Source organism: Motacilla alba, chromosome 2 (assembly GCF_015832195.1).
Source record: "Motacilla alba alba isolate MOTALB_02 chromosome 2, Motacilla_alba_V1.0_pri, whole genome shotgun sequence".
Classification (NCBI taxonomy): Eukaryota; Metazoa; Chordata; class Aves; order Passeriformes; family Motacillidae; genus Motacilla; species Motacilla alba.
Window position 1 is genome coordinate 140,611,606 of NC_052017.1, and position 288,358 is coordinate 140,899,963.

General features: G+C 41.6%; 3 protein-coding genes across 3 annotated transcripts; 2 read left to right on the forward strand and 1 right to left on the reverse strand.

Moving 5' to 3' along the window:
* Positions 1-57,317: 57,317 nt before the first annotated feature.
* Positions 57,318-83,296, reverse strand: WASHC5 (WASH complex subunit 5). The gene is made up of 29 exons (XM_038162767.1): positions 83,159-83,296; positions 82,030-82,328; positions 79,374-79,519; positions 78,295-78,379; positions 77,923-78,023; positions 76,817-77,009; positions 76,102-76,254; positions 73,501-73,614; positions 72,215-72,386; positions 71,287-71,414; positions 70,844-70,973; positions 69,896-70,008; positions 69,100-69,266; positions 68,390-68,465; positions 67,593-67,703; positions 67,338-67,478; positions 65,852-65,932; positions 65,084-65,185; positions 64,322-64,501; positions 63,782-63,906; positions 63,241-63,403; positions 62,433-62,535; positions 62,243-62,322; positions 60,835-60,938; positions 60,246-60,375; positions 60,038-60,134; positions 59,486-59,639; positions 58,773-58,860; positions 57,318-57,743 (listed from the first exon to the last, which is right to left on the reverse strand). The coding sequence occupies exons 2-29, from the start codon at positions 82,213-82,215 to the stop codon at positions 57,687-57,689; spliced, it is 3,480 nt and encodes a 1,159-aa protein (XP_038018695.1). The 5' UTR covers positions 82,216-82,328; positions 83,159-83,296; the 3' UTR covers positions 57,318-57,686.
* NSMCE2 (NSE2 (MMS21) homolog, SMC5-SMC6 complex SUMO ligase) lies at positions 83,160-210,251 on the forward strand. The gene is made up of 7 exons (XM_038162782.1): positions 83,160-83,489; positions 88,263-88,410; positions 109,891-109,997; positions 143,336-143,489; positions 206,367-206,452; positions 206,786-206,892; positions 210,060-210,251. Exons 1-7 carry the CDS (start codon positions 83,286-83,288, stop codon positions 210,178-210,180), a joined length of 927 nt encoding a protein of 308 aa, XP_038018710.1. The 5' UTR covers positions 83,160-83,285; the 3' UTR covers positions 210,181-210,251.
* Positions 210,252-219,086: 8,835 nt separating this feature from the next.
* Positions 219,087-224,144, forward strand: TRIB1 (tribbles pseudokinase 1). Its single transcript, XM_038129192.1, has 3 exons — positions 219,087-220,098; positions 220,495-220,787; positions 222,828-224,144. Exons 1-3 carry the CDS (start codon positions 219,793-219,795, stop codon positions 223,294-223,296), a joined length of 1,068 nt encoding a protein of 355 aa, XP_037985120.1. The 5' UTR covers positions 219,087-219,792; the 3' UTR covers positions 223,297-224,144.
* The last annotated feature ends 64,214 nt before the right edge of the window (positions 224,145-288,358 follow it).

Sequence of the window (288,358 nt, forward strand, 5' to 3'; positions counted from 1 at the left end):
CCCCTCAAAGTTGTGTCTTGCTCCTTGATTTTTCCCTGCTGTTGCAAGAGCTGTGAGCTCAGTTTTGGCATGGTTTGGTCCTTTGCACTGCACCTCATTTCCTCCCAGACCATTTTCGGGGAGGCACTCCATGGGCCAATTTCCTGGGATTTTGCCGGTTTTTTCCAGTTGCATTTCATTTGATCCTATCTCCTTTGCAGAGGCTTTGGAAGCCTTTCTTTTCTGGTTCGCAAGATTCCGTTTCATTTCCTTTCGGGAAGGGAAACGGAATCTTGCGATTTCAATGGGGACCAACTGGGCTATCTTTGGCCCATGTCCCTGCACTTGATGGCATCCCATGCCTTTTGATGGCTTTCGCTTAGGCGATGACATTTTTTCCTTTTTTTTTTCTTTTCCCTTCGGTATCCATGCCTTGTCTCTCACATCCTCCCATCAAAGTTGTCTCTTCATTTTTCATTTTTTCTCCTGATTTTGACACATCCTTGAGCTTAGTTTTGCCATGATCTGGCCCTTTGCACCGCACCGCATGTAGTCCTGGTCCATTTCCTGGTACTCACCAAATCTCCCAAATTTTATTTTTTTTCCTTCAATTCCATTTCCTTTGATGGTCTCTCCATTCCAGAGCGCTTCTAAGTCCTTCTTTGCGGTTTCCAGGATTCCAATGCTGATCAATTTTGGAAAGCCACGGTCCATATGCCTTCAGTTGATTGCATCCCATGCCTTTGGACGGCTTTCACTTCGGCAAGGATTTTTTTGCTTCTTGTTGTTTTCGGTATCCGTGCCTTGTCTCTGATATCTTCCCCTCAAAGTTGTGTCTTGCTCCTTGATTTTTCCCTGCTGTTGCAAGAGCTGTGAGCTCAGTTTTGGCATGGTTTGGTCCTTTGCACTGCACCTCATTTCCTCCCAGACCATTTTCGGGGAGGCACTCCATGGGCCAATTTCCTGGGATTTTGCCGGTTTTTTCCAGTTGCATTTCATTTGATCCTATCTCCTTTGCAGAGGCTTTGGAAGCCTTTCTTTTCTGGTTCGCAAGATTCCGTTTCATTTCCTTTCGGGAAGGGAAACGGAATCTTGCGATTTCAATGGGGACCAACTGGGCTATCTTTGGCCCATGTCCCTGCACTTGATGGCATCCCATGCCTTTTGATGGCTTTTCGCTTAGGCGATGACATTTTTTCCTTTTTTTTTCTTTTCCCTTCGGTATCCATGCCTTGTCTCTCACATCCTCCCATCAAAGTTGTCTCTTCATTTTTCATTTTTTCTCCTGATTTTGACACATCCTTGAGCTTAGTTTTGCCATGATCTGGCCCTTTGCACCGCACCACATGTAGTCCTGGTCCATTTCCTGGTACTCACCAAATCTCCCAAATTTTATTTTTTTTCCTTCAATTCCATTTCCTTTGATGGTCTCTCCATTCCAGAGCGCTTCTAAGTCCTTCTTTGCGGTTTCCAGGATTCCAATGCTGATCAATTTTGGAAAGCCACGGTCCATATGCCCTTCAGTTGATTGCATCCCATGCCTTTGGACGGCTTTCACTTCGGCAAGGATTTTTTTGCTTCTTGTTGTTTTCGGTATCCGTGCCTTGTCTCTGATATCTTCCCCTCAAAGTTGTGTCTTGCTCCTTGATTTTTCCCTGCTGTTGCAAGAGCTGTGAGCTCAGTTTTGGCATGGTTTGGTCCTTTGCACTGCACCTCATTTCCTCCCAGACCATTTTCGGGGAGGCACTCCATGGGCCAATTTCCTGGGATTTTGCCGGTTTTTTCCAGTTGCATTTCATTTGATCCTATCTCCTTTGCAGAGGCTTTGGAAGCCTTTCTTTTCTGGTTCGCAAGATTCCGTTTCATTTCCTTTCGGGAAGGGAAACGGAATCTTGCGATTTCAATGGGGACCAACTGGGCTATCTTTGGCCCATGTCCCTGCACTTGATGGCATCCCATGCCTTTTGATGGCTTTCGCTTAGGCGATGACATTTTTTTCCTTTTTTTCTCTTTTCCCTTCGGTATCCATGCCTTGTCTCTCACATCCTCCCATCAAAGTTGTCTCTTCAGTTTTCATTTTTTCTCCTGATTTTGACACATCCTTGAGCTTAGTTTTGCCATGATCTGGCCCTTTGCACCGCACCGCATGTAGTCCTGGTCCATTTCCTGGTACTCACCAAATCTCCCAAATTTTATTTTTTTTCCTTCAATTCCATTTCCTTTGATGGTCTCTCCATTCCAGAGCGCTTCTAAGTCCTTCTTTGCGGTTTCCAGGATTCCAATGCTGATCAATTTTGGAAAGCCACGGTCCATATGCCTTCAGTTGATTGCATCCCATGCCTTTGGACGGCTTTCACTTCGGCAAGGATTTTTTTGCTTCTTGTTGTTTTCGGTATCCGTGCCTTGTCTCTGATATCTTCCCCTCAAAGTTGTGTCTTGCTCCTTGATTTTTCCCTGCTGTTGCAAGAGCTGTGAGCTCAGTTTTGGCATGGTTTGGTCCTTTGCACTGCACCTCATTTCCTCCCAGACCATTTTCGGGGAGGCACTCCATGGGCCAATTTCCTGGGATTTTGCCGGTTTTTTCCAGTTGCATTTCATTTGATCCTATCTCCTTTGCAGAGGCTTTGGAAGCCTTTCTTTTCTGGTTCGCAAGATTCCGTTTCATTTCCTTTCGGGAAGGGAAACGGAATCTTGCGATTTCAATGGGGGCCAACTGGGCTATCTTTGGCCCATGTCCCTGCACTTGATGGCATCCCATGCCTTTTGATGGCTTTCGCTTAGGCGATGACATTTTTTCCTTTTTTTTTCTTTTCCCTTCGGTATCCATGCCTTGTCTCTCACATCCTCCCATCAAAGTTGTCTCTTCATTTTTTCATTTTTTCTCCTGATTTTGACACATCCTTGAGCTTAGTTTTGCCATGATCTGGCCCTTTGCACCGCACCGCATGTAGTCCTGGTCCATTTCCTGGTACTCACCAAATCTCCCAAATTTTATTTTTTTTCCTTCAATTCCATTTCCTTTGATGGTCTCTCCATTCCAGAGCGCTTCTAAGTCCTTCTTTGCGGTTTCCAGGATTCCAATGCTGATCAATTTTGGAAAGCCACGGTCCATATGCCTTCAGTTGATTGCATCCCATGCCTTTGGACGGCTTTCACTTCGGCAAGGATTTTTTTGCTTCTTGTTGTTTTCGGTATCCGTGCCTTGTCTCTGATATCTTCCCCTCAAAGTTGTGTCTTGCTCCTTGATTTTTCCCTGCTGTTGCAAGAGCTGTGAGCTCAGTTTTGGCATGGTTTGGTCCTTTGCACTGCACCTCATTTCCTCCCAGACCATTTTCGGGGAGGCACTCCATGGGCCAATTTCCTGGGATTTTGCCGGTTTTTTCCAGTTGCATTTCATTTGATCCTATCTCCTTTGCAGAGGCTTTGGAAGCCTTTCTTTTCTGGTTCGCAAGATTCCGTTTCATTTCCTTTCGGGAAGGGAAACGGAATCTTGCGATTTCAATGGGGACCAACTGGGCTATCTTTGGCCCATGTCCCTGCACTTGATGGCATCCCATGCCTTTTGATGGCTTTCGCTTAGGCGATGACATTTTTTCCTTTTTTTCTCTTTTCCCTTCGGTATCCATGCCTTGTCTCTCACATCCTCCCATCAAAGTTGTCTCTTCAGTTTTCATTTTTTCTCCTGATTTTGACACATCCTTGAGCTTAGTTTTGCCATGATCTGGCCCTTTGCACCGCACCGCATGTAGTCCTGGTCCATTTCCTGGTACTCACCAAATCTCCCAAATTTTATTTTTTTTCCTTCAATTCCATTTCCTTTGATGGTCTCTCCATTCCAGAGCGCTTCTAAGTCCTTCTTTGCGGTTTCCAGGATTCCAATGCTGATCAATTTTGGAAAGCCACGGTCCATATGCCTTCAGTTGATTGCATCCCATGCCTTTGGACGGCTTTCACTTCGGCAAGGATTTTTTTGCTTCTTGTTGTTTTCGGTATCCGTGCCTTGTCTCTGATATCTTCCCCTCAAAGTTGTGTCTTGCTCCTTGATTTTTCCCTGCTGTTGCAAGAGCTGTGAGCTCAGTTTTGGCATGGTTTGGTCCTTTTGCACTGCACCTCATTTCCTCCCAGACCATTTTCGGGGAGGCACTCCATGTGCCAATTTCCTGGATTTTGCCGGTTTTTTCCAGTTGCATTTCATTTGATCCTATCTCCTTTGCAGAGGCTTTGGAAGCCTTTCTTTTCTGGTTCGCAAGATTCCGTTTCCCTTCCCGAAAGGAAATGAAATTTCCTTTCGGGAAGGGAAACGGAATCTTGCGATTTCAATGGGGACCAACTGGGCTATCTTTGGCCCATGTCCCTGCACTTGATGGCATCCCATGCCTTTTGATGGCCTTTCGCTTAGGTGATGACATTTTTTCCTTTTTTTTTTCTTTTCCCTTCGGTATCCATGCCTTGTCTCTCACATCCTCCCCATCAAAGTTGTCTCTTCATTTTTCATTTTTTCTCCTGATTTTGACACATCCTTGAGCTTAGTTTTGCCATGATCTGGCCCTTTGCACCGCACCGCATGTAGTCCTGGTCCATTTCCTGGTACTCACCAAATCTCCCAAATTTTATTTTTTTTCCTTCAATTCCATTTCCTTTGATGGTCTCTCCATTCCAGAGCGCTTCTAAGTCCTTCTTTGCGGTTTCCAGGATTCCAATGCTGATCAATTTTGGAAAGCCACGGTCCATATGCCTTCAGTTGATTGCATCCCATGCCTTTGGACGGCTTTCACTTCGGCAAGGATTTTTTTGCTTCTTGTTGTTTTCGGTATCCGTGCCTTGTCTCTGATATCTTCCCCTCAAAGTTGTGTCTTGCTCCTTGATTTTTCCCTGCTGTTGCAAGAGCTGTGAGCTCAGTTTTGGCATGGTTTGGTCCTTTGCACTGCACCTCATTTCCTCCCAGACCATTTTCGGGGAGGCACTCCATGGGCCAATTTCCTGGGATTTTGCCGGTTTTTTCCAGTTGCATTTCATTTGATCCTATCTCCTTTGCAGAGGCTTTGGAAGCCTTTCTTTTCTGGTTCGCAAGATTCCGTTTCCCTTCCCGAAAGGAAATGAAATTTCCTTTCGGGAAGGGAAACGGAATCTTGCGATTTTCAATGGGGACCAACTGGGCTATCTTTGGCCCATGTCCCTGCACTTGATGGCATCCCATGCCTTTTGATGGCTTTCGCTTAGGCGATGACATTTTTTTCCTTTTTTTTTTCTTTTCCCTTCGGTATCCATGCCTTGTCTCTCACATCCTCCCATCAAAGTTGTCTCTTCATTTTTCATTTTTTCTCCTGATTTTGACACATCCTTGAGCTTAGTTTTGCCATGATCTGGCCCTTTGCACCGCACCGCATGTAGTCCTGGTCCATTTCCTGGTACTCACCAATTCTCCCAAATTTTATTTTTTTTCCTTCAATTCCATTTCCTTTGATGGTCTCTCCATTCCAGAGCGCTTCTAAGTCCTTCTTTGCGGTTTCCAGGATTCCAATGCTGATCAATTTTGGAAAGCCACGGTCCATATGCCTTCAGTTGATTGCATCCCATGCCTTTGGACGGCTTTCACTTCGGCAAGGATTTTTTTGCTTCTTGTTGTTTTCGGTATCCGTGCCTTGTCTCTGATATCTTCCCCTCAAAGTTGTGTCTTGCTCCTTGATTTTTCCCTGCTGTTGCAAGAGCTGTGAGCTCAGTTTTGGCATGGTTTGGTCCTTTGCACTGCACCTCATTTCCTCCCAGACCATTTTCGGGGAGGCACTCCATGGGCCAATTTCCTGGGATTTTGCCGGTTTTTTCCAGTTGCATTTCATTTGATCCTATCTCCTTTGCAGAGGCTTTGGAAGCCTTTCTTTTCTGGTTCGCAAGATTCCGTTTCATTTCCCTTTCGGGAAGGGAAACGGAATCTTGCGATTTCAATGGGGACCAACTGGGCTATCTTTGGCCCATGTCCCTGCACTTGATGGCATCCCATGCCTTTTGATGGCTTTCGCTTAGGCGATGACATTTTTTCCTTTTTTTTTCTTTTCCCTTCGGTATCCATGCCTTGTCTCTCACATCCTCCCATCAAAGTTGTCTCTTCATTTTTCATTTTTTCTCTCTGATTTTGACACATCCTTGAGCTTAGTTTTGCCATGATCTGGCCCTTTGCACCGCACCGCATGTAGTCCTGGTCCATTTCCTGGTACTCACCAAATCTCCCAAATTTTATTTTTTTTCCTTCAATTCCATTTCCTTTGATGGTCTCTCCATTCCAGAGCGCTTCTAAGTCCTTCTTTGCGGTTTCCAGGATTCCAATGCTGATCAATTTTGGAAAGCCACGGTCCATATGCCTTCAGTTGATTGCATCCCATGCCTTTGGACGGCTTTCACTTCGGCAAGGATTTTTTTTGCTTCTTGTTGTTTTCGGTATCCGTGCCTTGTCTCTGATATCTTCCCCTCAAAGTTGTGTCTTGCTCCTTGATTTTTCCCTGCTGTTGCAAGAGCTGTGAGCTCAGTTTTGGCATGGTTTGGTCCTTTGCACTGCACCTCATTTCCTCCCAGACCATTTTCGGGGAGGCACTCCATGGGCCAATTTCCTGGGATTTTGCCGGTTTTTTCCAGTTGCATTTCATTTGATCCTATCTCCTTTGCAGAGGCTTTGGAAGCCTTTCTTTTCTGGTTCGCAAGATTCCGTTTCATTTCCTTTCGGGAAGGGAAACGGAATCTTGCGATTTCAATGGGGACCAACTGGGCTATCTTTGGCCCATGTCCCTGCACTTGATGGCATCCCATGCCTTTTGATGGCTTTCGCTTAGGCGATGACATTTTTTCCTTTTTTTTTCTTTTCCCTTCGGTATCCATGCCTTGTCTCTCACATCCTCCCATCAAAGTTGTCTCTTCATTTTTCATTTTTTCTCCTGATTTTGACACATCCTTGAGCTTAGTTTTGCCATGATCTGGCCCTTTGCACCGCACCACATGTAGTCCTGGTCCATTTCCTGGTACTCACCAAATCTCCCAAATTTTATTTTTTTTCCTTCAATTCCATTTCCTTTGATGGTCTCTCCATTCCAGAGCGCTTCTAAGTCCTTCTTTGCGGTTTCCAGGATTCCAATGCTGATCAATTTTGGAAAGCCACGGTCCATATGCCTTCAGTTGATTGCATCCCATGCCTTTGGACGGCTTTCACTTCGGCAAGGATTTTTTTGCTTCTTGTTGTTTTCGGTATCCGTGCCTTGTCTCTGATATCTTCCCCTCAAAGTTGTGTCTTGCTCCTTGATTTTTCCCTGCTGTTGCAAGAGCTGTGAGCTCAGTTTTGGCATGGTTTGGTCCTTTGCACTGCACCTCATTTCCTCCCAGACCATTTTCGGGGAGGCACTCCATGGGCCAATTTCCTGGGATTTTGCCGGTTTTTTCCAGTTGCATTTCATTTGATCCTATCTCCTTTGCAGAGGCTTTGGAAGCCTTTCTTTTCTGGTTCGCAAGATTCCGTTTCATTTCCTTTCGGGAAGGGAAACGGAATCTTGCGATTTCAATGGGGACCAACTGGGCTATCTTTGGCCCATGTCCCTGCACTTGATGGCATCCCATGCCTTTTGATGGCTTTCGCTTAGGCGATGACATTTTTTCCTTTTTTTCTCTTTTCCCTTCGGTATCCATGCCTTGTCTCTCACATCCTCCCATCAAAGTTGTCTCTTCAGTTTTCATTTTTTCTCCTGATTTTGACACATCCTTGAGCTTAGTTTTGCCATGATCTGGCCCTTTGCACCGCACCGCATGTAGTCCTGGTCCATTTCCTGGTACTCACCAAATCTCCCAAATTTTATTTTTTTTTTCCTTCAATTCCATTTCCTTTGATGGTCTCTCCCATTCCAGAGCGCTTCTAAGTCCTTCTTTGCGGTTTCCAGGATTCCAATGCTGATCAATTTTGGAAAGCCACGGTCCATATGCCTTCAGTTGATTGCATCCCATGCCTTTGGACGGCTTTCACTTCGGCAAGGATTTTTTTGCTTCTTGTTGTTTTCGGTATCCGTGCCTTGTCTCTGATATCTTCCCCTCAAAGTTGTGTCTTGCTCCTTGATTTTTCCCTGCTGTTGCAAGAGCTGTGAGCTCAGTTTTGGCATGGTTTGGTCCTTTGCACTGCACCTCATTTCCTCCCAGACCATTTTCGGGGAGGCACTCCATGGGCCAATTTCCTGGGATTTTGCCGTTTTTTTTCCAGTTGCATTTCATTTGATCCTATCTCCTTTGCAGAGGCTTTGGAAGCCTTTCTTTTCTGGTTCGCAAGATTCCGTTTCCCTTCCCGAAAGGAAATGAAATTTCCTTTCGGGAAGGGAAACGGAATCTTGCGATTTCAATGGGGACCAACTGGGCTATCTTTGGCCCATGTCCCTGCACTTGATGGCATCCCATGCCTTTTGATGGCTTTCGCTTAGGCGATGACATTTTTTCCTTTTTTTTTCTTTTCCCTTCGGTATCCATGCCTTGTCTCTCACATCCTCCCATCAAAGTTGTCTCTTCAGTTTTCATTTTTTCTCCTGATTTTGACACATCCTTGAGCTTAGTTTTGCCATGATCTGGCCCTTTGCACCGCACCGCATGTAGTCCTGGTCCATTTCCTGGTACTCACCAAATCTCCCAAATTTTATTTTTTTTCCTTCAATTCCATTTCCTTTGATGGTCTCTCCATTCCAGAGCGCTTCTAAGTCCTTCTTTGCGGTTTCCAGGATTCCAATGCTGATCAATTTTGGAAAGCCCACGGTCCATATGCCTTCAGTTGATTGCATCCCATGCCTTTGGACGGCTTTCACTTCGGCAAGGATTTTTTTGCTTGTTGTTGTTTTCGGTATCCGTGCCTTGTCTCTGATATCTTCCCCTCAAAGTTGTGTCTTGCTCCTTGATTTTTCCCCTGCTGTTGCAAGAGCTGTGAGCTCAGTTTTGGCATGGTTTGGTCCTTTGCACTGCACCTCATTTCCTCCCAGACCATTTTCGGGGAGGCACTCCATGGGCCAATTTTTTGGGATTTTGCCGGTTTTTTCCAGTTGCATTTCATTTGATCCTATCTCCTTTGCAGAGGCTTTGGAAGCCTTTCTTTTCTGGTTCGCAAGATTCCGTTTCCCTTCCCGAAAGGAAATGAAATTTCCTTTCGGGAAGGGAAACGGAATCTTGCGATTTCAATGGGGACCAACTGGGCTATCTTTGGCCCATGTCCCTGCACTTGATGGCATCCCATGCCTTTTGATGGCTTTCGCTTAGGCGATGACATTTTTTTCCTTTTTTTTTCTTTTCCCTTCGGTATCCATGCCTTGTCTCTCACATCCTCCCATCAAAGTTGTCTCTTCATTTTTCATTTTTTCTCCTGATTTTGACACATCCTTGAGCTTAGTTTTGCCATGATCTGGCCCTTTGCACCGCACCGCATGTAGTCCTGGTCCATTTCCTGGTACTCACCAAATCTCCCAAATTTTATTTTTTTTCCTTCAATTCCATTTCCTTTGATGGTCTCTCCATTCCAGAGCGCTTCTAAGTCCTTCTTTGCGGTTTCCAGGATTCCAATGCTGATCAATTTTGGAAAGCCACGGTCCATATGCCTTCAGTTGATTGCATCCCATGCCTTTGGACGGCTTTCACTTCGGCAAGGATTTTTTTGCTTCTTGTTGTTTTCGGTATCCGTGCCTTGTCTCTGATATCTTCCCCTCAAAGTTGTGTCTTGCTCCTTGATTTTTCCCTGCTGTTGCAAGAGCTGTGAGCTCAGTTTTGGCATGGTTTGGTCCTTTGCACTGCACCTCATTTTCCTCCCAGACCATTTTCGGGGAGGCACTCCATGGGCCAATTTCCTGGGATTTTGCCGGTTTTTTCCAGTTGCATTTCATTTGATCCTATCTCCTTTGCAGAGGCTTTGGAAGCCTTTCTTTTCTGGTTCGCAAGATTCCGTTTCATTTCCTTTCGGGAAGGGAAACGGAATCTTGCGATTTCAATGGGGACCAACTGGGCTATCTTTGGCCCATGTCCCTGCACTTGATGGCATCCCATGCCTTTTGATGGCTTTCGCTTAGGCGATGACATTTTTTCCTTTTTTTTTCTTTTCCCTTCGGTATCCATGCCTTGTCTCTCACATCCTCCCATCAAAGTTGTCTCTTCAGTTTTCATTTTTTCTCCTGATTTTGACACATCCTTGAGCTTAGTTTTGCCATGATCTGGCCCTTTGCAACCGCACCACATGTAGTCCTGGTCCATTTCCTGGTACTCACCAAATCTCCCAAATTTTATTTTTTTTCCTTCAATTCCATTTCCTTTGATGGTCTCTCCATTCCAGAGCGCTTCTAAGTCCTTCTTTGCGGTTTCCAGGATTCCAATGCTGATCAATTTTGGAAAGCCACGGTCCATATGCCTTCAGTTGATTGCATCCCATGCCTTTGGACGGCTTTCACTTCGGCAAGGATTTTTTTGCTTCTTGTTGTTTTCGGTATCCGTGCCTTGTCTCTGATATCTTCCCCTCAAAGTTGTGTCTTGCTCCTTGATTTTTCCCTGCTGTTGCAAGAGCTGTGAGCTCAGTTTTGGCATGGTTTGGTCCTTTGCACTGCACCTCATTTCCTCCCAGACCATTTTCGGGGAGGCACTCCATGTGCCAATTTCCTGGGATTTTGCCGGTTTTTTCCAGTTGCATTTCATTTGATCCTATCTCCTTTGCAGAGGCTTTGGAAGCCTTTCTTTTCTGGTTCGCAAGATTCCGTTTCATTTCCTTTCGGGAAGGGAAACGGAATCTTGCGATTTCAATGGGGACCAACTGGGCTATCTTTGGCCCATGTCCCTGCACTTGATGGCATCCCATGCCTTTTGATGGCTTTCGCTTAGGCGATGACATTTTTTCCTTTTTTTCTCTTTTCCCTTCGGTATCCATGCCTTGTCTCTCACATCCTCCCATCAAAGTTGTCTCTTCAGTTTTCATTTTTTCTCCTGATTTTGACACATCCTTGAGCTTAGTTTTGCCATGATCTGGCCCTTTGCACCGCACCGCATGTAGTCCTGGTCCATTTCCTGGTACTCACCAAATCTCCCAAATTTTATTTTTTTTCCTTCAATTCCATTTCCTTTGATGGTCTCTCCATTCCAGAGCGCTTCTAAGTCCTTCTTTGCGGTTTCCAGGATTCCAATGCTGATCAATTTTGGAAAGCCACGGTCCATATGCCTTCAGTTGATTGCATCCCATGCCTTTGGACGGCTTTCACTTCGGCAAGGATTTTTTTGCTTCTTGTTGTTTTCGGTATCCGTGCCTTGTCTCTGATATCTTCCCCTCAAAGTTGTGTCTTGCTCCTTGATTTTTCCCTGCTGTTGCAAGAGCTGTGAGCTCAGTTTTGGCATGGTTTGGTCCTTTGCACTGCACCTCATTTCCTCCCAGACCATTTTCGGGGAGGCACTCCATGGGCCAATTTCCTGGGATTTTGCCGGTTTTTTCCAGTTGCATTTCATTTGATCCTATCTCCTTTGCAGAGGCTTTGGAAGCCTTTCTTTTCTGGTTCGCAAGATTCCGTTTCCCTTCCCGAAAGGAAATGAAATTTCCTTTCGGGAAGGGAAACGGAATCTTGCGATTTCAATGGGGACCAACTGGGCTATCTTTGGCCCATGTCCCTGCACTTGATGGCATCCCATGCCTTTTGATGGCTTTCGCTTAGGCGATGACATTTTTTCCTTTTTTTTTCTTTTCCCTTCGGTATCCATGCCTTGTCTCTCACATCCTCCCATCAAAGTTGTCTCTTCATTTTTCATTTTTTCTCCTGATTTTGACACATCCTTGAGCTTAGTTTTGCCATGATCTGGCCCTTTGCACCGCACCGCATGTAGTCCTGGTCCATTTCCTGGTACTCACCAAATCTCCCAAATTTTATTTTTTTTCCTTCAATTCCATTTCCTTTGATGGTCTCTCCATTCCAGAGCGCTTCTAAGTCCTTCTTTGCGGTTTCCAGGATTCCAATGCTGATCAATTTTGGAAAGCCACGGTCCATATGCCTTCAGTTGATTGCATCCCATGCCTTTGGACGGCTTTCACTTCGGCAAGGATTTTTTTGCTTCTTGTTGTTTTCGGTATCCGTGCCTTGTCTCTGATATCTTCCCCTCAAAGTTGTGTCTTGCTCCTTGATTTTTCCCTGCTGTTGCAAGAGCTGTGAGCTCAGTTTTGGCATGGTTTGGTCCTTTGCACTGCACCTCATTTCCTCCCAGACCATTTTCGGGGAGGCACTCCATGGGCCAATTTCCTGGGATTTTGCCGGTTTTTTCCAGTTGCATTTCATTTGATCCTATCTCCTTTGCAGAGGCTTTGGAAGCCTTTCTTTTCTGGTTCGCAAGATTCCGTTTCCCTTCCCGAAAGGAAATGAAATTTCCTTTCGGGAAGGGAAACGGAATCTTGCGATTTCAATGGGGACCAACTGGGCTATCTTTGGCCCATGTCCCTGCACTTGATGGCATCCCATGCCTTTTGATGGCTTTCGCTTAGGCGATGACATTTTTTCCTTTTTTTTTCTTTTCCCTTCGGTATCCATGCCTTGTCTCTCACATCCTCCCATCAAAGTTGTCTCTTCATTTTTCATTTTTTCTCCTGATTTTGACACATCCTTGAGCTTAGTTTTGCCATGATCTGGCCCTTTGCACCGCACCGCATGTAGTCCTGGTCCATTTCCTGGTACTCACCAAATCTCCCAAATTTTATTTTTTTTCCTTCAATTCCATTTCCTTTGATGGTCTCTCCATTCCAGAGCGCTTCTAAGTCCTTCTTTGCGGTTTCCAGGATTCCAATGCTGATCAATTTTGGAAAGCCACGGTCCATATGCCTTCAGTTGATTGCATCCCATGCCTTTGGACGGCTTTCACTTCGGCAAGGATTTTTTTGCTTCTTGTTGTTTTCGGTATCCGTGCCTTGTCTCTGATATCTTCCCCTCAAAGTTGTGTCTTGCTCCTTGATTTTTCCCTGCTGTTGCAAGAGCTGTGAGCTCAGTTTTGGCATGGTTTGGTCCTTTGCACTGCACCTCATTTCCTCCCAGACCATTTTCGGGGAGGCACTCCATGGGCCAATTTCCTGGGATTTTGCCGGTTTTTTCCAGTTGCATTTCATTTGATCCTATCTCCTTTGCAGAGGCTTTGGAAGCCTTTCTTTTCTGGTTCGCAAGATTCCGTTTCCCTTCCCGAAAGGAAATGAAATTTCCTTTCGGGAAGGGAAACGGAATCTTGCGATTTCAATGGGGACCAACTGAGCTATCTTTGGCCCATGTCCCTGCACTTGATGGCATCCCATGCCTTTTGATGGCTTTCGCTTAGGCGATGACATTTTTTCCTTTTTTTTTCTTTTCCCTTCGGTATCCATGCCTTGTCTCTCACATCCTCCCATCAAAGTTGTCTCTTCAGTTTTCATTTTTTCTCCTGATTTTGACACATCCTTGAGCTTAGTTTTGCCATGATCTGGCCCTTTGCACCGCACCGCATGTAGTCCTGGTCCATTTCCTGGTACTCACCAAATCTCCCAAATTTTATTTTTTTTCCTTCAATTCCATTTCCTTTGATGGTCTCTCCATTCCAGAGCGCTTCTAAGTCCTTCTTTGCGGTTTCCAGGATTCCAATGCTGATCAATTTTGGAAAGCCACGGTCCATATGCCTTCAGTTGATTGCATCCCATGCCTTTGGACGGCTTTCACTTCGGCAAGGATTTTTTTGCTTCTTGTTGTTTTCGGTATCCGTGCCTTGTCTCTGATATCTTCCCCTCAAAGTTGTGTCTTGCTCCTTGATTTTTCCCTGCTGTTGCAAGAGCTGTGAGCTCAGTTTTGGCATGGTTTGGTCCTTTGCACTGCACCTCATTTCCTCCCAGACCATTTTCGGGGAGGCACTCCATGTGCCAATTTCCTGGGATTTTGCCGGTTTTTTCCAGTTGCATTTCATTTGATCCTATCTCCTTTGCAGAGGCTTTGGAAGCCTTTCTTTTCTGGTTCGCAAGATTCCGTTTCCCTTCCCGAAAGGAAATGAAATTTCCTTTCGGGAAGGGAAACGGAATCTTGCGATTTCAATGGGGACCAACTGGGCTATCTTTGGCCCATGTCCCTGCACTTGATGGCATCCCATGCCTTTTGATGGCTTTCGCTTAGGCGATGACATTTTTTCCTTTTTTTTTCTTTTCCCTTCGGTATCCATGCCTTGTCTCTCACATCCTCCCATCAAAGTTGTCTCTTCATTTTTCATTTTTTCTCCTGATTTTGACACATCCTTGAGCTTAGTTTTGCCATGATCTGGCCCTTTGCACCGCACCGCATGTAGTCCTGGTCCATTTCCTGGTACTCACCAAATCTCCCAAATTTTATTTTTTTTCCTTCAATTCCATTTCCTTTGATGGTCTCTCCATTCCAGAGCGCTTCTAAGTCCTTCTTTGCGGTTTCCAGGATTCCAATGCTGATCAATTTTGGAAAGCCACGGTCCATATGCCTTCAGTTGATTGCATCCCATGCCTTTGGACGGCTTTCACTTCGGCAAGGATTTTTTTGCTTCTTGTTGTTTTCGGTATCCGTGCCTTGTCTCTGATATCTTCCCCTCAAAGTTGTGTCTTGCTCCTTGATTTTTCCCTGCTGTTGCAAGAGCTGTGAGCTCAGTTTTGGCATGGTTTGGTCCTTTGCACTGCACCTCATTTCCTCCCAGACCATTTTCGGGGAGGCACTCCATGGGCCAATTTCCTGGGATTTTGCCGGTTTTTTCCAGTTGCATTTCATTTGATCCTATCTCCTTTGCAGAGGCTTTGGAAGCCTTTCTTTTCTGGTTCGCAAGATTCCGTTTCCCTTCCCGAAAGGAAATGAAATTTCCTTTCGGGAAGGGAAACGGAATCTTGCGATTTCAATGGGGACCAACTGGGCTATCTTTGGCCCATGTCCCTGCACTTGATGGCATCCCATGCCTTTTGATGGCTTTCGCTTAGGCGATGACATTTTTTCCTTTTTTTTTCTTTTCCCTTCGGTATCCATGCCTTGTCTCTCACATCCTCCCATCAAAGTTGTCTCTTCATTTTTCATTTTTTCTCCTGATTTTGACACATCCTTGAGCTTAGTTTTGCCATGATCTGGCCCTTTGCACCGCACCGCATGTAGTCCTGGTCCATTTCCTGGTACTCACCAAATCTCCCAAATTTTATTTTTTTTCCTTCAATTCCATTTCCTTTGATGGTCTCTCCATTCCAGAGCGCTTCTAAGTCCTTCTTTGCGGTTTCCAGGATTCCAATGCTGATCAATTTTGGAAAGCCACGGTCCATATGCCTTCAGTTGATTGCATCCCATGCCTTTGGACGGCTTTCACTTCGGCAAGGATTTTTTTGCTTCTTGTTGTTTTCGGTATCCGTGCCTTGTCTCTGATATCTTCCCCTCAAAGTTGTGTCTTGCTCCTTGATTTTTCCCTGCTGTTGCAAGAGCTGTGAGCTCAGTTTTGGCATGGTTTGGTCCTTTGCACTGCACCTCATTTCCTCCCAGACCATTTTCGGGGAGGCACTCCATGGGCCAATTTCCTGGGATTTTGCCGGTTTTTTCCAGTTGCATTTCATTTGATCCTATCTCCTTTGCAGAGGCTTTGGAAGCCTTTCTTTTCTGGTTCGCAAGATTCCGTTTCATTTCCTTTCGGGAAGGGAAACGGAATCTTGCGATTTCAATGGGGACCAACTGGGCTATCTTTGGCCCATGTCCCTGCACTTGATGGCATCCCATGCCTTTTGATGGCTTTCGCTTAGGCGATGACATTTTTTCCTTTTTTTTTCTTTTCCCTTCGGTATCCATGCCTTGTCTCTCACATCCTCCCATCAAAGTTGTCTCTTCATTTTTCATTTTTTCTCCTGATTTTGACACATCCTTGAGCTTAGTTTTGCCATGATCTGGCCCTTTGCACCGCACCGCATGTAGTCCTGGTCCATTTCCTGGTACTCACCAAATCTCCCAAATTTTATTTTTTTTCCTTCAATTCCATTTCCTTTGATGGTCTCTCCATTCCAGAGCGCTTCTAAGTCCTTCTTTGCGGTTTCCAGGATTCCAATGCTGATCAATTTTGGAAAGCCACGGTCCATATGCCTTCAGTTGATTGCATCCCATGCCTTTGGACGGCTTTCACTTCGGCAAGGATTTTTTTTGCTTCTTGTTGTTTTCGGTATCCGTGCCTTGTCTCTGATATCTTCCCCTCAAAGTTGTGTCTTGCTCCTTGATTTTTCCCTGCTGTTGCAAGAGCTGTGAGCTCAGTTTTGGCATGGTTTGGTCCTTTGCACTGCACCTCATTTCCTCCCAGACCATTTTCGGGGAGGCACTCCATGGGCCAATTTCCTGGGATTTTGCCGGTTTTTTCCAGTTGCATTTCATTTGATCCTATCTCCTTTGCAGAGGCTTTGGAAGCCTTTCTTTTCTGGTTCGCAAGATTCCGTTTCATTTCCTTTCGGGAAGGGAAACGGAATCTTGCGATTTCAATGGGGACCAACTGGGCTATCTTTGGCCCATGTCCCTGCACTTGATGGCATCCCATGCCTTTTGATGGCTTTCGCTTAGGCGATGACATTTTTTCCTTTTTTTTTCTTTTCCCTTCGGTATCCATGCCTTGTCTCTCACATCCTCCCATCAAAGTTGTCTCTTCATTTTTCATTTTTTCTCCTGATTTTGACACATCCTTGAGCTTAGTTTTGCCATGATCTGGCCCTTTGCACCGCACCGCATGTAGTCCTGGTCCATTTCCTGGTACTCACCAAATCTCCCAAATTTTATTTTTTTTCCTTCAATTCCATTTCCTTTGATGGTCTCTCCATTCCAGAGCGCTTCTAAGTCCTTCTTTGCGGTTTCCAGGATTCCAATGCTGATCAATTTTGGAAAGCCACGGTCCATATGCCTTCAGTTGATTGCATCCCATGCCTTTGGACGGCTTTCACTTCGGCAAGGATTTTTTTGCTTCTTGTTGTTTTCGGTATCCGTGCCTTGTCTCTGATATCTTCCCCTCAAAGTTGTGTCTTGCTCCTTGATTTTTCCCTGCTGTTGCAAGAGCTGTGAGCTCAGTTTTGGCATGGTTTGGTCCTTTGCACTGCACCTCATTTCCTCCCAGACCATTTTCGGGGAGGCACTCCATGGGCCAATTTCCTGGGATTTTGCCGGTTTTTTCCAGTTGCATTTCATTTGATCCTATCTCCTTTGCAGAGGCTTTGGAAGCCTTTCTTTTCTGGTTCGCAAGATTCCGTTTCCATTTCCTTTCGGGAAGGGAAACGGAATCTTGCGATTTCAATGGGGACCAACTGGGCTATCTTTGGCCCATGTCCCTGCACTTGATGGCATCCCATGCCTTTTGATGGCTTTCGCTTAGGCGATGACATTTTTTCCTTTTTTTCTCTTTTCCCTTCGGTATCCATGCCTTGTCTCTCACATCCTCCCATCAAAGTTGTCTCTTCAGTTTTCATTTTTTCTCCTGATTTTGACACATCCTTGAGCTTAGTTTTGCCATGATCTGGCCCTTTGCACCGCACCGCATGTAGTCCTGGTCCATTTCCTGGTACTCACCAAATCTCCCAAATTTTATTTTTTTTCCTTCAATTCCATTTCCTTTGATGGTCTCTCCATTCCAGAGCGCTTCTAAGTCCTTCTTTGCGGTTTCCAGGATTCCAATGCTGATCAATTTTGGAAAGCCACGGTCCATATGCCTTCAGTTGATTGCATCCCATGCCTTTGGACGGCTTTCACTTCGGCAAGGATTTTTTTGCTTCTTGTTGTTTTCGGTATCCGTGCCTTGTCTCTGATATCTTCCCCTCAAAGTTGTGTCTTGCTCCTTGATTTTTCCCTGCTGTTGCAAGAGCTGTGAGCTCAGTTTTGGCATGGTTTGGTCCTTTGCACTGCACCTCATTTCCTCCCAGACCATTTTCGGGGAGGCACTCCATGGGCCAATTTCCTGGGATTTTGCCGGTTTTTTCCAGTTGCATTTCATTTGATCCTATCTCCTTTGCAGAGGCTTTGGAAGCCTTTCTTTTCTGGTTCGCAAGATTCCGTTTCCCTTCCCGAAAGGAAATGAAATTTCCTTTCGGGAAGGGAAACGGAATCTTGCGATTTCAATGGGGACCAACTGGGCTATCTTTGGCCCATGTCCCTGCACTTGATGGCATCCCATGCCTTTTGATGGCTTTCGCTTAGGCGATGACATTTTTTCCTTTTTTTCTCTTTTCCCTTCGGTATCCATGCCTTGTCTCTCACATCCTCCCATCAAAGTTGTCTCTTCATTTTTCATTTTTTCTCCTGATTTTGACACATCCTTGAGCTTAGTTTTGCCATGATCTGGCCCTTTGCACCGCACCGCATGTAGTCCTGGTCCATTTCCTGGTACTCACCAAATCTCCCAAATTTTATTTTTTTTCCTTCAATTCCATTTCCTTTGATGGTCTCTCCATTCCAGAGCGCTTCTAAGTCCTTCTTTGCGGTTTCCAGGATTCCAATGCTGATCAATTTTGGAAAGCCACGGTCCATATGCCTTCAGTTGATTGCATCCCATGCCTTTGGACGGCTTTCACTTCGGCAAGGATTTTTTTGCTTCTTGTTGTTTTCGGTATCCGTGCCTTGTCTCTGATATCTTCCCCTCAAAGTTGTGTCTTGCTCCTTGATTTTTCCCTGCTGTTGCAAGAGCTGTGAGCTCAGTTTTGGCATGGTTTGGTCCTTTGCACTGCACCTCATTTCCTCCCAGACCATTTTCGGGGAGGCACTCCATGGGCCAATTTCCTGGGATTTTGCCGGTTTTTTCCAGTTGCATTTCATTTGATCCTATCTCCTTTGCAGAGGCTTTGGAAGCCTTTCTTTTCTGGTTCGCAAGATTCCGTTTCATTTCCTTTCGGGAAGGGAAACGGAATCTTGCGATTTCAATGGGGACCAACTGGGCTATCTTTGGCCCATGTCCCTGCACTTGATGGCATCCCATGCCTTTTGATGGCTTTCGCTTAGGCGATGACATTTTTTCCTTTTTTTTTCTTTTCCCTTCGGTATCCATGCCTTGTCTCTCACATCCTCCCATCAAAGTTGTCTCTTCATTTTTCATTTTTTCTCCTGATTTTGACACATCCTTGAGCTTAGTTTTGCCATGATCTGGCCCTTTGCACCGCACCGCATGTAGTCCTGGTCCATTTCCTGGTACTCACCAAATCTCCCAAATTTTATTTTTTTTCCTTCAATTCCATTTCCTTTGATGGTCTCTCCATTCCAGAGCGCTTCTAAGTCCTTCTTTGCGGTTTCCAGGATTCCAATGCTGATCAATTTTGGAAAGCCACGGTCCATATGCCTTCAGTTGATTGCATCCCATGCCTTTGGACGGCTTTCACTTCGGCAAGGATTTTTTTGCTTCTTGTTGTTTTCGGTATCCGTGCCTTGTCTCTGATATCTTCCCCTCAAAGTTGTGTCTTGCTCCTTGATTTTTCCCTGCTGTTGCAAGAGCTGTGAGCTCAGTTTTGGCATGGTTTGGTCCTTTGCACTGCACCTCATTTCCTCCCAGACCATTTTCGGGGAGGCACTCCATGGGCCAATTTCCTGGGATTTTGCCGGTTTTTTCCAGTTGCATTTCATTTGATCCTATCTCCTTTGCAGAGGCTTTGGAAGCCTTTCTTTTCTGGTTCGCAAGATTCCGTTTCCCTTCCCGAAAGGAAATGAAATTTCCTTTCGGGAAGGGAAACGGAATCTTGCGATTTCAATGGGGACCAACTGGGCTATCTTTGGCCCATGTCCCTGCACTTGATGGCATCCCATGCCTTTTGATGGCTTTCGCTTAGGCGATGACATTTTTTCCTTTTTTTTTCTTTTCCCTTCGGTATCCATGCCTTGTCTCTCACATCCTCCCATCAAAGCTGTCTCTTCATTTTTCATTTTTTCTCCTGATTTTGACACATCCTTGAGCTTAGTTTTGCCATGATCTGGCCCTTTGCACCGCACCGCATGTAGTCCTGGTCCATTTCCTGGTACTCACCAAATCTCCCAAATTTTATTTTTTTTCCTTCAATTCCATTTCCTTTGATGGTCTCTCCATTCCAGAGCGCTTCTAAGTCCTTCTTTGCGGTTTCCAGGATTCCAATGCTGATCAATTTTGGAAAGCCACGGTCCATATGCCTTCAGTTGATTGCATCCCATGCCTTTGGACGGCTTTCACTTCGGCAAGGATTTTTTTGCTTCTTGTTGTTTTCGGTATCCGTGCCTTGTCTCTGATATCTTCCCCTCAAAGTTGTGTCTTGCTCCTTGATTTTTCCCTGCTGTTGCAAGAGCTGTGAGCTCAGTTTTGGCATGGTTTGGTCCTTTGCACTGCACCTCATTTCCTCCCAGACCATTTTCGGGGAGGCACTCCATGGGCCAATTTCCTGGGATTTTGCCGGTTTTTTCCAGTTGCATTTCATTTGATCCTATCTCCTTTGCAGAGGCTTTGGAAGCCTTTCTTTTCTGGTTCGCAAGATTCCGTTTCCCTTCCCGAAAGGAAATGAAATTTCCTTTCGGGAAGGGAAACGGAATCTTGCGATTTCAATGGGGACCAACTGGGCTATCTTTGGCCCATGTCCCTGCACTTGATGGCATCCCATGCCTTTTGATGGCTTTCGCTTAGGCGATGACATTTTTTCCTTTTTTTTTCTTTTCCCTTCGGTATCCATGCCTTGTCTCTCACATCCTCCCATCAAAGTTGTCTCTTCATTTTTCATTTTTTCTCCTGATTTTGACACATCCTTGAGCTTAGTTTTGCCATGATCTGGCCCTTTGCACCGCACCGCATGTAGTCCTGGTCCATTTCCTGGTACTCACCAAATCTCCCAAATTTTATTTTTTTTCCTTCAATTCCATTTCCTTTGATGGTCTCTCCATTCCAGAGCGCTTCTAAGTCCTTCTTTGCGGTTTCCAGGATTCCAATGCTGATCAATTTTGGAAAGCCACGGTCCATATGCCTTCAGTTGATTGCATCCCATGCCTTTGGACGGCTTTCACTTCGGCAAGGATTTTTTTGCTTCTTGTTGTTTTCGGTATCCGTGCCTTGTCTCTGATATCTTCCCCTCAAAGTTGTGTCTTGCTCCTTGATTTTTCCCTGCTGTTGCAAGAGCTGTGAGCTCAGTTTTGGCATGGTTTGGTCCTTTGCACTGCACCTCATTTCCTCCCAGACCATTTTCGGGGAGGCACTCCATGGGCCAATTTCCTGGGATTTTGCCGGTTTTTTCCAGTTGCATTTCATTTGATCCTATCTCCTTTGCAGAGGCTTTGGAAGCCTTTCTTTTCTGGTTCGCAAGATTCCGTTTCCCTTCCCGAAAGGAAATGAAATTTCCTTTCGGGAAGGGAAACGGAATCTTGCGATTTCAATGGGGACCAACTGGGCTATCTTTGGCCCATGTCCCTGCACTTGATGGCATCCCATGCCTTTTGATGGCTTTCGCTTAGGCGATGACATTTTTTCCTTTTTTTTTCTTTTCCCTTCGGTATCCATGCCTTGTCTCTCACATCCTCCCATCAAAGTTGTCTCTTCATTTTTCATTTTTTCTCCTGATTTTGACACATCCTTGAGCTTAGTTTTGCCATGATCTGGCCCTTTGCACCGCACCGCATGTAGTCCTGGTCCATTTCCTGGTACTCACCAAATCTCCCAAATTTTATTTTTTTTCCTTCAATTCCATTTCCTTTGATGGTCTCTCCATTCCAGAGCGCTTCTAAGTCCTTCTTTGCGGTTTCCAGGATTCCAATGCTGATCAATTTTGGAAAGCCACGGTCCATATGCCTTCAGTTGATTGCATCCCATGCCTTTGGACGGCTTTCACTTCGGCAAGGATTTTTTTGCTTCTTGTTGTTTTCGGTATCCGTGCCTTGTCTCTGATATCTTCCCCTCAAAGTTGTGTCTTGCTCCTTGATTTTTCCCTGCTGTTGCAAGAGCTGTGAGCTCAGTTTTGGCATGGTTTGGTCCTTTGCACTGCACCTCATTTCCTCCCAGACCATTTTCGGGGAGGCACTCCATGGGCCAATTTCCTGGGATTTTGCCGGTTTTTTCCAGTTGCATTTCATTTGATCCTATCTCCTTTGCAGAGGCTTTGGAAGCCTTTCTTTTCTGGTTCGCAAGATTCCGTTTCCCTTCCCGAAAGGAAATGAAATTTCCTTTCGGGAAGGGAAACGGAATCTTGCGATTTCAATGGGGACCAACTGGGCTATCTTTGGCCCATGTCCCTGCACTTGATGGCATCCCATGCCTTTTGATGGCTTTCGCTTAGGCGATGACATTTTTTCCTTTTTTTTCTTTTCCCTTCGGTATCCATGCCTTGTCTCTCACATCCTCCCATCAAAGTTGTCTCTTCATTTTTCATTTTTTCTCCTGATTTTGACACATCCTTGAGCTTAGTTTTGCCATGATCTGGCCCTTTGCACCGCACCGCATGTAGTCCTGGTCCATTTCCTGGTACTCACCAAATCTCCCAAATTTTATTTTTTTTCCTTCAATTCCATTTCCTTTGATGGTCTCTCCATTCCAGAGCGCTTCTAAGTCCTTCTTTGCGGTTTCCAGGATTCCAATGCTGATCAATTTTGGAAAGCCACGGTCCATATGCCTTCAGTTGATTGCATCCCATGCCTTTGGACGGCTTTCACTTCGGCAAGGATTTTTTTGCTTCTTGTTGTTTTCGGTATCCGTGCCTTGTCTCTGATATCTTCCCCTCAAAGTTGTGTCTTGCTCCTTGATTTTTCCCTGCTGTTGCAAGAGCTGTGAGCTCAGTTTTGGCATGGTTTGGTCCTTTGCACTGCACCTCATTTCCTCCCAGACCATTTTCGGGGAGGCACTCCATGGGCCAATTTCCTGGGATTTTGCCGGTTTTTTCCAGTTGCATTTCATTTGATCCTATCTCCTTTGCAGAGGCTTTGGAAGCCTTTCTTTTCTGGTTCGCAAGATTCCGTTTCCCTTCCCGAAAGGAAATGAAATTTCCTTTCGGGAAGGGAAACGGAATCTTGCGATTTCAATGGGGACCAACTGGGCTATCTTTGGCCCATGTCCCTGCACTTGATGGCATCCCATGCCTTTTGATGGCTTTCGCTTAGGCGATGACATTTTTTCCTTTTTTTTTCTTTTCCCTTCGGTATCCATGCCTTGTCTCTCACATCCTCCCATCAAAGTTGTCTCTTCATTTTTCATTTTTTCTCCTGATTTTGACACATCCTTGAGCTTAGTTTTGCCATGATCTGGCCCTTTGCACCGCACCGCATGTAGTCCTGGTCCATTTCCTGGTACTCACCAAATCTCCCAAATTTTATTTTTTTTCCTTCAATTCCATTTCCTTTGATGGTCTCTCCATTCCAGAGCGCTTCTAAGTCCTTCTTTGCGGTTTCCAGGATTCCAATGCTGATCAATTTTGGAAAGCCACGGTCCATATGCCTTCAGTTGATTGCATCCCATGCCTTTGGACGGCTTTCACTTCGGCAAGGATTTTTTTGCTTCTTGTTGTTTTCGGTATCCGTGCCTTGTCTCTGATATCTTCCCCTCAAAGTTGTGTCTTGCTCCTTGATTTTTCCCTGCTGTTGCAAGAGCTGTGAGCTCAGTTTTGGCATGGTTTGGTCCTTTGCACTGCACCTCATTTCCTCCCAGACCATTTTCGGGGAGGCACTCCATGGGCCAATTTCCTGGGATTTTGCCGGTTTTTTCCAGTTGCATTTCATTTGATCCTATCTCCTTTGCAGAGGCTTTGGAAGCCTTTCTTTTCTGGTTCGCAAGATTCCGTTTTTCATTTCCTTTCGGGAAGGGAAACGGAATCTTGCGATTTCAATGGGGACCAACTGGGCTATCTTTGGCCCATGTCCCTGCACTTGATGGCATCCCATGCCTTTTGATGGCTTTCGCTTAGGCGATGACATTTTTTCCTTTTTTTTTCTTTTCCCTTCGGTATCCATGCCTTGTCTCTCACATCCTCCCATCAAAGTTGTCTCTTCATTTTTCATTTTTTCTCCTGATTTTGACACATCCTTGAGCTTAGTTTTGCCATGATCTGGCCCTTTGCACCGCACCGCATGTAGTCCTGGTCCATTTCCTGGTACTCACCAAATCTCCCAAATTTTATTTTTTTTCCTTCAATTCCATTTCCTTTGATGGTCTCTCCATTCCAGAGCGCTTCTAAGTCCTTCTTTGCGGTTTCCAGGATTCCAATGCTGATCAATTTTGGAAAGCCACGGTCCATATGCCTTCAGTTGATTGCATCCCATGCCTTTGGACGGCTTTCACTTCGGCAAGGATTTTTTTGCTTCTTGTTGTTTTCGGTATCCGTGCCTTGTCTCTGATATCTTCCCCTCAAAGTTGTGTCTTGCTCCTTGATTTTTCCCTGCTGTTGCAAGAGCTGTGAGCTCAGTTTTGGCATGGTTTGGTCCTTTGCACTGCACCTCATTTCCTCCCAGACCATTTTCGGGGAGGCACTCCATGGGCCAATTTCCTGGGATTTTGCCGGTTTTTTCCAGTTGCATTTCATTTGATCCTATCTCCTTTGCAGAGGCTTTGGAAGCCTTTCTTTTCTGGTTCGCAAGATTCCGTTTCCCTTCCCGAAAGGAAATGAAATTTCCTTTCGGGAAGGGAAACGGAATCTTGCGATTTCAATGGGGACCAACTGGGCTATCTTTGGCCCATGTCCCTGCACTTGATGGCATCCCATGCCTTTTGATGGCTTTCGCTTAGGCGATGACATTTTTTCCTTTTTTTTTCTTTTCCCTTCGGTATCCATGCCTTGTCTCTCACATCCTCCCATCAAAGTTGTCTCTTCATTTTTCATTTTTTCTCCTGATTTTGACACATCCTTGAGCTTAGTTTTGCCATGATCTGGCCCTTTGCACCGCACCGCATGTAGTCCTGGTCCATTTCCTGGTACTCACCAAATCTCCCAAATTTTATTTTTTTTCCTTCAATTCCATTTCCTTTGATGGTCTCTCCATTCCAGAGCGCTTCTAAGTCCTTCTTTGCGGTTTCCAGGATTCCAATGCTGATCAATTTTGGAAAGCCACGGTCCATATGCCTTCAGTTGATTGCATCCCATGCCTTTGGACGGCTTTCACTTCGGCAACGACTTTTTTGCTTCTTGTTGTTTTCGGTATCCGTGCCTTGTCTCTGATATCTTCCCCTCAAAGTTGTGTCTTGCTCCTTGATTTTTCCCTGCTGTTGCAAGAGCTGTGAGCTCAGTTTTGGCATGGTTTGGTCCTTTGCACTGCACCTCATTTCCTCCCAGACCATTTTCGGGGAGGCACTCCATGGGCCAATTTCCTGGGATTTTGCCGGTTTTTTCCAGTTGCATTTCATTTGATCCTATCTCCTTTGCAGAGGCTTTGGAAGCCTTTCTTTTCTGGTTCGCAAGATTCCGTTTCCCTTCCCGAAAGGAAATGAAATTTCCTTTCGGGAAGGGAAACGGAATCTTGCGATTTCAATGGGGACCAACTGGGCTATCTTTGGCCCATGTCCCTGCACTTGATGGCATCCCATGCCTTTTGATGGCTTTCGCTTAGGCGATGACATTTTTTCCTTTTTTTTTCTTTTCCCTTCGGTATCCATGCCTTGTCTCTCACATCCTCCCATCAAAGTTGTCTCTTCATTTTTCATTTTTTCTCCTGATTTTGACACATCCTTGAGCTTAGTTTTGCCATGATCTGGCCCTTTGCACCGCACCGCATGTAGTCCTGGTCCATTTCCTGGTACTCACCAAATCTCCCAAATTTTATTTTTTTTCCTTCAATTCCATTTCCTTTGATGGTCTCTCCATTCCAGAGCGCTTCTAAGTCCTTCTTTGCGGTTTCCAGGATTCCAATGCTGATCAATTTTGGAAAGCCACGGTCCATATGCCTTCAGTTGATTGCATCCCATGCCTTTGGACGGCTTTCACTTCGGCAACGATTTTTTTGCTTCTTGTTGTTTTCGGTATCCGTGCCTTGTCTCTGATATCTTCCCCTCAAAGTTGTGTCTTGCTCCTTGATTTTTCCCTGCTGTTGCAAGAGCTGTGAGCTCAGTTTTGGCATGGTTTGGTCCTTTGCACTGCACCTCATTTCCTCCCAGACCATTTTCGGGGAGGCACTCCATGGGCCAATTTCCTGGGATTTTGCCGGTTTTTTCCAGTTGCATTTCATTTGATCCTATCTCCTTTGCAGAGGCTTTGGAAGCCTTTCTTTTCTGGTTCGCAAGATTCCGTTTCCCTTCCCGAAAGGACATTTCATTTCAATGGGGACCAACTGGGCTATCTTTGGCCCATGTCCCTGCACTTGATGGCATCCCATGCCTTTTGATGGCTTTCGCTTAGGCGATGACATTTTTTCCTTTTTTTTTCTTTTCCCTTCGGTATCCATGCCTTGTCTCTCACATCCTCCCATCAAAGTTGTCTCTTCATTTTTCATTTTTTCTCCTGATTTTGACACATCCTTGAGCTTAGTTTTGCCATGATCTGGCCCTTTGCACCGCACCGCATGTAGTCCTGGTCCATTTCCTGGTACTCACCAAATCTCCCAAATTTTATTTTTTTTCCTTCAATTCCATTTCCTTTGATGGTCTCTCCATTCCAGAGCGCTTCTAAGTCCTTCTTTGCGGTTTCCAGGATTCCAATGCTGATCAATTTTGGAAAGCCACGGTCCATATGCCTTCAGTTGATTGCATCCCATGCCTTTGGACGGCTTTCACTTCGGCAAGGATTTTTTTGCTTGTTGTTGTTTTCGGTATCCGTGCCTTGTCTCTGATATCTTCCCCTCAAAGTTGTGTCTTGCTCCTTGATTTTTCCCTGCTGTTGCAAGAGCTGTGAGCTCAGTTTTGGCATGGTTTGGTCCTTTGCACTGCACCTCATTTCCTCCCAGACCATTTTCGGGGAGGCACTCCATGGGCCAATTTCCTGGGATTTTGCCGGTTTTTTCCAGTTGCATTTCATTTGATCCTATCTCCTTTGCAGAGGCTTTGGAAGCCTTTCTTTTCTGGTTCGCAAGATTCCGTTTCCCTTCCCGAAAGGAAATGAAATTTCCTTTCGGGAAGGGAAACGGAATCTTGCGATTTCAATGGGGACCAACTGGGCTATCTTTGGCCCATGTCCCTGCACTTGATGGCATCCCATGCCTTTTGATGGCTTTCGCTTAGGCGATGACATTTTTTCCTTTTTTTTTCTTTTCCCTTCGGTATCCATGCCTTGTCTCTCACATCCTCCCATCAAAGTTGTCTCTTCATTTTTCATTTTTTCTCCTGATTTTGACACATCCTTGAGCTTAGTTTTGCCATGATCTGGCCCTTTGCACCGCACCGCATGTAGTCCTGGTCCATTTCCTGGTACTCACCAAATCTCCCAAATTTTATTTTTTTTCCTTCAATTCCATTTCCTTTGATGGTCTCTCCATTCCAGAGCGCTTCTAAGTCCTTCTTTGCGGTTTCCAGGATTCCAATGCTGATCAATTTTGGAAAGCCACGGTCCATATGCCTTCAGTTGATTGCATCCCATGCCTTTGGACGGCTTTCACTTCGGCAACGACTTTTTTGCTTCTTGTTGTTTTCGGTATCCGTGCCTTGTCTCTGATATCTTCCCCTCAAAGTTGTGTCTTGCTCCTTGATTTTTCCCTGCTGTTGCAAGAGCTGTGAGCTCAGTTTTGGCATGGTTTGGTCCTTTGCACTGCACCTCATTTCCTCCCAGACCATTTTCGGGGAGGCACTCCATGGGCCAATTTCCTGGGATTTTGCCGGTTTTTTCCAGTTGCATTTCATTTGATCCTATCTCCTTTGCAGAGGCTTTGGAAGCCTTTCTTTTCTGGTTCGCAAGATTCCGTTTCCCTTCCCGAAAGGAAATGAAATTTCCTTTCGGGAAGGGAAACGGAATCTTGCGATTTCAATGGGGACCAACTGGGCTATCTTTGGCCCATGTCCCTGCACTTGATGGCATCCCATGCCTTTTGATGGCTTTCGCTTAGGCGATGACATTTTTTCCTTTTTTTTTCTTTTCCCTTCGGTATCCATGCCTTGTCTCTCACATCCTCCCATCAAAGTTGTCTCTTCATTTTTCATTTTTTCTCCTGATTTTGACACATCCTTGAGCTTAGTTTTGCCATGATCTGGCCCTTTGCACCGCACCGCATGTAGTCCTGGTCCATTTCCTGGTACTCACCAAATCTCCCAAATTTTATTTTTTTTCCTTCAATTCCATTTCCTTTGATGGTCTCTCCATTCCAGAGCGCTTCTAAGTCCTTCTTTGCGGTTTCCAGGATTCCAATGCTGATCAATTTTGGAAAGCCACGGTCCATATGCCTTCAGTTGATTGCATCCCATGCCTTTGGACGGCTTTCACTTCGGCAACGATTTTTTTGCTTCTTGTTGTTTTCGGTATCCGTGCCTTGTCTCTGATATCTTCCCCTCAAAGTTGTGTCTTGCTCCTTGATTTTTCCCTGCTGTTGCAAGAGCTGTGAGCTCAGTTTTGGCATGGTTTGGTCCTTTGCACTGCACCTCATTTCCTCCCAGACCATTTTCGGGGAGGCACTCCATGGGCCAATTTCCTGGGATTTTGCCGGTTTTTTCCAGTTGCATTTCATTTGATCCTATCTCCTTTGCAGAGGCTTTGGAAGCCTTTCTTTTCTGGTTCGCAAGATTCCGTTTCCCTTCCCGAAAGGAAATGAAATTTCCTTTCGGGAAGGGAAACGGAATCTTGCGATTTCAATGGGGACCAACTGGGCTATCTTTGGCCCATGTCCCTGCACTTGATGGCATCCCATGCCTTTTGATGGCTTTCGCTTAGGCGATGACATTTTTTCCTTTTTTTTTCTTTTCCCTTCGGTATCCATGCCTTGTCTCTCACATCCTCCCATCAAAGTTGTCTCTTCATTTTTCATTTTTTCTCCTGATTTTGACACATCCTTGAGCTTAGTTTTGCCATGATCTGGCCCTTTGCACCGCACCGCATGTAGTCCTGGTCCATTTCCTGGTACTCACCAAATCTCCCAAATTTTATTTTTTTTCCTTCAATTCCATTTCCTTTGATGGTCTCTCCATTCCAGAGCGCTTCTAAGTCCTTCTTTGCGGTTTCCAGGATTCCAATGCTGATCAATTTTGGAAAGCCACGGTCCATATGCCTTCAGTTGATTGCATCCCATGCCTTTGGACGGCTTTCACTTCGGCAAGGATTTTTTTGCTTCTTGTTGTTTTCGGTATCCGTGCCTTGTCTCTGATATCTTCCCCTCAAAGTTGTGTCTTGCTCCTTGATTTTTCCCTGCTGTTGCAAGAGCTGTGAGCTCAGTTTTGGCATGGTTTGGTCCTTTGCACTGCACCTCATTTCCTCCCAGACCATTTTCGGGGAGGCACTCCATGGGCCAATTTCCTGGGATTTTGCCGGTTTTTTCCAGTTGCATTTCATTTGATCCTATCTCCTTTGCAGAGGCTTTGGAAGCCTTTCTTTTCTGGTTCGCAAGATTCCGTTTCCCTTCCCGAAAGGACATTTCATTTCAATGGGGACCAACTGGGCTATCTTTGGCCCATGTCCCTGCACTTGATGGCATCCCATGCCTTTTGATGGCTTTCGCTTAGGCGATGACATTTTTTCCTTTTTTTTTCTTTTCCCTTCGGTATCCATGCCTTGTCTCTCACATCCTCCCATCAAAGTTGTCTCTTCATTTTTCATTTTTTCTCCTGATTTTGACACATCCTTGAGCTTAGTTTTGCCATGATCTGGCCCTTTGCACCGCACCGCATGTAGTCCTGGTCCATTTCCTGGTACTCACCAAATCTCCCAAATTTTATTTTTTTTCCTTCAATTCCATTTCCTTTGATGGTCTCTCCATTCCAGAGCGCTTCTAAGTCCTTCTTTGCGGTTTCCAGGATTCCAATGCTGATCAATTTTGGAAAGCCACGGTCCATATGCCTTCAGTTGATTGCATCCCATGCCTTTGGACGGCTTTCACTTCGGCAAGGATTTTTTTGCTTCTTGTTGTTTTCGGTATCCGTGCCTTGTCTCTGATATCTTCCCCTCAAAGTTGTGTCTTGCTCCTTGATTTTTCCCTGCTGTTGCAAGAGCTGTGAGCTCAGTTTTGGCATGGTTTGGTCCTTTGCACTGCACCTCATTTCCTCCCAGACCATTTTCGGGGAGGCACTCCATGGGCCAATTTCCTGGGATTTTGCCGGTTTTTTCCAGTTGCATTTCATTTGATCCTATCTCCTTTGCAGAGGCTTTGGAAGCCTTTCTTTTCTGGTTCGCAAGATTCCGTTTCCCTTCCCGAAAGGAAATGAAATTTCCTTTCGGGAAGGGAAACGGAATCTTGCGATTTCAATGGGGACCAACTGGGCTATCTTTGGCCCATGTCCCTGCACTTGATGGCATCCCATGCCTTTTGATGGCTTTCGCTTAGGCGATGACATTTTTTCCTTTTTTTTTCTTTTCCCTTCGGTATCCATGCCTTGTCTCTCACATCCTCCCATCAAAGTTGTCTCTTCATTTTTCATTTTTTCTCCTGATTTTGACACATCCTTGAGCTTAGTTTTGCCATGATCTGGCCCTTTGCACCGCACCGCATGTAGTCCTGGTCCATTTCCTGGTACTCACCAAATCTCCCAAATTTTATTTTTTTTCCTTCAATTCCATTTCCTTTGATGGTCTCTCCATTCCAGAGCGCTTCTAAGTCCTTCTTTGCGGTTTCCAGGATTCCAATGCTGATCAATTTTGGAAAGCCACGGTCCATATGCCTTCAGTTGATTGCATCCCATGCCTTTGGACGGCTTTCACTTCGGCAAGCATTTTTTTGCTTCTTGTTGTTTTCGGTATCCGTGCCTTGTCTCTGATATCTTCCCCTCAAAGTTGTGTCTTGCTCCTTGATTTTTCCCTGCTGTTGCAAGAGCTGTGAGCTCAGTTTTGGCATGGTTTGGTCCTTTGCACTGCACCTCATTTCCTCCCAGACCATTTTCGGGGAGGCACTCCATGGGCCAATTTCCTGGGATTTTGCCGGTTTTTTCCAGTTGCATTTCATTTGATCCTATCTCCTTTGCAGAGGCTTTGGAAGCCTTTCTTTTCTGGTTCGCAAGATTCCGTTTCCCTTCCCGAAAGGAAATGAAATTTCCTTTCGGGAAGGGAAACGGAATCTTGCGATTTCAATGGGGACCAACTGGGCTATCTTTGGCCCATGTCCCTGCACTTGATGGCATCCCATGCCTTTTGATGGCTTTCGCTTAGGCGATGACATTTTTTCCTTTTTTTTTCTTTTCCCTTCGGTATCCATGCCTTGTCTCTCACATCCTCCCATCAAAGTTGTCTCTTCATTTTTCATTTTTTCTCCTGATTTTGACACATCCTTGAGCTTAGTTTTGCCATGATCTGGCCCTTTGCACCGCACCGCATATAGTCCTGGTCCATTTCCTGGTACTCACCAAATCTCCCAAATTTTATTTTTTTTCCTTCAATTCCATTTCCTTTGATGGTCTCTCCATTCCAGAGCGCTTCTAAGTCCTTCTTTGCGGTTTCCAGGATTCCAATGCTGATCAATTTTGGAAAGCCACGGTCCATATGCCTTCAGTTGATTGCATCCCATGCCTTTGGACGGCTTTCACTTCGGCAAGGATTTTTTTGCTTCTTGTTGTTTTCGGTATCCGTGCCTTGTCTCTGATATCTTCCCCTCAAAGTTGTGTCTTGCTCCTTGATTTTTCCCTGCTGTTGCAAGAGCTGTGAGCTCAGTTTTGGCATGGTTTGGTCCTTTGCACTGCACCTCATTTCCTCCCAGACCATTTTCGGGGAGGCACTCCATGGGCCAATTTCCTGGGATTTTGCCGGTTTTTTCCAGTTGCATTTCATTTGATCCTATCTCCTTTGCAGAGGCTTTGGAAGCCTTTCTTTTCTGGTTCGCAAGATTCCGTTTCCCTTCCCGAAAGGAAATGAAATTTCCTTTCGGGAAGGGAAACGGAATCTTGCGATTTCAATGGGGACCAACTGGGCTATCTTTGGCCCATGTCCCTGCACTTGATGGCATCCCATGCCTTTTGATGGCTTTCGCTTAGGCGATGACATTTTTTTCCTTTTTTTTTCTTTTCCCTTCGGTATCCATGCCTTGTCTCTCACATCCTCCCATCAAAGTTGTCTCTTCATTTTTCATTTTTTCTCCTGATTTTGACACATCCTTGAGCTTAGTTTTGCCATGATCTGGCCCTTTGCACCGCACCGCATGTAGTCCTGGTCCATTTCCTGGTACTCACCAAATCTCCCAAATTTTATTTTTTTTCCTTCAATTCCATTTCCTTTGATGGTCTCTCCATTCCAGAGCGCTTCTAAGTCCTTCTTTGCGGTTTCCAGGATTCCAATGCTGATCAATTTTGGAAAGCCACGGTCCATATGCCTTCAGTTGATTGCATCCCATGCCTTTGGACGGCTTTCACTTCGGCAAGGATTTTTTTGCTTCTTGTTGTTTTCGGTATCCGTGCCTTGTCTCTGATATCTTCCCCTCAAAGTTGTGTCTTGCTCCTTGATTTTTCCCTGCTGTTGCAAGAGCTGTGAGCTCAGTTTTGGCATGGTTTGGTCCTTTGCACTGCACCTCATTTCCTCCCAGACCATTTTCGGGGAGGCACTCCATGGGCCAATTTCCTGGGATTTTGCCGGTTTTTTCCAGTTGCATTTCATTTGATCCTATCTCCTTTGCAGAGGCTTTGGAAGCCTTTCTTTTCTGGTTCGCAAGATTCCGTTTCCCTTCCCGAAAGGACATTTCATTTCAATGGGGACCAACTGGGCTATCTTTGGCCCATGTCCCTGCACTTGATGGCATCCCATGCCTTTTGATGGCTTTCGCTTAGGCGATGACATTTTTTCCTTTTTTTTTCTTTTCCCTTCGGTATCCATGCCTTGTCTCTCACATCCTCCCATCAAAGTTGTCTCTTCATTTTTCATTTTTTCTCCTGATTTTGACACATCCTTGAGCTTAGTTTTGCCATGATCTGGCCCTTTGCACCGCACCGCATGTAGTCCTGGTCCATTTCCTGGTACTCACCAAATCTCCCAAATTTTATTTTTTTTCCTTCAATTCCATTTCCTTTGATGGTCTCTCCATTCCAGAGCGCTTCTAAGTCCTTCTTTGCGGTTTCCAGGATTCCAATGCTGATCAATTTTGGAAAGCCACGGTCCATATGCCTTCAGTTGATTGCATCCCATGCCTTTGGACGGCTTTCACTTCGGCAAGCATTTTTTTGCTTCTTGTTGTTTTCGGTATCCGTGCCTTGTCTCTGATATCTTCCCCTCAAAGTTGTGTCTTGCTCCTTGATTTTTCCCTGCTGTTGCAAGAGCTGTGAGCTCAGTTTTGGCATGGTTTGGTCCTTTGCACTGCACCTCATTTCCTCCCAGACCATTTTCGGGGAGGCACTCCATGGGCCAATTTCCTGGGATTTTGCCGGTTTTTTCCAGTTGCATTTCATTTGATCCTATCTCCTTTGCAGAGGCTTTGGAAGCCTTTCTTTTCTGGTTCGCAAGATTCCGTTTCCCTTCCCGAAAGGAAATGAAATTTCCTTTCGGGAAGGGAAACGGAATCTTGCGATTTCAATGGGGACCAACTGGGCTATCTTTGGCCCATGTCCCTGCACTTGATGGCATCCCATGCCTTTTGATGGCTTTCGCTTAGGCGATGACATTTTTTCCTTTTTTTTTCTTTTCCCTTCGGTATCCATGCCTTGTCTCTCACATCCTCCCATCAAAGTTGTCTCTTCATTTTTCATTTTTTCTCCTGATTTTGACACATCCTTGAGCTTAGTTTTGCCATGATCTGGCCCTTTGCACCGCACCGCATGTAGTCCTGGTCCATTTCCTGGTACTCACCAAATCTCCCAAATTTTATTTTTTTTCCTTCAATTCCATTTCCTTTGATGGTCTCTCCATTCCAGAGCGCTTCTAAGTCCTTCTTTGCGGTTTCCAGGATTCCAATGCTGATCAATTTTGGAAAGCCACGGTCCATATGCCTTCAGTTGATTGCATCCCATGCCTTTGGACGGCTTTCACTTCGGCAAGGATTTTTTTGCTTCTTGTTGTTTTCGGTATCCGTGCCTTGTCTCTGATATCTTCCCCTCAAAGTTGTGTCTTGCTCCTTGATTTTTCCCTGCTGTTGCAAGAGCTGTGAGCTCAGTTTTGGCATGGTTTGGTCCTTTGCACTGCACCTCATTTCCTCCCAGACCATTTTCGGGGAGGCACTCCATGGGCCAATTTCCTGGGATTTTGCCGGTTTTTTCCAGTTGCATTTCATTTGATCCTATCTCCTTTGCAGAGGCTTTGGAAGCCTTTCTTTTCTGGTTCGCAAGATTCCGTTTCCCTTCCCGAAAGGACATTTCATTTCAATGGGGACCAACTGGGCTATCTTTGGCCCATGTCCCTGCACTTGATGGCATCCCATGCCTTTTGATGGCTTTCGCTTAGGCGATGACATTTTTTCCTTTTTTTTTCTTTTCCCTTCGGTATCCATGCCTTGTCTCTCACATCCTCCCATCAAAGTTGTCTCTTCATTTTTCATTTTTTCTCCTGATTTTGACACATCCTTGAGCTTAGTTTTGCCATGATCTGGCCCTTTGCACCGCACCGCATGTAGTCCTGGTCCATTTCCTGGTACTCACCAAATCTCCCAAATTTTATTTTTTTTCCTTCAATTCCATTTCCTTTGATGGTCTCTCCATTCCAGAGCGCTTCTAAGTCCTTCTTTGCGGTTTCCAGGATTCCAATGCTGATCAATTTTGGAAAGCCACGGTCCATATGCCTTCAGTTGATTGCATCCCATGCCTTTGGACGGCTTTCACTTCGGCAACGATTTTTTTGCTTCTTGTTGTTTTCGGTATCCGTGCCTTGTCTCTGATATCTTCCCCTCAAAGTTGTGTCTTGCTCCTTGATTTTTCCCTGCTGTTGCAAGAGCTGTGAGCTCAGTTTTGGCATGGTTTGGTCCTTTGCACTGCACCTCATTTCCTCCCAGACCATTTTCGGGGAGGCACTCCATGGGCCAATTTCCTGGGATTTTGCCGGTTTTTTCCAGTTGCATTTCATTTGATCCTATCTCCTTTGCAGAGGCTTTGGAAGCCTTTCTTTTCTGGTTCGCAAGATTCCGTTTCCCTTCCCGAAAGGAAATGAAATTTCCTTTCGGGAAGGGAAACGGAATCTTGCGATTTCAATGGGGACCAACTGGGCTATCTTTGGCCCATGTCCCTGCACTTGATGGCATCCCATGCCTTTTGATGGCTTTCGCTTAGGCGATGACATTTTTTCCTTTTTTTTTCTTTTCCCTTCGGTATCCATGCCTTGTCTCTCACATCCTCCCATCAAAGTTGTCTCTTCATTTTTCATTTTTTCTCCTGGTTTTGACACATCCTTAAGCTTAGTTTTGCCATGATCTGGCCCTTTGCACCGCACCGCATGTAGTCCTGGTCCATTTCCTGGTACTCACCAAATCTCCCAAATTTTATTTTTTTTCCTTCAATTCCATTTCCTTTGATGGTCTCTCCATTCCAGAGCGCTTCTAAGTCCTTCTTTGCGGTTTCCAGGATTCCAATGCTGATCAATTTTGGAAAGCCACGGTCCATATGCCTTCAGTTGATTGCATCCCATGCCTTTGGACGGCTTTCACTTCGGCAACGATTTTTTTGCTTCTTGTTGTTTTCGGTATCCGTGCCTTGTCTCTGATATCTTCCCCTCAAAGTTGTGTCTTGCTCCTTGATTTTTCCCTGCTGTTGCAAGAGCTGTGAGCTCAGTTTTGGCATGGTTTGGTCCTTTGCACTGCACCTCATTTCCTCCCAGACCATTTTCGGGGAGGCACTCCATGGGCCAATTTTTTGGGATTTTGCTGGTTTTTTCCAGTTTGTCGTGGTTTGAGAGGAAATGAGTTTTTGGGAGGTGGTAGTGGTCGAACCAATAGGTGCCCAGATGTGGATATTGGCACCTGGTTTGACCATTGAGGATATGGATCCGCCTCTGAGAACACAGGGGTTAAAAGCGATAGCTCCCAGGATCTTCTCTCTCTTGGTTCCGGTGGATGGAAGAGTTCAGACCTCCCCTGCCCAGCTTCGGGCTGGGTGGGGGAGGGGAAGGCCACGCGGCCGGGGGAGGTAGGCCGGAGCCATGGGCCGGAGACGGGAGGCGATGGCTTGGATAAGAGTGAGTTCCCCACAGAGACGGAGGGGTGGAGGAACTCAGAGAAGCAGTGGGCAGCCCCCCCCCCCCCCCCTCGAGAGAGAGAGAGTGAGAGAGAGGTGCCAGTGCTATCTTGGATGTGATAGCACCGGCCGGGCCGAGGCAATGGGAACCATGCCCAGTGAAGAGTGCGGAACTGGTGTGGGAGTTCGTAATGAGCAGAGACTGTGATTTTAACCCTTCTGCGGAAGGTGGAAACCTTGCAAATGTTGATCCTCCGGGAGCTGAGAGAGAGGAGAGAGACGGATAAGAAGGAATGCGCAAGTGTGATGCAGAGGGGTGCAAGTGAAGAAAGACTGGGAGAAGCTGAGAGAATCCTAGGTGGAGGAGATGATGGAGTGGCTTTTGGCTGGACTTTTCTTGTATTAGCCATGGATAGAACCTCTCCTGTAATACAGAGACTGCATTTTAGGGGGAGGCTGCGCCAAAGGAGTGATGTGTGCGGAGACGACAGGTGATGAAGAGATGGTGAGACCCCTCGGCCCCAGGGGGTGAAATATTGGGGGGGACTGGTGTCCCAAAATGAGGTGAGAGAGACTGTCGTTCTCTTCTGGAACTGGGCAAGGCGTCCTTGAAAGGGGAAACCCTAAGAGCAGCTCTGGTCCATGTGCAGTGGTGAGAGCACTGAACATGGAAGGAAGAAGTCACGACGTGTAGTTGCTGAGTGACGGGGATTTACCTGTGGTGGCACAAGGAGGGCTCCTTCTCTCCTTAATGAAATGAGAAGTGATTATCTGAAGGGTGGAGATGGACTGAGTTGATTATCTGAAGGGTGATGGACTGGATTAAGATCTAAGGTTCTGTAATATTCTGTAAGAATTGAGTGGGGGGAGGAGAAATGTTTTAAAAGGTTTTCCATTCTGCTCTGTGTGTTAATTTTATTGTAATTGTGTAATAATAAAGTTTTTTTTCCTTTTGTTGCAAGTGGAGGCCTGCTTTGCTCTGTCTCTGATCACATCTCACAGCAGACACCAGGGAAGAATGGGTTTTCATGGGGGCACTGGCATTGGGCCAGCGTCAAACCATGACACAGTTGCATTTCATTTGATCCTATCTCCTTTGCAGAGGCTTTGGAAGCCTTTCTTTTCTGGTTCGCAAGATTCCGTTTCCCTTCCCGAAAGGAAATGAAATTTCCTTTCGGGAAGGGAAACGGAATCTTGCGATTTCAATGGGGACCAACTGGGCTATCTTTGGCCCATGTCCCTGCACTTGATGGCATCCCATGCCTTTTGATGGCTTTCGCTTAGGCGATGACATTTTTTCCTTTTTTTTTCTTTTCCCTTCGGTATCCATGCCTTGTCTCTCACATCCTCCCATCAAAGTTGTCTCTTCATTTTTCATTTTTTCTCCTGATTTTGACACATCCTTGAGCTTAGTTTTGCCATGATCTGGCCCTTTGCACCGCACCGCATGTAGTCCTGGTCCATTTCCTGGTACTCACCAAATCTCCCAAATTTTATTTTTTTTCCTTCAATTCCATTTCCTTTGATGGTCTCTCCATTCCAGAGCGCTTCTAAGTCCTTCTTTGCGGTTTCCAGGATTCCAATGCTGATCAATTTTGGAAAGCCACGGTCCATATGCCTTCAGTTGATTGCATCCCATGCCTTTGGACGGCTTTCACTTCGGCAAGGATTTTTTTGCTTCTTGTTGTTTTCGGTATCCGTGCCTTGTCTCTGATATCTTCCCCTCAAAGTTGTGTCTTGCTCCTTGATTTTTCCCTGCTGTTGCAAGAGCTGTGAGCTCAGTTTTGGCATGGTTTGGTCCTTTGCACTGCACCTCATTTCCTCCCAGACCATTTTCGGGGAGGCACTCCATGGGCCAATTTCCTGGGATTTTGCCGGTTTTTTCCAGTTGCATTTCATTTGATCCTATCTCCTTTGCAGAGGCTTTGGAAGCCTTTCTTTTCTGGTTCGCAAGATTCCGTTTCCCTTCCCGAAAGGAAATTTCATTTCCTTTCGGGAAGGGAAACGGAATCTTGCGATTTCAATGGGGACCAACTGGGCTATCTTTGGCCCATGTCCCTGCACTTGATGGCATCCCATGCCTTTTGATGGCTTTCGCTTAGGCGATGACATTTTTTCCTTTTTTTTTCTTTTCCCTTCGGTATCCATGCCTTGTCTCTCACATCCTCCCATCAAAGTTGTCTCTTCATTTTTCATTTTTTCTCCTGATTTTGACACATCCTTGAGCTTAGTTTTGCCATGATCTGGCCCTTTGCACCGCACCGCATGTAGTCCTGGTCCATTTCCTGGTACTCACCAAATCTCCCAAATTTTATTTTTTTTCCTTCAATTCCATTTCCTTTGATGGTCTCTCCATTCCAGAGCGCTTCTAAGTCCTTCTTTGCGGTTTCCAGGATTCCAATGCTGATCAATTTTGGAAAGCCACGGTCCATATGCCTTCAGTTGATTGCATCCCATGCCTTTGGACGGCTTTCACTTCGGCAAGGATTTTTTTGCTTCTTGTTGTTTTCGGTATCCGTGCCTTGTCTCTGATATCTTCCCCTCAAAGTTGTGTCTTGCTCCTTGATTTTTCCCTGCTGTTGCAAGAGCTGTGAGCTCAGTTTTGGCATGGTTTGGTCCTTTGCACTGCACCTCATTTCCTCCCAGACCATTTTCGGGGAGGCACTCCATGGGCCAATTTCCTGGGATTTTGCCGGTTTTTTCCAGTTGCATTTCATTTGATCCTATCTCCTTTGCAGAGGCTTTGGAAGCCTTTCTTTTCTGGTTCGCAAGATTCCGTTTCCCTTCCCGAAAGGAAATGAAATTTCCTTTCGGGAAGGGAAACGGAATCTTGCGATTTCAATGGGGACCAACTGGGCTATCTTTGGCCCATGTCCCTGCACTTGATGGCATCCCATGCCTTTTGATGGCTTTCGCTTAGGCGATGACATTTTTTCCTTTTTTTTTCTTTTCCCTTCGGTATCCATGCCTTGTCTCTCACATCCTCCCATCAAAGTTGTCTCTTCATTTTTCATTTTTTCTCCTGATTTTGACACATCCTTGAGCTTAGTTTTGCCATGATCTGGCCCTTTGCACCGCACTGCATGTAGTCCTGGTCCATTTCCTGGTACTCACCAAATCTCCCAAATTTTATTTTTTTTCCTTCAATTCCATTTCCTTTGATGGTCTCTCCATTCCAGAGCGCTTCTAAGTCCTTCTTTGCGGTTTCCAGGATTCCAATGCTGATCAATTTTGGAAAGCCACGGTCCATATGCCTTCAGTTGATTGCATCCCATGCCTTTGGACGGCTTTCACTTCGGCAAGGATTTTTTTGCTTCTTGTTGTTTTCGGTATCCGTGCCTTGTCTCTGATATCTTCCCCTCAAAGTTGTGTCTTGCTCCTTGATTTTTCCCTGCTGTTGCAAGAGCTGTGAGCTCAGTTTTGGCATGGTTTGGTCCTTTGCACTGCACCTCATTTCCTCCCAGACCATTTTCGGGGAGGCACTCCATGGGCCAATTTTTTGGGATTTTGCTGGTTTTTTCCAGTTGCATTTCATTTGATCCTATCTCCTTTGCAGAGGCTTTGGAAGCCTTTCTTTTCTGGTTCGCAAGATTCCGTTTCCCTTCCCGAAAGGAAATGAAATTTCCTTTCGGGAAGGGAAACGGAATCTTGCGATTTCAATGGGGACCAACTGGGCTATCTTTGGCCCATGTCCCTGCACTTGATGGCATCCCATGCCTTTTGATGGCTTTCGCTTAGGCGATGACATTTTTTCCTTTTTTTTTCTTTTCCCTTCGGTATCCATGCCTTGTCTCTCACATCCTCCCATCAAAGTTGTCTCTTCATTTTTCATTTTTTCTCCTGATTTTGACACATCCTTGAGCTTAGTTTTGCCATGATCTGGCCCTTTGCACCGCACCGCATGTAGTCCTGGTCCATTTCCTGGTACTCACCAAATCTCCCAAATTTTATTTTTTTTCCTTCAATTCCATTTCCTTTGATGGTCTCTCCATTCCAGAGCGCTTCTAAGTCCTTCTTTGCGGTTTCCAGGATTCCAATGCTGATCAATTTTGGAAAGCCACGGTCCATATGCCTTCAGTTGATTGCATCCCATGCCTTTGGACGGCTTTCACTTCGGCAAGGATTTTTTTGCTTCTTGTTGTTTTCGGTATCCGTGCCTTGTCTCTGATATCTTCCCCTCAAAGTTGTGTCTTGCTCCTTGATTTTTCCCTGCTGTTGCAAGAGCTGTGAGCTCAGTTTTGGCATGGTTTGGTCCTTTGCACTGCACCTCATTTCCTCCCAGACCATTTTCGGGGAGGCACTCCATGGGCCAATTTTTTGGGATTTTGCCGGTTTTTTCCAGTTGCATTTCATTTGATCCTATCTCCTTTGCAGAGGCTTTGGAAGCCTTTCTTTTCTGGTTCGCAAGATTCCGTTTCCCTTCCCGAAAGGAAATGAAATTTCCTTTCGGGAAGGGAAACGGAATCTTGCGATTTCAATGGGGACCAACTGGGCTATCTTTGGCCCATGTCCCTGCACTTGATGGCATCCCATGCCTTTTGATGGCTTTCGCTTAGGCGATGACATTTTTTCCTTTTTTTTTCTTTTCCCTTCGGTATCCATGCCTTGTCTCTCACATCCTCCCATCAAAGTTGTCTCTTCATTTTTCATTTTTTCTCCTGATTTTGACACATCCTTGAGCTTAGTTTTGCCATGATCTGGCCCTTTGCACCGCACCGCATGTAGTCCTGGTCCATTTCCTGGTACTCACCAAATCTCCCAAATTTTATTTTTTTTCCTTCAATTCCATTTCCTTTGATGGTCTCTCCATTCCAGAGCGCTTCTAAGTCCTTCTTTGCGGTTTCCAGGATTCCAATGCTGATCAATTTTGGAAAGCCACGGTCCATATGCCTTCAGTTGATTGCATCCCATGCCTTTGGACGGCTTTCACTTCGGCAACGATTTTTTTGCTTCTTGTTGTTTTCGGTATCCGTGCCTTGTCTCTGATATCTTCCCCTCAAAGTTGTGTCTTGCTCCTTGATTTTTCCCTGCTGTTGCAAGAGCTGTGAGCTCAGTTTTGGCATGGTTTGGTCCTTTGCACTGCACCTCATTTCCTCCCAGACCATTTTCGGGGAGGCACTCCATGGGCCAATTTCCTGGGATTTTGCCGGTTTTTTCCAGTTGCATTTCATTTGATCCTATCTCCTTTGCAGAGGCTTTGGAAGCCTTTCTTTTCTGGTTCGCAAGATTCCGTTTCCCTTCCCGAAAGGACATTTCATTTCAATGGGGACCAACTGGGCTATCTTTGGCCCATGTCCCTGCACTTGATGGCATCCCATGCCTTTTGATGGCTTTCGCTTAGGCGATGACATTTTTTCCTTTTTTTTTCTTTTCCCTTCGGTATCCATGCCTTGTCTCTCACATCCTCCCATCAAAGTTGTCTCTTCATTTTTCATTTTTTCTCCTGATTTTGACACATCCTTGAGCTTAGTTTTGCCATGATCTGGCCCTTTGCACCGCACCGCATGTAGTCCTGGTCCATTTCCTGGTACTCACCAAATCTCCCAAATTTTATTTTTTTTCCTTCAATTCCATTTCCTTTGATGGTCTCTCCATTCCAGAGCGCTTCTAAGTCCTTCTTTGCGGTTTCCAGGATTCCAATGCTGATCAATTTTGGAAAGCCACGGTCCATATGCCTTCAGTTGATTGCATCCCATGCCTTTGGACGGCTTTCACTTCGGCAAGGATTTTTTTGCTTCTTGTTGTTTTCGGTATCCGTGCCTTGTCTCTGATATCTTCCCCTCAAAGTTGTGTCTTGCTCCTTGATTTTTCCCTGCTGTTGCAAGAGCTGTGAGCTCAGTTTTGGCATGGTTTGGTCCTTTGCACTGCACCTCATTTCCTCCCAGACCATTTTCGGGGAGGCACTCCATGGGCCAATTTCCTGGGATTTTGCCGGTTTTTTCCAGTTGCATTTCATTTGATCCTATCTCCTTTGCAGAGGCTTTGGAAGCCTTTCTTTTCTGGTTCGCAAGATTCCGTTTCCCTTCCCGAAAGGAAATGAAATTTCCTTTCGGGAAGGGAAACGGAATCTTGCGATTTCAATGGGGACCAACTGGGCTATCTTTGGCCCATGTCCCTGCACTTGATGGCATCCCATGCCTTTTGATGGCTTTCGCTTAGGCGATGACATTTTTTCCTTTTTTTTTCTTTTCCCTTCGGTATCCATGCCTTGTCTCTCACATCCTCCCATCAAAGTTGTCTCTTCATTTTTCATTTTTTCTCCTGATTTTGACACATCCTTGAGCTTAGTTTTGCCATGATCTGGCCCTTTGCACCGCACCGCATGTAGTCCTGGTCCATTTCCTGGTACTCACCAAATCTCCCAAATTTTATTTTTTTTCCTTCAATTCCATTTCCTTTGATGGTCTCTCCATTCCAGAGCGCTTCTAAGTCCTTCTTTGCGGTTTCCAGGATTCCAATGCTGATCAATTTTGGAAAGCCACGGTCCATATGCCTTCAGTTGATTGCATCCCATGCCTTTGGACGGCTTTCACTTCGGCAAGGATTTTTTTGCTTCTTGTTGTTTTCGGTATCCGTGCCTTGTCTCTGATATCTTCCCCTCAAAGTTGTGTCTTGCTCCTTGATTTTTCCCTGCTGTTGCAAGAGCTGTGAGCTCAGTTTTGGCATGGTTTGGTCCTTTGCACTGCACCTCATTTCCTCCCAGACCATTTTCGGGGAGGCACTCCATGGGCCAATTTTTTGGGATTTTGCCGGTTTTTTCCAGTTGCATTTCATTTGATCCTATCTCCTTTGCAGAGGCTTTGGAAGCCTTTCTTTTCTGGTTCGCAAGATTCCGTTTCCCTTCCCGAAAGGAAATGAAATTTCCTTTCGGGAAGGGAAACGGAATCTTGCGATTTCAATGGGGACCAACTGGGCTATCTTTGGCCCATGTCCCTGCACTTGATGGCATCCCATGCCTTTTGATGGCTTTCGCTTAGGCGATGACATTTTTTCCTTTTTTTTTCTTTTCCCTTCGGTATCCATGCCTTGTCTCTCACATCCTCCCATCAAAGTTGTCTCTTCATTTTTCATTTTTTCTCCTGATTTTGACACATCCTTGAGCTTAGTTTTGCCATGATCTGGCCCTTTGCACCGCACCGCATGTAGTCCTGGTCCATTTCCTGGTACTCACCAAATCTCCCAAATTTTATTTTTTTTCCTTCAATTCCATTTCCTTTGATGGTCTCTCCATTCCAGAGCGCTTCTAAGTCCTTCTTTGCGGTTTCCAGGATTCCAATGCTGATCAATTTTGGAAAGCCACGGTCCATATGCCTTCAGTTGATTGCATCCCATGCCTTTGGACGGCTTTCACTTCGGCAAGGATTTTTTTGCTTCTTGTTGTTTTCGGTATCCGTGCCTTGTCTCTGATATCTTCCCCTCAAAGTTGTGTCTTGCTCCTTGATTTTTCCCTGCTGTTGCAAGAGCTGTGAGCTCAGTTTTGGCATGGTTTGGTCCTTTGCACTGCACCTCATTTCCTCCCAGACCATTTTCGGGGAGGCACTCCATGGGCCAATTTCCTGGGATTTTGCCGGTTTTTTCCAGTTGCATTTCATTTGATCCTATCTCCTTTGCAGAGGCTTTGGAAGCCTTTCTTTTCTGGTTCGCAAGATTCCGTTTCCCTTCCCGAAAGGAAATGAAATTTCCTTTCGGGAAGGGAAACGGAATCTTGCGATTTCAATGGGGACCAACTGGGCTATCTTTGGCCCATGTCCCTGCACTTGATGGCATCCCATGCCTTTTGATGGCTTTCGCTTAGGCGATGACATTTTTTCCTTTTTTTTTCTTTTCCCTTCGGTATCCATGCCTTGTCTCTCACATCCTCCCATCAAAGTTGTCTCTTCATTTTTCATTTTTTCTCCTGATTTTGACACATCCTTGAGCTTAGTTTTGCCATGATCTGGCCCTTTGCACCGCACCGCATGTAGTCCTGGTCCATTTCCTGGTACTCACCAAATCTCCCAAATTTTATTTTTTTTCCTTCAATTCCATTTCCTTTGATGGTCTCTCCATTCCAGAGCGCTTCTAAGTCCTTCTTTGCGGTTTCCAGGATTCCAATGCTGATCAATTTTGGAAAGCCACGGTCCATATGCCTTCAGTTGATTGCATCCCATGCCTTTGGACGGCTTTCACTTCGGCAACGATTTTTTTGCTTCTTGTTGTTTTCGGTATCCGTGCCTTGTCTCTGATATCTTCCCCTCAAAGTTGTGTCTTGCTCCTTGATTTTTCCCTGCTGTTGCAAGAGCTGTGAGCTCAGTTTTGGCATGGTTTGGTCCTTTGCACTGCACCTCATTTCCTCCCAGACCATTTTCGGGGAGGCACTCCATGGGCCAATTTCCTGGGATTTTGCCGGTTTTTTCCAGTTGCATTTCATTTGATCCTATCTCCTTTGCAGAGGCTTTGGAAGCCTTTCTTTTCTGGTTCGCAAGATTCCGTTTCCCTTCCCGAAAGGAAATTTAATTTACTCAAATGTTCATTTGATGACCTTACTACAGCTTCCTTTCAGGTAATTTTCTTATATGACATTTGTTTTTAGCCTCCTTTTTTTCAGGCTAAACAACCCCCACTTCCTCAACAGCCCTCACATATTTTGTGCCCTAGACCTTTCCCAGCTCCATTGTTTTTCTGTGGCCCACTCCAATTCTTCTTTGTCCTTTTTTTAGTGAGGGGCCTGTGAGTGAACACAGCCTTTGGCTGGTGCGCTGCAGAAGGTGTAGTTGGTAAAGGTGTGTGGAGCATGCTTCCTGTACTGGCTTTCCATGTGTAAACTTTGACCTTTGCTACTTCAAAGGCTGCTCACATCCCCGAAAACCTGTGTGTCTTTGCTGCAATACTCTTGGTGCTCATGGGTTGTTTTGATTCAGTAGGGCATTAATTTACTGTTTGGTCATAGTCCTTGCACATATTGCTCTCTGCAACCAGCTTGTGTATTCTGGAGAAAAGTGAAATCTGTTCAATCCAGAATAAATATGGGCAGATGATAAATCATTCTTCCTGAAATTCTTGCTTGTTCAGCATGACACAGTACTACATGGAAAATAGTGTCAGCAGTTCCTAAACAGTTCCCTGTGAAGCTCCAAAGAGCTGCACCAGCTCCTGTGCTGTGCAGAGTGAACAGAGGTATGACTATATTTGCTGAGATGAAATTACTTAAGGTACTGGCAATAAATGCTGGCCGGGTATTTTAAATGGTAACTGAAATCCACTGTTAATATAAGCAAAGTAATGTAATTTGGAAAAATAATCCTGATCATAGAATAATTTGTTTTGGAATGGATGTTTTAATCTCATCTACTCCAATGCCACTGCAATGAGCAAGGACATTTTCAGCTAGATGAGGTTGCCCAGAGCCCTCTCAAGCCAAATCCTGAAAGTTTGCAGAATTGGCTGTCTACCCTCTCTCTCTGTGGACAATGTGTTCCAGTGTTTCAATACCCTCATTGTAAAAACTTCTCCCTTTTGCTAGTATAAATCAGCCCTTTTCCAGTTTAAAACCATTGTCCCTTGTCTTATTGCAACTGGTCCACCTGAAAAGTTTGTCCCCATCTTTCTTAAAGAATACAGGCAAGTACTGGAAGGCCTCAGTAAGGTCTTCCTGGAGCCTTTTTTTCCAGGCTGAGCAACTTTCTTAGCCTGTTTTCATTGGAGACTGACTTCATCCTCTAATCATCTTCCAGGCCCTCCTCTGGCCCTGCTTTAACCCCCAAGTCCTTCTTGGTAGGGCTGCTCTTGAGTCATTTGTTCCCCAGCCTTTATAAATACTGGGAGTTTCCTCAATACATATCCAGGACCTTGCATTTGGCCTTGTTGAACCTCATGAGGTTTCCATGGGCCCAGTCCTCAAGTCTGTATAGGTCTCTCTGGATGGGATCCTGTCCCTCAGGTGTATTAACTGCACCACTCAGCTTGGTTTCATCTGCAAACTTGTTGAGGGTGCACTCAATTCCAGTATCTGTGTCATTGGTAAAGATATTGAACGGTATTGGTGCCAATACAGACCCCTGAGAGAGACACATCACTGTCTCTCTCTGAACATTGAGCCATTGACCACTACCCTCTGGATGTGACCATTGAACTAATTCCTTACTCACAGAACAGTCCACCCACCAAATCCATATCTCTCCAATTTAAAAAGGATGTAGTGGGGGACCTTGTCAAAGGCCTTACAGAAGTCCAGAGAGCTGACATCTGTAGTCCTTCCCTTGTCCACAGATGAACACACCCCGCCACAGAAGGCCACTGGGTTGGTCAGTCAGGACTTGTCCTTGGTGAAGCCATTCTGGCTGTCCTGCATCACCTCCCTGTTCTCCATGTGTTTTAGCACAGCTTCTAGGAGGATCTGCTCCATGGTGTTCCCAGGCTGACAGGTCAGTAGTTCCCAGGGTCCTCCATTTCACCCTTTTTAAAGATGGGTACCTTTCCCCTTTTCCAGCTGTATGGACCTGACTGCCATGACTTTTTGGATATCATGGAGAGTGGCTTTGCAACTACATCAGCTAATTACCTCAGGACTCTGGCGGGTATCTTGAGCCCCATAGACTTCTGTATGTTCAGGCTCCTCAGGTTCCTCACAAACCTGATCTTTTCTTATAGTGAGAATCACTTTGTTCCCTCAGTTTCCATCCTGATGTCCATCCACTTGAGAGGCATGGAAGAGAGGCTTGAAGACTGAGGCAAAATTTGTTGAGTACCTCAGCCTTCTCATCCCTTGTTACCAGCTTCATGGCCTTGCATCTTTCTTTGACCCTCCTTTTCTGGATAACAAACCTGTAAAAATCCTTGTTATTCTTTGAGTCTTGCCAGGTTCAGTTCCAGCTGTGCCTTGGCCTCCCTCACCCCGTGCCTACTCAGCCAAACCTCATCCCTATAATTTCCCCAGGATACCTGTCCTTGTTTCCACTGCCTGTTCATTTGCTTCTTGCCCTGTAGTTTGACCAGTAAGTCCCTACTCAGCCACACCAGTCTCTTGCCCTCCTTGCCTGATTTCTTGCTCCTGGGAATTAAGAGCTCTCACACTCTATGGAAAGCATCCTTAAAGATCTGCCAGTTCTGTTTTGCTGCTGTTCCAGAGGGCAGTTTCCAGGGGATCCTATTGTCCTAAAATTTGAGATTTTACTCTTTGCTTGACCCATATTCCTCAGGAGTGTGAACTCCACCACTGCATGATCACTGCAGCCCAGGCTGCCTCCAATCTTGATGTCCCAAACTAGCTCATTGCATTCACAGCCATCAGGTCCAGCATTGTATCCCCTCTGGCAGGTTTGGCTATTATCTGGCTCAAGAAGTTGCCCTCCAGGCATTCCAGGATTCTCCTGCACTGCTTACAGCTTGCTGTGCTACTTCCCCAGTAGATGTGAGGGTTGAAGCTCCCCAGACAGAGAGTCCCCCCTGAAGAGTCTGTGAGTGCAATGCCGCTTGCAGCTGGAGCAGGAAGGCCTCATCAGTTTGTTCCCCTTCTGCAGTGGCTTGTAGTGACACCAACCACAAGGTTCCCATCTCAATAGCCACACTCCAGTCATGGGATCTGCCACACCAAGTTTCAGCAATGGCAAGTAGGTCACAGCTTTCTAGCAGCATGGTGGCTTCCAGCTCATGTCCGTTGTGTTCATTGGTGTAGAGGCCCTTCAGCTGGGCTGTCAGCTGTGTCACCCGCTTAGAGGGGCACCCCTTAATTCCTTTGAGGTATTTCACTGGTGTTTCCCTGCTTGCTTCTATTATCCCAGGGATCCCTGTCTCATCTCCGTAAGATTTAGTGTTCTCTAATGTGGACAACATCTCTAGAGCCACTTGTCCCTTTAACCTTGGTGTGTCCACTGCTTGTCATGGACAAACCTGATATTATCCCTTTTCCCTGGCATGTCTAGTTTAAAGCTGTATCGATGAGCCCCACTGGCTCCTGAGCAAAGAGCCCCATCTCCTTTTGAGAAAGGTGAATCTCATCTGATGGCAGCAAGCCTGGTGCTGTGTAGCCCATCCCATTGTCAAAGGAACCAAAATTCTGGCAGTGACACCAGCCACAGAGCTATGAACTAGTCTGGGTCCATCTGTTTCTTACTTCTAGTTTTTGCCAGCAACTGGAAGGATAGGGGGGGGAATTACGTATTCCACATTCCCTTACCAAATAAGCCAGGTTGCTGAAGTCTCTTTGGATGACCCTTGGATTGAGATGTTGTGGCTCCACAGCCACCCACATGGAAGACCTGTAATGAGTAATAGAGCTGAGTCAGGCTAGGAAGTTTCCTCGAGTTGTCCTGAACCTGGACCACAGGGAGGCATCAGACTTTCCTAAGAGGAGCATTTATCCAGCATATTAGACCCTCTGTTCCACTTAGAAAGGAATCACCTACAACTACAACCCATCTTTTCTTTCTCACAGAGGTGGTTGCGATGTCTTGTGTTGGCCTTTCTGACCCTGTTGACACCTGTGGTACAGCTGGACCTTCATCCTCATCACATGTAGACTGGCATTCCACCTCCAGAGCCTAAAACATACTGTACAGAGGCACCTGAGAGAGTGAGGTGGACAGGGAGGGATTTCTTCTGCTGTCCAAGCAAGTACTTAAGTACTTCACTTTTTATCCATTTACTCCTGTCTTTGGACCTACTGTTTCTGCCTGTTGGGGGGAAGATACAGGAGACCCTTGATCATATTTTTTTTCTGGTGGTTGTTCCTCTCTCAGGGAGGCAGTCTCTTTCTCAGACTCCCTGAACCATCCTGCTTCCTCTCTTTAGCTGTGCCACCAGGCTGAGCAAATCACCCACCTGGTCACACACGTGTTGTTTGTGCTGCTGTCCAATACCAGTGATGATGGTAGAACACAACTGAGAGTGTCCTGGAATCACCGTGACTGGTCCTCTTAATGCTTCCACCCCGTTAGCAGCACCAGATAAAAAGGTAAACAGGATGTTGGAAATTGTTAAGGAAGGGCTAAAGCAAGCACATGACAATTTTGCTTCAAACAGGCCTTTGCACTGACTGGTGTATGGCAGAGCAGGAGCTTCAGGCAGAGTCAAGAGAAACTGTGGAGTGAAGTGTTTGGCCTTTGCCGGTATCATTTTCAGAAGGTGGAGATAGTGAAGGGCCATGGAAGAAGGGACTTCTGGTATTGCATCCAGGTTTCAGAATTAAAAACCCTCTTCAAGCACAGGTTACCAATCCAGCAATGACAAAAGGCAGAACCATGGGTCAAATGCTGAAATACTCATTAACGTCAAGGCAATAGGAACACAGGTAGTCAGCAGTTCTTGAGAAGCACCCAGTGGGGTGTGTTGAATACTCATCCAATTTTAGACGGTTCTACCTATGCTATTAGAGTAGCTAATTTGTTTTTTCATGGGAACATGCAAATTTTCTTTGGCTCAACACCTTGTTTACCTGTGAGCCATTCTTACGTAATTACAGCTTTTTCAGGTTTCTGTGATGCAGCTGGTTTCCTTCAGGCGCAGATTCACATCCTTCCTTCAGGCAAGGGCATCTTAATACTCTCTTCCTAGGTGTGGTTTCTGACAGCCCTGATGTAGGGGCTGATATTTATATGGTCCTGAAAATTTGTCTTGCCTAGTAAAAGTATACCGAATTGTATGTACAAGCTTTGATTTCTAACTAGTGTCGGTACACTCATGGCAGTACTGGTGGTGTGAGTTTGAGTTCATGGGTGCTTCTAGGCTATGAGGCTGGATTCTTTAAGGGCAGGACAGGCAGGGGAATCTTGCAGAGGGATAAGGCTTGTTAGCATGAAGGCTTCACCTACACTGGGAGACACCCAGGGACAATGGTTGCCCTGCCCCTCACTGGTGGTGCTCTGCCCATGATGGCTTTGGCACAGGCCTGGGTATGAGTTCAGGGAAAGGGGAATAGCCTGGAGGAGGGATCATTGCCAGCACTGGGTGACCCAGACTGCTGTATTTTGGGGGTGAGCCATGCTGTATCACAGGATGGGTCCTGACATAATTTATGCAGTTGTGACTCAAGATCCTGGACCCAAAGATTCATGTGGGGTTCCTGGGCACAGTGCTGAGCACTGGTTCATAAACTTTTTATGTATGGCATAAATGTACCCCTCACCTATATTTCAACATAAATAAAACCCTGCTATTAAGGTTTTAAGTTACAAAGATTTACCACCTTCCTTGTGACTGGATCTATTTGCTGCCTCTGTGTTTCCTATGCCAGAACAATGTTTTGCTCTTGTGTCTGCTGGAGGAAACTCTGGCAGAGGAGGACATTGGTAACAAGAAATTGGTTGCTACTTTGGGAATGTGGTGGATGTGCACAGATTTTGGCTAATTTTTGCTTTGCTTTTTAAAATGTGGATTGAAATATATTTTGGTGATAAGGATCCCGTCTTGATGCACAACCTATTGCAGACATATAAATCCATCAAGATTTGAGATGACATAGGGTCACCTACAGGAAACCTTCTCCAGAGCCCCTGCCTCCATCTGCTCTTGAGCCCTGAACAGCTTCAGTGGCTGGAAGTGATTCTTAACCTTGAGCCTTACACTGCTTTTTCTAAGCAAGTTTTCTTTTTTCAACTTGAAATCAACAGGAAGCGAGGGAAACTTTTTCAACAGGCTCTCTTGGCATGCTGACCATCACTTGTGTTCCCTGGTGTCTTTTCTGATGCTAGAAAACTTTCCTGACAAATGCTGCCTATATAGATTTCTGCTCCAAGGTCTCTAGCTCTACTGACATCACCAGGCAGGAATCAGATCCAGTACTTGAGTTTTTCTGTGCCAAAGGTGAACTCAAAAGTGGCACCACTGTGGCTCAGGTTTGGCCGTACAGTAACTCAGCAACCACAGGTATTTATGCGGGGTGGAAACTGGGTGTGGGCTTGCTACGCTTTCCTATTGTTGTGGTTAAACCCCAGCCAAGCCCCAGGCAGCTGCTCACTCACTCCCCCACCAGTGAGACCAGGGAGAGGATTGGAAGGATAAAAGCTAGAAGACTCATGGGTTGAGACAGAGACACCTTAATAGGGAAAGCAAAAGCCATGCACACAAGCAAAGCAAAACAAAGAATTAATTCACTGTTTACCATGGGCAGGCAGGTGTTCAGCCATCTCCAAGACAGCAGTGCCCCATCACATGTAACAATGACTTGGGAAGACAAACACCATCACTCCAAACATCCAATCATCCCCTCCTTCCTCTTTCTTTATATCCTGAGCATGATGTCATATGCTCTGGAATATCCCTTTGGTCAGTTTGGGTCACCTGTCCTGGCTGTGTTTCCTCCCAGCCCCTCCCCATACACCCAGCAGCCTCACCAGCGTGGCTGTAGGAGAAGCAGAAAAGGCCTTGGCTCTGTGCAAAGCCCTGCTCAGCAATAATGAAAACATCTCTATATTATCAACCTTGTGTTCAGCACAAATCCAAAACACAGCCTCAGACCAGGCACTGGGAAAAAAATTACCTCTACTGCAGCCAAAACCAGCACGCCTTTGTACACAAAGGGCTCTTGCTGGTTGCTGCAGGGCACCCATGGAGCTGCTCTGTCTCTCTATAATGCACTTGGCGATTACATTTTCTATCCCATACAGGCTAGTTTCTCTTGCAAATGACATCTGCAAACAGACAGTGCATATAGATGTTATGTGCAAGCCCAGCTTGGGATAATTAAATTAGAGGTCTCTTGTTTTCATGTGTCAGATCACATCAGCATCAGCCAGCATCACTACACCATAGAGTGCCTACACACAGCCCTCATCTGTAGCATATGAAAATGAGACACAAGCTGAGAGCAAAATGAATCTGTTTATTGCAGAGTTAAGACACTACTTGTACACTTAGTGTGAGAACCTTTGTTCAGTCCTTCGCACACAACCCGGCTGCAGGCCTGTGATAAATCCAGCAGCCTGACAGTTGGTTAATTTCCCCAGGCTTTGCAGGCTTTCAAAGAAACAGGATGCTTTTCCTGTTCTCACATAGTGTATAATCCAAGGTCTTCTGTGCTTCCCAAGAATTTTCTGCAGTGTCAGACTTTTTGCTGTTTCCTTTCACCTGTTATCTTTATAACCAGATAAATTAAAGCCTGGAACAGGGAGGTATTTCTCGTCTCAATTTCTGCATTACCAGTCATCACTGCTCAGCGCTGCTAAGAAGACTCTTTTGATTCCAATACTGAGGGGAGCTACACAGCTTCAAAATATCCCTATAATCTGCTTTTAAGAAATGGCATACCTCTAGAAGGAAATAATCATGATTATTTATTACCTCAGTATTTGGTGAAGGCACTTATTTTCTAAATGCAAAATAGAGATGGACATGGCATTCAAAGGACAAGGTTTAAAAGACATAAGCATGCAGAAATGATCTGTTTTCATGGATTTCTACTTATTTTAATTATGGACGGATGAGACATTAATCATGAGTATAATTAATTGATGCCCGCTAGAGTCACACCTATATAATTACTGTAAATATTATTTTTTCTAGTTTCATCTGAAGAGCCACAGGAGTTAAAATTAAGCATCGTAATTAAAATTGGCATTAATTGCATTTTAACTTCTGTGGCACACTATTCACTGGTCTGTTTGTACCTGCTTGGAGTGAAAGGGATTCCTTGCACCGGTGGTTTTTACCCAGATGAGGCAGGAGATATGGTCATTTCTGGGGTGGAAAGCCAGTTCACCCAGGCAGTGTGGATACTCTTCAAAGCAGATTAGTTCAGTCAGGGCTTCATAAATCATTACTAAGACTGTGGGTGTAATACAGACCAAGAAATGCAGGGATACAATCCCTGCTGAGAAATACTTTGATGATCTGGAGCACGGGAAAGACTCCCGCAGATGTTTAAGGGCTACTTCAGATGCAGAAACTAATTACAATTATTTTTCCAGAGTTTTTTTTTCTGGTCTGTCTGTGAAACTTAGTTTTCCTTAATAAAAATTGTTATTTTTTTCTGCTTGCTGAATCCCAGCAATGTAATGTACACTGCCAGTGAATGTGCACTCTCAGTGAATGCCCCTTGTAGCTGTTCTTGCCTAAAATCTGAAGCTTCATAAATAATTGCATTAGTAATATGAGTCTTAATGCATTAAGAGTTTTCTGTGTGTTTTAATTTAGCCATCTTTAGGAAATGGTACTACTGTGGGGCCAGGATGTTTGCAGTCATTTGGGCAAAGTTTAGAGCTTTCTAAAGGAAAAGCTTAAAAATGAATTGAAATAGAGAAAAAAAGAGTGTGACAGCAACTAGTATTTTCCCACTGTTACTCTTTGCTTTCCTACCGGTTAAAGTAGAAATACATAGTTCTTGTGTGTGTTAAACATTTAAGATTTCAGGTTGTTAATGCTGGGGGACACCTGACTTCCCACGTCACCCATTTCACCTTCTCCTTTCTCTTTTTTTTTGTGCTGTCTTACCATGGTGCTCCCTTTCTTCTGTTCTACAGCTTCATTTGCTTATCTGGCTTCAAAGTTGAGTAATGAAGAGCAATCAGCATGGAATTAACGAAAAGGCTTTTATTAGTGATCAAATGATGAACAAATGGTGATTAATTGATATCTGAATGAAAATCCAATGGTAATCACAGGGTGATTGGGTGTATATGGGGTCTGGCTGAGATGGAGTTCATTTTGCCACAGCAGCCCTCACAGGGCTGTGCTCTGCACTGGTAGCTGGAAGATATTGGTAACACCCTAGAGTTTTGGCTCCTGCTGAGCAGGGCTGGCACAGCACCAGCACTGCCTCCCAAACATTCCCTGCCCACCAAGGGGCTGGAGGTGGGCCAGATGCTGGGAGGGACAAAGCTAGGACAGCTGACTCAGATTGACCAGAGGGGTATTCAATACTGCATGACATCAGCTCAGACAAAACAGCTACAAAAATGAGGAGGAAGAGGGTGCATTTGTTTTTTACAATGTTTGCCGTCTGTAGCAACTACTCTGTTGCTGAGGCCCTGCGTCCTGGGAAGCAGGTGCTAGGAAGTAGACAATAATTTTATTTTTTCTTTTCTTTGCTTGTGCATGTGCGAACTTCTGTTTTTGCTTTGGTAAACTGACTTATCTCAAGCTATAAGTCATTTTCCATCTTATTTTTTCTCCCTTTCCAGCTGAGGAAGGAAGTGATAGAGAAGCTGGATAGGCACCTGGCCACCAGCCAAAGTCAACTCCACCACAGGGCAATTGCTGAATTTGTGACTTGAGGATGACTTAAATGATGATTCACACAGTGACACGCTGCTACTTGTTACCCTTGTAACAACAGCTGGATAATGTCACTATAACTCTGGGCCTAAGGCAAGCTGTCACTTCCTGGAGGTGTTTAAGAAAAGACTGGATGTGGAACTCAGTGATATTGTCTATTTGACACGGTTGTGTTCAGTCAAAGGTTGGACTCTATAGTCTTGGAGATCTCCAACCCAACTGATCCTGTGGTTCTGTGCTTTAGGGGAGATAACTGCTGGACTGCCCTTCAGGGGAGTGCAATGGGCTGTACAGATTTTTATAAAGTGATTGAGTCACAGCCTGCCCCACCTCTGGTGTACGTGCAGGAGTGCAGCCATTGCTGTGTTAATCATGTCCACTCTCAGCTCAGCCCGTAATCTTCACTCCTGGTAAGACGTAGCCCAGGCTCCTCCATTCCTGGAAATGTGTAACCCAGCACAACTCTCCAGCTGTGTACAGCAGGGCTGACCTCAGGGCTCTTGTCACAGTTGTCTGAACCACTGTGCTGTTCATCCACCTGGAGCACACCTGGAGGGAGATATGGAGGCCAGGAGGGCACTGGCTGCCAAGGGAAGCTGCAGTGTCTCAGACAGCATCAAAACTCTTGTGTAGATGGGCAGGGAGCTGGGTGCTGGGCAAGCCCCTGCCTGCTGGAGAGGGTAGGGCTGTACTCCCAGAACAGCTGCTGGCACAGAATGCAGGAGTTAAAATCCTTCCCCACCCAGAAAACCAGGTTACGGTGGCATGGGTTCAGCTTTTGCAAAGGCTGATTTGGTAATAGGTGAAAAACAACAACACTCAGTAGGGCTGAACCCCACAGATCAGAACTCAGTCCTTCAGCAGAGGAGGACCAAGTTGGGGAACAATGTGGGCATTCAGGATTCCATGGGAGCTGCTGGGATGCATTCCTGGATGTGAGGAGAGCAGGCAGGTGTAAGAGAGAGGCTACTCTCAATGTCCTGTGAAAGGTGGTGGTGATCCTGAGGCGTGAACATCACTCCTGTCTTCAGATACAGCGAGGAGGAAGATGAGGAAAGCTATAGGACAGCCAGCCTCACCACAAACCTCAGGAATGTGATGAGACAAATAGACCTGGAAACCATTCCCAAACATGCAAAGAACAAGAAGGTGCTTGGGAGTACTCAGCATGGATTTACTAAGGGAAACCCAAACTCAGTGCACTGGCTCCACAGTGGGGCCCAGGGGATCGTGATCTGCACGACGATGTCCAGCTAGAGGCCAGTTCCTAGTGGAGCACTCAGGGATTGATACTGGGGCCAGTACTTTTTAATGACTTGGCTAATGACCAGGGCAATGGACCCCCAGCAGTTTGCAGGTGATACAAACCCACAAGGAGCAGCTACAGAGCAGAGGGTTGTGTTGCCATTCAGGGGGACCTGGACAGGCTGGAGAAGTGGTCCAACACAAAGTTCATGAAGTCCAGCAACTACTGGAAATCACCTTGGCAGACAAGTTGTTCCTGGAGAAAAGTTGCTTCCCCCTGGATTTCCCTGGAATCCTAGGAAAAATCAGTTTACTCCTGCAGCAGTGACCACCAGCCTTCTGGACTGCATCGGGTAGAGTGGCTGGCACATCTGCTAGCAGGTGGAGGAGTTGACCCTTCTGTTGGCTCAGCCCTGGCAAGAGACATCTGGGTGCTGAGTTCAGGGCTGGACTCCCCACTATGACAGACAATGATAGACTGAAGGTCCATGGAGATGATTAACAGCTTGGAGCCCTTGTCATACGAGGAGAGGCTGAGAGAGCTGGGACTGCTCAGCCTGGAGAAGAGGAGGCTAAAAGGGATCTTATTCATGTGGACAAATATTCAATGGATGGAGGGAGAAGAGTGACAGTCAGTTACAGTCAGTGGTGCACAGTGACAAGAGCCAATGGGGAAGAACTGAGACACATTAAATTCCATTTTAACATAAGAAAAAACTTATTTCTCTGTTTAGGGGGCCAAATACCTGGGCAGATCACTCAGAGAGACTATGGAGCCTCCATCCCAGGAATGCTCAAAACTCAACTGGCTGTGGCCCTGAGCATCCTGTGCCAGCTGCCCTGCTGGACAGTCCCCCAACATGGGACTTTCCCTTTAGCTGAGGCCCCTGCCTCCTCTTTTTCATCTGATAATCACCAGACTGTCCCTATGATAGGGTAACATCCCCTCCTGGCAATTCCACAGCAGCCCCATGCAAGAGAATTAAGCCAGGTGTAAAATGTTCCATACTGTGGAAGCTTGGAAGATAGGGGCTTGTGAATGTAGCAAACTCTAAAAGCTGAGCCAATCAAGGATTATTGTAATAACAGCCAAGGATTGTTGTGGCTGGAAAAGGGACCATAGGAAGAAGGGAACTGACCTCTGAGGCAAACGTCCTTGTTCTGGCTCCTGGAGATAAGCACAAGACAGTCAAGAAAGTTATCTCTAGGGTGGGAAAAACTTATCTCTAAAGAAGTACCCCCACAAAGCCTGGGTGTGCATCCCAGGACACCCCATCAGCTGGATCAGTGCTGGATCCAGGACTGGTGATCTCTTTTTCTTCCTTTCTTTCTCTCTCTCCCTCTTTAATCCATCTCTCTTTATCCCCCCGTCACCCCAGCTTTCATCCCACTCCTCTTCCAAGCCCCACTGCTCTGTGCTTAGGTAGAACGTCAGGGACTAACATACCAATTTCCATGCCAAATGTGTAATTTACTAATAAAACTTGGTGAGTTTTCATGGACCCTCTTACTTCTGTCATTCCTTTTGACCATGAGCATCTATGAATCCTGGGTGCTCCCTTCCCCTTAAGGCTGGGACATTGAATGTACCATGAGTGAAAATTATGTGACTAAGCATCTTGTTCCCAACATTAGCAATGTTACAGTTACATTAATATTTGTGCCTTTAATTAGCCTAACAGGACTTTTCAGCTGTAAATATTTAATTATTTTATGTCCTCTACAGAAATACACTAAATGTTTGTAGCACACAGGCAGACATCAAACCTCTTTACACTGTATATGCATTCTCACTTCTGGTTCTTTTAAAAAGAAAATTGTATTTGGAATCATCAGTCCTGGCAAACTATCCAACACCTTTATTTCCAATTTCATTGCTCATTTCTGATACAAAAGTCAAACTTCCACAGATAGTTCTTCAGAACAAAAAACCTAAATGATTTATACATAAACAATTACATGCAGCATTTACAATGTGCAGTACAAAATGTACATTGTTTAGAGGAGATACACGCTGAGTATCATGCCAAGATTTAAACAAGGGTTATACAGACTAGAGCAGATGGTTACATTTCACAGAGACAGCTGTAGGCACTGCCTTGAAGCAAAGAAAAGACACAGTTCTGAACAGCTGTACTTGCCTCATCCTCAGACCCCAACTCCTCATTTCAGGTTTGGAGAAAAGCCTTGGTCCCTCTCCATATTCATAGAACAGTTCTGAATTCATCAAAAATGAAGCTTGGCACGTGTGCTTCAACAACCTGAGGGACACAGAAAGGCACAGTGGGGCATTTGCTTATCCATTTGGTGTCCATTCATCCATTAACAAGCATGTCTGATCCATGACTCGAGCACACACACTGCTGACCTGAGCCACCCTGGCATCAGGATGTGCTCCTGGATGTGCACAAAGCAAGGAAGGAACAGCCCAGCCAGGGCTGTGAGGAGATGCCAGGAGCACAGGTACAGAGTAGGACCGGAGGAATGCTGCTGTGCTCTCTGCTGGGCTCCACACAGCATCACCTACAGCTGCAGGACTGACACAGGAACCTTCCACCACACAGAGCTGTGGGCTGGGAAGAGGAGACTGGAAGAATCTCACTCTCTTCATTGTGAATATTAGCTGGGAAATGGCTGTTGAATGTTTATTCAAGAACCATGGAGGTACAGCCTATATATAGCAATCGGGATTATGACTTATTTTTAATACTATGTATAAATAATACATAATCTTCAAATGTAGTTGAGTTGCATTTAAACATAAAACAAAGTCTCTCTACAAGTAGATTTTTAGCATTTCCCTTGCATATGAGACAAGGAAGCTGCCTGGGAAACCAGGCTTTGGCAGGAAGTGAAGGAAAGACTGGATACAGTGTTTCACCAAAATTTGGACTTTTTAATTAGCTTTTTGCCCTGTGTTTAGAATACTGCTAAGCTTAGTATTACTTGGAAATATCTTGGAACTTCTATTTGAAGATTAAATTTAACAGACTTGTTTGAAACTAGCACAAAGGTGAAATCCTGTATTTATTAGTATTCATCTATTTATTCCTGTAGTAATGGGACTGAACTCTGCAAACCAGGGCAGCTTCTGCATCAGCAGGACCCGGAGCTGTTCTTTGTTATGTTGGCTCATTTGTAGTACAAATGGAAGGCGTGGGCAGTGTCTCCCTGGCCAGATCCCTTCATTGGCTAAACTGGAGTGGGAGCACACATTCCCTGCTCTTTTTTCCAGGGAAAATGGTTGGGGTGTTTAGGGGCATATTTAGAGACATGGAATTCTTTCTTACCTTTCTTGGTAACTTGGTGTATCGAATGTAATCTTCCAGGAACATGAGGGCACCCACTACATCAGCAGGCATTTCTGGAATCTTCTGGCTAAAATTAAACCACCAGAGAGATCACACTCTTACTAATCAACGAGTTACTTGGATTAAATTACCTGAAAATGCCAGCCTTCAGATAACACCATTTCTACTAGGTGTCATGTGATTCCATTACAAATAGGATTAGTGTATAAATCTTCTATTTAGTAAAATATATTGTTGGTATTGTCTAATACAATCATGGAATGGTTTGGGCTGGAAGGAACATTAAAGATCATGGAGTTACAACAGCCCTGCCATGGGCAGGGACAATTTTCACTGGACAAGTTTTCTCAGGACGTCATCCAATCTGGCCTTGAACACCTCCAGGCATAGAGCATCCACCATTTCTCTGTGAAACCTGTTCCAGTGCCTCACTACTTTCATGGGAACTTCCTCCTAACATTAATCTCAATGTCCCCCCTTTTTTACTTTAAATCATTCTCCCTTTTCCTCTCTCTGTCTGCCCATGTAAAAAGACCCTCTCCACCTTTTTTATAAGATCCCTTTAAGTACTGAAAGACTGTAAATGTCAACTATCCTCTGCTAGAACAAAAATACTGAAAAAGCAGTGCTTTTTCAATGCTGAAGTCCTCTTCACAGAGGTGATACTTGGGTAAAAAGTAAAACATGGATACCTTGTGCATTGCTCCATCGTTGAACGAATAAACTGACCAATCAGAGCCAAAAATTGTTCTGTGTATCTTGAGTGAAACTGTTTCAACAGGGTAAGGAGCCCCAGAACCAAAGGAAGCCAGTCAATTTGATCAGCTGGCCGCTTGCACACCACTCCTGCAAAGAAAAAACCCAAAACAATACGTGTTTATAAACCAGAACATATTCTTATTGCACAGACTAACTTATGTAATGTACGCTTCCAGGTTTTTTTGCTGTCTCCCCTTCTGCTTGCCCACACAAAAAAGTCCAAAACTAATGTAAGAGCTGCATGTCTTCCATGGTGAATGGCTTAATGATATTAACTGAGGCACAGGATAGAATGAGAAACCCAGGAGTCTGGATTCTGTTTCTTACCTTATTGTATTTGGCTTAAATAGTATAACAAAACTGTCTGAACTGAACTGATAAAGTCAGGAACTGTATTTTCTATGCAGGTAATTTTACTACCTTCTCTACAGATAATTTTACGTAGGTTTTAATTAGATTTAGACAAACAACAACTTACACATTACCTAAATTTCTGTTGTACTGAAGTTTGGGAAACTGGGAAATGAGGAATAGGAAGTTGACGGTGGGAAAATATGGCAGACGTTTTGTTGTTATGTAGATCTGAGGGGGAAAAAAAAAGAGTAGTACAGGTCTTCTACATATTTTTTTTTCTCAGTTAAGAGAAAAATAGAAAAAAGCAAACTGCACCAAACACCAGAATGTATGCCTGACCTTATTTAATGGATTGTGAATGCCAGCAGCTTCCAGATAAGCTGTGATTTCATATAATAGAGTGTTGTCTTCTTTAGGATAAGGTAGTAATGGGTTCTGGTAATGTGCTTCAATGTCAGCCAGTATTGCTCTAAAAGGAAAACAGATTATAAAAAATAATTTAAAGAATTATCCCCGAATAAACCTGACATGATGCCACACATCATACTAATATAAAAATTTTGAAGATACAAAAACCTCTGCATGGCCACAGTAAGTAAAACACTTTTTCTGGAGTATCTTTTTATAAACATCAGATTTGATTCAAAATCACCACCACACATATTCTGTTCCTTTTTCTCATCTAAATATGACTTCAGAAACAGGTATAACCAAATGATTAGAAACTGCATGTTCAAACTAGTTACTAGCCAAGTATTTATTTTTAATGTTTTTGCTGGGTTAAAATTAAAATACTGATTTATTAACAAAAACCTGCACACAAATCAGATGCCTCATTTTGCTGTAATTTAGATTTTAAGGATTGCTGAGCTGATAACAATTACATCACAGTGATACAAGAAACTCTTCAGCACATTTTGCTTCTTACTTATTGAGATTTTCCAAAGCAGCAGCCAAATGCTTGGAGTCAAACCTGCAGGAATAATTTAATTCATTGGTAATCTGTCGTCTTAAAATCTGCATCTGACCAACCTGTTGACACAAACACAAAAAGGGTGGTGTGTTATACTGAATGCAATGAAAGAAGAGTGGAGCCAAACACTGACCGCAACTGCAGAGTGCACGCAGAGCAGAGATGCAGTCACAGTGCTCGAGGTTTACACACAGTTGCTGGTTGCAGGTACAGGCCAAAGGAAAAGGGCACAAAAAAGGTAACAGGTGTAAAACCCCAGTTACTTGCTTTTCATTGGTCAGTGAAAATGCCTGTACGCTGCTTCCCACCTCTCTGTACATCTTAGGGGTCAGCACAGCAGGAGAAAACATCAGAGGCTCATTACAGTCAACCTTCTCCTTCCCTGGCCTTTCCTCTTCACTCCAGTAACATAAACATCCACAGCACTCTGAGAAACGCTGGTCCCAATATATGATTGCAGAGACAAGATAAAGAGCCAAGACAGTGGGACAGCTTGTTTAAATCCTCAGCACAGTACAATGCCTTCTGTGGCAAGGCGAGTCTGGGAAATGCTACTGCTCCAAATTTTATCCTTGGGCCTACCATGGTCACAAGGCACTGCGAGGAGGCTCAAGAGTTCCTGACACTGAACACTAACTTGGTCTGCCCAGATCAGATCTCTAGTGCCAGACTCTAGCTTTGGTGAATGATTTCTTATGAATCTCAGTGCTAAGCACTTTGTGGAGTATGAGGTGCCCACACAAATGAAGCTCAGGAGCTCTTGCAAACCCCGGCCTGCTTCACTTGCGATGCTACACAATTCCAAGTCAATATAATACAACACAGTAAAATAAGCAGATTAAAATGTCACAGAATCACAGAACCATTAAGATTGGAAGAGATCCCTGAAATCATTGAGTCTAACCTATGACCAAACACCACCTTGTGAACTAAACCCTGGCACTGAGTGCCACATCCAGTCTGTCCCTAAACACCTGACAGTGACTCTACCCTTCCCTGGGCAGCCTGTTTCAATGTTTAACAGCCTTTTCTACGAAGAAATTCCTCCTGATATCCAGCCTGAACCTCCCCTGGTGCAGTATGAGGCTGTCACTTGATACCTGAGAGAAGAGGCCACCCCTCACCTGGCCACAGCCTCCTTTCAGAGAGTTGTAGAGAGTGGTAAGGTCCCCCCTGAGCCTCCTTTTCTCCAGGCTAAACACCCTCAGCTCCCTCACAGGACTTACCCTCTAGACCCTTCACCAGCTCCATTGCCCTTTTCTGGACATGCTCCAGCACCCCCATGTCCCTCCTGAATGGAGGGGCCAATATAACCAAAGATCCTTGAGTAAATTCTGACTAACAATAAGCCACATGAACCTACCTTCATTATGGAGTCTAGATAAGCTGTCCAGATCTTCTGTGTTTTTGCAATTGCTGCAGAATAAACCTTGTTTGAATTTGCTGAGAAAAGAAGAAGGGTAAGGCATTATAAAAAGAACAAGTAAGAAGAGAAATAAATGCAAGTGTACAAAGACAACTGCTTTCTTCCATCTGAACCAGTAAGCACTTACCTATGATTCCTTTGAGGGGACTGACAGCACTCATAAGTGCTTTTAAGGTATCTTGTACTGACCTGTCACGCAATATATTTTTCTGAAACATGCTGAGGAAATTCTGAATAAAAGAAAGAAATAAGTAAGTAAAATTATCACACATGCACTCTGTGATTAATCTTGATGGCACTGGAGCCACATTTTTTAACAGCAGGGGAAGACTATTTCCATAGATGAAGAGTTAAGGAATTCTGTAGTTACAATTTTTGCTTTTTGGAGTTATGTTAATCAACGTTAGGGCATAAAGAAGATCCCCCCTGTCAGTATATATCCACTATGGACAAGTAGTAATTCAATTTTTCAGGAAGAACTGTGTTTGTTGATACTTATTTCCCCTAAAATCTCTAACCGGGCTAAAACTAGATTCTTCTCAGGAAACGAAAAAACTTGGTTTCACATAACAGGTACTACGGGAACAGTAATTTAACAGAATTGACACCTTATGCATCATGGTAGACACAAACAATCTTTGTTGATATCCAGACAGAAAAATAGAAGATGACCTGAAATCAACTTTTAAGTACAGACACAGTGTACACCTTCAGAAAGCATCCCCACACAAGCTGGAATTACACAGTACCTTTTAAGAGCACCAACTTCCATAATTTTATCTGTAACTGAAATTCTCACTTTTGGAGTTGAACAACCATTTTTCAAATGCTTTTGATTTAATTTTACCATTTCAGTAATTAACAGATTTTTAAAAAAATTTCATTATTAAACAAAAAAGCATTGTGGCCTTGAGAAAGTGAAGTTCAAAAATTACCTGCAGCTCCTTTACAATCATGAAACACAGCAGCCTGTCTAAGCCATTGAGACCAAAGGTACCCAAAGTGTCTTGGATCTCTGAGAAGAGACGACTATTGGTCACTTCCTGATGAGTTTTGATATCATACCAGGTATTCATCTGGTCAATGTAACACGTGATTCTGAGGGAAAAAAATCAGCAAACAACTTCAGAAAAAGCTGCAGATAGCTCCTGTGATATTCTCAGTAATGAGTTACCTTTCTTAGACAGATGAGAAAGACTATCCAAGTATCTTCAGTGATGTTTAGCTATTCCTCTCTTCACCAGGGTTCTGTCACTGGTCCCTGATTTCTCCCTCCTCCATTTGTTTAAAACACTGTTTTCCTTCTTAGACTAAAATCACCACTTTTCTAGACTAATATTTAAAATGTACAGGATGGGCTGGGTAACTCTGGTTTTAGATAAAGATATGACAGCTAAGGAAAAACTATCTCTTGTATTTTGGTTTGTGTATGTTGAAATTGGAGCTATCCAATGCATGGTGACACAAAGTACTTACTTTGGGTCTGTGATCCTCAGGATTTCTCTGCAAAGACGACCAATAAATGTTACGGATTCATCCACAGGTGTGAATTTTGGTATAGGAATATGAGTAGACTGGTATATACTTTGCCAGTCTTGGATCTGAAAAATAAGTTTTACAGTAATTTGCAGTGTTCCCATTGCACCTTTTAATTTGTTCAGAAATTTTCCTTTTGTTCAATTTAAAAGGAGCACATTGTAACACAATATTGTAAATTACACATAGTAGAACACTATAAAAACAGAATAAAGCAAAGAGAAGAATGAATCTTATTACAAAAATATATTAAAATATCCTATTTTGGGTACTTTCCTTTTATGTATAAATAACGCAGAGGAGATCCTGCAACATTTCAGAATAAGCTGGCGGCAGATGTTTTACACAGTAGTTACCACATTCAGTTGAAGTCACAGTGGTATGAACAATGGGTTCACATGCTCCATCAGTCACAGGCTCTAACAGCCAACTCTAAAGACATTTATCAACTTTTTTGTTGTTTTTGGGTTTGAGTAGCACCTTTGTTCTTAAGAAGTTATTGCACTCCTGCTCCACGTTGTAGTTAATAATGCGAGACACCTCCTCTTGCCAAATTTTTAAACCATATATGTTGACATAATCCTGGATATATTCAAATGATCGATGGAACCCATCCATTGTAGCTGCCATTTCCTTCAGTTTGGGCATGAGTTCACTTGGCTGGAGACAAACAACAACAAAAACATAAAACCAAAACTGTGAACAGGTAGAATTCAAAGAAAATTCTAAAGGCTTCTAAATACTCTTACAGAACAACCTCTAGAGCATTTCACTATGGTCCAGCCAGATCTGAAAAGCACTGAGAAATTTATCGAAGTTTGATATCTGAATAAATTATCACTAAATATTTTTTCCTCCCACTTTTCATATTTATTTTTGCCTTCAATGGTGCTATTGATTGATCTAGGAGATTCAACAATCTGGACAAGTTCAAAACAATTTTATCACTCCCTATGTTTACTTGGCTTATGTGACTTGTCAATCATCACAGACAAAGGCAGTACCGCGAGTTCAGAATTGACAGGACACTTTGGAATAGAATAAAGATATGTTTTTTAATTATGTGTACACTTGGCAGTCTATAAAGTCATCTGAACATCAAATAAAGCATTTCAAATAAGTAGTCCAAAACTATTTTTACAAAAAGGAAATCTGCATATAAAAGCATAAATTATTTTTTAGAAGGCAGTATAATAAAAGAGGTCCCTGCACATCCAAAATACATAAAAAATTAAAACCAACCTTTGCTCTAGGATTAAAGATGAGGCCCCTGTGAAGAGCCAGGGCCACCCGTTTTACCAGCTCCTTCCTTATTCCATCCTCTAGTAACTGTTTTGGGTCCACCTAAGTAGAAGAAACACTTTTCCTTTAAAGTCAGAAAGGTATAAAAAATATAAAGGATTTATTTTGTAACAAGGAAGTTATTAAATACTTTTGATAAACAGGGAAGCACTGTTAACAGGTGCACTTAACCACCAGAGCCTGTTTAAAGAATAAAAAATTTACATACTTCTACTAGAGAATGAATTTTTTATTTAAGTTGAAGGCAAAGGTTTGTAGTTTCCATATTTAAATTTCGTTCATGATCCACTGAGAATGTTGTACAATTCTAAGAAGCCAGTATGCACTAAGAAGTGTAGGTTTCTTCAAGAATACTTGCTTCTAGTTCTCAAAGAGGTATCAATGTAGCCTTAATGTAAAACTGCAGGACAGTTTACACCAGTGGAAAAAACAGCTCTTCAGAAAAGCTTTCCAGCAGGAAAAACCTCCAATAATCACCAAGTACAGTGGATGAATCTATTAACAATGAGGACTGTGGGTTCCTAGGAACCTGAAAAAGATATAATTCTTATCTGGCTGCCAATTTAGGCATCACTGTTTGAAAATTTGTATGCAAACTTATATTTTCTTGTCTTTTTATTTTTCCTTGAGGTCTCATATATTGTGCTAAAATCTGTACTAAAGTACTAATTGCCACCAAAAAAACTCTTCCAATTGAAATGTCATTACCTTGATGATACCAACTAAAGTAGTTTTCATCATGAGGATACCTTCAGTGAAGATTGAAATTGCATGGGTTAGCTTGGCAACCTGTAACAGAAAAACATTCACTGAAGTGATTCAATAGATGTAAATAATTACTCTAAAAAATCCACGTTTCCCAGTGGTAGCTTCCTATTTTAGATTTAAATAATTTGCACCGATATACTTTCAAATTTACATCTTGTTCTAGACTTACTTATAAAAGTACCTTTTTTTTAGTCAGATAAACAGAAGTGTATTAGCAGTAGGAAAGAGCAAATACCTCTCAGAGGCTTCAGAGGGATTACAGAAGGGAAGACCAGCCATATCTTGTGTGCACAAATATTATGGACAAAACTCTGAGCTGGTACCTTTGAGCAGGCTGGGAACACAGCTCACAGTAGTTATTCTATAATAAAACCTGCTGGCACTGTGAGTCCACCTCAGCATTTCCACTGATCCAATATGGTAGCACATTCACTTGAAGTTTTACAATTATTTACAGTTATTATTATCCTTATGCTCAGAGTTCAGACAAGCCAGTCTTTTGCCTTTCAGGTGTTTACAATACAGAATAGAGACGGCAGTTCACATCTACAGAAATTGGAAGTGAAAACAGCTTTAGTATAATCTGTTTTCCTTTTACTGTCTCAAAATAAAACATTACTGAACAGTGCCTCCTCCTTCACTCCTACCCACTCACAAGCCAGACTCACTTAAAAAAGTCTCATGGGGGAGTTTAAACCTAATGTTCAGGACTGAACATCAGCTTAATCAGAGATCACAGCTTGTTTGCAAAAAACACCTAACAAGTGAGCGCTTTGGCAAAATCTCCAGGGAAAAGCTGGCATCCTAACTGATTATTAGATTCTCTGGGGGAAAGACTTTCTGATCTATTCAGGTTTTTGTGTTGCATCTTCCTCTACTGAAAATAAAACCACATAATTTCAATGTTTGCTCACTCTTCCAGACTGGTTACAATGCAGAAGAAAAACCAAAGACAAAATGAGCAACAGCAGCTTTATCTGGTCAAATCAACGTGCTTCCATCCTCTCCTCATTTGAGAACAGCAAAAAGCTTAACCCTGCTGGCTTAATCAGTCTTTGACCTTCTCCTCTCAGAGCAAGAATGCCAAAAATGGAGGGCTTCATTTCAGACTCAGATTTTCAGGGTTCCATCCTCTCCAATAAATAAAGATATATTTATGCTCATTTATAAATTTATTTAGTTTTTTTTTTCTCTCTCCTTCTCTAGAAGACTGAAAGTTTAAACTTCTACAAACAGAAACTCAAAAGTTACTCATCTGTCCTCATGAAACCTAAGGTATGCTCACAATAACACCTGTCAGTTTTAAGTCAATATATCTAACTTCACTGTTAAACTGTGACTCTATGAAGCTGTACAGATTTAAAGTTAGGTTAAAGCTGGCCACATAGAAGGTTTGCTTTTTCAGAATTCCCTGTTTTAACTGCACCTCATATCGTGGTCCCAGCTGAGCATAATCTCGTAGCTTGTCCTTATCAAGGCGAGTAGGCACTTCAATAATATCATGAGTCTGGAGCTTAATGATTTTGAGAAGAGATGTAAACATGCTTTCTGGAATTATCTGTAGAACCTTTGTAAATATGAGAAAAAACAGCCACAATCAGTATATTTTCATTAAGAAAATAATCCTCAATTAAGAAAAATTAATTAGAGAACAAAGCAATTATGCCTTATAAGCACTCACCTTTCTCACATAGGAGACCAACTCTCCAGAGTAATACTGGGACACACTGAGAAGGTCGGGACTGTTCGCTTGATTGATACGGAGAAGCGGCAAATCAAGAGCAGAAGCAAGCTAGAAATAAAGTTAACATTTTAACTTCCCGTTTGTTTTTCTGAGGAAAATTATATGCTTGAATTCTCTTGCTCAGGCTCTTATCCTACAACTCAAAGTACTACATTTTTCCTAAGGAGCAATGTTATACCAGGCTTTCCAAGAGAAAAAAAAAATTGTTAAAAGTCAAAGAAGTCCAACAGTCCATCAGGATACTTTCCCTAAGACTGTTAAAATCTAAACAGCTGCATGGGACATTTCAGTTGCAATTTTATATTCTCACTCACACTAATCTCCATTCTTATTTCTACAGATGATATTTTCATCTGAAAACAGAGCTTCATCAACAGATAAAGGGAACAGAGAATATAACTTTTTTAATTCCCTCAGCTTGTTCTTATCCATATGCAGAAGATCCCATCTGTGCACCAATGCCTCCAGAAAACAGCTGTAATGAGTAGAGGCTGGATGATGAGACTTACTTGCTTAATAGCAAGAACATAATTGTTGAATTATAAAAACATGCATAACTTGGTTTTATTTTCCTTAAAACTAACCTTGAGGCAATTCAATACTGTCTAAAAAATTAGACATAGAAAATGCTGGTAAAAGGAAGCCTTAACTGATTTCAGAGCTTAAGGCCTTTTAAACAAACTGCTTGAATTGACCTGCAGTGTTCAAGTACATTTACTGTTGATCATCCTTACCTTTAGGAAAGTGGCTCTGAGTTTAGTTACCATAGATGGACTGACTCTTATGCTGTCTTGCATAATAGATGTAAAGCTGGTGTAGGAAACAAACAAAACAAATCAGCTTCTTCCCCTGGAACTGTTATTTTCAACTGTTTAATTGTACGTCAACAGCACCAGCGTAATGTGTAAATGGCACAGGAGATCACTAACAAACTTCACTAAAGGAGGCTTTAGGTCTGAAGAGATCCTGATTAGAAAAACCCTATATGAAAAAGGGGAGGTGAGACAAAAGATGAAGCAACAGGGAGTGTTATCAGTCACGGCAATGGAGCAGCAGCTCAGCAAAATCCCACCATGGAAACAGAGTTCTTGAGCATTAGGCTTTCCTAATTTGTTTTGGATGAAAAATAAACTTCAATATTTTGGAGACCAGTTAGTAAGACTAAAGGATGGAGATGGGAGGTTAACAAAGCTGTTATAGTTAGAACAGGATAGACACTAAAAAGTTACACTGTCATTTAACTGCAGTTAACAACCTGAGAAGGATGGATGTTAATTCCTATTCAAGCTGATTATAATTCTGTATACTCAACAACGCACAGAATAATGCTTCAAGACTGTTTTTAAATTGAAATGTTTATAGTCTTAAGAACATCTATGCATGTGATTTTCCAAAAGTTTTACAAATGGTTACTGACTGGAAGAAAAACGTCCTGCTAACATACCTGTCAATTAATTGCCAAGCATAAGAAAGATCACCAACTATCTGCATGGTGATCAGGACCTCTTCTTTAATGTTGATAGTTCGGATCATCTGATGGAGAAATTTGCGGGTGTCAGCCAGAAACTGGCAAACTTGCAGGTTACTTTCCAGCTGGTGAAACTCTTGGACCTATATTTAAAACACAAACAAACAAAACCCATAAAAGGACTCTTTTTTTGCTGTTTTCTATTAATCTTTAAGGACAGCAATACAAACAGAATCAGTAAACTGACACTTCTGGACCTTAGCAGTAGTAAGACACTTAAATCCTGGCCTGTTATAGAGTGTATTAACAATAAATTTCACAAAGTTATTAAAGGAGGTGTACTGTGAAACATCATTCTGAGTACTCTTTTATATCCTGGAAATAGAATAAGCACACAGAGAAAAAAAACCAGATTTTTAAATTTATTTTGCCTTTTAAATCACCCTTTCTAGTTTCACATGAATTTATTTTCAGAATTTCTAAAAAATGAGTAATATTGCCAAATAATGTTAAATACTGAATTAATTCCTTTGAAAAAACCTACAAACCCTTGGCTATAGGTAGCATGACCTTTCATACTATATTTTATAATACCAAGGTTTGTACAAAACTCCTACTTACTGTAGATACGTAACAGCAAAGATCTAATAGATTTCAACAGTTGTTAAAATGCAGATCTGTTTTGTATCTCTGCCATCAGAAGTCAGTACATGTGTAAAAAATGCTGCTGTTCCAGGACAAGGTCATTTATCTCAAAATATCTTTGCCATACCTCTTCCAAAGCCTGAATTAGCTGCACAGTTTTTCTGCCTGCTGCAGTGGAATCATCATAATTCAGAGACATTATTTGCTTGGAGATTTCTCTGAACCAAGCCTGGAGATTTTCTATGAAAGAATTAAGAAAAAAATAATGAAATCTCTGCATATATGATAGGCACCAAAAATACAGGGAACTTGCTAGTCAAAAGAAACAAACAAGCTAGACACATAGGAGATTATTTTTACAAGTTTTTATTTTGCTGGTACATTTATAGTCTTTCAACATGTACACTTGTAAAGTGGCAAATAGCTCAGGCAAATTTCACATGCAACATTATAAACACCTACCAACATAAATGAGCATTAAAAATTTTATTTTCACACCAGTTCAAGAGAAAAAAATAGGTGCTTCAAAAAACAGTGCAAGGAATTTGGAAAGAAGCACAGCTTCGACTTTTAAGTCCTTTGAGAACTTGGAGAACACCACTCAGGGTAGAGGAAAAGTAAAAGAAGGTTTTCTTCTTTTAAAAAATGCTGATACAATTGAAATCCAGGTTACAGACAGGGAAAGAATTGGGGAAGAGGTTAAACCATCCCTAAATTTAATAGGCACAGTCTTCTCACTCCCTTGTACACAGAGCATGGTAATGTGAGCTCCATTATAGATACAGAAGTGGACTGATATTTTATAGTTTTAACTATGATATCTAAATAATGGAATGAAAAATAGTTTTAAAAATAGGGCCATCTGAATATTAGGTACCTAAATATTGCCTACATATGGAATATGTGCTGAAAACCTAAACAAGACAAGAGAAAAAGAGACCTCTTTGGCAGCTGAGGGACATGAAAATTTTTCCTATATTATCACCATTAGCATCATGTATTTTATTTTGTTATCACTTTAGAAATATAAATATAAATAACTTTTTTCCCCTACAGTATAATTTTTAATAATTACCATTTTTCTCCACTCTAGTAAGAGGTTTAACTCCTGAGAAGACATCAGCAAGCTCAGTCATCCTTTCAGATCCCTCTTTTTTATAGCTCTCCCATTTCGCTTGTTTTTCTGACAGCATCTGCTTGAACATCTACTGAAACCCAAAGTATTTGGTTTACAAAACTGGCAAAGAGGCATATCACAACAGATGAAATAAAAAACTGAAAACAGATGGAAGTGACTAAGTGATTACTACATAACTTCAAGATCTTGCCAGAATATTAAAAACAAAATTAAAAATGTTAAGCAATACAGATAGTGTGAAGGACATACAGTGACAGAAGCTTACTGAATTTTATAGAACAGTACAATGCAGATTTTTTGATTTTCTAGTCACTTTTAAAAATACCCACTGAATTTTTCAGGTTAGAGATCTTAGAAGACTCTGGTTAGCAGCACATTACCTCTTTTAAAATGAATTCAAATTGAGCTGTATCCAAAAGAAGCTGGAAAAGGATCCTGGAGTTGTACCTTGAGTCTGTTAAAATTTGATCCTTTATCTGGCGGAGACGTTTGTTATTTGGATCACAAGCTGAAAATGGAAAGACAACATTTATCCACTGTTACACAGAATTTGGCCAAACTTTTCAATCTTTGTAAATACATTCTTTTTCAATAGCTTGAAGGCAAAACCATTTTGCTCTGGTATGTAAATCCCCACTTGTTTTCCATTTACATGGACTAACTCTTCCTTTAAATAGAATATAATTAAGGTTTATGTTTCAGCCTTCTTAAAACTTCTGCAGGCTTCTGAGACTAAATGTGAATTTAGTCCCTCTGACCAAGAAGCCCAGAGATCAGTATATCTAAAACCATTACAAAAATTGTATGGAGGTGTAACAGAAACCCTCTTGCATACCAAGAAGCGTCAAAGACAGCCCAAGCATTCAAATAAGGGAATGTCTAAATAGGTCAGTTTACATACCCAAACTCACATGAGAGACATTACTCAACAGTTTCAGCTGAATTTCAGTTCAACAGAACAAAAACCTTAATTTCAACCTGTTAATTACTAACATTTTAAGAAGCTGGCCCCTGCTTTCTTTTTGGAGCTAGGTAAAACTTTCAGAATGATGTTTTTTTGCAGAATATTATTCAACAAGATCATGACTTTTACTAATTTTTGTACCTATGTTCAGCTCACAAGAACTGAGGAAATGCATGGGCCGTTTCAGACAAGGCTTTAGGAGACTATTTGCAAAACAACAGTTCAACAATCTCCTGCAAACAGCAGAGGAAACTGCTGACTTCGACAGCAGCAGAACTGAACTTCCCCCAGGGCCCAAAGTGAAGCCCCAGTGGAGCAGGACTGACAGCTCGGCAGTGTCTTACTGGTGTCTGCAGTGTGCAGCATCAGCCAGCGGATTGCCACGTTGCAGTCTCGCAGACAATTCAGCAGCTTGGGAATGTTGTCCAGCACCAGCTCTTCCCTGAGACAGCCCTCCTTGAGGAACTGCTGCACCTGCGTGTGCACTCGCTCGGTGACTGCAGCGTATCTGCTGGCCTTGAAACACACAGAGCCTGCATCAATAAAATCCTTGCCTCAAATGGAATACACCACGTTCCCAAGAGCTTAGCAGGCACACAGTTTTAAAAAAGTGCTATAAAAAAAATTGTCATTACTAGTTGGCAATATTATACACTGCAAGTGCATGACAAAGGATGCAAGATAAACTTTAAAGCAATACTTGTCTAAGATTTATATAGCCCTCAAAGTAAAGTGAGAAAGACAAGAAGTAGATGTTGCACAGGTATTTCTCACAGGTGGTCAGGGTGAAAACTCTTAGGAATAAAACTCTGGAATGACCCAGAGAGACTCAGAAGCTAAAAGCAGACACGTAGAGCTGAGAGAAGACTTTGATAAGCAGTTTTCCTATGTCAGAAAACAGCCTGCACACACAGCAAACATGTTCCCAGAGAAAGTAGTTCCAGAGTCCAGGTTACACAGGAAGCATAATGTTTCAAAAATGCAGACTTTTTATATATCCACTTACATACTCTCTAGGAATTATTCCTAAAAAATGGTACTAATATTTTATTGCATAATGGGAAAGAACAACAACAAAAATCTATCACAGAACGCAGATACTTATTTCTCGCTGTCAAGATGGTCATAACAAACTGAAGAACACACTGTATTTAAGAAGGCTTCTTTATATTTATTTTACAGCATGCCGTCTTTTTATACTCTTTTGCAAAGTTTATACTTATTCATTGGTCAGAATAAAGCAACATAATATTCACTAGAGCAAGGCAGCCTGCCCCATGTTTATCTCTCTCTCTCTCTCTCCTTTGTTTCCAAGCTGAAGGCCTTGGTAAAGCTCCTTTCAGGAGCAAAGGCAACTCTTATCAGCTCCTCCTCCCCTTTCACTAGCCCTTTCTGACTCAGACACCAGCTGTGAGCCCCTTCCACACTTACTATTAATTGAGTTCCTCTTGGGTAACTTTTTCCCTAAAGATGAAGGAAACATTTCTACTCGTATTCCCTAAGTTTGCCAGACAACATGGTATGTACATTGTAGGCAGGCAGAAAAGACCCATACATTATTGATGTCATATACTTCAGATGCCCACACATCTTGCATCTTGCTAAAGATACTTAATGTTGGCTTATATACCTGCTCTTTGACATTTGAGAGATCCAGCGTGTAGTTGAGGGCAGTTTTAGCAGCTTTGTAGGGTTCCCATGCTTCTGCCAGATTGACAGTGATTCCCATGTAAATGCTAATGACCTAAAATTGGAAGCAGAAAACAAGAAGTTGTATTGATGTTATTATTAAGAAAAATACAATGTTTGGATTTCACAATATGACAGGAAGGGATATGCTATGGGTATAAATAAGAGATAACTGAACTTTTTTGGTAGCAGTACTTTTCCAAAGGTGTGCCACCTTTGGAAAGCAAGAAGACTTTGAAACAAAAGGCACACAATTAATTCTGAAAACAAGATGACAGTTCTTTCAGTCACTATATATGATACTCAATTCTTTTCTCCATGAAATCATTACTTATTTTTCATTTCCATGATTCACTAAAGAAGATTGCTAAAAGCAACTGCGGAAAAAAAACTATGATAGGGAGGGCAAAAATGAGATGAACTAATCTTACTGTGAGGATGCCTAAAGGACCAAATTAAACTGTCATGCATCTTTCACAGTGACACAACAGAAAGAAATTATGATTAAATAGTATGACTTTTGAGGAGCAAAGAGAAACTGATTTCAGACTCCTTGCACAAGTTTAAGTGTGATTAAAAATACAGAACTGTGAGAAAGTAACAAGTATTTGTAAGATAATTGATTAAAAACGGAAGACATGGTTTACTGACAGATGAAGGATGTACAGAGCTGCGGGATTATGAGCTTTGTCACACTGATGCTCCAGTACTCCTCCATACATCGGGAGGACACTGTCAGCCTCTGAGCTCTTCTGGCAGTGTCAAGTAAAGGCAAACGGGACCCGGGTCTGCTGATATGAAGATCTGTCTCATATTGTTGAAGTGAAGCTCATTATTTCCTGTAGATGACAGCTCCTCAAAAGGCTACACTTAACTGCTAAGAATAATTTGAAACCAGCCTAGGAGTTGAGTATTTCGTATGATGCAGCTAACTTATCCATATCTGACCACAAGAAGATAGGCGTTTAAAAATATCAATTTGTACTATGAACTCAAGTTAATAAAAATGCTGGCATAATCAAAGATTTGCAGTGTCAAGTTCTCATTTCTAAAAATAAGCTTGTAGTTCTCCAGAAACAGAGGGATTCTAATGTCTACTGAAATAGCCAGCTATTGCAGTTTCTTCCCTATCTGCTTCACTGCTCCGCTTTTGGTACAGAAGAATATAACTTAAAACCAACAGTTACACAAATTAACATACAGTTTCTTTGTTAAGTCTGATTCACTTTGATATAGACAACCTAGGGACTCCATTCTTATATGCCAGCCTATTTCAACAGCAGTTTTTGCAGACTAGGGATTCTGGATGGAAATCCTAAATCTCAGTACTGAAACACAGTAATTCCATTTTAATTACTACACTTGAAAAGGTCTGTGGAAGCACATGTAGTGACAGCTTTAGCTTCTATGTGATTTGGACAATAGCACAGAGATAATCCTTAAATAAGTTTTCAAAGAACATCAGTGTGGGATGATTTGTTGGGGACCAAGACTGTCCTTTACAGCATTCTTGACATGGTGGTAGAATTCACCAGCAGAAACCACATGAAGGTCAGAAATGACAAATAAAGTCCTGCACTTGGGACAAACCCAAACCCTTGCAACAACACAACTGGCTGCCTGTGTCACAATTCTGCAGAAAAGGATCTAAGTGTCCTGCTGGACAAACCAAACATGAATCAGACACACAGCCTTATGACAACAAAGAATAATCAGATACTGGGCTATGCCAGACTGCAGCCAGCAGATCGGGGGAAGTGAATCTTTCCTGCTAGTCAGCTCTCACGGGGTCTCATTGAGAGAAATGGGTCCAGATTTGGGCTCCTCAGTATGAGACAGACATGCACAAACTGGAACGAAGTGAACAGGAGGCCACCAACACACCTGTGGGGACCCAGTATGCAAGAACAGGGTTAGCTTAAGCTGGAAGAAAGATGTCAAAGGAATCTGACTGTGGTCTTCCACTACCTAAAGGGAAGTTATGACTAAGACAGAGCCAGACCCATCTCAGAGGTGCATCGTGAAAAGACAAGAAGCAACAGCCACAGGCTGTAACAAAGGAAATTCCAGTGGTACAGAAGGAAGGAATTCTTCACCACGAGAGTGATGAAGCACAGCCACAGGTGTCCATAGAGGCTGCAGAGTCTTCACCTTAGACATTTCCAAAGCTAACTGGGCAAGGCCTAAGCAGATTGATTTGAGGTCAACCCTGCTTTGAGGAGAAGGCTGGACTAGAAGATGCCTAAAATGTCTTCCATCACACATTTTCCTGGGACTTACTTTATCTTGATGGTATTAGATATGTAGTTGACTGAAGTATTTAGTACAATAAATTACACTTTCAAAGGACAGCCTTCCATGCTTATCCAGAGTATTTGACTTAGACTGCTTCACTCTGAACAAAGTAAAATTTCCACAGAGAAGAATCTGTTCTAATGTTAGGTTATTATTACATTTCTATAACACATACTGTAACAATAATTTCAATTGTTCTTGTAACATGAAATCCAGGGAACAGTTTTAAAACAGAATTAATCTTTACCCAATTATCTGGGAAGTATTTATCCACAATCTCTCTCATTTTTGCTTGCTGAGTGTGAAGAATAGAAGGGTCAAAATACAGTATCACATAGAGCATAGCAGCCTGAGTAGCCAGAGCAGTGCTGCGGTGTTCTGGTAATGGATATGCTGAAACCTGGAAAAAGCAACAAAACAAAGCTGAACATAATACAGTGCATCATAAACCACCTGAAAATATTATGGGACACATTAAAGAGTGCAGTGTATAGATACTACAGGGTAAGAAGTTTATTTAGGTAAGCTGGACATGCTTACTCATACAGCACACTTACCATATGTATTTCCAGAGTGTAAAAGTTGACTGCATAGATATGTGCTACTTTTAACAGGCTACAGTAAAATTATACTGTGCTGTAAATAAGTCAAGTAAGACATGTCCAATCAAAAGACTTTAAACTAAAATGGTGCTTTTTACTGCAAGGCTGGCCAAGTACTGAAGCAGATTGCCCAGAGAGGTTCTGTGGTTTGTACCTCTGGAGATACTCAAAATCCAACTGGGTGCAGCCAGCGCAACCTGCTCCAACTGACTGTGCTTGAGCCAGGTCAGACTAGCTGACCACAAGTGTCCCTACAACCTCAGTCATTTATTTTTTTCTGCACTTCATGGTTGGGTAATTGACCTGAGAATCAATTTGATGCTCCCCTTTAAAGCCCTCTTTCATCTCAGGGTGGCTTACCTGGTTGTAAATGTCATCTGACCTTAAGCGGCCGATAACCATGCTAATGAACGTTTCACTGATAGGGACCCTGCTGAAGTAACTCTCAGGGTAGTTGGCAGGTCTTTTAGCTCCAGGCTGGCTCGAGTATCCAGTGCTTCGAAGCAATTTACAAATATCATCTAAATTGGAGTCAGCAGAGGATCGGGCCGCACTGTTATACAGAAAATGAGGAACAAAAGTATGAGCTACATGACCTAGTAATTTCCTTTTCTCCCACCCCTTGTGACCACACCCTTCTCACAAGAAAATTAACAAATACTAAAGTCTAAAGGAGGTTTTTGATTGTTTATTCCATTAATATCATGTTATAGGACACTGATGAATGTCCATACTGAAATTCCAGATAAGCAGAAAAAACACAAGCAAAAAATTAAACTCAGAAACAGAAAGAAGGAGCTTTATATTCAGAGAAGAATTTGTTCCTTTTCTCCCCCTTTTTAAAAAGAACTTCATCTTCTTTCTCCCCATTTCTGAATTCCCCTTGCCAATTCACTTCTGCGTTCCAGAGTTAAAGAATCTCTCATTATATACTGGGAGGCATAAACATAACCAAAGCAGCATTTTATATGTGTGGAAGGATTTGTACTGATACCCTTTAAGACCCCAGCTGTTATATCTTGATGCTGAGAACCTACCCTGTAAAACTTGTTACTGATTTACCTAATAAAGCACTACAAGAAGTCTGACTTGCAATACATTTGTAACCTAGGTAGTCAGGACTTTTCAGAAAGTGTCTTTGCAAGTTTGGGAACCTGTGACACTTTCATAGCTGGCACCTGCAGCTAATCTTTAGCTAAAAGTTTATTTGTGGACTTCAAATGTCTGTTGTAACAGAATGAAAAATCTGTTGCTAATTTTGCAGCTGAACTTGCAAACACAGCTAAAAGCTAAAGGAAGGAGTTCTACTAATATTCAGAGAGCTCTGCTGAATTAGCTGTATAAAGTCAGTTGATTAAAAAGGTGTCAATATTTCCATTTATCTTAATTCAATGACCTAGGTTACTGAATATACTGCAGGCTACACATCTCAGCCTTGAATGCTCCTCTACACCTATATACACGACCTGTATCTGTAGTAGGAAACCAACATTCTTTCTCTGACTTCTCCTTCAATCTTCTGGTCAATGACCAGTAGCATGACTCCATATAAATACAGGGCTTCACACTGTTTGGAAAGAGAAAGAATGAAGAAAGAAGAAGATATAAACACGATTTTGCAGCAACATTTAAAGGAAAACATGTATTGGCAAACTAACCCAATGTCAACTATGTAGTCAACGCAACATGAAAAATGGCAGGCTGAAGATTTTTGCTCTTTGTCCCCCTTGAAGTGAGTCACAGCACTTCCACACATTTGGTAAACCTAAATTTTTGTCTAGCTTGGCACTTACTGAGTGGATTAATTTTCTACTATTACAAAACTAGTCAATACTCACTAGAAGCTGTTTTCCATCTTCATTAAGGAGGACGGTTTCTAATGTTTGCTGAATGTAAATTCCTTCATTGAGGTCATCTAAGTATCTAGGAATCACAACAAAAACTTTGGTCATTGACTATTTTGCTCTCAAACTAGAGCTCAAGCAGTGACATTTTCTCTGAAAATCAAAACATCTCCCTAGAACAAGAAGCATGGTATTTTTCAGACAAAGAAGAGAGGCTCTCCGAAAAAATGAGAGACTGGAACCCATAGCTAGTGCCAGCCAGTTGGCAAAAGTTTCCTTCCATATCCTGATGGTGTATGAGAAAGACACTGGAGGATATCTGGCAGCTTACAGCTCATCCTCTTAATCTTGTCACGGGTGATAACAGCCTGGGAAGGCTGCCATGCAATAATGTAATAAAACTGTCATATTTTCAAGTTACCTAAGTAAACCTCCTGGAAATACCATAAATTGATCTCAATTGCAATTTGGAAGGTAGAGCTAGAAATAGCGTATGTTCACCTGAATTAACAAAAGATTTATTCCTATTAAAGGACTTTCCAGTAACACTACTTAATAAGTAGTATCAAACATTTGATCTTTTCATATAACATCAATAATAAAACCAACTCATGTGTTTAAGACTCTCAGTGACTTTTTCTTAGAGCATTTAATGAAGTTTTAATTTTGTTTTTTACACATCAGAGTAGTGAACTTGAGAATATGGCAACGTCACTGAAAAATTAAGTTCAAGAAAATAATGCCAATCAAAGTTAAAAAATCCCCAAACTATCTGATATTCTATTCTGCAAGACCAAAAAAAAATTAGCTTAATAATATGGATTCTTCTTTTATTAAAAAAAACCCCAAAACTTCAGGACAATCTCTAAGATAAAGAAAAATTAACTCAAATTTATCTGGTAGGGAAGTGTTGGAGTAAAAGTTAGTGTTCACTCCAGCAACCCAGGTTTGCTGGTGCACATGAATATGCTTCAACAAGGAGTATATTGGATCTCTAAGGAAAACGCTTCTCATCAATAAAACAAAACAGTAATCTGGTCTTTGAACATCTGTATGTATTTAAGATACCATACCTGTTTAAATCTACAATGTATTTATGTACACTCTGAAAAGCTAAATAAAATCTTGTCAAAATTTCAATGTTGTTTTCACGAAATTCTTCATCTAAATCCAATAACTCAGGCTTGGCTTCCAGTTTGCCTTCACAAGTCTCAGGCCCCTGAAAAACAGAAACTCACCTTTAGAGACAATACTTGACTTTGATCTCTACTTGACTTCTCTACAGTAGGACACAGACCATGTACAATTACCCCCGTGTGCAAACCAGAGATACCATTTCTTACCAAAACAAGGATCTGTAGCTTTCTAACCTACTTTATGGTTAAATACTGATTCCATAAAGATCAGTTTTACACATTATTACAATCTGCAATGACTTTAAAAATGATTTATCCAATGTAACCAATGGAAAAGAATAGCCAATGCTTTCAATAAAGCCCCAATACATGTGAAAGCACTGGGTGCTTTCTATAGTGCTATCTCCCTGATGGAATTTTTTCCTTTACACATTTCTTCTGGTTGATTTCTCAGATAGAAACCACAACATTGAGGGCTCACAAAGCTTAGTACCTTCTCATACATTCAAACTGCTTGAAAATATTAGACTTTTTTTTTCCCACAGACTCTACATCTAGCTCAGCAATCATCTAGTGAATTAATGCAGAAACTTTGTCATTAACAATCACGGGGGAAAAAGAGTTGGGATGAAGAACCTGACTTCCTTAAAGCAATAGTACAACTTTTCTAACCCTTTACCACTGTCATATTTCTCATAAGCACCATGCAGTCTTACCATCACCAACTAAATGAAAATAATGCTAAAGTTTAATTTGAAGTATTATTAAAACTTAATTGAAAATACCCAGCTGACAATTTGAGTTTTAAAAAATAGTCTTCTGCTTCTCTTTCTATGCAAAATATCTGCATAAAACAAAGGATAAAAGCAGGCGCCAAACTGTCACTGAAGTTCAAACGGACAAAGTAAATAGTCTCAACTTTCCAAATCTCAAATCTCTCCTCATTAAGTAATTCTAACAACTGTGTATGGTCCTAGATTGCAAGACAATATGTATTTTGTTTGCCATCTGTTAGAGGCGTGGCAGTTATCTTCTGTTAATCGGGCAGTTTTCTTTACCTCTTCCACAAACCAATCTTCCCTCTGGGGACACATCTGCTGTTAACGGGCCAGTGAGTGTCACTGCATGGCTGATAAAAACGATAGCATCCCATTGTGACACGCTCCGCCCAGGGAGAGGAGCCAAGCATTCCTACCTGGATATAATCTGAGATTTTGGGACACCAGGGCAGCCTTTCCACTGGATTCCCAGAGGAGCAGCTGTCTTCTCCACTGGATCTTCAGAGGAAGACTACACCCTTCTACAGGATCACTGCTTCAACAGAATCACATCTGCCACTGCAGGAGGACTGCAGCCACCATTCCAACTGGACTGCTACCAGCACCCTAGCCCACAGGGTGTCAGGTCGTATTCTGACTCTGTCAGTGTTGTTTTGTTTTACTGTATGGTTTATTTTATTTTTATTTTCTTCCCTAATAAAGAACTGTTATTCCTGCTCCCGTATCTTTGCCTGAGAGCCCCCCTTCATTTCAAATTTATAACAATTCAGTGGAAGGGGGTTTACATTTCCCATTTTGGGGGAGACTCCTGCCTTCCTTAGCAGACACTCGTCTTTTCAAACCAAGACCTGTATATAGAAGGGGTGCATTTGCAGTAAAAATATCTATAAATTCTCTAATCTCCGTTTTATCAGTATGACTTATATGGATTTATTTGGTTTTAATGTTGAAGAACAGCACACTTATGCTTTCTTAACATTCAAAAATACCGAGGCTTTAAGGATTACTGTATTTCTTACCAATTACAGCTATCTGCTTTTAAATTTTCAAGTAACTTGTGTTAAAAAAAAAAAAAGACTTCTACCAAGCACATGGATCTTAGGGTAACTGTGAAATAATTTGTGCTCTGGATTTTCAGTATCCAAGCCTCACAGTGCCTGAAATTTACAACTTTTATTACAATGAAATTGCCTTTCTTGCTTTATTTTACAATTTCTTCTGTGGTACAGTCCAAATAAAGTCAGATTAGATAGTCTCTGTTTTTCCTTCTTAATCATGCTGGAAAATGACAGAGGGAACTTAGTACTGTAAGCTTAATTCTGAAAGAAAAATAAGGGCTTTCCATGGACACTTCTCCTTGCCTTATTTATTTATTTATTTATTCAGAGCATGTGACAAGTCCAGAGGAAGAACAATCACAGCACTGTCAGACAGGAAAGCAGAAAGTAGTTTTCATGGCTGCAAAGAATAAGCTACAGATTAACGGAAGAAATACGGGCATACTGCCTATGTCACTGCTCTGAAGGAAAACAACCAACCATGCAGGCTCAGAACCTGCTGGAGGAAGTTTAATTTAGTGGTCCTGCAGGAATTATTACTACTACTACTACCACTACCTCCCCATAATCCAATACTCACATTTTATATAATAGGTATCTATAAAAATTCACAGGCCAGATGACTCATCAAACATTTTGGAAGATGTAGTAGTAATAAACACAATCAATAGTCAGGAATGGCTGTTTCACAACCCAAAACATCCTCATGTGGGACAGCAATGCTTTAAGGAGAAGCTGAACAACAAAAGGATTTACCTTGAAATAACTGAAATCAAATATGATATCTCCATACTTCTGCTGATCAGCCTTGTCCTTTAGCCTGAAAACGCCAGGAATAAATTCGGAAAGTCTCAGAAGTTCTGCAATGATGGCATTTCCACAGGAAACAATCCGAAGAATTGCCTGACCACAGAGATTGTTTTCAGCCAGAAAATCCACCATTGTGGAGCTAGATGTGACAGCAGCAGAAGTCCTGCAGTCTGATTCTGATCCTTACTCTTTAGGTTACTGGAAGCAGAAAGCCTGATGAAGAAACCAGCTGCGCCATTAATATCCTGTAAAAACAAACCCGCACACATCCAAAATGGTTTATGTTCGTGTTTTTGGTAGTTTAATTTGTGTATACTTAAGCATACTCTCCAATCTTTCAAATTATGAAACCTCTATTATCTACAGCTTTGTAAAATGAAAGAAATGCACAGAATTCATTTTCAGCATGCACGCTTACTTTGAGAAGTGACCTGTGTGAGCAGGCAAGGGAAGTGTGATCTTTCAAAGAACAGTTGAAGAACATTATTGAAGAATTAAACAGTCACAAATAGTGAAGCAATTATGATCAGGGGAGGAGATTGGGCCCAAGGAAAGCAAAACTACCTCACAAAATGTGTTTTGTTTTTAAGAGGCCCCTTAAAAATACAACCAAAGTGATCACAATTGGTTTTAGCAATAAGGAAAACTTTCTTAGCAAATGGAAACGACACAGCTCCGTTCCTCCATTTATTGCTGAAGGACGAGCTTCCATGCTGTGGCTGCGTTTCCTACTCAGTTTTATCCGTTCACACGTTTCCTGCGGGACACGGCGTGCAGCACCAAAAATAAGCGTCTGTGCTTCAGAAACATTTACGGGAAGTCACTACCAGGCTCGACTTTTCACCAAACACTTTCCGAACCACTGCGATAAATTTAAGACGACAGTGAGCTGCCCCAAAACAGTTCTGACCCAGAACGAGCGCCCGGAGCCCTCCCAGGTCCCCAGCGCCGCGGCAAGCTCTGCTCCACAGGGCGCACAGCGGGCCCCAGACCGGCAGCGGCCGGACGGGCTCCGAACCCGGTCCGGTCCCGCCCTGTCCCGTCCCATCCCCTCCGCCGCCGCCGCCGAACTCACAGTCTGCACCCGGGCGGCCCCGCTCCCTCAGCGGCTCCCGCCGGCGCCCGCCCCACCCGCCCGGCGCGCTCCCCTTGCCCCGGCAGCGCCTGCGGGCAGGGACGGCGGCGGTTGCGGGCACAGAAGGATGGAGGAAGAGTGGGAAGGATGCGAGGGAGGCGGCGGCGCTCCCTACGACGTAGCCGAGCCCTCCCATCACATGACTGCGCCGGCTGATGAGGCGGTTCCGCCTGCCCCGGTGCCCGGCGCTACCGCCCGCCTGCCTCTACGGCCGGGAGGGCGGCGTGAGGCCGCCCCCGGCACAGCTGCGCTCTCGAGCTGCGGGGACGAGGTGAGCAGCGGCCGCTGGCGGGGGTGGCTGTGCCCGCCGGCCCCGTCCCCTCCGCGGGCGAGGGCAGCGCTCCCGGCCGGGGCGCGGGAGCGGCGGCGGGACGGGCGCGGGGCCGTGTCTCCGTGCGGGACTGCCGGCCTGCCCTGCAGCGGGTGAGGCGGAGAGGCCCTGGGAGCGCGGGGTGTCCTGCTCGGCCGGCGCTGCTCCCCTGCACCTGCAGGGAAGGATCATCTCCCTGTGGCCGCTCATCGCCGAGTGTGCCTGGGGCTGGACACTGATCCTGGTGCTCAGAGAGCACTTGACACCTGTAGAGCTGCTGTTACAGAAGCAAATAATACTTTTTTCTTACCTCTGCTTCATAGTTTGAGGTATTGAAGCATAGAATGTTTAGGTAATTTCCTCAAATATTTAAAATAGCGAACAGAATAGAAACTTTAGGCTTTTTGGTTCTTTACCCTGTCTGGACCATTTCATCACCTACTGAAAGAAAAAAAAATGTCCTCAGTATTTTCCCATTTAGCATGGAGTTTGCTGGTTGCGTTTTCCAGAAGTGAGGGGGCTGGGGGTTGCACATGATAAGGCTTTGATGCACCCATTGAAGACCTTCCTGGCAGATAAGAGTGTGGTGGAAACACTGCAGTGAAACCAGTTCCAGAGAGGAATGTGCCCCTCCCTTGAAAGGTAGAATGGACAGCTCCGAGCTGAAGTTGAAGAATTCACTTAGGAAGTTCAAGAGTGAAATCTTTGCCTTGGGATCTGTAGGAGACCTGAGGAACAGCTGACTGGCGCAAAAGAGCCAGCTGGGAAGTGATGGGGAAACAGGACCTGTAAGCCCTGAAGTGGCAGAACATAGAAGATAAAAGGAAAGCAACACGTGTGCCAAACATGCTCCACTGCTAGGGGTTTAGAAGCTGCTGAGATAATACTGGATCCTGGGGTGGTGGCCACCTTTCTCTCCCCATTAACTTTTTCTTCCTTTCTCTGCTTTTCTTACATATTATTCTTCTCAAAATATATTGTAAGTCAGACTGAAAACTTCCAGTGTCTTCTTATGTCTGGAGAAGGTAAAGTTTGCTGAGCTAAAGTTTGGGAAGTGCTTTATTTTTTGTCTGGATGTTTTAAAATTTGCTAAGTACCTCTACTTGAATATTCCACAGTTTGCAAATAAAAGTTGTTATTCAGTTTCCTGGTAATTTGGTTGTTTTTCCAATGTACTGCCTGGGATATATCCCACTGCCTTCCTCTGAACCCATCAAGTAGGCTGGGGCATTAAAGGATTGTAACCAGTTTCTAAGAAAAATAATCTTTTATTAAAAAAACAAGGGAAAATTTATCCAAAAGAAATTACTTTCCAAAAGAGAGATTGAGGTGAACCTGCCACTGCAATGATATGATTTAATGTCATAACCAGTAACTTCTGCTCCTGTGTAGTTTGCTCATGAGAATGAAAGAGCCTTTTTAACTTTTCACTGTTGTTTTTTTTTTTAGATTCCTGTTTTCACAGTGTGTATCTTTGAAATTTCAGAAAGAACAACAGGCTTCCTCAGTGAGATTTACCAAGTTCAAGAGGGGAATTAGGCTCTCTTTGTTTGATACACAAAATGGGCTCAGAAAGATAAAGCTGCTAACATGATTTTATGTGACTATTTAATAGTGTTTGTTTGGATCACAGAAGTTGTACACAAACAGTCTTGCTAAGATAGCAAACAAGTACCTTAAAAAAAGTTAAATAATGTACTAGCTGAAGGAATTTGTTATTAAATATTCAAAAGCATCCTTTTTCTTTACTTTCAGGGAGTTCTATAAGGAGCTTTTCCCTTGTCTTCTGTTGTCAGTTTGACAGCCTCTAAAGATCTTTAATGATAGCAGTCACAGTCTTCTATCAGGAAGGACATGAGCTGACATAAAAAGAGCTGTAGTTGAAGCCTGCTACATCTGTGGAAAGCTGCACCTTTAGAAGGGGATAGAGATGAAGACAAATTTGCATGTAATTAAGAAGTTCAATTTGTGGTGAGGTTGAACTGTTGTTAAAATGTTGCTGGAAGCACAGGACCTAAAGATGGTTTACTGAAAGATAGTATTGACTGGCCAAGCACATTTTAGAAATGGAAAAAAAGGAAAATGGTAGGAAATAAACATTAGGAGACAGCAGGTATTCAGGTCTCATAGTGTGCATGGTACTTGTGAGGAATGTGGCAATGTTCAGGTTAGGGGGAGCACAAGGTGTAGTTCTGGAGTCTCAGGGAAAGCACTGGAGAGAGATATACAGCCTTAGGTATACAAAGCTTGGGAAAAACACTGTGCTTTCTATGCATGTTTTCCAGATTGCTGTTGGATTATAGCCTATTAAAGGCTGTTATTGATAGAACAACTCTTCCCCTTCTGGTATACCCCAGATTTGTTCGTGGATTCTACACTTGATCTCCCCCAATGGCATCTCAATATAGTCCTTGAACATAATAGTTACTCTTTACATGGACTAATGCAGTGTTTCTGTCTATCTAAGAGTTCTGCTATGCTGTGTCTATGTTTCTTTTTCTTTTTTTTTTTTTTTTTTTGGGTGTATCTAAAATTGAAGCAGAATTTTTCTAATCTGCACACCAGGTTCATGTTTCTCATAGTAGCTACATGTCTGAGTGGGTTATAGCAAAGCATGAAGAAGGAAGAGCAGAAATTGGGGATTTTTGAGAAGAAACCAACGGATGTGAGCAGTGTGGATAGGCACAGCATAAGCAAAAACACTTAAAGGTTCTAATGACAGAGCAGCTAATGCCCACAAGGGTGTAGGCTGTGGGTGTGTATTGCAGAGCCAGAGGGTGGTAAAGAAGACAAACAATGGTACCTGGGTTACTTTATCTTGTGCTAATGGAAGATGGGTACCAAAAGTTTGTAGCATCTTTGGCAGAAGTAGGCAGCATTTTAAAGGTGGGCTTTTATTCAAAAATGATGCTATATGTTTTAAGTGCATTCTTAGTAGAGTGACCCTTCATTAGATTATTTTTTCCATGGGCCAGTTGCTGGTGAAACTAAATTGAATGTGAGAAACCGTATTTCTTCCTAGGCTAATTGATTACATGCCTAGATAACCCAAACAAGTTTTTGGGCATGTGGGCTTTTTTGGATCTTCTTTTAGATCTGAAATAGAGCAGTAGTTTTCAAGCAAATGTAATTGTGGAGTTTGAGCTTCACTGTGGTTTAGCAGTAGAAATGAGCAAAGGAAAATGCCAGTTGCTTTTAGTGGTGTAGTTTTGCTTAATACTGAATAGGAGGTGAATTGAAAACCCGTGATGAATTGCACTTTGACTGTGTCCTAGTTTAGGGCAAATTTGGGAGAAAATCTGCAAAAGGAGGCCCCTCCAGAAAGCAAACCCACACAGCCCCTCCCTCCAACCGGTTCGGGAAGGATTCCTCGGAGAGAAGTGGTTCAGAAAGTCTCTCTTGGGGGGGTGGTTGCTCTGTTGTCAGTCCCTCCGGCGCTGGAGACGGCTGCTACAAGCCACGAGGTGCAAGCTCTCGGTGTTTCCAGGTCCCAGTCCAGAGCAGGTTCAAGTAGTTCCAAAAAGGGGAGGAAAAAAAAAAAAGGAAAAAAAAAAAAAAAGAAAAAAAGGAAAAAAAGGAAAAAAAAACAGTCCAGGGGAAAAAAAAAAATGGACTGCTTAGCTAAACTAGCTAATGAGCAGAAAGCAAAAGCAAGAGCAAAGCAGGAGCAGGCAGAAGCCAGAGCAAGAGCAAAGCAAAAAAAAAGCCCAGCAAAAAGCAAAAGCCGCACTATGTACTCCCTGTCTCTGTGTCCCGCCAGCCGTGGGGGAGCGGGCAGATAACAAAACCCAAAACAAAACATTCACTCTTCAGAGCCAGTCTTGAAGGCACAGAACATAATATCCAGCATAAACAGAACACACAAATGGGGATACAAGCATCATAACGCCCTCCAGAAAGCAAACCCACACAGCCCCTCCCTCCAACCGGTTCGGGAAGGATTCCTCGGAGAGAAGTGGAAAGAACCTGTTTATTTAACAGGCACAGCACCCCCCAGCACACAGAATGAACAATACCAGATGATAACACTCCTTCACCACTCTGAAAAGGATGACAAATTCAGAAAGTCTCTCTTGGGGGGTGGTTGCTCTGTTGTCAGTCCCTCCGGCGCTGGAGACGGCTGCTACAAGCCACGAGGTGCAAGCTCTCGGTGTTTCCAGGTCCCAGTCCAGAGCAGGTTCAAGTAGTTCCAAAAAGGGGAGGAAAAAAAAAAGGAAAAAAAAAAAAAAGAAAAAAAGGAAAAAAGGAAAAAAAAACAGTCCAGGGGAAAAAAAAAAATGGACTGCTTAGCTAAACTAGCTAATGAGCAGAAGCAAAAGCAAGAGCAAAGCAGGAGCAGGCAGAAGCCAGAGCAAGAGCAAAGCAAAAAGCCCAGCAAAAAGCAAAAGCCGCACTATGTACTCCCTGTCTCTGTGTCCCGCCAGCCGTGGGGGAGCGGGCAGATAACAAAACCCAAAACAAAACATTCACTCTTCAGAGCCAGTCTTGAAGGCACAGAACATAATATCCAGCATAAACAGAACACACAAATGGGGATACAAGCATCATAACGTCACCCTAGGACATACTGAAATTACTGACATGTTGGGAGCTAAGTTTCCATCCCTGCTCTCTAATGCTTCAGTGATTCTGTTGACACTGCTTTATGTTTAGCTATCTATTAGAACATAGGTTTTCTCTCCCAAATTCTTCGTGTGCAAATTGCTTCTAATTTGTTCTTCCTGTTGTTTCTAGAGTAACAATTTCAAGATGTCAAGTGGTCCAAGAGTCTCGTTCAATGGAATTGATTCTGCTCTTTCTTCTTTGAAAAACTGCCAGTCCTACATCAACTCTGGAATGGACGTGGCTACTCAGGTTGCTCTTGACCTTGTGGAAAGTTGCAGTAAGTATGTTCTCTCTTGTATTGCATCCTGAATCATATGGGGCAGATGAATCCTAGACCTACGTATTTTGACTTAGTTACTATTAATATCAATCTTTGTTATAGCTCTTCTGGCCTGGCCAGGGTGTTTTCATTACAATCATTTCACTTAAATGAAAAATTTCATTTAAATGATAAATTCAGTGAAAATATAAATACCCGGCAAACTTTGCCCTTGCTTTTGTGACAGCCAAGACTAATTGTGTTCCAGTGATTGTTACCCTACAGCTTTGTAGAAACTTTAACATTGCTGAATGAGGTGGAGAAAACCCCTCAAGTGGCTGAATAAAATGAGTTTTCATTATCATAATGCTTCTTTGTGTGTGTTTTATTTGACATTCAGGGCAAAATATATTAAAATAATGCTAAAGATCTTGAATACAAAGCTTGAGACAGCCATTAGGGGATGCAGTTTTTTAAAATTCTGTCTCTCCTGAAAACCAGGCCTTTTTTAGGGTGCTTCAATTTGGACATTTGCAAAGTGGGATACTTTAAATCTCTAATTACTGCCAACAGTCTTGTCATTGTTATTTCACAATGAAAGGAGCACTGCAAAGCTACTTTTCAAGGACAAACATTAGCTGACCCATTTCCCTATCTTGGATCTGTGTTAATGTTTTCACTAGGGAAAAATAAAAACTTTAAAGCTCCAAACCCCTGATAGTTTTAATAAAGAGTGGAGAGTGCCGAACAAGAATCTTTTGAAAGAAAAGCTCTGCTGTTCATTATAAATCTTGCACTCAGCTAAGCCAAGGATTATGTACAATCAAGATTAATGTTTTTCTCATTGTCTAGTGTGATAGTTCTCTCTCCTTTCACCTTTTTATCCATACTGCTGTCAGACACAATTGGTATGCCATTTCTAGCAGGAAGAGGAAATGGAAAGCTTGTCTGAACAGTCACCTGGGGATTCCCTTTGACCTAAAACTCGTGTAACCAGTTCCATTTCCCCTCTGCTTTAGCAGTCACCATCTCTCTTACTTTGTCATAAGCAATGCATAGAAATACGTTGAATGTATTGAATTCTTTCATCCCCAAGACCGCAGAAATTAATTATTTATACAAAAATTAAAAGTTATTTGTTAATTTCACTTTTCAGTAGAAGCTCCTGCTGCATTCCTATTGGGAAGGGTGTAAGGCAACTTAAACTCAACTGTGCAGGTCTGCAGCTGCAAGTCTGTGCCTTGTACTCCTAGGAAGTGTCTCTTCCTCATTTACCTGCATCTGACACATTTGTTCACTTGACTCAGTAACCAAAAGGACCCTTTTTAGCATTCTATCCTGAGAGGAGGAGATTACTCCTGAGGAAATACCTGGTTATAGTTAAGTTACATCATGTGACTGGAAAATAGCTCCTACCTAGACCATAACACATTTTATTCTAGCAGAGGCAACTTTTCTTTTGAATCATGGTTATAGAATTATCAGTCTATTATCTTAGTACTTCCCATTGCACTACAGAGAAGGTATTTCAGATTTGTAGGATTTGTAGGTCATACTTTGGTCTGGTGTTCCCAAATTACATTTTTACCTACAACAGTTGTCTTTTTCACTCTTACACCTTTCCTTGCAGATGTATTAACATGAAATGAACAGATAGTGAGGGTCCTCACTTCTGCAAGGTTTGGTTTTCATTCCCCTGACTACTCTGCTTGGACTTCAAGTTCTTGTGCTCCTTACAGAATGCCATCGGGAAAGATACTGGGTTTCTGTGGCTTGACATGCTTGGTAAACTCTGGTGTTTTAGAATTAGCATCATCTGATCTGCTGGACTTTGTTCAGCACTTACCTCCAGCTCATATGTAGCAATTTCTTTTCTAAAGCTGTTGCTCATCTATCCTCCTTTCCCTTCATGTTCTGAGGCAAAACACTAATTTAATTTTGAGACAAGAGTTAGATAATACATTTATGTGGGTTTTTTTTTCTATCTCATTTGTAATTTGCTTTAATTTCCTTTGCAAAATTTGACTGTCCAGCTTCTGACAGGTTTCATTGCCAGGCTTTGTGGAAGCAAGGAATTCTGTTGCAACTGTTTGTTTTAGTTTACAAGCACTTTTTCTGTGTGTTTATTTTGTTCCTTTGGTCTTTCATAATAGACAATGCTGGTTTTTATGAATAGTAATGAAGTACTTAGCAAGTACATAGCCTACATAGTCCATGAGAAAAAATGACATTTGCTTCTTAAGGTAACTGAAAAGACAGAAAAGTTAGTTCAGTGAGTGATTTTTCCTCTCGTTAATTCCTATTCTCCACAGACAAAAATCCTGAAAACATTTACTGTTAAATGCATTTAATAAAATGTTTATTTTGTTCTACTCCTGTATAGATTTATGAAGAGAAATTACTTGTGTTCAGTATTTGGGTCAGGCATTGCTCATTTATGAACCTGTACAATCTCTAGAAAAATAAGGCTATTTCTTATTAATAAGGCTATTATTAATAATAGCTAAATGAGTGCAGACTAATTTTAATGTATCTGATAAGGAAAACCTCTTATTTTTAAGGGGTTTTGTTGATGTCCATGAAGTTAAATTGTTGATTAAGATCTCCCTGTCAATTGAGAGCCTGCTGACTTTTAGCATCGAACATTGGTGTTATGAACATGTGCTGACAAAGAGACAGAATTTTAAAAGATTCTGGAAGGGTTTAAGGATCTAGAGGTGAAAATTAGTTTCAGCAAAATGAATGTGAAAGGGAAACAGCCAACTTAAAAGCTCATTTTATTTAATGAGTGAAAAAGAAAGATAAACCTTTTGTCCATATCAGTCTTTCTGCTGATTATTTTTTAGATACTGAGATTGTCTAATGGTTGTATTTTTCTTTTCTTTAAAGAACATTCTTGTTGTATAGAAGCATTTTGAAAAGTTACTAAATAAATAAATTATGTAAGCAAAAAACCAGACTGTGCACACTTGGTTTCATTATGTTCTGCCTATGCTCAAAATACTCTTGGACATTCTGTGGCCCAGGCTAGTAAAATACTGAAGGAAAGGACACACTGATATTTGTGAGTGGTCCACAGCCTTCTGAGGGTGTGAATATTTTAAAGCATAAGCACATGCTTATATCCTTTGCTGGATTGGAGACCTAATAGATTTGAGAATTTGAAGATGATACTGTTCAAAATCAGTTATAATGCAAGTAAAATCCACTCAGTTCTACTATAATTTGGATCTTCCTAAATCTTGCCTAATTCTGGTTTTGAGCTTTAGTAGTGTGATTGCAAAAAGAGAATTCATTAAGTAATTTGTCACAAGTACTTGTTTGGCAACATCTCTGAATTATAATGCTCTGAGTATTGAACTTCGAGCCATGTGTTGACACCTCTGCACACAGAGGAACAGCTGTTTGCGCTGCTAATTTAACTTCTCTTGGTTGAACTTGCTTTACTTACCTCCTTGGAGTAGTTCTGTAGACTTAGAAAGCACTGAAGCACCATCCATGTCAAATACTTGAACGATAAGTTTTATTCTCTGCTTTTGGAATTAGTGAAACCTGCAATTCCTTGTTGACTGATGTGCTGATTATGGTAAGAATATGCTGGTCCAGGACAAATCTGTCATACCCATGACAGACATCCATTCTCAGCTTTGCAAAAATTTTGGGTGTAAATTTGGTCAGCTTGCTGAGGATGGCAGTTTCAGCTGACTATTCAGCAGAACTTTCTCAAGAATATGGGATTTTAAAGTATGGAGGGCTGTGGATATTTGAATGAAGAAATCTAACTCATGGTCATCTCCAGGCTTCCAGTCCAACAGCTGCTCTTTAGATGGGATGTTACTATTATCTGGGTTGGAGTCCAAGCTGGGAGGATTGTCCAGTACAAATGGGAAATAACTGGGAGGTCTGGAGAGTGTACTAACTACAGGCAAGATAAGAATTTCTTAGCCTTAAACTTTTGAAAGAATGAACAATTAGGGTTTTGTCTGATTAGCTGAATGGGTTTTCTGTAGAAAGCAGGATGCTTCCTTGGTGTCTGGGAAATTCTTTCAACCACACATCACTTTCCCAGTGTGAAGTGTAGAGGCCATGAAATGTGGAATAGCTGTTTTTGGGAAGCAGTTACTGCAGGTGAATTCTAATCTTACTTGAGGAGAAAAAAAGAGCTGCCTTTTCTTCAAAAACTTGCTGAAAACGTCAGCTGGTCAGCTGCTGTCCATGGATGTTTGCCATATCAGTGATCTTCCTGTAGCACTATCAGGATCTGCTCAAGAATTCCTCCTGTTTTCTTACCATCCTTTGAAGGGTTTTTCTGCTCACCACTGTGTACAGAACAGGCCCAGGGGTCTTAAAAATGTCAGTGATACAATTCTTTGGCATGTTCCCCAGATTAAGTTAGAGGTACAGCTCTTTTCTTTCTTGTCTGGTCATTACATAATCTGCTCCTTCTGCCAGCAGAGTTTACCTCAATTCTATCTGCTTACTCCATTTGTATGTTTCCCTGTCCCAGGGCTGCCTCTGCACTTTTCTGCATGTGTGCAGCACTGCATCTCATATGAACAGTGTCCTCCTTTTCCGACTGTGTTGGAAGATCCAGTGTCATCATGCCTGTTCAGTACTAATTAAACAGTCGTTGATAATGTAGGATCTTCTAACCCTGTGAGCATATCCACATAACTTCGACTTCTATCACTGCTCACTTAGAATGGTTTTAACAAGAGCAGCTCTAAATGTTGCTGAGGGTTGTTGACATAGGAAGAAGTGTGGAGCATAAAGATGTGGCAATTAGCCTTGTTTTATGAAATTATTGCCAGCCTTTTGATTGACAGTTGGATGAGTTTATATGGAACATCCACTATTCTTTGGAGTGATTTTCTGAACCCATTGCAGTAGCCTAAAACAGTCAGACTTGAACATTCTGAGTTTGTTCATCTCTGAGAGAGGGCCCTTTTCTATGCAGGTTTCTCTGTCATTGACCTAAAACTTCTACTTGGAATGGTATAAACTCCAGTATGAAAATGGACTCTGTAGCTGTGCTTGAATATCAGATGGTTAATTTATTTTCTTTTTTCCTTTTTTTTCCTAGCTTATTTTTCCTTGGAAATCCAAATGCAGGATTCCTGCAGTATCATACCATAACATGAATCTTGACATTGATAAAGTTCTTGTGCATGAAATGACTATGATGTAATTGTTTTGGGATCCAGAAATCAACCTGCTGGCACCTGTGCTTCTAAAATGTTAACGGTCTCTTAGTTTCCGTGGTGTTAAAGATCACTGTTCTTCATAAAAGTAATCCAAACCTAAGGTACTTGTCCTGAGAACAGGCTGTAGCAAATAGGCTGCAATGACACTTGTGACTTGCTTGAGTAAGAGGTATGAGCATGAAGGTCCTCTGAGGAAATAAGCAGGATAAACTTTGCCTTGCTGCCCTGTCCTTGTCCAGGCAAGATAAGCCATGTCAAGACTTTGTCTTGCACATCCTGCCTTCTGTCACGTACAAATGGTGGTTTGGTCAAGTCTCTACCTCACAGTGGCCTTGTAATGGTCAAAGCTGTGGTCTGTGCTGCAGGGACAGTTCATGAGAAATCAGACCTTGGTTTTCACTCTTAGGTCCATAGATCTGTGAAGCTGCTCGTGAGAGGAAAGTAGCAGTTTTATATACACTGTAGGAATACAGGTTTTTTTCTTATTGGAGAACCTAAATGTAGATTTTCTTTTTCTGTTTTCTTGTTGAAGAGTATAAGTGTAGAATGTCAAAGTCCATCCTGTAGATAAATGGCTTTTCACTGACGCTTGCTATACAGAAATGTTTTCTAGTTATGAAGAGGCAGAAAATGAAGAGAGGCCAATGATGCATGAAGTTCATCCTTCTGGTGTGAGACTCTGCTAGATGCTTCCTGTAAAGCTGCAAGAAGTCCCTCATGATACCATGCTGTTCACAGAAGAAGTTTTATCCTAACCCCATTTTTTTCTCTGCCAGAAACTGTTTGTTCACTGATCTGCTTTGTTGGTACACCAGTGTCTGTGGTGTTGATTGGTGACGTGCACAAACTCAGCATAGACACCAAAATTGCATCTTTCTTGGGGAAGTTCTTTTCCTGTTGTCCAAAGTAAGCTTGTATTTTGTGGTATGGGAAATAAAATGTTCCATATTCCTTTTTCAAAAATTTTGCTTTCCTTCAAATCCCTTGCTTAAGATTAATCATTTTAGGAAAGATTTTAATCTTAACTTATGCTTCTATTGTGCTGTGCTTCTTGTATTGTTTTACAGATATTTAACCTTTCAACTAACAATGAGAAGGATATGTTTTTTTGAAGTAGATAAGTACATGGTGTTACACTTAGATCTTCTTCAAGTAATTTTATTCTTTGAAACAAGAGGGACTGGTTGAGTTCTTGTGAAATGCTTTTCTGAAAACAAAAAAGTTACATTTTTTTGCACTATGCTCTGCAGTCAATATAAAAATTTTGAGAAGAGAGAGTTTGATTAATTTTTTTTTCTACCTCTCTTTACTTGAAATGTTTATATCTAGCACTGATGAGCCCGTTGCTGTAAGGCACTGGTTGGCTCTGGAAGCTGTTCTTCAAAGCAGTCCAAAAAAGAAGAATTTGGAAATGTGCCTTGTTTCAAAATCTGGAAGAATATGACTTGTAATGAAAGATTTTTGTTCTTTCATATTTATCCAAACCCACTCTGACTGTAGTCTGTAATCTTACAAAGTGGGAAGAAACAAATATGTAGTGTTGTTACTATTTCCTAGCTGTAATTTTGACTGCTAGAAGAGCACAGTGCAGTGAAGGCAAAGCAGCTATATTAAGCTGTAATAAGCTATATTTAGCAGCTATATGATTGTCTTTAGCAGCATGCTTTTGTTCTGATAGCTCTTTTTCAGTTTGGGTGCTCATTAAGCTGGGTGCATCCAAGTATTTTTGTTCCTCAACTTCAGCAGTTCGAGAAGCCCTTTAGGTGGCAGCAGAGGCTTTTCTTTTTGCTTCACCTGCTGTGACACACTGGATCTAGTGATGTTGGTGCATACTCTTGCATTTAGTGACAGTAGAATATAAATGGAGGATTCAAATAAGTAGAAAGAGAATTTGTATTATCAGATCAATGCAGATAATTGCATTTTATATTATATGTGCATTTATTCTTGCATGAAGCCGCTATGTTGTGGTTGATCTAGGGAGTATCATTCAGAGTGAAATCCAGGCTTGATTTAAAGCTTAGCTGAATAACTGGACAAAATAGATGTCCTTAGTGAGTTCTCATGGAAATGTGCTGACAGCGCGCACCTGAGCAGAAGGTCAGAGCTGGACAGTCCTGGATTTTGTCAGAACTCTTACGAATGCTCAGATAAAAACTGCTTTATTTCACAGCTTTTGGTAGGTGGTATTTACATAGTGTCTGATGTCAAATACATGCATATGTATGTGTGAATATTTATTCCATTTTACTATGTATTTTTCTAAGTCAGTGGGTAGTTTTCTCCCCCAAAGGTCATTGTGAGTCAGAGAGATTTGCAGTCACCTGGTGGGTTACCTCATGTACCCATAGTTACTATAAATTTCTTTGTCCTAAACCTCATAAAATCTCAGTAGTCTTCAAAATATATCATAAGTGGGATTTAAATGCTGTACAGACCTTTTTGGAGACCCTCTGTGCACTAGTGATGTTAACCTTGAGAGAATGAGTGAGCTTACAGCTGTGAGTTATAGGCTTGAAATTGCTGGGTGAGGTTCTTTGGCCTCTGCTATGCATGAGATCAGAGCAGAATGATGCTGATGGTCTGTTGCAGCTTAGAAATACTATGAAGTACTGCAGAGGTCCTGTGTGGGCTCTTTAGCACAAAGATAAATCAACCTTTTTGAACAAAAGCCAAGGAGGAGTATTTTATCCGAGTAATTTACTGTATGAAAATATTCTCTGTAGTATATAAATCTGTCATTTTCTTATCATCATATTTCTGCTACAAAAATGTGGCAATAAGAAAATACTACTAACTCCTGCTTCAATGTAGAGGCATACAGTATATATAGAAAGTAGTGTGGGCTTTGAAGAACCCACTCTGAAGGCTTTAATTTTTGTCAATTTAAGTAGATCGGAATTTAGCTTTCAGTGATCTAATTGTGTGCATAAAAAATAGGGAAGGAGGAGGAACCCACAAAAGTAGAAAAAACCTTGGGGTTGGCAGCATTCAGAAAGATTAGGAATATAATGCAATTGTATTTCTTTTCTTGATTCTTTCCAGTGGGAAAAGATTTATCTGGGTAAAAAGTGAGCATTGTGCTGACATGTTCTTAGTGTTCAGTCAAAACATGAAAGAAGCCCTTATGTAGATGTGATCATTCTGAAACTTCATCCAGAGCCCTATGAATAGATGCAGGACACTTTTCAAATTTTTTTTTTCCTTTCTTTTCCTGTCTGTTTGTCTCTTCAAGAATTCAAGACCTGTTACTAGTTTTTACCTCGTTTTTTTTTTTTTTTTTTTATACTCAAATAACTTTTTTGTAAGTGAACATAGACTTAATTACTAGAGGTTTTTAATAATTTTGGTTAAAAAAAACCCTCTGACTCAAATCCAGGTTTTATCACATGTTTTATGAAATTATACCAATGCTATATAGCACACTGATGCTCCAGTGAAGAATGAATATTGTAATATGTACTGATTAAATTCCAGGAATTTAAAGGGGAATGTTTGCTTTTTCAGTTTGAATTGCGTGTAAGACTTTTGTGTTCCTTACTGACACTGAAACCTATGAAAAATGCCATCCCTTGGAGGATAGGCAGGGGTTGGTGGTCTGAATTGGAGATTTAAAATATTTTTAATTATAATTTTCATAGATTATTTTATTTCCTGTCTCATTTTGTTTACCATTTTCTCTCAAGAAGAACAAAAAACACATAATAGTATTATATGAGTGAGATAAAATAACTGGGGTACTCTTGAATCTAGTTTTTCTGAGTCCTCAAGGCTGGGACTCACTGTGCTTTCAAACTGGCATCACACTGTGGCCTTGAGGAAGTCACTGCAGTTCGCAAAACATGAATTTGCCTTCTATGAAAAAAGGTGTCAGGAATGTTTTGTGAGGATGTACGAATATCTCAAACTCCTGTGCAGCTATTCATTTCTGGTTTTGCTTATGTCATGTGTACCTGGGGAAATTATGCTACAAGAGTCTAAAAATAATGTGAATTGTCTGTGATGGTGGTAGGTGATTGGAAAAAGTAGGAGATAGGTAGCCAGGAAAAATATGTGTACAGGGGAAATAAAAGGCAGCAGAAGACAACACAGCAGCAAAGATACCATCCTTGCTTTTTAGTGAATTGACAAATAGAAAGTGTCACACACAATTACACCCACAATTACAGGTGATATGAAATGGTTTGAACCACTAAAATACAGGGCACTAAGTGAAGATTTGCATTTAGATGAAGTTTATGAGTGAGACACAACCATGTCTATAGGAGGGTGGTCTGGTGTTTATTAGTGGGATAATATTATGTGAAGAGAGAAAATTTTACACTGCTTCAAAAAATGTGCTACTAGAACTGCTTACAGAAAGAAAATTTGCAGGGAAACCCACAGTTCAGCAAGAGGTCGACTGAAGAATCCATCCCATCTCTGAATAAACTGTTCAAGCTTGTGTTTTCTTTTGTGTTGCAGTTTTCAGACACTGGATCTTACATTTCTGTCTGATGATCAAAGAGCCCAATATGTTCAGAAATCTTCAAGATGTTAGTGCTAGATCATGAGCAAGTCACCTTTAGCATCTTCAACTTCACAAGTTGAGCTGCTTTAGTCAGTCTTGGTGTAAGACCCACTTTCCAGGCATGAGTAATTTGTGTTTTTCTTTCTTTGAAATACTGAGAGATCTTATTGAAGGACAACACAATTAGCAGGATTTAGTCTTATGCTTGTTTGCTTAGAGTCTTTGCCTGAATTATACACTATGTGCCGTTAAAGATAGGGATGCATCTGCCAAATTGTCAGCATACAGTCAGCCCCTTCTTAAAAAAAAAAAAGTAAAAACCAGAACAATCCCTGTACCCCTCTTAGGCATTGAACAAGGGTCTGACATTGCTGATGAGCATTATACAGCACACCCTTGTGTGTAGGGCGCATAGTAACCAAGTAACTGCTGTCACTCAGGCTGCCCAGCCACCCTCGGGCAGTGTTTATGATAGGTGAGTTCCCAAACTGCAGTTACCTCTAATGACTGGGGAACTTACGCCCTTTTTCTTACTGCTGTTTCAGTTTGGGGTTTTTTTCCTTGCTAATGGACCTTTATGCCAATAAAAGAAAACCAACAGCTATGAGTCTGTTGGAGCTGCTATTACATAAAAGGTTGGAGAAAGTGAGAGGCGACCCCCAGAGATGGTGATCACTGGGAAGATAGCACTTGGACATAGAAAAAGAATCAAAAAGCTGGCTAGCAAGTGCTTAGGAGAAACGCAGTGGGGATGGGGGAGCTGGATGAGAAGGAAGAGAAGGGAAGAGGAGTAAGTGGTAAAGAAATGTGTAATGAAGGACAAGGAAAAGGAAGAAATAAGAAAGCCACATCAACAGGATTAAGCAGGACAGTATGCTGATCAGTCTCTAGATGACAAAACTTAATTGAATGCCTTCCTAATAGTGTTTCCGTGTAACTTCTGTAGTTGCCACAAAGGTGTTAGCTTTTACAAAGGGGAAGAGTTGTCTGGCATATAAATGGAATGAGGACTGGTCCATGTGGATGAAAATGAGAAGACAGATGTGGTCATTCTGATTAGTCCCATGAAAAAGCTGTTCAGCATATGTGTGTGTGAACCTTTTGCCTTTTTGACATTATCAACAGATACTATAGGGTGCTTCTGAAATATGCATCTGCAGTAGCACTCAATAGAAGGTGACAATCTCAAACTGCTCCCTAAATTACATACAATGAACTTTCCTATTAAAAAAGACTTAACAAAAGGAGGCAGCTGGCTTAAGGAGAAGGTGGCAGATGAAGAGAACACAATTCAAAGTGTTCACACATTTAAGGAAGTAATTTTAAGAGGCTTTCCCCAGACTGTAAGTGGGAATGGAATTATACATTGCACGTAAATGTCAAGTGACAATAATATCTTCTGAGTTAAATCAACCTTGCAACCTCTTTCCTATTTTTCTTCAGATGAATAAAGTTTAACTTGTGATTTCCTTACTAATCATCTTAGTAAGTAGTGGGTGAGTAGACATTTACTGCATGGGTAGATTAATGTGACATTTTCACAAGACTTCATTTTTTGAAGTTTATTACTTGTGGGTGTGGATCTAATTCACAGCTGTTTTTGAGAAAATTAGGTATGCCATAACTCATTCAAATTCTATATTTTCTTGGTATTTTTAGATTTTATCCATGCTTTTTTAGAGGTGTATAGTCTGGTTTGATGTCTCAAGGTAATCAAGGCTTCTCCACTGAATATACTTTTGTGTACAGACTTGGCCAAATCACTTTCATAGAAAAAACGGATTTTAAATGGAACAAAATTAAAAAAATATATCAGTACAAAGGAGAGAAAATTCTCTCAAATAGTGCATGTTAGCCACACAAATCTCAACCATAGTCCTGGTTGAGTTCATGGTTCTGAATTTAATTTATTTTAATAACACAATGACTAATAGCTATGTCATAGTTTACCAGTTCTGTTGAAGTTGAAACAGAGGCAACCTTTTACTTCTTATCTGGTTACAGAACATTTCCACATTCAGTTTCAATTTATATTCCTGTTTTTTTCTAAACTACCCTTTGAGAAGCCATGAGGCCCCTCAAAGCTCCTTCTTTCCTACTATGGACAAAGATAACAGCATTAAATAAAAAACATGCTGAGAGACCATCATCTGTGGTGTATTGTAAGCCATCAAACAATTCCTGTTTCCTCTCAAAATCATAAACATTTGTGTGTGTATGAGAGACCTAGGCAATACAGACTTGCATTGCTTTTTTTCTGCACAGAGATATGCATTTTCCACATGATAAGAAAGTAGCAGCTCCTTGTAATAAGACAATTTTATATGAATTTTGTGGGAAGTGAAACTTCAGCAATGGAAAGATTCAGCTCTGTCACTTACCAGCATTCAAGCAGCAGAATGAATGCCACATACCAGCAATTCATGCCAAAAAGAGGAGATCTGCCAATTCACAGAAGAGGTTTTATGCAAAGGAAGCCTGCTAGAGGCAGAAAGAAATGCTGGTTTTCATTACACTTAAAGTTTGTGTGCAGTCTTTGCCTTTGCCTTGTCTGTGTAAGAGGATTATGTGGGTTGGGTTTTTTTTTTTTTTTTTTTGTGTTGGGGTTTTGGGTTTTTTTTTCAGTCATTTTGAGGAATTATGGACTCTGAAAGCAGTAGCTTTAGTACTGTGGTATGGTTAGCACTTCAAGTGCTGCATCAATATGTGATTCATGCTGAATTGCATGGTTGCTTGGGGAACATCACCTGACCTTTGCTTACATGAGACACTGGTTTTCTAGATTCCTTTAGTTTAACCTTGATTGTTTTCTGTCTGTCACTTCTCTTCAGCAGAAACCGGAAAATATCCAGAGCACATGGAAGTATCTGCATTTGCAAAAATTAACTTTAGAGATGATACTCATATCAATTTCAACTAACCTCCATACTTCTGAGAATCTTACAAATCAGTGTTTCTGATTTTAAAACACCAACCTTTCTTTTGTCAGCTATATGTAATGAATCTGAATTGTCTTTTGTTTATTCATTTATGTGGATTGAGCAGTGTCAGCTCTGTTTTAAGAGACTTCACTGCTTTGTTCACAGTGGTGCAAAATGTGAAGCTGCTGCCAACCAGATTTGTCTCAAAAGCTGCCTATAAAACTGGATTGTTTTCCCACCCTGAGCTTGCTGCTCAGCTGCAGTACAGCCAATGCCCCAGCTGGTTAGCAAGAGAGCAGCCATGCTCGGTCTGGGGCTACCGATAACCTTCTCTAAATTCTGAAGTCAGGAATGCCAAGGGTTGTAGAAGCAGAAATATCAAAATTTAGATTGGGAGGCTGTGTGGGTTCAGAGAAAAAAATAAATGTTTTTAAGCATCTAATCAAAATACTGGGCATTGAAAAACCAGACATATTTTGGCATTTTTCCTCCCCCATCTGTTTCATTTTGGGTTGGTAATGTTAACATTTAAGTGCTTGATGAGTGTTCGTTTGTGTCTGCATGAAGCTGTTGCAGTTGGTTGTGGAAGCTTAGATTGGATTCTATGGGGGTTTTTTTTGTGTGTGAATGTAGCTATGACCACTGAACTGTGCTGAAATAAGACAGTGGTGGATTGTGTTGGAGTGAGGGGATTATCTTGGTCTTACCTTCCTGTTTGATGTGTGTTCTGTTGCTTTCCCTTGTACTAGGGCTCGTGCACACTGCAGCCTGCTCGTGGGGCTTGGCGTGCACTGCAGAGAGCAGGTCCCTGAGCTTTGGGGGGCACTTTGGTGGTCACTTGGCTTTGCTGAGCGCTTTGTGCACAGCAGCAGGACTGACTTGTGTGCAGTGAGGGTCTGAGGTGAGACCTGTGTACGATACAGCCCTTGGCCACTTTGGGAGGTGACCGTGCCCTGCTCTGTCCCAGGTCACCGCACCATGTCCTGCGAGCACACTGCTGATGCGTGTAGCCACGTTTCTCTTTACAGAGAAAAAAAGCAAGGCACAATTCTTCCCAAGAATATTTCTGGGTTTCACATTCTCTGAACCTCAGAGAAAGGAAAAACAGTTCTTATCATTTGCTGTGCCTGTGTTTGTTCAAAAGTAGAATGCAATATGGAGATTGTTTACCTGAAGTGATGGTGTTTTGTTTCCTTGGCCTGTCAGGGCCAAGCGTGTGTGTGTGTTGGGACTGTTGGCTGACAGTCATGAGATGCTGTGCACAGTGTGTGCAGTAGAGTGCTTGGCAGATTCAGTTTAGACGCAATGTAATATAGATGTGCTATAGTATAGAATATTATAGTATAATAAAGTAATTAATTCTGATAAGGTGGAGTCCTCCTCATCATTTCTCCCTGCCTCGGGGGTTGTCCTGTTTTGATAGATGCAGGATGTGCCTCCTGTTTCCTGTAGTGTCACAAGTCTCGTCCCTGCAATTGGATTTCAGCTCAGATGTAGCTGCACTGGACTCAGAAACTGGGGTAGCTTAACTCCAGAACCAAGACAGCTACATTTACTGAAACATTAGTGATTAAATAAGCTTGATGAGGGCTTGTTAGCTCTGAGCTAGGCTGCCTCCACTTTGGGACACAGAAGTAATGTTTTTGAGAATTTTGAAGGTCTTGGGTGAAAAGGGCTTGTTTTCCTATCTTACTGATTTTTTTTTCCCTGAAAAGTCTTTCCAACCCATTTCCCATTTCCCCTAAATGGAGGAAATTCTAAGTAATTACTGCATTTGCTTTAATGAAGGTACTCCTTGAATGAGCTTCTCTAAGATGAGAAATATAATTGGTTCATTAACAGAAGCAAGGTTTTTCTTGAGAAAAACTTAATAGTATTATTTACTGCTGGCTCATAACAATCATGCCTTTTATTAGAGACAGACTTGCACTTCACACTAAAATATTTGTTTTTCACCTGTCAGTGCAATTTAAAATATTGGATTTTGGCAAGAGAAAGCATTAATACAGTTGACTTGTAAATAAAAACTGTGTGGATTATCTCTGTAGAATTCATAATGTGCCAGTAAGAGATCTTGAGTAATACAGAAGAAATTGTGCTTAAAAAAGGTATAACAAGTTAGAAATTAGGACTTGAACTTGTTGGAATAAAAAAAAATATTTTGCTGATATTCATTTCCAGGGGAAATCATACATAAAGCAGCCTGTGAGTCTTTTATAGAACAGTAAAGACCCATTAAAAGTCTTGAAATGAAATTCTTCATTTTAAATACTGGTTTTACAAAGTATTCAGAGAGATCAAATAATAGCAATTACAAGGCCTTAACAAATATTTTGCTGTTCCTTTTAAGGGAAAATATTTCAAGAGAATTTTTCCCAAATTCCAATGTTACTGTATCAAGTTCTGAGAGGATAAATTGGGTAGAAGAAGGACAGCACTAAACCTCTTATTTTTAAGTATTCCCAGCCCTCACATCTCTCATTCTGAAGAAGGCAAGGTCAGCAGCAGCTCAGGGCACTGAACCAGGCTCTATTGTGTGGTGCAGACATGTCCATGCTTCCAGAGGCAAAAAACGTTTTGTAGTCATAGGAAAATTCTTTCCCATTAAAATTAGTTGTAAATGTTGTTTTCAGCCTTAGTTTCATCATATGTTAAAATCCACTGGGAAGAGAGTGATATGTGAGTGTGTATGTATTTTATATATATTGTAAATATATATATATATATATATTTAGGAAAACACTGGGGTGGTGTTTCATTTACTTTATGAGAGAGTGGTCAGATTTCTTTGAGAAGATAACCTAAGCCTTGTGCTTACTTTGAAAATACACAGGTGTGGTTCCTTTACCTTCTTCTCGGCAAATAAATTGATTTAGGATGTGTCCCCCCCCCCCCCCCCTACAATTTGCTACTCCCTTAATTTTTTTTTCCCATTACTTGGTGGATAAAGCAAATGTTTAAATCCAGACTAAAAAGCACAGCCCTTTCTTTTCTAAAATACAACCTTAGAAGACTTTACTCAGGAACAGGAAGATGCTTGACCTAAATTCAAGTATTGCAGTTTAATTTGCAGTTTCTTAACAGAAGCCAAATAGAAAATAAGATGAAACGCTAAAAATCACTCAGAAGTGATAGTTCTGGTGCTACCTGTGTTCTTGTTCTCTGTGCTAGTCAGTCCTTTACAAGTACTGCTAGTCCTGCCTCACACTCTCCTCTCAGTTTTGCTTCTTCTACTTGGATTTTTTCTTTGGTAGAATACTGGAAACTCACATTCCAATTCCTTCTTTCCTTGAGAGGGCTTGAACTTGAACTCAATTAAACCATCTTCCAGAAAAATTGCTTAGAGATGAGGTTTTTGAATATTGAAGAATGTAATGGAAACCCAGAATGGCTGAGGTTGGAAGGGACCCCTGGAAGTCATCTTGCCCAATCCCCTGCTCAAGCCAGCCCACCCATCCAGCCTAGGTTGCTCTTTCTGTCACTCATGTAATTTCATTTTGTGAGTCTGGTATGTAGGTGGAAGTATTGGTCTCTAAAGTCATGCACGCTCAGTCTCTAACTATGTGTGTGTACAAACTTTCTATGCAGAAAGAGTGGCTTTGTTAGGGGACAGTGGGGGAAATACGGCTTCAAATACTCTACAGCTTAGTGAAGGCATTTCCTGACAAGTTTGAGATTTCATTATTACTAGCTTCAGCAGAAAATAACTTCTGACTGTTACGTGGAGGGAAATTTTGCAATTACTGCCCCACATTCCCCTTTACTCCACCAGTTGACATTCCCTGTATGGTTGTTGCTCCTCTTATCAGCAGTAATTTTTCTTCTCTTACGAATTACAGTGGTTAGTGCCCTATCCAGACAGCTCCATGGAGATTTTTTGGGTATTCTACTTTCAACCATTTCTCTATATGAAGAAACCTGCATTCAGGAGATGAGTTTGATTTTCTCCATCTTTTTGCTGTTCCTTTCTATGGCTTCTCATTTCCTTTAGTTTAGAATTTTCTGTATTTCTGTTTAGAATTTTCTGTAGGCTGCTCTTTCTGCAGCCTAACAAGTAAAGTATGTTTCAGGTCAGGGAAATGAGATTTTGAAAGAAATCTTTGATGAAAGTTTTCTGAGGAGCTATGCATGTATCTGCAGGAGAAAAAGTGACCATGTACCCTCAGTGCTGCAAAAGCAACAAGTCTCCTGCTTAAGTTCACTTGGTCTGTATAGTCTGGAGCGCTGTGGCAAGCTTCACTCCTGTGTAGACAGAGGGGGAAGATGAGACAGTGCTCTCCTACATAGGTTTGTGTCCTCTCACTGCTGAGCACCACTACTGTCTTCTCCAAGTGTCAATCTGTTCTCTTAACCAACCCACAATCTTTTTTTCAAGATCTACTGTCCAACTTGAATTATCAATAGTTTTGAGTAGACCCAGTAGAACTGGGGGTGCAGAGGGTAGTCTTAACAGTTTTGGATCTGTAAATGAAGGGCTTACTAAAAATGACAGCTAAAATACTTAGTTTATCTTGAATTGGGACTGTATTTTTTTCCTCTAAAAGATGGAACTAAATCAGGGTGTCAGAGAGCTTGTGTTCCTCTGCTGTCAGCAGTAACTTGAAACCTGCTGGCAAAGTGTGTATTTTATCTGCTGCTGGGGCATATGAAGACAACTGCCTACTACCACTGTTGCTAATGGCTCAAGTGATGGGTGTTTGTGTTACAAGCATTTTAAAAGTCTGAAACCTGCTGTCAAAATTTCCAGGCAATGGTATACCATTCCTCTTCTGCCTTGAATCATGGGAAAATCGGCATGTAGCCTTGAATTTCAAAACAAACTAATACGTTGTGCCAGAGGTAGAAGTGACATGTCCTGCTTTCTTTACATTGAAATTTTGACTTTTTCTAGCCAGTACTATAAATACATGAAAGTATGTATGTATTCATCTTAATCCACATTGTCTGTGCTTAAGCATTTAAGTACATTTGTATTTGTAAGTTTGGAGCCTTCCTGCAATTTCATGATATTCCAGGCTATTTTGTGTTTAAGATAGTCTGCAATGGAAGCAAATGCTTATTTAGATTGGTGTGCACTGGCTGCAACACAGCTGTAATATCCTAAATAACAAATACTGATGTGGTAACTTTTGCACAGAAAGAGGTAGTTGTGAAAAATCTTCAGAAATTCTGCTAACTTGTGGATGTATACAGGAAACTAAAGGAAATATGAACTCAGATGTTAGGAAATGCAAGTTTTGGATAAATTTTAGATGAGTGTTACTATATTAAATCAGTGCTGACTGGACTCTGTTGTTGCAACTTCTGTTTTAACACTGTGTGTTCATGATACATAACTTAGTCCTGACTGATTATGGTTTTAATCAGCATTAAGGCACCTAAGCGTGATTGGTCTCTTCAGAAGTGAGAAATTGAATGCTTGCTAGTCACTTTATGCAATTTTGTTCTTTAATATTTAGGGAAACTTTTCAGAATAATATCCCTGTTTCCATTATAATAAGAGATCATAAAGTTGTACGAGCTGGAATTCATAATTGCAAACTGCATATTCTGCCAGCTAATTTTAACATGATGCACATGGGCCTTTGAAAATGAAATTATGGCCTTGAACTGGGCTTTCTGTGAGTAAAAAATGTAATATTGCAAAATGTACAATCTCTGAGTGGTGAGGGAAATGACTTGTGAAGAAATGCTTACTAAACTCAACATATTTAGCCTAGATAACAAGGAGACTACAATATGCACTTCAATGGTATTTTGTGGCAGTAGCTAAAAGCATATGCAGACAGTTTGGAATGCATTCCTTAGATATGAATTAGAAATAAGATTAGGATAACTTTTGATTAGATAATAGAAAGGCACTCATCCAGCACTTGCAAAGTGTTTGATTTTGGTGTTAAGCTAGGTTGTTGGTCTGCAGAGTGCAAGATTTGAGTACTTTGGAGAGTTGTCTGGCTTTGTAGCTGGAGTCTGGCTGGAGTCAGCAGTCAGTGTGCTCATGGTCTGCTGGAAGAGAGTCAGTGCCTTGAATGGATCAGTGGTCAGTGCCTTTACCATGGATCTTCGCTGTCACCCTCACGTATGAAACAAAAGCAGCAGCAGGGCTTACAGAATGAATAACAGACAATGCCTTTTGAATATTTCAAAAGCCTGATGTAATTATTACATTTTAATTATTTTTTGATGCTGTAGTGCTGCTAAACCAGTGGTTGGTGGGATTTGTGAGAATGAGTTGTGGGATGGTGTTGAGGAGAGAAAAGTCTTTTCTAATTTCTTGTTCCTTAGTAAGATCAGGTCAGATGGTGTGTTCTGATTAGCCTATGGTGGAGTCTGTTGTAAAGAAACCTTGAAAGTGCTGGGATCCCTGCCTTGGTGAGCTGTAAAACTTTACACCCCCATACATCACCCTCAGTTTCTTATCATGCGCACCCAAGCTCTGCCCTTCATCTGCTCCCTTCTAGGGAGGGGCAGAAATGCTCTTGGCTCTTCAGGGGAAGGGGAAGCAGAGGAACCTTGCACAGCAGGTTATTCTGTGTGTAATGTAGAACAATGAGAGTTTTTAAAAGGCAAATAGAATGGCTTGTAATGTAAGTTTTCTTTTAAATCTTGTTTAAGAGATGGGGAGGTAAGAGTCTAGGTACAACGCAGGAGATTTACTCTTGGGTCTCAGCACCCTATGCACTGAACTTCAGACAGAAAATGGACTGTAGTATCTGTCAGTGAGCAGAATGAGGGTATGGACAACAACTGACCTGTACACAGTCCTTCAGATGTATCTGTATATCCATAGTGCCTCCAAGGGCAGGATGTGATTGTGTGTTAATGACATGTTCAGCAATTTCCCAGGATGTGTGTAACGTGTGAAGGAGCAGCATCAGGGAAACAGCAGGGAACAGTGTTGAGACTTAAAGTAGGGTGGTGGATGGGTAGAATGGTCAGTACAGGAAGAATGTAGAGCAGGATGTATTTGGAGATAATGTCCCTCTTGCCGAGATGTGTTCTGCCTCTTTGAGCTTTATTTTAATCCATCTCTCAAGTTGCATGCAACATTATTATTCTTCACCTGAAATTATTTTTATACTATTAGGAATGACAGCGTTTGTATAGCTCTCTTGGCATTTAACAATGCACTTCTTCTCCCCTAAATTTTTTTTAAAATATTTAGGCCAGTGTAGTTTCTTTGAATATGATTCATTTTGGCCATGGGAGGAGAATGACAGTTTTTTGCTACACAAACCTTTCCTGTGATTCATGGAATGTCCTTTGTGTCAGCCTTGAAGGAGGCACTTCATATGCTTCCTAGCAGGAAGGAAAAATAGTGTGATCATAGTTACCAGATAGGACATGGAAACTGGGTGGAAGGGAAGGGAAAGGGGAGAGGGAAATGCTGATTATCCAGAAGAAAGTTGCAGAAATGCCAAGATTCTGTCTGCAGTATCCATTCATCTACTTAATGAAAAATGGATACATACCAAGCCTATATATAATTAAGGGAAATGTCACGACTGTAATTGTCATGTTCACAAAATAGCATAGCTTATTATGTAACTTCTTTTGTGTAAATATATCTTAGCACTTTTCCTTTGTCTCCTTGATCCATCGCTGTTTCAATATGGCGTGATGTTTCTCTCTCTGAGCGATGTGTTTCAGATTTTGCTCCCAAACTGATGGCCATATACAGTTGTGTCAGCTTTCTGCAGAGATAGGTTTTTATGTCCATAACATAATAATACAGTTTGCAACTTAAGCAATGTGCCAGCTTGCCAGATCAGAAGACAATTTTCCTTTCTTCACAAAAAAAAAAAAAAAAAAAAAAAAAAAGTAATTTGAAAAGCTGTACTACAATTTTTTTCCTAAAAGCAGCACAGATTGGCTACTTAAGTGCTTTTAAAGAATGCTCCATCAAATGACAACCCCTAATGCTGCATGGCAGACTTTGGGGCTCTTTCACAGAGTCTAGCTGCTTCCAGCTGCTTTCTCTATACCTGGAAACTGGAGGATAGGAAGAAATGGGAGTAGCAGAAGTGGAAACATAGGTTTCCTAGCTTCCTGATTTCCTGCATGGATTCAGGGCTCGTGACTGGCTGTCCTCCTGCAGTTGGCAGCATTTGGTGTGGTACATGCAGCTGTGTCAGGAGTATACATACAGCTGTGGCTGTTCAGCCTGGTAGCATCTACACAGGGTCCTTATCTAAGCAGATGCACAGCAACGTTAGAATGGGAAAGCAGAGGTGTGGAGATGAAAGGAGTAGAATTAGGAAGAGTGCAGAAGAGAATAAAAGTAGATATGAATTACTAATCACATGACCTGTGTTAATTGATTTTCCCTGGCAATTAGAATTTTACTGCTTGAATCACAAATGCTATCCATTCTTCCATTATTTCCTGTGTTATAAAATGCTAGCTTTGTTTTGATTTTCCTGTAGCTGTGTTTATTGGGGATAAGAGGTCTAATTATAGCTGTGAACTATACTGTACTGTGAGGGCATTTAAGTTTCTTCTGACTATTTCTGAGGCAATGTGATGAGTCATGAAATACAACTTTTGCAGAAAATATCCTGATTGCCTAATGACTAGGTGTTGGTAGATGAAATTACACATATTCTCTCTTGTTCACATGAAACCAGGGAAGTGTCTTTCTGAGTAAGCTGTTTGTTCAAGTTACCCAAGAAATGTCAAAGATTACAGTTGCAATATGAGGAAAAAAGCGTATGTTTGAGTAGCTTGAAAACACCTGCTGAGACTTACAAATGCATTAGATATTCACAGCATGAATACTTGAAAATAAAAAATTTGTGAAGAAAAACTGCTGCCTGAAAATAATACAATTGGTCACCCACGTTCCACATATTTTATTTTGCAGATGATGAAGAAGATGTTAACAATATGGAAAAAGTCATGTTAGAATATGCTACAATGGACAGAGAACTTAATCATTATATCAAAGCATTTGAAGAAACCATAAATCAGGTAAATTATCTCTTTTCATTAAGCTATTAAAACATACCCTTATTTAAATATTATCTTTTAAAAGGCACAAATGTTACATTTAAACAATGCACAATTGCAAAGACAGCTCTTCAGCAGGTATAAAATACTGAAGTTGCCAGTGCAACCCTTAACTTTTTTTTCCCAGCTTCCAACAAGGTGGCAGAGTTTTTAACTTCTCCCCACCAAACCTGCAGCGTTAGGAATATGGGTAGTGCTTTGGGAAGGATTGAGGACACTGTAGTTAAGATACCCTACTCTCAGGTGATACCGCCTCTGTATTGTCGAAGATGAAGTGCGGCAGTTGATTTGAGGAACAAACTGATGGCTGTGGCTGCAGAGAACCGAGGTTTCAAAGCCTGCTTCCTTTCCCACTGCCTTCCTGCCACCTGACCTGGCTGCTGCGTGTACAGGGTGAGCTGGCAGATTGTTCGCTCTATGAACCAGGGCCTCGCTCTGCCCCCGGACAAAGGACGGACAAAGGACGGACAAACTCCGGGCGCGGCGGCGGCGGCGCTGCCAGAGGCCGCCAGGGGGCACCACGCCCGCGCGCTGCCCGTCCCGGGCTCGGCGCGTTCCCGTCCCTGGGTTGGGCGCGTTCCCGTCCCGGGCTCGGCGCGTTCCCGTCCCAGGGTTGGGCGCGTTCCCGTCCCGGGCTCGGCGCGTTCCCGTCCCAGGGTTGGGCGCGTTCCCGTCCCAGGGTTGGGCGCGTTCCCGTCCCGGGCTCGGCGCGTTCCCGTCCCGGGCTTGGCGCGTTCCCGGCCCGGCGGGACCGCGCGGCGGCAGAGCCGGGCCGGGAAGGGGTCGGTCCAGGGCCGAAGCTCAGTTTCGGGGCGCGTCGGGAGAACTCAACTCCCCGAGCAGTGCGTGTCTGCGCAGACTTCTCGCTGTCGGTTTTCTATGGGTTTCTCCAGAAATAGCAAAAGCACTTCCCTGATTTCCCTACAAGGTGGGAAGTCTGTGTTTCAAAATATTAAGGTAGTGGAGCTTTTCAGTTAAACCCGCCTTGCTATTGCTTTTTGTTCTTTTAAAAGCAGTACAAGGAGAGCAAAGCAATGCATTTCCCACTGGTTCTGTTGAGATGCCTACATGTTTTTTCTCTTTTAGAAAAGTTTTCCTTGAATTTTTTTGAAATCATCTGATCAGATGCCTAACTGAAAAATCTTGATTCAGATAATTAAATATACACGTTTAAAAGGAGTTCAAAACTATGCTTACATCAGCAAATGTTGGACAGCAATAGATATAGGCACTGTTCCCCATCTAGTATTTAAATATACATTTCATTTCAGATATCACCATAATTGCAGACCTCCTAGTTTATATTGGATGGTTCAGAACTTTTTCCTTTTATTTGGACTATTCATGATTTTTAAAGCTTTCCTAGTAAATTGTAACACAGTCCTCATCGTTAGAGACTAATGAGATGTATCCAGACTTGAGCAAAACACAGTTGGTTTATATTTTGATTATAAGCCAATTAGTAGTTGATATGTTATTGTTATGATAAGAATTTCAAGTAATTTTAAACAATGACTTTTAAACTTCTTTCATTATTTCCATTTATCAGCATTTTTTTCAAGTTTAGGACTATAAAGAGCAAGTCTGTGCCTTTGCCAACAAAACACTCAAGTCCTGTTTACTTCAGATGCTCCTGATATTTTCAGTGGAGCACAGGTGCAGCTGCTTCACTGAAGTGAAGGTATTTTTGTTGGTTTCGGCAGAGCAGTGATACATTTGTGATTTCTATGATTGAATTCAGCAGTATCTGTTGTGTGCATATCTGTGTGGTGTGCAAAAAAAAAAATACACCTGGAAGGGTTAGTTTTCCTTCCCCCCTCTTTTTTTCTCTCTAATGTAGCTTCTATGTGTCATTAAAACAAGCTCATTTCCTGTTATTTCAGTCCTAAGGTGTTAAAAATGCAGCTCCAAGATATTTAACATGTTTTAGAGTCTACATGGATTATAAATTTGGTAATGGCTAATCTGTTAGCCTCTAGCCACACTTCTCCTGTCTCTGCTTCCTACTTCACTCTAGGGAATGGTTTGTCCTTTCCCCTGCCAGCATCCCGAGCAAAACTCTATGAGTATGAGAAAGAAATGTATATAACTTCTGCTGTAGAACAATCTGTTCTCTGAAAAATAACAGCTCATACTTTATTTTGGAGGCTAGTTGCATGCCATGCCTCTGGGGTTGCACTGCCCATCTCCAGTTACCTGTCAGAGACAGCTTAAAATCTGTTTCTGGGAAACAGATACTGTTGCTGAATTTAGGGCTGCACCTGGAAGTAGCTGTAGAATAGCTTGGGTTTAAAATAGCCTCCACTGACTTGCTCCCTGGTTCCATCTGAGTTCCTTACCTGAGGGCTTTCTCTGGGGAGTTGCAGCAGGTCATTAATTTTCACAAGCAGACTGTTCTTCACAGACAGGATTTGTCTCCAGCTGTAAAACACATTTTATCTGATTATTTTATAAGTTTGTATGTTGATGATTTTTCTGGTCTTTAGTTTCCTCATACAGGAGTGAATCTGAAAGCATATTATGGTCTGTGTTTCACCTTCTAACCAGCTGCTTCTAGTGAAATAGCCATCTGGAATTTAGCAAGATAAGAGACAGCAGCAGTTAAAATTCCTGATATATTATTTCATTATGTGTATCTTTAAATGGCATTGACAGAAAGGTGATATTGTACAACCAAAGGATTGTAATGTAAATAACTTGAAACTAGCATGAGGTATCGTCACATGTTTTCTCAAAGCCAGTTTTTTTGTTGATTTAAGCTGCAGTAGGTGGAATGCAGAAGGTGAGACATACCAGCATCCTCTTCTGGTTGAATCAGCAGCCTGTTGAGCAAGAAGTGAGCAATTGAATCACAGTGTTTCCAACAATAGGCTGTGGGAAATCCTCTGTCTGTGGAAACTCCCTGTGCCACTGGATTTTCTTGTACCTGTGTAATGACTGGACTTCTGTTGCTGCTTCTTCTTTCATTTTTGATGGGTATTTTTAAAAGAAATTAGCCAATATTCAGATCCTTACCATGCAAAGTCTAGACAGCACTCTTATTTTTGTATATTTGTATGTACAAATCATTTTGTACATATGAAAGACTGATGGAGCTGCAGTATCTCTTGCAGAATTTTTCTGTGCTCTTGAAATGGACCCAAATGATTGGAACCCAGGCTCATGTGTTCCCTACTCTGACAGAGTTCTCAAGTGGCCAGAATGCCAGCATATTGTGTTGTCCTAAATACAGATTCTTTCACCCAGTGTGTAGGAAGACAATTCACACACAGAGTCTAGATACTTGATTTTATTTCATGTTTGTGCAGAGGATGGGTTCTAGGTGGTGAATCCATAAAGCTAACACATCTTCAATATGCCAGGTGCTCATTTTTATAGACTGTGAACTATAAAAAATTGGCATTTCCCATATATGTAACAACCTAACTGTGTAGTCATTGGCTTTGCATTTTTTTGTCTACATGTAAGACTCAGTGCACATTTGTTTTACTGTGAGTGCTCTCTGAGGAAGTGGCTTATGTGAGCAGGGCATGGTTGTACCCTACAGACAGGTGTTATACTGAATTTACTTAATGAACACAATGTTCAAGCAAAGTTGTACTTGGCATTGTAGTTTGATTTATTGTGTCCTCCTCTTCTTGCTTCTTGGGTCATGGCTCTTGGTTTCTGCAGGTTTAGTTTTCCTGTACTGTCTCATGGTACTTAATTTCAACAGAAGTGCTCTCTCACTTCTACTCTGCTCTCTGGCTTAGCAGGGATGGTGGTGGTAGACTGACCACTCTCTCAGCTTTTTAAGCATTTGGTTTCTTTGAGACTGTAAAAGCTGGGGTAAATTTTTCTGAAGTTCCCGGACTTCTCTAGATAAAATGAATTACAGTGTATTGTAGATCAAACTAGAGAACAAGGAAGGCAAAACTAACTGTTAAAGGCACATTATTCCCACCTCTCTTTTCTTCTCCTTTAGGGAAAGAGAAGATGGACTATTTTGTTTCTTTTGCAGGTGACAGGAAATTGTTGTGGTAATGGCGTCTCTGGCAAGGATTGCTTAGTGCTTCCTTTTACAAGTTATTTCTTTGCCAAACATCACTTTGTCTGCCTTTTGCTAAACCTGAGCACTGTGACAGAATCAAGCCCAAACCTTAGCAAGGTGGAAGAAACACAAAGGAGACATATTTTAAGAAAAAAAACAAGAGAAGGAAGCACTCAGAATGAGGAGAGGCAGATGAAAAGGTAAAGGACATGGGCTTGGAAAGTCTTGAGATCATGTAGACATATTGGGAATAGACTGGTTGAAAGAGTGCTAGGAAGGAGGTGGTGTTGATCTGAAGAAAAGATGGAAATACTAGATGTTGCATTGGTGCTTGGGTTTTATCCTTTCTGCTAGAGCTTTCCCACATTGTTCTTGGTGAATCATATCTATCACTGTCGGTGGCTGCTGACATCTGTGTTCTGATTATGCTGCATGGAGACTGATTTGAGCAATTATAATTGTGATTTAATTCAAAGTTAATTATAGTTTGAACCCAGGAAGTGAAATTAAAATGTTCTTTGTTGGGTTTTATCTGCAAAACTACTACATGCAACTGATGTAAGTGAATGTCTTGAGAGGATTTGAGGTCTGGATGTGTTGGTCTTTTATGCCTGTGTGACTTCACATCTTGTCAAGCGTTCATTCTTCCTTTGCAAAGGTGAGGGATGCACCATGTTATTTTTACAAGAATGATTTTGTCTCTACAGGATATATAGGAACTACCCTTAAAATTGTTTTGTATTTTTGATAATGGTTCTTCCCTTTAGATTAGCAAGGTCCTTGGAATGTGAATAAGAGGTGATGTTTGTCCAACAGGTCAGTAATTTAGAGCAGATTACTTAGTATTGGGGTCTGTTTTCTTAGTGGCAAACTGTGTAGGTTGTAATCCTGCAGAGGGATAATTCCTTTCAGTGATGTAGGTTGTATTCCAAGTGTGCAGCTTGTGAGTGATCTAAAAGCCTATGCAGAACCGTAAAGAATCCTGTTTTAAAACTACTTTACAGTTCATGGTCTCTGATTTGCAACCCGTGTAGCAGAATTCTAGTTTCCTCACTTAAAACTCATAGTATAATGCTGTAGGGACTTGGATGGTCTTCCTTGGTCTCATAAAAATGAAAGGGACGTAACACCGTTGTTAACCAGCCTCTGCCAGCATAACTTTGTAGGCCAGAAGTCCTGTTGGAGAAGGTTCTACCAATATGTCCAAGTTGTCGCTTTTGAAAAGCAAACTAAAGCAACAAAACACTTCTGCTGTGGTAGCTCCATTTGCAGTGTGGTCTTTGAAGGAGCAGTAAGGTGAAGCAGAGGATGTGGTTCCAGCCAGCTCCCATCTTCATTGGCACAGCTATGGCAGCAGAACTAATGTGATGACTGATTTCAGTGTATGTGGCAAGTGCCAGCAGGGTCGTCAGTGGCTGCTGCTGCCTGTTAGAGACAGGGCTATGCTTAAAAATCAGTTTGTCACTTAGTTTTCTGTAGAGATAAGTACCAGGAAGACTGAATCCCAAGGGAGTCACATGTTTTAGCTGATTCAGGACTCTCTGACAGTGACTGGCACTGTGATACTCATTACAGTGTTGTCAGTGAAACAATTCTTGACATGGAGCTTTCTAGTTTCATGGAACAAACAACCTTGTTTGGTGCTGACACTTTCTTAATAAGCACTTTGCTCTTCTTTTTCCCTCTTGCTACACTGTCATGATAGCATGTTTTAGGGCAAAATCCACTGATGATATCCATATCTGCAACTGTGACCTTCACTGTACAACTGAGTTCAGAGCATTTCCTCTGACATCAGTGTTTCTTGATTCTGAAATATTGTCTGTTAGCCATGAAAATTTTGGGACCTTCTTTTTATCAAAAAGGTCCTCTGCTGCACAGAAATTGCTCAGGAAGGTCTTGGTGAAGTGCCAGAAAAATGGGTTTAGTGGAATGGATATATCTTTTCTTGGGCTGGCAGAGAGAATAAAAGAACTCTTGTAGTATTTTGCTGCATTTATCCTGACTCTCTAATTGTAAAAGCAAGCAATTCTATCTTGAAATGCACTCAGAGCATACTGAAGTGCACCATCAGCAGCAACAAGTTAAAACTGTGGTAAAAGATGTTGTACCAATGCCAATGTCTGAAGATTTTTTGAGAACTTGCTTCATCTTTAGAGGTTTTTTTTTAACAATGGATCTCCTCTTGGCTCTTATTTTGGTACCTTGAATTCTAATTGGAATTCCTCTTCAGTTCTTGTTTACTTGCTATCTACTAATGAAGCCACTTGAGACTGATCATTCATCTTACAGAATAAGCAAAATGTGGGCATTGGATGAAATCCTTATAATGACTTGGGCAGGATAGTAGAGGAAAACAATATGTGACTCTATAATTATGCCTCTGTATCTATATAAATATATAATGCCTCAGGACTTACTGAAACTTTTATAGGCAAGCTTATTTCTAGCATTAGCTAGCTATGGAGTTTTTAAAATATTTTAAAGTTTCTTCAAGTACAGTTTCTTTCATACAATTTCTAATCAATTATGTATTTCTTGCCCTGTCCTACTGCCATCTCCAAACAGTAATTCAAATAATATGGCACTGTTGTAGGCAAGTTCTCTGCTTCCTGCAGAAACTGGGACAAAGATGCATTTCAACACTTTTCTAATATTTACTTTGTAACATTTGCTTTACTTTTTTCTGTGTCTCTGTATGTGTTGGGCTAAGCATTTGATTGAAGCCGCTTTTTTATTTTCTGAGAATTAGTGATCTATGTGTGTAGTTCTCTACAGTAATATGTCAGTCAACATTTGGTGAGCTGCAATTAAAATATTTTTTTTAGTGAGTAGCATATAAAGAAGTAGGAATAGCGTTTCATTTTATGTAGGTTATATAGCACATCCTCAGTAGTGTGTCTTAGTGTGTTCTAGCAAGCATAAAAATGTGTCCTGCTTTTTAGAGAGTAAACCCTGGAAACTCTTGCATATGGACATAGGTTTGTTTGACTTCACTGTGGTTGCTTACATTGGCCAAGCTCAACATTTTCCTAAATATTTGCAGTGTCAACATTGTAGTTGCTGAAATGGGCCCTTGGCTTGTGTGGGTAGGAGTGGGGCAGCAGGGGCCACAGCTGGTTCTGGACCTAGGGCCATCATGTGGAACTGAGACCTCTGTAGATATGGTGGCAGCAGGGATAGGATTAAGAACAAATGTGCCAGGGAAGTTCTGAGAACCACATTGTAATTTGAAAAGTGTGTTTGCTATGTTGGGCAGCAGTACTGCCCAGTAGGTAGCAAACTAGCCTGCGATTAAGGAGGACTGGATGCTATTTTCAGGTCTACTAGTAGCTTGTGTGGTTGACCTTGACAAATTGTTTCACTGTGTACTTTGGGCTGTGGTCCTGTGTTTATTAATGCTGCGTTTGTGCAGTTCCAGATCACCTTGTAGCACATGCTCATCTTAAGCCAGATCACATGATACTGTTTATGCTGGCTGTATTATGGCTGCAGGACAGACACTACCTGATGGAGCTTAACTGTGCAAAATTAGAATTGGCAGTGTGGGTTACACTCAGTTGGTGTGTCACACAGCTGTGGTGGTTTTGATCTCATAGGCATCCTGAAACTGAATTTACTGTCTCACTCAACCACGATCTCAGTCATGTGGAGAGCATCCCATATCACTGTAAGAGATGTATATTTTTTTGTACTTGAAGAATTCAAAGCTATTTGAATTCAACTTTTAATGATTTTATTTTAACACTGAGGATTGCAGTTGGCAGTCTTTTGAACTTTTTCTGAAATTCCTGAAGGTCACACATAGAGCAACTAAAAATCAACTAAAAATCTCTGTGATTTGTATCCTTACTTTTCTAGGCAGTGTCTGCATTTCAGAGTCAATGTGAGTTAACTCTGTCTGGTTTAGCCTAGCCTATAGAAAGAAGATAAAATTTTGAAATGTAATGAAACTAGTAGGTGTTGAGGTACAATAGCCAGATTAAAAAGTTATCTTAATCTCAAATAATGGATTTTTATTTTGGTAGATGAAATTTATTGCTGGAAACCCTGGCGTTGTAGTTTCAGTTGCTCAGTATGTGAAAATAGTATTTCAAATTAATCATCTCATCTAGAAAGCTCCTGCTGACAGTCAAGGATTTAAATCCTTGGAGCCAGGGGGTGAAGGTTGAGTGTTAAATCCTGGATGATTCTCAGCAGCAGGAGGTTTTGCTTTAAATTAGTTTCTCCTGTTAATTGAACACACCCAAGTTGATCAGTGTCAGTAGGGAGGCAGTTTCTGGAATGCCGTCCATAAAATGTCTCCCTCCAAAGGTTGAGTATTGTTTTAATTATTGTAATTGTTTCCAGAAATTATATGTATATGTTGGATACTTTCAAATTCGTTCTCCAAAATTTTAAATGTTAAGTCACTAGTTTAAAAACATTTACTTTTCTCCTAGTATTTTTTTAACTGATCTTATCAATAAAAATACTCAGTTACCCAGATTTTCCCTCAGCAAAATTCTTAGCAGATTTATAATGAATCACAGATACATTGCTTACAGCAATAACTAGATCACACCTTTTTTTTTGGTGGTTGCTATTTCCATGAATTTTCCTTTTGTTAAAAAATTTAAGCTAAGAAGGAGTTAGTGGTAGGAGCTGCAACTCTCATTCCTAGCTTCCTCATGAATTATATTATTTGGGGCTTTTTCGTGCTGAGCTGTTCATTACTGGGTGTAAACAGGAGTGTGCATGCAACTTACTGCATGCTATTTAGAATAGACCAGAGTCGTACAACTTTGTAGTATGGTTTCATAGTGAATGTTTTCACTTTTACAGAACTGTGTATTTAGGGCTTTTGTTAAAATGGAGAGCATTTCTTTGCTTTATTTTTTGATGCTGAGACTTAAGAGTAGCTTTTTGACATTTATTTCATTAAATTGAATAATGGGTTTCTCAGTTTTTGACACATGTGCTCAACCTGTGCTGCAAATGTCAAATTGTTTTTCTTTCTCATATTCCACATTGCTCCTGTTGAGGGAAGCTAGTGATTTCAAAGCAGCAGCATGACTTCTTTGTGTTTGTGATGTGCTGCAGTATGTAACTATGCCCATCCCAGTGCCTACTGAAATTTTAAAAAATTAAAAAATCTGCCTAGTAGTATGTATACATTTTATTATCTTTCCAGTTTGAAGAAGAGGATTCAAAAATTACCTGAATCCTGCCAGAAATCAATACCAGATGTCACAGTATCTCCCCAATGTGGCCCCATTGTTGATAACCTACTGTGTGTTACAAACAGTGTGCTTGATAATAAGGGTTGGCAAGTTGAGCTAATTTCTGGGCTCTCATCTTTTTCATCTGAGCTACGTGCATAGCTTGAGCAAGCTGATTTCACCAGCTGAAGTATTTCTTTTGTCCTTAGACTTGTGTGTTAACACTAACAGTAAATGAAAAAATATCTCAGAAGACTTAAGAAAATAAGTGTGTACATCAGATGCGCTCCAGACTTCCTCATAGAATGTAAAGTTCCCATGTTTACATGTACTCACACATACCACACCTGATAAATTCTACAAAACCAGAGAAATTAAAAGCTCGGTGATGTTGCTACTCTTAACTCTTCTGGCACTCTTCAAATGTTAGTGCCTCACTGCATTGCCACTGCTTCTGGGTGAACAATTCACAGGGTTTGTTCAGCTGCGTGCTCATCCACTGTTCAAAGCTGTTATGATGCTGTTTTTTCCCCTGTTGTGTGGGGAGAGGATTGGATAGTGAGGGCTTGGATGCAGCGGTGAGTTTACAACAGTTGCTGGGAAGATGGCAACTCTGTAAGGGAAAACACACAGGGTGTGGTTTTGTGGGGTGTGATAATTGTTGTATTACAAAGTGTGGGCTGTAAATGAAATGTTTCTCCATGGATATTTTTATGCTTAGTTGGAGGTGATCAAGGGATGCAGGTAAAGGCTGGGCTGTGCTAGAGGCAGTTTGGTCCAGTTCAGTAAAACCGTCTCTTGAAAGAAGTTTCTGGAGAAGCTATTAACAATCCCACTGTATGCCCTTCGTCCTCACAAAACAACCCCACCTTTCCCCACTGCTCTCTGCTAAATTTCGCCAACAATGAGCCATCTCCACCATCTCCTCTCAATGGAATGCTGGTGTTCAAATTGCTGGGCAGCTTCTCTGCCTTTTCTCTTGCTTCCCCTCTTTCATCCTGTTTAGGCTTTGGAATCTCTTTCTTACCTTTTGGCGTAACCCGGAGTTGGCTGTTGTTGGTTGGTCCCTGCCCTTGGAGAAGACTCAGCACTGTTGCCTTTTCTCCCACTAACAGCAGTGCTTTGTATCTCTTGGCAGATACAGCCTGACAGAGCACATGGAAATATTGCTGAATAGTATTTTAGGAGAATCTGGCCCATCAGTTGCATGTGCACAGAGCTGGTCCATCAGTGTGTCTCTGTATGTCATATGTGTCTCTGCCAACTCTCTGTGGACTAATTCGACCTGAGTTTAGCGAGTCATCCTCCTTAATCAATCAGTTAGGTTGGCAGATGCCTGGCCACCTTCGTCAGTCAGGCTTATAAACAAATATCAGACAAATCCTATCAACCAGGTTTATGTGCACAGCACAGGTCACTGTAGTTGTAATGGTTACAGTTCAGCGTGAGTTTACACTTGGCCATTTCCAAGCCCCACAAAACTCAGACCCAAACTCCTTCTGTTAGTCCCTTCTTATACTAGTTCTTTTCAGCAGTTATTTACCTGGTAAATTTTTAATAGTGAGAGATTGTTTTATGGTAAGGGGAAAATCTAGCTAAAGCAAAAAGCACCTATACAGGATTACAGGTATGGCTTATGCTCAAGGAGAAACTGTCAGTTAATTCAGGTTAGAGGTGACTATAATAGCAGTGTGTAGTCAGGGATGGAACAGAAGTGTTTGTTCACCATGTGTCACATAAAGAGCCATGTAATGAAATTATCCAGCAGCAGGTTTTAAATCAACAAAAGGAAGTAACTTTTTACACAGTGAATAATTACATTGTGGAATTAGTTGCCACAGGATGTTATGGAGACTAAAATCATTAATGAATTCCAAAAGCTACTGGACAAATTAATAGAAGAAAAAATCCTTGACAGCTGTTAGATGCAAAGATTCAAATACAGTCACGGTCTTGGTAAATCCCTAAACTACGAGTTGTTAGTTGTAGGGAAAGAATATGGTGAGAAACAGAGAGATCTTTCTATTTGGTGGTCATTAGATTCCTACTCCAGCTTTTTTCTTCTGCTGTTGTTAAAGGGAAGAGAATATGCTGGATGGGTCTTTAATATGAAGTACCATATCTGAAAGAAGCAGAAAATAAACTGCATAGAAAACCCAGTCTCCACAAGCACTAATGCGCTCTGAAATTTATGTTAAATGGCTATGGAGCTTTAGATAAATGACATTGATGCTGTATTTCAAACCTATTTTGGAATATTATTACATCTCAAAACGACCTTCCACCTCCATAATTTTAATATTTGGAAGGTTTTCAGGATATCTAATAATTTATCTCTCTGTTCTTACTTATATATTTGATGATTTAAAAAATAAGTAAATGAACAACTCCTGCTCTGGGCATTGTTACATAATTGAAAAATTCTTAATCTGAAAGCTCATTTCAAATCCATATAATGTAAAACCACATAAACCATTTAATAATTAGGTACTAGCAGATAAAATCCAACTTGAAGTTTGCAGAGCTACACCCACTTGGACCAAAAAAGGGAGGAATCTTCAGCTAGATCCTTGTCTTGCAGCCAGTTTTCTCCCTTAATGCCCAAAAAACCCCTTAATAACTTATTCTAAATAACAAATCTTTTTGTTGTACTGATGGGAGGAGGAGAACTACACCTCTGGGTGAGTACCTGCTAGGACCCCTTCTTCTAAACTTGATGAAATTTCAGCTGAGATACCTGCTCTGATCTCAACCACACCAAATGGGATAAAATGTTTTCCTGGATGGTTAAGTAAAATACAATATAGGTTTTTAAACTACTTTGATAGATCATAATTTGAAAATTTTAAGATCAGTCCTTGAGATTCCTGGATTGGTGAATATAAAAATGCCTTTTAAATTGCCATCAACAGTGTCATAAAATAGATATGTGATCCAACTGGGATATTTAAATTTGGTCAACTAAGTTGTGATTATGGGCTCCATAGTACTGGAGATACTGGATAAGAGACAACAAAGCATGTCTTACTTCCTAAAAAAGAAAACATTAAGTTCATAGCACTGTCAGAAAAAAACCTCACAATTTTATGTGTGTTTTCATTACTTGAGGAAAGCTTGGCTCCACCAAGATATCTTCTTCAGATAGTTTTTTTGCCTCTCTTAGCCTCATGTTTATGGGTATAAAAAACCCCAGCTTCTTCAGCTTCTGTCAGTCATGAACCCATGGTCCCTTCCCAGATTTGGGTTTCTCCAAATGCCTCTTGAACTGGGAAGCCTGATATGGGATGCAGTATTTCACCTATTGCCTAATCAATGCTTCATAGAGGGGAAGAATAACTTCTGTTGTCCTGCTGGCCATGCTGCTCCAAATGTATCTGAATCCAATTTGCTAATGAGCAGTGAAAACCTTTCCTGAAATTTTACTTTGCATCTACCATAGCAGAGCTGCTACAGAGCCAGTCAGTCCCTAGCATCTATTGATGCCTGGGGTTATCCTGCCCCTAGAAAAACTGTAGAACTCTTCTTCTTGAACTTGGCATTACCAGTTCTGATTTTCCTCAAGGTCCTTCTTGATTGAAGGTCTACTGCTTGATATTTCAAATGCTGCTGGGTTAGCTATGCCTAGAAGATTGCTGAGTGCATTTGGTTTCATCATACAGGCCTTTGGTGAGGATATTGAACTTGTTCAGCTCTTCTGTTCACCACTACAATACACCTCTTGGTACAGGCTACCAGTTGGATGGCAAACTGGTGTTTGCTGTGAGCATTACCCTCTGAGCTGGCTGGCCCAGTAGTTTTCAGTATACCCAACAGACCATTTGATTACATCCACCACTCTCCCCACATCTGCATTTTAGGTCAGTTCATCACAGGAAGCAATCATCAGTTTCATCAAGCATTAACTGCCCTTTGTGAGTCCGTGCTGATTGTGGCTGATTACCTTTTTGTTCTCTGCATGTTTGGAGGTAGATTCCTGAAGGATGTGGTATGTAATCCTTCCAGGGGCTGGGGGTAGGCTAAGTGGCCTGTAGTTGCCTTTCGTATGTCTTTGCTAAAGCCAGGCACAGTGCTAGCCTTTCTCCAGTTTTCAGGGAGAAAGGGGGTCTGCCTCAATGATCATGTTTTTTTAGAGATGAGAGGCAGATCTAGTGACACATCAGCTGATTCTTTCAGCACTTTCAGATTATTTGTGTCTGTCCACATAGATTTGAATACATCAGCTGTTCTAACTCATTCCTAACTTGCTCTAAAATGTTTCTTCTCAAACCATCCTGGTACATCTGGAAATCTAGGAGTAATCTTTGCCTGTGAAGATGGAGGCAGCCTTTTTCATCTGCACAACCACTGGGTTATCTCCTCCATTCAGCAACATCCTCACATTGCCTCTGAATTTACACAGCTCTGTCTTGCCACTATTTACATCCATCACTTGTTTTCATTCTGAATGTGCTTTCATTTTCTCAGTGTTGTTCCTAAGTGCCAAAGTAGTGGTTTTGTACTCTTTTTTTTTATTTGCTGTATGCTTCCATTTTGCATTACAGTTCATTAAGAAGCTCCTTGCTTAGTCAGTGAGTCTTCTACTGAAATGCCAGTCTTGTAAAATAGGATTATTATTAGTTCCTCAGTTGGCAGTAAGTTTTCTACAAAAATGTATCAGCTAAGATATGGCACTTGTTGCTTCAATGTCCCAGGAGCCATGTCCTGTGTAGTCCAAAGACCATTTGCATAAAATCCTTAGTCCTGTTTCTTCTCCTTATCTTACCAGTCTTCTGGATCCTGAATACAATCAGCTTGTGGTCACTGCTCCCAAGCTACTATCTGTGACCACATTTGCCACTTTTCTTCCATGTTTGTGTACAGAGGTCACATAGGATATTACCTTTGTTTGTCCTCTCTGGCATTTGCATAAAAAAGTTATCACCCATCTGGTCTAGAAATACCCTGGATTGTTTGCACAATGCCATGTGGCTCTAATGAGGACCAAGTCTGGTAACTGGGTTGCTTTTGTTCGTTCTTTGTATACAGCATTATCCAGTTCATCATCCCCTTGAACATGGCTCATGTTTCTTTTGCCTTTGCTTTTGACCAGGAGTTTTCTGTCAGAAAAGTCTCTGGTTTCACACTGGATCTCAGCATAGACAAGGAGATGCTTTGTAAGAAAGTGCAACTGCCATTCTTCTCCATTTTCTCTGTGAATAGCCTTCATGATACTCTTCCAGTCATGGAATCTTCATGATCCCGATGGCATCAGAACACTCTGACTGTGCATAGACTTCCAGTTGTTCTTGTTTGTAGGCCAAGCTCTGTGCGTTAGTACCCAGACACCCAAGGTTAACCTGTGCACGCTCTCCCTCCAAGCAGAAATGCGTAACTTTTCTGAGTGCCCTTTTCTTACACAGACTTTATCCTTCCTTTCTTTACCTCTGGGCAAATGCCCCATTGTTCAATGAATTTAGTTTAAAGTCATCCTCACTAGAACTGTAATCTCATCACAGAACTATTTTTGTCAGGTGGCTTTAATATCTTCTTAACAGTTCATTTGCATTTAATGGGACATTGTAGTCAAAGGAACCAAAGTCTTGCTGCTGACAGCAGCTGTGCAGACATCAGTCTGCTGGTTATATCTGCTGGCCAGGCCTCTCCATGGACTGCAAGGGTTGAGGAGAGCAGCGCTGGGATTTCTGCTATCTCGTATTTGCTCTGAGCTCTTTCTTCCATTTGAGCTGCTCAAGGTTTCCCTTGGCTGTGTTACTTCTCTCCCACAGGGGATGGCAGCAAGAGGTAGAATTTGGAGGCTGGGTGAGTGTTGGCAGTTTGTCTGCAGCATCGGTGATCCAGGATGTAGGCCAGCAGCAGACTCACATGGATAGTAGGGATGGATTCTTTTGCTTCACTGAGGAAGCATTGTAAGCCACTAACACCAATGCTTTCTTTAGTACTAGTCCAAAGACTTGAGATATCCCCTCAGAATTTTATCCCCAAACACTCCAGCTGTTTCTGAAACTGTTAGCTAGGCACAGCTGGAAAAGGAAGCAGAGCTGTATTCCTGTTACCTGAAGTCGTGGGATTCCAACTTCCAAACAAGGCAAGTTTTTATCTGCTTCTTGGTCCTTCTGTCATACCTTTCTGCCTGGAACCATAGAATAGAATCATAGAATCATTAAGGTTGGAAAATACCCTTAAGAGCTTGGAGTCCAGTCATAAACCTCACACTGCTTACTCCACCCCTAACTCATATGTACCACATCTACATGTCTTCTAAATACCTCCAGGAACAGTGACTCAACCACTTCCGTGGGCAGCCTGTTCCAATGCTTGATAACGTTTTTGGTGAAGAAATTTTTCCTAATATCCAATGTAAACCTTCCCTGGAGCAACTTCATGCTGTTTTGTCTTCTCCTGTCGCTTGTTACTTGGGAGAAGAGACCATACCTCATCTGGCTACAACCTTCTTTCAGGGAGAGAGCAATAAGGTCCCCTCTGAGCCTCCTTTTCTCCAGGCTAAACACTCCCAGCCCACCAGCAGCTTTGTTGCCCTTCTTTGGACATGCACCAGCACTTCAGTGTCAACATTAATTTGCAAACTGACTGAGGGTGCCCTTGATCCCCTCACCCAGATCATTGATAAAGATATTACATGGGCCTGGCCTCAATACCAAGCCCTGGATAACACCACTTGTGAGCAGCTGCCAGCTGGATTTAACTGCATTCACCACAAACCCATGTTGTCTGAGCCTGATCCCTTGGTTGTCCTGTATGTGCCACATGTTGGCACTCAAGGTGATCTGCTCTGTAACCTTCTCTGGCACTGAAGTTAGGCTGACAAGCCTGTAGCTCCCCAGATCTTCTTTCTTGCTTTTCTTGTAGATGGGCGTTACACTGATTCCCTTCCAGTCACCTGAGACCTCCCCATTGAGCCATGACTGCTGATAAATCATTGCGAGCGGCTTGGTTAGCTCTTCCAGCAGCTCCCCCTGTACTCTTGGGTGGATCCCATCTGGCCCCATGGACTTGTGTGTGTCAAAGTGCTGTAGCAGGTAACTGACCAATTGCTCTTGGATTATGGGGGCTTCATTGTGCTCGTTGTCCCTCTCTTTCAGCTCAGAGGGCTGGGTCCCCTGAGGAAAAACAGTCTAACTATTGAAGACGGAAGCAAAGGCATTATTAAATATCTCTGCCTTTTCTTTATCCTTTGTCACCATGTCATGTGATCCCCATGCCCAGGATAGCTGTGATGTCACCCACAAGTCCCTCTCTATTCACAACAGCAAGTCCAGCAGGTGCCTTCCCTTGTTGGCTCCCTCACAGTTTTGTCAGGAAATTCTCTTCCACACACTTTGAGAACCTTCTGGACTGTTCCTTCTCTCCTGTGTAGTATTTCTGGCAGACATCTGTAATTCCCCAATTGTGCTTAAGTTTATAACTTGGAGAATTTTTTTTAAGGATCCTACTGCTCTCCTGAGCACCCATGAAGTGAAGCCCACTGGCTCCTCTTGGCTGCTCCTCACTGAGCAGAGCAGTGATTTGACCTGAGCATGGCTTCATGGCTGCCTGCTCTGGGAGGAGCACTGGACAGCTGAGCAGTCCAAGGTCTGGATGGCAGAATGTACCCTCATCACTTCCAAGGAGTTGTCAAAGTACCAGGAAGACCGCAGCAGTGGCCACTGGTGACGTGTGCTGTGTTCAACACTCTTTGGGAGCAGCTTCTCTTGGTGACATCTCTGGGATTTCTTTTACAAGAAATCCTGCAATCCATCTGGCATATTAAGTGCATTGCTTCTGGTTTTGTGCCCTGATGGCAGGGCTCCTTATTGGTAGTGTTCCCTAAGGAACACCATCTCCTCTAGATGAATAAGAAGCTGATGGAGGTTAACTCTGTCCCTGGTGACACTCCCTCCTGGCAGGGAGTTCCCTGCTGCTGGTTAGTGAGTTCCTGCCCAGTTTGTTTGCCTTGGGATCATATCACACATTGCTTCTCTTACTCTGCTGTTCAAAACACGGGTTCGAAGATGGATGTGAATTAGCTGTGCTAGTTCAGATCAAGAACTAGAACTCCTAATTTCAGGGTAGGCAAATTAGGGCGGTTTATCCAGGATTTAGTTTTATGTGCTTCTCACAACAACCATTCAGTAAAGTAAATATATGTTGTTATTTTGTTCTGTAAAGTATTTTTAGTAAATCCTCAGTGCCTCTTTTATTGAATGACTAATACATTTTGGTACATCTGAATTACATCTATACTGAGTCATTTAATTTTGTAATGGCATATTTAAATGTTTAAGTCTCTACAAAAATTAAACATTGTAAAAGACTAACATTTTGTTCTAGGAGTTTGTGCCTATATCACCACAAGCCTCTGCTACGGGGAAGAATTCCAGTGACCTGAAAACTAACAGGATACTGTATTGCAGAAACATTTTGGGAAAGCATATATGAGCCAGTATGTCTTTGCACAGCCAAATTTTTTTATTTTTTTTTAATCAGTTCTTCATCTGCTTGCTGTGTAATGTTGCATTTAACATTTCACAATAGGTGTTACAGTCTTAGTTTTTCCTAACTCAGTGTTCACCCAACATTTCTAAAGTTTTCCCTCATCTCAGACTATATTTACTTCACATTTTGAAACTCAGGCTTTGTTTATGGGGGAGGTTTTGCCAGTAACAGAATTAAAACAGTTATATCAGTGTTCTTTGCAGTCTTGCTTTTCTCGTAAGTATTTGTGTTTTTTGGTTTTGTTTTTTTTTTTTTTTTAATAAGATTGTACTTTATTTTGTTGTTTTTTTTAATCCTCTTAGAGGACATGTAAGCTGAAATAAAAAGGATCTGCAAGTTTCATACTGGGATAACTGTAAAATAAATGTACACATGCATTGCTTGTGTAGACCACTTGAACAGCCTTCCTTGAATTACTTTGTCATATGCACTACCTCTTGAAGTACTTTTTCCCTAGTCTGATGTCTTTCTCTAATCAGCTTACAATGCCCTTATATTCCTTGAACAAATGCCTGTTTTGCCAGGCTCTCCTTATTTTGAAACACCTTGCAAGCTTTCACTTGTGCATCATTATGCTGGATTTGTAATCTGTGTTTCTCCTGATGTGTGGTTGATACCGTGTCTTTGCTTTTGTGCCAGCTCCATCATTTACTCCGTGAGCTCTTTAGGGCAGAGAGCTGCTCATCACCTCATGTGCTTGCTGCAGTGCATACAATATTTTTAGACTCCAAGGAGTGATCATCAATCATTGTGAAATATCAATATCCTTTTATTCAGCTATCTATGAATACTGCTTGAGGCTTCTCATTGCCTTCTTCAGGCAAAGAATCAAAGTTAAGAACCACAGAAGAAGTTGGTTTTGTACTTGCACAACAGGGTTGTATGCTGAGAAAGGGTTGGAAAAAGAACACCTGCCACCACCAAACAAAAAAAAACCACCTAGTTTTCACCACTGAGAAAGAGAGCTGGGATTGCATAGGAGAAGAATGATATTTGTAGTGGTAATTCTGAAATGAAAATAACTTTCTGCTCTGTAAATATTTGTATGTAAAATACAGAGAGCAGGATTTTCAAAAGTGCTTACATGATGTAAGAAACAAAATGAGAAACTGAATCCACAGCTGAATGGTTAGGCAATAACCTGGGATGTGGGAGAGTCAGGTTCAAATACTCGCTACAATTATCTTTTAATTAGTTATACAAAGTGGAACAACTTCAAACAGGAGAGATCGAGATGTCTTACCCCTGAATACCCAATAGCCTATGGGCTAGGACAACTAATATGGGATGAGCAGAGATTTGAAAACGGGTCACTCACCTTACTGATGACTGTTTTAACCACTGAGATATTAAATCTGATAGTATGTGGATTTCTCTCATCATTGTTTATGAGGAAGGATTTGTCTGGCTTAAGCAACTGACTAAAGGAAAGGGTTTGTGGAGGAGGCACCCATTGCTATTAGAGGAATAGAACTCCCTGTGTGTTGGACGTCTGCCTCAATAGCTGGCTTTTGTGATTCCTGTTTTTTGACAGTGACTTTCTCTATCTATTTTGTACAAGGTCTGAATGTCTAATTTAGGGAGGGGATTGCTTTGGATAGCCAGATCTCTAAAGCTTCAGACTACGGTTTTGCATCTTTGCGACAACATAGTCTTTCTGTGCATTTAGTTAGCTGTCTGCAACAAAGTAGGGAGTTACAACAGTGTGACAGACCAAAGAGAAGGATGCAAAGGAGTTTAAGCAAGGCTGACATATTAAATAGCAGACATAAAGACATTACATATTGTTAAAATGTATTTACTGCTAAAGGAGGAAACCATGCTAATATACTAATTACATCATCTTGAGACTGATAATTATCTCTGCAGGTTTTCATGAGTCTGCATCCACTTGATTTGTCCTAATTCAGAGCCTTGTCATCCTCATCTGCAATCTCTCGCCCAGATGGAGCATGGAAATTGACACAAGCATTCCTAATATGCAAATAGAGATCTGCAGTTCCACTTCAAAGTGGCAGCTTCTGAAGTGGGAGTTTTAATTATTCCATTTTGAGTTAGTGACTCTGCAAAAGAGTAGTTTTTTTTCTTCTGCCAGTGAGTTGGGTGTTCTTTTTTTTTTCCCAGATTCGTTACCCAGGTTTGCAGTAAGCATGTCTTATTCTGTCATGCAAACAATGAAATGGTTGACCAGCTAATGATGCATTTGTTTACTGATTGCAATCCATAACTTCCTCGGGGAGTTGTTTGTCCTGTTCTTCTTGGGTTCTTTTGCATGTAGTATTTTATATAACAAGATGAGATTCCTCATTGCTCGTCACAGGAATTATGTCATGAACTTGATGAACAAGGTCATGTATCAACTGCCTTGTATTTTTCAGAGGTGAGCTGTGTCTCCAGTCAAAACTAAAATCCATTGAACAAGAGGATGGGCTGCTGAGGTTGGGGGAAAAAGAGAAATTTGAAGCAATAAATGTTATAATCACTCTATATGGCATGTCAGAAGACAAAAACTAAGGGGAATGAGATTGTCCTCCTGCACTGGTGAGGCTACATCTCAAGTACTGTGTCCAGCTCTAGGTCCTGCAATTCAGGAAGAACATTGAGGCTCTGGACTGAATCCAGAGTAGGATAGGGGACCTGGTGAAGGGTCTAGAGAGTATGTCATATGAGGAGTGGCTGAAGGAGCTGGGAGTGTTTAGCTTGGAGAAAAGGAGCCTCAGAGGGGACCTTACCACTCTCTACAACTCTCTGAAAGGAGGCTGCAGCCAGGTGGGGTTGGCCTCTCCTCACAGGCAACCAAAGATATGGTTGCTTATGTCCAAGAGGACGTGGCCTCAAACTGCACCAGGAGAGGGTCATGTTGAATATTAGGAAGAATTTCTTCACTGGAAGGGTGGTTAAGCCTTGGAACAGGCTGCCCAGGGAGGCAGTGGAGTCACTGACCCTGGAAGTGTTCAGGAAACAACTGGATGTGGCACTTAGTGCCATGATCTAGTTTGACATGGTGATTGTCAGAAGTTGGACATGATCTTGGAGGTCTTTTTCAACCTTAATCATTCTATGATGGGAATTGATAATATTTATACTGCAGATACTGACCAAAATACAAAGTGATTGGCTGAGATATAGCTGAAATTTCATCTGATTGCAAGTAACTACTGGGTGGAATCAGATCAAGTATTTTACTGTGACATGCATCACAAGGAAGATTCCTGTTGAAGTGTGAGATGCAATTACACGGTTAATTACTTACACTGAGTTATACTGTTCCACTTTGGATGGTGTATTTTCACTTTATAATGAGGTGAACTTAAAGAGGTCACTGACAGTGAGGAAACTGTGCAGCAGAAGCCCTCAGAGCAAAATAATCCTAGGTATGAGTGGGTGCACTTGGGAGGGAAAGTTCTTCAAGACCCCGCGAGGAGGTTAGTGTAAACTGCTGTTCTTGTGAGACTGCTGACCCCTGTGTGCAGGGGAGGCAACCTGCATCTGTGTCTGCTCCCTAAATCCTTTGCCAGTGACTCAGCAGGTGTTCAGTGAGAATGTAATATATAAGAGGAAGAATGGAGGCATCCCATAATTAGGGCTAGTAATAAGACAGGAATCAGTTTAGCATGTGATAGACAGTGAGTCAGAGAAATGTAGGAAAAGCAAGTTTGATAGGGTTATAAGAAGGAAAATGCAGTACTAAAAACTGTGATGAATGGTGATCAGATGAGCGTCAAAAGAATCTAAAAAGGGAAAGCAAAGTTGTATGAGAAAGAGGAAGAACAAGTTCAAAGCCTAAATATAAATTCAGGTAGATGTAGGGAAAAGTTCAAATGGCAGGAGAGGTGTTACCAAGAGAGTTGGCTGGCATGAGAGTTGTACTAGCAGCCTGAAAGAACTTGGGGGACAAATATGATAGCCTTGCAGGAACTGAGGAATAAGAAAAAAAAAATCTATTTATTGAATTAAAAAATATCAGAAAGAAAATACTTGCAGGCACAGAGTGATAAGTTTAGAAGGAAATTACTTTTTTATGCTTTTAAATCTTATGGTAAATGACAGTTTCTAATCATGGACAGCATAAAATTTCTGTGATTATCAGACAGCATAAGGAGAATGTTTTTGATAGTCAAAAAGGTACTGTTTTTTTTTTTTTTCAGTATTATGTCCAAACTTGTGGTGTGGCTTCCTGTGTCAGAAAGCTCTTGGAGAGACAAACAAGATTTCTACTCTTAACACCTTTTCTTGTCAGCCAAAGCAGTATTAAGAAAAGTGTATTTAAATTTGAGGCTAAGCTTTTTAATTTCTTTTGCTTTTACAAACAGTACTTTAACAGTGTATCTGGAGAGTACTCCACTTAGGAATTGTTCTGGTTCGTGCTCCTGTTTTTCCTATTGCCCTGCAGACTCTCAGGCAAAACTGTTTCCTTCAATCTTAGAACTGCAGATGAGGACTCTCTTTTTTTCCTGTTTCTTCTCACCCTGCTGTCACATTTTGAAGACATGAATAAATTGCTACTGCAGTCACACAGTCTCATTTACAGAAATTCTTACTTTAAATATGAACTATTTGGAAATTAAAGTTGGATTTTAATTACTTCCAACAACAAAATCAAGGGCTTGTGTGTAATGGGGGAGCCTATACATGCTAGAGAGCTGGAATATGATTAGTCATAACTTTAAACATGGATTGATAATTTGCATTTAGCTTTTTAAAAAGTCATTGCATATGAATTGCAGGAGAGTTGCAAAACAAATTTCCCTGAATTTTTAAAAACTCTTCTTGTGTGCTTCCTATTCTAGAGTCAGCTACCAGATTTCATCCAGTCCACTTTAGAGTTAGGTATTGCTATTGCTACTATTGTGCTCAGTTGCAGTTTTTATGCTGCTCACAGTTTTTCAGGTTTCCTTTACTGTGGAGAGTGTGAAGCAAGTTGGCTTTGAACTAAGATGCAGAGGCTAATGTAATGACCTATAACAAAAAAAGTGTTCAGGTTTTGTCAAAGTTCTGAGGACCCAGTTTTGGGAGGCTCAGTACAAAAGGGATGTGCTGGAATCAGGAAGTTGGGCTGAGTCATGCAGGACACACAGCTGGCACAGAAACAATCAGTTGTGAAAGCATTTGTTGGCGTCATAATAAAGGAAAATTATCTAAACCAAGGATTTTGAAGAGGATTTAAAGGTATACTCCCAAATGTATGTTAGGAGCTTTCCTACAGTAGGAGGACCAGGAGAAAGAGAGAGCGTAAATGCATTTGTTTTGAAAATCAAACAGAGTGACAGAGACTGGCATCATCAATTATCCGATGGCACGAATCAACCTCTTGATGCTGTGATAGATAACAGGAAAGGTGTGGATAGACTCTTAAGGATTTTGGAAGGTCAATGGGAAGGATGCGTAGGGTGGTTATGTAAACAAGAGTAATCCAGGCTGTCACACAGCACACCTTCTCTTTGCAAAAACTGGTAACTACAGAGGAACAGCAACATTATCTAGCATACCAGGAGCAAAGGCTAAGTTGAATTGCTCATTTTCTGATCCAGTTCTTTTTCTGAAGCTAAATTACAAAGATGGACCTATAAGCAAAGAGGAGGAAAAGAACTGCAGTTGAAAACATCCTTCTCTGTCTGCCTGTAGGGAATCTGTAAAAATTAGGGAATGGGGATATCCTGTTACACCTACCTATGTAGCAAAAAGGGTATGTTACCATTTGAGAGTGTGCAGTGCAAGGGAAAATAATCACTTGAGCATGTACTAGGAGGGCACGTAGTGTTTGGCAAGACAAGGGAAGAGGTGCAAGCTGTCACCCAGAACTGGTAAATCAAGAAGGATAAGACTGGAGGTAAGACCTGGATTTAGTGGCTAATAACTCCATTGAGAGCTGCCTCAATAGGAAGCTGGATAAGTAAACATCACTAATATGGATGGAAGAATGTGGTATGTAGAAAGGCTAAAAGGACTGACTTGTCTCCCCAGCATTTGCAGTAAAGTGAAAAATAAAAGGCAATTCCGCCACCATGCACAGACTGGGACAAGCGAGGTTTTTGTACCCACTGAGTATAAGGTTGGTATTCCCGGTTTAGAAGGAAATTGGGAGGCTTAGTGCAGTTGCACTTGTTGGGTTTTTGCTTGTTTTGCTTAGCACAGCCCTGTGCTATCACTGAATTCACTGCTCTGTGTTAAAGGTGGAGCTCACTCCAATGGAATTATTGCCATCCTGATCTGTATATTAATAAAGATATATTAATTTGCTGGGTCTAGGCTTCAAGTTTCAACCAGGATTTGTGTTTTTCAACTAATGTCAATTCGAATAAAGCATGAGTCTGTACTTAACATATCTTATTGCTGTTTCTTGAAAGCATAAATGTTACATTTACTCCTGATGAAAAATGATGACATAACTCACATTACTGTTTTGGAGAGTATGAAGAAGAAATGCTGTCAGGGCTGAAGAACTTTTTGAGGACAAGAATTTCATCATATGAATGAAAAAGAACCCCAAGAGGGGTAAAAATTGCAAAAGCTTGCCTGACTTCCACTGAGGTATACCCAAAGAATATGGAAAACATCCCTCTGGAAAAATAACAAATTTTAACAAAGGTTGCTGTATGAAGGTCTTTGAAGGATAAGTCACACTTTGTATTTATATAGGAATAAGCTACACATCTGGCATAAATCAATGTTTTGTAGGAGCTTTTGAAGATAACACTGAACTGTACTTGTTTTAGGATTTAGCCCTTTATTTCCATACTGTAGAAGACATAGGTTTTAGTGATCTTAGTCAAACAAGCAGAGCCATACAAGAGTAAACAGGTTGTTAATCCGAAATCACCTTAGGGCCTTCTTCTGCTCCCACTGAAATCAATGTCTAAATTCCCATCAGTTTGAGTGGGATATTAAAGAAAGAAAAATAGCTCTAATATCCATGTTAATGTATTTGCTAAATATGAGAATTAATCAGCAGCTTGGTAAACTGGTTCAGCAGCCTGATGCATTTGCTGAATCAACCTTGCCAAAACAGATGCACCATCTGCCTCACAGTTTCTAAAACACTGTTAAAACAAAGCAACATTTTTATAAGAATAAAATTGTAAGTTGGTTTTCCTGTTACATGCCTTCATCTGTGCTCAGGAAGAATTACTTAGTGCAAGATGCTATGTATCTCTAGTGCACCAAAATTAATTTTCATATAAATTCTATTTATGGCAGAACTTTTAGGTACGGAGAAGAAGATAGCCTTGCTCCTTCACCATATCTTGAACCCTAATACTGTGTATAAATTGCAAGAGAGTTTCAAAACAAATTTCCCTGAATTTTTAAAAACTCTTGTTTTGCTTCCTTGTGTGCTTCCTATTCTAGAGTCTTGTGTGCTTCCTATTCTAGAGTCAGCTACCAGATTTCATCCAGTCCACTTTAGAGTTAGGTATTGCTATTGCTACTATTGTGCTCAGTTGCAGTTTTTTACACTGCTCACAGTTTTTCAGGTTTCCTTTATTGTGGAGAGTGTGAAGCAAGTTGGCTTTGAACTAAGATGCAGATACTGATGCCAACTGTGTAGCTTATTTCCAAAGCAAAGTTTTTGCTTTGTCATATTTATGCTTCATATGTAGAATAAAACAACCAGAAAACAAGATGAAGACAGACTTCTGTTTTGTTAAAGTCATTAAGAATATTTAGTGCAACCCTTACAGCAATTGACAGGCTTTCAGAACTGCTGAAGAGATTAAGGTGCTAAATATCCATGAGCTTTCTTCAGTTTGCTACCTTGGGAAAACCACACCTTTAATACTCACATTTACTGCTGTTTTTGTGAGCCATTTTTACGTTATTGGTAACAGGTAGTTTTAATACTGGTATATCAATAAATCCCCTTTCATTGCTTATTTTTACCCCTTTGCACTTTGAAAAGCATTGCACAAAGCGTCTTGGGGAGAAACAAAAGGGTGTTCACCATCTTCTCTCTACCATAGTCAGTAACTGAGGTAAATACAAACGGGTGGATTTTTTCTGTTAAAATGTATGTGGAGTAGAGCATTTTTGCTTGAGGTGAAGCTTCTAACATATGGGAACCCCAAGAGATGCTGTTCAGACTGTATACTTTGCACACACACCGGCACTTTTGTTTCTTCACCTGGTGCTCATTTACATAAATCCCACCATATATATATAGTTCCTTTCTAAACAGGAGACAGAAAGCAACCAGGGTGGCCAAAGTCCATTAATAGCCTTACTGAAATGACTGTCGAGTGCCAGGAGTTGAGAGAGTTTGCTTGGATACACCCCAGCACACCTGGAAGCAGTGTGTGCCTCTCACTGCTTACTTTCTTTCTAAGGGCTGAACGTTGCAGCTGTGTTTAAAGAAAGGGAAGGAAACTGTGGAAGGTACAGGCAATTTTATTATGGGGACACGCTAGCTACAACCACTTCATTGATGTGCTGTTTTGGAACTACGGCAACCCTGCCTCACCTTCATACTGTTGCTTTAGCAGTATTTGGGATATTTGAATCGTGCTGACAGTGATTTTCTGTTGTGCTGGCCCGGTTTATTAAGGCAGTATGTGTCATAAGTGTGGGTCAGCCCTTACAAATCTGCCTCTCTTGGTATTTCACAATAGTCTGCAAAGGTGTTGCTCAACGGGAGTCCCAGCCCTGCAGCCATGATGTACAGAGGTGTTGAATCTCCTGAATCAGATGTGGGCCCTTAGGCAATCCTGGCTGCAGCTGAGCTGTGCTCCTACTGCAGCTCCTGCTGCTGAATGATGATATACTTTTTGACTGTCCTTGCAGATGTTTCCAAGTGCAGTGTTTTATTTGTGCATCAACAAATGATCTGATCTTTGCTAAGGGTTTGTACCTAGCCATTGAAGAATAATAAATGGCTGTTTAGGTTGAGCTGAAATTTTGCAGCCTGATTCAGTTACAGTGGTGACTCACTTAGAGTTGGTTCTCACATGATTCACAAAGTGTATGGGTGACTCAACCCACAAATTTACTTAGCTCCCATGTTATTTTCCCTCTCAGTGAAAAAAAAAATTGGTTATAATAAATAATCACAGCAAACTTTGACTTACCCTGAGGTAAAATAAATATGTGTGTTGAAAGGCTGCATATTTGTAATAATAAATTATTTAGTGAGGTAAGGATGAAATAATAGGATGTAGGAATTGTTAAACAAGAAAGAAAGGTGACATGCATTTCTGTTTGCTTTTGTCGCATGGCAGAAATAAATAGAGGAAGAATAGTTACTTTCTCTATGAGATGCTCAGAGAGACTGTTTTGACATTCTTACTGTTGTTTTCAGCCAATTCTTGGCATTTGTTTTCTGAAATAAGCAGATTTAGATAGGTCCATGCCTGGTTCAGACATTTTGAAGTCATGTCAGTTCAGAAAGTGTGAGGCTCCCGGGTTCTGAACTGGCTCTTTGTAGGATGTGGTAGGCTGGCACACCTGTTCCTGAAGGACTTGAAGTTGGCTGTCTGAAAAATCAATTGAGTTCCTTCACAAAAACAAATTCACAAAGGTAAGAAATTAGGTCCCAGCAGGAACTATAAGAAGTTTTTCTTCAAAAGATGCAGCTGCTGTCAGTATTTGATAGCCAAATGCAGAGGCACATGACTGTAGTGTAAATACAGTGTAAATTATTCTGAGTTTTGAGTTAGGTGAAAACATCACCATATCCTTTTTTGTGCTGTCCCAAAAGAAAATAAATATCTAAATAACTACATACCTCTGAGCTTTATAGCACTGAGTGACTAATCACCCTCCCTTTCATAAATGAAACAACAAAGAATCTGGAAAATGAAGAAATTCTGCCCTGTCAGCTGACTTTTAAAAGTCTTTTAAAAGTTCATTAGCAAGCAGGAATGTTTCTATACCTCACAAAACTCAAATGTCAATAATATCCATAAATTAAACTTCTGAAGTCCATCTTTTGCAGGAATTAAATTACAGGGAACAAATAATGCATGGTTTGAAAGACTCTGGTGAGAATTCTGAATTCTGTGAAAAGGCAGTTCTTTTGTAGATTGTGTCACAGATTTGAGGAAACTGCAACATATTTCAGGTATGGCAAGAAATTTCTGAGAAATAAAATGGATGGTACTGGCAAGCTTCCAAATACCAGGGACATAAAAGATAGCCCTGAGAAAGAATACCTTGGAGCAGTGACAGGATAAAAATATGCAGCTCAAGGACTTCTGTGCTAGAGAGAGAAGAACAAAAAGGCTAAAAAATAACCATGGTGTGTCACATGCTGAACCACTGCAGTGCAAAGACCAGTGGAGCATTTCTGTGACAGGCAGAATGCTGTTCTTTTATCACAAGGTTTGCCAAGGAGCCACAAGCTGTTTCAGGCCTCTTTATAGAGAGTGAACCAAATGCACATGTTAATTTGAACTTTCCCTCAGCTAAAGGAGAAGGTAAAAGGATGGCTTTGTGCTCAAAGCACAGAACTGGGATTTGTTTGTTTATTCTGGGTTCTGCTGCAGTCTCCTTGTGCAACCTTAGGCCAAGTTATTAATCTCCTAATGCCACAGCCTCTCCATTTGTAAAATACATGGTACATGTCACAGTGGGTGTTTGAGGCTAAATTCTTTAATGTTTGTGAAGTGTTTTGGGACTGGGCTGGACAATTATTAAATGCTGCAGTGCAGCATGCAGGGTTATGCTAATTAGTGCCTTTTTATACACTGATCCCTTGCTGTATGGAGACTAATACCGCAAACTGGTCCAATTTTAGTCTATGGTACCTTTGACCTTATTCGTTCTGAGGTTGGTATGGAACAGAATAATTTATTTTTGACTTGGTGGTTATGGTAATTGATGAAATAAAAATTCCCCAGACTGTCCCTTGGACTACCCTGCATTTACTCTTCCCTTAGGCTCTGCAAGCTGGCCTTTCAAAAAGCTTGATTTTTGGAGGCATAGTTTTAACAGTTTAGACATAGAATAGACACACTTCCAGTGGAAGAATCCATGAGAGGAAGGTCTATCCTTACAGACAGATATTGGCAGAAGACCTGTCATGAAGTGGCTCATTCCATAAGCACTGCCTGTAAAACTCAGAAACCCTTCTGCACAGATCGCTCTGACCAGGTGGTGTGGTATGAGGCCATGAGTAAATGGATCTTTTAATAGTGAAACTACAGCTACGTTTTCCTAAACAATTATGTGCTTAGCGTTTGCAAGTGTGTTTTCTTATCAGGACTGCTGGTAGATCATGTGTATTATATATAACATATCTGTTTTCGTTATTGCTGAGCCCCCATGTAAAAACCCGTGTGGTTCTTTGCTGGTACGACACAGCAGATGCTTTTGCTTTTTCTGGTGCTGTAAACAAGATGTTGTGACTGATACTTCTTTTCACCATATGTCCTGAACACTCCCAGTTCATCGTTACATGTAATTTCCAGGATGCTTTGTAGGGTGTGTATGCCTCCACCCCATTTCAAAATCAATGTAGCTCTCAATGGATTGACTAATGACTGCAAGGTGTTACTTAGCATGCTGGTTTTGGCTGACAGTGCTGCTAAACGAAGAGTTGTTTGCTTAACATGTCTTTCATGGTTCTCATGTGAAGTAACTTATTCTGAGGAATTGAACATGTCAATGACTTCAGGTCTGCTGGTAAGCATTTATCTGACATGCTGCTGAGACCAAGAAGGAGCATGACCCCAACCTGGTGCCCTGAACACTGATAATTTTGCCTTGTCCCTTTAGACATACCCTATGTTTGTTGTGCCCTCAGACATTTTGTTATGCTGATCTCATCATTCCCACATCCATCAAGAATCTGTAGAGTAGGAGTGGGTGGGTGGCAAGAGCTAAAGAAAACTGTAATGAACCTGTAAAGGTGTTGTGCTGATGTAGTCTATAAGATGTTGTAATTCTGTCCCACTGTGAGGATCTAGGACTGATGGGACATTTTCTTTCATTTGTTTTCATTTATGTTATTGGATAGACCATTCTCAACCTTCTTCTAACCCTCTCTTAGGCATAGGATATGCAGCACCAAAGAGAAGTTGCTTGTGCAGAGCAAAATGTATTTGCTTGTTATTATAGTGGGTGGACATGCCTTGTTATTCACCTGTGATGTATTGACCTTCCAGAAGCTCTACCTGGCATTTCAGTAATAGCATGTGTGTGGTACAGTACTGAGTGTGGTCAGGAATGGTGTCTCTACTAATCATTTTAATGAAAGCAATCATGTGGAAGTGAACAGAAACTGAATTTAAATTGTAAACATGAAAGAAGTTAAACTACAAGAAAGTGCATTCTTTGAGCATCTCTCACATCTGACTCTAGGTTTCTGTATGAGGTAGTTGGCTGAGCCTTTGTCATATGTGCTGCATTGCTGCGCTGTCCTCACAATCTAGTAAAGTGTTGCTATTGGAAATTTAGCTGGTATGAATGACTTCTTTTTCTCTTGATAGCTGGTGGAATTGTTCATGTTGCCCTTAGCAAATAGCAGGCTACTCTTACTTAAATAGACCTATGGCAGCAAGCTGTCTGATTAGTTAGGTGCTGAGGGAGAGTTTTATATAAGCATTCTCTTGAGGTTAGTGAGATGTCTTCATGCAAAGTTTTGTAGCTCCACAGTGGCACAGACAAAGTTACTCGTGTGCATATAATACAATCATAAGAGTATCCTGAGCTAGAGACACAAAGGTCATCTAGTCCAGCTCCTGGCCCTGCCCAGGACACCCTCAAGAATCCCACCATGTGTCTGAGGGCATTGTTCAAATGCTTCTTGAACTCTCTCAGGCTTGGTGCTGTGACCACTTCCCTGGGAGCCTGTTCTGGTGCCTGGCCAGCCTCTGGGTGAAGAACCTTTTCCCAATACCCAACCTCAATCCCCCTGACATAGCTCTATGCTGTTCCTTTGGGTTCTGTTGCTGGCCACCAAAGAGCAGAGGTTGGTACTTGCCCCTCCACTTCCCCTCCTGAGGGGTCTGCAGACTGCAATGAGGTTCTCCCCTTAGTCTGCTCTTCTCTGGGCTGACCTCAGCCATTTCTCATACAGCTCCTCCTCTAAGCTGTTTGCCATCTTTGTGGCCCTCCCTTTGGGTGCTCACTGACAGATTTATATCCTTCTTACATTGTGGTGCCCAAAACTGCACACAGTGCTTGAGGTGAGGTAGCACCAGCACAGAGTGATGTAATGCAGCTTCTCAAACATATGTTCTTTTTGGTAGCATAATGCTGTAAGTTACAGTTCCTGCCTTTTTTTCTGCTCATATGTGTAAAGTCTTTTAATTCTGGAAGGTGGAGTTGAGAACCACTCTTTGAACTAACGTTGACTGTGCCCTTCTTTTCACCTCTGAGTCTGAGGGTATGATTGAAGATGTTATGTTGAGACGTATCTGCACTCAAATCTTCCATGAGTCAAGGAAAAGATAAAGAGATCCTGATGTAACTCTATCAATGTGTAATGTGGTCCCTGTGGAGAGGAAAAGATTATTGACATTGTCTTTGCTGCTGATGGATGCCTGTGATGAATGTCCACATAATTTATTTTACTCTTGGTGTCAATCTCAGCAACTTAGAAGCACTTCAGGGTTATTTTTAGTATACACAGCTGGATCTTCTATATGGGATGTGTCCATAGTGCTCTCATTTGTCATCAGGGCAGATCTTAGTGGTGGGTTGTTATTTGGACTATTCTTGTGTGTTCTACACGTTACTTTTATGTTAAAGAGCGAATGTTGGTAAAATCAGCATGATGTTGCAGAAAGGAATATGTTTGCACTACATGAGTCCAGATCAAAGCATTCTTTTATAATGTCTTGCATTTTAAATGAATTTTGATTTAGTAAGTGCCTTTTTGTTCTTACATACACTTGATAGCCAAGTTTTTTCTCCAGCTGAGTACTGAACAATGCTGGTTGGGGCTGTGATAGGCCTTCTGTTGCAGCAGTGTGCTGTGATGCTGGTGCAGGCAAACCATTTGAGTGTGAATGGTTGTCCTCACTGCACGGGGCACAGGATGCTCTGTTTTCCTTTGCTCCTTCGGTCAGGTTTCATGGGATAAGGACTCTACATTCCTGCCTGTCTCCTGCAGCAGTCTAAGCATCTCTGATGACATGCTGTTGGTCTTTCATAGTCACTGTGCTCTTTTGGTACCAAAGTATTACTGAGTCTTTCCCATTTACAGCTGGATGTTGTGGTAGGTGATCTTTTATCTCCAGGTGCCTTTGAAAACTTCATGCTATCACCTGACAGTGCATGTTTTTTTCTTATTTTTCTTCTTGCCACAACTTGTGTCTGCTGAACGTAAATATGCCAAACTGGCTTTGCTCTTGGAAGAAGTTATAGCTCTATGGTTCTGTGATTACTTTGCTTTGCTTAAGCAACAGTAAAGTTTGGTTTTTTTTTTTTTTTTCATTTTATGTATCTGCTAAGTCCATATTATGTGAACATTTATTTATTTGACTCCTGAAACAAAATATATTCTGTAGGATTTCCAAGGTCTCTTTAAACTTTTAAACCTGTAAATGATTTGATGAAGTGGACTGTTTTTTTTTTCTCAGTAGGCTCCTTTTTTCCTGTCTGTCACAATGAATAGTGTCATGGTCTGGTTAAGGGCAGAAATTAGTGTGTGTGGTAGGGGAAGAGTGGCTCAGCAGAAATGGTGCTTACCGCCTTTTTTTTCAGATTGTCATATTTTGACATGATTTTGGGATAGAAGTAGCTTTTTTTCTGATTCAGAAAAGGCTTAGCATTAAGGATTTGACAGATGTCCACCTTCTTTCTGACTTGGTGCTGTTGCTGATCCTCATTGCACAGCACAGTCCCTACCACAGTCCCTGAGCTAGTTCTTACGAAGAACTGTCAAAGTTACACTTCGCTAGAATTTAATGTTGCCTTGAGAAACAGAGAACTCCAGTTATTGATTCTAGGGGGTTCCCAAAGTGCTTTTTGCATTCTTAGAATATCTTAATATTGTCTATGTGATGACTTCCCTTTTCTAGGTATTTATTCTTCAGATCATTCCACATGTATTTGCTGTAAATAAGTGCTTTTCAAGAAACTGTGTTTTTGCCTGCTTGTGTGGCTTAATGCTTCTTGTTCACACAGCACAAATAAATTGGTGGTTTCCTTTCACATTAGCTGTACTGTTCTTGCTGGTGTTATTACTCTAATCTTGCATGTAGATTGCAGGCTTCTGTACACTTGATTCCGAAGTGATGAGAGTGGAGGTTTTTGCAAAACCCTTAAAAGTTACTTTGGATTTTCTGTTATCTTCTTGCTTTCTGGACAGAGTTTTAGACTTTGGTTTCATTCTCATCAAGTGTTATGCTGGTTCCTGTTAACATGTTTACCTTCACTGCTCACAGAGGTAAATTTGACTGCAAGGTTCAGTTTTCCCTTTTGCTACTGTGAGAAATACCCAGAAAATGAGTTAAGTGACACTGAGAATCTAATATCTACATTTCATACTTACTTTCACTGAAATGAGTTACTTGGAGGTTATGGCTTCAGAGCAGTCAAAAGAAATGGAGATTATGCTAATGAAATTTTGCTTGATGTCTTCTGCTTTGTATTAAAATATATCATAATGAATACATTCTATTTCTTCTTCCCTACAGGTAAAACGAGAAAAACCAGAAAATTTGCCAGATTTAGAAAACTTGGCGCAAGAAAAATTTCTTGAAATGGAGAGCATGAACAGTGACTCAGATTTACAAAGGAATGAAAAATATATGTATTTTAAGGATCAACTTAAGGAGATGAAAAAACAATGTAAGTCTGATTTTTAAAAAATTATTATTTGAATGCTAACCCGTAAAATCTGACTAACTGCCCTGAAATACAGAACTACCAATTATGGCTCAAACTGATGTGAGTATTCTTAAAAACTTAAAAACTTATTTAAATTGATATCTGTGCAGAAAAAAAAAAACAAACCAGTGTAGTTACCTTGATAGTTTTATTTAGACTCCTACAACTCCTGCTGTGTTTGAACACAAATATCATGAAAACCACATTTTTTTTGTAAGGTGGGCTTTTTCATTTGAAGACCTTTTGCATTTATTTTCTTAACTGATAGGATCTCCTAAAAGGATTAGGTAAGCTGTTTTCATTTGTCACTTAAACAAATTGCTCCCGTTTCACAACATAGGATGTGTTGCAACACTAAGAAGACCTTTGCTTTAATGGTAGAACTGTATTGTTGGAAAATGCTTACTTGTACGTGTTCTCAGGTTTACAGCTTCTGTGCACGCACCGTCCAACACTGCGGATTACTAAAATCCGTTTTTTCCAAATTCATGTAATTTTTCAAGTGTTAAAATTTTAAGTTATTTGTGCTGAAATTACCAGAAAAATTGAAGAGTAAACAGTTTGGTTATTTATGCAACACAACAAAATTGTCTACTTTTATTGCTCCACACATATAGCAGTCATTAAAACATTACTCTGATTACTGGTGCTGGGAAAGTTCATGGGCTCTGACACTGTGCTGCTCTTCCCTAATCATGATTATGTTCTGAAATCATATTATTCTGCTTGCTGTCCCTTGACCCCTGTACCTTTTCCCTCCCATCTTACATTTTGATTTCAACATAAACTGGTATCTCAGGAACTTCAGGAGTCATAGATTAATGATTTATACCATTGGAAAATGATATTCTGGGTGCTCTCCTGTAGCTCTCCTTGAATTCTGGGGTTTTTTTTTGAAGCCCTATCCAAAACCCAAAGAAACCAGTGGAAAAAATTTTCCCACTGGACTTTGGATTGCTTCCCTATAGAGATTTATGGGATGTGCTTGACAAGGTGAATTTCAGATCTGGTATCTCAAGACTCCCTAGGATTAGATCTTGAAGGCTTAATATATTTGTTTCCCATCTTTATGCATTTTAGCATGGATCTCTGAGTTTATTAAAGCTCTTAGCACTACTCTAAGAATGAACATACCAAGTTGCAGACCACAAAACAGTGTAATTTTCACTCTGTACATAACCATAAAATTTCCACTGCCCCACCATTATGTTGTAATTTCTAATTTCCAGGTGTTTGTAACTAAGAAGATAAAAATCTTGATAACTGACTTTGGATTTACTTTCTACCTTGTAATTGCCTGAGGAAGGGGTGTATGCTCTAGTGATACATTCAGTTCAAGCTGTGGGATTAAGTTCTAACTGGCCGACCTGTTGAAAAAAAACCCAAATTAAATAAACACAATAGAAAATATTCTTAAAAAGATATGAAGACATCATTCTGCTACTGCTGCCTGAAATCCAGATTTGTCTTATTACACACTTCACTTGAGTACCAGCTGAGCTGAAGATTAATAAAATCTGTAAAAGATATTACTAGTTTCCATAAGTTGGTGATTTACCTTTAAACATCCTATATATATGTGTTGTTTTGGCGGGGTCATTTTATAAGAAGAAATTAAGGTCATCCTGTTAAATCTTCAGCATTCATGCTTAAGCCAAGTTATCTGTGTATTCTTTACCTTCTCCTGTATGAGTTGTGATTTTAAAAGCATGTGTCCTACAATCCTGGCCTCAACAGCACATTATAATGTGTCTGCAGATTTTGGGACACACTTGAAAACTGCTGGATGTAAGTTACATGTATCAATAACTTCATCAACTACTGATTAATATATTGTTTTCAACTATTAACCTTGCCAGGTGCAACTTAGTTCACAATTCCTGGCTTTTTTTGAGAACACATACATCAAGGTTCAGTTTTTAGCTTTTTTTCTGGAATTTGGTTTTATTGCTCAATTAGATAAAACATAAAAACTCCTGCCAGGTTTTCTCAGAGGGGCTTTCCTGTTTTGTTTTGGTTTTTATTTTTTTGTTTGTTTGTTTGTGGTTTTTTTTGTTCCAATATTTTCTATCTCAAAGGAGCAGACAGGGTAGGTACTAAGATGATTTGCTTTCTAGGATGAGTTACCATTAATGATTATGTATCTTTTATGCAAAGTTTGACATCTGTATTCTAGAACAGCTGAACAAGGAAATACTGTATTCTCGCATTGTCTTGCTACTTAGAAGTTAACTGAGATTTGAAGGAGAAAAACTTTCTCAACACAGTGTTTAGGTATGGTGCAAAGTGTGAGGCAGTTATATACAACCTTATATTAACAGAAAATTAAGCTAATATATTTTCTCTTTTGATATTTGCTGCCACCATGATGAAAGGAAGCTGCATGGTTGTTCCCTGTCCCCTGACAGGGGACAGGCAGTGCCATAGGCAGCTCTGATACTCAGGGAGGAGAATGGTGCTGTATCACCCTCAGCTTGTCTTCCCTCAGCAGTTCTGTGGGAAGCAGACCTTCTTAGCTCTGAACTTCAGCAGCAGCCAAGGTGCAGAAATGAAATTGGGCAAGTACCTCTCTGTGGCAGTAAGGATGAGATCATGCCTCAGAGCAGTTTCTGTTCTGCTCATCGTTCAGACAGTTTTCAGACATTTTCTCTCAATCTGTGAGCCTTTATTATGCAGCTACTTTAGCTAGAGTTTGTGAAGTGATGAGAAATCTTCACCTCTGATATGTGTCAAAACACTGTCAGACAGGTTTTATGTGAACAGCAAGTGATTTTTCTGAAGTCTGTTTTCGGAACTACCTTAGTTTCCTAAATTCCCACTTCTTATTTTTAATGGAAAACTGTTTCATTTATCTACTCAAACCTTCTTAGACTGTAAGCATTAGGAAAGAGTGTTGGTTGATTTTTCCTTTTTTTAACCATTTCTTGTACCCCCAAGTGGCTATGTTATTTTTTCCAAATAACTGACTACTTGGAGGAGTAGTCCCTAAATTTGCTAATACCAGAAAGTTCAAAATGACTGCATGTGTGGTAAGGAAGTTTTTTTGTGTTCTTAACACTACATGACTGATGCTGTCCTTTGACATAAGGGTCCTAGATCTGCAAAGTGCTTAGTGATCTCCTTTTGATGAGATGAAATGCTTAAGCAAGTTGCATAAATTACATTTTATGAGTAGATCCTTTGAAATGAGTGAGATTGCTGGCATGTTTCACTTCCTTATTGGAGCATGACCACAGTACAGAGCCTTGCAGGAGTGAGCCCATAGGAACTAAACCATGCAGGAATTGTAACTTTGCATTTTGTGTCTTCTGTAAGTTTAAAATCCCATCTTCTGTTTGAAGTTGTATTACTGAGTCTTTTTATTTCATGCCAGAATATATATATATACATTTATTTATACACATACATATACACATATCAAAGGTGTCTATCTTCTGGCAGAAAGTATGAGAAATTTTGTCTTCACAGAATGAAACTAAGAGCTGTCTTTATTCTCCATGTGTCAGTTTAAATGTATGATGCTCTGTATGGAGAGCTAATCAGAAGGTATAATCTCTACTCCTGTGACCCTAGCTGCCACTAGTGTATTTGCTGAAGGTTATTTAGTGTCACGTTTGGTGCACAAAGGATGACAGATTTCATAGCCCTTTTGCAGCAGCTGATAACGTGCACTTTGGAATCCTTGATAACTGCAGGTTCTGCAAACACACAACAGATGCATGCTTCAGTAGTGATTTTGTAGAAAATGATAAGATTTGAGTGAATGACAATATTGCTGATTATGCCAAACAGTTTAAGGACTGGATTTGGCAAATGTAGGAAAGATATTTTTTTTAAATATTTTTTTTAATAGAGGACAAATAATTTTGAGACTCAATAGTAGTTTAGGCAAGGTTTTGTCACAGGAAAACAGTCACTGTAATGTTGTTGGGAAAGTAGCTACACTGCAATTGTAAGGATCTTTCTTGCATTCTCCACTGAAGAAAAAAAATCTCTGAGTCTTTAAAAGGAAAAAGTATGTATCATTTTGCTAGTATGGATTTATAGTCATTATCAATAAGCAAATATTTTGAAAGGAGAAGATTTTAAATTTAATGTTCAAGTAAATGCCATATGCCCTGTTGATACGTGTATTTTAAGTTATGCATATGCTGAGAAATAATGGTGTGAAAAAGCATTTTTTTAGATACAGTTTGGGATAGAAAAAATGTCACTATGAAAGAAATTATCTTTAAATTTTTAAAACAGTCTATCACAGATTCCAGCAAAGACTAAGGCATTTGATTTGCTTTTAGTAGGATAAGAAAACAAGCTGCAGCAAGATACTGTGTATATTATATTGCTTGATGAGTTTCGTCCAATTAATCCTCACAACATCACATTGAGGTAGGCAAGTTAATTTTACTTTTTACCATGCAGCAGTGGTGAAATTTGAGGAAATAGTTGAAATTACTTGTATGGACTCACATAACTGATTTGCAGATCTGGGTTTCTTTTCAGTTGTAGTTTCCTTCTTAGTTGGCCTATTTTTGTCCCTATACTTAGCACTGATGGCAGAGAATCAGCTGAAAAGTGATGTTAGTATATTTTTCCTTATATTTTCAATGTAAAAAAAATACTTTGAAATCCCCTTAGTGACTAATTAAGAGAAAACAACTTCACCACAAGAGTTGAAAATTCCAGCTGAAAGTGGGATTGGTGTTGTGACAGTTCAGTGATGTGTGTGGGATATGCACTCTTCATTTACGCAAAATCCCTTACAGACAGCCCTTGACTAGTAAAGAAATGAAAGAGGATCCAGCATTTGAGAAGGTCAATTGAAGTTTAGGAGTCTTTGGTTTAGGTCTTTGTTTTGTTACCTTCTTGTTGTCTTAGATCAAGTCATTTAGATTCAGAACAGACTCCTAACAGGAGTTAGGTCCCTAAAAACTTTGTGGGTCTGCACCTTACACCCAAGTCTGGAATTCAGTTCTGGGTGTAGTGTGTTTGTGGACTGTGCAAGAAGAGACCTGGGCTGGCTCATCCGTGCTGCTCTGGGCTGGTAGCCTGTGGAGCAAAGCAGCCATGTCCAGCTGAGTGCAAAACATTCAATTGCTCCGCTTCTCTAGTGGCACTAAAGCATCATTATTATGTTTTTGTGATTTTTTGAGTTCAAAGAACTGTAGATAAAACCTAAGTGTGTTTTAGTGTGCCAGAGTAATGTTTTCATGGCATGATGCTGAGGGGGAAAACTGCAGCCCCTGAGGAGTAAAATGAGTATGTCAAGAGGCATTTGTGTGAGTGAGAGCTGACTTGTGAGTAGGGCATAAGGACTATCCTGAGAACAGAAGCTTGGCATGGCTTTTCCTTTTGGGACTGTCCTGTCTGGGTATTTCCCAGAAAGAACTAGTTGATTTGCTCAGGAATGAGCTAGCCCACTTGTAGTTTTGAAGGATTAAGAGATGAGGGCCTGATAATGGAATGAGTCAAAGCTACTCCATTTCACAGTTTGTGGAAAGATCAGCTAGAGAAACAAACTAGATAAATGGGATGCTCTCATAATATAGCAATGGGAGCTGTAATGGTACCCAAGAACAATATCCAGAGTGCAAAATTACCATCACAGCTACTATCCTTGCTAGTTTGTGAAGACCAGAATGAATGAAACCACCAGAAGTTTCCTTCTGCAATCTGGATGACTTTTCCAGGGTAAAAATTAGTGGGTTTTTTGTTGCTGAAAATGCAGAAGTTTGCATTAACAATAACTGTGTTAGTGGATTAATGAAGAACATCAATTGCCAATAGACCTGATGAGGGTTTCTTTGATTAAATGATTGTCTTTCTAATGCAATTGATTGAAGTAAAAAGTTTCTTGCTTTGGCATTTAGAGCTCTGACATGTAATTCAGAGTTAAAATGAAAGAAGAATCAACTCACCCCCTCCAACAACTCTTCTCCGTCATGACTAACCTGGAGTATAAGACACCTGAGTTTCAGTCTTGGTGATTTAAAATCAGAACTTGACTGACTGTGGGCCTACTAAGTGATTGGCCTGTAACTCTGGAATCAGTCTCCCTCTCTCTCTGTCCACAGTGTATTTAACTATATATCAAAATAGCAACAACTGCAGAAGGAAATACTGAGAGACACTGACTTTTCAGTCCTATAGTAAAGCACTCAGCTCAGGGAGGACATATCTAAATCAGAAAGAGCATCTGATGTAGGTCTTTCCTGTTATAAATATCTGCCCTTCTAATCAGCAGATGCTTGAGGATAAGATCTTCTTATCTCTTTCTATGTCTGTCATCTAATCTATACATATATTTTTTAAAGAGCTACATTTTATTCCATTGCAAAAGTATTTTCAGGATGTAATTCTTGGTTTTTTATCAGCCTGGCTTTCAGGTCAGCACTGAGTCTATAAAATTTAGAAAGGAAATAGAGTGTTACATGGAAATAATTTTTTATTATTATTATACACTTAGGGATAATACTTAGGTTAATTTATTGTTACTGCTATGGGATAATTCTCTCTTAACTGAGCACATTGATGGCTACCAGCATGGCATTTTTACTGTTCATATGAATATATAGGTCAGGAAGGGAGCTTCTAGATGCTGCTTCTATTCCCTTGATGTTGCATTTAATCACAATATCTAATAAAATGCCATCTTGAAATATATTAATTTTTTCTTAGTTGTTTCTCTTGGAAGGATGATGAAAAACCTTAGAACTTTGCTCAGATGGTGAAAAATTTTCAAGCAAAATAAGTATGTGACCAAGTTTTTACCCATTGTTCTTGTTCCAGCACTGTACCCTGGCTAATGGAGATGCTCTCCCTCAATGGAGTTTAGTTTGATTCAGTCAGTTCCTGTATTTCTTGACTCTGTGGTAATCCAGTTATGCAACATGGAAACTTATAAAATCTCATGTCTTGTGACCATACTTGAACTCATCAGAAATGTTTTGTACATTTCAGATGAGTGAGAAGCATAGGGATAGGTACTAAACTATGACTGTATCTAAAATTCAGAAATGTTAAATGGATTTGTTATACCCTATGGGAAACTTGCCTTCTAGTAATAAATCACCAGCAGTGATTTCACTTATTCATTCACTTCTTTCCTGGTGTAGTAATACATACTATTTTGCAAATCTGAGCAGTGAAAATACAAGGACTCCCTCTGTCAGCTAAGTACAATTTTACTTGCCATTATATCTGTTGCCCACTATTCAGAAAGATTTATAGGTCAGATGATACAGGTATTCCAATCCTTTGCCATGAGCTTACAGTTTAAAATTTAACTGTGATCACAAGAAAACAGGTAAGAACAGTCCAAGGAGAAAAAAAATCAAAGAAAGAGGAGAGGGAAAACATCTCAGTGTTAAAATTTTTAAATGAGATGCTCTCATTTTGAAGTTAGTATATTGAGGACAAAGGAGAAAACTAAAGCTTAGTGGAGCTTTAAAATTAGAGAACTTTGCTTTATTTACTAATTTTTTTTTCCTGTTACCTAAATATTTATCTGGAGGGACAGTAGGTTTTATCACTCTTTCTATATGTTAATTTCAGTCATTTATGTGGTGGGATTTTGTGCCATCAGTATGCACGAGGAAAATTCTAATTTCTAGTGGAAATTCTAATTCAAGTAGAACTCTACTACTCCAAGTAATGCATTTGTATTGACTGCTGGGACTAAACACATTTGAGTAGAAACAGGCAAGTAGTGCTGAGATAATGCTGACTAAATAATAATCCATCACTGCATATCACACTGCATGGTAACTTCAGAATACTCCAGTTCAGAGAAAGTAAAACTCTTGGTGTTTTTATGGGCCCTGAAACTATTTGCCATGTGGCTGTTTGGTATGTCCTTCAGAAGTGTGGCAGGTTGAGGTAGACCTTGCTTTGGTAAGTGCCAGTGTAGGTCTGAAATCAGTGGAATTTTGCTTTTCCCCAATCTATACTTGTAACATATAATAACATACAAAATAGTAGTATACAGCAAGATTAATAAATATATCAAATGTTCATGAGCATTGGCTGCTTACCATAATTTTTGATATCCATATTATTTCATTTCCCTCTTAAACTCACAGTAGAGCCTGGTTTCTTTCCAACTTGAATTTTATGCCACTAATATACAGGAGATCATCTTCACACTCCCCCAAATCTGTTAGATGTTGAGCTGAAATGGAGGAATAAAGCTAGAGAAGCACTAAAGCACTGCAACACCCATCTTTTAGGTCTGTGGATCTCAGACTGGATGCTGGAGCCTCGAGTTACGTGTCTTGGCTCCCAGGAGGAGAGCTAGGCACACCTGCTTGAACAGCTTTGTTCAGTGACAAATGTGTTTGTCAGCACAGAGTGCTTTACATCTGTATGTCAATCACAGTATTGCGTAAGTTGACTAAAAATGTGCCAACTTTAAAGTAACAGAAAGGTATTGGATCTCTTTTCCTGTGACTCTGAGCACCTGTGCTTGTATTATGTATCTGGAGAGGAAACGGACCATGGCTCTAATCTGTAGATTTAGAATTTCAGGCTCTCAAATGATTACTGATGTTATCGGGGAGCTGAAGTGCTAATTGTATGTACTGTTTCTCAGGGGTAACCTAAGAGATGTTGCTTTCAATATCCATTAGCACAAAGTCAAAGAAATCAAACACCTTTGTTGGCATTAACACTTAAAGAGGCTTGGAGCATTCAGATGTTTTGTCACAACTGAGGAGTGGTTTAAGTTGTCACCTTTCAGCAGTTATTAGCTCTGATTTCAGACATAGCATCTGACTTTACAAGTGTGGATAGGTTTATCGTGTCTTATCATCTCAAGTGTGGATGTAGATTTGTGTTACCAGACTTGCAGTGAATGATTTTAGGATTAAAGACAAGTTGCTTAACAGGTATTCCAACAGGCACTAAAAATACCTGTTGAGGGAGACAAGCAGTTAATGGAGTGAGGGTGAGAGTGCTTATGGTTTATACCATAGCCTTGTGACTACAGCAGTTTCCCAGGAAGCAATGCCAATAAATTCACAAATAAGCACCTAAAAAAAGCCCTTATGAGGAAGATGGCATGTTTGACTCCTCTCTGGATCCTCCCCTGACTGGATTACTGGAGACTGGACGATACCAGGAAAACATTGCTGTTGGCTTTCCCTGCCTCGTGCCCTCTGTAGCAATGTTCATTACTCATCATCAGAGGCTGCTGGATGGGATAGAGGTTACATCTGACACCACATAATTGCTCATAGGCTTTTCAGCAACCCCTTGGCTGCAGGCAGGTGTGCAGAGGGCATTCTGCAGTCCTTCAGTTGTAGCAAAATGCCACCATGTGCAGTTAGAAGTGGAAGAGGCCTGGGGAGGACTGGAAGAGAGTGCATGACTTTGTACTCCAGTAGTTAACTTGCAGCAAGAAATGGAAAGAAATCTTTACATCTCCATCATCACCGTCTCTTCTGCCACCAGAATGGAGCTGTGCCTCCTTTCAAGAGCCAGGGGTTGTGGGACAATCAATGTATTCTTAGATCTTCTGGCTGGAGCAGCTCTGGACAATTACAGAAGTCAGATCTTCAGATCTCTGGAGAACCTGGGAGAGACTTACTGGAGATAGATATCTTCAGGGTTAAGAGGCCATGGAACAGACTTTTTCAGCATTTTGGACTTTAGTAGTTTGCTTCAGTTCTTTGGATCTGGCCTACACTCTTTCGCTTCCTATTTGAAAGTGGAAGGGTCAGTCTGAGACTTGGTGAAATCAAAAGACATTTTTGCAGGAAGGCTGTTCATCAATATCTGTCTAAGGTCTCGGTATAAACTAAGTGGCTAGTTTATAGTCAGATAGGAGAACATGCAGAAAAACAATCCTTGCTTATCTCAGGATGGAAGACTTTGTGCTAAAAAACTAAAGAGTTTCCTTCAAGGGAAAAAATGTAAAAGCTATTTGATTGCTTTATCAGCTTCTACAATAAAAATAGTAATTACTGCTATTTAAGACTAATGAATAAATCACTATATTGAAATGGGAACAAAAAAGTTTAACTAGCAATCATATGTAGTAATTTGGCAGCTCTGTTATTAGTGTGGGCAAAGTAAGCTATTCTAACCTTTGCTGCAGCATCCATTGCTTTGGGTTTTTTGAGGGTGTTTTTTTTTTCCCTACAGTGCAGATTGAATTCTTCTGATCCCCAGAAGAGTTTTGTTTTGATGTCTACATCTGTTTTGTCATATGTCTACATTAGTTGAGCTCATATTCCAGAATTCCACAAACACCTGCTCACCTAAGAAGACATGGCTGTGTAGATTGCTGCACTGAAATCATGCCTGCATATGGGTTTTGTCATATCACAGTTATGTCATGAAAAGATATTTTCCAGCTCTGTCATACTCTGTCATCACCACTTCTCTCATTTTATCCAACTGCTCCCCAGCCTCAATCAACATCCTTCCTCCTTTTTCTGGGGCTGCTTTCCCTTTTCAGGTGATGCCACAACCTCCTTCCTCCCTTCAGTCCTCCTCTTTGGCTTTAGCTTTGCCAGCTCCTTCTTCGAAGTGTCACAGAACATTTTACCCTTGATGGATGTACTTAGATTCACTAGTGAGGCCTTCCTGCCAGTCTTCTTGTGTCCTGAAAAAAATACTTCATTGTCATGCTTCCAGCTCAGCAGTGTATGCAGCATAAGCTGTAATTTAGAGGAAAGTAGTGGCTATTGACCACTAACATAACAGTGGTGTGCTAGCTACGGCTTTACATTTTTGTTAGAGTTGGAAAAACTAGTCAAGTGAGTCATGAAACCCAGTGTAGCAAAATTCAGTTGTAAATGAAAGAGGAACATTTCCATATTCTTAATTTGGCTTAATTCCTGTGCCTAATGGCTGTGTATATACCATAAACATTGTGAAGGAGCAACCATGGAAACACTTGTTTTCTTGCATTGCTAAATTTACTCAGGGTTGAATATTAACACAGCGCCTGGCATTACTTTAAAAGCAAAAATAGCTAAAGCGTGACTCACTATGAGTCATTTACTGCTAGTCCTGCTATACTGCCTAGAGCTTGACATTGAACAAGTTGGCAGCCTGCATTGCTGCATTTTTTTCTAGGAACTTTGAACACATTTCATTCTTGTGAATTCTCTTGTGCAACAATATTGAACACAGCAATGTGTTTATTTTTCTTCCAAAGTTGAATTAATCAGAAAACGGTGAAACAAAGAGTATTTTTCTTGGAGATTCTGGAAGAGATGGATTCTGAGAATTATTTTTTTAGCTGCAATAATGAAATCATTGCATGGATGTTAAAAGTTAATTACATTTTATTCAGATGATGGAAGATATATTTTATATATATTAAAATACCTTTATTGTTGTTATTGATTTGCATTGTCGACAAAGGTACATGTAGAATCAGAAAGCCAAGCCTGTAGGCTGAGAATGTTTTCTCTTGAATTGGCAGGGATTTTGTGATGGGAGGGCAGACAGCTCTGAAGGGGCAGACAAAATGAGACAACTGCATTCCTATTGGCCTCTGTATGTAAAAGGCACACCCTAAATATGGTGCTGGGTATCTGACAGTGAGTAGCCTGTTGGCTGACTGTGGGAATGCCTAAAAAGATCAGCTGATTTCAGTCAGATGGGAAGGGGTAATGAGAGAGGGCTGAAACCAAAAGCAACTTGCTGAAGTAACCATGTGATGAGATCCTGAAATGGCAGAGCCAAATATCACTTTCATTCTGCTAAAATTTTGGTTCCACCTAAATGTTATTTCTGACTAAAAGCCACTTCTCAGAACAATAGATAAGGAAATTCTTTAATGTTTTCCATTTTTTTTCTACTTAAAAATATTGCTATGATAATTGAAAAAAAAATCTTATGCTACCAGCATGCAACCTTCTGCATGTGATCAGAGGAGGTACCAAAATTCAAACTAAAATATTAATCATGTAAGTTCAAAGCACCTACAGTTGTAAAATCCCACACCCCTTGGTATGGAGAAAAAGCTTCCTATGTATCTCTTCCATTAACTACAGATTATGGAAATAGAGACTGTAAATTACATTCATCTGTACGTTTAATAATATGTGCTGTGCAGGATCTTTGTAAGCTAAAGCATTTTCTCTGTCTAATCTCTTAGAACATCAACTTCAAAAATTTCTCTTGAAGTGGTTTCCCTATTAAAAAATCTCATTATGATGACTCAAGAGAGAAATAAGAATGATTAATTAAGCTTAACAGTGGTATCCTAAGCATTGTCCTGATATGCACTCTTCTGTCTTATTTCTGAATTTGTGATCACTGCACTGAAGACTTCTCTTTAAAATTTAAAATTGTTCAGTAAATTTAACTAAATAAGTTTAAAGTATTTTTCTTTGGTTTCCTGACTAACAATCATACTAAAAATGATGCCATGTTATTTTTCCTAAACATAGAATAAAAAAATGATTGTGTTATATCAAACAGTATAAAGTAGGAAAGGATTTTGATTTATTTTTGTGTTAACTCTGTGACAGTGACCCCCCAAATCCCTGTTATTAAAATGGTTTCAGTAATTACTCATGCTATATGCTCTTTAGCAATCTCTTCATAGCTACTGAATAGGCTGTGCCTCAGCCCCACCTCCAGGCATGTTAGGCAGAATATAGACATGAGAATTTATGATAGGAGTAAGACTGGGCCTTTTAAAAGACAGCTCTGTGTAGGAGGTTTTTCTGCTCAGAGGATCACCAGAAAGATTGGAGCTGCCTAAGGCATGATATCTCTTGGGCATCTCTGTACACGTCGTGTAAGTAATGTCTCTATTAAGCTATAGCAAATTATTCCCCTCCCTTACGCAGTGTTTCCATGTGCATGTTCACACTGACAGAGCAAGACAGTGGAGCCTCTAGGAGAGATCAGAAGACCATGTGCTGAGTTGTAGATTGACGCATGGAAGCATAGTCTAGAACTTAATGAGAACTTTATTACAAAGTATTAATTTTTTTTTTCCCCACAAATACATACAAAATACTCTGTTGAAGTGAAACCAACATCCTGTTACGTGTGCATCTTAAAATGACAGGTGAAAACTCTCAGTTCTCAAATCACTTGCTGTTCCAGTTAAGAATCTGAGATGATTTTCTTTAATATTTTCACATGATAGAGCAAACAGAACACATTATAGAAAGCTGTAAATCATGCAGAGTGCTGAGAGGATTCATACCCACTTAACCACTGCAGGCTGTGAGGATGAAGATCTTGCTGCATTCTTTCCCTGAGTCTTTTAGTGTGCTTGAGGTGCAGTATTGGCATCATGGTGTCTGTGAATTGTTTACAGAAAAGTGACAGGAATTTTTGTTCTGGAACAAATTAGGTTCTTTGGATATTTCCAGGTTCTGCACTGCTTTCAACAGCAGAGTAGTGGGCTTTTTCCCCCACCCTTCAAATTAATTTTATCAGGTACATCTAACCTGAGGAACTCTTTCATATGTAATGAATGGATAGCATGCTTAGGGTGCAATTTGTTATTCCCATGGAGTTGTGAATAATATAGTTATTACTAAACAAATTTGCCATTAAATTACTTACACAGCATGATCTACAGATGGTGAGAAAAAGCTGTTCTTTGTCTGTTGCACTATTTTTATGTGACTGTGCCCTATTAGAACCAACCTTTCTGACTAAGGTTGTCCTGTGAGCCTTTAATCTTAAAAATAGCCCTTTTTTGCTACAGTTTTTCTGAGGTTGATTCACAAGCATAGTCATACAAGATCCAGTGGCATCACTGAACTGTTAATCACTGTCACCTTTTGTAAAGAGTCTGAATGTTAAAATGCTCATTTCTAAACAGCTGCCAAGTGCTTTCCTTTTTCAAAAGCCATTAGTCTAGCAGATTCCATTGCCTCTGGTTTTTGTTTCTTACACACTTAAAATCCATGGCAAGCATTTTATACTTCTGGTAGCAGGTGTATCTGTGATGTGTTAGTGGACAAATTTGCCCTGAGATTAACTTCAGATCAGAAATGACAAACAGATGTTTGCAAATGAAGAGATCTTCCAAGTCATGAGAGTCCTCAGTCTGGGGGCAGTCGAGTCACCAAAGATGATGGGAGTGAAGGCAAAGGTCTTTCACTAAACAAATTAAAAATTCCTTCTTTAAGGCGTAATTTGCTTGTGTATTTCAGATGAGTGGTGCTAGTTGAGGAAATTAAGATATTGAAGGTTAACTTGCTGCATCAACACTGCATATTGCAAAGCTAATTTCCTAAATCCACATTTAGGAATCTAAGTCTGGAGCCATATCTTGAGTTTATGTATAAACTTGGAGTATTTCTTTAGCTCCCTCATTGAGAAGTTTGATTAACATCTTTATTATGTTGTCCTCTGTAGGATGGGGAAGGTCTGCACCTCAGGATGAGTGTCTACAGACATGTGCAGACACATTGAGTTCCTCTGGCTGCCTTGTCTCTACATCTAGCCAGGCCAGTGCCATGCAAATGTGGCTATACAAATTCTGAATCAGCACTAGTCTCCATCAGTTCAACCAAGGGAATGGGCAGAGGAGCTCTGTTTACACCCACCTGTGTAGATATGTCCTGAGATTCACCAGAATTCCAGAGAACTGAGATTGTAATTAGAACAATGTGCTCATACTTCTGCTTATATAGATGTCTCAACGTGTGGGATAATTTGCTTTTGCTGCTTGTTCCTCCTGAGCAGAGGTGAAGCCTATGCTTGAGACATCAGTATGATTAATATTCCACTGAATATCTAGCTCAGCATCATTATTGTATTTTTTTAGGTGGGTAAAATTAGGTAGCAAGAACAGAGAAGCTTTTAATAGGCTGCGAGCCTCTTGACATACCTCCTCTTTAAAGAGAAACACAAAAAAAGAGAAGACATTCTGTATGTAGAATGGACAAAACTTATTCTAAAATTTCTTGAATAGAGGTGTTTAGTGAAGAAGATCATGTTTGGAGTTTGGGTATTGTTTTAGACCTTAGTAAAATACTACAGAATGTGAATCAGTTGATGGTTATCTGTGATGAGCAGGTAAACAAAAGATGTATTTCCCAATGGGGTTTTCATATGATGGTGACAAACTCCATTGCACAACAATGGTCACATTCCAAAGCTGCAACCAGGTTCTGGAGGGCTTAATTTCACAACTGCTTACTGTGTCCTATTGCATTACAGTGACCTTTCAATAAAAAGGGAGATTGCTAGCTTGTTTTTTTGGGTTTTTTTTTTTTTAACCTTAAAAACTCAATGACTATATAGTGCACTACCCTATTTTTACATATCAGATTTGTCCTTGACATTTTTAAGCCATGTCCCCTAGAAATACATTCAGAAACTTTTGTGTTTTCTACCTTTTTATTAATCTCTAATGTGCAGATCTACTTAAGGTTTGCATTTATGTTGGCAATACAGTTAATTGTAAAAAACTAATTCTGATACTGAGTGACTGACATTAAAAGTATGTTTTCCTGTAGCAACTTATATATCATGCATCTGACATAGCAACACAACAAAATTATTTGTTGTTTAGTTGATAAGGAGTTCTTTTTTTCCAAGGTGAACTCAGGAAACCTAATTTCTAAAAATTGTATAGTTGCAAGGAAAGCCACAAAACAAAAATAAAATCATGTTGATATGATATGATATGATATGATATGATATGATATGAGAAGGATATAAACATCTAAACAGTATTTAGTTCTTGGCTGTTAGAATTTTTTTAATGCTTGTGACATTCCCTAAATAGTGACTCTGCTACAAGTACACTTGTACCTCATATTGTGAAACAGTCATGTAATCTTCAAAATTACTTCAGTAAAAAATTACTCTGAAGCTGATAAATGAAGACAGCATTCTACAGCCTGAAGAGAGCAGGCTGACAAGGCCAGACCTGCAATGAAAAATATTTTACCATTGATCCTGGGAAGGCAAGGAAGGGAGAAGGCCAACAGACACTGGCCATAACCAGGAAAGAGCAGCTGGTTGGATGGTTACTTATAACAGTTGGGTCTTAGATAATCTTTGTCTGTGATGTGAGAACTGTCACATTTAGACTGAGCAGGCATCAATTTAATAGGCTACAGAGTCTCAAGTTTGAGTAAATGGCTGTTCAAGATAACAAAGGAACTATTAAGCCCATTCTCAGCTACAGACTTGCCCATTATCCACCTTGTGTATGTTGGGTGTGCTCAGGTGCACACTTAGTTCTCTCTCTGGGAGGATGCTCTCAATGAGGAAAGCTTGAGGCTGCTATCCTGACCCCAAGCTGTCAATCATGTGCTCTGAGCTGAATGGTTGCCAGGAAAATTTGAGCATCTAACAATCACAACTCAGCAGCAGATCACATAACCTCGGCTGTTTGTAATCATGATTTGGATGCTTTGAGCCTGAGCCACAGCTGTGCTGGCAGCTGGCAGTGTGGTACCAGGTGTGACACCTAGAATATTTTGTTTTGAGCAGCTGTTCACTTTACAGTGTAGACAGAGCCCAGGATTACCCCTAAATTCAGTGAGAATAAAATGAATATACCTTTAAATTGGTCTGTATTGTTAATATCAATAGATATCTTCAGAAGAGTCCATGTCTCTGCTGAGATTTCTAGCAGAGAGAAAAGGTCACTTCCGTAGTGAGAATCTCACCCCCCACCCCCCTGTTTCCACACCAGAAGGAAGCTTTCCACGGTGCCAGAGAGTCTGAAAGCAGTGTAAGCAATTAGCAAGAAGAGCTTGAAAATTCCATTGAAAGAAGCAGGACTGCTCAGGAGTGGAGACACTTGGGATTTTTCAGCCTGATTAGCTGCAGTGACAGTGAGGTGATGTGTGCTAATTACAGCTCCTTAACCTCCTTAGATGCAGTTGCATAAAAGCCCAGAACAGCTCCATGTTGAAACATAAGGCACTGCAGCATTCCCTGGCTCTTCTGCCTTGGTAGTCTCAGGCCATCTCTACAAACCATTGACCTGCCTGGATGAGGCATAGACAGGTGTGTCTGTGAGCCAGCCTGCCAGTGGTTGTGGTGCAGAAATGGGAAAGTTTCTCATTAGGATGTGTGGCTCAGTAATAGAACATCTGATATGATCTCTGTGGGTCAGTCAGCCTTTGAGAGTGGATCATGAAAGCTGTGGTCAGTGTTCAGGCAGTGCCTTGCAGTGCAGGTCTGACCCAAGTATGAGGAATAGAAAAAAGATTTTTGTGTAAAATGACATTTCAGTTTTAGCAGATGTATCTTCCTTTCTGGTGTGGTTTTTGTGCTATCTTCATTATAACAAGAAATAACAGCATTATAACAGGCAACATAATGAATTCTGATTGTTCAGTGCTCCTTGGAGAGGGGAGATCAGCATGATATTTAAATTAACTCTTTGTAAATAAGAAAGTCTCATTATAGATAATGACTGTCACATTTTTCCAGGAATTATAATGAAAGGATGTTTTCAACTAATTTTCAATATGTTTTTTTCCAGGTGGTTCATGGAACAGATTGTTTAAGGTTTAAAATAGAAAAGCAGTCATTAGACAAAAAATTGTTTTAAGATACTGTCTTTAAAATAAACAACCAAAGTCTTGAACAAAAGAGCTAACTTGAAATAATATTTTCTGTCCTCCTGCTCTTTTTCTAGAAATCGCTCTTTAAATTGATGATACTGTTGTAATCCAAAAACATAATGCCCTTCTAGAAATTAACTAATAAACAATAATTAAATAATAAGGGATGTTCCATATATGGAACACTAGAATTTAATCTGGAAAACTTTACATACTGCATGGACCAAAGCTTACAAGACAGTACAGGAAATATGTGCCACAGCAAGCATTTCACACCATCATAACATATGCCAAGATTTTATGCTGGTCAACACTAAAGGGATGACTAAATGTCATCCCTACTCTACAGTGATCCTCCAAAAGTTCCACATATGTTTGGCTTATTATTTGGTTTCAACATTATTTCAGGTAAAAATTAATATTTAAGTTAAACCTGGTGACTTAAACATGGCAAAGAAATGTTAACACTTTTTTTTTTTTGAGAAATTGCATCTTCCATCTGGTTAGTCATTGTGTGTGTGCGTTCTTTTGTAACCATTGACAATGTCATTTCCCCAGATCCTGTTGTAATTCTTGACATTGACAGTCTTTTTTACTTCTCAGTTACCTTTTCTTCAAAAGTAGAACTGGAAGCTATTTGATTGCTCTTTCTCCAGAATCTAGCAAAGTACAGTATTCTGCTGAGGTTTCAGAGTAAATGTAGAAATGGCTTTCTTTTCTTGGATGAGATACATGAATTTTACATTCAGAAATAAGTATTTTAAGCACACATCAAAGGAAATACCAATGTATTTGAAAAGCTGTTAGAAGTGTTAGGAGTTACATGGATTGAGTTTACTATCAAGTAATTCAAAGTCTGTCCAGGAACACTGAAGGATGCAAAATACACGAGCTAAGCATGTACCCACATCTACTGTAGAACTTGACCCAACGCCATTCTTCTTTAAACTTGCATTTATGGTCTTTTATCGTTACCAATAGGACCAGTCTCAGCAGGAATTTTTCTTCTTTCCTGAAGTTTTTCAAATACCGTGTGTGTTACGTGCTGTGTATATATCCACTTCTGTGGCTGTGTCTGCCACTTAACTCCTGCTGAGTGTTGTGCCAGTCCCCCAAACCTGGGGATTCACTTCCTTCCAGTGCCCGTATCTCACTTCCCTGCTTTACAACCCTGTGGTCTTTCCTCTTCTGGTCAATGGCTGTTAAATGTGTTGTGAAGTTTTGCTCTCACAGTGGTAGTGTCTTCTACCCAGATCCCAGCTTGACATCTTCATAGAAGATCCTTTCCTTGAGAAACAGCCTGGAACCAGAGCCCTCTCTATACATTCAGTCTTGTTTGACCTTGCTGAGGACCTGGATACCAGTGCCCCTGTGGTGTGTCCCCAGGTACTGGGAGGGTCATGCCTCAGCCTGGAGTTACACTGAGAAATCCCTAATGACAAGTCCTGTAACTGTACTCCTAAATCCCGCCTGCTGTTGAAGTAGGAACAAGAGGAATTGTGCTCCAGGTGACTTCTGCTAATTCTGCTGATAATCCAGCAAGAGCAAGGCTCTTCTGTATGAAGCCTACAGTAAAAGCTGTTTGATGTGCAGTCTAGTTTGTGTAACAGTAAATAAATGTAACTGTTTTGATAGTGTATTGTGACTGTATGTGTTTAGGAAGAAAACCCTATAATTTTTAGGATCAAAATACCTGCTTTAAAAGTTAGTAAAGTAAAACACACAAAAAAAGCCTTTGCTGCTTTTTTTATTAATATTGTGTTCTTGGTTTACTTTGGTGAACTAATTTTCAAAGAAATAGATTTTTGTATTAATTTTCTTGCTCACCACTGCTTGTGATTTTTTTAACTTGTTTTGATTAATCTGTATTCTGATGAGTATTAGCATGACAAGGCTGCCCAGCACAAGGCACATGTACTAGAGCTAGTTCCTTTTGTTTCTGAAGGCCGTAGACATGCATAGTTTCCCTTAATTTCCATTATTTTTAATTGTTGTCTTTATTTTTCTGCTTTCAGTTTTACTCAGCTATTTTTCATCCTTGATCAGTATTTTTGTTTTGGGATGCTACAAATGCAGGCACACAGCTGTGACAGCTATGAATTTCCCCCAGATTTTGTCGTAAGTACAGCAAATCTGCAGCTGTCAGTACCTATTGTAAAGCTGTGGTTATCTGCAGGGTAATGGTTTCAGTCATATTTTGCAGCCACTCGGGGTATCCGCCCACAATGTGAACAAGTAGTGTGACTTCCTTTTTGAGAGCTGGCTTATCCATACAGAATTTTGCAATACTGAGGCCGCGAGTTCAGTGAGCTGTTTTTCCTGTCCTAGCAGAAACTGAAAATCACTTGCATTTCCAGGAAGAATGGAGCATGTAATTGTGCAAAATACTGCATTTACAGAAAACTTACAGAACATGGAAAGTACTATTTTTGCATTTTATATTCAGTAGTATTTTATATTCATGTTGCAATGCTATAACTGTTTTTGCTGAACTTGAATTCCATGGCTATTTACTGCACAGTCCCTGCTCACATCGTAATTTATTTATCCAAATTAATTGAAAACAAAATCCCAAGTTCTTCACTTCAGAATTGAAGGGCACTAATCTAGATGCATTAAATAATTTTTGACTCTACATATTTAGAAGGTTTGAAGGTGAATTGTATATGACCATTTTATTTCAGCTGTTTAAAACAGCAATTGCCACAGTAGGTGAAAGCAGCAATTGATGAAAGCAGGTCATGTATTCTCATTTCCTGTCCCAAGAGAGACAGACATACTGTTTTAGAAGAAAGGATAGAAACTCAAGCAGGGATCATTATGTCTAAGAAAGAAAAATACTATTGACTTCCTCATTTAGAGAGATTTGTGTATACCCTAAAAAAATACGGTTTTAGTTCTTCTAAATCACTCTCTTGGTGTTCACACTTACAATAAAGACATCTTCATTTCTCTGCAGATGATCTCAGTGTGTTCTAAGAAGTAAAAAGCAGCTGTTCAATGCCAAGAAATTGACGTTTTACCTTATTACCTAAGATAGTGTAACTGGAAATAGCAGTTCCCAGCTCATTGTAAATGAGAAGTAAAACCAGTTAGCTTAAACCACCATGAAGGTGACTTGTAAAGAATGTTCTTACTGTGTGAGGAAAGCCTCAAAAACAATCACCTTTGTGGTGATTTAGCCCTTTCTGTCTGTGACCTGTTGACCTGTTACCTCACTAGGTCCTTGACACTTGGGCTTCTCCTTGGGCATCTTTATTTTTTGTCTTATGACACCTTACTAGGCACAGGAGAAATTCCAAGACATAGGAGAAGGTCCTGTTCTCCTCCAAGTGTCTCTTCAGAACTGCTCTGCTGCACTGCATAGAAAGAACTCTAATCTAATTATGGGTGGGCAGATGGCACATTGGGATTGTTCTTCCTCACTGGCTGCAAATCCTGTGCATCCTATTATTTGTTACCCTGTCCTTGCCACCATCCCCAGACCAACCCACTTGTTTATCTCCTCTGCCTGGTTTGTCCTGCCCTTTAGGTTGATTGCTTTGGAGCAGAGATTGTGATTTTACATAACAAAGGGGTTTTCTGACCAGGCTGGCATTCAGGTGGTACTGCAATATAGGTATTATATTATGGTAGTACTTCTGCAGAGGTGGAACAAGTGTTATGTATAAAAAGAGCCGAATTCTTTTCCAGGGTGCACCACATGCTAATATTTTGTGTGTTTAACTATGAGCAGAAGCTTATATACATCTGAATAGAGCTACTTTGGCAGACTTCCTGTGACAAGAGCCAGCATTCTATGAATGTAGTTTAATCAATGAACTGTATGTAAACCACTGAAATTTATTCAGTCTAAACAAATCCGGAGTCTTTCATGACAAACGTTTAATCCTTCGGGATTGCATAACTGAGGGATTTAGTGATTAGTTAGCTTTGAAAATAGGTCAGGGAAAACATCTACATTTGGTTAAAAGCTAATCAGGCAAGGAAATAAGTAGAATAGTGAAAAAGCTTTAGAAGAAGTCTTTTGCAAAGTAAATTTTGTGGAATGGTACAAGGATTGTTTTCTGTTTATCTAAGAGATGCAGAGCCTTGTCCCCGTTTTCATTTACACTCATAGAATTCAAGGGAAGCTCCATTAAACAAGTGATGCAAGTGTGTGCAGAGTTAGGAGTTGTGTATTTTGTTTCTCTGTGTCTAATGCTTTGGAATAACTTCACAAAATTTTATGAAAACTTCAAAGTTACTACAAAAATATATGATTTGTAAATATGAACACTATTAAAAGTTGCAGTGGAAATAGGTTTGTAATCCTAGAAATGAGGTTATGAAAGAAAACTTTAGGAATCACTCCACTGAGGCTGTTGACCTAAATCTAATAATCTCCTCAGCCACTGAAGTCTGAATTCCTTCTTTCAGTTGGTGTTCAACTTTCCTTCCTGACTTCGCCTCTTTTGCCCAATGTATGGGCTTTCTGCTTCCTAGGGCTGTCTGGTGGCATGGTATGGCTTGTATTGGCAGAGGTTATGCAGTCCTATCATCTGGGTTCTGTCACGTTACTGGAGAAACAAGCTTCAGTATCACCTACAAGCTGATGCTCAAAGTTTAATCAAGGCCTCTGTCATCCATGGAGAAAGAGATGCTCTCTCTTGAGATGCACTGTGTAAGTCTGTGTAACTTTGCGCACTTAAGTGTTCTTAGAAGCAAAAAACATCAAAATATTTTGAGAACTGCATCAGAGCTCACAGCACAAAATGTGCTCCCATGCCCAGGGAATGCAGACTGGATTTTTTGACCTCGTGAAGTTTCTGTGTAATACACTGAATACTTTGCAGTTTAATACCAGCAAAGCTAAAATCCATTGCAGCACAAGATCTGCACAGTCTTGTAGTCAAATGAACAAGTTGAACTATATTAAAAGAAAATCCAAAAGTTTTATTTGCTGCAGGAAGTGTCTCCATCTCCAGCATACCCTGGACTAAAACAATGAATGTTCTCAATCACTTTATAGAGTTGATGTAAAATAAGTTGGTACTGTAATTCCTATGAATACAATTCTTTCCCTTTCTCTAACAAAACACATTTGGTATGAATAAGGAGTGTGAGGATTTATTTAGGCTACTAGCAGCCTAAATGTATTGTTGGTTATTTGTTGAAGGCTTTTTAGCTTTCTGAAATTTCATTGTTACAAGGTGACATGAATGTTAATTGAACCAGTTGTCTATTTTTAACAGTTATCCTTGCAACAGATACAGTGTTTTATTTTATATCTGACAAGTAGTTTTAGTAAGTGCCAGTGCAGGCAGTGATGTCCAGATGGTGGCTTTGTTACAGAAACACTGAAAAGCATGCTAAAGGTTAGTTTAAGTTGAGCATTCAAACTTAGGTAAATTAATAATGAAGCTTCTTACTGGGCTGGAAAAATTAGAAAGGAGGAAAAAATTATCCAGGAATGCATGAGTCATTAACATGTGATCCAAAATTCAGCATTTAAGTAGTTTTTAGACTATTACAAGTATTCTTTACTGTAGTACTTTAGAATTTATTTCCTCTTTGTTCTTTGCTGTTTTCAAATCTTATAAATGATTATTTTCTATGCTTTTTCACTTACCTGATTCCTCTGTTAACTGTCTGATTACATGCTTTTTTATGTGTCTTGTTTTTTGTCTTAATACAATACATTAGATTGTGATGCAGCTGAGAAGCAGGAAGATAAATGGCACAGAGCTTTGAGTCCCAGTTCTAGGCTCAGATCTGAGCTGCACAGGTGCCATGAGACTTTTGGAGGGCAATAGGAGCAGCAAAAATCAGTGAAATGTGAAGATGGCCTGTGCCAGTCATACCCTCTGTGAGATGTGCTGCTTCCTCAGGGAGCAATGGTGGTGTTTTGACCCGCAAAGTTTAAAGAACATTGTGGAATCTGCAGAGATCTAAACTTGATAGAAACCAGTGTCTGTAGGGCTTATTATAGAAATGAAGTTTCTTTGGATTGTAAATTCCACCTCTCTTTTGTCCTTGTGCTTGACAGATATGGTGAAAATGGCGAAAAATATGATTTTTGTTTGCTGAACTGATTAAAATAGAAGATTTCTTATGTATTGAAAATTGTGAAAATACTTGCTGGGAAAAAATGGACAAGTTGTTGCTCTGAAATGCAACAAAATCTTCCAGTGTTGACTTGAACTGTGATGTTCTTGTTTATGTAAACATTATGAAATTATCAGGAATTGCACTTTCAGCTTCAGGAGCCCTAAGACTGCTCTAACACAGCCTCTCCTTGTGAGACCTCCTTCCTGCCTCTCTGGGCTGCCATATTCCCAGTCTTGGAACACCTACAGTCTGTTGTTGGGACAGTCAGAGAAAACTATAAAGGCAACAGAGCCTCTCTCATAAACATGGCTTTGAATATTGTGGACCTTGCAGTGGCCAGATTTCCTGCCTCTGGAGCTGAAAATTTGGAGCACCTTGTACAATGAGATTGTTCTATGTTTGAGGAGTTCCTTTCCCCTCCAAGAACTCATCAAAAAATCAGAAACATACTGGTGACATGAAAAAAAGGTGTATGAATACACAAGGTGTTTTTATTAAACATATGAAATCAGTCAACATTATGTTTTTGATTTTAGAATTTGTGGCTAGCTTTAGCTGATAATCAGTTACTCATGAATTTAAAACAGAAACCTATTTAAAGCCACATCTGGTTTATGAGACTATCTGCAGCGTCCTATGTAAGATGGCAGGAGTTACATAAAATTTCAGGGTATCAGAGAAGCAGAGAAATGCCATTTAATGCAAAAGTCTAAAAGACATTAATTTTCTAGTATTGGGGATTTAATTTCAATATCTATGCTCAGATGCTGAATTTGGAAAATTCCAAACAGATAGCCATTCTATGGTATCCCTATTTGTCTTTATTATCTGGGCTTTGCCAGTCAAAACTAGTATTTTCTCAAGACCTTTTAAACTGGCGTTAATCACAGGCCTTAGATTTAGTCATGAATCCACTGGTGTAACTGTGAACAAAAAAAATGTGGAAAACATAGAATATTTATTAGTTCAGGACACTTTCTGCAGAAGATAGTTGTGGAATCTGTAGCATAATACAGACTGGGCTCCCTTACAGGGGCATTCAGTCAGAGCAGAGGAGTTTGTTTCAATCAGCAGTAATATATGCTTTTGATGTTGGCTTTCATGTTCACTTGTTTATGACCCAAATTCTGGTTTTAGCTTTCAGTTACTGTAGAGTTCACTGCATCACCTAATGTGAACTAACATAAAAGTATAACACACTCATGGGGGAAAAGAGAGAACAATGCAGCCTTCTTGATACTTTACAGTCTAAAGACAAACAAATCAACACAAATGTGTTTAATACAAAAAAGAAAATACCTATGCTAAAAATCAGCAACATGAGCTGCAGTCCAGAAGCCAATCTATAGCTGTAATTGTTTCCCTGTTAACTTGAGCAAATACCTGTCTTTTGTTATCCTCTGACAAACATGGGAACACAAGTACAATGACAGATCACTCATAACTAAATGCTGTTCAAAACAGAATAGTCATTTGACAGTCAACTTTTTATATTTGTTGCGTCACAAAGATTTATTGAAGAGATAAAAGTGATTAAGGAAAACACTGTCCAGTAACTATGACAACAGTTATTTGTTCTCACAATAATTAGCTTAGCATTTGGTTGCACAATAGTTTCACAATACCTCCTTGGTTGGTTCATTAAATAAAATTAGCTTTTGTTTGAACTTTCATCATTTGTTATTTTAAGATTAGTTTAAGTTCAAAAGAATTGAAAAATACATTTTCAAGTTGCTATTGTACAGGAATAATTTATGCTACAAGTGAATTTGTTAACGTCATTATGTAGTAGCACTGAATATGTTAGTTCTGGATGTGTTTTATTGGTTTAACTGAAAATTACTTAATATATGTATACAGGTGTGCACACAGTGTCAATGTGGAAGATTCATGAGTGCCTGAATGAACGTCAGTATAAGCACACACATAATGTGGAGTTAAAAGGCAGTTATTGGAGTTAAAAGGCAATTAAAAAACCTGCAATCTTAAAAAGTGTCTGAATTCAATTACTGTTTTATCCATTTCTACTTCTCCCTCACATAAGCAATCATATAGCCTTTAAGTTACAATCACAGTTTACTTTTTCCTCTCAATTCTGGTTCACTATTTTGTATTGTCTTCATTCTTGGCTTTATGGTCAGTCCCTTTTACTTACTGCTCTTACGGGTATTGCTTAGTCTGTCAGTTCTTAAATACCAAGATTTCATTTTGCTAAGATATAAACATGGAGAACAAAAGTCCCACTTGTTTACTACAGACTAATTAAACTGTTCCTAATGCAGAATTAGTATTTCTGTTGTGCTTTTTTATGATCCTCATTATTACAGTATCTGCAAGCATTAATGAATTTGTTTTTACATTATCCATATGAGAGGATTATTATTATTCCTACTTGACAGATGGGAAACTGAAATTCAGAGAGATTAACATAAATGTTTTGGGTAGCTTTTGAGAAACCTAGGACATGGTATCAGAGCTGTTACGTGGCACACAGTTCCCACTGACTTCAGGGTTTATGCAAAGCAGACTGCAGTCTTGCGTCAGGTTTCATAGGTCATCTCAAAGCACTCCTTTTCTAAATTTGGAATAAGGAAACTCCCTTCCTAACTTCCCTTTTCCTTTCCCTACCAGTCTTCTCTTCATTCCATCCCCCTCAGGCTGCTTTTCCCAGTCTTCTCCTTTCCTCCTCAAGGCTTCCATCTTATCCCACTTTGATCAGAAAGTTTCTTTCTTCACGTAGTCAGCTTAGCTTAGGTAGGGGAATGATCATATTCCTTTCTTCTCTCTGGACTCATGCCGAGTCTAGATTACATCTCAATATTACTAAGCCCAGAAGAAAATTTGCTGGCTTTTCAGAAAGTTAATGTTGAGTAAAATGGACAGACCTTATAGGAAAGACAAAAATTTATTCCCTACACTTGAGCTCAACTTCAGGTCCCTGGTTCAGCACAAATGGGTAATGGAGCTGTCCAAAGAACAAGTTGTCAGAATTATGAGGTAAAATTGCATGATTTTCCTTGGCTCTGTGATTTTGGAGCCTGGATGTACTTTTTTGACTGAAATTCAATCAGTTTCAGTCCAAGTTTATACCATTTAGGAAAACTGTAAGCCGTATTTTACTGTATTGAAAATTCTATTTCAGATGAAACTTCTGAATGTGATCTGTTTGTGCATGTGTTTGAGAATAAAGTACCATCAATTTAATTTATTTGATGCTAGCCTTGTCAGATGGCTTTATGTGGGGACATGAAAGAAATTTATATATTTTTCTTTAGTAATTAATATTTTTTGTTGAAGTGCTACTATTTTATTTATTTTTTTTTGCATTTTATACAGTAGAGTGTTTTAGATTTTTCCTTAAAGGTGCAACAGAAAAGAGGCAATAAAACCTGAGTTTCTATCTGCAGGCAAAGTTTGGGGCTGGTACAGCATGCAGTTGTTATGATCAGTGATGATCCTCTTGTAGCACTTCGGAAAGATTAGGGCTCAGAGTTAATCCATATTTTAACAGTAGAGAATGTTACAGTTAGTCCTTTTCCAGAGAACAGTGATCTCTTCTCAGTTTTTGAAGCAGAAAAAGGCACAGGTAGTGACATTTTTTTCAACAAGCAGAAGTCTACTCCCACCCTATAAGAAAGCCTGACAAACTAGTAAATCCAGTAGATGGTATGGACTAAATAATGACGAGCGTATTAAGGGAAATCCAGGATTCTTGGCATCTTTTAAACAGCTTCTCTTTTTTTGGGAAGGCTGGTCTATAGATCTTCATCCTGCTAATATAGGTGTGATTTATCTTTTGCTAATGCAGTAGTTAACAAATTTCAAATGCAGGCTTCACACACTACAGGTGTTGGCCCTTCAAGAACAAGTCTAATCCTCACAAGGATAAGTTGGCTTAAACCCTACAGTGTCACAGATCACAGACTGAAAACCACTGGCATACATACATAACACTAGCCTGTTGATGAATGGAGTCTTACCTTGGAAATCCTTGAAGAAAAAATATTAGTTTTAAATATTTTTTAAGTAGTATGGATGCACAAAGCACCACAGTATGGCATTTCAGGACTAGTGTTATAAATGGTACTAAACTACAAATGTGACTTTCAGAATTGAAAAATTCACAAGTGTTTTACACAGTCTGACAGTCTGATCATATATACCTGCATAAAAAGCCATTATATTTAATTGTCCAGATTAGTATTTTGAGATTTTTAAAGGAACATTACATTCTGTACTTGCTAATTGCCTACATTTTGACTGTGAACTTCCCAGGTGTGCAGACACCTATTGTTTAAAATACTTGCCTTTGCAATAGCTCTCTATTTGCTGTAGCAAAATACATTAAAAGCTTGCTCTTGAAAAATGCTTTTGGTCATGATAGTTTTGTATTCATAATGATATATATTCACAGGAATAAAGAGTATTCAGCTCCCTCAGGGAGTATTTGGGTTTGAATCTTAAATGCTGCAGTTCTGGCAAACAAGGGATATCGGGGGAGACATAATGCTGGAATGGCTTGAGAAGGAGTGGATTGGGAATATGGTCAAAGCTGCAGGTGTGGGAGCCCTTTCTAATCATAAATTAGAACAGTCTGATTTGCTGCAACTACATCTGTATGGAAGCTCTAAATTTCTAGGAGAGGCTGATTTTAAAAGATAAGCAATCATGGATGTGCCTCTACATCAAAGAATTTTGCATTTGGTCAATGCTATTTTATCCTCTTAAGGATCTCAGAAGAAAATATCTGGGCAAGGGCATATTGTAGTTGGAACATTTCAATAGATCTGCTCTGGGTATGGAAGTAACTTGTAATAGTAAAACTATTAAACAGCAGCAACTAATTTTGATTTATAAACTCACATAATGTCAGATTTTGAAAAATATGTATGTCCAGTCTGGTTTTTTGGTTTTTTGTGGGTTTGGTTTTTTTTTCCCAATTGCATTTCAATTTTTTGCACTTTTGGTTTGGCTTCTTTTGAGTTGTATTAAAAGAGCGTCAGTGTGTTTTGAAAGTGTGGTCAGCAGAATAGGAGGAACAATAAGGGCATTATAGGTTCATGATTTTGATTATTTGTTCTAAAAAATCACTTTTAAAGTTTGTTATGAATTTGGGCACCTGGAAGATTTTAATTTCCTGTTCTTGAGTTTTAAGGAAGTTTGTAATTTTGTTGTCTTCTCTTTCTAAGAAGAAATATATATAGTCCAAAGTTCAGCAAAATGTGGTGTTCCAGTAATTATTGTTTCTGTAGACTCCACCAAGTGTTTGATTTAACAAAAGCATTTTCTCTAAGAGATGTTTTTATTCCTTAATGACTGTATAAATTGTGAATGTTGGCTATACCTCAGGATGTGTCCTGAAATGTGATCCTGAATGTTCTTCCAGATAATAGGCAGGTGGTGTAGCTGGAAGAGACTGGAGGTTTTTAGATGTGAACACCTTTTTGAAAATTAACCCAAACCCCCAAAACTGCTTTCCTATAATTTAAGGTAAATCACAAATTTTTAAAAAATCATGTAAACAACCCCCAGGTAATGTTACCTTATTTAAAATGAGATTTTGCTTTCTGTTCCTTAGCCTCTTATTCATAGCAGAGCTGTAAAATCAAATCTGTTCTTCTGAACTTTGAAAAGAAGAAAAAGTCTTAAATGTGGTCCTTAATGTACATGGTTCTTATAGATTAATTAACAGTGTCAGGTCTCTGCTCCAAGCAGCTTACAGTACAAATGCTTTATGGAATGTGATGTGCAAGAGAAAATGCACATTGTTTGTTAACTCTGGAATTTTCTCTTTAGTGCATTTATGTAGCATTAGCTATGGATTCTGTATCCACACAATACAGTGTGCATTTTCAGTCTCTTCTTACAGCACTGTGAATAAGCCTCTTACTTGAAGCAAAAGTGCTTAATTGAATAAGCTGAATCTTTCTTCTGTTGTGTTTCCTTTGATTAGGAATTGCTCTGGGAGAACATAAGCAAAACTTTCAGGTAAAACTCTATACACAGGTGGGTGCTACCTGAGTACAGATAAATCTGGAAAGTAACAAATAATAAACTCACTTATTCTCTTCCAGCTACACAAAGTGATCCAGAAATATTTCCTATCATATAGAAAACCTTATTAAACATGCTTGTGAGAAATGTTACCTGTCTGTAATCAAACTTGCTCTGCAGTGTAGACTCTGGATGGCAAGATAAGAGAGTGTTCAACATCAAAATCTCTGTTCTCTACACTTTGGCTTGTGAGTCTCATAATTGTTAACACAACAGAAACTGGAGCATAAGCAAATTCCTGATGTAAACAGCAAAACTGAATGTCCACCTATTGTGTAATCAAGGAAATATTTTTATTGCCCTATAAAATGTGGAGTTTGATAGGTAAAACAAGGCACTAAATGTGCACAGCTTGATGTGCCACTGACCTAGGTTGTCGATAGCCTTACGTCAGTCCCTGTCCTGTTCTGTTAAGTCTCCTCTTGCCTCTGCGTTTGGTGCCTTATGAAAGGGAGAGTGGACTTGTAGAGCTAAACAGAACTGAGATATGTGCAAAGTTCTGGAAGGGCATTATTAACACCAAAACACAGTTCAGCAGTGATGTTGCTTACTCTTGATTTCATCATCGTTTTTTCCCTAAACCTGCTGTTTTTCTGTGGTGGTGTTACATATTTATTCCAGCTATTGCCAGCTGAAAATGGCTTCACATTATGCCAAGTGCATCTGTGAAATAATCTTCTGACAGCTGCCTTGTCTGTTCCTAGAATCATGTTTCTGGAGCAGAAAGTGGTGGAACACTCAAAACGATCCAAAGCAGCTTCTCACTTACTAGCAGCTGCAGAAATATGAAGGAAACACGAATAGCTCAGACTGAAAAAAGGCCATCAAGATAGGGGAAGTAGAAAGTTTATTATTTGGTTATTAAAAACGTAAATAAATGTAGCAACACAGAAGCTGCTGCAATGTTTAACTATGAAGAGGACAACTAAACAGAAATGCTGGGATCCTACTACAGAGTCGATGAATGTTCCAAGTATTACCCAAGAGGAAAAATGCTTTTAAGCCTGGCAGTTAATTTCCTGCAGATGAATTACAGGCACTGTTAAATGCAGAGTATTGCTTTTGACTTCAGCAATACTAAGATTTCTTCCATTTGGAAAAAAAAAAAGAGTAAAGAATAGTTTGAATTTGCCTGTCAAGGACATTTGGAAAGGCTGTAGGCCAAGTTTGGCTTTGCTGTGTATTTTGTACTAGGTGCTTTGTCTGCTTTAATTTCTTCGTTCTCAGATCTAGGTTGCCTCATCATCGCGTTTCTGCTGAATGGCTAAAAGAACGCTTGATTGTGGTTTATTGCTTTGGTGACTGAGGGACATTGCTGATATGTTGGAGGCTATTCTTCTTGCTCTTCATGCACTTCTGAGAAAGGCTTTGCAGGTGCTGGCAGACAACTCTATGTCATCATCAACTGTTTTGAAATGTGGCAGTCCTTAAGGCCATATTCTGTCTCGTAGGTAGTTTATTATGATGCTTTGTAGAGCCATCACTTCAGAATTTAGAGAGGAGGCTCATCAGTATGCTGGTGAAATACAGACATGTCTCTCTTTACACAGAAGAACCTGTAAGTTCAGCATCTCCCATGGAGTAATACTTGGGTGATATTGCCAGCTGGCTGTGTTAAAGCTGCCTTATTTTCAACCCTGGATAAACTAAAGTGCTGCTGCTGAGTGAAGGTCATTTATAGAGGGAAGCTTATTCTTTGTCTCCCTGTTTATTTAATAACTATGTGTTCACAGGTAACAAAGCCGAGCTAAAAATCCCAGAAGTTCTTAGGACCTTGCCCTGTTGACAGAAAATCTTCTGTTGGATTGCTATATTTTCTCACTACCCAATTTGTACTCTGTGGTTTATTTTGCTGGTAATAGAATAGCAGCATATACCTTATGCATCAGAGCTCTGATGGACAGACAGACGTTCCTGTTGCCTGTAATTTGTTGATTGACCAACACATCTGCTCTCCAGTTGCTGTGCACCTTCATGGATGTGACTTGGGTTTGGATTCCTTATACTAACTCACCAGAGGAACAGGTTAACTGTAGGTTGCACCATCTCTTAATAATGAAGTGGATTCTGGCAGCCTGTTTCCTTGGAGTTCTTCATGATGATATCCATTTCCCTCACATCAGGGTATCTTATACATAAAACCTTTATTAGCTCCATCTGTAGGCACATGTACTCGTGGTACCTGACCTCCAGCAGTCTGTTGCCATGTCTCCTTAAATCATTGTCTCTCATTACAGTTTTAGTGTACTGAGACAGTTAGCTTGAAAAGATGCAGTTGACAATTTCATCATGAAACAAGAGGCTTAAGTCTTGAAAAGCCTTAAAATAAGGGGTTTTGGTGCTGTCAACAAGCTTGCTGTATTAATGTTTCTTGAAAATGTTTGGGTGCTCTTTAATTTGCAGTCTTGCAGCCTTAAATCTCCATCTGTTCAGCAGATTGTTGAACACCATACATGGTGATTTGTTCCATTTTATGTTACTGAACTTTTTAACAAGCACATTTTATTTTTGAGCAGAACATGAAAGTTCCAAACTCTGGTAACTTCAAGGAATGTCTTCTCAAAAACTTTTGCTGTCATCAAACCTAAGACCTGTTTTACACTGTTTATTAGAATAGATTGTAAATAAATTGAGCAAATGACAACTGCTCTCACCAATGTGAGAGTTCATAAAGAGAAAACTTTTTTCATACCTAATGAGATAACTTGATGCTGTAAAAATGTCTCTTAGCTTCTCATCTCTGTGACGTGCTGGGATTCAACTGTACTGTAGATTCTTAGAGAGGCAATGTGAAATAGCTGCTAAAAATAAATGAAATGTGACTCAATTCTGCCTTGAACTTCAGATCTTGTAGTGAAGTGTTGATCCAACTGAATTTGATTAGTATTTTCCAAATAATTGCATGTGTACAACTTTATTTTTCTCTTAAAGTTTCTATCAGTAATTATTTCCTATAAATAGCCATGACAAGCAAGCTGTTGGAACACAGTATGTTTTTGATTACATGCCTGCTGGAAAGGAGAGTTTAAATAGGAGCAGCAGGAAGCAGCAGTAAATCAAATGCATAAAACTTAATGACAGCAATATTTTGGCAGAAAATCTTTGACTCTGTTTCAAATGTAGAAATGTTTCTTCTTTCTATTAATTTTTTTAAAGGAAGGGTAGGTTCCTATACCCTTGCTGGTAGTCTTTTTTTCATCCTAATAGAGTCACTAAGGTTTTTGTTTTTCTGGAATCTTCCTAGTGCAGCAGTGTGTGTCAGAGAAACTGTGACTGCTGAGACACTGGGACTGTTTATTTTAAAGACAAGTACAGCTTTGGGGTTGAAATGTATTTCTGTAGGTCTCTTTTCCTCCTCTCTATTTGAGTTACCACTCACAGCCAGGACGGTCTAGGTTTTTATTATACTGTGGATATTAATTGGAATATGTGAGCTGCTTCAGAAGGAATGCTGTTTTATAGTAATGCCTATTTAGTGGAGGGATACTGGAGACCCAGAAAAAGAAGACTTACTTTCAAACCAAAAAATTAACTGTCAGGAGTTGGATGGGAAGTCAGGCATATCATTCTCTTTGTGGATGTAAATTATAGAGATTTGTACAGTAGCTTCTAGAAAGTGTGTCTGAACAGAGTCAGAATCCACTTCTCCTCTGTCACAAGCTACCTTTTCTTTCAAATCATCTTTTTTTTAACCATAGTATTTCTTTCTTTCCCCTATTAGACAGTCTTTTTACACACCTTAAAGCAGAACATAAACCTGGAGAGTACTTGCTGCACAGTAACTCTGGCCTGAAGGAGCCCCAATAAAATGTCTGCTGACAAGGAGTAAAGTTGTGCAAGTAAAACATAGCCCTAATGAACAGACACAATTTTCAGAATTAGGGTGCCAAAACCCATAAAGCTTTCAGAAAGCCTTAAAAGTATTTCTGTTCAGGTGGTAAACAGGTTAACATTGTTGAACTTTTTAAGCATGAGAATAATTTCAATAGAGTACTATTGAACTATGGAATTAGTTTGGTCTCCTGACCCATGGCACAAAATCTGAAATTGTTGTGGTTAATAAAGTCTTTATCAGCTTTGAAAAAATTAAGCTCCTTTCTATGCCACACTAGAAGCATTTTATTTCAAAAAGCAATTAAACATGTACCAGGAGAGGATAAATGAAGCAGAAATAAGTAACATATTTTGTCATGAAAGAGAGTCAATTTGAGGGGACTTGGGGATCCATTCCGAAAAAAAGACATTGCACAATAACTTAGAGAGTAAATTAAAAAAAAAAAAATTCTTGGTCTAGAGTAGAAAAACTGTGAGCTATAGTAAGCATACCATAGATCAGTTCAAGCTGGCACAGATAAGTTTAGGGGTAATGCCTACAGAAAAGAGAACTTCAAGTCTGCAGAGGTGTGATTAAACTCAAAGCCTCCTGTCTGCCCACAGGATGTCTGGGAAGTGTCAGCTGGGTCCCCCAGCCTGGCACAAACACAAGGAGTGCAGTAAGGGGCTTCTCCTTGGCAGCCAGCAGTCTCTTCTTCCAAAGGATGTGGTACAGAAAATCAAGGCATCGCAGAAGGAGAAATTAAGTTCTTTTCTGCCAGAAATTTTCTTACTTAAGGCAGTGTAAAATACGCTTCAAAACAGAGGCAGCTCATGAGGTCAAGTAGATGTTACAGTCAGATGGTTTTGTTGTTCTGCACTTGTGTTCTTTAGAATAACTCTGTGGAGGAGAGCTCTGACCCTCCCAAGAACTGATCCCAGCAATACACGAGGGTCCTTGGATAAAGCTGTCTCTATTGCAGGCTCATTCTCCCAAGCTCTTTAGAAGCAGAAATAATTTCAGCCTAAACCTCTCCAGATAGGTGTTTTGCTACTAACAAAGGGACAAGAAGGGCCCAAAGTAACGCGTGCTTTCTTTTCTGGATCCCCCAAATCAGGCTCATCACGGTACAGCAAGAGGAAAAGGATTATATTAAAAATGAACAGAGAAAGCTGAGAGATTACATACAGATTACAAATCCTCACCATGAATGCTGTATTCCTCCGGAGAGATTTTATCTTCAAAGAAAAGGCAGTTAGAGTTCAGAGACAGGCAGGAAAAACTATTAAAAGCACCAAAATACTTTCCTGTATGAAGAAATCTAGACTGAAAATGAAAAGACAGAAGAAAGGCTTGTAAAGTGATAAATCATGTCAAGAAAACAAATTAGAGAGCACAGTCTTCTTGTTTTGGATAGAGAGATGCTCTACAGTATTCAAGTAGACTCTGTTTAAACCTGCAGAGTGAAGCACTCTTTATCCTAAGTGCATAAACTTGGGGTAATACAATATTGAACCCAAAAATTGAAGTATGTCTTCTGAATGCCTCCTCAAGTAAACCCCAAAAAACTTTATAAATAGCTTCCCAAAATAGTTACATTAGGAAACAAAAGATATTCTGAAAACCCAGAATCCAAACCCTTTTAGAAATTCAAAGACCAAATAGGAGAAAGTCATATGAGAAAGGTTGATTTAAGAGTGAAATGGTTTTAGTCATAGGTCTGTGATGCTAAATAGCCAAGCATTTAGACTGAAGGGGTTCATCATAAGCATGTGAAAAGGAGAATCTTATAAATATTTCTAATAAATACTCAAAAATTAACATCTGAATCATTTCAGGCTGCATTTGAAAAGATATCTGCATTTTTAAAAGTTGATCTCATTCAGAAAGAATTATTGCAGGACAGTGATGCAAGGGAATCCCTCAGGAGTGTAGTGAACATCAGAACTATTCTGAGAAAAGAAAGCATTCTACTGTAGCGATCAGAGAAGAAGTAGCTGCGTTTGTAGTGAATAAAGAAGGCCAATGGCTCCAGCAGAGAGTGTGCGTGCACTCTCACATGCAGGGCTCAGTTTAGTCACAGGGTAATGATCAGCCCAGGCTCAGTGATGACTTTTGCATTGCTCACAGAAAAAGGAGGTGGAAAGTGTGCAGCTGGAGCACGGTTGCAAAAGTGTTCAATGTCCTCTCAGTACACAGAGTAACAGGTTCAGATGACATGCTGAGTCACAAGTTTTACAGGAAATCAGCAAGGAAATAAATGAACCTTTAACTGACATTTGTAGATGTTTGCTGCAATAAGAGAACAGGAGGGTTATGGAGAGAAAAACAGTGCTGTACTTTTTAAAAGCTGGATTCAACATACATTAAAAAGGAAAATAATTCAATGTCTTGATTTCTTCTGAGAAGTTTATGAATGCTACATATGTTTGTGCCATAGAAATGCTGTGACCAATGTCAGTTGCACTGAGTTCTGCACTGTTAATATGCCTATTTGTATTTCCAATTGAGAAACTAAGGCCCCCTACCTGTATTTTGGTGTCAGCATAGTCAGACAAATTAGTATTGTTTGGAGGGCTTTCTTGAGTGATTGCTTTGTTGTTCTTATTGCATACATTTTCAAGTTCCTCCCCACCCACCAATCTGTTCCCATTGCTGTGCTATTCATATTTATGTATGCATTCACAGTTTTCACAGGAATAAATTCTATCCATCTTAATTAAGATGCTTATCCCATCAGACTGCGTGCTGCACAAATGTTTTGTAAGAAATAATCCCCACTCAGAATAAACTAAGTCTAGATACAGAACAGTGAGAAATTCAGTTATCTTCCTAATTTCTGTAAAGCATAAACCCAAATGCTACACTTGATGATGCCCAACCTATTCCTTTGCAAGAAGATTGATGCTTGTTTCAAGACACTTCTTGGGAGTAATATTGACAGCCTCTACTAATTTATGTTTGGGTGGGTTTTATTTTCTTTTGGTTTTTTTCATTATTATTACTTTGTAGTGGTTGAAGGAGGAGAGTGTGGTATAAAGGGGCTTTTTTTTTTGTTTTGTAAGTAATTTTTATTACACACTTGGAGTCTTATTTTGAAGTCATATTCTTAAAAGGTTGAAAATAGTGAATGGAAGGTCCAAATCTAAACTAAATAAGCAAAGGTATACTGTAAGAAATTGTAAGGCAGAACACTAAGCATCACAGAAATAATTTCTCAATTGAAGTCAGCTTTTTAGATTGGAGAGTTTACATTAAAATAGAGAAGCAAAGCATAATCATGTGCTATTTACTCATTTTTAGCAGAAGTTTCTTTAAGCATGCTTTATTTCATAAGTACTTGGAAGTGAGGTTTCACATCCTTTCCGAATCTTTTGTAATACCAGCTCTCTTTGATATGCTTAAATATCCAGCAATCCCTTTCCTAGCAGCAACTTTGTCATTTTATGATTCAGAAAGTGTTAGCACTACAGAATATATCTTCATGTAAAAAGATCATCTTCTGTAAGGGTGTAGTGGCAGGTTCCTGCTCCTCTATTCCCTCTTGCACCTTTGTCCATCACTGTTGCCACTGTGAGTTCACACACAGCTGGGCTTCTTTGGATGAGAACCAGCAATAAGCCCCATTACTTGATTATTTTCTTTCACTGCTACTGCTTGTATTTTTGTCTTTAGGTTGTACGTACAACTCCAAATAAATATGTTGAGTATATTTTTGAGTTTCTTTAGAAGCTGTAAACAGGAAAAAAAACGTAGTAAAATTAGTTCCTTATCAGCAGGTTCACTGAGAACACAAAGTGAAGGATGAATGAGCATTCAGGAGTCCATTGCTTTTAGTGTTCCTCTTTACCTCATGTTGAATTTCCTCCCTCTAATCTGGTATTTGTCAGCGTGTGTACAGAAGATAATTTCTTTGGTAGTCATGTAATACCAAAGCCAGTAGTCACTGTCATGGGTCCTTGTGCCCAGACTGGTGAGTGTGCTGGTGGCTCTACGGACACCCTAAGTACAAGATAACTGGCTTTTACTTAATTACTAATGCTTATATACCTTGGTTTTAATCACTAGGTCTTCATGTGTTTTACCAACAAAGGCATCTCAAATGATGAAATTCAGACACTGGAAGGGAAAATTATTTTCTGAAGGTCACCCCACCAGTCAGTGCAGAATCTGGAAGAGCCTAGGAGGAAATGGGTCTTTGTGTGATTCTGGTTTTGGTGTCTCTAGTGAATGAGGCACTGAACCACACACTGAGTGAGTCACAATGATAGAATGAAATGTTAGACTGATCTATGTATTGCTCTGCAGCCTTCTTGTGCTGACAATAACACAGGCTATGCTGTATTTTTTTTTAAAGTATGAAACTGTGTAATTAAAGGACTGTTTCATAATGCCCATGACAGGTTATCTTCAGGAGAGGGTGATGTTATTGAAATATTCATGTGCTCCACTGTAGTCATTCAGAAGATGCAAGTAAATCAATTCAAAATTTGTAAAACCAATATAAAAACTTAATTTAGTTTCAAGTACAAAAGTCAAATGCACTTGGTTTTTAAAAGCAAAACCATAAATTATGTATATTAGAAACTCACTAGCTTTCCTTCTTTTCATAACTTCCTGGAGAAGTTATGGACAAGCACTAATCTCCCAAATTTACATTCTGCAAAATAAGTGCGGAAATCAGTGAGTGTCTTTTTCATAGTGTTAATGTAGTCTAATGTCATTGTGTTTTATTTTTTTTAAAATGTCCTTGCAGGAAATAGACAAAAAAATGCAAGATAATTACACAAGAACAACACAAATATATTTTTCTGAAAAGATAAATAAGATACGTAGAATAAGAGGAATAAGCTAAAACATGGCAGAAATTAAGCCTACAAGTTAAATTATTGCCTTATAAAAAAAGAAAAAACTAAGCTTCCATAGAAGCTTTTAATATGAAAAAAGCCAAAGCAAAACAAAACTTGTGAGGATAGCTGGGAAACAACAGATGCATGAAGTTATGTCTAAGGCATCTAGAACGCCAAAACTATTAAACAGCTCTTAAGCCATCCTCCTAGGAGACGATAGTCTTGTCAAAGTTAGATAGCTCTTCCCATTCATCTATTCAAAATGGTTGTGAAATATTTGGATGGTAATGGGAATGGAAGACTGGAGGACTCTCATGTAGTGAATACAGTGTAGCTATTATTAAAATTTATTTGATGTTTTATATCACTGAATTTTAGATGAGTAGTCATTAAAATCTTAGGAAGAAGTAGTTAATTGAGTTTGTATACAGTTCTCTTTGTAGCAACTGGATAGATTTCTCTTGCTGCCCGAGAGTTTTATGATGTGTAGAAAAACTGTTAAGAAAGAAACTGGGTACTTTACAAAGTTATCCTGTTAAATATTTTTGATATGACATGTCCTACTCTCTTTTTTAGGTTTCAAGACTTACAAAAATTTAACACAAAAACCCCAGTATAATGAATCATAATTCAGGAAAATACAGAAAATAGTTTATGTTGGTTACTTGGGTAGATAATGTCTTCCTAAGTGAACATACAGGGGCACTTAAGACTGGCAGCAAATTTTGGTGAATACTTTTTTAATTGCATGTTTTTAATACAAAGGAAATAATGCAAATGGTGTCAAGGAGTATTCTAGCAAGATGTTTCAGAAGAATATTGCATAATTGAAGCACTTCAAGGTGGAAGTATTTAATCACACTTGCTGTTATGAAATATTTTGTTATTCAAGGCAAAACTATAGATACGAATAAATAGGAATGGAATTATATTTAGATACAGATAATCAACTAAAAAGATTCTTAGTTTCTTAGTTTAATAATAGCTTGAAGAAGGACATTTATTTACTTAGACATGAGGTCAAAAGGGTACATTTAAAGTTCTAGAGAAACAAAATATATTTACATAGTTCAACATTTTTAATGTCCATGGTTTTTTTTTATTTTGCTTTCAGTAAAATTATCAACCATATATGTTGTAGGAAAGTGTTATTTTCTACTTGGGAATATTTTTTATTAAAGAGTATGTAAGGAGCTCATAGAACTATATTTGTTGTACTTTTCATCTAATTTCTGGTTTTCTCATGAGAGAGGAAAGTGATTGATTCTGTAATGTTCTGCCTGGAGTTTTGTATTTTATACTTGCAAGTGTTTCTTCTCTTTTTCAATGCCCATTTCTTCTCATACAAATGATATGAATGATAAACTTACCTGTCTGTATAAAGTGGCTGAAATGAGTTTATTGCCTGCTGACACCAGCTACATGCTCAGGATGCAACCTGATGAAGTCTTGCCTTTGCAGTCCATATGGTCATCAGAAATCAAAATAAAAACATATCCTTATGTCATAATATGACCTTGTAATTGGTACATCTTGTGCAATTCCTTCAGTGAGGGTTTCCTTTCTTTCCTGTAAACTGAAATTTTTGTAAGCAGTGTTTAGACACATTCTTTTGTAAAACCGATCTTATCAGGATTATGCAGAGCTTCCCATTTTTCTAGAGGGGTTAAGGAGTGCTCACCACAAATGGTATGAGTATTTCAACTGAAAAATGAGATCTTTTCAAAATGAGGAGTATTTTTTAGTCTTAATGTTTTAATTTTTTAAAATGGAACAAAAGCTATTGTGTTTTCATGAAGACTGTATACTAAGTAGCATATGTGGACTTAGACAACTCTCTCTTAGGGATGTAAGGAATCCCTTGTTGGTTTATTATCCATTATTGCAATGGCTAATAAACAGGCTTGAGTATTTTGTAAGTTTTACTGGTGTTAGAAAATGATTCATTGAAATGTCACAGAAATAGCCTTATAAAACTTAAGAAATATGTCTCATTGTTATGCCTTACTCCTCCCTTCTTTTCCACCTACCAACCTTCTGCTAGCCCACTACCCCACTTCATATGTATTGTCGAGCCAGAACTAGACAAAACTTGTGTACAAGACTTGAAAGAGGAAAATTTTAGAACTTAAACTTAAGAAGCAGAAGAACTGATATTGCTTTTAATTTGGTGGTTGTTGTTATTGTGTTGTTTTGTTGGGTTTTGTGGGGGTTTTATTGATTTTGATCTCAGATATATTAAGAGTAGAATTGGTTGAGAAAAAAATAATCCATCTTTTCACTCTGACTCAGAATGAAAACTAGAAAACTTGACTTATTTTCATGCAGGAGGGGGGCGTGAGGGTGGTATGTGTGTGTGAAAAGAAATGCCAGAAATGTTTGAATAGTTGTATTCCATTGCAAGCAGTAAAGCAGAATGGTGCAGGTGGGTCTTCTTCACCTCTTGAGAAGATACCTGCAAACCCACTGGAGGAGTGGGGTCAAGAACTGTCAAAAAAATTTCTTTTCAATATGTTACTACAAGCAATCTAATTCACATGGAACCATCCAGAAAAGATTGAAAGGATAAATTTGTATAGAGCCTGCATGTTATCAGCTGATGTGAAACATTTGGGTGTAAGATGTTCCCTGCAACTAAGGCTAAGAAATAACAGCAAAACAAGAGTTTATGGTTGTTTTCTGACTAGCCATTAGTGAGAGATTTTCCCAGTGCTGAGGTTCTGGAGTTTCATTTCAGACTTAAGGAAAACATGATGTATTTGTAGAAAATCTTCTCCTGCAGCCTTGAATATTTCTTCCTGCTATCCTTTCCAGATTTTCCTGACATTCTCCTGCCCAGCCTGTGCTTGTGCCTGTCACTCCCACCTATTCTGCAACCCAACTGCTACAGTATTTTTCATCTCACCATCCTAATTCTTGCCCAATTCATCTGCCATGTGCCACTTGACTTGTTACCAAATCTGCTTCCCTTCCTCTCTCTTCTCCTATGCCTGGTTCTCTGTTTTCGTTCACTCACAGTCTCTGCAGATTCAGTTCTAGGCTGCAAGTTTTGGCATTTTTAGTCTCTGCACATAAAGCACTTTGCCCCTCTCGTTCACTGTTTTAGTGGGCTTTTTCTGTACCTTTTGTAACTCCACTTTGTCTTTGGGTTGCAAAAACCAGACCTACACATAGTACCCTAACTGAGGGACACGAGTGATTGATGTCCAGGCAAGAAGGTCCCAGTGCCATGTTCCTAATGCCACTGCCAGAGATGCACATCAGCTCCTTGGCTTCCTAGTCCTGTGCATTGAGCTGCCTCAGGACTGGCAGCTCCAGGATGTCTTTCCTAATTTATAACTACGAGGTCTGAGTTCAGCACTGTGCAGATGATTTAGATTATTTTTGCCTAGATTAATCACTGTACATTTGTCTGCATTGCAGCTCTTCTGCCACTTACTTTTGACCACTTACTTTTGTGAAGTCTTAATGTAGTTCCTCATTATCAGGACAGCACTTGGCTCCCTGAGTTTAATGGAATCTTCACACTTGGAGATGTCACCACTTTCTCATTTCTCTGTGTCATTACTGGAAATATTGACTAAAATTGGTTCCAACAAAGATCCTCAGAAGGGATCATGGACCCTACTGCTGATTCTTTTCCAGTTTTCAGTACATTAAAGCATCTTTCCCTAATCCTGCAGAAAATTTTTTTAATAATCTTTGAAGTGGAACCTCCTGCTCCTCAGTTCCTGCTTGTGAGGAAATTCTTGGAAATATTAACTTCCTAAGTAATAATAATTTAGTAAGATATGAGCAATAATTTAGTAAGATATTATTATTCTTGCTAAGTATTTATCATGTCCAGTTTTGAGTGGAAATGCTGAGTGTCAAATCCATGACATGATGGTGACCCTTTCATTGCCAAATACCTGATATTGGATAGTTTTTAAATCATTATTTACAACACAATTTTGCTAACTTTGTCATTCTTACTGTGTGTCTTGGCATAATTTAATCTCAGAATAGAGTTGTATCATGTTTGCTGGACTTGGTATCAAAACATACATACCAGTCAGGCAGCTGACTCAGAAAATTCCTGTCTGGATCCCTACAATTTCACAGTCTTCTGAAAATTACTCTAATACTGACCATGATTTCTTCTGGTAAGTTCACACTACGAATCTGCTGTGAATAAAGGATTAAGGATGTAACATTTTGGAATTGTAATTTGGGAAGAAAGGAAGCTAATTCACATTGTTAGAGTGAAGTTTAATTAATTCGGATGAAGCATCATTCTGGTCTAAAATTATTCTGGTCTAACAGAGGTCCAGGAATCCTTACAAAGTCACATTTTACTTCTATAGTTTTAGAAGGGCAGAGAGTTTAGAGGGGCAGAGGGTATTTGAGGGACTTGGTATTTGCTGGAACTGTAGAAAAGTGGCCTTTTCACCATTGAGCAGGACAAATGAATCCACTTTTCTTGTCCTGCATTTAAAATTGTTCATGTATGTACCAGGTAAAATACATAGTGATTCTTCCCCCCTCCCATTTTCTCACTCTGCCCACCCCAGAACATAATTCTCTGATACGATTTATGGTGGTAACTAACCAAAGGATCTAATCACAGCTGTGCAGAAACTGAGACTTGTTTAAATCAGGTCTTAACTTCTGTTTGGCCTCTTCTGGCAGGCCTCCACTAATGGCAGAGAGGTTGTTCCATGGCCTTACTGAGCTTTGCCAGGAGCCATTGGCAGGATGCAGAGAGCAAATCCTCTGAGAGAAAATCATTAAGAGCAAACAATGCTAATTTGTGTTGTGAACAAAAATATTTAAAAGCTAGGAATAAGTTCAAACATTTTAACTGTGCTTTTAGAAATATGGCAGGAATACTTAACTTTATTTGTAATTTTCCCTTGGACTTCAGGAATGATCTTGAGCCATCTGAGATCAGTAATTTGTGTTAATATGCTCTTGCATGCCAAAAATACGTAGGTAACTGTAACTGTTTACTTTTAAAGATTTTGTTGTCATTAACAAAAGTCTGCAGGAGGAGGCTGTGTAAATAATTGCATTAATATGTAGAATTTGTTGGAACATTTTGTGTGAAGACAGGAAAATAATGTATGGCTAGATACTTTTGAACTTGTGGATAACTAATGTTCTAATCTGAGTGCCAGCTTTACCATCAGGTTTCATTCAATGCATGAGGTAACCAGCAGTACCATTTCTTAGAAGAGATGCCGATGGGCTCCTACGGCATTTACTGGCACAAACTGACCCCATGCTGAGACATGGGAGTAGGTGTCCTGATTTCTTAACACAGAGGCACAAGTGAAAGAAATTCTGCATAAGAGCACCCTGCGAATGAGGACATTTTTGTTCAGGTGCCTAAAAGTCAGTTTGCAAGTGATGTGTTAGACTAGTTTCAAGCTGTTACTCTTTTTTTCTTTAGGTTTTCTATTTATACACTTTATCTTCTGACTCTCATGAGTTTACATTCAAGAGTTAGTTGTTGAATAGTGATGTAAAACAGGTATTCCCTCACTAAACTCACAGTTCAACAAAGCAAAACAAATGATTCTGTGACTTCCTTAGAAGTAAGGGTCATCATTGTAAAGGCATCCCTGATTTATTAGCATCCCCAGGTTTCAGAATAGCCCTTCAGGTTCAGGCAGACAATGTGATTTCTCAAATTCATGTTTGGTGTTGAATTCTAGAGAGCTTAAATATTTTTCTTTCTTATTCCTCATTTTGTAGGCTATTGTGCAAATCTGAGTTGTACATTCTGGCCTAAAAATTGTGTTTCAGCCCTTTCTATGTCCTTCTCACTGTTGAGATATGTGAAAAGGGGAGAATCATAGAGTCATAGAATGGTTGGGGTCGGAAGGGATCTTAAAGATCCATCTAGTTTCAACTCCACTGCCATGGGCAGGGACACCTTCTACTAGCCCAGGTGCTCAAAGCCACATCAAATTTGGCCATGAACACTTGAAAAGGAGCATCCAGAACTTCTCTGGGCAACCTGTTTCAGTGACTCATCACCCTCATGTTAAGCATTTCTTTATAACATCTGATCTAAATCTACCTTCTTGCATTTTAAAGTCTTTACACCTTGTCCTGTCTCTCCATGCCCTTGTAAAATTCCCTCTCCAGCCCTTTTGTAGCCCCTTTAGTACTGGAAGGTGCTATAAAGTCACCCTTGACCCTTCTCTTCTCCAGGCTGAACAGTCTTAAGTCTCTCAGCTTGTCTTCATGAGAGAGTTGTTCCAGCCGTCTGAGCATCTTTGTGACCTCCTCTGGACTTGCTGCAGCAGTTCCATGTCCTTCCTATCTTAGGAGCCCCAGAGCTGGCACAGCACTTCCAGGGGGGACTCACAAGGGCAGAGCAGAGGGGCAGAATCAGAGAAACCTCCCTCGACCTGATGCCCACAGGGTTTTTGTTACAGCCTAGAACATGCTTGGCTTTCTGGGCTGCAGGTGCACATTGCAGGGTCATGTTGAGCTTCACATCAACCAACACCCCCAAGTCTTTCCCAGCAGGGCTGCTCTTAACCCACTCTCCACCCAGCCTGTATATATTGAGATACATGACCAGGTGGAAAGAGAGAGGTTAGAAAAGCAAAGACACATGTATAAACTGCAAATACTAGTTGAAGCTGTGACTGGTTGAAGTCACTCACTGACAAAAGTCTAGTGACAGAATAAAATATATGTATTGTCTCTATGTTGTTTTTTTCTCTTCAGGCTGCCTCAAAAGAAACTATCATTGCTTGCATACAAATGAAATAGCCTAAAATGAGATGGTGATTCAAGTTTTACTTAAATGACATAAATTTTGAATGTATAAAACACAGATAAACTGAAAACCAAAAAAAATCTTTTAAAATAAGTATGTTCCAGCATTTATAACTGCAGAAGGGAGAAAAGGTTGCTTGTATGGATTGGTCAACCCAGCTGTATTTTTGTATTTTTGTTCAGCTGTATTTTTGTATTTTTTCCACAGTTAGTTTCTAAGCAAGTGTAGTTTTTGTAGCTATTCTCTTTTTTCTTCTCCTTGTTAATTTTTTTTCATTGTAATGAGCACACAAGTCTACAGTTCAAATGAGATTGGCATAGAATACACAAATCTGTGCTAAAAGATTAGTGGTTGTGTTCTGCAGCCAGGTATAGGCACTGGTACTACTTTCAAGGTACGGAGGAACTGCATCTTACATTAGACAGCATGTGACTAGAAAAAACCCAGGAAGCAAAGGAAGAAGCTTAAAACTTTATCCCTTCCAGCTTAATGCCCTGCTCTTGGAGTAACAAAGTAATTCTCAAGGTTTTTTGCTCTTGTTTTCAATCCATTGCTTCAGCTGCACAGTGGTCCTGCTTCAGCAGATGTCAGTGTCTCTTTCCTTAGCAGGGCTGCAAACTATCCAAGAGTAGCTGAACCTTTTTCCTACTTCTTAGTTACTAAGAAAGGGAAAGACTGCTGCTATTGCTTTCTCCTCCTGGCGTATTTTGAAAGAAACAATATTGTTTCCTGATATTTTGAAAGAGTTTTGGACTCTTAAGAAAGACTTAGAACTCTAAACCTTTGATGGTAGGAGGCTTTTGCAGAAAAAAGCTCTCAAACTCAAATATGAGAGATCAAAAGTGATCAGCAGATCAACACATGCTCTGTGAATCTTTAGCTGTTACAAGGTCCCTACAAACAGCTGTAGATCCCTTTGCTTAGCTGACCTTCCTGAGACACTGTGTAAGACTGTTCAGCACCTGACTTGGTGCTCTGTCTGCCATCACAGTGGCTGGGCACCCTTGCTGGAATCACCCACAGAAGAATCTCTTTCAGTTTTACATAGCAGGTACTCAAGCGAGGCAATAATAAAAGCTTGTATAAAATACCAAAACTGATAAAGACTTGCCATAATCTGAGTTAGTCTGTGTGTCCTTGTAGTACCAGTTCTGAGGCAGAGCTAACTTTGGCCACAGGATTTGGTTATCTCACTCCATACTGATGATTGCTGTGCATTTTCAATTAGCAAGTTGGACTACTATAATAATATAATAGGTTCTAATATAAGAACCTCCCTGACCATCCTATACTAAAATTTCTTTATCAGGTCTCCCAGCCCTCATTTGCATGCTGGAAAAGAGAATCACATTGTAATTTGTGTCCTAAAAGAGAAAACCTCAGAAAAGCCTCAGAAAACTACCTAATCCTTGTAAACTGGACTGCGTGGCTGACTGGTGTGCCACTGCAACAAACAGTAATTACAGGCATGCTTGAAGCAAGGCTTTCATAAAACTGAATGAAAAGTATGATTAATTTCCCAGACTGACCCACCCATTCAGCCATTGACATGTCTGTTGTCCTCTTTTGCTTCTTCTTTTTCTTAAGTTTCAAAGGGAAATAACATGTCTGAAATAGAAGACCTGCCTGAGCATATTCCTCTTCTGCATTTAAATCAATTTGTAAAATAATGTTTTGATTATAAGGTTTCCTAATTTCTCAAGTGTTAATAACTCTATGCATTTTCACCCATCTATGTGTGTACTAATGACAAGTAGTGCTCAGTGGATTAAATCTTCTGTTGGCCTCTGATAAGAAAGTTTCCATCATTTCCAATCATACTGAATATATGTTTCTAATATTGTTAAGTACTCTATTTTAAAAAAATTTACATGTAATATTAAAAAGCTGTGTATTATCTCAAGACAGTTAAGTACTTTTGTAAAGAAGTTTGTAATGTAGTACTGCTGTCTAAAGATTTCAGTTAGAGACTTGTTTTTACAATAGTATAATCCTTAACCCACTTTGAACATTCAAACATCCAATAACTAAATCTTTATGATGTTGCATATGAGAAAAGATGCCTGTGGCTATCTATGCCAGACATGTTTGCAGGATTAAAGTGAGAGTGCAGTAGGGTGGTGCTGATGCTACTGGTTTATACCAGTTTTTTTATCCTTTTTCCAGGGTTTTAGATCAGTGTGAGCAGGGTTCTAATTAAATTCTTTCAAATAAAATTTCCCCTGCATCTTCAAAAGCATTGTATTCTTTGTCTAAGTGTTACTTAAATTCTAAATTTTGTATGATCAACGGACTAGAAAATTTTTTCTCAAGATTTTGGCCATTACAGCAGGATATGTAAAGAAGGATTTCCATCCTTCAGTGAGTTTACGGACAACAAGATGTCTGTGAAACACAATTAGCAAGACTGCTGGTACTGCCCTCATGGAGCTCACTTTATAGTCAGGATTGTAATATAGAGTCAAATTCCCTAGTTCAAAACTAAACCAAAATGAAAAGAACCCTCTCCATTTGTGATTCTCTTGGAGGAGGAGAAAATATTTCATAGGGCCCTTGGAAATTAATGCTTGTCAAAAGTAAAAAGAGATAAAAGACATGTACATTCTTAGATCTATTGCTGGGTCAGTATGCAGACAGCAGAATGCATAACTTATATGGCAGCATATAACAGTGTATATGGTCAACCCCAATATCTGAAATGCAGCCTCAGTTTACCAAATCCAGCCAATCAAAACAAACAAATAGTCAAAGATGTGTTCCTGTTTCCAGAGTGAACTTTACTCTTGTGGAGACCTGATTAATGTGTTTTGGAGACCTGTAATGAGGGAGAGCTTAATTATTCAGATTTATCAGCTTGCAAAGGTTTTGGATGATCCCACATAAGCCTGTTCAATCAGCATTCCAGAATGTGCAACCTGCGTGTTCAGCAGTGGTCGTGGTTTGTTTAAGCATGCAACTTATCCCTAAATGCCAAGATTTTCAGTAATATTTTCCATTAACTGGAGATCCCCTCTTCTAGACAATTGAGCTTATTTGAGAAGTTCCACTTTATATACTGAATGAGTTATTATTAATTCTGTGTATAGTGCCATAACAGCACTGCCTGTTTACTATATAAAGATGTGTTCCCTCCCCCAGAATCTTGCAATCCAAGATTAGTGAGAGGAGACAATGAGAAAGCCATACTAGAAGAGGAGGGTGTGGAGTAAAACAAGAGACAGATAAGATGGCAAAGAAGAACCTGACATATAGGCAGGAGCAGGCTCTGGGAGCACTTTGCCTGTGAGGAGCTCCTGACTGCTGCTGCACCCAGCTGTGCTGGTGCTCCATGGCATCACCCACTTCCCCTCTGCTGGGACCCCGCTGCCAACCTTGGTTCTGAGCCTCACTTGTTTACTCCAAAGTGTCCCTTTGCTTTCTCTCGTGCCACCACTTCATGAGACACTCTCCAGCAGAAAGGGAGCCCTGTAAAATACATTTGCCTTCCCTCAAACTCCCCCTTCAATGACTTCTGTTGTAGAAACACTAGTAATCCCTGAACCAGCGCTAAGTTAACCCTAATAATATCTTTTTGCTGATTAAAAGAAACTAAAAATGCTCTGCAAGTAAAAGCTGTATGCCCAGCTAATCTGTAGAAAGAAACATACTGCTTGTACACAATCACTCTCACTCCACCATCTGTTTGCTTCCCATAACTATTGCTTTGTCTTTAGTGAAGTGTTTCTTGGCTTCTCTAGATAAAGTTGGTTTTAAACTTGCACAACTTTGCAGCTGGACACATAAGCTTGTAGCAGTGAAAATTATGAAGAAGAAAAGTAGAAGGTGCTTTTGACAGTGAAGTGAGGTTTTGTTCTAAACCTAAGTGAAACATATCCCAAAGGATACAGCAGATTTGAAAATAGCACTGAAGAGGTACAAGAAGAATGAAGGTCAGAAAGAAGAAAGATATTTTTCTTCTTTTGACAGAAATCTGGGAGTAATGTACCCAGCAGCTCTTCTTTTATGAAATCTCCAGCCATCAGCATGAGCCATAGTTTCCATTTCTATCCACCGAGTAGCTTTCTGCCTGAGGAAAGCTTAGCAAAATTTATTGTCTTTTATTAGTGAGATTCCCAGTGAATGCAGGATCACCTGTGATCACAGAGAGCTTATTAAGGTTAGAGGGTTAAGGAAATGTCCTGCTCCTCCTTTTGAAGAGCTCTTCTGGCAGATCAACCTCTATAGTCTTTTGCCGAAAAGTAGGCTGAAGCTTTCAATGGAAAAAAATAAGAATAAATAAGAATAGAAATACTAAACTATTGTTCTGTCTTTGACAAAATAATTCCACATCTAGGATTTAGCTAAATGTGTTGGACTAAAAGGAGCTGTTACAAACTTGGCTTGTTTTCTACCTTTGCGATAGACTTACATATTTAAATGTTCTTGAGATGGCTGCAGTAGTTCTCCAGCAAAGTCTTGTCAGGGAAGGTGCTTAGAGACCTATGGATGATGCCAAAGCCAGGGAAAATACGGACAATCTAGATGTTCCAGAAAGCCCTTGTGGACTGCTGCAGTGCATCTTAGGTGTTCCACAGGAACAGCAGGAGAGGTACTGAAGCAACCACATATACATGCAAAGTAAATAGTTTGCTCTGCCACTGCATTAGCAAGGAAACCACTTCAAACAACTCTCTCTACCTAGGGGAAAATGTAGTAATAATAAGCAATAGCAGAAGTCTCCACTCCTTGCCCCAGAGGTTGTCTACTAATCCATAGGAGCCTTTGCACTCTGCAGGCTTCCTTTTTCTATCCTCATTTGTCACTGCAAAAATATTTGTATGGGTCACAGGCATACTGCAATTAAAAAAAAAATTATTAGAGAAAAAATGTTCACCAGTGAATCCCTTTATATATGTAAACAACAAACAATGTATGTTCTCTGAGGAAAACAGAAACTTGTTAAAGAAGCTAGAAATCCTTCCTGCTTGTGAGTTGCTGGAAGCCCATTGTGCTGATGCTTCTGAAAGGGAACTGAATGCACTTGTGAGGGTTTTCTTTTCTTTCATTTCAAAAGCATTCTCTGGTTTGCGATCTCCCCATAGCTAATTAAAACAAGAACACAGGGCGACATTAGTTATGCACCAGAGTGGGAGTCAGAAGATGTGAGTTCAGTTCCCAGCCCTGCCACTGACTTCCTGGGTGACCTTGGGTAAGCCTCTTGATGTTGATTTTCAAAAGACCTCTGGGGCCAAATTTTCATATTGAAGTTTGGTTTTCAAAGGAGCTCAGTATCTAGTGATTTCCATTATGTTGATTATGGCTAGAATTTCAAGCAAGCTCAGCAAGAAATAGGCTGAGCTCATTTGAAAATCAGGCTCTTAATCTTTTTCTGCCTCAGTTTCCCATCTCTGACAGTGCTGGTGAAACATTTCCCTTGTCTGTCCTGATTGTTTAGACTGTAGCTCTGCAATGCCAGAATTGTCTTTTCATGAATGTGTATAGTGTCTTGTACAATCTTGTTTAATCTCTATTATGGTTTTTAAGCATTACTGTAATGATTGTTACACCAGTGTTCTGTTTTAGCAAAGAAAGAAACTGTAATCAGAAGAAAGCCTAATTATTGTGTTGCTTCTTGGATCTGGGTGAAGATCTATACTGATTTCTTTAGTTTACTTGGGAGGCTGTCATGTGGAAAACACTAAAAGCTGTATTTAAGATCAGGATATGTAGGTTAGCTGACTTCTCTCGTCCAGCAGGGACAGCTGATCTATGAGAGCAGCCGGTTAGGTCGGTTTGGCATGATTTGATTTGTCAATAAACTTATTGACTGTCTCCTACTACCTCGTTATCCTTTAGCTGCTTACAGTCCAATTGTTCAATAATTTGCTGAAGAAAATTTTCAGGCACTGAGTGGTGTGAATTTCCATACACCTTCCTGCCTCTCTGGTTAATGATGTGATTCTGTTTGTAGTTCCTACTGCACCAGCTCTGTTTGCACTTTTCCCACACTGCTTTCATGTTCTTGCAACATCTCAGAGCAACATAACATTCTCTGTTGGCAAAGGCATAGAGTGCTTCTACACTTCATAAGTGCTGTTTGCTTCCTGGGACCCACTACAACCCATTCCTGAAATTCCAGATCAGCATTGTCAGTGATAATCGAGCTCCTGGTTTCAAGCTCTGTGCTATACAAGCCAGAGGCCAAATGTAGTAACCCAGGAATGTGTGATTGCAAAGACTGTCACTTCCCAAGGAACTCTGCTTACTGCTCAATGACTGCCCTTTCCACATACCTGTGGGTGTCACTAATACGGTGACTCTTCCCTGCTAGGTTTGTCATATATGGGTGGCCAGCACTTCAAGCAGCTGAAAGTTTGGAAGTGATCATTTCCTATGTTTACAAAACCAGCATGCACTTGCTGCTGTTTTCCAGATTCCCCTGTACTCCCTGGCTAGAAATAGTTATTATTCAAGTATGTGCTCTCTGAAGAGTCCTTTTGATACTTTATGTTTTCCTTTACATGAAATGGGATGCTGTACCTTGATTAGCTGTGCAGTGAAAAATCTAGCAGGACACCTCTAGGAAGTGTATGATCTTGGCTGTTTTTCAGTTAAAGCTGAGTGTGTTTTGCCCTGGGGAGAGCTTAACTGTGCCATTTGTCTGTGACTAGAATTTTCTGTTGTTCCATTTTTTAAAGGAGAGACTCTCTTTTTGGTCTTTACTAAAGGTGTCTTTTATTTTCTTGATCTAACAAATAATGTTCTAAATTATGTTACATGTTCCCTTGTTGGCATGCATGCCATGCCATGGTGGTATTTGATTTCAAAGAACTGTTATCTGGCAGAACTGGTATCTGTAAATAAAACATTGGAATCAGGGAAATACTGTACATGGTTTGGGCTTAAGAGACCTTTAGAGTTTGTCTAGTACCAGCCCTTCTCTCATGGACATAGTCTGCAAAATCAGGCTGCTCAAAGACCTATCCAACACTTTCAGGCATGGGGCGTTCACAGCTTCTTCTGTTCCAGTGTGTCACCACACTCACAGTAAAGAATGTCTTCCTCACACCCAATCTAATCTGTCCTCTTGCAGTTTAAAAGCTCTGCTCCTTGTCCTGTTGCTGCAGGCCCTGGTAAAAGTCTCTCTCCAGCTTTCTTCTGATCGCCCTTAATATATTGATTTAGTCCTTAAAAGTTTTCCATTCCTTCCAGTTACTGAACCCAGCTCCCCATATTTTTACTGTCTCTATCCAAATGTGTAGAAAAAGAGGAATCTTAAATTACCTTTACAAACCAGAAAGTCCCAGTAACACTGAGCTAACCTAAATTCTGGGTTGTAAGGCTACAATCTGCCTGATTTCTGATGTGAAAGAAGCCCTGACAAAAAAGTGATTCCTTGGAGTAGCTCTTTTGTATTCAGTTTTGGTCTCCTTCTGTAATTAGTGCAGTTTGATTGTTTCACTTATATTAAACTGTTTATTTTGAGATATAAACCCTCAATCTTCCTCAGCATCATGTGTGTGTTTCTACAAGGGCTGAAGTGCCAACCAAATAGTGCAAGAAAAGTTAATAGTTCTTAAGAGGTAAACTATAATGCTATTCCATTCTGGTAATAAGACTAAAATAATGAGTGTAATGTTAACTCCTTTGCTAGAAAGATGAAGACTGTGCAGGATGCCCTGTGATTTAGCTGTGTGCTTGTTATCCCTGTTACAAAGCACCAGTGACACTGCAACTGCTGTCCCATCAATTCAACATTAGATTCCCTTGTTCTGCTTGTCCTGCTCTGCCATTCTTGTTTCTGCTGCTGTGTGCATCTGTGCTGAGGCTGTCCTTTCTCTGTCCCAATTCACTCCCCTATTAAAGCTGATTTGGAGAAGAAAGTGTAGGCATAGAGAGATCTTGAGGGTTTAAAAGACTGCCTAGTGCTGGACCTTAGTTAAGCCCCTCACAGTCATCCCAGCATCTTTGCCATAAAGCGCAGTAATTTCCAGATTGTTCTCTGCACCATGCAAAATGTCAAGGTGAAGTCAGAAGTGCACGTTTTGTGATATAAATAACGGTGATAGAATGAGAAGAGTTTTCTGATGCATGTGGCATTAAAGAAGGTGCACTCTGCCAGTTACACTCCTGGCACATGAGAATCTGCAGAAAGGAATTTAAAATAAATATCAATCAGACTTAAAATTAACTACTAATTACCATCAGAAGCTACTAGGCTTCTGCAGTTATAATCCATGAGTATTTATAGCTCAGGGCTCTAGCATTAGACTTTTTTCTACTGACTGCCACTCAAGAAGCCTAATCTTACGTCACAGGACAGGTTGAGAAAAATCATCTCAAACCAATGACAACATTATGTTTGGCTGCACAAGGCCACCATGACATTGTTTTGGAGGACGCTCTATATACTGGGATTAGGAAGATTTTTTTTTCCTTTTAGGGAACATTTTACTGAGGGTTATTGCAGTGAAGATCTGCTAATGCAGAATGTCTGCATACACACACACAGGCAATATGCCACCCTGCTTTAATCTAAATGAAAACCATGCAGTTTTATGGTGGAGCAATGGCCAATTGCTGTAAGTCCCTCTTAAAACCCCTCCAAACAACAAATCTGTTTTATTTCTTATTTTGTTTTGATATGAATTATTATTTTTCTTTGTTTTCATGTAGCTTAGCAAAGATGTATTATTTTATAAATATGACTTACAGGAAAATTATGTGTTCTCCAGTGCAAGTGTTGGTGTTCTTAGAATAAACAACCAGATATTGTGCAATTACTAGAACATACTGGTTTTTTTTCTGTGTTGTATTTTTTGCTTTTAGTGTGGAACTGATGCATTCACTAAGAATGTATTTGGAAATCATTTGTAGCCTTAGTTACTTGGGGGTAAGACAATGTGGTCTGATGGGAAAGGCAATGGTCCGAACATACAGGGTGCTGATGGTTCTGGATGTGTTCCTGCCCTGTGCCTCAGTTTTCCACCAATGAAATGGTCACAATCGTATAATTGACCTCTTTCTGGAGTGCTTTGTGTTCAAGAGAAGCAGAAGGGTGTTAGTACTTCTACAAATGATTTGTTGCTTAAGAAAAATTCCTCTTCTAAGGAGATTGTCAGGACTGTGGGCTGGTAACCAAGGCAGGAGCAGAGCAAGAGATGCAGTCCCAAGCAAGTACCCAGCCAGTGTCTGAAGCAGTAACAGGCTATCCCAGATGTGTTCCAGGCAGTGCAAAGCTGCACAATTCAGAACAACTGCAATGGTAAAGTTTATATGCAAAATACAGAAAAAAATATTTCCATTAAAAAACTTGGGAAATTAACACAACTTCCCTTTTTATACATCCTAATAATAAAGCTCAAAAGGTTATGTGGATATATGTAGTGCTTCACTGCACATTGCATTATATTCATTTGATGTTACATTTTAAAATTAAATAAACTCATTCTGAAAGTAGGTAAGAATTTTATAAAGCATTGTTAAGTATTGAAATGCATCACTAAGAAGAAAATTGCAAATGCTGTCTTCATTAAGACTAATTTTAAAATAAAATATAGCACCTAAAAATTTCTTTCAAGTGCTTCAACATTTAGGGGGTGGAAGAAGGGGTATTTTGTTCCCACCATTTTCTTTTCACATTTTCTTATTTGTTCTCATGTCTTTATTCAAGAACAATATTTTACATCAGTCTTCTGGTAAAGAGAAGCACATCTGTTCTCCCCTCCTTTCTTTGGGTGAAAGGGGTAGTGGAGCTGGTTTTCTGTATTATAAATCTGCCCATTCTCAAAGGTGACAGATTGCTCTTTCCTGTGCTTTCTCTGCAGTTTCAGAGCTGCTGAGCCTGTGTCATTTCTGCCAATCACAAAATCAACAGGTTAGTCTTCAGGGATTAGACCTTCATCCCTCTCATGGTATAGCTTATAAATATTCCTACCTGTGCCCCCAACACGTGACAAACTCCATGTGTCTGTATTCACAACTCTCCTGGCACAAGGGCACATTATTCTAAGGTGTTTTCAGAGAGCTGTTTAGAATAGGAAACTAGTGAAGTCTTTGTCAAAAAGTCTTGTGAGGAGAATGTGAAGAGACAGATTGAAATGGTAATCTGAGTGATAATTTTCTAGGGTTATGGTCATTTGGTGTGACTGGGGGGTTTTCTGCTCACCGGTTCCATAGCAGCCTGTTGGGTGGACTGCCAGGGACCACTGCTGCCTGGTCTGCTGCCCCATCACTGCTCTTTTCATTTTCTGTCTGTTATCCTGGAACAGTTCTGTTCAGGAGCATATTCTAGCAGAAGCTTGTTCCACCTGAAAAGCTCTCACCAGTTCACCTTTTTAGAAGAGAATGTCTACAAGAATGCACAAATTACATAGTGAAATAGGCAAAGTGACTCCCAGCCACAGGGGTTACAAGATACACAATGTTACCTTTTGTTGACAATTGTCATAGACATGATTTCTGCTTGTAGAGAATACTTGCAATGGACTGTTCTGAGCAAATATGAGTTCAATTTACAGAGTAAACCATCCAGGGACTGATAGGGACTTCTGCAAAAATGGATGGGCCTCCCCTCCGCTGTCAATACCAACAGCTGTCCTCTCACTACTCCAGCCCAGGATTAACAGTGCCTTCCTCAAGTCCAGTGTGGAAGTGGATTAGGCTAAACAGCCAAAAGGCACTCCTAGTGCAGAATAGGAGTGTCCACACACTGAGTTAGTGCCAAGTAGTTAATGCATTCTGTATTCACACCCTCGCTTATTTTGCAACAACTTCCCTGTGTAGGCAAGCCCTACATGTTCATGGCATTTGATGGTTAGCATTGCATCAGTGACATTCCAGATTCTGACCACAATGTTAGTAATGGAAAGTGGTTCATCTTCTAATGAAATGGTAGGCTTTTTTTTTTTTCCTGGTTGCATCTTTTGCAACTTTTTCTTTCATGTGCCTGGAGTGAATTTCTTCATTTTTTAAATGTGTGTGAGATTCTTCTCATCTCTGATACATGAAATTATGCTCTCTAAGCATGGCAATTGCCTTTATAAATTATACTGCATGAAGCAGTGATTGCTCAGCCTTTTTCCTTCTGAAGAGCAGGAGAAAGCCCAAGTAATAAAAAGGTTCTTCACATATATTTACAGTTTAGTAGTTTGTGTCTGATATATATTTTTCCTCATAAGATATTCCAGTTTTCATCTTTTGCTCATACTGTGGCATCCTTCATACTTGTGCTCCATTGTCACATGCCTGGCTCGCATTCATGTAGACCTAGAGTTTCCTGGTCATTTAAGCAGTGTTTATCAGTTTGGTTTATTTTCAGCAAGTCTCTGGTACTTAACCTGTTTCTTAAGTTTATATGTCATCATGGGTGACGGTAGTTAAGATGGAAAAATATGACCACCTTTGGTTTTCCAGAAACAGTACCTCCTCTGAGCTTACTGATGAGCCTTCATGACATCTTTTTAGGTAATCTTCATCTCCCCCAGCAGCTTCTTCAGATTGAGTCCAAGCAGCAGCAATGAGGAAACTGCAGTTTAAAATGTCATCTGAGGACTTTGAAGTGTGGATTTCTCATGGTTTTTTTGCAATAACAGAAGGAGCAAGAAAGCTGCCTCTCTGTTTGCCTACCAAATTGTTTGAGTCGTGTGGTTTGTAATCAAAGATGTCCTTTCTGTTCTACAGACAAAGTTTCCACTGAATTTCAGTGGGAACAGTCTGGATTTCCCAAAATCTAAAGGCAAAGTTGGTCTCTTCTCACTTTGATTAGTGTGCGAGTTGGAGATTTCACAGGGTCTTCTGGGGTTCTTGTTGGTTTTTCTTTCCCTAGGATTTGTAGTCACATTTTATTACTAATATGTTAAACAGCAAATTGTATCTCGCTGCAAGTGTCTTTCAATCTCCTTCACTTACATTAATTCTGTAAGAGTTGTCAATAACATTTCCTTTAAACCTCAGCTTCTCTTTATTTAAAGGCCATTCTGGAAAACTGCCATCAAGCAGCTCTACCCAGTAGTGAATGGGTAAAATAGGAACAGTATTTCCGTTTAGAATAGTGTATTTTAAAAGACCTGTAGCTTAGTGGGACAAAATACTGTAAAATATACAAGTGCTCTAAATTTGATGGCATTAAAGGAGTTTTTAGAGGATTGATGTTTAGTGCAAGATCCTTTCCTTCCTCGCTATTATGTAAAGGAACTAAAAATTTGCTAATACATTAATCTAATTTGTATGTCACAGTCCAGGAAAATAAGAATGGCTTATATTTACAGGATTGTCATTTTATTTTTGATTGACCAGATGCACCTCTATGTGCTTTTTACACAAGTATCTGTCAAACAGGGCACATACAAAGCACTTGGCAGTAAATTACCAGTAAGTTGCTTGGCCTGGGCAGGAGCAAGTAAATTTGCAATTGCAATCTGGAGCAACATGTTAGAGGCCACCTTCCTTAGATCAACTTTGTATTGCAACACCAGCAAGTAATCAAATTGTAATGTACTTCAATGCAAAGCCTACTTTGGCTTGGTTGGCAAATTAAACTATCGCATGCCTCTGGCAAAAAGCACAAAGCCTTTGAACTGTTTGACTGCAGCTGCAGCTTGCACACCTTATTTTCCCTCTTAAAAATCAAATTAAACTGTAACCTGCAGCCTCTGCAGTAATTTTCAAGGAAAATTAAACTGTTGCTAACCTTTCTAGCAAAGATAACTGTCTCTAATCAAGCTGAAAGGTCCAGGACGAAATTCCCCTCTCCAAGTTTAGACAAATTCATTGAAGGAAAACTCCAGGGCCTATTAAGTATGAAGATATTACCTCTGACTCAGGAAGTCCTTGGCCACAAATTGCTAGAGACTGGAGAGTTTGCCATGAAGATATTACTCTCTGCTTCCCCTCTTCTTTCACTCCTACAGCACTTACTGCAGCTCCATCCCTAGGGACGGACACTGGACAGTTGTTCTGTTCTGCTTCTCTGGACTGAAGGCTATCCCAAACTCAGAGCAGTGATGGGCATGCTGACTCACTTTCAGGCATTACCTGGTGTTCTCAGCAGTGTCAGGTCCTTCCTTTAGACTTGGCCCTGGCCTTTCCTCACCTCAGATGTCTTCTGACTCCTAGAGCACAACTCTTGGATGTGACAATGTCCTTCTCCTCCCCCACCTTTCATTATTTTCTGTGCCCTGCTGGCAGGAACACTTGGCATCTGACTTGTCCTCATAACATTCATGTTTTTCTTGGAGCTCTCAGAGATAGGATTTTTCCCAGCCTGGATGAGTTGCTGTTATTTCTATGGAGTCAGCAGTACAATAGACCCTCTTGGGAGCCAAGACCTTGTCTGTCTGGTGGCTCAGGCTTACAAAGACTCAATCCCACATGCTTAACGTTACCCTTTGATTCTCAGGATTAGTGTCTGCCTGTGGCAGGTGAGAAGGCAGAACAGCCCAGCACAAAAGGAAAGAAATCAATTGAGTTTACATTGCAACATGTACTCACTGAGAACCAGGTTAGAGAAACAGAAATTGGGCAGAGGGTGTTGCTGATGCTGGGAGCAGTGAGCAGACAGCAGTCTCTTGGTCACAGAAATAACAATGACAGTGGAGAGGATTTTTCCTCTCATGTTTTTTTAACATGTATATTATCTATGCTTAGTATAATTCACAATCCAGCAGTTAATGTCTCTGCACTATGGTTTTCCTATTTTTAAAAGTTGGCTTAAAAGTTCTGAGTCTCTCTCAGCAGAGTAAGTAAAAACTGAGCAAAGGCATGTTAGTCACAATATTATCAAGAGATGAAAGTGATAGAGATATAAATTAATACCAGCTTTTAATTAAAATTGAATAAGTAAAAAGAAGTTGGCAGTTGCAAAATTCATTATGATGTGTTACCAAAAATAGATACCTTTATAAGAATGCAGTTTTATTACAACAGCTGTAAACATCATTGCTGAGATAGTGAGATAGAAAATGTGTTACTAATACTCATAACATGTTTCAGTTGGCTGGAATGGAAAACTAGGAACTGTTAAGGTACTTAATATGTGATCTCTCAGACTACCAAAATAGATGTATGCACTTCTGTTACTTAAGGCAACATCTGAATTTTGGGAACAGTAACTTAGTGTTTTCTGCATCTGGTTTTAATTTGCAAGGAAAACTCAATTTTATAAGAATATAACCTGACTTAGCTGAAATATGTATGATCCAGTGTTTTTATTTCTTTCTGTAGATTAGTCAGACTTGCAATTTAGATCCTCTAAATTTTCATAAATTTCATTTGGTAAAAAAAAATCCCTTTGACCTTAATGAAAACATCTTCCAATATGAGGCTACAGATATAGATCTACAGTTTAGAGCATCTTTCTGACCAGCTTAGGATGTGTGTGTGTGTCTTGTGTAATGTCTGCAAAATTTACTGTCACTGAAAAAAGTTATTTTCCTTTCTTCTCCTGTAATGTAGAACGTCAAGCAATAACAACAAATCTGTGGGTGGTTTATCTGATTTATGGTAATTTGCTATTGACATGCTTGAGGTATTACTTGCATCATCCCAGTCTTGCATATTTGTTTTTAAAAATATTAGCTGCTTATGAAAAGGAAATATTTTAAATAATGATTTATTTGGGCTGTGATCACCTCTTGAAGCCAGGGCCCCATTCTCATAGGCTGTATACAAAATCTTTGCAAATGAAGTGCAACCTGAAGTGTTTAAGATAAGATTGCAGCAAGAGGACAGTTTGAATCCAAGAAGATTAATATACCCCACCTACAAGGATTAGGTCTCAACTCATGAAATTTCAACCATTAAATATGAGGCATCTGAATCACCTCCAAAGCCAGTATGGGAAAAAGTTACCCCAGCCTGGGATTTAGCTCACATAATTTAGAGACCTGAGGCCTTCAGGGGAGGCTCAAGCACCAGTACACAAGCTTGAGCTCTTATTTTTGAACTTGGATGCTTCACTATAGTCTCCTAAATTCTTGTGTGGGTACCTAAGTAAGCATACATAGAAGTGATGAGGGAAGTGGTGACTCTTCAGCAAAGTCAGGAAGTGCTCCACAGGTGAATACTCTTCCAAAAAAAGCCACTTGCATGCCTATCTTATAGTGCTGGGTTTTAGGAGTAAAGTCACAGGCACAAGCCCCATATTTTAAAAATTCACCCACCTTGCTTGGCACCTACTTATTGACTTCTTTTTTAAAAATCATATTTTGTAAACAACCCCCTGTCCTAGATCTTGCTATTACTGATGCTTTTTAATGCCACTGACTGATGTGATGCCCTGGTACATTGGAATTACATGCCAAGTTCATGGGTTGAAACAAAGTACAACATAGAAAAATGTGATGTTTTCCACAGGAAAGATTCGAGCTGCAGTATGTAAAAATTTGCAGATACATGAATTTAAGGACAGTCTGAATCTCTTGTTCTTTGTTGGCATTCCTTGTAGAAAAAAAATCATTATGATATTGAAGTAAAACAGTCCACGCCAAAGCTGCCACCTGCCAATAACTCCAATATTGCTTAGCCTTGCTGTCTTAGTGGGACATTCTTCACCTATCTTCACCCATTGTGTGGTATTTCAAAAGCTTTATTTAAAAAACCCCTTTTTCCCAAAGTTGTGCAAAAGTTGTGCTTTCTTCAAATACTATGTGCTTATGATAGAATAAACCATATATATGAGCAATTTAAGAATAATATGTCACAGAGTTTTTTTCTGAAAATTGGTAACTAACACAAGTGCATTTCTGGTGTCCATACCATTGCAGTTTTGGCATTTATAGTTAAATTGTGCCCACTTTTTCCTTCTTATTTGCACGTGTTTGTTAGGTGGTCAGTGTCTGATGAAGGTATGTTAATATTCTTGGAGAGTAAAGCCTTGAAATTATGATTGACATTGGGCATTTGAGCTCCTTTTCCTCTAGAATCCACACCCTCTTGATTGCATGAGACCTTAGTAGCAGACACAGAAATGTCCTTGATGCATGCCTGAGTATTCCTGTGGTATTCACAGGAGCAGAATCATAAGATGGTTTGGGTTGGAAGGGACCTTAAAGCTCATTTAGTTCCAACCCCAATACTTGGGGTTAGAGCACCTGGGTCAGAAACATTCCTAAACGCTTGGAATATTGAAATGGAAAGAAAGGCAAGCTCTGTTAAGGAGGAAGGTCTGGAAATAGGCCTGGCATACCAAGAGGTGCTGTGGTGGAGCAATGGCTGCAGCATCAATGCCAGGAGTCCCCCAGCCAGAGCTGTGCTGGCTCACAGGGCAGCGAGCTCAGCCTAGGCTGGGTGTGAGAGGTTTTGGTTGCTCCACAGGTGATGTCTGCTGGTATCATCCGGAAGGTGATGGTATCACACAGGCATGCAGGACTGACCATAAGTTAGGAAACACTGGTCCTTAATAGATGTGGAAGACTGAATACCAGGGAGGCAAAGATTGGCTGATAGTGTGCAACAGCAGCACAGGGAACCCAGGCTGAGGCATTGTAACATGAAGTAATTCTAAACTCTCTGTGTTCACTTGTGTTTCTCACTCCTCCCTTGGGGTGCAGCTCTTGCAGCCAGAAAGAAAAACGTTCTCTTTGCTTGGGACACCTTGAGGACTGCACCCCAGGGCCCTTCTCTGCCTCTGCAAAGGCATTGCAGAACTACCCCAAAGGAATGGAAAGCTATGGCAGGTGTTAAGTTTGCTGTTATTACCAGATAAGATTCAAAGATAAACAAATGCATTCAACTAAAAGCCTAGATTTACAATAACAGAGGAGAGCTAGAAGATAAAACAACATGTATGCAATTCATTAAGGCTATACTTAGCTCTCTCTCTAAACATATAAATATATATATACGTGTTTGTGTCTTCCTTAGCTGCTCCCGTGTCTGTCTCATCTTTTGACTTTGGCTACTAACTTCCACATGGAACACTAGTTGGTGTGCCCCTGGGTGCACAGAGTTGCTTATATCTTGCTTTCTTCTTCTGGTAAAGGTGGGGACCTGCAGCTCCTCCAGCTCTAGATGGATTTATTCTCATTTGTCTGACCTTCATTCCCTGGCATTGGGCCACTGGGTGTTTTCTGGGAATTGTCAGAAATTTCGTTCTGCCCCTCCTCTTTAAGGTTACTTCAATAACATTTCTGTTGACCATGACACTTTTTGGCTTTTGTTTTTCACTAATTATGGTCTTATCAAAATACAACATCATCACTTTATAAATGATGCATTATGATAAACAGTACAAATTCCTTTTAAAGTGTGTACAATATGTACAGGCTATACAGCAGTGACATTACTGACATTTATGACACTCAAATACAAACTGATATTGAGGGTAGGACTGCCAGATCTGCTCCACCTCATCTTTTGTTAGGTTCTTGGGACTCATCTGTGTGTTACTGGGTTTTGGTGAACTTGAATAGTGAATACCAAAGGTTTTGCATATCTTCAGGCCAGCCTGCTCTCCTTCCCAGCCTTTCTCTCTGGCATTGCCTGTAAATAGCCACACACACACACACACACACACACACACACAAAGTGGTTACAATATAAAAATCCACATTTTCTAAAATACATTCTAGTACAGTATTTTTTGCAGTGTCTTGTTCATGGAGTGGTGCAGAAACATGCTGTGGTATTTTAGATATCACTGTGAGATAGTGCTTGGCAAATGTTGGATTTTATTAGCTTATTTTAAGTATTTGCAATCTACATTAAATAAGAAACAATTTTTTTCTCTTTTTCCCATTCTACTTTCTCATAAATCAGATCATGGTAATGACACCATTGAACAAATTGATGAAGATATAGCTGTGACTCGGAGTCAGATGAACTTTATTTGTCCCATTACACAGGTATGTATCACTGCTACAGTAATTGACAGGGAAATAGTTATTTCATATTCTTCATTGGTTTGTTTATTACAAATCTGCAGTACCTGTTAAACAACATTATATATAACAACAATATTATAAATTTTAAGCATTTTCAGAAAAGAGCAATACTGCTTGGGAAGAAAACCCATATAAGCAGGAATGTAGTTCACCAAGCAGGACCTCATCCCGTAATTTGACTGGAATGCCACATATGAGTGGCAAACACACTTCCTGCTGTTTCACATAAAATCTCAGAAGAAGCATTTTCATGGGCAGTATCAGTTCCTTTAAATCAATCCTTACTGATTACAGGTGACAATGAAGAGGCCGGTGCGGAACAAGGTCTGTGGACATATTTATGAAGAAGATGCCATTCTAGAAATGATCCAAACTCAAAAGCAGAAAAAGAAAAAAGTCCGGTAAGCTAAAAAGAATGTGTGGAAAAGCTATTTGCTTTGCTGTGTAAGTGGAATTTTACTCCACTTGTTCTAGGAAATGTATTTAGATTGGAAAGGCTGCAGGAAGTAAAACTTCAGCATCTGCCCAAGTCACAGCCTCCTCATTAGTACTAGACATGTGAAGGTGCTTTTCTTTTTAATGAAAACAATGTGTAAGGAAGCATTCAGGAACTGCGTGGGGAAGTTACAGCTACTTGTAGCTGCACAACAGAAGTAAAGAGATTTCATATAGCCATGACCAACAAAGAGAGACCTCAGTTTCCTAAAATTTAGTTGCTGATTTTTTCCCACTGCTTATGTAGCAAGCCTTGAAGTAAAAAAAAAAAATTCCTCCATGCACCTTCTTTTGCAGTTATATTCCAATACAGCTCAGAAATATTAAAAACACTGAGTGTTAAAGTGAGGAATATTAAACCACAACATTTTGTAGAATAGAATGTAAGAATGAGATCAGATAGTGCAGTGCAATTCCTACCATGATGCAGTTAAATAATTCTTTCCTTATATCATCAAAATAGTCTATCACTTTTCCACAGGGGGTGTATTTTTGAATGAAAAGATTTAACAGATGAATTTTTAAACCTCAAATTCTCCACAATAAATTTAAAAATGATAATGATTTTAAGAAAAAAACAGAAAAAAAGTAGAAAAAGAAGAGGCTTGAACACTAATGCTTTTTGGAGCAAGTTGAGAGGACATATCATCTCATCATTGATTTCACCTCTGTTTTTACACCATTTATGCTAGACCCTCCTGCTTTGGGGCTGATGACTTCATGGAAACTTACCAGTTGTGGATTTCTTAATAAATGTGCAGTTTGTTCAGGAACCAGGTTAGGGACCAGCAGCCTGATTTCCCTGAAGATAATGCCACAGGCAGCTTATTTCCTCCATCTGTTGCTCTGGCATTTCTGTTAGGCTCTACACAGTCCTCCATGAGGGTTACAAAGGCGGAGCTGGAGTTTTTATTCCATGCTCCTTCCCTGCTACAGGAAAGCACTGCTATAAAACCAAGCATCAGTTGGGATGCCCAGCCACTATCTCAGTGTCAAGACACCTGGAAGAACTAGACGGAAGTACCTTGCTTGTGTTACAAAATCTAGGGAAAAATCTGGAATGGGAATAACTGGGAATAACAACAAAACCAGCAACATGGATGGACAGAAACTTGGCTGGAAAAATGAACAGGAATTGAGTAGTAGCTCTTGAGTTGGAGGAAAATGAGTGTTCTGGAGAATAGGGAAAGGCTAAAAAGCATGTGCTCAACAGCCCAATGACAAGAATACTTTCTCTAATACTGAATTTAGGATGTTCTTATCTAAATATTTCTCTGTGTTGTTAAATCCATCAGAACAATGTCAGTTTAGGAGATATTGTTGTAGTGGATCAAAAATTTCAGCTCTGCTGAAAAACAAATAGGGTCACATGACTGAATTTCATTTTACCTTTTAAGAAATGGAAGACTAGAGAAACTCCGGAGTTAAAAAAATCATATCAGCGGTACAACACCGAGCTTTAAAAGTTACCTCATCCCCAAACCAAAATAATTTATGCAGTCTGAACACTGGCAGTTATTAATATTGAGCTTTTAGCTGGCAGCCTTACCATTTTTACAGCAGTTATTCCAGTGCTAGAAAAGCATACACACAGCAATGCCACAGCTTCACTGTAACTAAATTAAGAAGGACTCCTTGGTTTTCTCTGCCCAGTCTGACTAACCTACTGTAATTTTAAACTTTCTCATGAAAATGCAGTTACTTTGAAAACCCATCATCTGCTGTGGTGGGAAGCCAGGCCAGCTATTGCCACAAGTTCCCTGTTCACTATCCCAGTGTCACGGCGTGGCTGCTGGGCTGTGCTCCTGCCAGGGATATTCCTGTGGGAGCAGGTGTCCTGGCAGAGCAGGGCAGGAGCCTCACTAGCCTGACTCTGGAATCGGAGCTGTTGCTCACTCTGCAGACACAGAGTGGCTGTTTCCTCACAAGTACTTCCCAGTTGGAATCCACAGGATGCCTTCAGTGCCCTTGGCAGTGCAGTGCCTGCCTGCCAGCCCTTCAGCTGACGTACACACAGCCCGTGCTGACAGACTTGTCACACACTCCTTGAGGCAACTCTTACGTCTCTTGGTTTGCTCACTATTTTCCACTGCCTGGAAGGACATACTAATACTTTATGCTTACAGGAAATGTGGGAAGCTCTCTGAGCACTTGTTATTCATTAATCTGGCAAGCTATTGCTGTATTAAGGTGATAAATGGGAAAACTGAGGCACAGAGCAATTAAATGACTGATCTATGACAAACACAGTAACCTGTGGACGAATCTGGAGTAAAAGTTATGAGTACTGAGTGTCAATAAGTTCAGCACCTTAGACAAACGTTACTCTAAGAGAGGAAAAAATTTCAGGAAAAGCGTTACTTCTTACTATAGATACCTTCTGTGTATGTTTGGGCCGCCACCAAAGGAAAATGACCTTTGGTCCCTGAATATCTTTTATCCTGCTGTCTTTATCTGGCTGTTTCAAGTAGTTGTAAGACATTTTGTATTTGATTATCATCTAGAGGCTGTTAATTTGGCCCCATTTCTTTCACAGCTTATGAGCTCTCACAGCTCATAAAAAGTCAGGTTGATTTTTACCCCAACTAGATAGTCCACTGATTCACCAGTCAGTCATGGCAAGACTCACTCCCTTTTGTTTCCCTAGAAAATAATTTCCCTACTTATCTGCCAGTGAAGATTATACTTCTCCACTGCTGTTCAGTAAGGAAAGCAGTATCTACCTGCAGTTTTTAGAGCACTGCAGAGAGAGAAAGCAACACAGAAAGATGTCCATGCAGTGCTGACATCATTGCTGATGAAGGCAGCTTGTGTGCTTGCAGCAAGAGAGTGATCTACAGGTGAAAGGCTCCATCTCTCACTGTACACCTTCTTTCCTTCCTTCAGCTCATGATTCTCACCACTTGAGATAGATTTATTTTTTCCCCACATAGAGCTGGTGAAGAGGACAAGAGGTAACAAGGAACTGAGAGAAAGAGGGGGGAAAAAAAAGCTATCAGCTGTTATGCAAAAGCCCGTTTCTGACAAATACAATTCTTCCAATTTAATGGAGTCTCTCTTTTCTTTTTAACAGATGCCCCAAAATGGGCTGTAGCCATGTTGATGTAAAAGGATCAGATCTTGTACAAGATGAAATACTTAAAAGACTGATTGACAGTCAGAAAAAACAAAGCTGGTCAACACTGGACACGTGAGCTGGATATTGCTACTGACACAAAGAAAATTTGTTATTAGAGGTCTTGTGAGATAAGTTGCTGATTCTAGGTAAATCATTGTTAAATGTTTCATTTATAGCCAAAGTTGAAGGTTCTGCTGTAACTGAAAGCATTTTTTGAACTCAGGAATATAAAGAATTCCAGTTAAACTTGTTAGGGTTTTTTCTGCCTTCCTGAATTTCTAAGTTTGCATTTGGTAAATAAAGTATGTTTTGCAGCATTTAAACTTCCTTTTCAGTGTGCTAGTTTCTTTAGCATATTAGAGATGCAGATCGTGCCAGCATGTAATAATGAGTGCTTTGCTCTGTGTTGCAGATGGTCCTGTTACTGTCTCTGTAACTCCTGGGAATGGTTGGAGTAGGGCACGGTGAGCAAGGATTTTCAGTGCTTGGGACCATGCCCATGTTTTAACACAAAGCTTGGAGATGATTGATGGAGATGCAGAAAATGTTGCACACTTATACTTTCTTTGTGGCCACAGAGAACAACCACTCAGCTTTGAGGATTTGGCCTTGTTTTTTATAATTTTGAACTCTCAGCCCTGACTTAGGCTTTTCTTTTGAAATTCAGAAGCATTTAATTCAGGCTTTTTTCATTTGGGAGTCCCAGAAGGCTTTACCTTAATATTGTAGGCTAGAAGACTACAATTATTTACAGAGGTATTCCAATAACTATATTTTAGATAGTACAAATATATTGTAACCATATGCCTTGGGTTGAAAAACAGTTAATCTTTTTATATAAGCTTCAGATATCTATGCTTTTGGGCACAGATCCAGAAAAGAACCTAAACTTTGTGACACTATTTATTGCCTAAATTGATCTGAACACATCAGGCAGGTAAGGCATATGTATATGTGAGTTAGAAATAGCCATAGGTAAAAGAAGCTGCCTTGGCAGTCAGATGACAAGTATCTTTTGGCATATGTATGCAGAAAATACAGGTTTCTTTAAGCTTTGGGATCCTTAGTGGGCTAAATGGTATTTCCCTATGTGTTTTTTCTGAATTTACAAACTGACATTTAACGTAAAATGTAGCTGAGGTACCCATATGCTAAGGTTTTCTCTTTAGGTTACTGTTTGCTAACAGCTCTCCTTTCATAGACCATTATTAACCCCAATTGCACTTAAGAGCACAAACCACTTCAAGCTGAAAATTGTTATTTTGTAATTGAAGAATATTAATCTGCAAGCTGATTTCATAGCTGAAAAAGAGAACTGAGCCATTATTACTTGCACTGGGCTTTTGTGTTCAAAACACTTCATGGGAATTGGCTGGCTAATTTTCATTATGTGGTCTAACCCCCGAGGTCCATCCTTTCCCAACTCGGCAGTGAGTGTGGGTGTTTCTGCCATGGAAGCCCAGCTGAAATAGCTGAAAGGGACTGGGGGGTGATTGAGCAGTATGTACTTGTTTGTATTTTTATGTGTAAAATCAGGTCTATTTTAAAATACCTCAGGGCTCAAACCTGTAGTTTTTAAGGTGGGTCACAATTTTTCAGTTAAATACCACAAGGGAGGATGTTAACAACAGCATTAAAAAAAAAAAAGGGGGGGGGTAGGAAATGTCATTTTTGGTTCATCTTTAAGTTTGTGGTTAAATTTATTCTTGAACCATTTCTAAGCAGAATAGTCAGAAACAGAAACTTGCATTGGTTAAACAAGCTCTGCAGTTTCTGGCAGAACTGCATTAAGATTGTCCTCTTGAATCTAATTCAATCCCTAGTGATAACCAGCCTCCCAAGTTTTCAGATGCAAAGATGTACATACATTTTCCATGGCCACAAGTGTTGCACCTCAAATTTAGTTCGTGTTGGTGTCTGAGTGTGCCTTCCAATAACACATAACATTGTAAATGGTAAATTATACCCAGATTCCTATCAACAAACTGGTGGCAGCAGGTTTGGTTTGCTACCTGTGGCATTTTGTACCAGTATAGCCTTGGATTGCTGCAGTTCCTGATAGGGTTTGTTGCCCTCATGTTCCAGTGAGTAATGCTGTGAGGGAGATTGCTGTCTTGGTTACACCTTGTTGTCCTACGTGAAAAAGAGGCTTGACCCATCCCAGTGCTGCACTCAGCCTCTGTTAGCTAATCCACAGGTAATAAGGTGGACTGCCTGCTTAAGATGATGCAGCTGGGAGAAAAAAAACCAAACAAATCTGAAGCAACACTTTAAATGAAAAGAACAAACAGTCAAACAGTCACTTATGGCCACTCGAAGAGGAAAGGTATTCTTGGATGTTCATATTCCTGCTTCAAACTACATCATCTTCCTTCTCTCCTTTGCTAGCCTGAACCAGGCAGTGTCAGTGAATCAGAGAACCTGAGCAGCAAGTGAAGTTCTGAAATCCTTCTTGGTTTCACCTGAAAGAAATGGACTGATTTTTGGCAGCACTGGCCTGCCTGGCTTTAATAGCAATCACATCTGAGGTGAATAGGCATGTGTATTTTAGTAGAGGTAGGTTTCTTTCTTTTACCAGCAGAGATGCCTCTTTTAAAATATGGCCATATTATCCAGAAAAAGACAGATACTTGTTCACTTGTGCCCAGGGTTGCTGGTGAGAGTACTTGAGTCCCATTAGAATCAGTGATGCACCGTACAGATTCAAGTGCTAGAAAAAACTGCCTGTGTTTACTGAAATCAATGAAATTTTCACCAAAACGTTTGGCATTTCTGAATTTAAACTATAACATAGCAACCAAGGAATCCTAGTATGATGAATGTTTTTTGTTTTTTTCTTTGAACTTGGATCTTGAGCCATCCTGTTGATTTTGTAATGTCTGGTTCTCTCCTGCTGGTTCTTACAAGTAATTTTCCTCCTTAAATTGAAAGATTCCAGGGCTGGCCATCAGCATCCATTGCAGCTGGCTCTTACCTAGGTGGAAGAACAGACTAACCATGGCAACTGGGGGAGGTTTCTGTGCCTGTCAGCTCTCCTGGTGCAAGATACAAACCACTACTGATTCACTGGGGTAGCTGCAGCTAATGGCAGCTCTTTGCTCTTTCATTTGCAAAGTTCGGCGTTTGTTGTGCAGTTGTGATCTCTGCGTCCCAGTTCCCCCTAAACTCCGCTCTGGGAAGAAGTAGCTTGAAAGAGTTAAAGAATAAAAATAAGTGCCTGTGATGAATAAGCTGTATGATCTGTATGATTCACATAGTGGAAACTCAACAGCAGTTAAACCTTCAAATCTTAATCTGCTTTGGCTATAAGATATCATATGTAAACAGGCATATGTTAACAGTTCACAGGGTAATTTGTGTCTCACTGTCTGACGTCAGAAATTTTGCAATGATATTTTTAAAAAGAAATTCAGAGGTCAGGTGGTTGGGTTTTTTTTTTTTTCTTTTTTCCGTAAGGTGTGCTTTACAAATGCAGCAAACCTCAGGGTAGCTGAGACAGATCTGTCACTGAAAACTGGTGAGAATCTGTCTCTGCTAGAGAAGTTCCACGTAGTATTTTGAAGGTTTAAAGAAATGTCTAGGCAAATAGTGAATTAAAGGCAAGAGAGATCCACATACAACAGCTTTCAGTGGTACCCTGAGGCACAAGCCATTAACACTTGCTCACTTAAGCTTGGTCTCTCACTTGAACAGATTCTTCCTGTGAATTCTCCATTTTACAACTAGAGAGTCTGAAGTTTTCAAATCAGTGAAGCCATGACGAATAGAGATAAAAACTAATCAGGCAGGCATCTCATGGAAGATTTAGCACACTTGTGCTAAAAGGAGTGCACATTCCTCTGAATCAAGGACATATTCATCATTACTGCTCTGGAGATGTGATCTTATTCATTCTAGGAGAATCAAAAAGACTAAGTCAGTGCTCCCTTGAGAAATACCCGGAGCAAAAGCAGGGGCTGCAGGAAGTGATACTGATGACTCAACAGCCAAGGCCAACACACTGCCTTATTTTAGACAATGTCCTCTTGGATACTCATGTTTCCTCATGAGTGGCTGATGACAAAGGTCTTACCTACCTGTGGTCACAAGTACTTCATGACATTTTTCTCAAGAATAGCTCTAGTACTGTGGCCAGAACTGTGCAATTTTATTAAGTTTCACTGCCATTTCAAGTGACTCTTAATCCTCGCCTTCCCTAAAAATCTTCATATATGGATCCTGCTGTGTCCATTAACTAAACATTTGCCTAATGGATAGTGCTTTATTGTACAGTGAAGAAGGTGCATTTAGAAAAGGGCTTCCTGGAATGGAAAATGTAAGAATATCCCAAGGACAGGTCTTCCTTTCTGTTGCTACAGCCAAAGCCTTAAGCTGATGGCTCCTCACTACAGGTACAGACTAGTACTGATGGCAAATTCCACGTCTTCCATAAATAATAATTTATTTGCTGGTCATAAAGTACATATTGTTAATACATAATATTTCAAACACCTGACGTGGTCACAGAATGCTCAGAGGAGAATCCTGTGTGTAGGTGCCAGCAGATTCTAGGCTCCCAGCCAGCCAGTAACTATAAAGAGCAAAAACATTAGATTGATTGTTAAGCAAGTAAAATTCTGGAATGGGTGTACATCATCCAGTAGATTCCCATGTATGTGCTTAGCCTCTTGATGCATGAATAATCTCAGTGACTTGACAGGACTGCAGCAGTGTGCAGAAAACACAGTGTGTTTCATCATTTCAAAGCACTGCAGAAAAGGCTGTGGTGGGCTGAGAAGAGAGCCTGCCTCTCTTGCTTGTTCTGATGTTAGTCCAGACCCAAAGACAGAGCCTGAAAGCACGCACATGAATTGAATTGCATGGGAAGCTTACCAAAGGAAGTGTTTGCTTGTAAACTCAGTATGAATAGGATCTTCTCTGACCGCAAGGGAAACGGAGACACTCATTCACTGTCCGCTTGTGCAATCGACTTCTGAAGTAAAAACAGGATTTGAGGTCTAAAACCTGAACCTTCACACGTCTTTCAGGCAACAGAAGAAGCCTTCATGCTCTTCAGCTAGCAAAGGAACAAAGTCAGGAGGTGCTGCTCATAAGACTCCTTGGATTTGATAACAACAGGCTTATCAAAAGGGAATCATTGAGAGTTCTGAGCTACAGCAGCCCTCAGAGCAGCTTTTGTGTGGGCTTGAGGGGAGACATCTGAACACCATTACATTGCACTCTTTTTGATGTCACTACGTGCTCATCATGTGTTTTATATCTCAGCGGTGAATCTGCCGCCAAGTTCCACAGTGCCTGAGGATGGCTGTGGGTTATCACAGATGCTGTTCTGCTATAAAAAAACATTACTTTTAGTTCTTTATCACCTGGCCATACGACTACTCTTTGAGCCCCATCTGTGCAGGGTAATTCTGTACACCATTAGATTATAGATGACATGCTGGTTTTAAATTGTCAGCTTTCAATCTGGCAGTAGTTTAATTTTCATTACATGGCTTGAGATAACTTTTAAAATAAAGATACTAATTTTTCATCGTTTACCAATAGTTAAATATTAGCCAAAATATTTGTGTTCCTTGCCTTTCTCATCCGGTAACTAAAATAAAGACCTTTTCATTTTTTCTGCAGCAAGCAGCCAGTTTATTTATAAGTGCCCTAATCTAATAGAGATTTATTCTGTGTGTCCCATGAGACATACTGTCAAAGTTACCAGACCTGTCCCAAGCACTTGGGAAGTGGGGAGATGGTTACACAATTCTCATTGCCTCTGGCTGCTCTAGTTATAGAGATAAAGGGTCAGAGAACTGGAGCAACAGTGATAATTTTTTGAACATCTAAGGAAAAGCAGCTGCTCAGGTGAGTGTAAGCACTGGCTGAGGGCAAGGCAGGTAGATGCTTGAAAACCATGTAACAAAAATTCCCCTAAATAAAATAAGAGGAATGGGAGGATCAATGCCCAAGCACCAGGAATCCTGGATTTTTCAGTCTTCATCTCACAGATGCACTAAGCTGCTTGTCTGTTTCAAAAAAGAGAAAAAATATACGAAGAGCAATATTCACCTTGCCACAGTTCTGGCAAATCTGTGCTGGCTGAGACCCTTCCCTCTGCTAGAATGTGCCCATTCTGTGATACACATCCCACAGGCTCTTTTTTCTGCTGCAGTCCCAGATCCTTGCCTAGCAGCTGGGACTCCAGGAAGTGAGGAGACAGTCAGCAGTCCTGCTTGCTTTGACTGGCCCTTTCCAAGGCAGGATCTACTTTTTGTAATGATTTTGCAATGTCCTTTGACTTAGAGCTCCTCAGACTTTGGTAGTATTGGGAAGGTGCCTGTTGCACACTGTTATCCTTTGCCAAGCATGAAGCCTACTGAACTCTACTTCCAAAGGTCATCCCTTTCCACCTCACAGGTACCAAGTCCCTTTGGAACATCTGAGTGGTGGTTCCATGTATTCTGCTGGCTCACAGCAGTTTATTTTTTCTTGCCCTTGGTTAGCAGGACTCATCCACAGAGTCAGTGTTTTATCTCAGCATTAGGTCTGTAATTGTGCACTGATCTGTGCTCCACAGTGATTTTCAGTGCTGTCCACTGGAGATGTGTAACATTGCCCTGGTTCATTTTGAAGGGCTGTAAAGCCATTCAGGCTCAATTCACCACAGGCACAACTGGGAATTACCATGACAGTTTTCATCACACATGCTAAGCAGGTAGAGCCTGAAAAGTCTTTCCTGGGGAAGGGGGAGATGGAATGATGAAGGCTTATGCAGGGAATAGAAGGAAGACCCCAAAAGACAGCTTTTGATTTCAGGAGGAGACTAATGCAGGAGATAAGCCTGCATGCTTAAAAGCCAGTAGTGTGTCAAGTGTGGTAGCTCCATTTTCTGCAAAAATCCTATAACACTGAAATGTTGCAACAGTTTTTCACAAATCTCTTCCTGGAATTCCTCCTGTTCTCAGCACTGGTTCCTAACCACACCAGGGCTGCATGCAAGCACTGGCACAGATAGGCAAGGAGGACAAGTTTCAGCCCTTTGAGAAAGAGCAAATGAAAAGAGCATGCCATGCAGATCATCAGACAACATCCTTGGCATCTTTTTTTTTTCCTTTTTTTTTTTTTTTCATTTTTGGGATTGGCCAAAACTAGAAAAACCAGAAAAGCCAAAGTGGGAATCCCTTCTCTGCTCTGCTCTTGAAATTAATTTGGTGGGGATGGAGGGGAGTCTGAATGTGGACCTTTTCCTATGTTCTGTACCCAAAACATAAGACTAACTTGAGTAATAATTGCTACTATACATTTAGCCATGGCATTAAGACTTTGAGTACCTGAAAGCATGCCAGGCATTTTAAAGAAGCAACAAAGGTTTCCTTCTGTCAAGAACCTCATGCATTTTTCAAAGACCTGGGAGATTTAAGCTTTGGTTTGTCTCAGTCACACATAGACAGTCAACTGTAGTTCAGTATATATAGTCAGCTAGAAGAGGGCACCCACCAGTGCTTCTGGGATGAATGCCCCAGGGGAAATATTTTCCTGGCCTTTGGGGACTACAGACCCAGTTTTAGGGCTCCAGTTAGCAGGGACACACATACAGAGCATGAAATTGCTGGAATCCCCATGCGAAAGGCTGCCCAGGTACCAGGAGAATGTGGCAGGACTGTGAGGTACAATGCTGTGTGTACCTCTGCTCTCCTCACATGCCAGGTGTTTTTGGGGGAGCTAGGACGACAAGAGGTGCTTTTTTCCCCTCCTCAGGACCAGTGGGTGCCATCCCCCGTTTGGCTGCCAGTAGCCTGGACCGAGCACTGTGCTCAGGTGCCACAGTGTCCCCATGATGTGGACCTAGAGGTTTTTAATGGATGGGAGGCTGGGCAGATGAAGGATGCAACTTCCAACGATGTATGGCCCTTATTCTCAGCAGGGACAGTGATCAGACACAGGAACTGAGAGAGGGGATCTTTGGGAGGGTGGGGACACTGACACCTTCATTCCTGCTCACACTGCATCTCAGTTCTGAGAGAGCTACAGGGGACACAGGTACACACTACTAATGCCCATGAGAACCTATATGCAGGTCCATTGCTATTTTGTCTGCACCCATTTGTTTTTGTCTGCATCCTTGCCCTGTCCCCAAAGGTACCTGGGGGAGTACCCTTCTCCCCAGCCCTGGACCTTGTGCTCAGATGTAGGAAGCAGCCCACACATGTGGCATCCTACCAGCTAAATTCACCCAGCAGCAGCATTCCAATCATTAAACTTCCAGGAAGGGAAAAGTAAAACAGAAAGTCTGATAGATACTTGCATGTGTTTTACCTATAAGAGGAACCAAATAAAATAGCGTGCTTTGAGAGTTGTGGTGAATCACTCAGAAACAATCTGCAGGCATTAACAGAATTTCATTTCTGGGGAAAAAAAAAAAAGAAAGAAAGAAATGCAGGCCCTGGGATATCCCTTTATGGCATATGCGTTTTATGTTTAAATGCATTAATGGGACTGCTATGCTATGAGTCATCCTGCACAAGAGTTTCATGTGCTTCTTAAAATACACTAGAAGTAGCTGAAGGCATGCATGGGTTTGCTGTGCAGTTATCTATCAGGAATCTGAGCAAATACCTGCACACATGGCATCACGGGCTTCAGAGCTGGGGGGGCCCATCCTCGGCCCTCTCTGCCTCTTGTACAGACCCAGCTTGTGGAAACCAAAACAGAATTGGAGTTGATCCTACTGAACAACCAAACGCAGGGTCCCTGTGTTAATATTAGGGAAGCTTCAGCACTAAAGGACAGAAAATTTGCATATATATATAAACAGAAAACTGGAGAGTTTCTTTCTGAAGCATGCTTGTCAAAACTACAGCTGTCTGGGTTTGGTTTGTTTGGTTTTTTTTTTTTTCCCCAGTGATGATTTGTTGTCTGGTTTTCTCTCTCTCTCTCTCTCTCTTTCCCCCCCCCCCCCCCATTTACTTCCACTCCCGGCTGTAAGTCTATTAGTCTATTTACTTATTTACTACTGCTTTAAAGCCACGCTGTTAAGCTTTGTGGAGCTCCTCGTAGGTCACTGCAGCTGCTGGCTGCTGTCTGGCTCTCCGAGCTATTCCTTTTTCGGACAGCAGATATAGTTTTAACATGGGAAACACCCAGTGCCAAGTATTTCTGATGGTGCACGTTACGTCTACGCTTATGAGTAAACGCTTAGGCTCACACAACAGCGCTGTGATGCAAACCTTGGGGTGAGGGATAGCTATTTAGTGATTAGCGAAAAGTAAGAACTGGGGCTGGGAACCTGCCGTTGTATGGACGAGAAGATCCTGGAAAGGAAGGTGGCCTCGTTTTCTGACATAATTATTTAAGGTCGATGGAGAGGGGTCCCCGCCGCCCCCCTCAAGTGCCGCGGCTGCTCCCCCGCCACCCCGCCCGGCTGCGCGACGGGGCCGGGGCGCGGAGAGCAGCGGGCGGAGCGGAGCAGGCGTGTCCCAGCCTCCCTCCTCCCATTTCCCCGTGCGTCAGGGCCGGGAGGAGGAGGAGAATCACCTTTTTTTTTTTCTTGATTTTTTTTTTTTAAAAGCCTCCAACTACTTTAGCGCGGACTCGGCAGCAGATGGTGGACACGGCCCGAGGTTTCGGCGGGGAGAGCGAAGGGATGCGCCCAGCGCGCAGCGCCCGCCTGTAGCTCCGCGCCCGCTCCGCTCCCCCCATGAGCCGCCCCGCGTCCCTGCTGCCGGCCGCCCGCTGCCGCAGCGCCCCGGCCAAGCGCCTCCAGCCCCTGCACGACGGCCCCGCCGAGGAAGCGCCGGCCGCCAAGTGCCCTCGGCTCGCCGAATGCGGCCCCCCGGACTGCCTGAGCGCTCCCGGGTCGCCGTGTGCCCCCGCTTCTCCCGCCGGCGGCGGCGGCGCGGCGGGTCCCAGCCTGATCGCCTCCTACCTGCTGCTGCCGCTGGCCGAGCGGGAGCAGGTGTCCAGGGCGCTGAGCGTCAGCTCGGGCCGGGAGCTGCGCTGCAAGGTGAGCGGGAGCTGCGCGGGTGGGGAGCGGGTCCTGCCGGCGCGCCCGAGAGCCCGGCCCGGGGACAGCCCTGCCGAACATCCTCCCGCTGCTCCGCGGCTGGGAACGCCCGGCCAGCCCCCGGCGGCGTTTGCACGCCCTGCGAGTGAGCCGGGACTCCGGCTTACCTCGGAGCGCCTTCCCCGCAAAGGCTGTGGGAATGGTGGTTTGTTTTAGTTTCTCCCCCAGCCTTTCAACATACAACGAACAGGAAGGGTCTCGGTAGCCGCTTCTGCCGGTCTTGCCGAGCCCTGGCTCCCCTCCAGCTCCCTCGTCATTGTTTGGGGAGAGTTGCTACGCGAGCTGCAGCTTTCAACGCCCTTGAGAATGAATTTGGGTTTAATTTCCTCTATACAGGTGTTCCCCCTCAAACACTACCAGGACAAGATCCGACCTTACATTCAGCTGCCGTCACACAGAAACATCACCGGGGTTGTCGAAGTCATTCTCGGGGACACCAAGGCCTATGTGTTCTTTGAAAAGGACTTTGGGGACATGCACTCCTATGTGAGGAGCTGCAAGAGGTTGAGGGAAGAGGAGGCTGCCCGGCTGTTCAAGCAGATTGTCTCCGCTGTAGCTCACTGCCACCAGTCAGCCATCGTACTTGGTGACCTCAAGCTCAGGAAATTTGTCTTCTCTAATGAAGAAAGGTAAGTGGCTGTCAGCAGCCAGCCCTGGGGTGAGTGGGGAGGGAGGAATGCCACATCCAGAGACACAGAAAGCGTCCCAGGGAGTGGAAACAGCCCCGTCAGCCGGGCATCACCTGCGAGCTATCCGAGTAGGTCCTCATCACGTGTGTGTAGTAGGTCACGGATCTAACCGGGGCGCACTCCCTCTTAGTTAGATCTTGACTGATGAAAGGGAGGAAGCTCGCCGGGAGCTTCCTCTCATTCAGCAGGAGTTCAGTGAAACCCGCTGGCAGACAAAGGGATGATAGTTCAGATGCTCGTTAGCGCCAGAAGATGTCATGTGTGCCACTCATTCAGTGTCAAATGAATAAAAGGCAGAGAGGGAGAGGGGGGAGGCTGAGGTGTTGTGCCGGCGGGAGGAAGCAGCCCAGCTGGGGGAGCAGGAGATGTGAGGAGCAGGAGCTCCGGTCCCTCCTTGGGAGAGTTGCCTTGTGACCCACGGTGGAGCCCCAGCGCTTGGGTAGGGTCTCCTTGCTGAGCCACTCTGCTGATGAGAGTGATGCTGCCGAACCCTTCGAGGCTTTTATCCTCCCTCCACCGCCGTGCTTCCCATGCCCCCTAGCCCATGGATCGTGGGCACACACAGGAGTGACGGTGGGACATTGTTAAATAATGCTTTGGGAATCCTTCATCAAAGAAAATCACTTTAGTAAAACTTAGCCTGAAGCCTAGGTTCATAGAGGAGATCATAGAATCTAATTGTTAAATTTAGATTAGGGAAATAATTCAGTATTCCCCGGAGTGTTTGCTGTTCTTGCAGTGCTTCACACATGGCAGAGTCAGAAATACAGCAAAACTGACTCCTGACTAGCTGCTTCTCCCAAGGAATGTTAAAAAACTAAGTAAAAGCTGTAATGGAGATGTGCTTTATGTCATAAAAATATAAGGTGATACTATTGATGCAAAAGAAAAGGAATTTTGTTTGTTTTGTTGAACTGGGCTAATGATTCTTCAGGATATCTTTTATGAATGTGATAAGAAAATTAACCAGCACTGCCCCTCTGAAACAGCCGTATGTTGACACGTAAAGAAAGCTATTCCTTTGAAGGAAACTATTGCAGCTTTTCCCTCCCATAAGAAGATGAAACATTTGTTGAAATGTTACGTTGCACACAGTCTCGCTCATTTGGAAATAACGTGTTGCACAGGCGATGTCATGTGCATCACATTTGGCAAGAAGAGGGTTAAGCAATGGCAGGCGACGCGGGCTCTCGCACAGGTGCAGTTTCAGGGCTCCCGCAGCCAATCCCGGGCCCACGGTTCTCGTTGAGTCATATTTTCCGTTTGCAGAACCAATGGGTATTTGCCGAGGTCAGGCTGAGGACAGGCTGAAGCCAACATATCTACACCCCAGCAGGCTGCCAGGCAGTGCAGAGCCCTTCCAGGGCTGGCTGGTGGCTTCCCTGCCGATGGGAGCTCCCCTTACCCTCCAAAATAGGAGGTTGGGGTGGACCCTTCTTCACCTGGAGATGGTGGGTGTGGTGATATGCTCCACAAGGCAAAAAAGAAGAAATTATGAACTAAAATGAAAAAAAAAACCAAATAAAAAGCTTAGGAAAGGCAATGATCCTCACCCGTGCAGAGGGGAGCTGGGCTTTGTGGTTTGTGGAATCGCACAGCTGGATGCTGTTTGCTCAAAGCCTGAACGGCACACAGTGGCTGTAAAGTGCCATGTCACCAATTAACCCCCTGCAGTGGCACTGCAACCTGCGTGGGTAGCAGAGACTTGGAACTCTTGTTCCTCAAGAGTCCTCTGTGTTGTTAAAATCTTCAGTTATTAAAAAGACATGAGCATTGCTGAATGCTGGCCCGATGCACACAGCAGCACTTCCATTACACATTCCCAGGCGTCTGGGCAGATTCTCTGATGCAAGTTGAGGTGTTTCCTTTCTCAGTGCCAATGCAAGAGAGAGAATGGGGCCATGGCAGGGGCTTGCTGTGCTTGCTCATGACTGCGTGTTGCTATTTCTCACCTGTGGCTTCCTCTCCTGCCCTCCCTAGGACTCAGCTGCGTCTAGAGAGCCTGGAAGACACACACATCATCAAAGGTGAAGACGATGCACTCTCAGACAAGCACGGCTGCCCGGCGTATGTCAGTCCTGAGATCCTAAACACGACGGGGACTTACTCTGGAAAATCGGCCGATGTGTGGAGTTTGGGAGTGATGCTTTATACCCTGCTGGTGGGACGCTATCCCTTCCATGACTCGGACCCTAGCACTCTGTTTTCCAAAATCCGGCGTGGACAGTTCTGTATTCCTGACCACGTCTCCCCCAAAGCCCGCTGCCTCATCCGCAGCCTCCTGCGGCGGGAACCTTCCGAAAGACTCACTGCTCCAGAGATCTTGCTTCACCCTTGGTTCGAGGCAGTCTTGGAGCCTGGATATACAGACCAGGAGACGGGAGCTTCAGATCAGATTGTCCCAGAATATCACGGAGACAGTGATGATATTAGTTCCTTCTTCTGCTAACCCTGAAATCTGGAAAACCTCGTCGGTTCTTACCTCCGGCATCTTTGTAGGGTTTCATTTTTCCACGTCTGCAAACTCAACAGCATCTTAAAGTGCCAGTATGGTCAGAAAAGTGACCTTGTCTAAATGAATGCCACCCTGGAGGTCTCCACTCCCTAAGTGTACTCAGAGTTCCATCCTCTTGCTCTGCTGGTCAGTCCCACCAGCCCCAGAGGACTTGTGCAGCCTTGTGAGAACTGTCTGGCTCTTCTGCCTCCCGCATCCTCCTCCGGTGTAACTGGTCGCATCCTGGCTGCAGAGTCTTATGTCTGGCAAGGTGTGGGATGGAAAGGCAGCTCCTTCTGCTTTCCTGCAGCGGCTGCAGAGGTGTGGAGCCCTGGCCACGATGTGTAGGGGCAGAGGGGCACGTGGCGCACCTCTGCCTGAACAAATCTGACAGAAATGGTTAAAAGGGGAATCGAGTCGGCGTGCCCCAGCAGCCAGCTCACAAAGCAGCTCTCTGACTGTAAGCACACATTGATGAGGGAAGGAGGTCTTCACCCACCACGGCCAGCTCACTGCTGCTCCTCCAGCTGATCCCGCTTTCAGAGGCGTGAAGCTCCTAGATCCACCCGTAAGACAAATCTCTGCTGTGGCTCTTTCTGAAGCAGAAACCAGTGGATCTCCCAGCTTAGATCCCTTCTGGTTCCATTCGCTGTCCAGGAAAGCATTTTAAATAGACTGAAGCCTCGTGTTACCACAGTGTAGCCTATATAACTTTATGCCCTCAGCGAGCTTGTCAAGTAGCAGGTCTCGTTAGCTCCGAGTGCCAAAATGTATCCGTTTACCAAACCGTAACACTATCGGCTGGGGCAGGGGAAGGCATAAGGGGTGTCTTGTACAGTACTTGTAAACATGGCCATGTTTTTCAACCGGCTTAACTCTTAAAAATACCACATCACCTCCTCTTTCCCCCTCCACCCACACAAAAAATTAGTCTTGAGAGTAAAATCTCCATACACCCTTAGTTGATTATTCAGGTATGCTGTTTGCCTCCAGCCTCCCCCACCTTTTTTTTTCCTTTTTTTTTTAAGTTTTAAATTTTTGTTTTGTTTTATTTTGCATGATTATTCATAGTCTTTCCAATATGTGTGAATAATGAATATATCAGAATCATTAACTTCCTGGGTTGGGGGTAAGTAAAGCTTAGTCCTGCCTAAAATTTCTGCTTGGTTTCACATGTGTCCAGTGGTTTATGCAGAGATCACCTTAAGCAAGAGTGCGGCTTCTAAAATGGCCGTGAGGTGGGTGATGCACGTTCCCAACACCACCCAGTTCGAGAGAAGTCATTTTAAGGGTTAACCCTGGCAAGCTGCAGTCCCACCACGCGTTGCAAGAATACCATGTATACCTCATGGACTGTGTACTTTGTACATACCTTACTGTTTGGGGTTTTGTTTTCTTGTTTTGTTGTACTTTGTCTTAATAAGAGGTGTCGAAGAGCAGATTAATGTGAATTATTGTTGGCAATACTAACTTGACAGAATCATGAGCATTAAGAGCAGAGCGCTCCAGCTCTCCGTTGCACTAAACCTCTCATGATTGCTTGACATTTGTATCTGTGATACAGTTTAACCCTTCTATGAAAAACAGTACATTTGTATATATTGGTAGAAAATTCTGCCAGAAAAGCTAAAAACACTATGTCCAATTTGTACATATGTATATATATCTGTGGAAACCTGGATGATAAAGTCTGACTTGTAGAAAGTTTTAATAAACTTGGTTTCATAATGTTTGTCCCCAATTCTTGTGGTGTCTCAAGAGGAATGCAGCTCAGTGTGTCTGGTCTAATCCGAAAAAATGGGGTTAGGCCTCAGAGACTATCAGCCCCTCTATGGTCTGTATATGCATTCCATCATGTCTTAGCCTGAATTCCCTCAAGTCAGCCTGGGATTGAATCTCCAGGGAGAGTGGGGACAGGGGATGGATCCTACATCTTGTGAGGTGGAAAGGGCTTGGGATGTCCCCAGGGTTATATGAAATGGGATATCCTACTCCACCTCTGGATTTTAGAAACCCTCTTGCCTTTCAGCCCATGCATTTGTTTCCCTCTGTGCCCTGTGAGCAGAAGATGCTGTGGGGCTGTCATCCTGCACTTGTGTGCCTGGCAATGTGATGCTTCAGCCAGTGGAAAATCCGATCTCAGATGTCTATAAGTGAGCAGCTAGAAGGAGAGGCAGTAACCAAGAGCATTGGTGTTACAGGGAGCTAGAGCTCGTGGGCAGAGGCTTGACCCTGCTGCTGGGAGGCAGCACGGTGCTCTCATTAAAGCAAAGGGAAAGATTATTAGAGCTGCTTTTCTTTGTGGTGAGAAGGGAGAGGTATAAATAGCTGCAGTATCAAGGTTAGAGAATGTGCTTTCCTGAAAGAGATCAAGCCACCCTTGCAATCCACCCGGAGCGGTGAGATCATCGCTCACAAGTGGAAAGGAGGAGGAAGAGAGTCTTGATTTTTATTTATACTTTGCCTTATGTTTAACTTTGTCCTTTTGCTTGAAATCTGTTTAGTGGAGCAACTGCTTCTAGGCAGCTCCTTGAGCAGGAGCAACTTTAAAAATAGTTTTACATTTAGAAGGGGAGTGGAAAGTGAAAAGGAGGGAATAGGGACCTGGTCAATGATAAAGCAAAGTGCACTGACTTTCATGAGTTACCTTGACTCCCACTCTGCGAAGCCAGTGATCTGTGCAGTAAGCATATTTTCTTAGCACTTGCCGGGTGAATGTCAGACACCAAAATATCTCAAGTTACTTTACTGATGTCATTCTTGCAAGACTTGTAAAAATATGCACACTGCATAGCCTGGCTGATTAAATTACCCCCTGCCCTACCATGCTTTCAAGCTTGGACAGAAGCCCTGATGCATCCTTTCAAAACAGCTGCAGGAGGTTCGTATTTAAGTGAAACCTCGAAAACTTTCAAAACACTTTTTTTCTCCCCCTTGCAGTTAAGTCACCCTTAGTAGGTGAACGTGTAGGTCATCCCGTGACTTTGTTTCACATGAGCTGTGCTGCAGAGCAATTAAAATAAACGCCAAATTGTAGTAACATCTGCAAACAGCCTCTGTATTGCTTTAGGGATTATAATGCAACATCCGTTTGTACAGCAGAATAAATTGCTATTGCTTCGTTACCCCATCGTTTGTATTATTGTATACAAAGTTTCAGAACGTGTTGAAAGAACCAGCATATTAAGTGATTAAACTTTGATGGTGGGTGTGAGAACTTTGATTTATGCAATGCACACATTTCTGTTTGAGAGAGTCATAGTTTGTCTATTTTTAAATGGTCCTTTTGGCTGAGGACCACATGAATCTCTTAGGTATTTTGCAGACCTGGTCACCATTTTCACCTTGAAATTGCCCTCTCTGAAAAGTGCTGTGAGACTTCAGTCCTCTGTTGTTGCTAAAATACAGGAAAAGTTGAGGTTTTTCACAACATCCTCGTCTCCGTCCTAAGCCGGCATTGAACCACCTCCCGGTCAGGATAGATCTTACATCCTAAGTATGTATTTTTATCAGCTCTCAATACCTCAGCTGCATTTTAGGCACCAGTTCAATAATTTTCTTTTGAAGCAGCACAGCAGAATTTGCAAACCAGCTTCCTCTGAAAGTGCCAGGTAAAACAGCCAGCTCAGCAAGCTCAGGTTTAAGGTCAACATCTCTGCCAAGGAGGTGATACTGCTGAGGTTATTTGCAGTCAAAAAGGACTGGTAGAGGTTCAGCTCTACCTATGCTAAACAGTGCCCTGATTTTAGTAGAACACCTTCGTTAGGCACTTCTGCATCAATGTAGTATTTATGAAAGCAAAGGGGTGAAAGAACAGGGTTATTTTATAGATGTACAAGAGGAAAATTCATTGCCCTTGGCTGGATCACAGCGCCAAGTGCAATACTCTCCTCTAGCTCTCCTTTAATGCACTGAGGGCAGGCCTGAGAGATAACTTCAGAAACACTTATTATTCCAGCAGTGCTGAGTGTACTCTGTCAAGCAATTCTCAACAGATTATCTCTTTATAGAAAGTCAAATTTTTTCCCTACTTTTTTCATGCATTCTGTCAGGGAAAAAAGCCTAACATTCAGCCTTATGGCAGTGCACATATTTAGCAGCACAAATACTTCTTATGAAGATGTTTTTCTAGTGAGCATTGAGAAGAATAACTTGACATATAACCACGGTCTGAATTAATCCCTTGCAAAAAATGGCTTTGTTAAATGCAATGTCACAGAAGTATTGTTGATAAAAGTACCATGAAATTTGCAACAGTTCTTGCCATGATTCCTCCATAACTTGCAAAATCCTTTTCTCCAAGTGAAATCCAGTGTTCAGATTTCAGATAGGATCAACTTTTGTTGCAGCAAAATGAGAAATCCTTCAGGATATGAGTTCACAGCAGCATATTTTTCTGCTTTTTGTGAAGCCAGCTATTTTAAAAATGCCTTAAAGAAAACTCATTAGTTTTCATTGCCCTGCATGTATTTATTTACAGTATTTAACCAGCTAAACAAGCTAATGTGCAGCACTTCATTTCCTAATTTGGCTTTGAAACTGGAGCAGCCGAAGTATCAATTACATTCTGTCAAATGCAAACATTAACATAACTGTATGAAGCAATCATGTTTCTAACAACAGCAAGCACTGCCCAGAGGACCAAAATAAATAAAATTCATAGAGCAAGAGGTAACGCTTTTCTTTAAGGCAGGATTAGGGCTGGTGAGCGCTTCCCTCTGCGCGGCTGTTTGTCTCGCAGGGCTGTGGAGGCAGCTCCAGCGCTGAGGTGGAGGTGATTAATAAGGCACTTGCTCACCAAGGGCACGGTCTCATCACGGCGGGTGTGGATTTCTGCATGCAACTCCCACTGTTATTAATGGTTAATTAATGTGTAATTTGCACAAAGAGATGAAACTGGGACCTCGGCGGTGTGTTGTGAGCGCACACACAGGCTTATCATTCGAAGAAATATCAGGGTGACATGAAGGGTGGATGACAGAAAATAAGTGTGGCGTGAATCAGCTGCCCTGTGTTTATGATACGGCACTGTTGTGGGAAAACATTCACCTCCATCAACTACCGTCTCCTGCCAACAACAAAAGTTGAGTTTGATAAATTATTAGTGGAGATGTTCTCAGTGGCTTTGCTTAGATTTTACTCCTCTTGCGCAAATTGCAGATTAGGAAAGGATTAAGTAACAACAGTGTGGCTAAAGTATTACACATCGTGCTGGCAATTAGCCAAAGAATGTAGCATGCAAAAGCTGACATTGCCTAAGAAATCAAATATAGCTCTGGTCACCACAGAAAATGACTCTTCCCCACCACCCAAGGTAGTTGCTCAGTTTCTTTCCTGTCTCACAGCCTTGCACCAGCAAATTGTTCATTACAGAAATTTGTTTTCCTTTTCATGATTTTAAAAATTTTTTTTCTTAACTTCCTGGTTGTGAAAAAGCCATAAACATTTAGATGAATCGCAGAAACCATAAATGTAATTGAGTGTAAAGCCATTGCTGGGCCCTGTGATAACATCCCTGTCAAGTCTCAACTTGTCAGATTCATAGTCTCACTGAGGCTCAAATACCACGAGTTTCCTTTGCTGCACTAACAACTGGAGACAAAATACCCACATAAATTGGGGCAAAAGGCTGTGAAAGACTTGCACATGCAATGAGAATGACTTTGCAGATGGGCAGTGGGATGCATGGTGTGAGTGAGTGTTTCTCCCAGTGACTAATGGCAGCAGAGTTAGGCTCACGAAGTTCAGCCAGCAGCCTCTGCTGCTAAGCAGGGGGGCAACAGCCCTCAAACATCAGGTGAAAGTGCAAAACCCACCTGGTGCATTTATGAAGTTGCTGGCTGACAAGTATGGTGGTGAGCCCTGCTCCTCCTCACCCTCATGCCTGTGCTCAAGCTGCCTGGATCTGGGGGAAGGCAGGATGCTGTCAGCTCCATCTGGCCCCAGGAGTGCCCTTGCCTGATGCCTACAGATGTGCACGGGAGTGTGGCTGGTGCCCAGCAGGCACCTCCTGTGGTGTTTCTCTGCAGCACATGGACACAGTACCTAAAGGGAACCTACAGGAAAGATGGAGAGGGACTCCTTATCAGGGACTGTAGTGATAGGACCAGCAGCAACGGTTTTAAACTGAAAGACGGTTGATTTAGGTTGGGAAGAAATTCTTTACAGTGAGTGTAGTGAGACACTGGAACAAGTTGTCCAGAGAAGCTGAGGATGCCCCAACCCTGGCAGTATTCAAGGCCAGGTGGATTAGGCTTTCAGCCTCATGGTCTAGTGGAAAGTGTGCCTGCCCACAGTGGGGGGTTTGGAACTAGATGGTCTTTAAGGTCCCTTCCAATGCAAAGCATTGCATGATTCTATGACACTGTGGCCCACTGATACCCACCTTGGTATTTAAGCATCCTCCAAGGACCTTCCTATCATTGGAAGCCTTGCTTGGCCCTTGCTTTGACTCTACCTGTACCTTGAGGTCTCAAAATCCTGCAGCAATTAATTCCACAGGAGATCTTGGCACGCTTCAATAAATTACTTTGCTTGGAAGGGGAATATATTTTAAACAACACCAATATCACAGGAATGACTAAAGAGGAGCAGCTGGCCCAGTTTTGGAGGATCTTTTTGCTGCTCTCACTCCCCATGGGGACTGGAGGTGACACTGTGCTCTGTGCAGGTCAGTAGCCTTCTGAGGCAGCCACAGCCCCCAGAGTGGTGAGGACTTGAGCCCAGTGGGCAGAAAGGCTTAATCAGCAAACTCATGGGATTTTTTATTATGGATCTTGTGATCCTTGATATGTAAGGACCCTGTCTGCTGAAGGCAGTGATCTCCAGGAGATTTTGGATTTTCACGTGAGCAAGAGCAAGCAAATGTCCAGTTTCTCTGTTGCAAAGAGAGATTGGAAAGGATATGTCCCATGAACCCTTTGGACTATTCCCTGCTCCTTATTAGTGTCCCAGCCAGATGCTTCATGCTGCAAAGACATGCTTGACTGGCTGCCTCATTAAAGCAGGCAGTTTTGTCCTTTCATCTGAGCAGCTGGCAAAACAATAAATTAAAAAATAAGGCAAAGTCAGCAAATAGTTTTCTTTCTCCATGTGCAAGGTTAGAGGAACTGCTGCCCCTCCTCCAGAATTATTTCCTGACTTAGTAACATTTTTCTCAATCTCCTCTTCTTCTTTCTTTCTGGGCACATGGGGAAAAGTAGGATTTGTGTTTTGAGCGGAGAGTGAGCACATTTACATGCTGTGCTGTGGCCCAGGCTCTACATGTGCGTGTGCCAACTGCAGCCAAAGCCCTGAGCAATCTCCATCCAGCAAAGGGCAGGGGTGGCTTTGCAGGGAGAGTGCTTTTGTTGTGTCAGGATGGGGCCTGGACCCCAGAAAGGAGGTACCCTCCTGCCTGCAGGCTCCTCAGGCAAGCCTTGCTGCCTGCAGACAGTTTTAGCCACTGGCAGGAGATGGTTGATCCTGGGATGTCCAGGTGTGCTGGAGAGAAGATGCTGCAGTGGCATGCAGCTTGTCCCCAGCCCTGGGCATGGCTCTGGATCGCTGGCAGGGCTGCTCTGCAGGGCGCCGTGGGCTGAGCTGCTGACCTGGGACTGGCCCGTGATGCACATCCTGCACACGCATGTGGGCATGAGTCAGAGCCTGAGAGGAAAAGGCCTCACCCAGTGACAGGCAGAGAGAGTGGTGCAGGGAGCTCAGGCTGTGTGCTGAGAGAAGACTGATTATTACAGCTGACATCCTCCCTCGGCAAAATCCCTTCACCTGTGACACGCGGGAAGGGCTTTGATGCTAACCAGGCCTCCCACCTCATAGTCAGAGGGTCAGTGGAACCTCCACAGGCTGGGTTTGTCGAGGTGGCTCAGTGCCTGCCTTCAGCATCTGCAATCTCAGAGCAGAAGGAGCTGCTGGGGCCTCCCAGCACACACATCCCAAGCTGCTGAGAGTCTCTCCACAGGAAGAAGGCACAGCAAGATGGATCAGAGCCACATGCATTCCCCTCTGCCCTTGTGAGACCCCACCTGAAACACTATATTCAGCTTTGGAGCCCCCAACATAAGAAGGGTATGGACCTGCTGAGCAATTCCAGAGGATGGTCCTGAAAATGACCAGAGGGCTGGAGCACTTCTCCAGGCTGAGAGAGCTGGGGCTGTTCAGCCTGCAGAAGAGAGTGTTCTGGAGGAACCTTGCAGCATCTTCCTCTACCTAAAGGGGGCCTTACAGGAAACATTGAGAAGGGACTCTGTCATGGAGTGTAGTGATACGAGAGGGGGGAATGGTTCTAAACTGAAGAAGGGTAGATGTAGGTTAGATATTAGGGAGAAAACCTTTACTGTGAATCATGAGAAGCACTGGAACAGGTTGCTCAGAGAAACTGTGGATGGCCTACCCCTGGCAGTGTTGAAGGCCAGGTTGGATGGGGCTTTGAGCAACCTGCTCTAGTGGAAGGTGTCCCTGCCCATGTCAGGGGGGGTTGGAAGATGACACTTAAGGTCCCTACCAACACAAATCATTGCATTATTCTATGCTGTGTAGAGACCTCTAGAGAAGCAATACAATCTTTATGTCTCTTCTTCCTATCATTTTGACCTCAGTCTTACTGTCTTCAGCACCTGCCATCTGCCTTTACCCAGGTGCTAATCTTCCTTGGGCACTGGGACAGCTGAGTGATGGTCGAGCCGCCCCCTCCCTCCTCACTGCTTTTACAGGAAACAGGTGCCCAGATCTTTTGACTCTTGCAAATGATTGCATTTAATTATTTCTAGTAAAATTCCCACTATGGTTTTAAAGTGCTTCTTCCAGAAATCTGGTTCATCTTTGCTAGGAAGCCATTGTATGTCTCAAGCAAAGGTCAGGATGAATCATTTTGGAAAGCACGCCAGCTGCAATGGACTCCCAGCACCAGGGGAGCGGTAGCATGTCCATGGTTTGCCACTTAAACACAAAGCCCTGAACACCCCCAGCTCTACTTGGAGTCAATGGGATGACATGCATAAAGTAACAGATGCTGGGTATGACTGTAGGCAGTTCAAAAGCCAGTGGTGGATGGATCACAGCAGTAGGTGGTCTCAGAGCTGTGGCTCTAAAAGGGTTATTGATTCATTTGGAAACAACTAGCATGAGTGACTTTGTAACAGACAGGATTATGTAGTCTCACCACATGCCAAACATAGAAAATGTACAGTTCAGCACTGTGAATTCTTCCAGTGATCATCACATAAAATACCCAACAGGATAAGCTACCAATTGACTGGATAATGCATTTTTCTTACATATGTTTGCAGCTAGCAAGGGATGTGGGTTGTCCTCAAAAATAATAAGAAAATTCTTCAGTTAAAGATCTAATAGGAAGTAGTTAAATTGAGAAACAATCAATTAAACAAAAAAAAAGTATGTGGACAGTGATAAAGCCTTGATCCAGACTGCTGCAGCTGTTCAAAAGAAGGAGAAATAAGTCACTCTGAGTGTGTATAGAAAATGCATGCTCAGAAATCACACAAAAATACCTTTTCATCTCATATCTGCTTCTGTGCTGGATAGCCTTAGGGAGCTGGGTCTTTCCTCTATGGGCCAGCTGAGGATGCTCCTGGTGACAAGGACACACAGCATGGTACCAATGGAGCCATATCCAATCCCGATTTCTCCTCCTTTGCTAGCAAAATGTTAAAAAATGCCAAGGAGTTATGGAAGCAAAAACAGCCAGGGATAAGAGTGACCAGCAGGGCACTGAGCTCCCTGCTGTGAGCCCGTGTGGGTCCCCATTGGTGGGAGTTCAAGAGGCTTCACTCAAACCAGATGCCTCTGAGCAAGCAGAGAGCTGCAACTAAACCCTGGCAGCTCCACCAAGCCTTCTGCAGGGATAATCCAGTTTCCATGTTTGGGGTATCTAGTTCCACAGACCCCACATGCAGAAAATCCCCACCCAGATCATAAGGGTGTATCTAGAAATTTTGCTCTGACATAAGGCAGCTACATTCAGTGTATACTCAGGAGTTTTGCTCTGGCATAAATTATAACACAACTACTGTAATCTGAAGCAAATCAGGCTTGGCCTGCACTCTGTGATGCCATTCTGCTGGGTCAAACCTAGAGATTCAAACTCAGCCTTCAGCCAGCAGAGCCTGAGGAACAAACCAGGGAAAAATTCTCCAGTGCATGCAACATTCCTGTATAAATCAGTGGGAACTGTAGAGTCTGGCCTGAAGTCAAGATTTCAGGATTTGACCCAATTTAACCTTGGCAAAGTTGCCTAACTCAAATTTTTTACTTTTTTGGTGAGGCTCAACAATTAACTTTCAAAACAATTAAAAAAAATGAAAAAGAAAAGGCAGCTGGGGTTCAGAAGAGCTGTGCTAGCCAGCAGGGTTTTGTTAAAGCTACTTCCACTACTATGGTATTTGTTGGCGTCAGCATTTTGTGCAAAGTAAAGCACTGCTCTGGGCTCTCTGTCCAGGGCAGAGCCATATGAGCTGGGGGCAGAAGTTGTGACTCTTCCCATACTTGACACACAGATGGGAAGTTCCTTTTACCAAATTCAACTGCTGGGTTGGTTTTTTTTTTACTCACTGGAGTGAAATTCAGCCACGTGCAAAATGCAAGAATTGCTCATCTCAGATCCAATAATCTGAGTCTCAGTGTGGAAGGTTTATTGGAGAGGCTTTGGGGGAACCAGGGCATGAGATAAGAAGACAGGAAGAAGCAGGACAGGATTACAGCCTTGCAGAACTTCTGTCCTTTCTGCCCCTTCTTGTTTCTATGCTGGGAAAGGGTGCTGTTTCCTAGGCTGTTTTCAAGAATCTCTTTTGAGCAGCTAATACAGATATAAAGATCTCTTTTTCTGTTCACCTTGTGGGTGGACAATAAAAGGCATAATCTCAATCTTAAAGATTTTATTGTTTTAATTACTCCAGTGCATCTTGGAATTTACTGTGCTACTACTTGTTAATATATTCAGTAGAGCACAGGGAATGCCAACACTGCTGGAGTTTGATGATGTTTTGTTTCAAGTTCCAGACCCTGACTCGTAAACCTGCACCATGCAGTCTTGTGGCTCCCTGTCCAACCTGGGCAGTGGGAATGGCTGTCTGGCTGTGGCTGCTGTGAGGGGAAGCACAAGCCCAGCACTGAGGAGTCACTGCAGCCCTATTGTGCCCATGGAAGTACTGGGAGAGATCACTCACCAAATACCATCCTAGGCAAAACAGACTCAAATTTGAGATATTAACTGAATTTACTACTAACAAAATCAGAGCAAGATAGAAGTAATATAAATCTTAGAAACACTTTATCCCCACCCTTACCTCCATCCCAAGTTCTATCTCCTCCCCCTCAGTGGCACAGGGAGATGGGAATGGGTGTTATGGTCATTCATCACAGGTTGTTTCTGTCACTACTCAGGGAGAGTCGTTCCCCTGCTCCAGCATGGGGCCCCCCACAGGAGTCAATGCTCCACAAACTTCTCCAGTGTGAGTCTTCCCATGGGCTGCAGCTCTTCACAAACTGCTGCAATGTGGGTCACTCTTCTACCAGGTTCAGTCCTTCAGGGACAAACTGCTTCAGCACGGGTCCCCCACCTGGTCACCATGGTGACTGTACCAGGGAACCTGCTCCAGCAGGACTCTTCTCTCCATGGCTCCATAGGTCCCTGCCCACAGGTCACGGGTTTCCCAAGGGTCACGGCTCTTTTTCAGGCATCCCCCTGTTTCAGCCTAGGTCTCCTCCATGGGCTGCAGGTGGATCTCTGCATCCCCGTGGTCCTCCATGGGCTGCAGAGGCACAGCTGCCTCACCACGGGCCGTACCATGGGCTGCAGTAGAATCTCAGCTCTGGTGCCTGGAGCACCTCCTGCCCCTCCTTCTGCACTGACCTGGCTGTCTGCATGGCTGTTTCTCTCACATGTCCTCACCTTGCTCATCTCTGGCTGCAATTACATCTGCAAAGTAATTTTTTTTCCTTCTTAAATATGTTATCACAGAAGTGTTACTTTCATTTCTGAATGGCTCGGCTTTGGCCAGCATCGAGTCCATCCTGGAGCCATCTGGCATTGGCTCTGCTGGACATTGGAAAAACTTCTGGTAGCTTCTCACAGCAGCCATCCTTGAAGCCTCCCACTACCAAAATCTGGTTACAGCCCATCAGGAAAATCCAGGCATGTTTTCAGGGAGAACTGGTTTTATTTCCCCTCGGGCACAAACATGAATAATTTCTTTTGAGTTTAGAATAAAATCAGCAGGATGGCCAGTGGCAGGGTGTTAAGTAGGAGTGGGTTTTAATCCTTTTAAGAGCTTTGATTTGTTTTGGTTCAAACTCCCTTCCCTTCACTGCAGATGAATCTGGATGGCTCCTTAGTACTTCAAAACAGCTTCTGAGATTTAGACTTAGGGTCTGAATCTCTTTTTGCTCCCAAAAACATCTTCAAAGCTTACTTCCAGCAATGAGACATCCTCTGGGCTCTTCAGCTGCAACTTCACTTGCAAACAACTGAAAATAAGAGAAACATGTCCATTTTTGAAAGTAAAGCCAGCCCAAGGAGGTTTAGGGGGCATGGGAACACCCATATTCAGCACCATGAGATGTACTGGCACTGGAAATGTTGCATTGTGTTAGGGTGCATGTTGGCCACAAGACGTGCTTGAGGACCCACCAGTGCTTTGGCAGGGGGAGGAAGAGTGAGGATGTGGAGGGGAGACCTGGCACTGGAGCAACTGAGGGTGGGAATTTTCCAGGTGATACCAGGAGTGTCTGGAATGCTGGTTTTATAGTTGTGTGGGTGATGCCAGGCCATTGGCCCCTTTGCTCCTGCTTCCCCTTGTTTCAATAAGTGACTGAAGCTCAGCATCCTAAATTATTCAGTTTGGGGAAGGGAGGAAAAGGGGTAGCGAGGCATGTGCTTGCATGATTCTGAGGGTGCACCCAGTCTAAAGAAAGCAAAGCAGCACCCTAGAACTCATTAACTGGGCTTTCAAGCACGAGCAGACGATGGGAGGGCTTCAGTAATAGTGAAAATCTTGGATTTATGTAGGAACTTTTTACTTTTAGCCTTTTACTCTCCTTCCTATCCCCTGGACTGTGACACAACAGCACTGCACACGACAGGGTAACCTCAGGCACACAATCATCCTCCAGGTATTATGACTGTCAGGCAAACAGATTGCTCACACCATCCTGTGCTGGGCTGAGGGCAATATAGATTGGGATCAGGATTGCCTTCTGAATGTTCTCAGCCTCAAAACAGGTGTAAGGGAAAAAGACATGAGGGAAATTGTTTGCCAGTGGAGAATCTCTCCAGGAGGAATTGTTGGATAAATACTAACTGAAGATTGGATCAGGCAGCTGCTGTGTTGGGCTTTTCCCACTCAGATGTAGCCTGAGAGCAGCATTAGAGGCTGCAGGCACAAGGAAAGCAAAAAGCTGTTGTATGCATGCATGAAGGACCTGTGCACCTCACACACTGAGTTCTGAGAGGGTCTGGTAAAAGGGTAATAAAATAATAGAATCACAGAACCACAGAATGGTTTGGGTTGTCAGGGATCTTAAAATATCATCTGTTTTCAACATGGACAGGGACACCTCCCACTAGACCTGGTGGCTCAAAGCCCCATCCAATCTGGCCTTGAACACTGCCAGGGATGGGACATTCATAATGTTTCTGGGCAACAGACAGTGTTCCACTGTCTCACCGCCCTTACAGTAAACAGTTTCTTCCTTCTGTCCAGTCTAAACATACCCTCTTTCAGTTTAAAACCATTCTCCCTTATCCTATCACTACATGCCATTGCAAGAAGTTCCTCTCCAGCTCTCTTGTAGCTCCTTTAGGTATTGGTAAGTGCTACAAGGTATTCTTTTCTCCAGGCTGAACGGCCCCAACTCTCTCATCTAGTCAGCCTGGAAAGAGAACTGGACACACTCCTTTGCCAGTGCAGGGGACAGTGTGTGATAACCCACTATTACAGGTGGGTTAAAAAATGGAGTGAAAAGCGTGACTGCAGAGCAAGATTCTAAGGATTCACCCATAAGGATTGCACCCATATATCATATATACTCTTTTCCAGGTAGTTCTGCATGTGTTGAGATCGTTTGAGAACTGCAGATGCAAAGAAAGAGCCACAGGCCCAAAGTCAATATGTATTGCCAGAAGCCTGGTATCTTTGTTATAGAGTATTAACTGCAGCCTGCATGTGTGGTATATCAATTTAGATTATTTCCTGTAAATACATCTGTGCTGGAAAGCTCAGGTTGGACTCTGCATGTATTTCTTGCCCGCTTTTTTCAGCTGGATAGAACTTGAGCAAACAGATCATGTGACTTGCCAAAACCACCCAGTGAGTCACTGGCTCAGCCCAGATTAGATCTCAGGAGTTTCTAGCTTTGATCTAGCCACAAGACCACATGGCCTCTTTCTATAGTCTTTGATGAAAGGCTACATAAACACACATAAGGGAGCTCACTACATTTTTTTTTGGAAGTTCTGAAAAATGTTTTGCCCCTGCGGCAAGCAAAATTGGAAGGAGCTATAAAAGGGTGCCATGCATGTATCTGCTGGAGTAAAAAAATATTAACAGTGACAAAGTATATGTCCAAACACCTGAAAAAAAACCTGTGCAAATGACAACAGGATGCTCTGGATAATAGTGCTGTGAATGCTGTACCTGCCATATGGATCCTTCCACAAGAGCTAGTTACCTTATAAAGAGACATTCTTGCGTCATCCTTCAGAAAGTATAAACACATTAAGCAATGTTATTCTCTAAAACATCAACACATGAGCTACTTACAATGGACTAAAAAGTCATTGTTGCTTTGAGGATGTATTTGTCCCAAGTGATTCATAACAATCCATGGCACTGTGGCTATGAAGACTTCTAAAGGATGCCTCCACTTCCAGGCAAGTATCCACGGAAACAAGCCCACAAGTTTGCTTTGTTTGCCTCCTTTTACCTAGGATAACCTTATAAGCTGCTTTGTAGACAGCCAGGCTTCCCAGCTGAAGCAGATGTCTATCCCTTCTCAATGCTGGGCTTTCCTTTCTGTACCTGCTGTGCTGCTGACTACTGTGGTCTCTCCTGGAGGAAGGACAGTGGTTCCCTTTGACGGAGCCAGATGAAGATGAGGACATCTCAGTGGCAGTAACTCCTATAGTACAGTACTAATGTGGTTCCAGAGGCAGCTGCCAAGAATTGCTTCCCATGCCTGCCTGCGCCAGGAGATGTGTGGAATGATGAAACCGAAGCTAGCGGAGTGCAGGGCCCATGTCACCATGACCAGGGATTTGGAGCAGGACCCGAGAGAGCTCAGATCCCCTCATGCTCTCAGGATGGGCAGCTTAGCTAGGCAAAGACCATTCTCTTGCAAGAGAAAGCCACATCATCAGGACCATCAATGCCAGAAGACTGTTTAGGCCTGTAAATCACCATTTTTACTTTCTTTCTTCCCATCCCTGCTTTCACCTCTCTGTTCCTTTGGAATGAGCTCTGAGATGTAGGGAGGCATCCTACAGTATTTTGGATCCTGTATAGCCCCCATGGCCACCTGGAATTTAGCTCTGTTTTCTGAGAGCCTCACGTCATTAGGGTAAGCCAGTGTGTGTGTGTCTGTGTCAGCACATAACAAAACACATTGTAAGCACCCTGAGCTCAGGAACTAATACGTGCTCTGGCAGGAACACAGCCGTGCCAGCAAGAGCACAGGGTCACAAGCAAAGGCAATATTGTCTCCTGTGGGACTAATAAAGACAAAAGACAAAGCAACTGTTTACTGTACTATTGAGGGGACTGTTTGGGACACTGAGGGGGGAATGCAGCAGATACTGATACATAGTTGTTAAGTACAGGTAAATATGCAATCTGAAAAGCACACAGAAACTCAACCCCAGACTGCACATAGGTGTTCTGGACACTGAGGCAAGTGCGTAGCAGAGACATGCTGGAGCAGCTTGTCTGCTGTTCTCCTGTCATACTGCTGTTAGCTCGTCCTACCTTCCTGATTTGAATCAATTGAATAGCATCCACATGGACTCATGCAGTCTACTCAGGTCAGTTGTAAAGGGGCAGAGTCAAAAGCATTTTGATGCTCTCAGAAACCCAAGACCTCTGTCCTCCTGCATCAGGATGAGCTCTGTACAGCTGCCAAGCTCTAAAAGCCTGCACAGCATTTGTGCCCAATACCAGCAGGGAATGTCTTCCTTCTGGTACTGCAAGAAATGAGATGTGATTTATGGAGTGAAGTTCCACTTAATAAAACTGGAAATGGCATACTGATGGGCGGCTGAAAAGACCACCACACTGCACAAGAGAACAGGGCATTCAGTCCTCCAGTCACCTCTTCACAGCTCAGAGAAGGAAACCACACTGGGATTTTAATTCACTGTTAGTTGGATTGTTTCATACAGCCAATAGCAGTTCCCCAGAGTTTAAAAAAGTAGAGGTTCATTGCTTAAACTTCAAAGAGCACTGGCTAGCTCAAAAGAGAGCCTCCTTCTGATAGAAATGGAAGGACTAATCACTCAATCTAAAAATTAGAAGTTGTTTCTGTACCACAGACCATAATCAAATTACATTTATCTCACTCAAGTAGATTAGAGCACTAATTATCAGCCTATGTATGCAGTGTGTACAGACATATCTGTGAACATAAACACCCATATGTTTCTATATTCAGAAATACAAACAAAGTTGAACCCCAAACCCAATGGGATGTTATTGGTGCCCTGTGTGGGGAGGAGGATCTCCGCATCTATAATGCTTGACAATCTTCACTTCATCAATGGCTTTTAATGCTCCAGACATCTGGGCTTGTCCATGAAGATGGTATCTTGGAGGCGGAGGATTTGGCAAAGCTTGTGGTGGAACAACAGTTAAGCCATAGACAAGAGTATGGCTTACTGGAAGAGATTGCATCGAACATTGGGTTTCTGCCAATGAAACATTAGTAGCCATGGGGCAAGTTAAGCCCTTGCAACCTTGTGGTCAAATCTCTAGCTGTAGCCTCTTCAGGAGAAAATCTAAGTGATGCTGGTGCCCTTGGTGAAGTCAGCAGACCTGAAGAATGTGTGTTATTGTCAGAAGCCCAAGCACATGCTGACAGATTGTAACTTCTAAGAGACATGGGCTGGTACATCACATTACTTCACTGAGACCTCTGTGGAGCAGCAGAGACCACCATCCAGGAGACGAAGATTACAAAATTTTTTTAGTAATGACATGATTGAAGGCCTGTTCATCATATTGAGGGTGAGTTAAATGCAATCTCTCACTTTGATGTCATTGCAACACATTGCCAAGTCTGTTCTTTGGCATTACCACTTCATACAAATTATTGCTAACGTGACCTTTTTTCTGGTCTTCTTATGTCTGAGTGGTCAAGGTTGTGCTGTGTTTATGTGTTCATGCATGTGTGGTTTTGCATGTATTTAAAACTGTTGCTAGCATAGTTGACTGGGAACATAAAATGTGAAGTGTTAATGAAAACTGGAAAAAATCTAAGACTATTCTACTAGTTGTTCAACAAACCATGGTATCATGGAGATGGAAAATCGATATGTGGGGTAAAAATAGCCTGTTTTAAAAGAGATGTAGAAAGAGCAATATAACATGAAGAAATGATGTACAAATCAGGAAAAACCCACAGGAAATACAACAATGATGATGATAAATTACAAGTTAAAACAATGTAAGTGATTGATAAAAGGAAACCAAAGGATTAATAGACTATCAACAGCCAAGAGAGGGAAATGCGGAAAACATTGACATAATCATGTCAGGAACAATGCTGCTTCTTCTCCCAGACTCATCCCCATGGCTGTATAGATCAATTGCCAAATGCAGATGGTAAAATCACAAACTGTGTTAAAAAAAAAATTCTATTTCTATTCTGCATTTTGGAAGAAGATGGATGTTCATCCCTTATGATATTGCAGATGAAATGAGTACATCATTTACCATCTGGAACAATGGAGATGTGAGGCAGCATCTGCTAAAATTAAACATTTTTTACATCATCTGTCCTGGCTATCTTTGTGTCTTAAAGGAGAAGATTAAAATGTTTGGTAAAGTTTTATATTTACAAATCCAGGGGAATTCTAAAGACATGGGAGACTGACAGAGTAGCTCTGGAACTTACTATGTGTAAAAGGGGCACTCCAGGGAGAAATAGGTTGGTGAGTAGGACAGTGTCCCTCAATACAATCACCAAAAGTTCATTCAGGCTTCCAAGAACAAGCCATTAGAGGTTAAAAATAAGACCAATGCTAATCAGCAGGGTTTTGGGAAGGGTAAGTCTTGTCAAAGAAACCTGTTGCCTTTTCCTTTGGACAAGATTAGAGATCTGGTTCACACAGTATTCTTGGCTTTCTCCACTACACAAGTTGATTAATGAGCTCACATTACACAGGATGAATAGGGTACAAGCTAAGAGTTGGCCAAGTGACAGATGTAAAAAAGTAGTTATTAATGGGGGATTAATGGGGAAGCAACAGCCCAGGGATGATTGAGGGGGTGAAGTCAGCCACATGGAGTTCAGTGTTTCTGTAGCTTCAGTCTGTGTGACTCAAACATCTCCATCCTACAGCAAAGGGTTAGAGATCCTGATGTCACACATTTGTCTTGGCAACATCTTTTCTGTTTGCACACCACTAGGATACATTGGAGCAATTGTCTCCATTTTCCAGGTAGGAAAGCAAGGAGGTAAGAGACACAGGCTGCTATTTTAGGAAGCCGTGAGAAGCAGCGGATGCCAAGAAACCAGATGCTTTCTGAAGGGGCAGTTTGAGAGTGCAATAAAAAATTTTTGCCCTGACAAACCCACAAAGGCCATCAAGCAAATCAGTAGCAGAGCTTGGAAAAGAGCTCAACAGTTGCTGGCTGTGGGCCTGACCTGGGATGACTCACTTATCTAACACATGTTGCATCTTTTCCATGCAGGGAGCAGGCATTGACATCAGCAGGGCCGAAAAGATCGACTCCCGCTGGCCAGCACTGACAGTTTGCTCTCCTCCCAGCACATGCATCAGCTTCCACCAGCAAATAACTGGAACAGCACTTCATTTAACACCCCCACGCCCTGTTACTAAATACTTGATAGAAGATTAAAGAAACAAGTTCTTGTATGCTAATGTGCTCATCAAGTATTTGCTCCTAATTTATCACTTCACTTGCTTTGTTGTCTTTCCTGACAACATGACTATTCAGAGGAAATGTCACCTTGCAGGATATCATGATGTGACTGTTATACACAGTTGTAGGGAAAAGCTTGATAAGGTGAAATGCATTATATGAATTTCAGATATCCGTTTTTTGATTCTGCAGTTGGCAGAGGAAACCTCGTGTCTCAAAGTTTCCCAGTACCCTGTCAGCAGCAGCTGATACCTGGTTTAATGCTATGGGCTGTCTGTGAGGCTGCAAGTAGAACCCTCTGTTGTCCTGGGAAGGCTGGAGAGGAAAGGAAAAATCTCTCAGGGATGTGATGCTTATGGCAAAGCTGCTCTGCACTCTCCTTCCAAGCGCTGCTCTCTGCCAGGCTGGTGCACAGCAGGGAGAGAAGCAATAGCTGTTCTGAAGGTGATGGTGAAGTAGTCTTTATAAAAAATAGAAGTGGGAAAAGAGGTAAAATAATTGGCTTTCAAATATTTAATTATCTGTTGGAAAGCAGCAAGATTCATTTTATTTCCTCTGCAGTGCCTGTGCTTGACATGGGAGAGCTGCCAGCTATGACATCTCCCCTAGGATCAACAACCCAGAGAACAGGAATAGCTGACAGCTGGACCTGCTAGGGCCTTTCATTAAAAAAACCAAAACCATGAAAACTTGTGATTAATAACCAAAACAGAGGGCAGAAAGTGTCATGCTGGGGATGCTCTGGGAAGACAGGGCTCAGAGCTGGGCTCCTGTGCCTACCCCACAGATGAATAGGTCACTTCCCACCCCTGAGGAAGGTGAGTCCCTCTGAGGCAGGGGCTGTCACTGGTGCAGCTGGGGACAATGGCAGGAGCAGAGGCAGTGAAGATGCGGATAAAAATTCCCCTTGGCTGCAGGGGTCCTCAGGAGCTGGGGAGCTGAAATTCAGCGCTGGCCCACACGGAGGCTGAGGTGACGATCTCGGGTGGCAGTCGGGAAGCCCTTCCTGCCTGCAGCCCCGGGACAATATGTGCTGGCATTCAGTAGCTCTCCATGCTGTGATCACAGCCAATCACCCGGGAAAACAGCAGAAACTCGAACCCCTCCAGGGGCAGGATGGCAGCAAAGCCCAGGTGCCCGGCTGGCACCGCCTGCTCCGGCCTGCCCACATCCCAGCGCCGGGCCCACCCTGGACATCTCTTACTGTGAAGGATCTGTGGGTTTCGGGCTGTAAAATCCCCCCAGCTAGTTTGGGATTTAGGCCAGCACGGATACTACATAGACGAAGCAAAGGACGAGAAGCGCTCTTTCTCCACGTGGTTCTGATGTCCTGTTTTATTAGCTGGAAAGGGACATCTGCATGGGAGACCATCCAGGTGGAAAAAGAGACCGAATTCCAATCCCAAGGGACGTTTATACCCGCGGAATGGGAGGCGGGGACGGAGGGCCGCAGCCAATGGGATACCAGTGAGGAGGGGCGAAGGGAGGGACAGATCACCTTATCAAAGGGATACAAAGGGAACAAACCACCTGAGGGAAAGGGGAGCCGTTCATGTAACATAACACCCAGTGCAGAACATCTAAATAACTATTTAGTGCATCACAACATTACTGTGGCGATGGTCAGCGTTCCTGGAGGCCCTGGCACCTGAGCATGGTTACAGCCAAAGGAGATGTGGCAGGGCTGGGAGATCCCTGGCGATCCTGGGCTGGAGTGCTGCTGCAGCACTGTGAGTCTCTTCCCCTGGTCATCGGAGACACCCCTGTGAGGCACGGTGACCGGGCAAGGAGGCTTTGCTGGCATTGTGCAGGGGACCAGGGCACTTGCTGAGGTGTCTCAAAACCCCCTTTGTTCACTCACCATACCCCTGGGGGAAGAAAGCCTTATTGTTTCCAATTATCTCAAAATCACCCCCAACTGGAGCCCCAGCCACTGTGGCAGGAGATGCAGAAAAAATGCACAGATGTACAGTGGGAAAAAATAGCCAGGACTCATTTCTAAAGGGTGGAGATGGAGACCACCCTTGCTTACATTAGGATGAAGCTGCAGAATTTGTCCTGGACATCACGACCATGTACTGCTTCTTCTGATGTGGAGGAGGAGGGGCTGCCATTCTTCTTAGGCTTTTAGACCCCTGAGATATCCATCCCAGTAGATCCAGATAGTTTCAAAGCCTGCCTGCCCCTGGACATCCTCTAAAAGAGCATGGCAGTATTTACCCATTTTCCCAGAAGTTACTTGATTGCTTCTTTTTCAGGCAGGGCTTGATCTGGTAGTTCTAGGTTGAATAAAGCCCTCCTTTATCTCCTTGGGACTCATCTCTGTCCCTGTCTGATGAACACACACACTGTTCTTCACATATGGCTGGCCAATTTTCCTCCCTCCTCTCAAGTACCTGTTTGAGTGGGAATCACCCTTTTCTGAAAGCAGTACACCACAGTCCCTGGCACAGTACTGAACCTGAAACTAAATTTAAACAACATAATGTATATCTCAGTACTTGTTTCTGATTGGAGATCATTCACTGTGAGAGGGGGTGGGAGTTCTGACTAATGTTTTTCCTCTAGGCAGAGTTTAACACAAATTTGAAGAGCACAGATTGATGGGAGAGTCCTGGAGCAGCAGCTTTTCTCTGTCTCCATCTCGTGCACAGACACTCCAGTGTGCTGCATGCTAAAACATCTCCTGCCATATCTGTAAATAATACTAATTACTCCAAGTTCCCTCAGAAGCACTAGAAGTAGAAGGAATAAGGAGCCAACTCTATAGCTGCCCTTCTGAGATACTGCAAGCCTGGATTCATCACACTATGTTACTGAGCACAGAAACACAGCAGCTGCAGCAGTGCAACAAAACAAAACAACACAAAATTAACACAAAATGCAGCCGTGCCACCCGGACAGAGCTGGCAGCTCTCACCGGGGCTCAGAGCTCCCTAAAGCTCATCTGCAGTAGAGGAGGACATCAAAATGCCCAGTTCTGAACTCAGCTGAGGAGTTTGAAGGGCTTTTTCTATTGAAGAAGCAGTGGGAAGCAGAGGCTCTTGGGGAGGCTGCAGAATGAGCAGCCCTGGAGCCAACAGCAGCTCCCCACATTGCAGCCATAGGAAAGGGCTCACATGGATGTAGCTCCACAGCCGAGCTACAAGATCAGGAGTTTCTCAGAAGCAGTAGCTCAGTGAAGGCCATGAATTGATATGGAGAATGTAATCAGTGCCTTGGGAGGCTGTGAATAGGCCAGCAGCAGCCAAGGCTGTGACGCTGAACGCAGAAAGCTCTATTACTGCTACTACCAAATTGTGTCATTTTTACAGATTGCTTGCTGCTGTTTTTTGATTTTTTTTTTGTTGTTTATCATAGAGAGAGAGAAAAATAAGTAATTTTGGAAGGGCATGACAAAGAGCAAATACCTTCCCTTTTTCTCTTTATAAAATATATAATTTTCAATAATAAAACTAATGACTATGGGAAAATGTCATTCTCATTCATACATGGGTCAGGCACAAATCAACCTTATTTATGCCCAGGTACAAAGACTAATTTAGGTTTGTGCAGCCGCAAACTTGTCAGTCTCTGCCTTAGCCACATGCACTAGCCACGGGCTCTCCCCACTACTGACTTGTCCTTGTGCCCTGTGGTGCTGCCCATAGAACAGAAATAGCTGGGGGAAATCCACAGGTGAGTCTGGCAGCCTGCACCCAGCTCTGGCTGAAGGCAGATGGTTACACACTGACCCAGTTGCTCTAATGTGGACACGTCCAGCCCGCAGTGGCTGGGAGCTGTGGCAGGAGATGGATGCGGGGCAGGAGCAGATCTGTGCCGTGTCATAGGCTTGAGCGTGGGGCTGCCTGAGGTAGCTGAGATCCAGCTGGCACAGCCACAGGGCACAGCCAGGGTCTGTCTAGCTGCAGGTTGGAGAATCCAGGCTGTATTTACACAGCGCTGCCTACGAGCTCCCAAGCCCTGGCTCTTGGCAGCTACAGCCTGATTTGTCTAGACTACATCTGGACTTGAGCTGGCTCCTGGCCAGCTCAAATGAATCTTTCAACACCATGCTTCCCACGTGTCCAACTCCGGGATTAGCAGGGGCAGCGAGAGCTGCCATCTATCTGCATCAGCATCTGCATCCGCCAAGGCAGTCAGTCCCATACATGTTGATGATATATCTTGAATTTGCAACCTTTGGAGCAGACACTTCTTGTTTGGCATTTGCAGCTCATGCAAGGGTCCTTGCCCCTGACTGGTATTCCTTGGAAAAATCTGTAACATAAATACTAACAATATGCACTATAAATGTATATGTTTTATAGCACCCAAGCTAAAATTGAATGAAGTCCATAGAGAAGCATAGACAGTCTTCATTGGTTTTACAGAGGGACATTTATTTTTGTTCTGAATAAAAAAAATAATTGTCATCTAACATGAGACTTTCAGGTCATAGTTGATTCTCAGGCTGTGTCCATATTAGTATATTAAGCAGCACACATTCCTGGCCTCTGATACACAATCATCCATGGTATTGAATAGTTAAAATGCTCCATTGTGCAATGCTGGATGGTGTTAACTAGCAGGCTTCCAAACAATTCCAAAGCATTGGGAGTCCATACAGGCTATTCAGCTCTCAATGAAAAGGTTGGATATGGTTGCTCTGTCTTGATGGATAAGGGAATTTAATTGTATAGACATGCCAGCTGGCCTTAGGGCCAGAAATAGTCCCGGGAATATTTATTTTACTAGTATAGACATGGCCTTTGGTGGTGACCACTTATTTAATTGTGTGTAAACAGGTAATTAGGATTGCACAATGGTCTAATTGCATATGCCAGGTCTTTACAAGAGGGTGGGTGCTCAGCACCCAATATGGACTTTTTTTTTTTTTTTTAAAAAAGCAGCAGTAAATGGGCACGATAAACACTTGAAAACCTGGCTTCAGGGGTCTGTTTAAAGCAGCATAATTCAATAGGTGTAGTTGAATTTGCTATTTCCATAGTGGTTTGGATTGGGTTTTTTTTTTCTGTTTGTTTGTTTTATATTTATTGCAGTTTCTGAAATTTGTGGCTTATTGTGGCTGGCCAGATGGATATGAGAGTAAAGAAAATTGGCTACTCAACCTTTTTGCAGAGAAAATTGCCAAGCTAGAAAGTTACATCCTTGACAGTCCAGCAGGGAAAAAAAAAACAGGAATGGTTAAATATGGAGGACTGGGGCTGGGGCTATTGACCTCCAGTCCACAGCACTAAAAACATAGCATCAGGAGAATTAAACTGATTATTTGAATAGTGCTAATTAGCACTGTAACAAAAACCTTATTTTTTCCCACTGAGTATCATAATAGGATTTTTTTTTCTTTTAGAAATATATGTCTTTTTCATATTTTTCAGCTTATTACATCCCCTACTGCCCTTTAATTCATGTCATATTAATAACAAGGAAGATTTCAAGTGCAACTTGATTTATTATAGCATGTTCCCTCTTGATCAGCGTGATTACTTGGAGACAACATTCTTCAAACTCTTTCCTGCTGTGCTGGTCATTCAGCACAATCCCAGGACCAGGATATATCCTGAATTGCAGTGAATTTCTGTCAAATTCACTTGTAATTGCAGACACTCAAGTTGGGGTTTTGAGTCCTTTAATTTGGCATCATGATAGGAGTGTCAAATTTTTGAATGTGTTCTTCAGTTCCAGTTGGCTCTAGGTTAGGTATGCAGGTAAGTTTGAGGGTTTTCTGATTCAGTTTATCTGTTTGCAAAATGAACATAACACTTATTAATTAATCACTATGAAAATCTTATTCTGTGTAAAAATCCTTTTTTTTTTACCTCCTTGTAGGATTTCAGAACCTCTTGAAAATGTTGCAAATAGTTCCCACAGGACACTTTATCTCCTGCTGAAGTACTGCCAGCTTTGGAGTGATCTGTGGCAAATATTTGACATTCCAGAGCAACAATTTAGGCTAGGAAGTGGAAAGGAAAGCCTTGTTCAATTGAAACTAGAGGGAGATTTCAGATAGGCGGGATGTTAGTACCTCAGTTGTGCTTTGATTAATTGCAGCTACCTCCCCCGCGTTGTCATAAACTTGGTCACCTTTTATAAACAGCCATAGGAGGAAAGGAACTCTAGAAAGGGAATTTCAGAATCATCCTTTGTGCACATGAATGAGTTAAACACTATCTGATAAGAAGGCAGTATTTTGGTTTTTATTTTCAAAACATCCCATGTGTAAATGAGTAATGCAACTGTTCAACCTCTTGAGCAAGTGGCCATGTACATAACGAGCTGTTTACTCAAGATACTTCCATCAAACACAATCAGGTTGCCTAACTAAGTTTGCAAGACCCCCTGTTGCAACAGGTACTGACTGCAAAGGCCTGGAACAAAAATCTAAGGAAGGATGTGACTTGGATAGATAGTGAACATTGACGTACAGAAATGTTATCTCTGGGAAAACAGGGACAGTGACAGTTGGGCTGCTGGAAAACAAAACCTGACTGGGAGCCATCAAGCGTAAAACTGGAGAGAAAACCTGCCAGTCAGGGGAAAGGTGAGAGAGGGGAAAAGTTTAGTGGGAGATTTTGCCCTTTTCTGTAACTGATTAGATCCAGTGCAAAGCCTGGAGCAGCTTGATTTGGTTTGCCTGCTTAAGGCAGCCTGGCCTGGAAGTGTGCATGTTTAGCAAAGGCATGCATAATTTACTTTTAAGACTATATCTGATAAATGAGACCTCCGATAAAATGTACCAGATTATCTCAAGAAAACCATAAAGCAGAGCAGTAATAAGGAAAAGATTCATAATAAAATGTCAGGACATGGATATGTTATTTTGAAACCAATTACTCTCTAGTACTAAGTATAAGATACCTGCATATTAAAATTCTTGATCTTTCCAGGTTTTGGCACAGGAGCTATCAGTTTCTGCAAGTTAGACATCATTCTTTAAGCACTAACATTTAGAGGTGGTAATTTTGAAAGTCCTTTTCAAGTTTACTCATGCATAAGTAGGTCAATGTCCTCTGTCTTATGCCAGACAGGAGAGCCAACTCATGGATCAGAGACCTGGAGCTGGAATAAAAGTCTCACAGACCTGGCCAGTTCTGAGATTCTAGCTTGAAGCTCTGACACAAATTCCTGAATACTTTTCCTCTGGACTCTTCCATAAAGTAGGTATTCTTGAGCAATATTTACTGGTTATTTCTTTAACATGGGGAACAGAGGAGAAGAGAAGGAAGAGGCAGACTGATGTCCATTTTCCAGACCCTGGAAAACTCTGGAAAAAGTATTAAACAAATTGTATGCAAGCCCAAGATAAGCAGCAGTCAACATGGATTTATCAAAAGCAAGTCATGTAAAGCAGATCTTTCCTATTACAGTAGGGCAAATGGTTTAGGGGATGGGAAGAAGAAAAGGGTCTTCCATCTTGATTTTTGGTGTGATGTAGTCTGACATGACAGACAAATGCTCTCTAGAATAAGTCAGTATGCAATAGAGACTGTGGACTTGTGCTTGTGCAGTACACTATTAGTTTAACTATAAATTAATCACCATCTATCTAGAAAACTGTAGCTGGTAGAATTCTGCAAGGGCCTTGCTGGTTCACCCTCTTCTATAACCAGCTGGTGATGACAAAGCTGAGTGTATGTTAGAAGCCATGGTCAGAATTCAAAATGTTTGTGACAAGTTGCAGAAATAGGTTGAAAAAGGAAGAGCTCAGTGGTGCAGGTGCAAAATGCTACATCCTAGCAGAAATAGAGCAACTAGACCAATTTGGGACAGGGAACAATTGTTTAGCTGGCAGTTCTCTTTAGAGAAGACTCTAGGTTTATAGTAGATCACATGCTGAACATGAATCAGCTGTGTCATGGGATTGCAAAAAAGGCAGACATTGTATTGGGTTCTGGTAAGAGGAATGCAGCTTGCGAGACAGATGAAGTCATCCTTCTGCTCCACTTATCATTGGTGAGGCCTTGGTTTCAGGATTATGTTGAGTCTGGGGCACTCCAGTAAAGGTTTGGGTCAGATGGGGAGAGGCCAGAAGGGGGAAATAGGAATGATCAGAGATCTAGAAAGAATTGTATTGTCATGCTGAGACTGAAAAAATTGTACTCAACTTAGAGAAGACTGAAAGGGAGCACAAGAGCACTCCCCAAATACAGAAGGTGACTTAATCTTTCTTAAATGATTAGTGAGTGCACTATAAGAGTGGCTTAAATTTAATTAAAAAAGATTCAGGTACTCATAGGGGAAAAACCCAAGCAACCTAATGAAAAAAGATAATGAAACACTAGAATCAATAGCACAGCTTGAAGGACAAGCTAGGAAAGCAGGACAGGAATGACACAGGCACCATTTATTGTTTTTAGAGGGCCTTGCTTTGAAAAAGGAAGAACCAGTTTTAGAGAGCCTTCTGCTTCGCTTTACTCGGGTGTATGGGATGGCATATTTAAGGTAATCCAGTATCACAGCATCACATCATGGCTGAGGCTGGAATCAACCTCTAGAGATGGCTTAGCCCAACCCTCTGATCAAAGTGGGGACAACCAGAGCAATATTCAGCCCAGAGCAATATTCAGAGCAATGGCTCAGAATATTCAATATTCAGGCTCAATGTCTCAGAGAAATATTCAGTCAAGTTTTGAGTATCTCCAGATATTTAGATACCACAAAGCCTCTGCACAACTTTCTTCAATGTTTGACCACACTTTTTTATTTTTAGTTATTGGAATTTATTGCACTGGCCCTTGTGCTGTCCTTGGATGCCACTGAGAAGAGTTTGGTTCTTTGGTTCATCTTCCTAACAACTCCCCATCAGGAATTAATTCACATGGATAAGATGCTTCTGAGTTTTCTCCAGGCTGAACAGCCCCAGTGTTCTCAGCCTCTTCTCATACAGCATATGCTCCAATCCCCTTATCAACCTCATGACCTTTCTCTGGATTGACTTCAGTGTGTACCCAGGACTGGACACAACACTCCAAGAGTGTCCCATCAGAGTTGAGCAGAGGGATAGGAACAACTCCTGATGATGCTTCACCATCCAGGTCATCAATGAATGTCTTGGAGTTTTGGCTGCAGTAACCAACCCCTGGGGCATACCAGTAGTGATTGGCCTCCAGCTGGGTTTGTGACAGTAATCACAACTTATTAAATCTGGCAATTTAGCAAACTGTCAGTCTATATCACTATCCAGTTGCTTGATCTGTACTTCATCAGTTCATCTATGAGTACTTCACAGGAAACTGTATCAAGAGTCTTGCCAAAGTGAAGAAAAACAACATCCATTACTGTCCCTTCATCCACCAAGCCAGGTGTCTCATCACAGAAGTCTATTTGGTTTAAGCTCTATTTCCCCTCCATAAATCCATTCTGAATAAGTCTAGTCATCTTCTTGTTCTTCATATGTTTGGCAATGATTTCCAGGATTATTTGTTTTACCACCACCCCAGTGACAGAAGTGAGACTTGTAGTTCCTCAGCTCTTCCTCCTTGTTCTTGTAGATAGTAGTGACATTTACTTTTTTCCAGCCCACATAAACAAGCCAGTTTGCCCTGACCTTTCAAAGATAACTGAAAATGGCCTCACAATGACACTGGCCAGCACCCTCAGTACTTGGGGATCAGGTTTTATGGACTTGTCCATATTTGCTTTAAATTCCCTAACTTGGTCCTCACCCACCAATGGTAAGAATTTCATGGTCCAGACTTTCCCTCTAATCTCAGGGCCCTGCAATTTCTGATGGTAGCTATCACAAGTAAAAAGTGAGGTGAAATGGGCACCCAGTACCTTGGCATTTTCCATGCCCTTTTCATCAGGCCTGTGCCCCATTCAGCACCAGGTATACCTTTCCCTTGGTTTTCTTTTTGCTGCTCATTGAACTGCAGAAACCCTGAAGTCCATGTGATCCTGTACTCCATCATTTTATGTTCACGATAGTCAAGACTGCCCCTGATCTTCATATCCCAGATCAGTCTTTCCTTGTTTGCAAGCATAAAGCCCAAAGCTACATAAAGGTGTGTCAGTGTGTGGGGAAGGGGGACATTGCAATGTGGAAAAATTCAGCAGTCAGAATAACTTCCTGACTGTGGTCTGAAAAAAATAGAGAATTAGAGTATTGATCTCCTTATTTTCAGCCCATCTGTCCATTCCTCACATCTGCCACTGCATTTGCACAGTAGTTATCTCTGAATTAATTTTTCTACCTGGCAGGAAAGCCAGAAGCATTGGGCAGGTGTTGCATTGAACTTTTGAGTTCAGGCAAGTTGACTCACCTTTCCCAAAATCCTTCATCTCAACTTGGCAAGGGGAATCATCAGAAACTCCTGCTGGGGTTGTGAGGGGAGGTATCATGTCTCGTTAAATGGATGGGGATTGAAAAGGACATGAATAAGGGAAAATAGGCAAAAAGAAGGTAAAAAGAATAAAAAAAGGAAAAAGCATGACAAGAAAACTTTTTTTGTGTGTAGAACAACAGTATCCAGAAGGCTGATTCAAGTCATACCTCCACTACTGACTTACAAGACACCTTTAGTTAAGTCCTGCTGTTTCTTTGGGCTGTTTGACCACCTCCCATCAGCTGCAGAAGTGTTGAGGGCAGGAGAGGGAAGAGGAAGGGTTTGGCTGAGGAAGATCTATCTCTGCTTCCACTCTGTCAAGCCTGCACACAGCAAGCATGTACCTTCCACCATGAGGTCAGCAGTTGTGCAGCTGTGCAGCTCTCCTCCCTCCCTGCCTCAACCTGATGCAAAAGCTCGTCAGCTGCAGGAGCTTTTCCTCATTCTTGCAATAAGGTTGTGACTGCAGGCTCTAACAATCTTCTGGCTGAGCCCTGGATTGAGAATGCTGGTTTTGGTCTATCTTCTCCATGCCCAGGAATGGCCTGAGTTCAGTCCTATTGGTGGCCTTTCTTTTCCTGGCTTAGCAGAGAGGAAGGATATTTGGGAGGCTGGGAATGCTTGAGGTGAGTTGGAGGATATGGAAGTCACTTTGTCAGGGAAATACAATAGGTTGGTCTGTTCTGTTTCTGGGGAAATATTTTCTTTTCTGCCAGGGCAGATAGGAGAGGTTATTCCTCTGCATTGATAGCTGTACTTTATATAAACTTGTGCCTGAGATGGTTACTCTGAGATACAGCCACAGGATTAAAAATAAAAAAGTAGTCAGAATTCCCTTGTTCTGCAAATAAGACATGAAAAGTAAAACCTGAACAAGATACAAGGGAGAGGAGGATGGGCAAAATTATCACCCTCCATAGTCAAATGGCACAGCCCCAAGAAGGGATATGGCTAACATTTGCACAAACAGGCGTTACCTTTTGCCCTTGCTAGAAGTGACTCAGCTGCAAATATCCTCCGCAACTGATTGTTACCTTGGAAAAACAAATGATTGGAACTTTGTAGAATGGCTTGTGCAAGGCGCTGGAGTCCAACAACAGGACACAAGAGAGATCAGCACTCTGCTTGCAAAAAAACCTCTTTCTAAAGACCAGAACAGCCTTTGAAGCCCACTGAAAGGCACAGAGAAGCACTACAGGCAGGCAAATAAAACCTGGCTCTCCCCAAAGTTAATGAAAGTATTGCCACTGGCTAACTTCAGGGAGAACAAGCTGGGAACTGTACTGAAGCCTCTAGCCTGGGATTTTATGCTTTGCAGCAGTACTAACTGGCCTTGGCATGTGAATAAACAGCAGGAATGAGCTTCTATGCAATAAGCAATGTAGAAATATTTACCTCCCTGAAAAGTCAATATTTTAGCACAAACATGATTGGGAGAGTTTATGAAGGCATTTTGTTTGTAAGCAAACTTCAAAGCTTTTTATGGGTTAGTTTTTTAGCTGCTATTATTTACATTTTTTTAACAGCAAAACAGTTCCCAGAAGACTGAATGGGATGAGTTTATGGCTTCAGCAAACTGAGGGAGTGACACACAGTACTTCAGTGGAGGTTGTGCAGTGGGAGTGAGCATGTTAGGATGCTGAGTGAAGCTGCTTCCCAAGGAGATATTCAAAGTGATGTCCTCAGCCCGAGTTTCTGGCTCCTGCTAAGTGACATGATGTGCAAATACCCTGCAGATTAAAGTGAGCTTTCCAGAGCTTTCTGAATACTGTGTGTATTGATTGAAAGTTTAGTTGTTTTTTTTTTTTTAATCCTGTCCAATTCATCTTCCAGTCTATTCCTCTAAGAAAATACCTTTTGGTATCTTGAGACCTATTTTATGGTTCTGAATTATTCTGTCAAACAAAGGGAGGAACTTGAGAGGAGTGACCTTGGACAAAGGAGTGAAGCCAGGCCATCCAGCTTTAGTAGTGAACGTTCCTATAGTTGATAGACATATTACCCTGAGTTCTTCATAGGTCTTCCTCTGAGTATAGGTTGTAACTTGGCATTGTTACCTCTTTCCATTCACAGTGTAGGGATCTGAGATAACCATTTCCCCAGCCAAGCAAAGTACCAAAACTGGGTGATGACATGGCTAACCTGACGTTACTTGGTGAGTCAAAAACTTCAGCCTTATTCCTCAGCTTCATTTGAGCCTCACTGTGCAGAATCCCTGCTTAGCTCTGTAAAACTGCTTAGAGAAAAACATTGTGTCTCTTTCTCTAACTTCCTTACCAAAACATCTCACTTTAATCTTGAAATGCTTTAAGAAAAGGGATACAAGTGTATGCTTCATATAAAACCCTATGGCTCTAAATAAGTAGTTTAAATAAAAGATAAGGTGCAAAACTGAAAGGTCGCAGAAGGATCATTAACCACACACAACTGTAGAGTTTGCAGTTTTTCTTCTATCTCACAAATTGTTCATTTCCTGCTTTGATTACCTTAAGTGTAAATGTGATACTAGTGTGGCCTTACTGAGAACCTCTGTCCCACAGATTTCAGAGAAGAAATATGCTGTGATTTGCATCACTTTGCTGCACATGAAAAGAAGATCTGTTTCTCATACATAGTGCTTCAGAGCTGCACCACTAAATCTTTCCTGATAACTCTGGGGATACTCCAGCTGTACAGCTGTAGCTGTTGCTGTTGCTGTATCCTGTGCTGTAGATGGCTAACATGACAAAGAAGCCAGGGTTTCCTGGAGAAGCTCAGTGGTTAGGATGCTGGCAGATGACTCAGACACAGAGGGGTTTAATTTTGTTTCTATTCAGTGACCTTGCATAAATCATTTCCCACCCTCTGAAAGCACTTTGAAAATGATGGCTGACAAGTGGTATATAAGAGCTTGGTGCTTTAGCAGGGCCTGGCAGTCATTTCAACACAGCCATTTTGTAATCAGAGAGACAATGGTTTATACTGGTGCCAATGTATTTCATTAGGGCTCTCCAGTACTGTGTGGTTCCCAGTGGTACTGCTCACTGGTGTGCCATGAACACCTCAGCTCTCTCTCCCTCTGCCCTGAGCTCCCCATGCCTGTGCTGCTTGGTGAGAGTGATAACTGCAGCTTTAAAGAAAAGCTGATATGGTTGGTGGGCAAACACAGTTTTTTGGTTCCTCTGACCAAGAGAAAATATGCAGCATGGGAGGATGACAGACAGTTAAGAGAAAGGGTACATGAAGATGGATTTCAGGAGAAAGCTTTCTGACAATGAGGTTTGAAGCAAGAAGCTCATGCAATGAGGACCCAAACCACATGGAAATTCCATGCTTGCTTCTGAGTGTTGAATCAGTGGGAGCTCCCTTCTTGGGAGCAGACTGGAAAAGAAGTACTTGGCATTCAGGAGTTCCTATGTGTGGGGTAATGGGTGCTTCAGTGAATGTCTGCTCCTTACCTAAGCTTACCTGTGTGCAGAGAAAATCCAATATGCTATACTTTCTTCTGCTACTTCAGGTTTTTATTATTTCTGAATATTTTTGGCCTTTTGATTGCCATGAACTAAGTGTCTATGATTGTACTCTGGACAAGAGAGAGGTCAGTCAGGCTGTTACGCAGAGAATCAGTGGAGCACAAATGAGATTTACCCTTTTTGTTACTTTGTCTCACATATGGGAATATTTTCACAGTAAAATATCCAGATGTTTCTTAATCTGTATAGTTCCCTGTCATCCTTCCTGTTCTTCTTCATGGTCTTCTCTTTTTCTTCTGCAATCCTAAGCCTTTTTTTTTTTTTTTTTAATGAGGGGCCTTGCTTGCAGAAGTCCAGCTGTGGGACAGAAAAACATGACCCCTGAATGGTTGTACCACATCTGAATGGTGTGTACAGCATCACTGTGTTGAGTGCTGGCTGGGTCCATAACATGGATCATTAATTACCAATGGAAGGCTGCTCTCTGCTCTACAGGAAAGAGTAATTTTCCAGTAGAAAGCTGTCTATATGCAAATCACCACCTCTGTTCGCATTAGAGACCCAATGAAATGGGTACACAGGATGTCTCTCTGGAGGACATTTCTCTGTCTCAATATCAGGAGAGAGATGAGTAACAAGAACATTGACCTGCTACATTGCTTGTCTGTTTGGAGAGCATTTTGGAAATAAGCATTTTGGAGCTAGATTGGACCAATGTCCTTAAATAGCATCACACTGCCAGAAAGGATAGGAAACACTAGAGAAGAGCTTTTTTCTCCATGTCCTATCAACCTCTTTCACATCTCTTCTGTTGCTCATTGTTTGAGCAGGTTTCGGGGGCTGTGCTTTTTACACTGCTGTCTGATCAAGCATTCTGAGAGGCTGTGATCCAATCTTGTAAATTTTTTTGAAACACTGCTCATATAAAAGGTACCCAGCCTGATGTGATTGCCCTAAGAATCTTTCACTGTTTACATTTCAAGGCAGAGCTTTGTCCTGACTGTGTCTCTCTGTTTAAATGCTCCTCTTCATACCACCTGCAGGTCTAACAGACTGGAGACCTCAGGGTACAGCTAAAGGATCTTTCAGTGTCTTGTGCATATGTGCTAGATTGCTATGTTCTTATTTTCCTAAAAAACCCCACATGTTTCTTTGCATCCTCTACCATTTAGCCCTGGAGAGTAAACTTTTGGCTCAGTGAGGTACAAGTTTTATTTAACCTATTAGGAAGCTGACACTGCTCTTGTTTGTATTGGGCACCTTGAGTTCTGAAATGCCATTTCCACGCCAAGGTGAAGAGTTAGGAGGAATCCCAGAGTGTGGAAGTGAAGAAATTATCTGGAAGCCTCAGCAGTACTACAGTGACACTTGCGTAGACATTAGATTATTGTGACAAGGGACCCAAACTTGGCTTCTGCACCACATTTTATTGTATGAGTTGGCCCAAGTACATCTGCTTCTTTTTCAATTCCATTTTGTACACCTGCCTTGCTGTGATTGTAGACTTGAGGAGTACCCCCTGAGATTTGATTTCTATAAAGCAGTTTGTCATTTGGGTTTCCTTCAATGTCCATGACAAACTTTCTGACAAGAACTTTCTGGAGGCCTTGATCTAGGCCTCCTTCACACACAAATGATATTCTGCCCCAGAGTCAGCCAATGGGCATTTCAAGAGAGTGTAGTCCAAAAGCCTTGCTTTTCAGTGGGCCAAATGCACAGAGCTCTATAATTTCCAGCTGGATTTCAGATGTCTTGTAAAAGAAACCAGGAACAAATCCAGTCCAGTCTGCAGTGCTGAGGCTGAACTTTCACACCAGTGCAATTCTGTGCATATGTAACGTCACAGGCTTCAGTTAATATGCGAGTGAACAGGAATTCACAGAGTTCTGGTGCCAAAGGTGCCCTTGTCCTGATGGCCTGGGCCTGTGGCCTACCCTGTGTGCTCTTCACAGCAGGGAACTGCTCCTGCACCAAATACCCATGCATTTAAAGGAGCTATCAGAAGTTGGTTTTGCCAGTATAGGAAAGGCGCTCATCATCATGCCCCTACAGGTTCTACTGTGAAAGATTTTTAAGAGCAGCTGTGAACACTATAAGGAGCCCTTCTCTCTTCTCTGTCTGTTTGTGTCTTTGTGGTGGACACATAAAGTCTGGGCTGGGAAAATCTCCAAGGTGTGGGGGACCAGGGCCTCAGGTGTGAACCACAGCTCAGTGGATGAGGTCTGTCAATTTCCTTACGTGTGACTGGGCTAAACCTAATGTGCTTATGTGTGCTCTGAGCCATCTTTCAAGTGATCCACACCAGGGTATGGTGCTGAGGTGGCACACTCTAGGTTGTGAATGCAGCAAAAAGTGCAGAGCTGTGCCCAGGTGGAAGTGGAGAAGGTATTGGACGGCACGAGTAGGTGATGAGTCGAAAAAAATGGATGGAAAAACACAGGTTCTTTTATACCTCCTAGCCTTGCCTTAGCTGCTCAGTTTAAAAGTACAGAAAAACATCAACTTGGCACAAAAAAAAAAAAAAAGGAAAAACACTCTCTACAGATTTGTCTCCCTTTTTTCGTTGAGTTTGCACATTTCACTTCTACAGGGGAATAACAGCTGCAATCTTTCCTCATCACAATTGCAAAGAAATGATCATCCCCTTTTGCTGCATTTCCTAACTCCCCCAGTTCCTCTTTCAGGTTTATGCCTTTTCTGCATGAAGTTTTCTTGGCGGCATGGAAATTAATTGAAATGAGTGTGACTAAGAGGGGAAGACCAAATAATGTCAGGATTTCAGTAGTAGCTCCTGAGTTGCGTAAGTACTATTTTTACAGCGATTGCAGACAATCTCATGAATCATTGCAAATGTACACAGCTAAACACAGGCTGTTTCTTCCCAAAGGCTGGGCCTGAGTGGTTAAAGCTTGTACATCCATGGTGCATGGATGCTAATAATAACCACTGCCTTTAGACAGTGCCGTGAGCTGGTGTCACTCACAAACATGATGGGGCCTGATTCTACAGAGGTGTAATGAAACCACAGCATTCACTGAAGCAAAGCTCCTGCAAGCAATTACCAATTCCTGTAGCCTCTTTAGGCTTCCTGCAAAAACCTCACCCCCACAGACCATTAAAAATATCCCTGCCAGGAATCTAGGGGCAAAAACCTGTTCAAATCCCCACATGCTGTATTGCTCCTTTCCTTCCTCATCTGTGCATTATTTAAGCGCCTTCCACGTGCCTTCAAGGTTAGCTAAAACCCTTAGAGGTCCCTAATTGAGGCAACTTCTGTACACTATGTAATGTTTGTCCAATTTTCCTGTGGAGGCTTTTGAACTTTCTTCCATGTGCATGCTTTGCCAACTGTAATGGGAACTTCTTCCTGAACTGAGAGTGGCTCACTGTTCAGTGCCCATCTGCAGAATTATCAGCCTAGGTTGTTTCTTTAGAAAAACTTAAAAGAGGAAAAGGGAGAGAAAAAGCTACCCTCTTTACCATATGACAGGCAGTAATCCTTATTAAATTCCTCTATAAACTTCATTGCTATTACCACTTGCTTTCCTCTGCTCTGCACTCCTTTTTTCCTTCTTTCAATATGAGCAAGCGGGGAGTTTCAGCCCGATGCGCTTCTTCATTCGTGTGCTGACCTTGAGATGGCATATTTAATTTTGGGAGAGGCAGCATTAATCAGTGTGCCTGCATGAGTATCTCTAATGCCTCATGGAGAAGGCTTCCTGTGCTTCCAGTCCCGGCTCCTCTTGTGCCTCTTGGCCCCGTGGCCGCATTACATTACCCTTACTTACTGTGCTGTAGTCTCCATGCTGTCTGCTCTGACAGGATGCATCACGGTAATTTGATGACTGCAGTGCATTACGGAGACGGACTCCAGCCAGGGAGTCTCGCTCATGCAGCAAGAAGCAGTCATGAGGCTAGTAAATGATGGGGACTGGGAAGCAGAAATGACATTAGCTGGACACAGGTATAGGGATGGGTGAGAGTCTCACTGTCATTCAAAGGCTATGCTTGGTCCCTTCTCTATTACCATAAGGGTTGTGCAGGCATTAATGGGGTCAGGGAACCATAAAACACAGGGTCAGAAGAGACTGTGTCCCCATTCCCCAGCTAAGATGTGGGAATCAGTGACTCAGTGGCAAGAGACAAAGGAATGTCATTCTTGAGCCATTTATATGACTGCCAGACCATAGCTTGGAAGATGAGATTGCTTGCAGTTGGTTTTATAGCTTTGCTGTCCTCCTCCAGGCATTTGTGAAGCATAAGGGTGTATGCTCAGAACACTGCAGATTGAGAACCTGTTTCCAATGAGATGCATACTTACAGTTTGCTGCTGCTCTTAGACTGGATTGGTTTCCTGTTTTCATCTGGCACTTCTGGTTTTGAATGGCCAAGTGTGCTGCTCCTCTTTCACTATCCATTTGCCCTTGTGCTGAAGAGCAGCAGAAGGACACACTTTGAAGATCCTTAAATCTAAAAGTTAAAGTAGGTTGCAAATTGCTTCTCCTAACCGTATTATTAGGATTAACAGAGAGGGGTACCCATGAATCATGACAAATTGTTTTTATATTTTCACAGAGGATGTAGAGCTGTAGTTAGAGTTTAGGAGGTTGTCAAGTCACTGCAAGCATGCTTTTTCAGCCAGAAGCAAAAGATGCTTGAATGTAAATTGGAATAGGATAGTCTATTACTAATAATGCTTCTATTTGTAGAAGCATGGTATAGCAATGTAGTAAAATATTCTGCTTTTAAGAAGAACATACCCACAGGGAACACACCATATTTTAAATCTATGTATGAGATAGAAATATGATAACAACAATATAATAGATGTGCATGGGTCTGTTTACTATAATATGTAACTGTACTAGTCTAAAGCAGTGGACATGCAGTGAAGAAAACATGGGCTTGTGGGTTAGAGGGCTGGAAATCTGGGGCTCTCTGAGCATTGATATGTATTGATGTAGTGTCTGATATGATCTGATTCAATAAAATTTCTCCAGCTGTGAGACTTCTGCTCCCCTCCAATCATCTGCATGTTTTCTTGAATCATTTTAATTTCTGTAATTTTGAAGAAACCCCAGGATTTTTAATTTTCTGGAAAATGAAGGTTGTAAACTTTCTCTGCAGTCTTTTCCTCTATGCCTTGCTGCCTCTGAAAGCTGGGCAATTGGTATATAAAGGCTGCTGAGAAGTAGGATGGAAAACATGAATGTTGTTTCAGTGCTTTTACACATGAGCATCTAAAATGTCCAGTGAACAAGTTTGATGCAATTGTTGCTCTAATGAATCCTCAAAATACTAAAGATGGCGAAGATGTGAGAAATTATAGACCTTAACTGTCACATACCTCAACATTCAGGGTGCATTCCTTCTTGGATCCCTAATAAATTAGCTAGGCATCTATCCTTTATCTTATCTTACCTAATACTAATTATAGCAGCCTGGACCCTGTAGGGACTGGGGACTTGCAATAGGAACTGCACATGGACAAAACTGTGGAAAACAAAACTTAGCAGTATAATTAAAAGCAATCTGCTCCCATTTCATTCACCAAAACTGTGCACTGAAAACACAGTCTGGGGAGTAAAGTAGAGCTCGGAGGGGCTGCATGAAGCCTGGCACTTCTGGGGCAGGTGGGAGTCTGTGGCACTGAGAGGCTCCTGTAACAGCTGAGAGGGTTTTATGCTAGAGCTGGGAGGGTTTACTGGGCACTAAAACCTTAAAAATGTTGTCATGGGGTCCCTGTGGAGTGGAGCCCAGAGGTGCCCATGGCTGGGGTGAGTGGGTGTTGCTGCAGCACGGGGCAGGCTGGTGAGGGAGAGGTGTCTGGCATGGCCCGAGTCACCTGCACTCGCCCTTTGTTGTCCCGCCTGGGCGCTGGCCAAGGCACTCAGCCATTTTCTCTGAGGTGATCTGACAAGATTGCAGTGCAAGGAGGACAGGCCTCCTGCCAGCAGCTGGAGATTTTTTTCTGCAGATGCTGGTCCCAGTCCTGCTCCTGAGGGCAGATGGCTGCTTGGCTGCAGTGGCTGTGTCAGTATCCCACACGTGCCACCAGCCCAGGGCCCTGTCAAGTCCGTGAGCCAAGTGCCAGCCACTATCCCAGCCTTGCCTCACGTCTGTGGCCATGGTGGCAGCAGCATCTGCCCCATATTGCAGCCTCAAAGCTAAGAAGGATGTTGCCTGTAGAGTCCCTCTACCACTGTCAGGCCTTTGGCCCAGGAACAATGTCAGTCTTGTTCTCTCCAAGCCTCAGCTCACAGCACCCCTCTCCTTCATTACCTGCCCATGGCTGCAGCATCCTAGGGCTCTTGAACGTGCCTGGTTATAGAGCTGGGGCTGTAGTCATGCCCATTTGTCCCTGGAAACATTAACACTGTCTTTCCCCCTGCACATATGTGAACAGTAACCCGTGCTGCAATCCAGTCTGCTTCTCTCACTGAGATAGCTGCACATCCCAGCTCTTACTAATGCCAGTGCCCACATCTGCTCGCTTCAGCGACTGCTGCACACCCAGGGAGAAGAGCTGCTCTTTTCCCCATGTCACTCGCACTGAGGTCACACTGGGCTGCTACTGCACGCAGTGAAATTTCTGCCTTGATGCACTGAAGGACTCTCAGCCCCTGATGAAAGGACCCAGGGATTTGTTGGCTTTGTATGGCCCCTGTGTGCTGCTGCAGGCACAGATCCAGGCAGGGTGCCAACAGCTCTGTCATGGTCACACTGTACGGTCTACTGCAGAAATTCAGCAAGGGAGCGGAGGAACGAGGCCCCACGAGTCAGAGCTCAGGGCATTGCAGTGCAGGTTGAGTGGGAGAATATGACCTGCATCTTATTCGTTCTAGTTTTTCACCCTAAACTGTAAACATCTAAAGATGTGAATATTCTGTTCTGCAATGAGTGGGTTACAAATGCTCTCACCTGTGCACTATGATGCTTTTGGTGAGTAGATACCGGAGGGGTCTGTACATTACATTGCACAGAGTGATGTTTTTCCCCCAATACCTCATGTTGGCAAAAAAATTGTTTTGGGGGGTGCTGAGAAGAGAAATTATTTTACTCTACCTACATGGCTTACAGTCAAATTCTGTTCACTAAGAAGCAAAATTTTCTTGCTGGATGAAATCTACCCTTATGCTAAGGTGCAAGGGAATGTTTCACCATTTGGCTGAGCTGGCACCTAGAGGTGAAAGACCTGCTTGGTGAATATAAAAAGAACCTTATTGAGCTGTGGGACAGAATTTATTTCTCTGAATTTAAAGGTGAGTCTGTGGTGTTGAAGATGTTAGGAACAATGATACATATTTACTAGTTTACAAATGAGAAAGAGCATGAGAGACAGTAATTTAGTTTAATGTGTTTAATTTGAGGTATGACAATGTATTTTGTCATCCACAAACACAGTCCACATAGGTTGGAAATCCCCCGGGGACAAGATAAATCAGGAGAGTGCTTGTTTAAATGTCATCTGTGGGGACATCCACAAAATGAGGCAACTGGCAATTTCTGGGGAATGCAGCAAAAAGGAAAGGGTAAAGTTCGCAGGTTCTGAGTAGTTACTTGGTTTCACTTCCCAACTGATTCCACTGCTGTGAAGAAGGCAAGGTGTGAAGAGGATTAGTGGAGCAAACTTCTGTGGAAGACAATATTTAAAGGCCTTGAGTCAGCGCTAAAAAGTTCATTTGTCCTCCCTGATGAGCATCGCCAGGACTGCTGTGGTGTGCTCTATTATACCACCTCCTACTTGAATATGAAATAGTAGGTTTCAACAGGCAGCCTCTTTCTTCATGGGACATTACTCCATTTCAACGGCATTATATTGCTATGTACCGTGGAATTTCTGAAATGTTCTGGGGGACAAGTGATGATTGCTTGGAGCTGATTGTGGATGGGCAGGAGGACAGCAGCTCTATATGTTTGACTTCCTTTCTGGTACACTTCAGAATGCGGGGAAGTAGCAGGATTGCCTTTTTCCTGAAGCACCCTCACAAGCACCAAGCAGCAGGCTGCCTTCCCATGACACATGCTAAGGCAGGTTACAACAGGGTTTGTTGGTTATGTCACACAGTGTGATCTGGTGTGGTAACAACGTGACAGCAAGACGAAATGCAAGACCCTGTGTCAAAGAGTCTGCTTTCAAAACTTAGCCTGCTCCTTACCATCCCACAGTGCAAGAAACTTTTCACCCAGATGTCACATGCTGCTCTCTAGTTGGTCTGCCCTTCTGTTTAGATTGTATCTCTAGGAGCCAAGGAAAAATCAAAAAGGGATTATGGCAATGTAGTTTTACTACTTCTTCCTCCTCTCCTCTACTCATTATGAAGAACAGAAGTGTATTAAGAGCTCTGAATATGTTGAGCATTTCTGAACTCTCTGCTTATCCCAGTGTTGCTCCAAATTCTCTGCATTTTGACAGGAAGCACGGATCAAAATCTAATGCTTTTGAAAAAATGCCTTTAAAGCCCCCAAGGACTATAGCACGAAGTATTCTCCCTCTATTCACCTGTGTGCAAGATTGTGATGTTAATTATAATGCCCCAGGAAAAAGGGTAATTGTGTAATATGCTAGGGAATAGTACCCCTCAACCCAGTAACCACTTTTCATTTCATCTAGTTACCTTTTCCAGGCAGGATCCAGAGTTATATTTGTGTCTGAAGTGTAGGATATAATGATGCCTTGAACCTAATTGTCCTGCCTGACTACATGCATTTATATCCACACATTTAATGGATATAATAGCTTATTTACCAGTTTTTAATGAGCTCATTTCTACTCAGCTCCAGTCCTTGCAAGGGTGATGTATGGAGACAACAGAATCAGTATTTCTTCTACTAAACAAACACAGACAGTGTAGAAAGGTGCTGAGCTACTGTAGGTAGAAGTATATAGAAGATTCGCATGATCTAGAAGCATGGAGATAAGTTTGAAAGGCACATTTAAATGGCTAATTGTCAAGTTAAGCTCTCAAAACACCTCTCTCATTTTTTGTATTTGAGGAGTACCATTTCTTCCAGGAATGTCTCTGTTGCTTCATTACTTCTACGTTTGCATGTCTGGATTACTCTGTGGAGAAACCAGGCCATGGTATGCTTCTTCATTAATGAGATTCACAAGGTAAGTGTACTTCTACCTGTTTGTCTGTGATGGTCCAGTCTGATTCAGGAAACGGCATATGAAAAAAAATCCATTGAAGTCTGAGAGGATGAGAATGCTGGGAAGCACTTATGGCATGTGGGAAGCCAGGGCTCAGATCTGCTTTTGGATGGTGGTGGAGCACTGGGATATGCATGCAACTCTATGTCAGCTGGGACTTTGGGAATCATTATGAATGCCTCTGGATGGTGGGCTTCTGTTTTACATTAAAAAAAAGCCAACACAACTATTTGGAGCAGGGACTGGAACGTGACTCTCCCAGATGCTGGTATGGTGCTTTTAGTACACCAGCCATTTAATTATATTCAAGATGAATTCACAGCACAGCTTCAGCATTGAAATCTCATCCCTTGAGAAGAGCAAGCCCAGACATTAAACAAACTAATCTAGTACAAATTAGGAGGTATTCAAAGCTAGCAGACACCAGGTTTTTACCAACAAAGTTCTGGGAATCCTTGACAACTCTGCTTCTAGGCATGTCTGCTTTGTTTCTGTTTCTGCTTCTGCTTTGCTTTCAGTAGAGGAGTGCCTACATCCCTCCATGATCCATGATTCCCCCTGCTCCTATTTATCACTTAGGACCTGAGTCAGAAGATGTCACAGAGCACACATATGAAATCAGAACTTCCCTCTAAAAGTTTCACCCAGATGTTCCTGTGGTGTGGGACATACAACCAGAATGTGGGACATACAACCTCCATCTCTTTACCAGAGGAAGTCGGAGCCACATCTCCCATATGACTGTCACGGTCAGTGGGCTGGAGGCTGTCTCAGGGTGGGACATTCTACACCCTGCGTGTGGTCTCTGAAGGATGGGGAGGGTACTGGTCATGCCAGGAAGAGCCCTCTGCAAGCAGCGGACAGGGCCCTGACTGGAAAGAGGCTGAGGTTTGAGAACCGTCCCGGTTTGGGGGGAGGCACTGCGGGAGGGTGTGAGCGCGGAGCGGGGTCCGACACGCGGTGGCAGCGCGGAGCTGGCGCCGCCGCAGCGGGAGCCCCGGCGGGGCAGGCGGCGCGCCCGGGGGATGGTCCCCGCTGCTGTCTCAGGGCTGGAGGAGCTCATCTGGGCAGGACGGACTCCAGCGAAGGCGGCATAAGAGTGCAAGTGCCCTGGCGACAGCCAAGCTTCCTCAAGCCAACCCTTTAGTGGAAAGGAGTGGAGTAAGATGGTGGACAAAATTCCTGATGCAGAGATTAAACTTGCTTTCTTTGTAAGCGTGCAGAGGACTATTAGATGTTTTGTTATTCTTTTCCCATCAAATAGAAAAGTACATGCGACTCCATATTCCTAGAAGCCTCTTGAGAGATGGCAAAAGTGCCTAGGGAGTTTAGCTTTTCTCTTCTAGAGCCACGCATGGGTAGGAGCTACACTGTAGTTTTGTTTTATTATCCACAAGGGCCTCCAAGTTGGCTGAGCAAAGGCATCAGAAATCCTAAAGAGGGAATTTCTTTGGTGAATGTGCTGTGAAAATGCTTCTGTGATGTGGGCAATAAATAACCCTTTGGAGATCAAATGACATTGTGCTTTCTAGTATGGGGCTTTGCCCTTTTCGTGTTCAAAAAAGGGGACTTGGGAGCCTCAGTTGCCAGAGGGAAGCTTGAACATTTCACTGCTGCTATACTTTCTGGGAAGATGTGGTTAGGACTATCTAAGTGGGCAGTTATGCTCTCTTTTGTCTGACAAAAAGAGGTAAGTAATATGGTACATTTCCTGAAGAAGCAATTTCAGAATGTCTTGATATAATGGTAGGGTGGCCTAATTCTCAGGTCTGGTTTTGGTTAGGGATATTAGGAGGTAGCCACTTGCAAATGCTTGTATAGAAGAAGGATTCTTTAGGAATAACTCTGTCTTGGTGGCATGGAGGAATAGGAACTGCAGTTTGTGTCTACACCAGAGAAGACTGAAAACATTAAAAATGACATGTATTTAAAAGATTGTTCTTTGCTGATTGAGTGGAAAGAACTCATATTTCAGTAAAATCAACAGGTTGTTTAACAACGAGGGGACCCGAGACTATAACTGATTAGCAAAATATAATTGAAGGTGTGTTGCTTTTTTAAAAATTCTGCCTGATATGTAGGAAAACCCAAACAAAAATAGAAAGCTTCTGTGTCAGTGTTCCTGAGATTAGAAGTTATGGTATAAATTCTGTAAAGTGGGGAAATATGAAGGGAAATACAGATTTAAACCAGAATGCATGAATCTCAGTAGTGTCTATTGTAGGAGAATTCATCATACTCTGACCTTTTAAAACCCTCTGCAACAATGATCTTCTAAGAAATTTGCTCCCAGATGTTCCCACCAGTTTGTTTCACAGCAGCCTCTGACCACTTAATAGGTATCTCCTTGTGGAAGCAGGGGTTTATGCTGGATTAAATCTGGCAGACTAAAGCTCCATTCCTCCAAATCCTCTTCATTTACATTCTGAACAGGAAAAAGAGAGATCTATGAAAACGAAGAGAAAGTCATCAACCATATATTTTAGAAACATTGGCAGGGTTTGAAACCAACTGCTGCACTATCTGGTTATTAGTTTTATAGTGGCTTGAATTAGTTTTTTAGTGGCTTGAATTTGACCTCCATGCAGAGAATAAGCTTCAAGCAGGCACCACTTGACTGAGCAAATCTTAGTCAGTATAATTTTATTATTCCTCTGACTATCACAATGAAGGACATTAGTATACAGGGCACACTTTGAAGAGGTTATTACTGAGCACTCATCGTTTGCTTAAATCCTCAGATCTTTTTCATGTAGTTATAGAGAGAGCACTTTCATGAGCTTCAGGACTTTTTCTTCTGGCTGCATTTACATTTCCAAGGAAGCAAATAAGAAGGACTTTGAAGAGATGATTAGCCTATGAGCTAATTTATGGATTTTTCATAGTCTAGTTCCTTTAAGCCTCCTGCATGGAACTGATTTTCATTTGGAGTAAGACTGTAGGTTTTAGTCAATACAGACAGGATATTTTAAAATAGCTTAGCACTGGTTGCAGTGTTCTCAAGTTTAATGGGAGCATTTGCTTCTAATTTTAATGAAAAACAACAGTGAGGGCTACTGAAAATCCGATTTTTCCTGCTTGTTGTACCCTGAGTATTCACATAGGAGATTTATTTAAAGCTCTTTTTATGAAAGAACAGACCCTATTTCATCAAAAGTGAGTTGGCACTAAGACATTTGATGGAAAAATCTAGGCCAGGATATTCAGGGAAAGTGCTTTGCACTGAGCGTGGAGGAGAGGGGAGAGTTGTGCCGAGGCAATCGTGAGAATTCCTGATAGCTCAGCTTCCACAGGTGGACATGGGCAGAAGTGTCCAAGGGCTGACATATGGGATATGTCACAGCCTCTGCTCATGTTGGCACTTCACAGGATGCTCAGATTTGCATTTCTGGGGTCTATTTGGCTACACAGCATCCAAAGAAGAGAGCAAGGACTGGTGCCTCCTATAGTAAGCTTGCTGGTGTTGTCTAGAAAGTGGCTAGTGAATATTGCACATACATTGGTGCAGCATTTTTTCTTTGTTACAAAGGAGCTCTAAATTCAATGCCATTCCATCCCCCTGACACAAAAATTTCAGCACAAATTTCAGCAACCCAAGAACTATAGCTGTATGATTAAGTTTTTTCTTTAAATTATTGTTTTAATAAGAAAAGGTTGGTTTGGGAGCTTCACTTCAGGAACAACTCAAGACTGACAATCCTGGGAGCACAGAGGTATGTTCTTCTGATGTAGACTGAGACAGAAATGTCTCACTTCAGACATCTCACATTCAGGTAATTTCTGCTGAACATAGAGCTTCATCCATTAAAAGCTTGACTGGGTCCCTGGCAGACTGCCCTGCCTTTGAGAACTTATTGCCTCTCTGTTCAGTGTACATGAGGCTGTCCAACAAAACTTTTTCCCACACAGATATTTGCAATAATCTGAAAGTTTTTGGGTGATTTCAGATTGCTCATTTACCCTCTTGTTCCTTTCTTATGAATACTAGCAAAGAAGGCAGACAAGAACCCATTAGAGCAGCAAATCCGAACTGTTCTTTGTTCTGGATGTCTCGAGTCTTATCATTTAACTTTGAAAGCCATATGTAGAATTTGGTATTCTAGAAAACTATGTGTACAGATCAGAGGCTGTGAGACAACTATTCCTGGCCCTACCACTGACCCACTGCATGGCCTGAAGTAATTTGGTCCCCATGCTCTCATCTGCAAAACAGGAAAACTATGGGGACCCTCTCCATTGTGCTCTACTCAGATAAAGCTCTCTGGTCTGCCTGGCAGCTTGCTGCCTTGCCTCGTTGTAGCCCTGGGGTATTTTTACCCTCTTTTGCTCCTCTTGCAAGTGGACAACTCTGAGTCTCTGACACAGCAACAGTTGCTGCCCCTTGTTCTGGTAGCAGTGCTTTGTCCTGCTGGCAGTGATATTAGCTTTTTCCTTTGGTTTGTCTTAGCAGGCCCAGGAGGGGGAATTTGTGCTTGTTTGCCTGGCTAAAGGTAACACAACGGATCTGAAGCCTGTAAGTGCTGAGGACCTCAAAATATAAGAGAAAAAGGGGAGAATAAAACTCATAATTAATAAGATTACCAAAATGTGGTGCAAAGAAAACATTCTTCATGTTTTTTGGTTTCCTTGAGTATCCTGGTACATTGGAACCACAAACTATAATATGGTAAGTGAAGCAAAGTCAGCCAAATAGATAAATTGAAGTTATGAATCTGGGACAGGATATGTCTGATTATCCTTTGCAACTTAACTGATGGAGTTCGCTCTATTTATGGCTAAGCCATTCTGTGATCTTACAGGAAATTGCTTTCTGTACACACCATTCTTAATAGATTTTTAAATTCATGCCTGCTCTAGGAAAGTGGATTATACTACAAGAGATTATGCATTTTTCCCCAGCTTTTAAGGAGCAACCGTAATGATGGTTATTGTTGATGAGGGCATTACAGAGCATTTGTGTAGCAAACACCTTGAATAGCTTAGTGTTGAAAGCTTTAATTTTCCATTTAATAATAGTGAAACTTGTTAATACTAATTTTATACAATCACTTCCTAAGCTTCTTAGAAAGCATGCAGTCATGGATTTAGTCTGTGCCACGGGGGAATGCCATACATCATGAGGCTCAAAAACCCCCAGAGTTATTAGAGCTATGTGTAATACTTTACATCCCATCTTGGATCCAGTTTGTAAGTCCTTTGATTCATGGGCAATGATGACTTATCCGGGGATGGCTGCTGTGATTCCTGCCGCCGGCTGTCTGCCCCACCTCTCTCTCGGAAGTGTTCATTCATGCTGCGAAGGTGGCTCAGCTCTTTGGGAAGCAGCTGTTGAACCAGCACAGTTTTCAGACCAGTAATATTAACAGAAAAACTGGCACTGGCTTTGGTTCTACTTAATACACCAGGCTGTAATTTACAGTGGTTCAATTACTGCCACACCAGCAGCTGAGCTGTCTCGCAGCAGGGGCAGGGCTCGAAGGTGAAGATGGGAACCCCTGAGGCCATCTGCTGCCATCCCTATTCATCAGCCAGGTACCCAGACCTAGACTGGGGTTTGTAAACATGCATGGCAGTTACTTGGTGTTTTCAACCAGCTCTTTTCTCCGATCCAGCTTGAAACTCCTCTGGGCGTTTATGGTCTCACTGCATCCATGGGGACTTCCAAGGGATCAAGGCAGTTCTGACTTTGGGACAAGGACCCCTGTGGAGTTCTGGGGCCTTGGGAAGGACAAAATACACTTTCTCGCACAGGGCTGGTGCAGGACTAAAGCCTTGTGTGTTTCACTGAAACCTGCTTTTGAGGTTTCTGTGGTAACTTCTTCAAAAGCAAGTGTCAGAGGGTAATATTGGGCTGGGATTTCACAATTCACTCTTACCTAAGATGCTCAGCCACGGGGCAGAGTCAATACTGTGCTATTTAATCAGCTTAGAAGGACATACCAGCCTGCTACTGGTTCACGGGAAAGCCTCCCCTCCTGTGACCATCTCGCTGCGGGTGCCAATAATCCACACCCGCCACTGCTGAAATTCAGTCACATTTTTTCACTGTAAGTCACTCATGGGTTGATGATCTTTTGTGAGCAGCTTTCTGCCTGCATTTGGTCTGAACAGCATGACAGAGCATCACATTTGCCATCTGGTCAGACAATAATTCAGCTGCTTTTAGAAAAAAGGGGGGAAAAGGGGGGAATTAAGCCAGTTTTGAGGGCTTTGCCAGCTCTTGCTTTTCATTGGACATGTTCTTTTCATCCATTTTTGGGTGCCATTGAGGGAGAATTTTTGAGAAGTGTAGCCCATGTTCTAGTAGTGTCCTTCAGAACAAAGACTGAAAATTGTTTATGTGGGAAGAGCAGGTCAGGGACATGGTCAGTTGTGGTAACTGGCTCTGTCAGCTCAATTACTGCCCTCCCCAGGGCAAAGTCTGTCAGAGGGCATCCTCCTCCTCCTATGGACATGCTGCCTGTTTGAGCTGTCCACTGTCTTTCAGCCAGGGCAGATCTGAGGAGGGATGAGAGGTGGGGTCGGGGTGGGATGCCTGTGCCTACTGAGATGGGCTGAGAGGGGATTTGCAGGTAGAAAGGCGAGTCTGGCAGAATAAGAGAGCAGGGCTTTTCTGGGGTTGGTTGCTGAGAGTGGTAGGAGCTGCTTTGGTGTCCAGGCTGGCAGGCAGAGGTTGTGGGGAAGAAGGGACTGTAGAAGGAAAGATAACAATCACGACAGTGAAACAGGACAAACAGGGGGCTTAGAGAGTAAGGCACCCTGTCTGAGACTGTATTTAAATTTTCTGTAGAGCACTCCTGCTTCTTCCTACAGCCTCAGCTCTTCTTGGCTTTGAAGCAGGACACACACAAAAGCTTACCAACAAGTTCCCATCCTTTTTGTTTTTGCTGTAGGAAGCAGTGCAGTCCTAGTTGCATATTCAGTAGTAATTTACATGGTTTTGGTTAGTTACGCAAGATATGTGGAGTTTCTCTTCCCCTAACTTGAATGTCTTGCACAACTAGTCAGCATAGTGTGAATTGTTAGTGTGAATTGTCAGCCCTACAATCAGGACTACCAACTGCAGTTTGCCCTGACAAAGGAGACAGCAGAAACACAGGGGGGTTGAGAACAGGCAACAAAAATAATTAAGCATGGACAGACTTCCCTCAGGAAGAAACTGAAAAGAATAGGACTACTTTGTTAGGGAGTAGATGACTAAGAGTTATACAAATAAATGAATGGGAGAGAGAAAGTCGAAGGGGGGGTGGTGGTGTTCCTATTTAACCTCTCAAGCTATAAAACAACAAGGCAACATTCAATTAAAGGGAAAGAAAAAATATCAGGTGACAGAACCTACTTTGCTTAGGATGGGATTGAGTTGCCTTTGAGAAGTCTTGTCTCACTGCAGAGCATAGAAGAAGCCTCAAGGACTGTCCAGCTTGTAGTCTAGTCACTTAAGCTAATGAATCTGACAGTGTTGGTTTTTTTTAAGAAAATACTTGTATACATGGAAAATGAGGGTAAAAATAGGAGATGGTATATGTTTGAAAGTGTTAAAATTTCTTTTTCTAAGTGTTGGTTTCATGAATGCAAGGTAAAAATTTCCATTCTGGTCAAATGTATGATTTTTGATCATCTTTCTCTGCTGGAACAAAGTGCATATACTTGGTTCCAGCAGTCCTCTTCTGGACTATCTAACAGTTACAGGGTCATTTAAGTCATTTACAGGGTCATTTAAGATGACATTTTCCTTTGTGCTAATTTTCTGCTATTAGCCTCTTGGCATGAGACATTTGATTATTGGCTCCTTTGGTTAGTTAATTTGTTATATGGTGCTTAGAATCATAGGCTGAAACTGGAGCTGTCTAGATATTTCAAATGTGCTAGATATTTCTGTGCTAGAAATTTCAAATATATGGGAATGCTCTATCCCAGTTGTATAAAATGGTACCTAAAACTCATCTGAAGTGTTGGGTCACAGCAACCAATTAATCTTAAATGCAGCAGATGATATATATCAATGCTCTCTACTGCCCCAATCAACTAGGACTGGAGTTATAACTGGAGTTGTAACTTTGAGTTATTCTACTGTCTTGCACGAACATGATCTGATGCCTAAAGGCTCCAATTAGGAAAGGGAATACCAAATGAGCTGCTCACCTTATTGGGATGATGTTCAGCTAGCAAAGTAAATATGGGTGAGGTGGAAACAAACTGATTACTAACCACTTGGGAAGATAAAGGACTTGGCAGAACTGGACTGGTGCCCAAACCAACCTCAGTAATGAGAGAGGGGAGGTTTCCCTTGCTTGTGTAGTGGTCACACACTGACATATAATCACCACAGAAACTCGGTGTGTGCTCACAGGGCTTTAGGACAGTTCTTCTGAGACTAGAGGTCATGCCCCAAGTGGGTTGCAAGTGGCGTCCTGACTCAACAGATACTAAACTGTTTGGATGAATATTTAGAGTCAGGAGAATGTCAGAAACTGAATTATAACAGGGAAGCATTTGAAAACTGCTGTGTGAAGAGCTTTGCCCTGTATGATGTTGCATACCTGGCATACCTGTCCTAGCAAAGTCAAGGAAGATATACCTGTGCACTGAGTTGAGCAGGTGCTTAAATGCTTTGCAGGTCATTGTGAGCACACACAGCTGAGAGTCGGGTCTTGAGCAGTTTCTGGTGCTTCCTCCCCTGCCATGGTTTAACCTCAGCTGGCAACTGAGCACCACACAGCTACTCACTGCCCCTGCAAAGAGATAGGGGACAGAACTGAAAGGGTGAAAAGTGAGAAAACTTGTGGATTGGAGATATAGACAGTTTAATAGGTAAAGCAAAAGCTGCACATGCAAGCAAAATACAACAAAGCAAAACAAGAGATAAATTCACTGCTTCCCATGGGCAGGCAGGTGTTCAGCCATCCCCAGGACAGCAGAGCTCCACCACAAGTAATGGTGACTTAGAAAGGCAAACACCTTCACTTCAAAAGTCCTTCCCCCTTCCTTGTTTTTCTCTCAGCTTTATGTGCTGAGCATGATGCCATATTGTATCATCTGGGACATATCTCTGGTCAGATGAGGTCAACAGCCCTGGCTGTGTCCCTCCCCAACTCCTTGTGTACCCCAAGCCTCCCCACTGGTGGAGAGCAAACTTAGTAAGGGTTATAAGAAACAACTGGAATGGGGCTAGAAAGTTCTCTTGGAGTAGAAGAGTACAAGGAGCATTTTTTCAGTCAATATTTGATGAGAAGGCTACTTTATGGGGGAAGGACAGAGGCTTGGTGAATGATATATTTATTTTCTCATGTTTGTAGGTAAATCATGCTGCTTACCTAATCCTTCAAAACATGAGTCCTTTTCTGTTTGTTAGCATGCCCATGTTCAACTGAGCAGCAATCTTGTTTGTTGATGTGACTACTATTGCTTCTAAGTGTTGCTCCTGCATGTCTTATTGATCCAAAATTATTTTCATGTTTCTAGAACTTCATATCCCAAAAATTTTCTAATGGATCTTCTACTTGGATCAGAAGCCTTGTCATCAAACTGTAAGGAGAGTTTACTGTGTTGACCAAAGGAGAAAAAAAAACCCTACAGGATTATAAGATTTATTGCTCCTGGTTGCAAAATTAGTGTCTCTTTGATGATTTTTTTTATCTCCTGTACTGGGCACATGGCTCAGAAATCCGACATAAGAAAGACTTTAAGGTGTACCTGGATTTAGATGCCAGCCCAAATTTTGTCAGTACAAACGGTGATGTCAAGCAGATGTATATCCTAGGATTTTCTGGGATATATTTTTGAGTGTTTGAAATTCACAGCATATTTCAATCTTCTGCCTAATGCTTAAAAATCAAAACTTACTAGTAAAAAAAGATTATGATATTTTATTAGCAAAATGTGTTGCAGGTTCCATCATTCTGTCAAAAAGACTTCTGTCATAACTGAAAAGCATGTTCAGTGTTGACTCTTCAGATTCACCTTGTCTTGTTACCTAACCACTTTGTCACCTTGTTACCTTGTTCATCCTCTGCCTTGGTACTGCCCTGCTTAAAGGTAATTGAAAATCAAGGATCTGCCTAAAAATTTTATTCTTTTTCTCCAGCTGTGGTCATTGAATTGCAGTACAGCTGCTCAAGAAGGAATCGAATGAAGGTCACTGGATTTTTTTTTGTTGGTTGGTTGATTGCTTAGGGTTTTTGTTTGTTTGTTTGTTTCTTTTGGTTTGGTTTTTGGCATGTGGAGGCTTTAGGATTATTGTTGTCATTCAAAGCTTTCTCCATTAGTATTATGAATCTCACATTCAAAGTTAACTCTTGAAAGCATCAGTCACACTCTATGAAGGCCAGTGTGATGGTCTGCATCTCAGCTTATATACCTGCATCTCAGACTGATAAACCATGTGTGAAAGCATTTGAATTGGGCAGTGTAAACACAAGAACCAGAAAGGGGAAAGAACCATGATGGCCTTGATTCCATCTTCAAGGTTTAGTGCTGGTTTAGCCCTCTCTGGGTCTAGGATATAGGGTACATAAATGTGCGTTTGACCTAGACACATTTTATCTTTTGCATTAAGTCAAAGGGAAGAAGTAATTGGGGTGAAATTGCTTGTGAATTTTTTCACTGTTTGTGAAATAGTGAGCCCAATGTGATTAGAGCAGATCTTGGAGTTTGACTTCTGGAGAGTGAAGAAATCCCACCCACGGGGACCAGTTGCTTTCCATGCAAACCTGACTCACAGATGTAGCAGGGTCAGCATTGTAACATTTCCTGAAAGCAATCACACTCTATTACATTCTGAAGATTTTGCTTATCTGGAATATTTCTCAGTGCTGTAGCAACTTATTGCAGGCCCACAGTAACAAACTGCTGTTTTCTGAGGAAATCTGAGCTTGTGCAATTCACTTCTAACAGACAGTGCATTCAAGGTTGAGACAGTGCAGACTTCACATGCACCCAGGAAGCCTCTCCTGCAGCCCGCTGAGTGTTAAAAGATGCTTATTAACTTCTTTTCTTTTCTTTTCTGGGCATCTCTTGTAAATGGGATGATAAGGGTTGCACAAAATCATCTCTCTTGGCAGTATACAGGCCTCCTCCTTGAAATCCAGCTACTGCTGGCTGCATTTATATCAGAACTGGAAAATCAAGACATACAAATGAAATATTGGGAATTATTTCCAGGCTCTTGATATTGCTCCAAAGCTTAAAGAAGTTCCAGCCTGAGGATCATCTTTGAATGTATCATTAGTAGTTGGCTTCTTTAAATTCCCCTAGGTGGGCAGTTACATCATTTAAGCATTAAAACTCTTGGGTTTATGTCAGGCTTCTACTAAGTAAAAGAGTTCATGTTAATGAGAAGCAGTCTTTCTCTAGGAGAATTTAGTCTCACAAGAGCAAGGGATGGCAGAGCTGACAGAGGGAAATGGATTCCCATGGAGATGAAGGTCAGGCAGTCCAGGACCAGAATGAAGTTCCTGTGTACTGGGTCAGGCTGTACTTAGCTTCTTCTGTCAACTGGAGGGCTGGAAAGAGGAGTTTGAAAGAGGCTGTTACGGAGAAACGGGCACTTATATGCTTCACTGATTTTACCAATAGAGATTCTTGGGAGAGGATTTTCTCTAACAAGCAATGTGGTTTTATTAAAAATAGTGGAAAGAGAAAAATGAATCATTTACAGCACATTCAGCCTGGTGTTTAAGATGTTACAGTTTCAAAGCACATACAAGTACAAAGCACATGTTGCCAACACTTGTGTTCACCAGCAAGTTTTTCACAAAATCAGCTGACTTTGCAGGCTCTGTTGTCAAGTGTTGCAATGGTCAGAGTCTGTTTCATTTCTCTATGAAATACTACTGAGGCCCTTTGGGCCAACTCCTTATGGGCTCATAGACATTGCATCGCCCAGTTCCAGGCATCTTGCTGTCTCACGGCACCCTGACCCTGGGCTGTTCACCACTCAGACTTCCTTACCATGCAGAGATGGGGGAAAAAAGCTCAACATCTGGGTCCCTTGGATGGGGTACCTTCATCCAGGACAGTCCTGGTGTAGACTGTGTGGGATTTTGCTGTTAGAATTTTTGCCCATTGAAGAGAGGGACATGTCTTCTCACTGGTACCAAGGTATTCAGAGCTAGGTCTACCATTTAGGAGACAACACACTTGTTTTTCTGTTCTTCCACCTCTTGAGTTGAAGGAAAAGGGAACAAATGTAGATATCCCCCATTCTAAAAGTAATCACCTAGGATTGGCTTAAAATGGTATTGTGATAAATATAAAATCACCTTCTTACCACTGGTATTCTGTACAAGACCTGGCCATGAATTGGGTCCATGTACAGAATATACCTAGAATATATTTATTGGTTTGGAACCTTGGAGACAAGTGGAAGAATATGTACGTTCAATCCTGCCCAGACAGGATTCAAGCATTAGTTAAGATACTATCAAAAAAGCTTGATAGTGTCAGAAGGAAGCGGCTGCTTCTGGCATGAACTTGGTTGCCTGTAGCTCTAGATGTCAGCTGAGCAGCATTTTTGAAGATCTGATTGATAGTGAGATGTCTTCTGAAGCCCTTTGGAAAGCAGACCTTTTTAAAGTCACAATGTCCTTGTCCAGTCTTGCCACAAATTTAGTCTACATTGCAAATAATAAATGCAAGTTTTGTTTGCTATTAGCAAATTCCAAAGTTCAAAATGTTAGTCTTTATCTGAACAGAAATAATTTCTTCACTACAGTTTAAAAGGCTGTAATTTTTTTTTTCTATGAAACTATCTAAAAGCTAAAACTGTATTTCAAATCCTGACCAGCTAATTATAGCATACTGCTCTTTTGATGGAGAAAAGCAGTTCTGCAGAAGATAGAACAACCACCTCCTCTACTCTGAAATCTATTTCTTTTCACAAAATGGGAAAATGCTGGATAAGGGAGAATAATCCTTTACTTTCTGTTCCTTCGGAAGTTTAATGTAGGTTTATGAGCAAAACCTTCTGACTGCAAAAATCTTGAGGGATCAGGAAGATGCATGCATAAGCCCTGTTTTCTTTGTTTTTGGGCAAGAAAGTTGATTTGCATGTTCAGAATTCAGTGGGTTCTGTTGTCCTTTAAGGAAACAGGCAACTGTCTTTCCATTGCCCTCTACTTTGCACAGTCCTTTACAACAGCACACAAAGGAGGAACCAACACTTACTTGTGACGGCACCATATCCTATCTCCATGGTGCACAGCTGTAAACAGCAGCACTTTGTCCAGGACTATGGACAGACCAGGAGTGAGCAGGAGCTGAAGAAATGAACCTTTACTCTATAAAGAGATTCTAATAAAAAGTAGGGCTCAGTTGGAAGGGAGCTGGGAGAGGAATGCAGTCTTTGAAGAAGTTAATGACCCACCTACCCTACAGGTGAACAGATCTGAAAAGTGTAGTGCCAGCCAAGGTGTTGCCTCATATCTTTGCTATTGTAGTATAACATCTGTCTATGATCCTCTAGAAGCTGAAAGTTGAGTGTGAATTCAATGCCTTGGAAACTGGACAAGGCCTTTAATGAGTCAATAAACAGAAGAAATGTCAAATTGCTGAGATACATATGAGGCTGGCTACTCTAATGTAGCCCGCCCTTGTGGGTGAGGTACCCCTCCTATTTGGTGTGATGTTAGTCAAAGTGGAGGAAGAAAAGCACAACTTCTGTGACAAAATATTCAGCAACACAGCTAATTTAGGTTATCATTTAAGACTATTGACTAACTAGGATTTTTAGTATCCACTTGTGGTACTCCTGAGTGCTGCAACGTCTGTTCCAGCCAGGCCCACTGAGGCTTGGGTCATAAAGGTGTGGGAAACATTTTCCCTACAAAGAGTTAGTCCATCCCATTTTTCAACAGAAAGAGTAAGACCTATCCAACTTCTGTTTCGTTATACAGTCCTTTCGACTGATGGAAGAACTAGGATATTCTAGGGAGGTTGTTGGTCACCATTTCATATATAGTTTCTTGTCCAATTAATTCACCTTGTCATTAACTACACAAACAAAACTCTATACTTGTGGGAATAAATATGCAGAGGAAACCTGTCCACAAGAAAACTATCATTCTATTTCCCCCATTTTTTTTCAAAAAAGGGAAAAAAGAAAATTTCTTCTTACAATTCCAGTGCTGTAATATTCAGCTGATTTGAAGCAGATACCCTGATTTTAATCCATATAAATGAGTAAAGAATCAGGCCCTGGCTGAGAGGTACATGTTTCTATAGCATTACATTACTAGAGTTCCTAATTCTCTGACCCTAACCCTGGAATGCAAGGAAGAGTCAAAGCTTGGCAAAGGTTGTAGCCAGATGCAGTGTGCTTCTATGTTCACACCCTCCCTAATGACTGCTCTGTAAAAAATAATAATAAAATGCAAATAAATTACACCTGGTATAGCTGGAAAGTCAAAAAAAAGAAGTAAAAATATGGAGGCTGTGGGAGTGCTGTTATTATTGTTATTATTATTATTACTATTATTATTAATCAGACAAATGCACACCTGTCTGAAAGTTCCTCAAACATTGTCTGCTGTTGCTTTGGTAGGCCCTGTGAATACACTGAGGTAATGTCCTTTGGTTGGCTTACTTAATTGAACAGATGATGGGGGATGGAGGAAGCTAGGCAGGGAAACATGCTAGAGATAGAAGAGAAGAATTCCCACCCACGCAGTAGGCATGTACTGTAATAATGGAATAATTATGTGCAGTTTGTTTATAGCTGTCTTCCCCTAGCATCGACGCCTTGGGCTAGAAGTGAAGCAGGACGGGTCCTGCAATCAGTTTTCACAATCATGTTTTCGCTGTGATTTCTCTTTTATTCCCCATTAGAAAGCAGAGCATGTCTACAGCAAATGCAGTGGCTTCAGCTCTTCAGGATACTGCAGATTTGCTCAGATTTGGGGAGGGATGGGTGTTCATGAGTTACGAGTTTGGATTTATACCAAGATTTGTAGATCCCAACATCTGTAATGATGGTTCTCACTCCACAATTCCAATCTGTCCAGAGTTGCTCAGAGCTGGATAACTTTTGGCCTGAGACATTTTCCAGCCTTTCAAATAATGAATGTTGGGTTGTGGACAAAAACCAAAGCCAGATGGCTTTGTGTGGTGAGACAGCTAAGTAACTGTTTCTGCAATGGGCTGTACAGTGGAGATTTTTTTCTGGTGGTTTTGAAGCAGGTTAGAAATTTTCCTGTGGATTCTTCCTGCTGCTTGTTAATAAAGCTGATCGTGGCCTGGTTTTCCATTTCAGCATGAACTCACAGTGTGCTGATGGTAAAATGCTGATGATTTGCTTTCTGCTGCCCCTCTAAATGTATTAGAGGATATTGTAATCCTCATGCAGCTGCCATTTTGTGTTCAGTTCAACTGCAATCTGCCATGAATGCATACACAGCATTTCAATTCCAGTGGCACTAAGGAAAACATTTCCAGGCAAGTGGAGCATCCACTTGATGAACTTTATCTTTCTCTTTGCAGCAGGCTGCATACCATGTCTGTGTTGTTAAGAAGAGAAATGGGAAGTATTCACAGATTAACTGCAGGGAGGTCAATAAACAGACATTGGACCAGGAAACAACTGGAGAACGTGATAGTCACACCTGCTGCATTGGATCTGTCACACAGGTTGTGAACTTTGACAGCAAATGGCTTATTTCATATGCATTTGTGCAGCACATCACATCATGAGGGGCTTGATCTGGGGTTTAGTGGATATAACTGTGTCTTGAAAACTCAGAGCAGCCTGCAGATATCAACTAATGAAATGCCTCCACTAGAGCTTTATGTAAGGGGTAAGAGAAGTAATAATAATCATGAACTGACAATGAACAACATACAAGGCAGGTTTCACCACCACCTTACGCGTGCAGCAGACATCCTTTTCCTCAGGATGTTACAAGCTGGAGTGCTATTTTAATCAGCTAAAACTGTTGTGTGGAATGTAGAAAAGCATGATTTTGTTATCAAAACTGTTCTGAACAAGCTGGAGTGAAAAATCAGCTTAAAAAAAATTGTCATAAATCTTATTTAAAAACCAGTTTTGGTTTACATGATTTTTAATTGTTTCAACAGTTCTGGTCAACGCCTTAGCTTTCTAGGGAGACATGGGGCAATGGAAAGCCTTCTGGGTTGCAGGCAGATGCCAGCCACTGCAGTGGACATTCCTGTTCCCTGAAGTGCTGCTCAAGTCGAGTAGGAAGAATGAACCAAGCAATGGCTCTGTCAGCCACTTTGACTCCAACTGGGAATTTCAATGGAATGAGTGCACTTCTGTGCAATACTGATCTCACTTAACCAGCCCATTCTGATGGGCATCCTTTCTGCTGAAATGTGCTTGCAACGTCCCATAGTTCTCACCCTTGGATCCTACCATGGCTAAGGCTGTATGGTCATTTGCAGTGGCCATCTTCTCTTATTCCAACAGCATATGTAGGAAGTCACCTAAAGCAAATGGATGAATAAAGAAAAAATAGCAAGGTGTGGTGGGCTAACAGAGATTTAGGAACTAGCATTTCTCTGTTTAACTTACTATCAGTGATTTAACATGGGGCCTTGGTTAAGTCTTTCATATTTCTATGACTCAGTTTCTGCTTTTGAAACAACTGTCTGCTGATCTCACTGGGGCAGTTTTAAAGCTTAATTTACTTATATTTTATAGCACTTTGAAGATTTGAACTGCACCATATTGTGGGAATTGTTGGGAGTCATAAAAGAAAGAGTTGGTGTTGCAAGAGGAGGTATGATAATGAAGCCTAAAGTCAGAGACTTAATGCCTCAGTTCTTTGCTGAATCAAAGCCTAAGACTGTGAGTTCTTTGAAACAGACTCTCCTCAATTAGAGGCCTGCTCAGAACATAACAGGGCTATGACATACCTGGGGCCTCTGAGTCCCTCTGTAACAAATGGTTACGTACATAAGCTTGAAGATGGCACCAGCTGCAGGAATGCTACAGGTCCCTAGGATCTATCTCCTTCTCTCGCAGCTCTTAGGTTTTTTATTATCTTCAAATCTCTACTGCTTGCTCCATTCCCCAGGTCCTTAAAGCATTCTTTAAGCTATAAATAAAGAAGATAAAATTACAGGGTACTCATATGCACACTAGCTAGGAAGCTGAATGGGCATGAAAGGGCTTCCTGGTTTCCTTCCAATTCAAAATGTTATTGAGTTACTATGTAATCAGATAAATGAGTTGTTAATCAAAGTGATGTCAGCTTGGGACATACTATAGAAAGATGATTCCGTTGTAATCACAACTGTATAATTAAGGAATGAGGCATGACAGGGCTTGAATTATAGCACGATAATTTTCACCTCAGTGCTGCTGATGTCTGTCTGCCATCCAAGTACCCGATTATGTCTTGCTGTACAACAACCCCAGTGCTGAAACATCTGAGAGAAACGAGAGTAAAAAAAATATTCTTTCATCTCACCACCCCCCGCCCTGCTCCAGGGTGAAGCATTTCTGTGATCAGCTGGGTCAGGCTGAGCCCTGTGTATCTGGAAGCAAGTTTGACTATGTCTCTGCTGTTAGAATATTTATAATGTGAATGCATTGCATTTGACATGAGTCTAATGTGACAGCAAGGCATGGGATCCTCTACAAGGCCAATGATTCCATCCACAGGAACTGTTAGTTAAATTTCAGCCAAATGCTTATTGTTATAGAAGAAGCACAAAAAATGGTCCCTACCTAGCAATACTTAGCATTTCCTAGATTTAAACCCCATTCTCCTCTGAGAAGTTTAAATGAAGAATTAGCTTTCACATTCACAGTACTCTAATTTTTTTTGCCCACCACCCTTGGGATAGAGAAAAATTTGCATTGACTTAAAGAAGAGCTTTGAGGAGACATTGGAATAACATGGACTTTGGCAACCTCTTACATGAACAGTGGCATAGATGTGACTTTAAATGACTTCTTATAGAATAGTGACCAAATCCTGCAGTCATAGCTTGGGTGAAACTCCCATGGAAAGCACTGGGCATTTGTCTGAGTCAGCAGCTGAAAATTTGTCCCACAGGCTCAGTTTGGAGGTGAAAATGCCAGGGCTTAAAAGTTTCCTTTTCTCATGGAGGGGAAAAAATGTCACCTAAGAAATATAAAATTGTGCCACCTCATTTTTCCTCATGAAGTGCTGACTTTGCTGAGGAGGTGGGAAATGTTATGCAATTTACCCTTTCCCACTACAAGCTGTCTCCTGTCATGTCACCATCAGCCTTGCTGTGCATGGGCATTGCTCATACTTCTGCTTTAGGAGTGTGATTGTCTGGTGAGCTGATGCACCACACCGACTGCCTGGGAAGCACTTTGTTTGCTTGTAGCTTGGGATCCCTGAGACCAAGAAAAACCCCAGCAGATCCAAATAAAGCATTTTTGCACCTTCTCTAGAGTCTCTTCCAAGGTGTTGCCTGTGATGGCAGTGCATGCAGTCCTTCCTGCAGGCACCTTTGTCTCCTTGGAGGTGGAGCTGGGCAGCTTGCCCCAGTGCTGGCAGGCACGAGCAGCCCAATGCAGCTGCCTCTGCCTCAGGACAGAGAAGGGCAGTGCTGGAATCATGTGGCCACTCAGAACACCTGCGCTGGACACTTTGGCTCAGGCCCTTTGTGATGGCTGCAAAAGCATTTATGGACTCCAGTCAAGACCAGTGAAGCACATAATTTTCCCAGTGTTGCCTCTGTTGCAAAAATAATGTGCTCTTGGCAATACTGTTAGGAAACTCTATTCCTGAGGCTAAATGCATGCAAAGTAAAGCTTCCTTTCTGACAAACAAAATAAAAATATCCTGATCTTGGCTGCAGTAGCAAAAATGCTCCTGGCCTAATAAAATTATGTCATTGAAAGAAGTGTCTCTGTGTCTGCTGGTGCACCTGTAAATCAGTTCAAGAGAATTGTCCTTTGAAACTCATTGCAGCTGATATATATGCTCTTGAGGATGAATGAACTTTTGAGCTGCCAATGCTGCCATCCCTCATAAGTCAAATCTCTTCTCCAGATACTTGAATCCCATGATGATAGTAAAAACTAAGGGCTTACAAGATACATCAGCATCAATTTTTTGAGAGCTTTCACCTTGGAAGGCAAGATGCGTCCTTGGGTTGAGTGCCGTCAAATGAGTACAGATGCAACAGAAAGAAAAGAGGAATATTTTTTGCTCTCATCTTTCAGTGCTGGCATAAGAAGCTGAGAGATCCTCCATTAACAGAAGAAGAGGTACAAAGAAGGCAGTCATGACACAAGCTTGCCTCTGTTTATGATTATACTCATGTTTCCTTGAATATGGCCAGCAGAGAAGCTATAATTTTGGTATGCTCAGATTACTCCCTGACTTCCTTTCCCATCATAAGGAAAGCAGCCAGTGTGGGGGGAAACTGGAAGCTTCTCTGGACTGACAGCCTGGACAGGAACAAGGCTTTCTGTGTAGGATGTTCCAAAGGCATGTGTCCCTGCTAGTTACTGTTCCTTGCATCTGATGACAAAAGGGATCAAGGAAACCGATGGTGACAGATCCATAACTGATGCAAGAGAGGGATGTTTTTGTAACATAATTTCTTGAGCACTTGGAAATTCCTGCCACATGATGCTCCTCAAACAAACTTTTGAAGGACTGAAAGCTTGTGATTTTGCCTACACTATTCAGAAAGAAAAGTATTGACCTTCAGAGAACTTATTCAGAAGTTACATATCAGATGTTAAGTAGATAGTGTAAAGCAGGAGAAACGACACCTATTGCTGATATTTTCATACATGCTTGGATTTGTCTGGGACTGCCCTTCTAGTGTCAGCCCATTGTTAAGTAGCCAGCTGACAGCTTGGCTTTGGCTCTTGCATAGGGAGATGTTTTGATGAGTGGCTCTTGTATCATCATCAACTGTATGCTGTGTGCAGATGCACTGAAGTTCTGTGGCCGAGGGATTTGAAACGGGATGCCCAGGGATGATGAGAGGTGAACAGTCCTTGAGGTGGATTGTCCTCTACCCTCCAGATAGCTATTTTTTCCCACTGCCACTTTGATTTTTCCTTCCTTGACTGACTGTTTTAGTTTGCTGCAAATATTTGTATTTGTCAGTAGAGTTGGAGAAAAAGAAATGATTCTTCTGCCAGACAAGAAGCAACATGGCGCTTGTGGTAATCTTACAGCACTGTTTGTGAGGCACTGGAATTGCTAGCAGGAGCCAACAGTAGGCAGCACGGCTAATTTAACCCAGGCTGTGAACTGAAAGAGAAACACAAGTTTTATACTGGAGGCAAGAAACGTCTCTGACACACCATTACTGTGTAACCTGGAAGGTAGGGAGATCTTAAATAATTGTCATCCTGAGAGGAAATTAGATCCAGAATTGTCCATCTGCTCTGAGTTCCTAGCAGGAAAGTATTCGGCCGATGACACAAGTACAAGTCTTGACCATTCATTTCTTTTTCCCCTGGACCTTCACTGGATAAAAGATCAGACACAGGCTCCTTTGTGCCTCTGTGAGGCATGTACTGGGACAGGGAAATGGCGCCCGTGGTTTGGGTTTTCCTCTCAGATAATATTACTAAACGATTGAGAACTTCAAGTTCACAAAATTCACTTTTGTTAAAAAATTTAGCAGTGCCACCTGCAGGAAAGCGCCGGGAAACCCACTGCCTGTCTGGGGAGCCCAGGACCAACTGTCCTCTGCCTCCTCTGCAAGACAAGATGTGGCTGTCAGTGTGGAGCTCCCCTGATGAGCTGGTTTCTCATTGACATCAAAGAAAGATCTGCATCTGCAGATAATGCAGAATACCTGAGAACAACACTTTGTCCAGAAACCACTGTCTTTGATAGCTATTACCTTTTGATTTTAAAAGCCTCCTTTTTTTTCCCCAAAGAGCTTTCCCAAACATGATGCATTGCATATATAAACTCTGGTCCAACTCCCAGTGGAAATGATGGCAGCTTTCCATTGAGTGCGATCCAGACTTTAATGCCTTTCATGTATGCCAATGAAAACTCTTTACATTGCATACTAGCGCTCTTTAAAGGCTCTCAAGTAGATAGACAGATTAGATTATTTAGCACTATACAATGCAGCATAAGTGGTGCTGGTGAGTCATGAAATGGCATTCTTCCCTCTGACTCAGTGCAGAGTCAATGCCCGAGCATGTTGCTATGTGGCTCTGTGTTGTTGGAGGTGTCTTTTTCAGACAAGAAGTAAAAAAAAAATAAAAATGTTCTCTGACCCACTATTCTTGCTACAGACCCCATTTGCCTGTGAGCGCCTTTGTTGAACTTTGCAGAATTTCTCACCCTAGCACAAGTTATCCTCAGCTTCCAATAGAAAACTATTGTTCTCCTTGCCAGGAGGGAGCAGGGTTTTGAGCTATCTGGAACAAAATGTTTTAAAAACAAGGCTGGGTTATTGCAAATACACTGTGGGGTTTAAATCCTTAATGTTGAAGGAAAACCTACACCATCACTTACTGCACATTCATATTTAGCATTCTGGTTTTGTTTACCACTTCAATGACTGTTTTCAATTACTGTTCTCTGCATGAAACCACTTTACTCAGGCCTGCTGTATATGCAGAACTGACTTAGAAGATGACTACTTTGTTTTGCAGTGATTTTCAAGGTGTCAGACTACTTTTTTGTTCCTTATCTATGAGGCACTTGGTGCCTGGAGTGTGAGAGTCTCTTCTTTAAGCCCCATCCCTCTTCCTGGTTGAAAGATTTCATTGCAGCTCTTCCTCCACTGTGCAGGGAAAGGAGTTTCACCCAGCTTTTTCATCTGCCCCATCTCCTAACCAACAGGATGTAAATGATATGACTCTTGAAAAAAAAACTTTCTCAAAACCTGATGTATTGACAAGAACACTTCAATTTTCAAATTTTACTTTGTAGAAAATGTACTGATCAGCTCTGGTATGCAGAGAGGTTTTCCTAACAAATTACATAAGTAGCCTTGAGACATCCTCACGAGACTCCTTCCAAGGACAAGAGCAACCCAGGCAAAATTCAAGTGCACCTCAGGGCACCTGTATTCTCTTGGTAATAAGCAGTAATTGAGATTACAAGGAGTTATTCTATTTTGGATGTTGCAAGCGATGGGATCCATTCCTCTTTGGAAAGGACTACTGAGATGGAGAGGGCTTCTTAGAGGCACAGTGGCACATGTGAGATGGAAAGCAGGGGGTGAGGATAGGGGCAGCAGCAGGAGCAGCTTTTTGCTTGAAGATACTAGTTTCACAGTATAGGATTCCAGTGACTGCTTTTGCCCCTTGTAACATTTGTGCCAGTGTGATAAACCACTTGTTTTATCTTATTTTATCAGTATTCGGTTCTTCATGTTGCAAATTTTTATTTGTTATATTGCTTCAAAAGTGAAAATAATGCTTTACCTGGAACAGGCATTTTAATCATATTTCTGTGCCATGGCTATTTTTTATACTCCAGTTAGTGTCTGTTGATGATTTGGTAATAATCCAGAGCATTCAGAAACCCAAATTTTTTATTAAGAATCATTTAAGCAAAGAAGATTAAAGAACTGATGGCAGCTCAGTCCCAGAGATTAACTTGGAGAAACTATTTTCAGGGGGAGAAGCTGTATTTGAGACTGTGCTCACTGATAATTTTATGTAAAATTCACAGCAGCTGGAGGAGAGATTTCCTCATTCCTTTGGACTGGAAGCTCAGCTGTGTAGATGCTTTCTCAGAACCTAATTGTTTTCATATGAACTCAGGGGGGGACACAGAGCTATTGAAATCATTGCAATTGCCCAGGGAAGCATTCAGAAGTTCCAAAGGAGAGTTTTGTTACCAGGCCACATAGCCAATAATACTTACCTCCTAAAAGTCTTCTTGCTTAAAAAGCCTGTAGAGAAGGATGATTAATGCCAAGCAGAGCAAGGAAATGGACAGTGTTCAATGCCAGAGTTGTGCCATGCAGGGATTAAGTTGCATTTATTGTATAACAGAGCACTTAACACAGGACATTTCTCCACCTAGTCAGAGATTT

Excerpts from the sequence above, each read along its gene's own strand:
- WASHC5 (XM_038162767.1), bottom strand. The coding sequence starts at position 82,215 with ATGGTGGATTTTCTGGCTGAAAACAATCTCTGTGGTCAGGCAATTCTT. Across the intron at positions 67,704-68,389 it reads TCAGAGCCACTTTCCTAAAG|CTTGCTTCTGCTCTTGATTT; the intron begins GTAAGGATGATC and ends CTTTATTTCTAG. Across the intron at positions 63,404-63,781 it reads CTGAGGATCACAGACCCAAA|AATCACGTGTTACATTGACC; the intron begins GTAAGTACTTTG and ends TTTTTCCCTCAG.
- NSMCE2 (XM_038162782.1), top strand. The coding sequence starts at position 83,286 with ATGGAGGAAGAGTGGGAAGGATGCGAGGGAGGCGGCGGCGCTCCCTAC. Across the intron at positions 143,490-206,366 it reads TAAGGAGATGAAAAAACAAT|ATCATGGTAATGACACCATT; the intron begins GTAAGTCTGATT and ends CTCATAAATCAG. Across the intron at positions 206,893-210,059 it reads CAGAAAAAGAAAAAAGTCCG|ATGCCCCAAAATGGGCTGTA; the intron begins GTAAGCTAAAAA and ends TCTTTTTAACAG.
- TRIB1 (XM_038129192.1), top strand. The coding sequence starts at position 219,793 with ATGAGCCGCCCCGCGTCCCTGCTGCCGGCCGCCCGCTGCCGCAGCGCC. Across the intron at positions 220,099-220,494 it reads GCCGGGAGCTGCGCTGCAAG|GTGTTCCCCCTCAAACACTA; the intron begins GTGAGCGGGAGC and ends TCCTCTATACAG. Across the intron at positions 220,788-222,827 it reads GTCTTCTCTAATGAAGAAAG|GACTCAGCTGCGTCTAGAGA; the intron begins GTAAGTGGCTGT and ends TGCCCTCCCTAG.